This window comes from Dipodomys spectabilis, unplaced genomic scaffold (genome assembly GCF_019054845.1).
Source record: "Dipodomys spectabilis isolate Male_0828 unplaced genomic scaffold, ASM1905484v1 ptg000032l, whole genome shotgun sequence".
Classification (NCBI taxonomy): Eukaryota; Metazoa; Chordata; class Mammalia; order Rodentia; family Heteromyidae; genus Dipodomys; species Dipodomys spectabilis.
In genome coordinates, this window is record NW_024870709.1 from 24162214 (window position 1) to 24413392 (window position 251179).

The 251179-nt window shown below is 39.2% G+C and overlaps 6 protein-coding genes, 1 non-coding gene and 1 pseudogene across 9 annotated transcripts; 6 read left to right on the plus strand and 2 right to left on the minus strand.

Annotated features, from left to right (window-relative positions):
- The first annotated feature begins 1194 nt into the window (after positions 1 to 1194).
- On the plus strand, positions 1195 to 43105 carry LOC122105512 (cell cycle control protein 50C-like). The gene is given in 10 exon segments (XM_042676753.1): positions 1195 to 1386; positions 3695 to 3805; positions 7357 to 7458; positions 8433 to 8520; positions 10108 to 10248; positions 16168 to 16377; positions 18654 to 18858; positions 25197 to 25316; positions 42714 to 42861; positions 42908 to 43105. Coding segments are annotated over 10 exon segments (1515 nt in total).
- Tbc1d23 (TBC1 domain family member 23) lies at positions 43021 to 95892 on the plus strand. Of its 2 annotated transcripts, XM_042676898.1 has the most exons (19): positions 43021 to 43175; positions 54684 to 54795; positions 56474 to 56579; positions 57688 to 57892; positions 64094 to 64217; positions 66424 to 66548; positions 66630 to 66676; positions 68058 to 68161; positions 71604 to 71726; positions 72827 to 72919; positions 75866 to 76036; positions 77381 to 77423; positions 79491 to 79597; positions 82460 to 82599; positions 83879 to 83923; positions 88605 to 88693; positions 91194 to 91329; positions 93200 to 93394; positions 94861 to 95892. In XM_042676898.1, the coding sequence occupies exons 1-19, from the start codon at positions 43123 to 43125 to the stop codon at positions 94940 to 94942; spliced, it is 2100 nt and encodes a 699-aa protein (XP_042532832.1). In that variant the 5' UTR covers positions 43021 to 43122; the 3' UTR covers positions 94943 to 95892. The 2 variants fall into 2 exon arrangements, with proteins under 2 accessions (XP_042532832.1, XP_042532833.1); XM_042676899.1 differs by lacking the exon at positions 83879 to 83923 and having other exon boundaries at positions 43022 to 43175.
- LOC122105732 lies at positions 78141 to 78245 on the plus strand. Its single transcript, XR_006147084.1, has one exon. It is a non-coding gene; the product is annotated as a small nucleolar RNA U13 (small nucleolar RNA).
- A 3292-nt stretch (positions 95893 to 99184) lies between the features above and the next one.
- Positions 99185 to 119950, plus strand: Nit2 (nitrilase family member 2). The gene is made up of 10 exons (XM_042677018.1): positions 99185 to 99264; positions 99866 to 99984; positions 101346 to 101466; positions 103725 to 103813; positions 110665 to 110758; positions 111476 to 111550; positions 113033 to 113111; positions 114953 to 115051; positions 117812 to 117867; positions 118881 to 119950. The coding sequence occupies exons 1-10, from the start codon at positions 99237 to 99239 to the stop codon at positions 118970 to 118972; spliced, it is 852 nt and encodes a 283-aa protein (XP_042532952.1). The 5' UTR covers positions 99185 to 99236; the 3' UTR covers positions 118973 to 119950.
- A 3564-nt stretch (positions 119951 to 123514) lies between these two features.
- Tomm70 (translocase of outer mitochondrial membrane 70) lies at positions 123515 to 152614 on the minus strand. The gene is made up of 12 exons (XM_042677017.1): positions 152130 to 152614; positions 140355 to 140528; positions 138835 to 138961; positions 136858 to 136967; positions 135390 to 135538; positions 133582 to 133789; positions 131751 to 131885; positions 130759 to 130866; positions 129285 to 129401; positions 126117 to 126214; positions 124946 to 125068; positions 123515 to 123701 (listed from the first exon to the last, which is right to left on the minus strand). The coding sequence occupies exons 1-12, from the start codon at positions 152454 to 152456 to the stop codon at positions 123548 to 123550; spliced, it is 1830 nt and encodes a 609-aa protein (XP_042532951.1). The 5' UTR covers positions 152457 to 152614; the 3' UTR covers positions 123515 to 123547.
- Positions 152615 to 185104: 32490 nt separating this feature from the next.
- Positions 185105 to 189515, minus strand: LOC122105513 (annotated as a pseudogene).
- A 10534-nt stretch (positions 189516 to 200049) lies between these two features.
- Positions 200050 to 220146, plus strand: LOC122105585 (transmembrane protein 45A-like). Of its 2 annotated transcripts, XM_042676884.1 has the most exons (8): positions 200050 to 200342; positions 200497 to 200643; positions 209096 to 209288; positions 210814 to 210999; positions 212729 to 212913; positions 214667 to 214812; positions 219568 to 219669; positions 219829 to 220146. In XM_042676884.1, the coding sequence occupies exons 2-7, from the start codon at positions 200602 to 200604 to the stop codon at positions 219659 to 219661; spliced, it is 846 nt and encodes a 281-aa protein (XP_042532818.1). In that variant the 5' UTR covers positions 200050 to 200342; positions 200497 to 200601; the 3' UTR covers positions 219662 to 219669; positions 219829 to 220146. The 2 variants fall into 2 exon arrangements, with proteins under 2 accessions (XP_042532818.1, XP_042532817.1); XM_042676883.1 differs by having other exon boundaries at positions 219568 to 220146.
- A 13559-nt stretch (positions 220147 to 233705) lies between these two features.
- On the plus strand, positions 233706 to 240658 carry Lnp1 (leukemia NUP98 fusion partner 1). The gene is made up of 3 exons (XM_042676887.1): positions 233706 to 234003; positions 237443 to 237673; positions 240463 to 240658. Exons 1-3 carry the CDS (start codon positions 233848 to 233850, stop codon positions 240607 to 240609), a joined length of 534 nt encoding a protein of 177 aa, XP_042532821.1. The 5' UTR covers positions 233706 to 233847; the 3' UTR covers positions 240610 to 240658.
- The last annotated feature ends 10521 nt before the right edge of the window (positions 240659 to 251179 follow it).

Sequence of the window (251179 nt, forward strand, 5' to 3'; positions counted from 1 at the left end):
GGATTATATACATGAATCACCTGTGCCCTGCTATACTCAGCTTTTATTGGTTGAAAAGAGGCCTCAGGAATTTGTGCCTGTGCAGGTCTGGGACTGAGATCCTGAACTCAGTCTCACAAATAACTAGGATTACAGATGTGAGACACAACATTCGCTGTTCATGCCAGGATTTTTGTTTGTTTATGTGTTTTTGTTTTTGTTTAGAAGTGCTAGTGACTGCCAAAACAGCTCACCCTTGCTAAGCAAATGCTCTCCCATTTGAGCCATGCCAGTTCGTTTGCTTTTACTTTGTTCTAGAGTATCCAGTTTTTGCCCAAGCCAACTTTGGACTGTGATTGGTCCTTCTACCTCTCCCTCCCAAATTTTTAATCCCAGTTTTAAGAGAAGCAATTATTAATTTTTAGCAGGTTAACCTTTGTGCATTTCTAATAAGGGAGAAAATCCCATCCCATATCTAATGTCATATAGCAAGGTTGAACACCTGTCTGATTATACTTCTCTAGCCTCATTTGAGCTACTCCAAAGCATGTACCTTTACTATTAATGTGTTCTACAGAGGGGTCATAAAGGTACTCAGGTAATGAGTACCTTTCTTTGCTGTCCTCCAGTTTCCCCTTCCCAATGTTTTAGGGCACATTTTTCTACTGGTATCTGCCTTACAAATGCAAAACAAATTGAAGCTGTTGAAATCAAACACCTGTGTTTCAATTCCACATGTGTTTCCTCTTTCCTCATAATCACCAATGGCAATGCGAGCTGTAATCCCAGAGCATTTTGCCAACTTAATTTATATTCATGTTAGCAGCAGCCTAAGGATTTATCTCTAAACATTTAAGTATGTTCCTGAAGATAAATCCAGTTCCCACTTTCAGTCACCAACCCCCAAAACAGCCCCTCGTGACTGCCTGAGTGCCAGCAGGTGCTGGTTTTCACAGGCCTCGCCAGGGCCTGTCCCTCACGGGCAGGGCATTTAGCAGAACAGGCTTTCTGAGCCTAGTTCCAATATTCCTAGCAATGGTGGATAAGAGGTCTGGCTGAGAAATAAATCTAGGAAGCAGAAAAGACAATGACAAGGAAGACAATGACAAAGGAAGGTTCACATAGTTCTCCAAATGACTTACCATTGTCAGTATTTCTGAGTTAGGAATGTTCTAAATGACCCAAATGCACATCTGAATCACTTACAGAGCCAAAATGGAGAAGCTGTTCGAATATGACAAGTCCAGACAGCCAGACAACAGTGCGTTTAAGCAGCAAAAGCTGCCGGGTCACCACCTCCGCCTCACCGCCACCGCCGTCCTCTCTATCTTTTTTACCACGGGATTATTCTGCCTCTGTGTGGGCATCATCCTTATATTGTCTGCAAAGAGCACCAAGAAAATAGAGGTTTGCACTGTCTTACCATTGTAATGCGGTTTCCAAGAGTCCTCAGTTGTAGAACCATAAAATAAGAAGGGTCTAAATTCTCCACGGGGATCTAGATGACACCGGAGCACCCCCTCTTTTGGATGCAAGACTCAGAGGCCATAGAGGGGTACAAGCCCCTGGCAAAGTGAAGTGCTTTTCACACTGGCAGAATGATCAGCAAATAATAATAGAGGTAGGAGGAGAGGCAAGGCAAGGTGAATTTCAGACCCAAAGGTCCAGGTCCTCTGGAGCTTAAGAAGATATCTGTATGCATTGGTTTTTTTTGTTTTTTTGTTTTTTTTAATGTGTAATTAAAGAATGATTGCAATACTCATTAGGCAGGATGGCATCTTACATGTATCCAATGGACAGAGCAAATGTACTGAGTCAGCGTGTTCTGGTCCTTCCTTCTTTCTATTTAGAGATAGCTATTTTTTTTTTTAAACTTCATAAAATGTATAATAGGTTACGGTAAACTACAGTCACACGCCTGTGCCTAGGAAGCTAGAACTTACTCTCCAATCTGTGTTCTGTTACCTGTTAGCCAACCTCCTTTAGCCACACACACCCCTACCCTTCCTAGCCTGTGGTTAATTACTATTCTACTATCACATCAACTGCTTCAGATCCTACGTGAGTGAGGACAGGCCATATTTGTCTTGCTGTCTCTGATTTATTTCACTTAGCAAATATCCTCCAGTTCCATCATATTGCTGCAAGATGACAGGATTTTCCTCTTTTGATGGCTCAATTAATATTTGGGTGTATATATAGCACCTTGTCTGTCACTAAATAAAGACATTGACTCCCACACCTTTGCTCTTGAATAGTGCTGCAGTAAACATGGGAATGTAGGTGTCTCTCTGGTGTGTTTTTATTTCCATCAGATAGATAACCAGAAGTGGGAAGGCTGGGTCATATGTTCCAGCTTTAGCTTTTGGAGGACCTGCATCCTGTTTTCTGTAGTAAATACACTAATTTATATTCCTGCCAACAGTGCATAAAATTTCCCTTTTATCTGTATCCTTACCAGAATTTGTAACTTTTTGCATTTCTGGTACTCACCATTTCAAGGTAAGATGAATTTTTCTGATGGATGATAACATTGACTATTTTTCAAATGCTCATCAGAGGTCTGTATTTTTTTATTTTTAAGTCAGTCTTCTAATTTAGTATACATTATAAGTAATGGATTTTGGATTGCTTTTTTTTTTTTTTTGGTCAGTCATGGGTCTTGAACTCTGGGCCTGGGCACTGTCCCTGAGCTCTTCAGCTCAAGGCTAGTGCTCTACCACTTGCACCACAGTGCCACTTCGGGCTTTTTCTGTTTATGTGGTGCTGAGGAATCGAACCCAGGGCCTTATGCATGCAAGGCAAGCACTCTACCACTGAGCCACCTTCCCAGCCTGGTATGCTATTTTTATACATGCCTATGATGTACTTTGATCATGTTCACCCTACTGTCCTCTCTCGTTCCTCTCCCTCTGCTTCTCTTCTTTCTTAATAGTCCCTCTTTGGGGCTGGGAAGTTGGCTCAGTGGTAGAGCGCTTGCCTTGCATGCCTGAGGCCCTGGGTTCGATTCCTCAGCACCACATAAGCAAAAAGACGACCGGACCCAAAAAAAAAAAAAATAGTCCCTCCTTCTACTTTCATGTCCTCCCCTGACCCATATTCCACATCTGAAGGAAATCATGCAATACTTGACTTTCTGAATCTGTCTTATTTTGCTTAACATAATGATCTCCAGTTTTCCATGATTTTGTTCTTTCTATGACAGAATAATATTACATTGAGTGTGTGTGTGTGTGTGTGTATGTGTATGTGTGTGCACATGTGCACAAGTGCACATGGATGCATACCTGCATCCATTCATCCATTGATGGGCACTTAGGGTGATTCCATAATTTAGCTATTGCTGATGTAACTTGGCTGTTGTAGTGCTGACATAAATATGGGTGTGCTGGCTTGGATTCATTTGGGCATTTTCCTTTTAGAAGTTTTTCTTTTGAAAAGTATCTATTCAGGCCACTTCCACCCTTTTAATTAGATTTTTGGAGGAGTTGCTGAGGATTTATTTAATGGTAAGATGCTGCCAGGTGCCCAAATACAAGACTGTAAGAAGTCTTACTATTCCCAAACACTAGAAACATTTGTGCTGGGAGTGGCCTGCCCTTTAGCCATGTCTCAGGCTGCACATCCAAGACAGGTTGAAATTTTTGTATAGATTCAAGTCTTGAAATTTAAGATACATACTTGTATAGCTTCATCACTCTGCCCTGCCTGACAGGTCAATTACACAAAGCTATGTGCAGATTGTCATGAACTGCGGGATGATGCCTCCAAGTTTAGGAAAGCATGCACCTGTTCTATTCCCTTTAACCTTCCAGAGAAAATGAAGGTAAGTGACATTGGAGAATTCAACCAAAGCCAGGCTCACACCTTTGACACCAACTACCCAAGAGGCATAGTAGGAGGATCAAAGCCCAGGGATGCCTGGAGGAATGCCCCAAATTGTCTTGAGTTCAAACCCCAGTACCACACACACACAAAAAAAAAACCCTTCAACTAACTTAATACTGATAAACTTCTCTTTAAATGTCCATAATAATATTTTAAATTCCATCAAGTGCTTTCCAAAATTATAATACCAAATGCATGCCCTATGAAACTAAGAAAATTGAGGGGAGGAGTTGGATTGGGAGGGATGAGGAGAAATGAAAGAGATGAAATTAATCAAGCTGCATTGTACTTATAAACTGATTTATGAATGCTTACTCTTTGGACTACGTAAAGATAATAAAAATATTTTTTTAAAGAAAGCAGAATGGAGGTGACAAATCTTATAAATTATTGTCTTCCTACCCCACCATTTGGCTTTTTTGGTATTGTTACCCTCCCTTGTGAAATAATTTCTATTGCTAATCAGGTTTTTATCCTACCTGTCAGTCTAGGAGAAGATTTTAGAGATCACTAAATCTAACCACCCATTTTTGATAATGAGAAAATTAATGGGCTGAGAGGTTAAGTGACTTCATCAAGATTACATAGTAAGTTAGTGTCAGCAGCCTCACCTGATGGGACTCTGCTTGGATCCCTTCACTCCAAGTCATTCTACATTAGTTACCTAATCCCAAAGAGACTGGCTTGGTTGTCAGGCACCAAGGGAAATGACAAATAAATATTAAGAGAATTCTCTACTCTTGGGCTGATTAAAGTTTCATGTTAAGTCCAGATCCTCTGAGACGTAGTTACCAAGGCAGGCTTAGACATGAAGAAACTGACTAGGGGAACACTTGAGGTGGGTCATGGAAGCCATCAGGAGTCAGGGAGAGCTGACAGAGCACGAGTCAGCAATTGCCCCAGAGAAAGAATGAAGTAGGGAAGGAGAGAGATGAGGAAGGTTTTCAGGGGATGAGTTTGGTTTGGGACCAGCTGACTCCAAGGTGGAACAGGGCCTTGAATGCTCAGCAGGAAGCTCAAGAACAGCCCTGTCTGGACCTGTATTCATCCCAGATAATGTCAGCTATTCAAGTAATGAGGGGAACTATGTCAGCATGGAAGATGCTATGTAGGAGCTGGGCCTGAGTCCAGCGGACAGAAGAGACCCAGGAAGGTCATGATCTTTGAAAAGACCTTGTTAGGTTAAATCTTGGATAGAGAATCATTGCAAAGAGGTCCCTAGTGGGGCAAACGCTGACTGCATTTATTGTTTATTGTGTCATTTATATGAGCATATAGCTCTAGTTTAGTAGAATTCTTTTTTTTTTGGCTTCCAAGAAAATGTATGGTAAATTCCATTCTGTGGATATCATACTGTCTGTAGTCACAGGAGTAAGAAATGTAATCCATCATTCCTAGCAAGTGAAGCCTGGCTTGTCTGCCTTCACACCAATGCTCCCTGTGGATTGTGGTGCAGCCTGCCTTTTCATTATGACCTATCATCTCTTTTCAGTGTCCCAGAAATTATCTCTTATAAAGGGCTAAGTTTGCCAGGCACCAATGGCTCATGCCTATAATCCTAGCTAGGGGGCTGAGATCTGATGATCAAGGTTCAAAGCCAGACTGGGCAGAAAAGTCCATGAGACTCTTATTTCCAATTAACCATGCCTCTCTGCCACAAGTGGAGTTGTGGAATAAGAGATAGAGCTCTAGCCTTGAGCAAAAAAGGCTTAGAAACAGCACCCAAGCCCTGAGTTCAAGCCGCAGGACCAGCACACACAAAAAAAAGCTGGCTGACTTCTTCAGCTTTTGTTCCATAACTAGCTACATTTACAATGACTTTTCTTTAGGGTTTCAGTAGGTATGAGGCCCAGTTTTCCATAGTCTTTAAGGTTCTTAGGAAGTAAGGCCAAAAGCCTTTCCAAACATGCTAGTTTGGCATTGGGCTAAAGAATCGATGAACCAAGGAGTTGTAAAAGAAATGCTTTTGTGTACAGCAATATTGGCCACTTGTGCTGTTAGCAAAATCTATGATTATGTTACTTAAATCAATGTACATGTTTGCATATGTGTTGTTTGTAATATCAGCCTCAAATCTACATTGAGAATTTCATGGGACTTGGTATGTCACCATAAAAATAAACCCATAATGTTAATCTATGACTGGACTGCCTTGCATTGTAGCACATGCAAAAACAATCTTCCTCTCAAGGCAACAAGGCTTCTTACTGCTAGGGTAGAAATCACTTCTTTCTTGTGGATCAGTTCATTGTTCCATACTCATTATTTCTCTTTTTAATATTTTTATTATCTTTTCATAGTTGTTCACAGGAATTGCCACTCATCGAAGAGTTTATGAGTATCATGCATCTTGATCAATGTCACTCTTTCAACATTTTCACCCATCCTCCCAACCCACCCCTTCCCTCATTTTTCTTAATTTATAGTACATACATTGAATTTTGACTGCATACTCATCATTTCTTGATCAAGTATTATAATCCAAAGACTCTACTAGATCAAAGAAACTTGAAATGGCACAGACAGTTAGATTCTGGCCATAGGCTCTTTTAGTTTCATGTACCTCTACCTAACTATACCAGTAACTCTAATGTTACGTGTGTTATATTACTTGGGTTTGCTTTGAGATCACAACCCTAGATAAAGCATTTGTCTTGGGAAATTACATCATTTTAAAAAACAAATTTGTGAGCTGGGCGCCGGTGGCTCACGCCTGTAATCCTAGCTACTCAGGAGGCTGAGATCTGAGGATCGCGGTTCAAAGCCAGCCCGGGCAGCAAAGTTCGTGAGACTCTTATCTCCAATAAACTGCTAGAAAACCGGAAGTGGTGCTGTGGCTCAAGCGGCAGAGCACTTGCCTTGAGCTGGAGAGCACAAGGGCAGCGCCCAAACCCAGAGTTCAAGCCCCACGACCGACAAAAAAAAACCCAAAAAACAAATTTGTGTATGGAAATACAAAGCCTCATTATTTAAAAAATAATCAAACAAGAACATAGAAGCCATTAAGAAAGCCTTAAAAAAAAAGAATAGCTTAAAAATAAGTTACTTATTTTCATTGCAGTAATTCTGCATAGGCCAGGAATTTCTAGCAGTGACTTTTTTGTGTGTGCTGGTACTGGGGCTTGAATTCAGGGTCTGGGCTCTGTACTCTGTCTTTAGCTTTTTCCTTCAAGGTTGGCACTCTATCACTTGAGCCATGCTTCTACTTCCAGCTTTTTGCTGATTAGTTGGCAATAAGAGTCCTGCAGACTTTCCTGCCTAGGCTGGCTTCAAATCTGAATCCTGAGATCTCAGCTGCCCCCATAACTAGGATTACACGCATGAAACCACTGGCACCCAGCCCAACAGAGACTTTTTAAAGTGATTTCTTGCATTTCTGTTTCCAGGAAGAATCTTAACAGTTCTGTACTACTTTTTATTTTTTTAATTTATTAATATTCTACTTAATATCTCTTACTCCCTTTTTGCATCTTATTTTCCCCCAAACAGGGTAATGTTTATATGTACTACAAATTATATGGCTTCTACCAGAATCTCTATCGATATGTTCTTTCCAGAAGCAATACGCAACTGATGAGTAAGAATATTATGGTAAGGCTTTTTTACTTTGGTGTAATACTTTGCCTCTTTTAAATCCAGAGAGTTCTTTCGGAAAGGAAGATGAAATATAAGTTCAAAATAGAAGGTGTCGGGGCTGGGAAGGTGGCGCAGTGGTAGAGCGCTTGCCTTGCATGCTTGAGGCCCTGGGTTCGATTCCCCAGCACCACATAAGCAAAAAGGAAAAAAGCCGGAAGTGGCGCTGTGGCTCAAGTGGTAGAGCGCTAGCCTTGAGCTGAAGAGCTGAGGGACAGCACCCAGGACCAGAGTTCAGGCCCCATGACCGGACCCAAAAAAGAAAAAAAAGAAGGTGTCACAAAAGAGAAATACTTCAGACAGGCCTAGATATTCAGGATCACTGTTAGAGAAAGCTCTGTTCCTCCTCAGAGAAGTGTCATGAACCATATCCAACTAAATGGTTATCTTTTCATGTACCATTTTGAGGGATTTGTCTCAGTTTTGCTCACTTGATTCCTACCCACTGTCCTTATTACAAGGAATCTGGAGCTTTTGATCCTTCCTAATTGATATTCTATTGATTGAACTAAGAACCTAGTTTTCAAATCTTTGATTGTATTGACTACAATAGGAGACCTAGGATTACCAATTTTTAATCTTGATAGATGATCTTTAGCTTCTAGTAAGCAAAGCTAAAAGGAAACCTTGTTCATACTGACATTCTATGAAAGCGATAGCCAGATGATTTTTTAGCAACCGCTGTTGTAAAAGATGGATTCTTGGTGATGTCCATCCAGCTAGTCATCTAGCTGTACAATCATGGTCTGTGCGTATTCTGAATGTAAATTATACTTCAACAAAATTTTTTTTAAGATTCCATGTGATATACAGGATAACAAGCAAGTTAAATTTCTTCCTGTGTATGAATTTTTAGGTAGGTAAAACACATTTACACATCTTCTAAGAGTTTGCCAAAAACATTTCTTATTGTTGTATCATCTTGCATACAGGATGTTCATGGCTGTCATCCATTCAAAATGACTGAAGATAAAATTCCCTTCATTCCTTGTGGTGCTATTGCCAACAGCATGTTTAATGGTGTGTAACCTTGTCTTCTCTCTGTGCTATCCTTCTTCATAAGTATGTAAACACCTATATGTCCCCCAGATTGCTTCTTCATCTTAGTGACAGTTTTTGTTTGTTTGCTTATTTATTGTATAGTATTATATGTATGTACATGTAGAAGTGTGTGTGTGTGTGTGTGTGTGTGTGTGTGTGTGTGTGTGTGTGTGTATGTATGATTTAAATGGAACTTAAGATTATTTGTGTCTGTGTCTATGGCTGTGCACACATGCACACCAATAGTGAGGCTTCAGAGCCTGGGTGCTACCCCTTAGGTGTTTTCTTGCTAAAGGTTGGCATCCTACTACTTAAGTCACCGTTCCACTTCCAGCATTTTGGTGATTCATTGGAGATTAGAGCCTCACAGACTTTAATGCCCTGTCAGGTTTTGAACCATGATTCTCAGATCTATCTCACCTTCCTGGGTAGCTAGGATTAGAGATTTCAGCCACCAGTGCCTGCCCAGAGGTTTGTTTTCTGTTTTGTTTTGTTTCTTTTTTTTCATTTACAACATTCTCTTAAGAGTTTGTTATAAACCAATTTCAGAGGCCACAGAAATGAAAGGACTATGCACAGCCTTTCAGAAAGCAATCAGGGAGCTGAGGATGGCCAGGATGAGTCTAGAGCATTGGGGTGGGGAGCATTCCCCAGGGTCGGGGGGAGAGGGCCACATCCCTGGAGGGGGCATGCCCATTGGAGTTCCTGGGCCAGGCAGAATCCCCATTGGGGGACCCACCATGCCGCCCCTCTACCCATAGATAGGGGAGGACCCACACGTCCAGGTGGGCACTTTGGTTGGAGCCTCTGCGATACTGGCTGTGGCAGCGGCTGCAGCAGCCTTCTTTGGGGGGGTCATCACCAGTTGGGATGGCCCACCAACCCCACGGACTGGTCCATCAAGTCCTGCAGGAGCCTAGGGCATGGGAACACCAGCTGGAATTCCTCTGCCAGCAGCCCAGCCCTGCCAATTCCTGCCCCCTCTCCCCCTCTTTCCCCCCTTCCTCCACCATTATTCCCCCCCCCCATGTCAGCTCCAGCAAATGTCACTCGGGCAATGCCAGTGTCTTTGGGAGGTGGTTCTTCTACTGTCACTGAAACTAGGCTTTCCCCACGAAGCAGCAGCAGACCAAGGACTGGCTTCTGTTCCCTTTCCGCTTGCTTGGAATTCTTTGGCTTGATCTTCCTGAATTCATCACAAGCACAGACGATCAAATTCAAATATGCTTGTCGAAAGCCTTGAAGGTCCCGATGAATATCCGGCCATCTTGCAGAATGCAGCTCATCCTGTAGTCAATGTGCTGCAGCATCTTGCACCGTCTTGGTGGCGGCTCTGATGGTTCGGATTCGCGCCGGATTCGCCTCTTTCGAGGCCTCGCTGCCCGCCACAACCCGGCCCAGAGCTCAACCTTAGCAAGAAAAAGAATAGTCTTGTGAGTCAGCAGCTATGATATCGAGGCATGCTGAGTGTCTGGAAAACTGGTTTATTTTCAGCTGTGTCTGCTCTTTGAAGAATGGCAAACTTGGTAGCTTTCACGTCTAACATAATTTGAAATTTCCTTTCAGATACCATAATTCTTTCCTATAACCTTCATTCATCTGAACACATCCAAGTCCCAATGCTAAAGTATGGACTCACATGGTGGACAGATAAGTATGTCAAATTTCAGAATCCAGTTTCCAGTAATCTTGCAGATCAATTTGAAGGTAAGATCCATACAGTTGCTCAGTATTCTTATTTTATATGAAATATTTGTTTTATTTGGATGGGGGGAGAGGCTTATGAGTCTTCCTTCTTTATTGACTTCCTTTGCACTGACTTCCCCAACCATGGGCTCCTCTGTTCAGTGCCTATAAGAAATATGAGTGATCTGTTCCCTGTCTCTTCTACTTTGCCACCAAGACAAAGTTGGTTTGAGGCTGGCAAATGGGGAGTGTGCTTCAAGAGGTAGAGAGCACCTGGTTGACAAATAGGAAGCTCCAAGTTCAAATTCTAGAAACACTCCTTCCTCCCCCAAGGATGGGAGGGCAGCGCTTGAGAAACTTCTTGCTTTGGATACAGTTAAAATGATCATATAATTTACTATCCAAGTTGATATGTATTTTTGAGAGAAAAAGAAGGTACTAGAACAACATACTTACTTGCAACTTTCAGTTATTGATTCCTAAATTGACATCACATTGAGACATCTATGAAATAGGTATACTAAAATGTACTTTCAAAAAATGCAGATCTTGGGCTGGGAAGGTGGCTCAGTGGTAGAGTGCTTGCCTTGCATGCCTGAGGCCCTGCACCACATAAGCAAAAAGAAAAAAAAAATGCAGATGTTGGCCAGGTGCTGGTGGATCATGCCTATAATCCTAGCTACTCAGGAGGCTGAGATCTGAGGATTGTAGTTCAAAGCCAGCGTAGGCACAAAAGCTTATGAGACTCACATTTCGAATTAATCACTGTAAGCTAGAAATGGAGCTGTGTAAAATTGTGAATTATTTATGTACCACAACAAATTTTAATCATGTTCAGTATATTGATTTTTGTTGATTTCTCAGTTTACAAAGAGCATTACCTTTTGTCTGATGTTTTTCTCCATCAAATTTGCATTTATTTATTCTACAAAACCAAACCATTGAAACTTGGTTTGTTGTTGTTGTTTGTCAGTCACAGCACTTGAACTCTGGGCCTGGGTCCTATCTCTGAGCTCTTCAGCTCAAGCAAGGCAAGAACTCTACCACTTGAGCCACAGCGCCACAACCAGAAGTGGTTAATTGGAGAGTTTCAGAGACATTCCTGCCCAGGCTGGCTTTGAACCTTGATCCTCAGATCTCAGCCTCCTGAGTAGCTAGGATTACAGACTGGAGCCACTGGCACCTGACTCCATTTAAAGATTTTAATTGAGTTTTTAGTAACCTTGATAACGATGACAAAAGTTTCATCTTCATGAATTTTTAACAGATATGCTTTGATTCTATGAGGACTTAACCATCCCCCAATCAAACCATTATATAATTAACTATAATTAACCTGATTTTTCTATTTGAAAATTTTCATGTTAACTGGCCTCATTTAACTCTTTAAAAAGTTCTTGTTTGCCAGTGGAGACAACGTGTTAAAAGTTTTTCTTTAATTACCAAAAGTGAGTAAAAATTAAAACACTGAAACTAGATCAGCATGGTTGTGCACATTTGTAATCCCAGAGGTTGGGATGCTTAAAGAAGACTGAAAATTTGAGACGAGACTGAACCAACATAGTGAGATGTCTTTAAAAAAAAAGAAAAAGGTGAAAACTGAAGGAAATTCCATTTGATACCAATAACAAGTCATGCTGGGTTTCTTTTCCTCTTTTTTTTTTTTTTTTGCCAGTCCTGGGGCTTGAACTCAGGGCCTGGGCACTGTCCCTTAGCTTTTTTTGTTCAAGGCTAGCACTCTACCACTTGAGCCACATGACAATGTCCCTCGTGAAAATTAAAATGTGTTTGTGACTTTAAGTATCACTATTCTACAATACTGTGAGATATATGTAATCACTTAATCTCAATAGAAATATTATTAAAAGAAGTCATGCTGTCACAGACTGATATACAAGTGGATCTAAGAGTTTATCCGTTTTCCAGATACAATCTTTTAAAACTAACCTCAAACATTTCTTTCTTCTTTGAGGCAGGATCTTGCTATGTAGCTGAGATGAGTCCCAAACTCTCTGTGTAGCACAGTCTGGCCTTGAAATGGCAATCCTCCTGCCCTAGCCTCCCAAGTGCTGGAATTACAGTTGAGCACTACCATGCATGATTATCCACAAACTTTTGAAGTAGGTTCTGATTTTCTTCAACAGAGTTATACCTTTCCATCCTTACATGGTGATTCACACCACTGTGGCCTGTGGGTGAGCAAGGTCAACCAACATTTTCGGTATCATATCAACTTTCTTAAGAAACTGTACTTTACATTAAACACACATTTGGGTTTTTATTAGCCCTTCATAACTAAATGGAATTAAGAAAGTAATAACAACAAATATATATATGGCATGTAATAAATAAAAAAGTAACTGTTCCAACAGAGTTCAAACTCCTGTCAGCACCCATCCGCACATCATGTACATATATGCAGACTTGCGGTTTCCCACGTTTGCCATTGACCCTGCTGATTTGCACCCTGGCAGCACCACACAGCTCACGGGCCAAGACACAAAGTGTGAGCTAGCTGGTTGGAATGTTAAAAAGCTGGCAAGAGTCACGGGGATATGTAGCATTGTGTTTTGACTGAAAACGTCTCTGCTTATCTCTCACGTATGATCTCAAGTGAAGTAAGCACCCAGCCCACTGCACATGGGCAAATCTCACACACTGTTCGCTGAGCCCATGACTGGAAACTGGAAGAATAAAACTGTAGGCACACTATTTATTTGGAGTAAATGCAAAATCAGATGGGATAATGTACAACAGACATGAACCGGGTCTGTCCTGGACAAGCTCGCATGTATCATCACTGTGTCTTATCATTGCATTGCTAGCTTTTGAAAGCAACTTGATGACATTGTACTATTCTGTCTTACCACAAAACCATAAGCCTATAACATACAGGGTCTTGGCTTTCTCCCATCTTCTGCTATACTTTGTTCTAGTCTCTATCGCAAGACTTACCACATTGTATTCTGTTAGCATCTGTGTGAATTGTTTTGGAAACAGTGATTGGATCTCAAGCAGGTTTGCATCCCCGTGCATGAGAAATCAAGACAATATTGTTGAATAAATGGATGAATTCAAACAACCCAACTGAAGTTTATGTTTCTTAAAATATGCTTCTCATACCTTTTAGATACATGGGAGGGAGTAGGATTGGAGTTTAAGGGAAGACAACTTTGAGCATGTGTTTTTCACAAGTCTGGGCCATTCTGACATTAGGGTCCCATACCACACACAGTTGGAATTCACAATGACCTTACACCAAAAAGTAAAAAGATGGTCAAGTCCAGAGTGCAGACACCAAAGGTAGTTGGTGATTTTGATCAAATGCTCAAACAACAATGATTGATATCTGGGAAAGAGCTAAAAACTATGTGAGTTCTACAATATACATCAAGGAAGGTCCTCCAGCCAAGAATTCTGTCTAGAGGAAGTAGAGTATGTACAAGCATTCTTCAGTAGGTTACTCAAACCAAACTTAATGTGAACTTTGACCAGCACTGTAGCCATACTTAGAAAATAAGTCTGGGTTGCGTTAGTAGTCAAGAGTCCATTTGGACATCTTACTAATAGAACAAACTGTGTTGTAGGAAAAGGTCTATGAAACAACTTACTCTTGTTGATTAGAGCTTTAAAATTCAATATGGTTTTTATTATCCACTTGAACAGATTTAATTGGAATCTTTCATCCCTTCCTTTATCAAGCATTTATTGAACAGCTGCTATGTGTCAGACACTGGACCAACTGCTAAAGAAAAAAAAAAAATAGATGAGAGCAATACTGTTTGAAGGAGTTCCGTGTAGAACAGAAGAGACAGACATGCCCATGGCTGAATGCGGGAATTATGAAAACTATGAGGCTAACATCAACAGATGTGCCTTCTAGCACCACCCTGTACCTTATCCTTCTTAGTTCTGTGCCATAGCCCAAGCTCGACCACACTTCCCTGATTCACACTGGGCTGAGATGCTAATGCTGGCCGCCTCCTCCCTGTCCTGCCACTGCTTCTAGCTTTGTACCCCCAGAGGCAGCACAGAGTTGAACATCTGTGCAGCCCCATCTTTGCACCCTTCTGTGGTGTTTCTTTTTTTTTTTGGGGGGGGGTCCAGTTGTGAAGCCTGAACTCTGGGCCTTGGCACTGTCCCTCAGCTCTTCAGCTGAAGGCTAGCACTCTACCACTTGAGCCACAGTGCCACTTCCAGATTTTTTTTTTCCTGCTTATGTGGTGCTGAGGAATTGAACCCAGGGCCTCAAGCATGCAAGGCAAACGCTCTACTACTGAGCCACCTTCCCAGCACTCTGTGGTGTTTCTTTAGACTGCATTTCTAGAAGTTGAGTTTCTGGGCCAAAATTCAGAAAACAGTAACACTTTTCATGAATGTTTCTAGAATGCTAAGATTTCATCCACATATCTGCTCTGAACAAGAGTTCCACTTCCATACCCTCATAGTGGTTGTCACTCCTTTTTACTTTAAAGTAGTGTTTTTCTGGTTTTCATTTGCCCTCTTTGGACTAATAGTGAATTTAAAGAAATGAGATTATTTTTCCTCTATCTTCCACAAAGGTAGGGGCAGGAAGACTGTGATTTCAAGGCCAAGCTGGGCTACATAGCCAGATCCTATCTCTGGGAGGAAAATATATTTTCTATTATAAAGAAAACCCTCATTCTTTTTATTTTGTTCTACCCTTTTCAATGTTTTACTGTAGTTAAAGATGTCCATAAAATTTAATATCCCACTCTATTTATTTTTAATTTTTGGCCTGGGCCTAGGGCTTGAACTCAGGGTCTGGACACTGTGCCTAGCTTTTGTGCTCAAGGCTAGTGCTCTACCACTTGGGCCACAGCTCTACTTCTAGCTTTATGGTAGTTAATTGGAGATAGGAGTCCCACAAACTTTCCTGCCCAGGCTGGCTTCCAAATATTATCCCCAGATCTCAGCCTCCTGAGTGTCTAGAATTACAGGCGTGAGCCAAAATTGCCTGGCTTCTAGTCTTCTTTTTTTGTCAGTCATGGGGCTTGAACTCTGAGCCTGGGTGCTGTCCCTCAGCTCTTCAGCTCAAGGTGAGCGCTCTACCACTTAAGCCACAACACCACTTCTGGTTTTCTGGTGGTTGATTGGAGATAAGAGTCTCACAGACTTTCCTGCCCAGGCTGGCTTTGAACCGTGATTCTCAGATCTCAGCCTCCTGAGTAGCTAGGATTATAGGCGTGAGCCACCAGTGCCTGGCCTCTACTCTTTTTTTTTTGGATCCGGTTCGTGGGGCCTGAACTCTGGGCCTGGGCACTGTCCTCAGCTCTTCAGGTCAAGGCTAGTGCTCTACCACTTGAGCCACAGTGCCACTTCCGGCTTTTTTTTTTTCTTTTTGCTTATGTGGTGCTGAGGAATCGAACCCAGGGCCTCAGGCATGCAAGGCAAGCGCTCTACCACTGAACCACCTTCCCAGCCCTCTACTCTTTTTTTAAACCCTATAAAATTATTATGAAAATTTCCTTAGAGTCTTTAAAAACATTATTATTAATGGTATAAAAGTCAGGTTACATACACACTGAGTTTTTTCTTTTTTTCTTTTAGTTCTGAGACCAAGACTTGAACTTAGTACCTGACTGCTTTTATTCATTTGTTAGCACCACACCAATTAAGCCACACCTCCAACACCCACACTTAGATTTTTTTTTTTTTGTCGTTCGTGGGGCCTGAACTCTGGGCCTGGGCACTGTCCCTCAGCTCTTCAGCTCAAGGCTAGTACTCTACCACTTGAGCCACAGTGCCACTTCTGACTTCTTCTGCTTATGTGGGGCTGAGGAATCGAACCCAGGGCCTCATGCATGCAAAGCAAGCGCTCTACCACTGAGCCACCTTCCCAGCCCCCACACTTAGATTTTTTTAAACTCTAATTTCTAGGGATGATGTTTCTCTGTCATATTCCTTGTCTTTTCACAGGAAGTGCAAAGCCCCCATCCTGGTCTGTACCTATCTATGAACTAGATAGAGATGACCCAGGAAACAATGGCTTCCTCAATGAAGACTTTATTGTGTGGATGCGGACAGCTGCCTTTCCTACTTTCAAAAAACTCTACCGCCGGCTCTCACGAGAACACTACTTTAAAGAAGGCTTACCTGCTGGAAACTACAGTTTCAACATATCTTATAGTATCCTTTGTATTACTTTTCTTTCTCCTTCAGAAAGAAGGCTAGTGGTTGTTGAATTCTTTCATTCTAGTCTATTCTCCAATCAAATACTTTTACCAGAAAAAAATGTGTATAATTCTCTTATATTTGTATGGAGGAGTTCTCTTATAATCTTGTCTAGAAGAAAACATTTCCCTCTGCTCTTTTGGGGTCTCTACCTGGGACTAGTATGAGACAGAGTAATGGGGAAAACAACACATTTTATTTACATTTACATAAGAACTCTCACAAGAAAAAATGATGACCTGAAAAAGGGACTAAGCCTGAGTGCTTCTACAGTGGGTTTAAAAGATTGTCAATTTTGGGTGGGAAGGTGGCTCAGTGGAAGAGTGCTTGCCTTGCATGCATGAGGCCCTGGGTTCAATTCTTCAGCACCACAAAGGCAGAAAAATCTGGAAGTGGTACTGTGGCTCAAGTGGTAGAGCTCTAGCCTTGAGCTGAAGAGCTGAGGGACAGCACTCAGGCCTAGAGATCAGGCCCATGATTAGGGGGTGGAGGAGATTGTCAATTAGAGGCTGGGACTGTGGCTTAGTGGTAGAGCGCTTGCCTAGCATGCATGAAGCACTGGGTTCAATTCCTCAGTACCACATACACAGGAAAGCCAGAAGTGGTGCTGTGGATCAAGTGGTAGAATGCTAGCCTTGAGCATTAAGTTCAAGGCCCAGGGCCCGCAAGAAAGAAAAAAAAAGTGTCAATTACAGAAAATAACAAGAGAGATGATGATTAGATTAACTAAGTTTCTTTGCACAGATTTCTTTGGCCTCAAATCTTAGTCTCTAATGATTTACAAAAATGTTTCTTCTGGTACAGGAAGGGAAGCTTTCATGCGAGAGGCTGATCTCTTGTTTTCAGGAATAAAATAGGAGTTCAGAGGAGGAGGAAGCTGCCTGTTTGTGAACTCGATTTCCTTTAATACTGATCACTTTCAAGTCTATATCTGCCATGCACAGCTTCAGTCATGAGTTCCAGGCCTCCACTTGCACCGTGTGTGGGCCTGGTGTGACCAGCCTAGTGTGCCAGCTAATAAGAATTAGGCCAAGGCTGAGGGATAAAAGCCATCCTAAAAACCCTCTCATTCAAATGGAGCTGGAATGGAAAGGTAGAATACAGGCAGGCAGATGGGTTGAGGTTGCACTCAAGGACCTGGTGACAATAAGGAATTCTGATGTAAAAGAAAAAAGACAGCTAGTTTCCTAACAAGTTTCCTTGTGCCTTTAAATAGCATGTTGCCAAGTGATTTGAGTGAGGCCTTTTAAGAGCTTTGCTGGGAAATGCCTCTGACCCCTGCCGTTGCTATGAGAAATCTTTGTTTGTTTATTAGTTTCGTTTACAAAAAGGACCAGATGTTTGAAAACCTCAAGCCACATGCATATTAGAGATGATGTCATTAAAATGCTAACGATAGCAAACTCACTTCAAATATTTTCTCACCAGCAGCAGGGATGCTGGCCTTTTCCAAACAAAGGCCAATGCAACATCTTTAGTTTTCTCACCAAAAATGCTTTACCATCTATCCTACTTTTACTTCTAATTATTTTTGCTGTAAATGTTTTTCACTCTTGAAGAATTTCCCCTGAAGTAGGAATTTGATCCAGCTTCAACTTATTCAGGAACTAACTTCATTTCTCCTGAGCCTAACTAAGTTCAGGTTTGCTGTAAAAAACAACAACAACAACAAAAAAAAAAAACCTATATTTATTTTACCTTCCTTGGATCCATCCAAGAAGTGACGTATGATGAAAAGCAAGTCATTCAGATCTATCTGTGTCTGAATCGCTTGTAGATTACATCTATGTAGAGAGAAAGCTTGTTGTTACTTAGTTTTATAATTTTTTAATTTTTTGTTGGTCGTGAGGCTTGAACTCAGGGGCTGGTCATTGTCCCTGAGCTCTTTTGCTCAAGGCTAGTATAGTACTCTACCACTTTGAGCCATAACACCACTTTTCTGGTGGTTAAGTAGAGATAAGACTCTCAAGGACTTTCTTGCTCAGGCTGACTTCCAACCATAATCTTCAGATCTCAGCTTCCTGAGTAGCTAGGAATAGAGGTATGAGTCCAGCACCCAGCTTTTTAATTAATTTTATTCTAGCAAGATAAAGAGCACTACTTCATTGTATTGAACCATATAAAAGTAAATATTCAACCAATATTTTGCTTGCAAAAAAGAGAGCAATTTCACATGCTTTAAACTACCTTTTTGGTATATGCAGTGGTAGAGATAAAATGTGCTGAGACAGATCCTTAACAAGGCTTCTTATATTTTCCAGTCACCAGGTTCCAAGGAGAGAAATCTGTCGTCCTGTCCACCCTGACATGGAGCGGAGGTGATAACCTTTTCTTGGGGCTTGTCTACACAGTGACAGGGGCATTAACTTGGTTGAGTGCCTTTGCCATAATGGCAGTTTATTTGATGCTGAAAAACAGGAAAGAAAACTTATCTTTGTAAATTCAAGCCTTAAAGAAAGAAAGAAGAAAACAGAAACAGACAATGAAGTGACGGAGCCACAGATCTCTGACAGCTCTTGCAATGACTGAAATATTTGAACAAGAAGAGCTGGATTGACTGAAACAAACACAATCTTATGTAATGAGACTTTTAGAGCTGAGGAAGAGGAGAAGGAAGGGAAAGAAAAGAAGAGACAAGATTATAAGTAGTGGGGAGAAAACGTCCTTGGAATGGGAACAATAAATCATTCTTGAGCTCTAGACAAAGTCTTGAGTATTGTTTGAAGTTCTTGTGCCTAAAGAGGCATCACTAGACAACTAGAAGCAAGTCTGGAGGTCCTGACAACTCAGTGAATCTTTCCCTTTTTTTCTTATTTTAACTTTACAATTAAGTGGTTATACAAAGAGGTTACATTCTGAGCTCTGGTGGCTCACACCTCACCTACCTACTCAGGAGGCTGAAATCTGAGGATTGCAGTTCAAAGCTAGCCTGGGCGGGAAAGTCTCTCTGAGACTCTTATCTCCAATTAACCACCAGAAAACTGGAAGTGGAGCTGTGGCTGAAAGTGGTAGAGTGCTATCCTTGAGCAAAAAGCTCAGGGACAGTATCAGGCCCTGAGTTCAAGCTCCATGACTGAAAAAAAGTTACAATACCATAAGTCAGGACATGAGTATGATCAATGTCACCCCTCCCATCATTCTCCCCTATTTCCCCTTCCCAGCTTTATCCTCAAGTTACATAGTTAAGTTTTATATCTTCCCTGGTATAGACATTGACCTTTGGTTAAATAGGGAGAATTAGGGTGAGGAGAAAATGGAGTAAATCAGACTTCGTTCACTGTAATCTCAGAAGGCCCTGGGCCTGTACTTCTATGTCACTTCAAGTCATAGATGCATTCATTACCGTAGGTTACCCTGTGTTGTGTGGCTACACTTGGCCAATGCCACTTTTGTCTATAGGGGTATTAAGAGGCACAGGGTGTGGACAGAGTGTGATGGGTGATTCCACTGGTGGACAGAATGTGAACCTGGTGTTGCCAGGCAAAGTCTCTGAGTCTTCACTATGCTGGGCCAGTGAACAGCATGCTGTTGGGTTGTGCACTACTGCCGCCACTGAGTCTGCGAATAGCAGAGCCTGTGGATAAAAGCATGACCTTCTTCCTTTCCGTGTCTCAAATCTTCTTGGCCTGTCTGAATGAATTTGAAAACCTAAGAACCACCTACAAAACATGGAGACAGGGAGTAAAAAGATACATATAGAACAGTCCCAAGTAACAGGCATGTGGCCTGGTTGAACAATATTTTGGTTTTTGTGGAGGAAGTCCAGAGAAGTTGTCACTTGAAGAGAGCAGGAGCGAGTTGCCTGTCCTTAGATATCTCCCATGTGTGGATGATTACCTCTGGTGATCAGGTATAAATTGTGCTGCTATCACCACCAGAAACATCCCCATGCAGTCACTGGAATCTGTAACTGTACCCTTTGTCAGAGAAGGCTTTGTACATGTGATTAAGACTTTCACTAGGAGATGATCCTAGGTCATCTATACGAGCCCAGTGTATTCACTGGATTCTTTGGCCTTGTAATCCACACTCCTCAGTTATGGTGCTTATTAGAAAAGGCATGAACACATTTATTACCTCTCAGAATCACTTGTCCACAATTAAGATTCTACAGAGAAGTAGAAATAACAGTGCCTATGTGTAAATGTGTATAGGTTAGACAGGTAAACAGATTTTTTTTAATTTTTATTTTTTTTATTGTGAAAATACTGTACAGAGGGGTTACAATTACATGGGCAAGATAGTGAGTACATTTCTTATCAAGCATTGTAGCCTCCTCCTTTGTTTACCCTTCCCACCCCTTCCCTTCCCCCCTCCCCCCCCCACCCAATCCTCCTCCCCCCTCCCAAGTTGTAAAGTTCGTTTTCGACATGACAACTTGTACTTCTCATTGTTGCAACAGTTCCACCTGTATCCTTATTTAAACAACTTGTTTTTCCCACAAATTATACCGACATCAAATACAGTAAAAGCAGGGGTTATACTGTGGGGGAGGGACATACAAAGCAACAAAGAAATAAACTTATAAATGTGTTAGAAACAATCACATGAAAGAAAAAAAAACATTTAAAATACATATCTTAAGGTTCATTTTCCTAACATCACCTTATCTGACCTTTTCTGCTTGACTCATATATATACTAGATATTGCAAATACGAGACATCATGGGACCTATGTTTCTTTGGGAAACAGATTTTTTTTTAATGGCTGGGAATGAGATGGGAGGCCTGAGTTCAAACCCCGGTACCAACCCAAAAATAAATATTAATTAATGAATCAATGAATGGCTTACAACTCCAAAACCCAAGCAGCTGAGATCTGCTTAGAGAAGAGTTGAAGTCCAAGAAAGCCAGAAGAGTTGATGGTGCTGATAAAACCTAAGAGAATCTGCTGGAGATAGATACTTGGGGAAAATAAGACTTTTGTTATATTCAAGAGTTCGTGTGTTAAGAAGGACAATATGTAACATATATATATACATATATATACACACATATACACACATATATGTGCATATATATGTAACATATGCATATATGTTATGTGCAGCCATAACTTTGTCCCCTCTATTTTTATTTTAAATCCCAGCCTCTCTTCCTTTAAAATGCATGTTGGTAAAATGATTAGAAGACCAAGAAGTGAAAGTACGAGATTAGCTCAGGAAGCAGGAAGAGCTCATGAAAAGGGAGAGGGACTTTTCCTGCAAAGGGTCAGGCATGTATAATATCCCCATTCGAATCCAGTAACAACCACAAAATGATTCAGAGCTACTCTGACAAATGTAAGAATTCTTCAAAGTCTGGAAAATGAAGTAGTATCTAGCACAGTATCTTCCTGCTTTGATTGGTGTGGAGCCTGTATGCTGCTTCCTGAGGCAGGGTCCAGTTTTCTCGTTCATTTTCACCACAGTGGGAATGGAAAAACTGAAGTCATGCGCTGATGGCGAGAAACATCTTGTGGAGTTCACAGCTCACAGCCAGCCATGGGTGGAGAGCTGCCCGGGGCCACTGCTGCTCTGTGGAGGTCTCTGTGGAGAGACTGTCACGCCACTGAGACAAATGATTTTTGGAGCAGGATATTGTAAAAATAGCATACTCCCCTCCCCTCAGGATTTCTCAGCTTTTTGTTCATAGTTGACATCAATGGACTAGCCATAAAAATATATTCTCCAATTTAAATCAAGGACTTTTTGGCGAAGTCAAGGAAATCTCAAGTGCTCTGTGGAAACTAGGACTATACAAGTCCAAAAAGTAACCTGGAGTGGAAGAAACAAACTATATCTTTATAGGAGGGTGGAAGGGGGTATGAGTAATGCTTCTAGATTTCTGTCTTTCTCTTAAAGCTAACAATGAGCAGGGGGGACTGAAGGAGAAGAGAAATGAGATGAAAGAAAAAATCTGGCTCAGGATTGAACCCTTTATGTGGTCAGAGAAGTTGAAGGTACCTTATCTCCACTGCTGCATGTAATCCTCATAGCAATGGGGAGAGGCAAAGCCATTCCCCTTTGGGAGTCACTTCTCCCATCCTTCATCCCTTCTTCCCTTCAACATTACTGTCTATTTAGCCCATTGATATAGACAAGTGGCTGGACATGAGTATCAGCCTGGGATCTAAAACTCTCATTTCAAGTATCCTTTTGGTTGACACTCAAATCCCATGTTCATCTTACAAGGACCAACATTCTATTTTCTTCATATAAAATCACATCACAAAAGCAGGATTATTAGTATAACAAAGAATTCATTTACCCAAGTCTGATAGTCTTGAGGTTTTAATAGGCCTTTTCAAAAGTTGCTCCATCTTCATGGCACAAACAATCACCTCTGTGACAGTTAAAATAAAATAGAAAACAGCAACAGTTAAAAACAAACCAAAGGCCCCATTTGTTAGGAAATGGAAAGACTTGGAAAAAATTATATTAAGTGAAGTAAGCCATGCCCAAAGAAAAGTAGGTCCCATGGTTTCCCTTATTTGCAATAACGAGGATATGTCTGAGACAAGTAGAAAAGGTCAAAAGCTATGTATATATGAACAGATAAGATGAAGTTAAGCGAAATGAACCCCAAGATAGGGACATAAGTGGTTTTTTCTTGCTTGCTATTGTTTCTAACGTATTTATAAGGTACCATGTGATTTTTTTTTGTTGCTTTGTATGTTCCTCCCCCATGGTATAACCCCTGTTTTCACTGTATTTGATGTCTGTCTAGTTTGGGAGGGGAAGGGAAAAAACAAAATGTTTAAATAGAGATACAGGTTGACCCATTGTAACAATGAGATGCACAAGAAACTATGTTGAAAAACGAACTTTACAATTTAGGCTGGGGGAGGGGGAATGTAGTTGTGGAGGCAGGAGGGAATTTAAAAAATCACAAATCAAAGGCCCCAATTTGTGGTAAAGCTCAGGTCTATGAAATACCTATTTCTGCCATTTCTAAACATTTTGCTTCTGAAATATGATCAACATTACACACATACACACACACACACACACACACACACACACACACACACACACACAGAGATATACACAAAATCAATAGAGTGAAAAGGAGAATGGGAGAGAAGATTCTGAAAAAAATCTGAAAAGGAATTGATATCCAGAGTATTTTTTTAAAATCTACAACTCAACAAAAGCAAACTAAACAATGGACAAACAACTTGAATAGACATCTCCAAAGACATACAATTGGCCAAGAAATCCATATACAACCCATAATCATTAGAAAAATGAGAACAAAAACCACAAGAAGACACATACTTATTAGGATAACTGGTTTTTTTTAATGTTGTTAAAGAGATAGCAAAACTGGACTCCTGAATACTGCTAGTAAGAATGCAAAATGGTATCACCATTGCAGGAAACAGCATATGAGCCCTCAAAAAATTAGAAACAATGATCATAGAATCCAGCAGTTGCACGGAGTCAAAATCAAGAAGAAAATCAGGAAGAGAGGCCTCAAAGTACTGTTTGTGTACCTATATTCATAGCAGCATTATTCACAATAGGTAGTGTCCACAGATTAGGATGCACGGATTAGGATAAACAAAATGAGATTGTAAATAACAAGGAAGAAAATTCGGTCACATGCTACAACATAGGTGAATATTGAGTGAAATGAGCCAGTCACAAAAAGGGCAAACAGTGTGTGACTTCCAAGGCTGGGTAGAAGACTGAGGAGTTATTGTTTAATTGGTACAGTGTTTCAGTTTAGGAAAAAGTTCTGAAGATGGATGGCGGTGATGGCAGATATCAGTAAAGGAGACAGAGTGAGAAGCATTAGCTTTCCAAGAAGTTGGGGCAGCATACTTGTTTGAGGCCTTGCCTGCTAGTTTCATTGCCAATGAGCAGTCTCCATATCAATGGACAGCTTCATTACTTGGGGTTTATCGGGTCCACTGAAACAGCCCTACTATTTAAGTACTCAAAAAGTTCTTTGGGTAATGCATGTCTCTACATCGCTGAATAGAGTTGTCAAGGATGCTCTGTAGATAGTTTCTTAGCACAAAGATTTCATTCTCCTGAGAACACACTGGAGCCTCCATATGGCCCTAAAAAGACACTGACCTCTTTGAAACCAGGACTGGGAGACGCGGTGAACCGCAGGCAGTCTAAGCTACACAAATTCTTCTGAACTCTGCTTCTCAGAAAGGCTAAATGAAAGAATCATCAGAAGACTTAAAATAGAATCTGTCACATTCCAATCTTGTGAGATAATGCATGAGCTTGCAGACGCATTAAGAGAGAAGGAAGACAGATAATCTGGGGCTCTGTTTAATGTTTAATTTATTGGCTTCTAGAGACTCAAAGACCAGGAGAACAATCCACTTCTATAGGGATTTATTAATATATGTATATACTCTTATTGGATTCTGTGAAACTGAAAAGAATGGTTAAATCCTAAGATCAGGACCAAAGCTGGCAGAAGGAAAGAGCGTCCAACTCCTCCACTTCATCCCAGCCAATGTGGAGGCAGAGTTGTATTTCAAGATGTTTGCCTTTAAGCTCCTTTGTCTAAAAGATAAAATAACACCATGAGGAGCATGTAGAGGGCCTGTTGCTCCATGCAGGCCTCTGGTTCACACCAGTGAAAGTTTCCCAAGTGAACTGAGGTCATTTCTTGACCCCTGGAATCCTCAATATGTTATCCTCAAGGCAGGGTCTTTTCCTTAGTCTCTTATAAATTAGCTGTGTATGTTCTGGGATCAACCACATCCTCAGAAAACTGACTGCGCCTCATCCAAGAAACTTGGCCCTCCATTCTTCTCTCTCCAGAGACAGCTGTGAAGGGATCAAGAGCAATAACTCAGAAATAGGGTCCCCTGTGGTCAGTAGAGCCCCAAATTTGGACACGGCTTCACTTGCATATTCATTGGCTTTAGCAGTTTGGCGAAAGTAAGAAGGGACTTTTAATTCTATGAGGTTAAATATCCTCCCCAAAACTAAAATGGAAAAGATTAAATGACTCATGGAAAGGGTTTTGTGATAAACCTAATGTCCTGGGTGAGCTCCTTCCACAGCGGCCCCTCCTCTCCTCCTCACTCATCTCCCTTGCATATAGCTCTTGAATAATATCATTTTCAAGAATTTTATAAAGATTTCTCTACCAGCAGCCTAAGGCCAAGCCTCCAAGGAAACTGGTACTTTTCTTAAAAACTTCTGGCATCTCCGTCTCAATGAAGTAAAGGAATAAAGAGACTGTAAGGAATAGGATGTTTAATTTGGACAGCCCAAATCAACAGCACTTAGGGTTTAGAAAGGATCAGGAGACATCAGACGAATACAGACATTTAAATAGACTAAGAGATAGATGATATTTGCAGTTGTTAATTTGGTGTGAGAATGGTATTGTGGTTATGGCCATGTGTCCGTTATGACTTAGAGATAAAGACTAAAGAAGGGCTGGGAATATGTCTTAGTGGTAGAGTACTAGAGTACTTGCCTAGCATACATAAAGCCCTGGGTTCAATTCCCTAGTACCACCTAAACAGAAAAAGCCAGAAGTGGCACTGTGGTAGAGTGCTATCCTTGAGCAAAAGATGCTCAGGGACAGTGTTTAGGCCCTGAGCTCAAGCCCCAGGACAGGCCAAAAAAAAAACAAGATTAAAAACATATGGATGAAAAGATGTCTAGGATCTGCTTGTAAAAATAAAAGATGGAACGATGATAGGTGAATGAAAATTGGTAAGATGTTGATACTTATTAAAGTAATAAAATTACCTAAAGGAATAAAATTACCTAAGAATATTTTTTCCTATTTTTTTGCATGTGTTTTAACATTTCTATAATAAAAGTATGGGGAAAACAGAGGAGAGAGGACCAGTAATACTAGATTCAGTCAGTGTTTCACTTTGAAAAAAACTACTTTACAAAAATTAACTCAAAATGGATCACAGACCCAAATGAAAAATGCAACACTATAAAACTCCAAAAGAAAATCTTATAGGCCTTAAGTTTCATGATGATACAGTCTAGATGCAGGATCAGAAGCATGATCTACGAAAGGAAAAAAAAAAGAAGTCATTTGGACTTTATCAAAATTAAACCTATTCATGAAAGACAATATTAAACAATAAAAGACAACCATGACTAGGGAGAAAAATCTTTGTAAAACATACGTATGATTAAAAACTGGTATCCAAAAGATATAAAGGACAACTAAAACTCAACAATAAAGATAACTAGCCCAATTAAGAGATGAGTAAAAAGATCTGTTCCTCTCACCAAAGAAAACACACAGATGTGAAATAAGCATATAAAAAAATGGCTCATCAATTTACCACTTGCTCCATTGTTCCTCTTCCAGTTTTTTTCCCCCCTTTGATGGCTGATTGGAGAAAGTGTTCATGGACTTCAAAGTTCAGGCTGGCTTTGAACTATAATCCTAAGATCTCAGCCTCCTGCATAGCTAAGATCATAGGCATGAGCCTACAATAAAAAAAATACAAAGATTTGGAAATATGACTGTGAAAATGTTAGAAAAGTTTGAAAATGCATTGGCCTATATAGTAAGAGCAGTTGTCTTTGGATTATGCATGATTTCATTTTTCTCTCTTTCTTTGTGAATCATCTATGCTTCCTTAAACTATCTGATGTGAACATGTGTTAATTAGAAAGAACATTTATTAGAGCTAAAAGAAACACTAAAAAAAAATGGCTCACTTTCCATGGAATTACCACAGCCCTCTCCTTATACTATTAACTTATGCTAATAATAATAAATAAAAACTGAAAAATATGAAAAGATGCTCAACATCCTGTGTCATTAGAGAAACTTCAAATAAATACCATGACAACAGGTGCTCGCTCATTGCGGGGCATGCAAAGTAGTATGGCCACGTTGGAAGGCAGTCTGTTAGCTTCCAACAATTGTGCTCCTCTGTATTGAACCAAATGAGTTGAAAGCACATATCCAGACAAAAGCCTGCCTGTGAATATCTATAGCAGCCTTATTCATCACTGAGGCTGTAATTTGGAACTGGAGTGTCCCTCAAAGGCCATGTGCTGAAGGCTTGGTCTATGGTCGGTGGCACTTCGGGAAAGTGGTGGAAGGTATAGAAGGTAGAGCCTACTGGGAAGTTTCAGGTCACTGAGAGCCTGACCAGTGACTCTCCCTCTCCACAGACTCAAAGACTGGAACCATCCTAAGGTACTGAAACTTCCAAAACTGTGAGCCAAAATAAACCTCTTTGTGTGTTAGTTCATGTCTTTGTTATAGTAATAGAAAACTAACACAATCGCCAATATTTGGAAGCATCAAGATATCCCTCAATAAGCAAAAGATAAGGAAACGGTGACACAATGGAATATTATTTATTCCACTTATTTTGACTCAGCAATAAAAGGAAATGAGCTATTAAGAAAAAAAATACATGGCATACCCCTCCCCCACCTCTCAAAACATATTGCTAAATGAAATAAGTCAGTCAAAACAGGCTCTGTATTTTATGGTTCCAACTATATGCCATTCTGGAATCCTAGGATTTTTGGACAGGGAAGGATGGATGAATAGGTAGAATATGGGGGACTTTAAGGGGTGGTATCTATGGGAATCCTCAATACTTTTCACTCAATTTTTCTGTAATTTTTTTCTCTATAAATCTAAAACTTCCGGGGCTGGGAAGGTGGCTCAGTGGTAGAGCGCTTGCCTTGCATGCCTGAGGCCCTGGGTTCGATTCCCAGCACCACATAAGCAAAAAGAAAAAAGCCGGAAGTGGCGTTGTGGCTCAAGTGGTAGAGCGCTAGCCTTGAGCTGAAGAGCTGAGGGACGGCGCCCAGGCCCAGAGTTCAGGCCCCACGACCGGACCCAAAAAAATCTAAAACTTCCCTAAAAATTGAGAGAGGCACTGACAGCCAGTACTATCTCTCTGTATGAAGACAAAAGCCAGGCATGGATCTGCAACTTCTCAGTCCTGAGGTTTTTTGTGTAGCTGTTAAGCAGGGACATACTAAATGAAGTTTCTTAAAATGTGGTCCCCAAACCACCTGCAGCAGCAGAAAATCAACTCTACTGATTATTAACCACCATCTCCAGATCCCAGGGCCAGAGCTAATAAGTCGAAGTTTATGGCTTTGTGTCTGAATCTGCATTGAAAATCCTGTGGTCATTCTTATGCATGTTAAGGTTGGGAATTCATTGGTGTATCCTCTACCAATCTACTGAACTGTTAGTTTTCTAGTATTTTTGGACATATGGAAGAATAAAAATAATGTACACAAAATTATTTATTGTTGGTCGTGGGACCTGGGCATTGTCCCTGAGCTCTTTAGTTCAAGGCAAGCTCTCTACCACTTCCGGTTTTCTGGTGGTTAATTGGAGATAAGAGTTTCACGGACTTTCCTGGCCAGGCTGGCTTTGAACCGCAATCCTGACATCTCAGCCTTCTAAGTAGCTAGAATTATAGGTGTGAGCCACCAGTGCCCAGCTAAACTAAATAAATGTAATAAGCGCTGACTGAACAGGCTGGAGATGGGACAGGGGATGGACACATGAAGTGAGGCTGATTGCTTTCTGAGCCTACAGTGGAGAAAAGGAAGCTGAGGTAGGGGTGTGCAGGTCACTCTTCACCTGTGAAAGTTGGGTTTGCTTTAAAGCAATAGAGATTGGAAAGTTGGAAAATAATGGTATACCTACATAAGCCTTCCAGAAATTAGGGGCAAGAATTAGATGTCAACTAAACTGAAGGCAGAGGAAAAGTTGCAAGAAATTCCATTTTAATTCATTCTTGGGAAGCAAGAAGCAAAACAAAAGAAATGATCAGCTGAGGAGGGAGGCATAAGGGGGAAAAGTGAAGAAAAACCCTTGAAATGGTTCTGATCCAAGAACCATCTCCTTACACACTCAAAAGCACCAAGTAAAAGACAGCATGAAGAAATATGAAAGCAGAAAGTCAACAACCTCCAAAGCTTTAAAAACCAAAACCAATAGCCAACACAAAGAGTGAAGAAGATGACCATTTTCCATCAGATTATCACATTTTCACTTGAATCAACTACTATACTTTTAAGGAAAGGTAACAAAATGAACCGACTTCATTGTCTTGCGTCTATTTGTACAATAAAAGTCTTTTAATGTGTATAGAATACTCACTTTATTGTTTTTGTAGCACTCATAGCCAGATATGTACATATCTGTCCCCACTAACCCAGGAACTACTTAAAATCAGAGCTTCGCTTTTATTTATCTCTGATTTTTTTTTCTCATTGCTGAGCAGATACAGCTGACCCTGAACAATGTGTCTGAACTTCTTCAGTCCAGTTAATATGCAGAGTTTGTATAGACTTGTAGCAATTTGAAAAATAAAATTACAGACAAATCCTGTGGACTAGAAGTACAGGGGAAAATGCAAAAAAGTAGATGATAGTCTAATTTATCATTTAAAGCCAAGGGGTTATGGTCTGTATCACAGGAGTGTGGAGAAAGATGACAATGGCTCCTAGAATTCCAAACACGTCATCATTTTTGTCAGATCACAAGCATTTGCCCAGTCTGCTAGTAATCAGAGCCATTGTGAGTATACTCATTTCCCCTTCCTATTTTCTATCCAACATTTCTCTTATTCTCAACCAAACAAAAACAAAAGAAACACCTCTGTAGAAACATTCAAAGCCAGATGTAAAGAAAGTTAGGCAGCTGACATAAAAGAAGTAAGATGAATTCTGTTTCTTGTGTTTGGGTTACTGACTTTGCATAGGAAATTAGATTTTCATTTAAAGTGAGCCTATTTGTTGAATGCTAAATTTTCCTGGCCTGTGGTACACAATTGAGCCTCTCCAGGTTCTACAAATGGAGAGGAATGTGCCTGTTTGCAAGACCAAAGGATGTAATTAACATTTTTGAGAAACACTCGAGTGAAATTAAGAACCTTTAATTGAGTCTGGCTATTGGATTAACTTGTTCTAACAAGGCGGTAGCTTAATCAAGGCCACCCCAGAGGGTAGCCACAGTCTGAGGGAAAGATGCAAGTAGTAAAAGGGCATTTTACAATTTTACCTTCCAGTAACCTGAAATTACTCTGAAACAAAACAGTAATAATCTGAAGCTGAAAAAAAAAGAACTTTGCATCTTAAGATGTATGGTTTATGAAATTATTTTATATATCTGAAATCTCAAATGGAGAAAATTCTATGTAATGTCAGGATGCACCACCCAATGTCTCCTAATTAGCTGTGGTAGGTTAACCAAGTCAACTGTTTTTGAACAATTGTTTGGCAGTATCTGTGAAAGCCAAGCATGCATACAAGCTGTTCTACATCTACCCCCAATAGAAATGAGTGGATTTGTTCTCAAAAACTCCAAAAGCCAGAAGGGAAAAGTATTCGAAGGCCAATTCACAGGGGAAAATGATAAATTGATGGTAGCATTTGTCACAAAACTGAATATGGTACAATAACGAAAAATGATAGTAAATAATCGCACACATCATATGGATGAATCCTCAAAACAATATTCAGGGAACGAAGCCAAGTATTGAAAAGTACATTTATGCACTCCTTTCAATGGATGAAGTAATTAAGGTTCTTTTTTGTGTGTGTGTGGTTTTTTTTTTTTTTTTTGTCTGTCATGGGCTTGAACTCTGAGCCTGGGTACTGTCCCTTAAGCTCTTCAGCTCAAGGCTAGTGCTCTACCACTTGAGCCACAGCACCACTTCTGGTCTTCTGGTAGTTTTATTGGAGATTGGAGTCTCATGGACTTTCCTGCTCAGGCTGACTTTGAATTGTGATCCTCAGCTCTCAGCCTCCTGAGTTCCTAGGATTACAGGCATGAGCCACCAGTGCCCGGCTATAATTAAGATTCTTAATTGTGAAACTAGCCCTCGCAAAAGAAGCTTAATGGCTTAGGTAGCTCACATAAGCGTAAGCAGAAGGGTTAATTCTTGGGTATGACTGAAGGCAGGGCTCGATGGGATGATTTCAGGAATGTACCAGCTGAGTCTGCCTCTTCGTCACTTGTTTCTGTGTAATCCTGACTTAGTCCTATGACATCTTGTCTCTCTCCATGTGGCAGGTGATGCCAGGCTAGTAATTTTGCAGTTCTAGATCATTATAGCAGGAGGCAGTCTTCCAAACAATTCTAAAGGGATAGGCCTAGGAAAGTCCTGTTGCTCCTTCTGCAGTAATTACTGTGGTCCATGGAGATAAGACAATCTGATTGGTCATCTTGAGTCACTGTACTTACCCTTACAGTTCAGAAAGGGAAAGGAACTGATTGGGGAGAAACAGCTAAGTAATACCCTTTACAGATAGACTTTAATATTGTTTCGTTGGTGATGCTGGGAATTAATCAGGGGCCTTGCACAGGCTGAGCTGGCCCAATATCATTTCAGTATTCTGATGATATATTCAAAGATATACCACTAATTCCCATAGGATTATTCCCTTATGAAAAACTCCTTAAATAACAGACATGTATCAGCAAGGACCACCCATTATGGTGACGATGGCAGTGGTGGTTCCTTTTCTTCTTCATTTTCCATCACACCTCCAAGTGTTGGTAGGGTGGCTCACACTTGTAATCCTAACCCGTTGGGAAGCACATATTGGTAGGACTGCAGTTCCAGGCCAACCCAGGTGAATTTGGGAAGATTCCATCTCAGCCAATAAAAAACTGGGCATGGTGGCATGTACCTGTCATCCCAGATATGTGAGAAATGTAAATAGAAGGAGAGTCCACGTTGAGTCATGCTTCTAACCCCTTCCCCTTTTCTTCTGTGTTACTCTCCTCCCATTCTTCACTTGTTTTTTGACAACTGATCCTCACACTTGCTAGGTAGGTGTTCCACCACTTAAGGCATACCTTTTATGTGTTGGTTATTTTTGAGGTAGGATCTTGCTTTATGCACAGGCCAGCCTGGAATACCATCCTCCTATTTGCGCTTCCTTTCATCACTGGGGTTGACGGGGCCTAGTAATTGCACTTCTCCTGTGGCTGCCATAGCTGGGGTAACAGGAGCATACCCAGCCATGGCTTGGGATGGAATCCTGCCAACTTTTTTATTTTGCTTGGGCAGGCCTCTACTTCAATCTTCCCCATCTTTGCCGCCTAAGTAGCTAGGATTGCAGGCTTGAGCTAACCTGTTAAAGCTTTCATAATTCTAACGCCATCTCACCATCTACTTCCGAAAGAACCCACCTCTACAATTTTAAGTCCTGTCACACACATTATTTTATCTTTAAAATAAACCAGATGGTAGAGATGAGTATCTATTCTCTTCACAAATGGAAAACTAAAATGCAGACACTTATGTCTAGGTTTATACAACAATGTTTACCTAACAAGCATGTACAAAGCTTCTTCCGACCCTTTTCTTTAGCCTAACTTCTTTGCCTTAAGGATGTTAAAAGAATAATGTGTGACAAGAAAAAGGGCTAAAGAAAGCCACACGTGGGCATCTTGTAGAATTGGCATGAGGATGAAAGGTAAAAACATCATAAAAGAGAGAACAGAAATAGCAATCTCGTCTGAGTATTCTATTTGGGGCCAAAAAAACCCTATAAGTTAATTAAAAAATGTGTATTCCACTTCCATTTTAATAATTCCTTCTGTGCAGGTTGAAGACAATGTTAGTAAAATTATTATTATTATTATTTGTCAGTCGTGGGGCTTGAACGCTGGGCTTGGCGGCTGTCCCTCAGCTCTTCAGCTCAAGGCAAGTGCTCTACCACTTGAGCCAGAGCGCTACTTCCAGTTTTCTAGTGTTTTATTGGAGATAAGAGTCTCAAGGACTTTCCTGCCCAGGCTGGCTTTGAACCTCGGTCATCAGATCTCAGCCTCCTGAGTAGCTAGAATTACAGGCATAAGCCACCAGCGCCCAGCCAGTAAAACTATTTCTGATGTTCTTTTGCCATCAGTGAATCACAACACAGGCAAATAGCTTTCACATCCAAAGGAAATATTACACCTCCCTTTTAAAACCATAATCAAGGTAATTAGAGTTTCTTTGTTGAAATCTAATGATCCTTACTTTTCCTTCTTTTTTCTTTGAGAAAAAAAATAATTCACAAAAACAAAATTATGGTCTTTAAATAAAACTTGGAAATTATAGAAAAGAATACAATATAGAAAAATATGACAATGAATTGTCATCCAAAATGCTGCTGATGTTAATATTTTGGCTTTAGATATTTTTAGGATCACTACTTGCGCATATTCAGTTGAATCTTCAATCTCTTTTCTATCACTAACACCACATCATATTCTACCCTAGGGCTGGACGTTCTGACTATACTTCAACCCAGGAAATTTATGCAACTAAGAGGTTCAGAAGTCAATATGCATCTCCTAAACTTCAAGAACAATTTTTTCATTTACATTTTTTTAAGTTTTTAAATTTAATTTTTATTAGCAAAAAATTAAATAATTAGCATTTATTTGTTGTGCAGGAGCTTTACATTATAACATCATCAGCATGAATTTGTAATATGAAACCTCACAGTGTTACACCTTAAAATCAATTCTTCTGAATTTATATATTTACTTATTTACTTATTTTGTCTGTCATGAGGCTGGAACTCACTACATGGGCATTGTCCCAAAGCTTTTTGCTCAAGGCTAGCACTCTACCACTTTAAGCCTCAGCTCCACTTCAGGGTTTCTGGTGGTTAATTAGAGATAAGAGACTCATGGACTTTCCTGCCTGAGTTGGACCCTCAGATCTCAGCCTAATGAGTAGCCAGTAGCCAGGATTATAGGCTGTGAGTCACCAGTGCTGGCTCTCTGTTGATTTTTGTTGCTAAGTGCTTAGCTACTACTTTTGTAGGCATTGACACGAGGGAAGTTCTGTCAGGTGACCTGAATGAGTTTGGTCAATGAGTGGCATTTGAGGGACAGCATAAGACCATGCAGTACTGACTGTCTCACTTCTGAGTTAAGTCTTGAAGCCAGATTAAGCTAGACTTAATTCATAAAATAATTTGGGCATCTATGAGAACTCCAGACCTAACAAAAATGATTAAGATTTTGAACAAGAACCATGTCAGGCTGTCTTGGCCTACTGGTGGATGAGTCACCTCAGGAAAGAATACATTTGCTTCAAGTTCACCGTTGAGACAGTGGCTCTCTTTCCTCTTTAAATTACTCATGTAGTCACATGTGACTGGCAGGGATTAGTACTTGCTAACATAATACAATTTGCTTTTATATCACACAAAATTTACAAAGGTAAGCAGTGCACGCTAGCAACTCAGTAAGCTGAGATTATGAGTTTGAAGCCAGCTTGGGCTCTATAGCAAGACACTGACCCTTCAACCCCAAACCACAAATATAGCCAAACCATGGAAATAGTTTCCTGATCCCAGTGGTTCTCTCTTGTCATCTTAGATACTCAGGAAGCCAAGATGAAAGAATTGTTGTTCAAAGTCAGCTTGGGTAGAAAAGCCCACAAGATTCCATCTCTAATCAACCAACAAAATGCAGGACTGGAGACATGGCTCAGCAAAAATACCAAGCAAGAGTTTAAGACCTGGTGCTTGGGTTAAGAGTCCAAGGGTTTTTTTTTTTTATTCACTATTTTAAAATTTTCAAAATGACAGCAAGGAGAGGAACATGACACCAGAATGACACAATTAATGAAAACAGCTGGTAAAACTCTACAGACATTTGTGGACTGCTTTTAATAAAAAGCAGTCTTCCTTACATTATTTCCCAAGTTGTCCCTGAGTGTTTTAAGGGACAGAGGATCCCGGCAGCCAAATTGCTCCCACAGCTCCGCACAGGAGTTACATGAGTGCCACCTAGTGTCAACTGTAAGAGATGAAAGCACCCCACAAATACCAACTCAATCCACCCACCTCTTCTGGGGAAATAAAAACCCTGAGGAGAGCCGAGGCGCTTAAACTGGGGCACAACTCTGTCAGGTTTGTGATCAAGCCAGAAGTAGGGACCAGATGCCTGGATTCGGAATCTCCTCAACTGGTGTTAGCCTTGAGGATCTGGGAGTCAGGAATCTTCACTGCTGGACTGTGCCAGAAAGTTAAACCTAAATTTCCTAGGGCCTTTTGTTCCCCATACATTATACTCTTGAAATGATTTGTTTGTCATGCAAGTCTTTGAGACACATGAATGACAGAGTGGGAACCTAGCTAGCTCCCCATAGGCATTGATCTGCTCCTCTTCATGAACAACTGTTCCTAAACTAGCTGTACAGTATCAAATTAGGTCCTACAACCAGGTGCTATGAGCCAAAATCATCAGGGCCCTGTCTCAGTTTCTTCAACTTTTTAGAGCTTGAATGAACTAGTCTGATGCCATGGTAAGGCCAAGTTGTAGAGAATGTTCCAATGGGACCAGTCAAGCTTTAACTTTGAGAAGTTGGAGTACTCCTCCATTCTCCAGATAAGAGCTTCAGCTTCAATCTTACTCTAAGCTATTGATTCTCAATGCTTCCTGCATATTAGAATTGCCTGAGGAACTGTAAACCACAAGGTCAAAAGCCTGACTTGAACCAGCAGAATTAGTATCCCTGGGGATGAAATTCTCACATTTGTGGTCTTTTTTTTTTTTCTCTTCGGATTTTGTTTTTTAAATGAGTGCAATTTTTCTGATGCTCAGAGGATTGAAAGACACAATGGTGAGCTGAGCTTGTGCTAAGTAAGAGAGTAGAGGTAAAAGTAGGAGAGGTAGGAGGTAAATTCATTCTTTCTAGGGTCTCAAACAAAGCTTTTGTCTATACTAAAATGACTAACGACCTCCTACTCTTTTTGTGTGCTGGCAGCAGGGCTTGACATCTCTGCCCGCATCACCTCAGCTTTTCTTATGCTTTTCCTCCTCTGAAATTGTAAACAACTCTTGGCAGCTCCTCTCCTGTGGTCATGGAATCACACAGCTGTTCCTTAACTGTTTTGCTTAGCATTGGCTTACCTTTACCATTTGGGCCATAGCTCCATTTCCAGCCTTTTGGTTGTTAATTGGATGGAAGCATCTCACAGACTTTGCTGTCCAAGCTGGCTTCAAACATGGAACCCGAGATCTTAGACTCCTGAGTAGCTAAGATTAGAGCTACTAACACCCTACAAACAAAACTCCTACTGAAAGAAACTTGTCCAAAATGAGATAGTATGATGATATGAGACATTCACCACGTACAAATGATTCTAGGATCACTCTACAGGAGCTTAATGTGGTGATAGGGAAGTTGGAATTCTTTCATAGAGATAGGGCAAATGAGAGAAGGATTTGGGCAGATTTTAATTTTAGAAACATTTATATCACAAAGCACAAGTTAAAAAATGAAAGAGCTAAGCAAGTAACAAATGTGTAGATTGGAGTCTGGTCTAAAGTGATGGGCAATTTGGAAGAGATTAACTGAAAACTGTAAGTAAATTCAAGCGATTAAAAAAAATAGGCTGGGAATGTGGCTTAATGGTAGAGTGCTTGTCTTGTATGCATGAAGCCCTGGGTTTGATTCCTCAGTATCACATAAACAGAAAAAGCTGGAAGTGGTGCTGTGGCTCACGTGGTAAAGTGCTACCCTTGAGCAAAAGAAGTTCAGGGACAGTTCCCAGACCCTGAATTAAACCCCCAAAACAAAACAAAACTTCTAATAAATTGACTCTACAGGCTGTATGTCTGGATTCCTGGAATCCAGGAATGTTTTGACTGTATGTGGAATAGAGGGGAAGGAAGTAAGACTCATTAAGGAAGTCCTTTATGTAAAATATAATGAGGAACGAGAACAAAAGGAAAGCTTCAGGAGTAAAGGGGAAGAACTTAATATTTAGGGCAGCAAAAATTCCTAGGAGGAAGAAAAACATTAGAATAATGCCTTAGTGTCCAGTTGAAGACTCTTCAACTCTGTAGAAATGGCAAACAGAACCTTGGTGATAGACAGACATATTGAGTTTGGCTTTGAAAATACTGAGCTGAGCTCTGAGTGTTTGGTGAGTCACCTAGGAGATGGCTAGAATCTCCGATGCAGAATGCAAAGGGAAATCCGGGGTTGTAAATACAGATAGAGGAGTCCTCAGTTTTTCAACAGTAAGAAGTTGTTATTGGTCAGGGGAAAAAAAGAGCAAAATTATAGTGAAGAAAGTCTTTTCCTAAACTTTTAACCCTTTGGAATTTGTCGTCATATGTTTTCCTGCAAATTTGAAATATATAAAAATCATAGTACTAAGCTGTCCAGAATACAAGTTCAACAGAAACGAATATCAAAGCCATAATGTTTTGTTCTGACCTTAATTTTAGAAATCTCACTCCCATCATCTCTGTACTATCTTCTTTTTCTACTCTATTTATTGAGCTAGAGAACTACACAAAGGCTTGAATGTCCAAACAAAAAAACAAAACAGAACAAAAAAAAACCCACAGGGTTTTCTAAGAGGTTAGCTGTTACTGTGAGGCTGCATTAACTACAACACGTTCTTTATTTTACAAGTAACCTTGCTCAAGGCCTTGGTCCATATCACCTGTGCCTTCTTTATGCTCAACCACCTCTGAAATTGTAAACAACTCTTAGTGAGCCTTGTCACCTGGGCTCTGCTTCATACTGAATTTTGTATTGTTTAAGAATGACTACCATGGGGCTGGGAAGGTGGCTCAGTGGTAGAGCGCTTGCCTTGTATGCATGAGGCCCTGGGTTCGATTCCTCAGCACCACATAAGCAAAAAAAAGCCGGGAGTGGCGCTGTGGCTCAAGTGGTAGAGCACTAGCCTTGAGCTGAAGAGCTGAAGGACAGCGCCCAGGCCCAGAGTTCAGGCCCCATGACCGGACCTAAAAAAAAAAAAGAATGACTACCATTTCTAAGATGTTTTGGGTATATTACTACATGAAAATGTAGGGCTTGTTATATAACAAATTCATTTTTCTTTCTACAGATATGTGAGGGCTTCAGAATTCTAAATGTTTCCAGGATTTTTCCTATTTTCTTACAAGGACAAACATTTTCAAAATTATCGAGTATTATTTGTAACTTTAAAATCCCATCAGGCTTTGCATTTCAAAACCCTTTTAACCACTGAAGGCTGTAATTTAATTTAATGATGAAAAGAACAGAGTTAATTCTCATTCACATACAGCGAGTGAACAGTTGGCAGTAATTTCAACATCTGCTTTTAATTCACTTAAATGTGTTGAGAAAACAGTGATAAAAAGGGCCGGAAACCATAATATTTTTCCATTATCTTACCAGTAGTTATCTTTGCTAATTAAAGTTGACTCTTTAATACGTTATATAGATGGAGCCAGATAAACATTTGGATAGAGATCCACAGATTTTTGAGTTTAGGATGTATAATGTCAGCGCCTAGTTCATCATTTCTTCATTCCAAATTTGTTCCCCAATATTCTAGGCAAAAGGTTCTTATTGCAGTTGAGGCAATTCTGGATGGAATACAAAAATGAAAGGAGCAACTAATAGCACCTAGAGTCACCAATAGAAATCTTGTAATTAAAGAGAGGACAATTAAAGAGAAGAACACACCGGCAGATTATCTCATAATGAAATTTCTCACTTTTGTAAAGGGTTTTTGATTTTTGTTGTTGTTGTTTGTTGCAAGCAGAGGCCTACCACTCAAATGCAATAAATATATAACAACATAAATATTTTACAATCCAGGTAAATGGGTGGATCTTGAGTATTTTTTAAAGCACAAAAATATTCAGAAAGCCACATCTATAAAAACTGAAGACAAACAGAAAATGATCTGTGGTTATTTCAAAATCTTTGTCATCTTTGGAAGACAGGTATGTTGGAGGAAAATGCAAACAAACCAGATTCAGAGTAAAAGGAAGGGCTAAGATCAGCAGATTTAGCAACCTTAAAGACCTACATTACCTTAGCATCCTGGGCACCAACGAATCCAGGTGGTTTGTTTTGTTTTGTTTGTGTCTTTTCCAAAGACAAGCAAGCTGTGGGAAATGCCCAGGCAGAAGATAAACAAAAACGAACTCTGGGCAGGGACCAGAGGGGGATATGGGGGGGGGGGCGGGGGAGGGAGGGAAGCCAAGGAAGGGGTGACATTGTCCAAAAAGAAATAGACTCATTACCTGACTTATGGAATGGCAACCCCTGTGTACAACGCTTTAATAATAACAATAACATTATATTTTAAAATAATAAAAAATGTTTTAAAAAAGAAAGGCTATGAGCAGGAGACTTACCTACATCAAGTAGTAGCTCAGCAGCCTGGACATTAACAACTAAACATAAAGATCATAGTGAGCCAGTGGAACCTGTTCAAGAAACAAAAAATCACAGGCATATGCACTTCCTAGCACTTGACTTCACAGAGAGATTCTTAGAATTATCGTTGGAGGAGAGAGGATGTCACCATGAATATCATGATCTCAAACATGAATATCATGATCTCAAACTGAATACTGAAAACAGAATAGGGAGAAGAACCACAGATACAAATACCCTTGAAGATATCAACAAAGAATTACAGGTGAGATCTCCTAGTATACATCAATATGCTATTGACCCTATCTAAGTCTGGATATGTAAATTGCAAAGACCAATGCAAAATGTTCCAAAATTATTAAGAATTTCGTGGTGGCAACAACAAAGCAGTAGAGCAAATACATGGCTTGTGTAAACATGGGGTTTTCTGATATTGAAAAGGTTGCATGCCTGAAAAACTGGCTCTGAATCTATTAAAAGAGAATAGAAATTTTGACCTTACTTTTGCAGAATTAAAAACGACTTGAAAATGTCAAGTGACATGTGTGTACACATAAAGACATCTGCATTTGACAGTACTGAGCTTTGAATTTAGGTTCTCAAGATTGGTAAACAGGCACTCTTGTCACTTAAGCCAAGCCCCCAGCTCTCAAGTGATGTAGTTTAACAGGATATTATTATTGTTGTTGTTGTTGGTGGTGGTGGTAGTAGTGGTGGTTATGGGGCATGAACTCTGGGCCTGGGCACTGTCCCTCAGCTCTTCAGCCCGAGGCTAGCGCTCTACCACTTGAACCATGGCACCACTTCCAGTTTTCTGGTGTTTTATTGGAAATAAGAGTTTCATGGACTTTTCTCTCCGGGCTGGCTTTGAACTGCGATCCTCAGATCTCAGCCTCCTGAGCAGCTAGGATTGATTACAGGTGTGAGCCACCAGCGCCTGGCCACAATATTATTTTGACTGCACAGACTATGAAAATCACTACTGTTATTACACACAAAATTAATTTCAATTGATAATTAGAATCACCTTAACTAATGAACACCTTAACTAACTGGTTAGCCTTTAAGCCTTTTTATTTTTATTATTTTTTTTGAGAAGCATCTGAAAATCTGCTGGCAATAACTGAAGGAATTTGGTGGAGGTTCTGAGTTTTGGATGACAAATTGACCTATAGTCACATACTTTATTCTTACCAATCATGAGCATCAAAAGCTTTATTTCATGTAAAAAGCAATTTTCCTTATGAAGAACTGAACATCAAACAGGGACCATGGATTTTGCAGTGACTTTTTTTAGCTAATAAACATTTTTATTGTTATTATAAAGATGATATGCAAACAATCTTAAAGTCTTAAAGTCTCAAAGATTTTAAATAGCAAAGTATAGATTCCATAAAGTATATCTATGTAGCCACTTCTTAATAAATACAACATTGAATATTTAAGCCCTTATCATAGACAATGTCTATAGTCTCAGCTACAAGGGAGGCTGAGGCAACAAGATTGAGCCCAGAATTGATGCCAGCCTGGAATCAAGACCAGCCTGAGTTTCATATCGCTAAGAAAAGAAAAAATTGTTTTTACTTGACTATCTTCTTCCCACTCAAATGCTATTCCCAAATCTATATATCAACTCCATATTTTAGCACATTACGTATTTTACACCAAATACAAATGGCATCATCTGTCCGGAATTGTTTTGCTTAGCTAATAGTTTGGGATGGTGGGGTGTCATGTAGGAATAAGGACACCAACTTGAAAGGAACTCAGAAAGGCAATTTACTTCTGCAGAAGGGTGTGCTATCAGCTCCAAACCTGGCAAGCGAGCAGCAGCTGCTGTCTTTCCCCCCTCTAGCCCAGCAGGTCCTGCCCTCTGCTCACATTGGTTGAGCTCAAGTTCACCATTAGCAAAAGGATATGGTTTAGTTAGCAGGATGTAACCAAAATTCAATGAGATTCTAACAGAGATGTTTTAATTCAGGTGCAGCAGGGAAAGGATATAACGAAAGTGTAATTAACAAGAGCCAAAGCACCTTGTTAAAGCAGGAACTTTTTAGAAAGCAGTTCTCACAGGATTGATAGGAAGGAAGCAAACTACTTGGATAGATAAACTACAGTAACACCAAAATTTTCATATTTATCCCGTTATGAAGTAGGACTGTCCTACTTCTGCTTCTGAATTTTGAATTTGGACTTGATCTTTCAGGGTGGTAGAAGACTGTGTGAACTCAGGGTGCTGACTCTGAGATTTGTGCTTAAGGCTAACACTTTACCACTTGAGCTGCAGCTCTACTTCCTGCTTTTTGATAGTTAATTAGAGATAAAACTCTCAACAGACTTTCTGCTGGGGCTGACTTCAAACTGTGATCCTCAGATTCCAGCCTTCTGAGTTGCTGGGAATATAGGCATGTACCGCTGGCGCCAGATTTTGAAGGCATAAAAAAGGAAGTATCCTGCGATTTTCCACAATCCCCAAGAGATAGTCCAACACTCAGTCAACCGGACTAGAAATCTTCATTAGCCATACAGCGACTGTCCCCCACTACGGCAGCAGTAGGGAACAGTACGGGACCCAAACAGCTTAGGGAATTTTAAAGGCCACTCACAGGTGGCCGAGATTGCACAGCTTTTGAGCAAGTAAGCTGTCTACAGAAGCAGGATCTTTAATTTCAGCACAAAGTTAGCAAACAGTTTCACAGTGTCGGCACATTTTGACCCTGCTTTGTCTTCTTTTTTTTGGTCGGTCGTGGGCCTTGAACTCTGGGCCTGGGCGCTGTCCCTCAGCTCTTCAGCTCAAGGCGAACGCTCTACCACTTGAGCCACAGCGCCACCGGTTTTCTAGTGGTTAATTGGAGATCAGAGTCTCACTGTCTTTCCTGCCCAGACGGGCTTTGGACCGCGATCCTCAGATCTCAGCCTCCTGAGTGGCTGACAGTTGTGAGCCACCGGCGCCGGGGCCTGCTTGTCTCTGATGTCCTACTTAAGCTTTTCGCCCGCTTCATCCGCCCTCCCCTCCCCCGCCCCGCTTCCCCCAGTTCTACGGTCTGGTTTTACGCTCCGGGTAAAAGGCTAGAACACAGTTTTCTTTCCCATTCCGTTGAGTTATAAGTATCAAATACTCAGATGTAAAGAAGATACCCCTGTGAGCATTCCTCCATTCCCCCCCCCCCAGCTCCACCGCCAGGGATCCCAGCTCTCTACGTGGGAAGGACGACGCTAAGCGGACGCCAAGCAGCGATTTCCCACGCTCACAGAACCTCGCGCTGGAGACGCGCTTTCCTCCAATCACGCCACAGCCACTCTGCTCGCTGGGCCCCGCGGCATCCTGGGATTTGTAGTCTTTTAAAGATGAGCAGCTCCCCTTAGACCACGCCTCTAGCGCCAGACACCGCCTTTTCACCCTCGGGACGTCGTGACGTCACGGCGTCTCATTCCTCCCGTTCCCTTGACCCCGCCCTGTTTCTTTCCCTCTGTGGGAACCTCACTGCCCGACTTCCGAAGACCTTTTACGACGTTGGGTCTCAGAGTCGTTCTCGGCGCCAGACCCACTTTTCGGCAAAGTGACGTGGACGTCAACAGCAATGGCGGAAGGAGAAGAGGTCCTGCCACTGCCGACGTCGGGCGGCGACGGCTGGTGAGTGAGAGCCTAGGATTGGCTCCCCCTGGCCCCATGCTCTTCCTCCCCAGCACCCTGCGGGTCTGCGGGGCAGCGGCTGGCGCTGGCCCGGAACGGAGCCCCGGTCCCCGGCGAGGTGCGGCGTCCTGCCCCGCCCCCCTGCCCGCGGGCTCCCAGCCGCCCTCGCGCCGGGGCTGTGCTGCGGGCGCCGGGGCTGGACGCGCCGGGGCTGGACGCGCCGGGGCTGGACGGCCCGGGAGAGGGGTGCTGTGCAGCAGCCAGGCCCCAGCCCAGCGCTCCGCCTCCGTCCGCCGGCCCACCGAGCGAGCGGAGGAGGCTGCCTTCGGGACGGGGTCGGCTGGGCACTTAGAGGAGTAGGCAGGTTAAGAAGGAAGTTCCTTGGACGTGGATCAGAGATCCTGGTATTACCATTTGAAGACTTCTTGAACTTGTCCCAGCCCTGCGACCATCGTCTGAGGGTTCAAAGATAACACCCAGAAAAACCCTTCCACACTGATGATATTCCTCCTCCTCCTCCTCATCCCTCCTTCCCTCCTTCCTTCCAAAAACAAACTCTCGCTTCCAACAGTTTTCTTTCCGATATTTGTCTCTGGTGTAAGTTTGCCTTATCCCTTCCTACCACTTTCCTTACAGCTTGATTTCATAGCTTTGAATGCAATGTGGAACTTTGTTCTTGACGCTCCCAAGCCTTTGCATGCTTACCTGATTTGTTCCCGGAGTTATGGGAAGGACCTTGGTAGGCATTACTCACCCAGTCTTACTCATCTTATGCTCCTACCTTGAATTCGTTTCTATTCGCAGTACAGTGTCTCCTACTTCATGTGTTTATGAATACGAAATTTTTACAATTGATCTAAATGTTGACGTTATGAGCTTGTTCATATTACATGTTCATTGACACTTCTTTTTACCACAAATAAACACCAAACAATATAAAGCAGTGGTAGACATCTACTTTAGTGTGGAAAGAAAAGAAAAATTCACCCTAACTGCCAGATATCAAACATTATATTAGTGAAGTACACTCCAAGGTGTAGGAGAAGAACTAATCATGACCTAGATATGGTTTCTGCAGTTTGGTTATATTTTACTTGGCGGACTGACAGGTACACTTTGTAATACTATAAAATTAATCTTATTCTTTGGGAGTGTGAATATTATTAAGTTCCACATGGGTTCATTGGGAAAAACTTCAGGGAAGCATTGGTGATTGAAATGGAACTTGAAGAAAAGGTGCAAGCTGTTCTAAAGAAATGTGAGTCATGTATATAACTTAGATTTTTCTGTTAGCCTCACCAAAAGCTAATAAAAAGAAAGTTGAAATTATTTCCAATAATCACTTTGTTTAAGCTAATGTATCCAACATGTAATTTTGAACATAAAATCATTGTTAAAAAATAATTTCTGCCCAGGGCTGGTGGCTCACGCCTGTAATCCTAGCTACTCAGGAGGCTGAGATCTGAGGATCGCAGTTCAAAGCCAGCCCAGGTAGGAAAGTCCGTGAAACTGATCTCCCAATTAACCACCCAGAAAGCCGGAAGTGGCGCAGTGCTCAAGTGGTAGAGGGCTTGCCTTGAGCTTAAGAGCTCAGGGACAGCACCAAGGCCCAGAGTTCAAGCCTCATGACTTACCCTCCCCACCACCCAAAAAAATTCTTCCTCATTTTTAATCCAGTTCCTTGAAATCTGGTGTATATCTTACATTTAGCCTTCATTTCATTTTGGTCTAGCCACATGTCAAATGTTGACTATTGCACATGGCTGATGATTAAAATATTCATTAGGGCAGTAACAGGAATGATTTATTTATAGAGTTAATAACAAATTGCATGACTGAAGACAAGTTGCAGAAAAATAGGTCTGGGAAAATCATAGACAAGTTTTTTGTTTTGTTTTTAACTTTATGCTGCTGGGGTTTAAAAAAGTTCTTAAGGGATTATAGAATTCCTTTTAAAAAATGAGTGTCTCATGTAATCCTAGCTGATCAGATGATTGACATCTGACTATTGAGGATGGAAGCTATTCTGGGCAGAAAAAAATGGCTCAAGTTGTAGAGTGCCAACTGTGAGTGAAAAAGCCAAGCAAGAGCACATGGCCCTGAGTTCAAGCTCTATTCCTCCCCTCCCCCCCAACAGAGTGATATCAACATTGCAGAACTTTCCAGAAAGTGACATGGATGGTTATAGCATGCATACTGCAGTTTTGGAAGACAATTATATATTTCCTGTAGTCAACTGATTGAGGTGTATTTAGGCAAAATGTTTCTCAAGCTAACCTGTTTTAAGAAAGTTTTTTGATTAGGATGCTTAGGTGTATCTAGTACAAACAAGGGATCTGGAGTGAATATTTATTAGAGGTAGCATTTATTCTTTTCTAGGATTGTTTTTATCTTTGATGTGGCTTCCCACATCTGCTTATTTTACTTTTGTGATTGGAAGAATCTTACATACTCTGTTGGGATTTTGTTTTCCCTTTATTTTCTTCTAATTTTTCTTTTTCTGTCCTTCTCATCAGTTCACCAGATAGGAAACTTACTAGATATAGGAAAGACCTTGGGATTGCAGCCATAGACTCAGTAAAACCTCTTTTCTTATAGTACTTAGTGAATGAATTGTTAAAGAATTGTGACACTTTTAGTTTTATAAAAAGAGTAACTGTCACATTTTTAATTTTGTCCAGTGGAAAGTTTTCTAAAATGTATTCCCTTACCACTTATCAAAAGCTCATCTTAATGACCAAGGATCATTCATTTTACAAATGGAAGTGTACTAGAATAAAACTAGGTCCCTGCCCTCCAGGAATTTATGATCTAGTTAGATGAGGCATGTTTTTGACAGTTGATTACTTTTGTGCTACTATAGTACAGCGTGACCCTTAGCTCTGTTTTTAGTCAGATACGGTAGATTATTGCTATGTTGAATGAGCCTACAGTGAATTCAGTGTTTATAATTTTTCCTGTTTTTTTTTTTTTCTGTTGTTAGTGCTATGTTCCAATTTGTTTAAACTAGATAAACTTTGTTAAAAGTCTATGTTTGGGCTGGGGACATGGATTAAGTTTTGGAGCACCTGCTGAACAAGCTTGAGGCCCTAAGTTCAAACTCCATCACCCCCTTCCCCCAAATGTATGTATATCCTTTTTTATTTTAATATTAGTGTGGCCTCAGGACCTCAAGCTTGGTCTACATCTTGAGTCATGCCCCTATTGCTTCAAGCTTTGCCCAGGGCTAGCCTTGGTCCCCAGTCCTAACTCTGCTTCCCAAGTAGCTCTGATTACAGAGGTGATCCACTATGCCTGGTTTGTATACATTCCTAATAGGCTCAGGATGAGGTATGAGACTCTTAAACACACCTGGATTCTTAGATTATTACTTTTACTAGCTCTCAATTATCTTCTAAATCAGTGATTTCCAAAACTTACATGTGCTTTGGAATTGCCTGGATTTCTTTTTAAAATGCAGATTCAGTTTCGGAAGATTTTGCCTGAGATCTGAGATTCTGTATATCTGACTAGGTCTTCTGCTGATTTATGGACCCCACTTCAGTTAGCAAGGTATGGGGTGATGTATATCTCACAATGAATACTTTATATTTTATGTTTTATTACTTATGTAATAATTTTATAATTTACACGACTTATCATTGCTCTTAAACAGTGAACTTCTCAAGGGCAGTGACTGATAGATAGGTGGCTCAAGAAATGTTGAGTGAATATATGCACCAATGAGTACAGACTTGAACAGCTATATGTGGTAGCATGGTAAGCTGTCATTCCATATAGAATTCCTGACTTCTAAACTTTGATTTTTTTTTCCCTCCTTGTCTTCCTCTTTTTTGTTTTCTGTTTGGCAGTACTGGGGTTTGGACTTAGAGCCTTGCTCTTGGTGGCAGATACTTTACTGTCATATTGTCAGCTCTCAGCTTTGTGTTTTGTTTTATTGTTTTATGCTGGTTCTAGCACTTGAATTCAGGGCATCATGCTGAGGCACAGCTCTACTTCTAGCCTCTTGTAGGTTAGTTGGAGATAGGAGTTTCAGCAGAAGTGGCATGGTGACTCAAGTGGTAGAGGGCTAGTCTGGAGCCAAAGAAGCTCAGGGACAATACCCAGGCCCAGAGTTCAAGCCCCAGGCCTAGGGGAAAAAAGTTAACAAAAAGTTGGGCTGGGATATAGCTCAGTGGCAAAGCACTTGCCTAGCAAGTACAATATCCTGGGTTTGATCCCCAGTACAAAAAAAAAAAAAAAAAAAAAAAAAAAAAAAAAAAAAAGAAAGGAAAGAAGGAAGGAAGGAAGGAAGGACAAAACCAAAAAAAAAAAAAAAGAATTTCAGAGGTTTGTCTGCCATGCTGGCTTCAAGCCTCAATCCTCACATTTCATCTTTCTGAAGAGCTAGGATTACAAGCATGAGCCACCAGTACTAAGCTTCTATTTCAATGTTTTTGTGAGCTGTCTAACTGCTGTCGAGTGTAGTACTAATGTTTAATAGAAAGCCAGGTTGATCAGAAATTCCCTAAGCTTGCTACCTTTCTGGAACTTCATCTATCTATCTATCTATCCATCCACCCACCCACCCATCCACCCACCCACCCACCCACCCACCTACCTCCTACCTATCTATCTGCAGAGTTTCACTCTGTAGTTCAGGCTGACCTGGTACTATGTGTAGTCTAGGCTGGCCACAAATTTGTCACCTTCCTTTGTCAGCTCTCCAAATACTGGGACTACAGGTCTGTACCACCACATGTACCACTAAGCTTGGTGTTAATAGGTTCTTTTTTTTTACGTTTTGTACATTTTGTAATAGTATCTCAAGGCTCCCACTTTACAAGTATTAAAATATGAGAAAAGATCTGCAGTGTCACTTATTGCTATTTTAGATGTGACTGGTAAGTTATTATGTTTATTATGAAAGAGAATTTTTAGGAGGTTGTTGGTAGCTTGTGAGACTGGGAAGGCTAGATATTACCTTAGGCAAAACTAAAGAGCCATGTGAAGTGGCATGCTTCTGTAGTACCTGCTCCCTAGGAGGCTGAGGTGGAAGGATCACTTGAGCTCAGAAGGTTGAGGTCACCTTGGACACCATAGAAGCTGCTGTTGATGATGATGATGATGATGATGGATGAAGAAGAAGAGGAGGAGCAGCAGCAACTATGTCATATATGCCATTCACATGCCACTTACATGTCATATGTCAGTATATGTCATATATGTCAGGAGCATAATTTATACACAACTTGCCATGTCATGTATGTCATGTGTCATACAGGGTGCCACATATGCTACTAATATGCTGCATGTGTCATACATGTCATGTATGTCATTCATGCCACTTATATGTCATTTGTGTTATAATGCAATCATGCCATATATACCATGCATATAATTCATATTTGGCACATATGCCATGAATGACACTTAATCCATACATGTCATTTATGTCATGTATATGATCTGTGGCACTTGTATCACTTATGTCATATGTCAGATATGTGTATCATGTAGATATGTCACCTGTGCATTTATGTCATGCATGCCATTTATGTCATATTCATATGCCACTCGTCATTTATGTACCATGTGTGTCATTCATGTCACTCATGTCATATACCATGATTGTGTCATACATGCTTTATATATGTCATGCCCTCAATTTTGCCACGTGTCATGTAAATGACATACACATGTAAATGACATTCATGTAACTTGTGTCATCTATGATACATGTCAATCACATGCCACGTCATTTATGTCACATGCCATGTGTCATATATGTCACACATAGCATTTGTCATGTCATTCTTGTCGTTTATGACACATATGCAATATATGCTACACATGCCATTCATGTCATATGTGTCATCTACAGTATGTCATGTTTCATCTATATGTCATATTCCAGGTGTGACATATGCCAATATGCCAGGTGTGTCATTTATATGCCACACATGTTATGCATGTCATTTATATGTTAAGTATGTCATGCAATGTGTCATACATGTCGTTTTTGGGGGGGGCGTCCGGTCATGGGGCCTGAACTCTGGGCCTGGGCGCTGTCCCTCAGCTCTTCAGCTCAAGGCTAGCGCTCTACCACTTGAGCCACAGCGCCACTTCCAGGTTTTTTCTTTTTGCTTATGTGGTGCTGGGAAACGAACCCAGGGCCTCAGGCATGCAAGGCAAGCACTCTACCACTGAGCCACCTTCCCAGCATGTGTCATACATGTCATTTATGTAACATCTGTGGAGATGGTGATCTGAGGATTGAGATTTGAAACCAGCCCTGGCAGGAAAATCGGTGAGACTCTTATAGCCAATTAACTGCCAAAAAGCTGGAAGTGGAGCTGTGGCTCAGTGATAGCACGCTAGCCTTGAGCAAAAAAGCTAAGGGACATCACCCAGGCCCTGAGTTCAAACCCGAATATTGGCACAAAAACTACAATCAGAGGGCAAACAAAAAGAAGTTGAAGAGAACTTATAAGAAAAAAACTGGAGAACTTAGTATTTTATCAGTACTATTTACATTAAAGTCTTAATTTTAATGCAGATCTTATAGTCTTTAAGGTAATTCCAAAATATTTATGTCTCATATTTTGCCTCTGGTAGGGTTTTTTTTGGGTTTGTTTGTTTGCTTTTTGTTTTTGGTCGGTCGTGGGGCTTGAACTCTAGGCCTGGGTACTGTCCCTGATCTCTTCAGCTCATGGCTAGCGCTCTACCACTTAAGCCACAGCGTCACTTCTGATTTTCTGGTGGTTTATTGGAGATAAGAGTCTCACAGACTTTGTTGTCCAGGCTGGCTTTGAGCCGGGATCCTCAGATCTGAGCCTCCTGAGTAACTAGGATTACAGGTATGAGCCACCAGCACCTGGCTGTCTCTGGTAGTTTTAATAGCAACAATAAGGTTAGTAATTGGATTTTGCATGCAAAAGAAATACATTTTAATTAATTCATATAGACACATACACTCATTTGCAGTGAGAATATAAGTGAATTTTTTTGTATAAATTTAGTGGGGCAATTGAGTTAAATATGCTGTAATATACAGCCAATGAGGAGGAGTATTCTGAACAGAATTGATAAAATAGGCTTGACAAAGTATTTCTGTTGCATAGTGCTGAAATGTGGATTCTACTTGGTATAAACCAAAGACAATGCCTTTCTTTATGTATCAAGAAACAAAATAGTTGAGCAAAGCATTTGTAGTTCAGAAAACATTTGCTGAATACTGGTTATATTCAAGCTGTGTAAGGTGTTAGATAATAATAGAAACAGTTTTAAAATCAGAACTGTGCAGTGTAGTGGTTTGTTTGGGCACTTATATTTTTGTCATCATTTTGGCAGAAGGAATACTACATGAAGATACCTTCAGAAGATACCTAAATACTCCTTGTTTTGCAAGTTACATGTTTTAGTTGAAAAGACTAGGATTGTAGTACAGTTTGAAAAGGGGCTGTGTGTAGAGGCCACATATTATGTGATTCCATTTATATGAAATGTCCAGCTAGGTAAAGATATAGAGACTCGAGGTAAGTGAGTAGTTGCCAGGAAGGGAACAAGAGGACTGGTTACTGAGGAGTAATAGGGAATGATTAATATTGGCATCAGTTTTTTATATATATGGAAAAAACTAGTAGGGGATTAAGTCTTGGTTTTATCTTCTGTTTGGTGACAGTATCTACACTTAAACGATTTCCACAAGTCTCAAAATTATGGAAAAATATTTTTAGAGCGTAGTTGAGAAAAAGACAGTTTACAAAAGTTTAATTGTATTTACAAGTGGGAGATATTTTACAGATTTTTAGTTTTAGGAACACAATGTGTGGAATCTAGTTTGTTATTTATTTAAATATAATTTTATTATTATTAAAGTGTTGTACAGAGGTGTTAACATTTCATAAGTAATGAGTATATTTCTTTTTTTTTTTGATCTAATCTAGTTTTTTTTTTTTTTTTTTAGTGGAGGGTGGGTGGAGGTGGGTTCCTGGGGCTTGAACTCAGGGTCTGGATGCTGTCCCTGAGCTTTTTTTTGGTCAAGGTTAGCACTCTTATGAGTTTAAGCCACAACTCCACTTCCAGTTTTCTGATGGTTAATTGGAGGTAAAAGTCTCAAGACTTTTCCTACCATTGTTGGCTTCAAACTGAGATCTCACCTTATGAGATCTGAGGATTACAGGTATGAGCCACCAGTCCAATCCTGATCTTTTAAATCACATTTTTCCATATGATTCAACATGATTTATTCAGAAAAAACCCCAAAATTTTAGTTGAATTTGTTAATGCTAGAACTACTTGGAAATGTATATTAAATTTGGTAGTGATTGGAAATTTACACTTTTTCCTCAACATTGTACAAATATCCCATATGTTACTCACCATTTGGTTGAGGAAACAAAATCTAATTAAGTTATTGCTATGAGTATAAACATGAACTAACTCCATATAAATCTAATTGCATTGTTTGCCTAGATGTAATTATAATGAAGCTTGGGATCCTAAGTTAGATAATTCTATGACAAAGTATCAAATTAGGGGAATGTCTGGAAGATTAAATTTGAAGCAACCTGTAATATTTATTATACTAATATATGTTTCAGTGATGATTGACATAACCTATGGTATTCTAATATATGAAACATTCAAAGTCACAGAACAACGAGGGAGGTGGGCTTCTCTTTTCTACCTGCAGAACCCTCCTAGTTACTCAGGAGGCTGAGATCTGAGGATCGCGGTTCAAAGCCAGCCCGGGCAGGAAAGTCCATGAAACTCTTACCTCCAATAAACTATCAGAAAACCGGAAGTGACGCTGTAGCCCAAGTGGTAGAGTGCTCGCCTTGAGCTGAAGAGCTGAGGGACAGCGCCCAGGCCTAGAGTTCAAGCCCTATGACTGACAAACAAAGAAACAAAAAACTTTGAATTTGCTTTACTTTTTACTTTCTGAGCAAAGGAAATCATTACTTGTTTTACATACTTACTAGAATACATGAACAGGCCTGTATTTTTCTATTTTAAGACCTGTTTGAATATCTAGTATATGCATATCAGCCTTAGCTTGTAAGGTCAGTAACATAATCTTGAACTGAGAAATATGTATCTTATCCACTTATATCCACATGCATTTGCTTTTGTGCATTAAAATTGTGAGTATTGCTTGTCCAAAGTGAATAGTTGGAGGAAAAATTCTATGTGAGACATGAGTGCTGTATAGAGTTCCTATCTCTGCTGACTCTTCCAAGAAGTGTTTTTACATGAAAATAGTGGTTTTCAGTTCTTGCTATTTTTTCAAGCACATTTGTTATGTGGAAGATCTTTAACTGAACCTTTGCCTTGCTCAGAGCTCATGTTATTTTTAATTATTTAGGTTTGTGAGCAGTATCTTTTACTATATAAGACATAGAGGTGTAGCACTTTCTAGTCTCTGTAGGAGTTCTTCTTGCTCATGGTTGTACTGCTGGAGATCACAGTTTGTGGTTCCCTTGAGGACAACATCAAAGAACGCAACAACAGCTGTATCAACAAGATGTTCCTGTCCATTATTGTGATTTAAAAACTACTTTGGGGTTTGGGCATTTTTTTTTGCCCTCTCCTTTCCCTCCCCCTCCTCCCCCCCCCCCCCCCCCCACAGCTTTGTTGTCTGGAATAGTAAGGGATTTGGCAAAGTTAACTTTAAAAAGAATGTAAAGTTTTTGTACTGAAAAGTGGAAAAATTCTAGTTTACTTGTTTGTTATTTTTAGTTCTTCATTTCAGTCAAACTCTTGACCATTTGAAATAAGTGATGAGATGCTAGTGAATTTTTTTCAGCTACAAACTGATCTTCAAATTCTGGCAGGATGTCTTATGTGTTTTTGGAAAAAGCCCAAATCTTTATCAACTATAGGTCTGCAGCTGAGGAATAGACTTCAAATATCTTTCCCTCCATTTTCCTTTCAGTATTTTGTGATCATATAGCAAAAGATCAAAATGTTTCTCTTTTTCTTGTTAGCATATATTATTTGTACAAAAGAGGTTCCTTGTGATACCTCCATACTTTTGTATAATGTACTTTGATCAAATTCACACTATTACTCTTTCTTACTCCTCTTCCCTCTCCTTTTTAGGTAATTTTTTTTTTGTTGTTTGCCCAACCCCCAACCCCTATTCCTTGCTTCATAGCATATTTTTATAGCAATTTTTTATTGTGATTGATTACATAAGTTTCACAAATTTCACAGTATTGTGGGATAGTGATACTTAAAGTCATAAACACATTCTAACCTTCATGGGGCAAATTGTCTTTTTTTTTTTTTTTTTTGTCGGTCATGGGGCTTGAACTCTGGGCTTGGGTGCTGTCCCTCAGCTCTTCAGCTCAAGGCTAGCGCTCTACCACTTGAACCACATTGCCACTTCCAGTTTTTCTGGTGGTTTATTGGAGATAAGAGTCTCAGGGACTTTCCTGCCCAGGCTGGCTTTGAACCGTGATCATCACATCTTAGCCTCCTGAATAGCTAGGATTACAGGCATGATCCACCGGTGTCTGGTGGGGGCAAATTGTCTTTATCCTGGTCTATAAAGTTTATGAGTTCTGTGAACTTTGACAATACAGTTAGATAATTTTTAAATGTTTTATTTTGTCTTCATGCATGTATATGAAGATCTTTGACAATATTTACCTTTTCACTTTCCTTCCTTCACTGGTTCTCAACCCCAAACATTTTACATGTGTCATTTTCTTCCTCAGTCTGGATATGAGATGAACATACGTATTTGTCTTTCTAACTCTAGCTTATTTCACTTACAGTTCTATCCATTAGAATAATTCTATTCTTCTATATGTCTAGATAATACTCCATTATGTATATATATGACATATGCATTATTTCTGAATTGATAGATACCTTGGCTGACCATACAGCGTGGCTATTTTGATTCATGCTGTAATAAACATGATTGTGCAGATATCTGTCTTGTTCGTTGACTTATACTCCTTCAGATGTATAGTGAAGATTGGTATACTGGGATCATATGGCATGTTGTTCTGGTCTTAGTTTTTTAATTTAATTTAATTTTTATTTATTTTTTATTGTGAAAATACTGTATAGAGGGGTTACAATTACATGGGCAAGGTAATGAGTACATTTCTTATCAAGCATTGTAGCCTCCTCCTTTGTTTCCCCTTCGAGGACCCTCCATACCGATTTTCACAGTGGCTATGCTAATTTACATTTCTACCAACAATATACAGTATAAGGGTTACTTTTTCTCCAACATCCTCATCAACATTGGTTGATTTTACTAATGATGGAATCTCGTGTGCATATCCTTTATGGCTAAGAATGTTGAACATTTCTTCATGTATTTATTGACTATGTGCTTGTTTGTAGATCTGTCCAATTTAATTTCCATTTACACTAATTGGTATGCCTTGACATTACATTTTGATTGCCAAGACCTTTTTATCTTAGACATAACCTTTCATAGGCCATGCCTACCAATGAATCTTGAGTAAGAACTGTGAAGTAAAAGGACCTGTTTTTGTTTAGGGAAAAGGATCTTGAAGAAGCTTTGGAAGCAGGAGGTTGTGATCTTGAAACTTTGAGAAATATAATTCAAGGGCGACCACTGCCTGCTGACCTGAGGGCCAAAGTTTGGAAGGTAACTACAAACTAAAATGAGAAAAGTCTAACCACTTAGTATTTTTCAAAATTTATTTTCAGCTCTCTGAAAAGCCTTTACTATTTTGTGAGCATACCATATTCAGAAAATTGGTTAATACTTTATTAACATGTGTGTCTCTGTAGTGTATTTCATAATGGTTTGGGTTTTAATTTCTCTTTTTTTTCCTCTCTCATATTGGGGTTTGAACTCTGGGCTTCATGTTGTTCTGCTTGCTGGGCTGGTGCATTACCACTTGTGCCACACCTCCAGTCTATGGTGTGGATTTTGGAGAATGCTTTCTGTTTGTGGCCATGAGCAATAATGTTAATGAGGACAGTTCATTGAAATGGATAAACATAACTAGTGAGTAAAATAAAGAATATAATATCTCATATAGAATGATCTAAGCTTTTTTTTTTTGCCAGTCCTGGGGCTAGAACCAGGGCCTGCGTACTATCCTTAACTTTTTTTTTTCCATCAAGGCTAACTCTCTTGCATTTGTTTCATACCTCTACTTCTGGCTTTTTGGTGGCTAATTGGAGATAAGAGTCTCATGGACCTTTCTGCCCAAGCTGGCTTTGAACCATGATCTTCACATCTCACACTCTGAAGTAGGAATACAGGCATGAGCCTCTAGTGCTCCACTCTAAAGACTTTTAAAGTAATCAAAGACCATTGAACAACTAAAGAATAGTAATCTCTTAGAATTACAATAATTTATTCAGCTATTTTATGTACCTATTTTACATGAAATTTGATTATTTCAATTTTTTTTTTTTTTTTTGGTGGGACTTGAACTCTGAGCCTGGGTGCTGTCCCTGAACTCTTCACTCAAGGCGAGTACTCTACCATTTGAGCCACAGTGACACTTCCAGTTTTCCGGTCGTTAATTGGAGATAAGAATCTCATGGACTTTCCTGCCTAGGCTAGCTTTGAACCTCGACCCTCAGATCTCAGCCTCTTGAGTAGCTAGGATTACAGGTGTGGGCCACCATCGCCTGACTTAGATACTTTGCAATTGACTAGACTTTTTTTTTTTTTTTTGCCAATCCTGGGGCTTGAACTCAGGCCTGGGTGCTGTCCTTGAGCTGCTTTTGTTCAAGGCTACCACTCTACCACTTGAGCCACAGTGCTACTTGTGGCTTTTTCTGTTTATGTGGTACTGAGTAATCGAACCCAGGGCCTCATGCATGCGAGGCAAGCACTCTCTACCACTGAGCCACCTTCTCTGCTGGGAAGGACCTACTTTTTGAATTTGGTTAATACATCATTTTAATATTTTGATCAATACATTGCTCTGGTACATTCTTTAAAAATCTTATAAAAACATTTACTCAATTCATCAAATATTTATATTTTATTATATGACACAGATATAATCTTTGTGAGTATTACATTCTTTGTAGAAGAGTGCTTGAATAGTTGTGTGTGTATAACTATAATAAAGATTCAATGTAATTCTTTTCACTAAATCAATATGAAATAGTCAGATTTAACAGAGGAGAATTTAAAATAACCCTTTTGGTTCATAGTAATGTCACCAAGAGTTCAGCATTTGGTGGAGTACAGATACTTTGTAATCTTGGTTGTTATTCCTGAATAAAGTTATTACAGCGTATTTTCCCAGAATGAGAAATACCATATGAATCTGTTGCTTTTTAAATCTTTCTTCCAGATTGCTCTGAATGTTGCGGGAAAAGGTGATAGCTTGGCATCATGGGATGGTATTTTAGACTTGCCAGAACAGAACATTATTCATAAAGATTGCCTAGAATTTATAGGTAAGTTTAAGAATGGTTTTCTTTTTATAATTTGAGGTACATTGAATTTCTTAAGGGCTTATAAACAGTTTTATATGTCTTTTAAAGTTCCTATGAAACTATAGGAGCCTAATTTTTACTATTTCTTTGATACATGTATTGATTTTTTTATATACATTTGTCATTTTGCTGTGAACTATGGCTTTGTACATGCTAGGCAAGGGCTATACCACTGAATTGTATTTCCTGGCTTACATGTGTAGTTTTATCACATTTTAAAACCTATTTTTGGAATTAGAGATATGTATGATGATCTACAATGTTCAAGTTAAAGGGGCTATGTTCTAAAAGTTTATATATTATAGATTATGATTTATTGTAGAAAAACACAAATTATGAATGAATTGGTTTCTAATCACTGTAAAAACATAATACAAATTGTTTATACTTCACTTCTCTTTTTCATTTATCTTTCCATTGGACATCTTTTAACTTTCACATTTTAGTTAACTTATAGGTTAAATAGGTATATATACTATATATGTATATATTATATATAAATAGGCATTTGTATATGCCTATATAACCAACATGTGTCTGCATATAGGTACATGTATATGCATATATGCGAAACTATGGCTGTGATGTAAGTTAGTGGTAGTATGTTTCTCCAGCTTGCACAAGGCCCAGGGTTTCATTCTCAGCAAAACACAACACACACACACACACACACACACACACACACAGGGAAAAATGCTTTTGTGTAGTTTACTTTGTCATGATCTAAATGCACTCATACTGTATATTTGTAAGCAAATGGTATGTTCAATCACTAAACCTCTAATTGATCCTTGATGACTTTTTGTTGTTGTTGTTGGTTGTGGGGCTTGAACTCTGGGCCTGGGCACTGTACCTTAGCTCTTCAGCTCAAGGCTAGCGCTCTACCACTTGAGCCACAGTGCCACTGCTGGTTTTCTAGTGGTTTATTTGAGATAAGAGTCTCACAGATTTTCCTTCCTAGGCTGGCTTTGAACCTGATCCTCACATCTCAGCCTTCTGAGTAGCTAGGATTACAGGCGTGAGCCACTGGTACTTGGCTGATAACTTTATTTTGATGCTTATTTTCCAGACCATCTTTCAGTGCCAGAGGAAAAGGCATCAGAGTTACTTCTGGATATTGAATCTGTGATTACTTTTTATTGTAAATCACGCAACACTAAATATAGTACATCCCTTAGCTGGATACATCTACTGAAACCACTGGTGCATCTTCAGCTGCCACGGAGTGATTTATACAACTGCTTTTATGCTATCATGAATAAGTACATTCCCAGGTAAAATATGATTAGTTACGATTTCAGAAGTAAATAATGGTCTGGTGAATAATGGACTAAAATGGGTAGGTTTACTTTGATGGTAAGGTAAAAAAATTAATGTAATTTTTAAGGTTGAATCATAATTGTTATTTGACTTGATTTTAGTTAATAATTTCTACTTCTAGAGTTGTTATATGTAACATAACTCGAGGTTTATTTGGTGCTCTCTCTATATTTTAGTATCTTTCCCTAAAAAATAGTATTACAGTATCTATGTAAAAAAATAATATTTTGGGGGTACCTCTTATGTGACATGCTGGGATTACAGTTAGGAACATTTCACAGAGATAAAAGTATTAAGCAAACTGAGTCTTAGGAAGGTAAAATACAGAGTGATACGGGAGTGTATGATGGGAGAGAGGGCTAATCATTTGGAATCAGAGCCACCTTTCCTAGGCAAACCAGAAAAACGTTGGTAGTTGTAGTCATACTAGTTTGGGGGTACTCAAGAGGTCAGAAAAAAATTGTAGTTCTTAGAGCTGGCGATCAGAATTTTTGAGCCGAAAGAAACCTTAAACATAATCTAGACTATTGGCTTCACTGTAGATCTTGGATGCACACTAGGGTAATGGTGGAACTCTTAATCCTACTATTTTCATACCTACTTAATTAAATCAAAATCTCTCAGTTATGGTGATGGGACTAATGCATCAGTATTTGATTAGATTTTCCCAATCGGTTCTAGTGTTCTGTAGACGTGGACTATGGCTCTGGACTTGGATAGTTAACTGATTTCCAGTTTTTCTATGGCTTTTTGTGTGTAACATATTATTCTAGGCGTGAATGTTTTATTTATTTTCTGATTTAAACAGTGACTACTATAAGGTGTGTGTCTGATTTATAATTACATAAGGACAGCGCCCAAGCCCAGAGTTCAAGCCCCACCACTGACAAAAAAAAAAAAGAATATAGTTACATAAAATGGAGTATATAACACATTTTATTATTATTTGATGGGCATTTGGGTTGTTTTCATTTGGGGCTATTATGAATATCTTGCTATGAATGATTGTATACAAGTTTTGTGGGGGTGTGTTTGTACTTCTGGGATATGTGCATAGGAATGGCTATGTATAAAATATAACAATAATTTCTACTTACCCATTTTTTAATAATGTTGAAGCTGTGATTTTCATCTTTTTTTTTTTTTTTTTGTAATCTGGGGTTTTAATTTAGGGCCTTAGTCTCTCATTCTCTTACTTGGCTTGCTTGTTCATCTTGTGCTTTGCCACTTGAACACAGCCCTTTAATGTTTACATGAAACTTTTTTTCTTGTTTTATTTTCTTTATGTAGCCTTTTTTGAAGGGGGGAACAGTACTGGGGATTGAACTCAGGGCCTTGAGCTTGTTAGACAAGTATCATACCACTTGAGCTATATCCTAGTCCTTTAGCCAAAATACCTATTGCTGAAATACCAAATTTTATATATGGAAGGGAGTCAGTATGGCTTAATGATTCAATGCCTATTTTTTAATTTGTTTTTATCCCCTTTTTAATTGCTGTTGTAAAGGTGATATATAGAGGGATTACAGTTCCATAAGTCAGGTAAAGAGCACATTTATTTTTTGACAATGTCCCCCCTTCCCTTGTTCTCACAGTTTTCCCACCCACAGTTACGTAGTTCATTTTCAGCATAGTGTCTAGTGAGTAAATACCAATGTTGCATCAATGCCCATGTTTTGTATATACATTTTAGGTCCATCACTTCCCCCTCTCCCCCTCTGGTTACGGGGCTCAAACTAGGCCTGGGCACTGTCCCTGAGCTCCCTTTTGCACTCTGCCACTTGAGCCACAGTGCCACTTCTAGTTTTTCAGTGATTAATTGGAGATAAAGAGTATTACAGACTGTCTTATGGGGCCTGACTTTGAACTGCCATCCTCAGATCTCAGCCTCATGAGTATCTAGGATTATAGGTGTGACCCTCTGTCACCCAGCCTGGTCTATTAATGCTTAGCAATGTAAATTACCTAATCTCAATTGTACTTTAGTTTTCACCTATAACTTGAGTTGTTTGTAAAGATGAGATGAACTAACTTGGTAAAATGCTTGTCACAGTGTCTGGCACATGACATTTCCTCAATAAATATCGGCTTTTATTATGATGACTTATGCTTTACCCTGTTAGGTATTTTTGCTATTTCATTATATGACATTCTTGCTTCATTCCTTTGTGACTGGTAAAATGCATCTCACTACAAAAGCTAAATGGAGTAGTTGATAGCAGAGTCTGATGAATTAGCAAAGCATGTTGTCCAAATGAAGACTGAATCATCATTTTGTTCACAGCAATACATACTTTAACCCAACTTCTGAAATATCTTGTATTTTTAACAGAGTAGTTAAAAAGTACTGCCGTTCTTATATTAAGATTTTTTAAAAACATTTTTAATTATTATTATCTTTAAGTAGTACAAAAAAGTCCCCATTCTATAAAACAGCACATGAATATAAGGTGTCTGACAACATTGTCACCCATCATTCCTAATGCATACTTTTGCTCACTTTTTAAAAAAAATTGAGATTAGTTGATTACATAAATGTCATACATTTCACAGTATTGTGGAATAGTGATACTTAGTTAAAGTTACAAACACATTTTAACCTTCACAAGGCAAATTGTCATCATGGTCTATACAGTTTATGAATTCTATGAGCTTTGACAATACAAATTATGTCTTCCACATCAGGTGATGTTTACATTTCTTTCCTTTTGCTTAGTGTAGGCTGTTCCCTCTTTCCCTTTCATTCCTCTCTTCCCATCACTGTCTTTGGGTTGCTTAGTTCTTTTTCTTCTATGTCCAGTGCAGCTGATGGGCCCCTTTGTTGTATGTTGTTCCATTTCCCATTTATTCTGTCCTCTTCCTGGCTTTCCTCCATTGAGTACGCATATCTATCATATATATGGTCAAGAAGATGGAGTCATTTAGTACTAACACAACAAAATGAGTAGTTGTTCTATATTTCTTAAGTCCTGTTTACTTTGTCATATCTTCTTGGATTTTGGCTTGAGCATCCACACATATCAGGGAGACCATATTTGTCTCTTTGTTCTTGGCTTACCTCACTCAAAATAATTCACTCTAGTTCTATCCATTTCCCTGAAATGCCATGTTTTATCTTTTCTAATGGCTGCATAATATTCCATTGTATATGCCGCGGACCGGGTTCTGTCGGGACGACTTCTGTCGGGACGACGGAGGATACCTAGGGGAGGAACCTGGAATAGGATGGGGAGATGGCAAACAGACAACTCACACACATTAGGAGTGGATGCTGAGTGCTGAGTGCTGAGTGCGATTTAATGCAGAGGATAACAAACTTTTATAACAGAAGTCTTCATAAGAAAGGGACAAAAGGTTACACAATCTTGCTGCAAAGCTTCGTTCTTGGATGATCACCAGCTGGTCGCCTGAAAGGGCAAAAGTTTACACAATCTTGCTGCAGGGCTTCATTCTTAGGTGGTCACCAGCTGGTCGCCTGAAAGGCACTTGTTTCCGGCTTATCTCTAAGAAATATAATGGGTTTCGAAGTTTGTCACCAACTAACCATTACCTTATTTCTTTAGAGGCCTTAATTATCCCATAATATTTTTCCTGTTCCTTCTTTAATAGTAAGGTCACGGAGGCCTAGATCTAGCAAGTCTCAGTAAATGAGAGTACCAGGAAGTTCTTTCTCCTAAGTAGTTATCTCAGCAATTGCCATACATTCCTTCTGTTCTAGCCGCGCCTACAGCTTCTTGTAAATTTCTTACAATTCCTTCTGCTGGAGTGACTTTGTGAAACCCCCAATACTTTTATATTTGCTTATAACTTGTCTACTAGCCTTCATAAGAGGGGTTGCAGGGTAGCACTTAACTCTGGTGAGTTAGTCATATTTTTGAGACATTCATCAGATATTGGAGTCGTCAACACTCTTAAGAAAGAGCTTTGAATAAGGGAACGTTGACAATGAGTAAGCACAATGAGCAGCAGAAACAGTAAAAGATTAATAGGCACTCTTATACAGTGAGGAAAAGAAAGGCAGAAACACATCTTTCCCAGGGGCTTGCCAGCCTTTTTCCAGGAGTAGGCCTCTTAGAAGCCCTATTCTCCAAGGTAGACTTCGGTGAAGTCCCAAAACTTGGAGATAGGTTTCTGTAAAGCCCCATTCTCTGAGGTAGACTTCGGTGAAGTCCCAGAACTCAGAGATAGGTCTCTGAAGCCCCTATCTTGGTTTGATAGATGGTTTCCCATGCTAAGCAGACTCCACTGGAGTCGGCATGGCAGTATATAGGTACATAATATTCCATTGTATATAGTTTTTTGGATCCACTCATCAGTAGTGGGGCATCTGGGTTGTTTCCAAATCTTGGCTATTGTGAACAGTGCTGCAATAAACATGGAGGTGCATGTGTCTTTGTATACTGCTTCCTGTTGTTCAGGGTAGATGCCTAGGAATGGTATGGCTCGGTTGTAGGGAGGTCTATATTTAGCTTTCTGAGGTACCTCCAGACTGCTTTCCAAAGTGGCTATATTAGTGTACATTCCCACCAGCAGTGTAGTAGGGTTCCTCTTTCTCCGCATCCCCTCCAGCATTTGTTGTTGGCTGAATTTAGGATGTAGGTCATTCTGACTGAAGTAAGGTGGTATCTCATTGTTGTTTTTATTTGCATTTCCTTTACAGCCAGGGATGATGAACATTTCCTCATGTGTTTCTTTGCCGTTTTTATCTCTTCTTCTGAGAAGTCTCTCTTTAGCTCCCTTGACCATTTCATGATTGGTTTGTTAGATTTGTGAGGGGTTAGTTTCATTTACATTAAGATTATATTACCTTTTGAGAGGTTCTTTTTCCATGCAGTTGAATTCTGTTTGGTTTTGAGGTATTAAAAATGTAAACACATGGGGCTGGGAGTTTAGCCCAGCGGAAGGGCGCCCGCCCGGCGCATGCAAAGCTCTGGGTTCGGTCCTCAGCCCTGGAAAAAAAAAAGCTACAAAAGACTAAAAATGTAAACACACTAAAACAAATTAATATGCATATGATGGCATCTAAGAAAGTTGCAGGATATAGAGGACTATAAGAATGCTGTGGATGTGGGAATTAGAAATAAGGCTTCTTTCCTTTTTTTTTTATTTGGTCCAAGACCAGGACTTAAACTTGGTACCTAATGCTTTTGTTCATTGGCTACCAACTGAGCCATGCCTCCAACTTGAGAAATAAGGTTGCTGAGTGGAAGTAGAGGCTGTATATAGGAAGGAGGAAGCAACTGTGCTTCCTGAAAAGTCAGTGTAGTGCATGGATGTGGTTTTGACCTGATCCAAGGGGTTGTCAATTGGGTACATGGGTATGGTGATGGTGACTTTCAGTTTAAGGTTGTGAGTGGCTACCATGTCCATGGGTGGAGGAACCTACTTAAAGCTGAACAGATACAAGAATGGACAGAGACTGCAGGGAATCCATAGCCCAGAATGTATCTCTATGCCTTTTATATAATCATTTCTACTATTAAAGTACTTTGTAGTAGAAGTTGTTTGGAACTTCCAAACATTTGTTTGGAAGAAGGTATTGTGATTAAAAAGGCAAAATATGTATTTAGTGTCTTTTACCTTAAGATAATATTTACATTTAACTTTTCCACTTGCACAACAATTCTTTGAAGTAGGACAACTATTCAATAAGTTGAGAATTTGGTACCTTCTGGAATTCACTCTGAGGACATATGGTACCTTGGCCACTTGGATAGTTTCTGAAATGTTCATCTGTGGTCATTCTGCCTTACACTTTTGCTTAAGGATATTCCAGGTTGAATATAAAAACTAGGACTAGCCTTCCCAGGAGTTTCCTTTTACTTGGCAGAAAAGAAGACAGGACCCTAACTTTATTGCCTTAAGCTAAGTGCTATTTTAGTCCTCTTAATTGAATACTGCCTGGGTTCACCAGGAGAGAATCTTTGAAAAGTCACTGTGCGCTTGCCAGATGTATTAAAAGGGATACCAAGAAAGCTCTGCCTGGTTATTCCAGATAGGTTTGTATGAATGCTTTGATGTTCTTAGGAGCGGGGGAGGGGGGGGGCGGGGGGAAGAAAGGAGGAAGAGAAAAGATGACTATTGTAGAGGGATTGATCAATGATACGATCAGTTTTAACCTGTTAATGAAAAAATTTATTTCTCTTGTCTTTTAGGGATTGTTCCCTGAAGGGGAGACCATTCCATCTTTTCCGATTACTCATCCAATACCACGAGCCAGAGCTTTGTTCTTTTCTTGATACAAAGAAAATTACTCCAGACTCCTATGCACTCAACTGGGTAATGAAGTGAAAGTAGGAGCACTTAATGAAAAATAGTTTATATAAAACTATTGTTAGGAAGTGCTATTTTTCAAGAAGAAGAAAAAAGTTATAAATTATAATTATTATTACTAAAAGGAAAGAAGAAAATTACTGACATTTAACATAGGGTTTTTTGCTCTTCACTTAGGTTTAGATTATGTGATAGGAGGGTTAACCTTCCTTTTTTTGCACACGAATAGAAATAGAACTTACATAATTAGAATCTATTGCTGCATCTTATATAATAATTATATACTTATATATTTGTTAAATGTAGCAATTAGTACCTATTTCTGCATATACATGCAGTATATTTAAATATCAGTTCAGTTTAAAACTTTTAAAAATTTGATGGTGTGCCAGGAACTGGTGGCTCACTCCTCTAATACTAGCTACTCAGGAGGCTGAGATCTGAGGATTACAGTTGAAAGCCAGCCTGGGCAGGAAAGTCCTTTAGACTCTTATCTCCAATAAATTACCAGAAAACCAGAAGTAGTGCTTTGGTCACGTGGTAGAGTGTTAGCCTTGAACTGAAGAGCTGAGGGACAGTGTCCAGGCCCAGAATTCAAGCCCCATCACTGAAAAAAAGATTGATGGTGTTATAAACTGGTAACCAATCTGAAAAAAAATTGTATTTCCAAATGGTTACTGTAAAACAATGTAAAATACAACTTAGTGGTCTTTCTCTATTTGTATTTTCATTAGGAAGTCTTATTCTGGGTTAGTAGTTCTCACTGGCACTTTAGAGTCAAATTAATAAAATGCCTATAAAACCTTAGCTTCTTTGAGCTACCATTCATATGCTACCATTAAATCTAGTTATGTTAAAGCAAAATATTATTTCTTTTGAGTATTTTAAGTAATAGAGGTCTCTCTGCCTAGAAGATGCCATTTCTATTACCAGAAGTCTGAAATAGTACTCTACTATTTCAGTAGATTTAACCTGAATTTTGAAACAACTGCTTTGCCTCTAGCTGCTCTGCCAGTTAATTCATTCTTAATACTGGTATCATGTTGATGAAAATAGAGTAGTTTCGATTGTTTTTTTAAATCATGAAATGAAACAAACTAATTTTTACACTTGAAGAACCCGTAATAGTGGCAATAAAATGGTGATGTGAGTTCAGCTGAGATTAAAGATGCATATTACTATTCTGTTTGTATTTAAACCTTTTAATTGGAATTTGTGATAGTAATTTTTCAAACAAGAGCAAAAAGAATCAGCAGCATTTTGGACAGTTAAAGTGACCCTTACATGGGCTGTTGAGTCTTAGACTTTTTCCTAGTACATGGTTCCTCACTAGCTTCAGAAATTTATTTCATCCCAGTCTATCATCTTGTCTGTGAAATAGGGAGAAAACGTCTACTTAGCAAGTGAGAATTAAAGATAATGAACAATGATATAACAATAATTTGGCACCAGGCATAAAGAATGAACTAAATATATGGATTCCCATTTGCTTTAGTCATTAAAGATATTATTGATATAATCCTCTAGATGGAGTTATTTCCAAACCTGATGAAAATTGTCTAATCAAAGTATTGAATTCATTCAATTTCAACACAATTAGGCTGTAGAGAAACTTAGATTGTAAAAAGTCTTTTATTTGCAAAACAAAACCAGAGAGCTGAAATCTATTGAAGAATAATAATTTTATCTCTTTCAAATGACTTAAAATGTAAATCAGTTTACACTTACACTGTCATTAAAATTTTACTGAGTGTTTGATCTTCACAAATACCTTGTAAATTTGAAAACTATGCTGTAAAAACTAAGTTGATTACACTAGCTACCCTTGGAGCTACATAATATACTTGTTACTGAGTTATGGCAGAGAAATGTATTGCATTGTTTAACATATTCCAGGTTAATTACCTCTCTTTTTACAACAGTGGTTGAAAATGAGTAGCAACACATACGCCCCCAAACTCCAGTAGCAACACATACGCCCCCAAACTCCTCTTCTGCTTTTAACAGTAGAAATGGCATCCTTAGAAAGGTTAAGTGAGATGCCTGATTGGCCCACTGTGCCATTTTGCCCTTAGATTTCAACACTGAAGTACATATTAAATATCCGGTACAGATAATTTGATGTAATATTACTTAATCATTTACTTTAATACTTGTAAGAGACAGGTCATCTCCAGTGGTTTATGTCTCTCATTTTATTTCCTGATTACAGCTTGGAAGTCTTTTTGCATATTACTGTTCCATTGAAGTCACTCAGGCAATATGGGATGGATATCTTCAACAAGCAGATCCATTTTTTATTTATTTTGTAATGTTAATTATTCTTGTTAATGCAAAGTAAGTATCAAGTTAGTTAGATTCTTTTTCTCACAGGTGCTCTATTAATATTTAACTCAATTGTTTAATTTCCTTTTACAGAGAATTTATTTTAGCACAAGAATCAGGTAGCAAAGAAGAAGTTATCCGTAAGTATTACTCAATATGGAGAAAATATTTCAGATCATCAGATCATTTAATGTCTCTAAAACTTAGTTTTCCAATCCATATGTTTAGAATATTAGCCTAGAAAATTTTTAAGTTCCATTTTACTTTATAATCTCTATGTTTAAGGTTTGATTCTTCTGAGTTCTCCCCATGCTGGCCCCATAAGGAGATAGCTACTTCTACTCATTATTGCCAGACACATTGTCCTGTCTGTACAATAATGTTTATCTTTCTATATTATTGTTTTCTTTTTCTTTCTTTCTTTCCTTCTTTCTTTCTTTTTCCCTCCCTCCCTCCCTCCCTCCCTCCCTGCCTGCCTGCCTGCCTGCCTGTCTGCTTTCTTTCTTTCTTTCTTTCTTTCCTTCCTTCCTTTCTTTCTTTCTTTCTTTTTCTTTCTTTCGTTGTGGGGCTTGAACTCGGCCTGGGCACTGTCTCCGCACTCTTCAGTTCAAGGCTAGTGTTCTACCACTTGAGCCATAGCACCACTTCCAGTTTTGTGGTGGTTCATTGGAGATAAGAGTCTCACGGACTTTTCTTGCCAGGGCTGCCTATGAACTGTGATACTCAGATCTCAGGATTATAGGCATGAGTCACCAGCACCTGACTACATGATTGTTTTCTACATTATTATTTTCTCCCACAAGATTCAAGTTCCCAGCTGGGCGCTGCTGGCTTACACCTGCAATCCTTGCTACTCAGGAGACTGAGATCTGAGGATTGCAGTTCAAAGCCAGCCCAAGCAGGGAAGTCTGTGAGATTCTTATCTCCAATAAACCACTCAGAAAACTGAAAGTGGCTCAGTGGCTCAAGTGGTAGAGCACTAGCCTTGAGCTGAAGAGCTGAGGGACAGTGTTCAGGCCCAGAGTTCAAGCCCCATGACCAACAAAAAAAAAAAAAGAAAAAAAAAGAGTTAAGTTCCCTAAGTCAAAAACTATTCTTACTCACTTGTAATGTTTATCTTTCTATATTTAAGTCAGAAACTACTCTTACTTACTATTCATTTCTAGGGACCTTGGTGTTTTTGTATGTTTGTTGGATACAGTCCTAGTTAAAGCTAGTTTTGATTCTCGGACACATCCTTTACTAGCAGTAAAGTATTAACAGTTTTAGCTCCTTTCAGAGTCTGTTTCTCCACAAGCAGCTTTGAAAGCATCATTGCTGAATTGAGGATGTTGCTCACTGGTAAAGCACTGGGCTAGCATGTGAGGTCCTCAATTTGATTCTTAGCACTACATATACAAAAACAAAAGATAAGATTCCATTTCTGTAGTATTACACTGCAGATATTTTACTTTTTAACAGATAGTATCAATTATAGTATTTTTCAAAGTTTGTTAAATATTGCCATATGTGTAATTTCAGAGTTCTTGGAAAACACTCCATCCAGTTTGCATCTGGAAGATATAGAAGACCTTTTCTCTTTGGCTCAATATTATTGCAGTAAAACACCAGCTTCCTTTAGGAAGGTAAGAACCACAAAATGATGAGTTGATTTGTAGTTCACATTTTGTGTACTGTTCTATTGTTTACTTTTGTATTCACTGTGGTTAAAATACTCTTTAATTATTCCATTTTTCTGTCTTTTTATGTGTTATATGTTTTTTCACTGTAAATTCTTTCCCTAGTTGGAAACAGATAGATAGAAAATGACAGTGAGAACCACTTTATCTTTGTTTTGCTTATTAGCTATTTCTGACCAAGCAAAAATTGACAGATATTTCTTAAATTAGTGTTTTGTTGCTTATCTCATGTTCAGTCTTGGATAACCTTTGTGATGCATTGCTGACCTATAAGCAACAACAACAAAGGGTTACTTAACCCTTAGAGACCTAGATTTTTTTTATAAAAGACATCAAATTAGAAGCCTGATTAGTGTGATTTTCTAGGAAATGACACTCTATGACATAGGGAAATGATGTACATTATTATTTATATAGTACAGGTTAGTTTGTGACCTCAGTAGCTGGTAAGAACATCCTTGTTGGACATGTGCCATAGTATTGTGTCAGTGTGTATGTCAGTGTCAGAGGCAAATAATGTTAACTTTCAAAAAACATAGATCCAGGAGAAAGAGTATGAGAAGAGAAATGGGGGAATAAATATGATCAAGCTCTGCATGTATGAAAATCATAATTTATGCTAAAAAAGAATCTAAATGAACAAAAACAGGACATTTACCTCAAAAATAATTTAAGTATTTGTTCCAAGGGAACAATTTGTTCTTGGAGTAATTTTAGCTATTTGAAATACTATTCTATTATAAATTACATTAGTTTTCACTATGGTCAGTCAGATGATGGAATAACAGCACAAAAAAGTGTCATAGACTTTTTTTCAATATTATAAGAGGACGACTTTGGTCCTTTTAAAAGGCATGCCCCTGGACTGGGAAGGTGGCTCAGTGGTAGAGTGCTTGCCTTGCATGCATGAGGCCCTGGGTTCAATTTCTCAATACCACATAAGCAGAAAAAGCCATGGCGCTGTGGCTCAAGTGGTAAAGCACTAGCCTTGAGCTGAAGAGTTGAGGGACAGTGCCCAGGACCAGAGTTGAAGCCCCATGACCTACCAAAAAAAAAAAAAAAAAAAGAGGCACTCACCTATAATCCAAGATATTTTGGAGGCAGAGGTTGGAAGAGTCATGGTTGAGGCCAGCTTGGACAAAAAGTTAGTGAAGCCAGGCATGGTAGCACATGCCTTTAATTCCAGCTACCAGGAAGACATAGGAAGATTTTGATCTCAAGTTGGACTTGAGCAAAAACAAGACTGTATCCAAAAAAATAACTAAGGCAAAAAAGTACTGAATGAAGGGTCTGACTATAAGGCTCTGTTCAAAGTCTAGTACTTGGGGGTGGGATGTGCAGAAGAGATGAGTGCTTCTTTCTTTTGGTACTGGTACTGGGTCTTAAACTTAGAACCTTGGGCTTTTTTTCTTTGTTTTTGCTGGTCATGAGACTTGAACTCAGGGCCTAGGCGCTGTCCCTGAGCCTCTTTGTGCTCAAGGCTCTACCACTTGAGCCATACTACCACTTGAGCCACAGTGCTACTTCCAGCTTTTTTGAGTCTTATGGGGACTTTTCTGCTTGGGTTGGCTTTGAACAATGATCATCAGATCTCAGCCTCCCCAGTAGCTAGGGTTACAAATGTGGGCCACTGGAGCCTGGCTGAACCTTGGGCTTTTGCTTTTCTTTGATTTTTTTTTTTTTTACTAAAGACTAGCATTCTACCATTTGAGTCATACTTTCACTTCCAATTCTTTTCTGGTTATTAAGAGTCTCTCAGATTTATTTTCCCAGACTAGCTTTGAACTGTGCTCCTCAGATCTCAGCCTCATGTATTGCTGAGGAACACTTTTTATTCTTGAGATAAAGAAAATAATTCTAGCATCTGCAAATTAGACTCAGCTATATATCAGCATTATTATGTAACATATAATCATTATGTGATATATTTCTACTACATTTTATTTTTGTTACATGGAGACTTGAGAAGCTACAAGTGAAGTGGTTCTTTTTCCTCATTCCCCAAACCCAGTTTGGCTCATGCTACTAAGCACTTCCTCTGCTGCTGAGCTACGTATACCTCTCCCCTTTGTTTCTCTTGTACTGGTTATTTTTGCAGAAGGGTCTTCCTTTGTACCTATTTTAGACTTCCCATTGTAGCTGAGATGACAGGAGTGTGCTACCCACACCCATCATTTGTTTGAAAAGGGCTCTCGTGTTCGACTGTGTGATCCTTCTGTCTCAGCCTCCTGAGTAGCTAAGGATTGTAGGTTTAAGTCACTGAGGCCTGTTTTTTTTTTTTTTTGTGAAGCACAATGCATTGATCATGCAAAGTAAGCATTATCCCTGAGCTACCAGCTTCTGAAATTTAACATTTAACTATAAATGATGGTATAGAAAATAACTCTAGGGTTTGTTTCTTTTTTATAGATTAGATTGATTGTGGGAGAGGATTCATTGTTACAGGATTTTTTTTTTCCCTCTATCTTTTATTTTGTGTGAATTCTCATTGGGATTTTCTTGTATATTTTAGCCAGTGAGATTTGAGATGATGTAAGAATAAGTTTTGAAATTAATCATAAGAATCATGGACATTATATCATTATTCATATTTTATCATGGTTTAAAGACTGTACATGGCTGCTCAAGCTTGTAACACTAAGCTACTTGGGAGGAGAAGATCAGGGGATTTTATGCCCAGCTTTTAGATCAGCCTAGGCATAAAAGTTTATGACTCCATCTTAACTAATGACTAAGTGCAGTGGCATGGAGCTGCCATCCCAGCACAGGGTAGCCTGTGCATAAAAAAAGATCCTGTCTCCAGCTGGGCGCTGGTGGCTCACGCCTGTAATCCTAGCTACTCAGGAGGCTGAGATCTGAGGATCGCGGTTCAAAGCCAGCCCGGGCAGGAGAGACCGTGAGACTCCTATCTCCAATAAACCACCAGAAAACCAGAAGTGGCGCTGTAGCTCAAGGGCTGAGGGACAGCGCCCAGGCCCAGAGTTCAAGCCCCACGACCGACCAAAAAAAAAAAAAGATCCTGTCTTTTAAATAACACATAAAGGAACTGGCAGAGTTTCTCAAGTGGTAGAGTGCCTGCTTAGCAAGTGTAAGGTCCTGCATTCAAATCTCAGTACTAACAAAGAGAGAGAGAATGTTACCCAGAAATTTTTATTTTTCTTTCTAATGTTTAAAATTTTTCTTTGAGGCTGAAATAGCTTGTTTACATGCACAAAAATAAAACAGATAGGTTAATGGAGATGCATTAGAAAGGAGGGAAATAAAGGAAAGGGAGAGATGGAGGAGTGAGATTGATCAGGATGTTGTATACATGTGTAGAGATGTCATACTGAAACCCTCCTTGTGCAACTCATGTTTGTTAATTAAAAAAAAATTCTCTTTGTAATAGGATAATCACCATCTCTTCGGTAGTACTCTGTTGGGAATTAAGGATGATGATGCAGATTTGAGTCAGGCTCTTTGTTTGGCTGTCTCAGTGTCAGAGATCCTTCAAGCAAATCAGCTGCAAAGTGTAAGTAAAAAACCCATTTGTCAGATGGCTTTAAATATATGGAATTGAGAGGACCATAGCCCAGTGAGCATATGCTTAGGATGCACAAGCTTCTGGGTTCAGTCCCTCTCATTAAACATTTCCTCCCTGTTCAGTGATTCCCACTAAATTAATTTACTGTAATACGTAGCTGTTCAGTCTTTTTGGATAAGTAGGTTAAATCTTCTATGCATAATGGTCAATTCAAACCATCAACTTGCCTGTTATTTTAGTTATCAAATTAATTGTTTTTGTCATTCTTGACACCAATTTCTATAAATTGCCCTTTTTCATATTTCAACATGGCAACTGAATGCTATGTATGTTATACTTAATTTTTAGCCTTTAAGAGGATATATCCTAATTGAATTACATAGTTTAATGAATAAACCAGAATTATGAAAGAATTATAGTTTTCTATTCACTGTTGTACACGGAAATCTAAGAAGTCAGTTTGGTCAGTAGTTTTTTTTTTTTAGTATCTGTTGTTCATTATTTAACCTTAGATTTGAAGGTGAGCTATATTTCCAAGATGGTATCCAAGAGAGGAATGGGTATGGGAAGATGAGCTTTTATGATACATTTCAGTTGAGCTTCGTACAGTATCTATACTGGTTGTTCAGAGTTTTAAAAACATAAGCATCTCAACATATTTATCATATTAGAACTAGTATTAAAAAGACCTGTGTAATATATAGTTTAAGGAGACTTACTCACATGAACTCCCTTTTACACACAAGAAAGGTATTTAGTTCTTGGATGGTAAGATATGGACTTAATCTTACTTGTATTAAATAAATAATATAGTTTTTTAGATTCCAATATAGGTAGTTCTATAGCTCATAGTCTTGCTATACATTTTAACACTTTCAAGAGCAATGGCTAAAGTATATGTTAAGCACTTAAAGTGTTTAGGACTTTGAGGTTATTTTTAATGTCTATAACAAAATGTGTTCCAAATCCTGTATGAAATCCATTTTTTACAAACAGGTTTGCCTTTCTTTGTGTTTTTGTTACTATCATATTGTATAACTGGAACCTGATGTCAAATTCCATTGTGTCAGATGTTGTTTCCCTTTTAGGAAGGAGTCCGCTTCTTTGTGGTTGATTGCCGTCCTGCAGAACAGTATAATGCTGGGCATTTATCGACTGCTTTCCACTTAGATTCAGATCTGGTTAGTATAAATGCTGATTAATTTTTTTTTTGGGGGGGGGTCCAGTCGTGGGGCCTGAACTCTGGGCCTGGGCGCCGTTCCTCAGCTCTTCAGCTCAAGGCTAGTGCTCTACCACTTCAGCCACAGCGCCACTTCCAGCTTTTTTCTTTTTGCTTATGTGGTGCTGAGGAATCGAACCCAGGACCTCATGCATGCAAGGCAAGCACTCTACCACTGAGCCACCTTCCCAGCCCTGATTAATTTTTTTATGAGAGAATTTTTTTCCTTTAGCTGTCAATATACCTGGCCTAGTTTGAGAAACTTTATCTGCTTAATGAGAAAAGAGTCTCATGTTTCCTTTTCACCTAGAAACACTCTTTTGCTCTTTTGGCATCATAAAGGGTAACTGAGAACTGTTGCCTATGGCTTACTTCTGCATACCATTGTTAGGTCAGTAAATTTTTACTGTTCTTACTGTGGGCTGCTTGATAGATTACTTAGCGTAGTGCCTTGCACCTAGTAAGTCTGCTACAAATATCAGCTCTTATTTTAATTGGGTAAGAATTATATAACCTTTTTATCATTAAGCTATTTTTTAAAATCATGAGTATGAATGCATATAATTCATACGTAATAAGATAATATCTGACTTACAAGTACCTAGTTGTTAAAATTATAACCCCAAAGTAATTTTAGTTAAGGAGTAGATAAAGTAATTAAATGGTCGGAGATACTTAGAGCTCTTGGTAGAACTGAGGCTGCAGCACTTACGGTGTTTTAAGGTCATCAGAGCCACAGGAATGGGGAAGCAGAGAAGAGTGGAATAATAAATATACAGTTTACCCTGTTTATCTCCATCTTGTCTGGCAAGTTGACAGTGAGGCTAATGGAAGTGTAGAAGGGCGTAGATGGTTTTCAGAGGGAACTAACTGAAGGGGGTTATAGATGTGGCTCAGTTAGTAGAGCGGCTTGAACCAAGTTTAAGTCCTGATCTTGGAAAGAAAAAAGAGCCTAGAGAGTTTTGGATCCTGTAGCTGAGAAATGCTATTCTAGGTTGTTTGTATCCTGTAAGTGAACTTGGCACTTTTCTCTTCCTTGAATCTTCTCTTAGGCTTACTTTAAAATTTTACTCTGGTGATTCTTGAATACTTTCTGTTTTACAATTAAAAAAAAAACTCCAGAGTTAACTACTATTATCAACTTGCTTACCTTTCAGACTTTCAGTAACATATTACTTGTTTTATCACTTGCTTGTTCACTCAAGTTATCTTGGAAATTAAGTATAATATATATTTAATGCTGCGTAGTGGTCCATGGTATAGATACACCATAAAGAGAAAAAGCCAGAAATAGTGCTGTGGCTCAAGTGGTAGAGTACAACCCTTGAGCAAAAAGAAGTTCAGATACAGTGCCCAGGCCCTGAATTCAAGCCCCAGGACTGGCCAAAGAAAAAAAAAAGGAAAAAAGATATGCCATAGTTCATTGCCTGATTAACCTATGCTTGATTATTTTTAAATTTCTTTTAACACACTGTTATAAGATCTTTTTTTTTTTTTTTTTTTTTTTTTTTTGTCGGTTCTGGGGCTTGAACTCTGAGCCTGGACGCTATCCCTCAGCTCTTCAGCTCAAGGTGAGCGCTCTACCATTTGAGCTACAGCGCCACTTCTGTTTTTTTTTTCTTAGTGGTTTATTGGAGATGGGAGTCTTCCCCGGGCTGGCTTTGAACTGCAATCCTCAGATCTTAGCCTCCTGAGTAGTTAGGATTACAGGCGTGAGCCACCAGCGCCCAGCTAACATCTTTATATATACTTGAGTCATCATCTCAGCCCTTTCTTGATTTTCTCATTTTTTTCAGATAGGATCTCCTACCTGTTTTTTTGTTTGTTTGTTTGTTTTTGTTTTTGTTTTTTTTTGCTCATCCTGGAGCATGAACCTCAGCTCCTAGGTGCTGTTGCTGAGCCTCTTTGTACTCAAATCTAGCACTTTAACGCTTGATCCACAGTACCACTTCTGGCTTTTTTTCTTTTTCTTTCTTTTTCTGAGTCATGTATTAGAGATACGAGTCTCATGGGGACACATTTTTTGCCCGGGCTGGCTTCAAACTGAGATTCTCAGATCTCAGCCTCTTGAGTAGCTAGGCTTGAGCCACCAGCTCCTAGCTCTCCTGTTTTTTGACTTCAGTCTTTCTACCTATGCTTCCCACATAGTTGAGATTACACAAGCATGTGCAGATAGATTCTTGCTAACTTTCTGCCTGGGCTGGCCTTAAACTGCAATCTTGATTTCCACCTTCCAAGAAGTATTGTTAGTTTTCTTATTATATCAGACTGATAAGTGAAAAATGATTGTAATTACTAATAAGATGGAACACCTTGCTTTATTATATTTAATTTTTAATAAGTAGTACTTCGATATACTCTATCAATTCCTATATTTTTATTGTAGTTTGATTATAGTCCCATTATGTTTTAATTTTTTGTAATTATTAATATACTTGTTTCCTTGAGGATAAATCAATTTTTCATCCTTGTGTCAGCAGTACCTAAATAGTGTTGATAAATAATGGCTTCTATTTCTACCTGTCCTATAAGAAATAATGGTTCATTGTGTAAGTGGAAACTAAGATGTAGAGCTGTTTGATCTGTCTTTTTGGCATCATGCCTACACACGCTGTAGCTACTAGTTGTTTTGCTTTCTAAGAATTTTTTTTTCTGTAGTAGAGTAGTATTTTTTTAATCTTTGAATTTTCAACTCTGTTCTAATGTATTATAGATACACTAGATACACATTGTAGATACACATTCCTTTTCTCTTATCCTAGGGATTTTTATTCATAAGAGACTTACTTTTCCATTGCTCTGCATGGCTCTGTAAATATCAAAGGTTTTCCTGGAAAGATAACTTTAAATTTTGAAATGCATGTGAAACAAACACTTGCCAAGTTTCTTATTTTTTTGAATTGTCTAGATGCTTCAGAATCCATCAGAGTTTGCACAGTCAGTAAAATCTTTGCTGGAAGCACAGAAGCAGTCCATTGAGTCTGGCTCCATAGCCGGCGGGGAGCACCTCTGTTTTATGGGTAGTGGCAGGGAGGAAGAAGACATGTATATGAACATGGTCCTGGCACACTTTTTACAGGTATGCTGACGTAGATTATTTCATTTGCTTAGTTACTGCTATCACCATGAAGAAATTCACATAGATAATTTCATGTAGATAAATGTCTTATTTTCTGTATATTTTTCTTTACAGCTTTTTAGTTTTGTGTCTTGCCTAGAAAGGTAATTTTCTTCTCCAGACTTTGCTCCCATACTTAGCATGTTTTCTTTTCTTTTTTTTTGTTTTGAAATAATATAGTCTTGATCCATCTGGTCTTTGTTTTGATGTACGAAGTAAAGTAGGAATTAATGTTTTTTTTCCAGATAGGAAATCAATTCTGCTGTCATTCTGAAATGTTACTTTTTTAATACACTGAATTGCTTATGCATCAGAGTCTGTCTACATTATGCTGTTGCATTGATCTTCATGCCTATCCATTCTCTGTATAGTTGCTATATAATTCATTTTAATGTCCTATTTATTTGGATAAATATTTATACATATTTATCCTTACATTTATACATCTTTTCTTTTTGTGTTTGAATATTATCTTCAGCTTAGCTGATTTATATTAATGTTTTTATGTAACCTGACTCTCTACTTTTATTGTATCAGCCAATGATTGCTCCTTATTTTTTTAAAGTAGCTTATTAAATTTTTTTGTAGTTTTCACATTGAAGTCCTTACTTTTTATGATCCTAAACTATAGAATCAGAAAGATTGTTAGCTTGTTGTTGTACAAGTCGCTCAATTTGGATTCGTTTCTATACGTTTCATTTTACTGTGACTGATCTGAGAAAATTGTTCTAAAACCCTTGAGAGACAAAGTTAGAATGAAAAAGATATTTGGAGGAGGGATTATCAGATGATTTTAAACCATATTAATGGAGAAAGTTAAAATTACGCAGAATAATAAAAATTTTTAAATTGTTTCAGAAACAGTACAACTATGTATGAAAACGGCATAAGGAATCTCAACATAGATAAGTAGGGGGTCCGGGTCAAATATAGGCCGTGTACATCTGAAATACATGGTAAAAACCCTTGGTACAATTAAGAAACACTTAAAAAAATTCCAGGGAAATAAAACAGGTTCTTTGGGAGTATGCCATTGGGGGAGGGGTTGAGAGAGTGAATGAGCATGAATATAGTCAAGATACTTTATTTGCATGTATGAAAATAAATCTGTTGAAACTGTTTTAAGAAGGGAGTAGGTAGATAAAGAGTGGTAAAAGATGGTAAGTTTGATTGGGATACATTGTTTACATATATATATGGCAACATCACAATGAAACCCTCACTGTACGATTAATGTATGGTAAAAAATACACTAAAATGCTCTAGTATCAAGAATAATACTGTAAACTTTATCTTTCATTACAGAAAAACAAAGAATATGTGAGTATTGCCAGTGGAGGATTTATGGGTAAGCCTTTAATTTATACATACCCTTGCCTCTACTTTTCTTTTTTTGTGCCAGTCCTGGGGCTTGAACTTAGGGCCTGGACACTGTCCCTGAGCTTTTATGTTGAGCCATAGTTACACTTGTAGCTTTTTGTGGTTAATTGGAGATGGGATTCTCATCGAGTTTCCTGCCTGTGCTGGCTTTGAATCACAGGCTTCATATCGTAGCCCTTTTTGAGGCTAGGATTACAGGTGTGGGCCACTAGCACCTGACTGGCCTCATGCTTGTGAGGCAAGTGCTGTTACACTGTATTCTTGATGCTTCCAGAAATACTTACATAAACGTGTATGAAAACTTGCTTATATTATTTACCTCTGTGGAGAAGACTGGTAGGATTAGGAAACAAGAGTTAGAACAGTACTTATCATAGTTTGCCCTTTGTACTACTCATTTTTTAACTGCTTGAAGGTATAAACTAGTAAGAAAATAGTGGCTAGATATAAAAAAAAAAGCTGACATTTTCAAATCCATAGACTAATATCTGATAATCCAGTATAGTACAATAATTTGCAAAGTCTTTTTGGTATTTCAAACTTATGAAGGATTGGGTCAGTATAATAAGATTTCTTTTAACAGCTTGCTTTATATTGAGAAAAGAGGTATAAAAGTGTAAAACTATCAGTGCTTGAGGAGATGAATGATAAAAATCAATATAAATTAAAGATAATTGAAGGGGGGATCCTTTTCCGGTTCATAAGTGTGATGATTGGGTTCTCACGCGCTTGCGTGATATGTGCCTCCCTCTAAACCTTGTTATGACGTGGGCACATTACACTTCTGATGTGAAAAAAGAAAAAAAAAAAGATGATTGAAGGGTGTTTTATCAGGGGTAACTTCTGACCTAGTATAATTTTCTAAGATAACCTAGAACTTTTGGTAAATTAGAATCAATTTCCTTTTGGTTTTGTTGATATTTGCATTCATTATGATTATCTCCTCTATATGTCATAGCCTGTAAACTAACTGCCTTTGAGACTTATATCTAGAGTTATCTATAAAAGGCACTAAGTATTGGTAGATAAGCATTGGCCCTTGACCTAGTGCTATTTATTAGGAATCCTGATAACCTGATAACCAGCTTGGTTATATTAGCATGTAGTTCTCAGAAGTATCCGGAAAGCTGCCAGGTACTAGTGGCTTACACCATGATTAATCCTAGCTACTTAAGAGACTGAGATCTGAGGATTGCAGTTCTAAGCCAGTCTGGCAAAAGGAAAGCCCGTGAGACCCTTAACTCTAATTAATCACAGAAAAGCTGGAAGTGGAGCTGTGGCTCAAGTGGTAGAGCACTAGCCTTGAGCAAAAAGAAGCTCAGGGACAGTGTCCAGGTCAAGGCCCAGGACAGGAAAAAAAAAAGTATCTGAAAAGCAGCAGTATTTTTTAAAAAATTCTATATAGTCCAGGTTGTCCTGGAACTGGTGATCCTCCTGCCTCATCCTCCCAAGTTCGGGGAGCCTAGTGTACTCTATATTTTTAGAAACAGGAGTTTATAAATAATAGTATACTCTATATTTTTAGACAAAAATACTAGACAGCTAGTATACTCTCATGCATTTAGACACTTCTTAAAATACCATTCTTTTTTTTTTTTTTTTTTACCAAGAATAACTTCTCTTTCCATAACTGTTAATAAGTAAGACTGCTCTATTATGGGAAAAATGATTTGATGTCTCTTTATGGTACAACAAAGACTCCATATGTTTTCTTTTCTTGATGTCATGGAAATGTTGCAGAGACTATCTGTTCATACTTGACTATTTGCCTTCTGAAAAGGAAAATATAAAGCTTACAGTCAACATTTTTCTCAGGGACAGTTAAGAAAAGTTCTCTGCAGAGGGATTTTAAGGAGTAGAGAAGAAAAGGTTTGTCATAGCTCTTAGTCCTTAATGCTAATATAGGGGTAGAGCAAGAAACTTTGCATTTATAGCCTTACATCCTTTTTCATTCAGTGATGCAATATTTGTTATACTTCTGTGGTTATAAATCTTTACAGAAATTCAGGTTTGGTTTTGTCTTGTTTATCTTAAGCACTGCAGCAGCACCTGGCAGATATTAATGTGGATGGACCAGAAAATGGATATGGCCATTGGATTGCTAGTACCTCTGGCTCAAGGAGCAGTATTAATTCTGTTGATGTAAGTTTATGTATAGAGTCAGTTTTAATCAATTCCCAGAAAAAGCAATTAACCCCACCACACAGAAATGGAGCCAGAATATTTCAGATACAAACAATAAAGCATCACATTATTGCAAGGGTCAGTGAAACAATGGAGGGGCCTGTAGAACAAAGTAGGCAACACTCCTAAGTGATTCCAGTAAGCTCCCAACTCATTTGGGGCAGGAGATGGTTAGGCTCCCGTTCACATCTCATGCACACTACATCTGTATCAACTTGACAGGATTAGGGCTTCCGGTGAGAATGGGGTAGGCAGAGAAAGAAAATGATGCCCACCTTATTTGATTTTTTGTTATTGAACTGTGCAGTGTTGCTCTAGTGGATAATTCCATTTTTTCTGTTTGAATTTTGGAAATATTTGAATACCTAAGTCTTTGTTGCTTTTTCCCTATTTCATGTTTAATGAAGTAGATGTCATTTAAAATTTTTTTTTTTGTCTTCCAAGTAAAATTTTCTTAAAGAACAGTTATCTCATGTTTATTCTTTAAAACAGAGAGAAAACTGCAGTACAAAAGCATGATTACTTTAGACTTATGCCTCTACCTTACCTGAGTGTGGTTTTACCTGTGTATCTTCTTCATGATCTTCAGCGAAATCAGCTCTGGTTTCTCCACTTGTGCAGTAGATGAGAGTAACAGAACTTTCTTCCTAAGAAGGACTTGAAGATTACATGTGTAAAAGCATGTAGAGTTCTTGTCCCTAAATATTGAATAGTAGTTACTACAAAGTTGTAATTCATTAAATGCATTTTTCTACTCAGAACAAAGACTATTGTTACATCACTATCAGTATTCATCACTATTCAGTAATGATTTTCTGAAAAATTTTTTACCACCATGATTCTTGAGATATATAAGAGGTGTTTGTGTGAAAAAACTAAGTAGTGTTCCATTGAATAGGTTTGTTTATATATAATTTATTCAGTTAGTACCCTACTGTGAAATACTTACATTTCCTGTCTTAAATTACTTTTATACTGATATACTTTCTTTTTTGGTTGATAATGGGGCTTGAACTCAGGCCTGCGTGCTGTCCGTGAGATTTTCTGCTCAAGGCTAGCCTTCTACTACTTGAGCCACAGCGCCACTTCTGGATTTTTCTGTTTATGTGGTACTGAGGAATGAAACCCAGGGCTTTATGCATGCTAGGCAAGCTCTCTGCCATTAAGCTGCCTTCCCAGCCCTGATATATTTTCATATACCTTTATTATTTTCGTTCTAGAGGGGAGTGGCTTGATCAGAAGTTGACTTATCAAAATCCCTAAAAATTTTGTTATGCCTATATAAGTTTTCATCAACTATTACCTCAATCTTTAGGTACTTTTTGGTTATTTTCCTCCCATAAATTATGAATTATGGGCAAAAGATAGAATCAGGTGGTGCCTGGCAAAAATCCAACCATTGTGAGCCTGAAGCAGGAGGGTTGTGAGTTTGAAACTGGCCTGGGGCTATATATAGCAAGATCCAGTCACAACCAGCAGGATCAATTTTAAATGAGAGAGTTTGACTTCTCTATTTATATTGCCCTCTAGAACACATGTAAGCTGTCCTGGAAGCAGTAGAAGAATCAGACCTGTTGCCTTAAATACATGAGCTGAACTTTTCTTCCCAAAGGGAAGACCCACATGTGAATGTTTTAAAAAGCAAAAAGAAATAAAATGTTTAAAAATTATGCCATACGAATAGTAGCTTGATTATATGATCCGTATTTTTGCAGACCGTCCTGACCTAAAAATTGTCAATAACTTATTAATAAAAAGTTTCAATGAAAAATAAAAAGTTTTCTGCACATCATTATGTGCAAAAAAACTCCTATTTTTTTGTTTTACCTAACAGTTTTAAGTGGTTTCATCCAGAAAATTTACTATTGTTGCCCTAACAAACTGCCACAGACGGAGGGGTGGGGGTGGGTGGTTTAAGCAGCATAAATTGATTTTTCTTTCAGTTCTGTAAACTGAAAGTCTAAGATCAAGGTGTTGGCAGGTTTGGTTTATTCTAAGTGTTCTTTCCTTGGTTGCAGATGGCTTCTTTCCTAATCCTCACATGGCCTTTTCTCTGTGCCCATATCTCTGTATGTCTCCCTTTTTGTATATGTGGGGGGGGGGGGGGAGGAACGGGGGTGGTAGTCCTGGCAGCTTGAAGTTAGAGCCTGGCATTCTTTCTTGGCTTCCTTGCGCTCTGCTGTTTCTCTGTCCCTTGAACTATGCCTCTATTCAGCCATTTTGCTGGTTAATTGGAGAGGTAATCTCACAGACAGTTCTGCCCAGTCTGATTTCAAGTCATGATACTTCAGATCTTAGCCTTTTCAGTAGCTAGGATTGCAAGTGTGAGCTACAGTTTTTGGGCTATCTCCTTCTACAGGAGTGGTTTAGACCCCATCCTGATGTAATGTAGTCATGTTTTTTTGTTTTTCCTAGTGCTGGAGTTAGAACTCAGGACCTCTGCACTTGATAAGCAAGACCTCTACCACTTGAACCATTCCCCCAGCTGATTGAGCTTTAGTACTTTTTGGATAGTCTCATGTTTTTGCCTAGGGCTGATCTGATACCTGGATTTTCCTATGTAGATTCATAGGTAAATTCTGTACATATATTTTACGTGCAGTTGAGATTACAGAAACCCAGTTAATTGATTGAGACAAGTTTTTGCTAACTTCAAAGGCCGTATTTCTAAGTACAGTCTTATTCTGAGATATACTAGGAGTTAGGATTTTAATGTAATTGTTTGTTGAGAGATATAATTCAGTATGTAACATGGATAACCTTTACTAGTAGTGTGCTAATTATTTGGAGAACAGTTAATCTTATGTTCTTATTTTTCAGGGAGAATCTTCTAATGGATCAAATGATAGAGGAATGAAATCACTAGTAAATAAAATGACTGTGGCTCTGAAGACAAAATCTGTTAATGTCAGGGAAAAAGTTATTAGTTTTATTGAGAATACATCAACTCCTGTGGACCGGTGAGTTTCTTATACAGTATAAGCTTATGAGGACTTATTAGAACTAAGGAAATGTGTTTTACAGTAAATACGTTTGTTGGGAGTTTTCTAGGAAAGAATCATAAAGTACATTTTCTCAGATAATTTTATCATTTTTATTATAATTGCAGGGTATATTGTATTTTTGTAAAATTTGGCTGTGGAGATGCCTTCCCTTTCCCACTGCTCAGAATAAGATACAAATACCATTCATTAAAAAAAAAAATACCCAAATGTGCTTAAACGTCCTGTGCTTCATATAGCAGCTGTTTCCCAAATAGTAACTGGATGAGGATCATCTACCAAATGCAGGGATTTCATAGTAGGAACTCTTTTCCTCTGCTCCACTAATTTAAACTGTAGACAGTTTGCTTATACTAATATGGTAGAATCCCACTTCATGAAATATAGATCTTCATAGAATTTTGTCTAAAAATATAAACAGATTCCATTTTCCTGTGAAATAAAATGGACCTGGTAAACAATTGATAAGAAAATTTAAGTATCTATTTTACTACTCATTGTTTTATATACATACATACATACATATATATATATATATATATATATATCTGTAACTGTAAATACATATATATTTGCCATGTATTGATCTTTCTTGTTTGGGAACAAGTTTAAGACTATATAATTGTAACAGAATTTGTTTCTAAACAAGTAAGCTTGGGAGCTTTTTTTATAGTATTTGATTTCACTCTCGTATTTTATTACTTGCATGTATCCTGGGAAGTGAAATACTTGATTGTAAGAACTGGATGTCAGAAGTACATTTATTTGTATTTAGTAAATACTAAAAATGATAATAAAATATTTTTGCTAATCCAAAAAAACCCCTCTCCCTTATGTAAAATACTCTTGATTGCTGTTAAAGTGTTTTATCAAGCCTGAAAGATTTGCTCACAAGAGCCTAACATTTATTTGGAGTTAGTGCTTCTGAATTGCAATACTATTTCTGCTACATTTTGTGGCATGACCATTTAAATTTTTATTTTAAAATACACTCATTTCATGTAACTAATGTAAATTAGTGGTGATTGTCAGCTAAAAAGACAGTTGTCTTTGTTAATGTATGAATTAAAGCTGGCTTCTCTTTATATTTCTTTGTACTTGGAATGATTGAAATATTTTCTTTGTAATGTACTTCTGAGTTAGGGAAAGTGATTACACTATATTTTTGTTTTTAAAGCTGTTGCATTTTTTTTCTTTGTAATCATTTCATTCTGTCCTCTGCCTCGATTTGCTATAGAATGTCTTTCAATCTTCCCTGGCCAGACAGATCATGTGCAGAGCGGTAAGCCAAAGTAGAGCAGCTCTGTTGAGCCTTCCTTTTCCATCAGCATGCTTCACGTTGTACACTTGTGTTTTTTGGCTGTAACTTCATGCAGTATTTCAAAAGCTGAAGTTTGCTTATATTGCTTATAGGAGTGTGTGTGCTGGGAGTTCTGCTTTTCTTTTTGTTTTTTACTTGGGTCATTTTTTTTCCTTGCATGTTTCTGTCTCTCTTCCTAGGTAAAAATCAAACTTGTTCAAACCTAAGAACTTCATAAACTGGGCAGTTTTGGTTCTGAGACAAGAAAGGGTAATATGTGTAATATAGAGTAGGCAGGACATTAACTTTGAAAATAATTTACTACTACCAATTTGCAGCTTGAACAAAATTATAGTACCTATAGAACCTATAGTTCATGGTTCAAAAAAATGTCTGGTGTGAAGAATTGAACTCTGGACCTTGTGGAGTCTCAGCTCTTTGCAACTGAGCTGCACTCCTAGCCTCGAAAACTGTAATATGCATTATGTAAATACATGTGATTTTTAGGTTTAAAAATGTATGTTTTTAGGTTGGTGAATTAAATATACATACATCTGTTCAAAAGAGCCAGAGTTCTAGGGTTCTACCTATAGTTCTTTGAAAGAAATCATGCTAGATATTTTAATATCTTACGTCTGTACCTCCTCCACTAAGATGAAGTGTTTGTCATTAAAAGACATAAAGATTCCCACAAGTATAAGATTTAAAAGTCTGAGCCTTTAGTTAGGATGTAAAGAACATTACAATCAACTTAATTTTACACAGTCTTAGTTTTTCTACTTAAAATTTCTATGCAATTTAAGTCAAATATTAATTATGAACATTTAAAAGGAAATTCTAGTCATTCTTTTGATGTATGTTAAGCTTTAGAATAGATTGATATTTTCCTCAAGTTATTTCAATTTTTCAGTGACTAGATCCAGCATTTCATTGCTTACCTAATAACTTGCATGATGAGAGTTTATTTATTGATTGATCCTACCTATTCTACACATAGTGAACCTATTATAATTTTACTTAAAATTATTTTAAAGGGCATTGCTTCTTTGAATTTTTTTTTTTTTTTGTTGGCTGTGGGGCCTGAACTTTGGGCCTGGGCGCTGTCCCTCAGCTCTCCAGCTCAAGGCTAGCACTCTACCGCTTGAACCACAGAGCCACTTCCGATGTTTTCTGCTTATGTGGTACTGAGGTATTGAACCCAAGGCCTCATGCATGCAAGGCAAGCACTCTACCACTGAGCCACCTTCCCAGCCCCCTTCTTTGAAAATTCTATCCTAGCACTAGGAGTATGGCTCAAGTGGTAGAACACCTGTCTGTAAGCATATGATCTTGAGTTCAAACAAAAAATAAGCTAAATAACATAAAGTTGTAATCTGTTTGTAAATCATCTTTCTCCTTTTTCCTGCAATGAGACCATTGAGTTAGTCTAACTTAACTCTCATGTTTTCTCCAAGTACTTAAATTTTTATGACTGCAAATCACCTGTCACATATGTACTATAAACAAAATTAATAAAGTTTTGTTTTTCTGAAATAAGAAATTAAATTAAAAACACTTATTTTATGGGGTTTCTGGTGTTTTTTTTTTTTTTTTGTACTGGTACCAAGGCTTGAACTCAGGGCCTTGTTCTGTGCTTTGGCTTACTTGCCTATGATTGGTGCTTTCCCTCTTGAGCCATGCATCCAGTCTGACACTTTGAGGGTTAATGATTGGAAATAAGAGTCTTGTAGATATTTCTGCCCAGGCTGTCTTCAAACCACGATCTTCCTAGTCTCCTGAGTAGCTAGGATTATAGATATGAGCCTGTACTGTCTGTTCTAGTTCTTTTTGGGATTTGATTTATGTTTATGTCCAGGCCAGCCTGGACCATTATTCTTCTATTTGTACTTCCCAGATAGCTGGATGACAGCATGTGCCACCACACCCATATTGGTTGAGTTTAGATCATGTTAACTTTTTGCTTGAACTGCCTTGAACTTCAGTCCTGATCTTTATTTCCCAAGTAGCTAGGATCCTAAGTATGAGCCACCATGCCCAACCAATACACCTCTTCTTAAATATAGTCCAACCATCTCCCCCCCCACCACCACAACAACAAATTCTAGCCATTGATTTTTATTCATTTTTAGCAAGTATTTAAAGAGTAATCTTTCTTTAGCATTCATAAAATCTTTGGGGTATATAATCTAGATTAGTAATTTGTTTTTCAAATAATTATCTCCTACTCATTTTTTGGTTCAAATATTTATTCTAGTATAGCATGATGGTTATTTTTTATGCTGTAGTAGTTTAAGCTTTAATATCAAGATAATTTACAATTTAATATCAGAATTTTATAATCTAAATGAGCATTTTCTCTTTTGCCTTTTAATAAAATGTTCAGTCTGAGTTTTAAAGTTGATTGAACTATTCATTTTCTCTTTTACCAGCTTTTCATTACTGTAACAAAATGCCTGAGATAATCTTTAAAAAGAGGAAATGTTTATTTTTACTCACAATTTTGGATGTTTCAGTCAATGTTAGGACTGACCCATTGCTTTTGGACCTGTGGTGAAGTGGCATTTTGTGGTGGGGAGTACACAGTGGGGTAAAGCGGGTCACCTCATGGCTGGGATGTAAAAGAGAACCATGGTGGGTCATGGTTCCAATTTCCTGTTGAGGAGCTCATCACCCCCCACCCCCCACCCACCCCCCCCAACGCCTTAAAACTTCCAACTTGGTTCTTCCTCTCCATTTCAAGGCTGGATGCTGACTTCACCCACAGGCTTTGGCAGAACATCACTGATACACAATATAGCCCTTTAGAATGAACATAATTTGGTAATATACAGGATAATTTTACATTAGCTATATTTTAACCTAAAAACTAAGTGAGTTTCTTGCTTCTAACTTAAACTTCATGCACAAGTTAACCTAATTCATAATTGCTTTTTTGGAGGAATATTGTTTGGAAGAAGTAAAAATGTAAGTCTCTTTCAACAAAATTAGGGTATAGTAAGCTCTTAATTGATGGTATACATTAAACTTATTATTAAAATAAATTCAAGGGGCTGGGAAGGTGGCTCAGTGGTAGAGCCCGTGCCTTGCATGCCTGAGGTCCTGGGTTGATTCCTCAGGGCCACATAAGCAGAATGAAAAAAGCCGGAAGTGGCGCTATGGCTCAAGTCAAGTGGTAGGGCGCTAGCCTTGAGCTGAAGAGCTGAGGGACAGCGTCCAGGCCCAGCGTTCAGGCCCCACGACCGGACTCAAAAAAAAATTAAAATTAATTTATTAAAACTGAGACATGACACACTTTGGACTGTGTTTGAAAAGTAGAGGATAGAAAAGGATTCTGAGTGTCTTCATGTATGATGAAGAAAAGCAAAAAGCAAAGCCTTCCTCTGGAGTGGATAAACCTCAGTCTTTTTTTTTTTTTAATTTTATTTTATTTTATTTGAGAACATACTGTACAGAGGGGTTACAATTACATGGGCAGGAAAATGCATACATTTCTTACCAAGCATTGCAGCCTCCTCCTTTGTTTACCCTTCACCTCCCTTCCCAGCCTCCCCCCTCCCCTAAACCTCAGTCTTATCCTGCAAATAGAGCAAGTTTTTTCCCCCCCAGAAGCATGTAGTATTTTGTTAAAGTATTTTAATTTCAGTTTTGTTTACTTGAAAAGCGGTTAGGTATTACCATAGTAAGAGAGGAATCACACTTCCTGTAGTACTAATTGAGTCTATATGTTTCTGCCTCATGTTTCTCATGTATCTGCCTCTTGAAAAAGAAAGATTCATTTTCATTGCTTATATTTATTCACTAGAAATAAAATCTTAGCTTTGATTAAAATAAAAGTAGGGATGGGGTTGGAAGCATGGCTGAGGTGGTACTCCAGCAGCCTGTGAACAAAAGTGTTGGTTAAGAGTTTGAATCATGGTCTCAGACAAGAAAAAGAAAGGAAGGCTGAGGGGTATAGCTCATGTGAGCCTCTGAGTAAATCTCCAGTAACACACACACACAAGTAATACCAGGAATAAGAAAATCTGGGGAAAAAATTCCAAGACACTTGTAAGAGAAGCCTTGAGCACTGTTATTAAATTTAAATAGTGCTATTTCTTGTTTTTTGGAGTTTTTTTTTTTTTTGAGCCAAGATGGGGCATGAACCCAGTATCTTACCCTTACTTTTGCTCATTGGTTGGTGCTCTATGACCTCAGCCATGCCTCCAACCCCTATAACTTGTTTTACATAATAAACATATATATATATATATATATATATATATATATATACACATATACATGAACTAACTAGTAGGCATTTTCTAAAGAAAAAAATCTTTCATTTATTTTTCACAGTAACCCTAAATTTGCTATCACAAATTTAGTAATGAGGAAATAGAACACAGAAAGATAAGTAACTTCTGAGGGTCAAGCAGATCTAAGCTTTGGTTAGAACAAATAATTTCAGTTTACAGAGTTAAGAAATATCAGCTTCTCAAGTATGTTTGGTACTTTTGCTAACATTGCTAACATAAGTTCTTTATCTTCAATTTCCTTAACATAGCTGTCCTAAAGTTATGGGTGTGGCATAGGACCAAAGAACATTTGTTTGAATATTTATGTGATGCTTAGTAAAAAATCTTTACTTAAGTGATATTTTCCCTCTTAAATTCTTTGAATGTAGGCACGTGAGCAGCAGTGACAGAGTAGGCAAACCTTACCGTGGTGTGAAGCCGGTTTTCAGCATTGGAGATGAAGAAGAATATGACACAGGTACGGTATCACTTAACTACAGACTTTCTCTTCAGCCACCGAGAGTAATTGTAGAAATCATCCTGGAACCAATGAATTATAACTGACTGCTTTATAAAACAACCAGTGATGTTCTACAGGAAGAATTGAAGGGTCAAAAGGGGGAAGACTTTAGCTGTAGACATGAAAAGTCTGTTAAGTTCCTTTCGTCTCTCACTAAGAGATTATAAGAGTTCAGAGAATTCTAAAATGGACATCTGAAAAAAACTTGATGCAGTATTCTAAAAGGCCACAAGATGGGGACATTGGGTTAGGGAAATTTTTCTTTTTGTATTTATTTTACAAAACAATTGAAGGGGTGACACTGTTTAAAAGAAATGTACTCATGCCAGCTCACGCCTATAATCCTAGCTACTAAGCAGGCTGAGATCTGAGGATCAAGGTTCAAAGCCAGCCCAGGCAGGAAGTCTGTGAGTCATATCCAGTTAACGACCAGAAAATGAAGTGGTGCTCTTAAGCTGAAGAACTCAGGGCAGGGCCCAGGCCCAGAGTTCAAACCCATGACTGCAAAAAAAGAAATGTACTCAATACCCTCTGTACAAACCCTCTGTGCATCACCTTTACAATAAAAAAAAATTACACCGGTTTATAATTCAATAGCCCAGATTATCCTGATTAATCATAATTAATTTTAATATGTATTTAGTTAGGAAAAATGTATGTAAGTGTATAAAAGGAGGAAGAAAGTGATTCCTAACTTTTATCTTGCCCTTTCCACTTAGTAGTATAATAAATACACGGTATTTTCCAGTTCAGCCTATCTGCCTTCTCAATTCTTTGTCATATACCATAACTACTTAATTTTTTTTTTTCTGTTTCACATGGCATTTTTAGAAAAAAAAATGCTGGTCTTTGGGCTTGAATTCAGGGCCTGAGAGCTGTCCCTAAGCTTTTTTGTTCAAGGCTAGCACTGAACCATTTGAGCTATAGCTCTACTTCTGGCTTTTTTGGTGGTTAATCAGAGATCAGAGTCTCACTGCCCCGTCTGGCTTGGAATTGTGATCCTCAAATCTCAGTCTTCTGAGTAGCGAGTATTACAGGCATGAGTCACTGGCCACCAGCTCGAATGGCAATATTTTCATACATATGTCTGGATGAACTATTGAAAGTATCTACAGAGAGTGAATTCTTGGCAGTAGGATTACTACATTAAAAATAATCACATTTGACATTTTTGTAGACATTTCAAAATTACCTTCTAGAGATCTTGTATTGAGAGAAATATGCTATCTCTAGTTGTTTGCTTTTCCTCTTCCTTTTCTGTGGCCATTTTCCTATTTCTGTCTCTCCTTGAATATCTCAACCTCTTTCATTAGAGGAGATGCAAATGAATGAATACATGTGGCATGTTTACATTTATCATACACATACAGGGGGAAATAGGTCAGTATGAAAACGAGAAATTTAGATCTATATATATCAACAAGCATACATTTAATAATGCTAGGAGCAGGGTAGAAGTTGCAGAAGAATGTAATTAAATGATCTATTTTTTATAAATGTTTAAACTGGAAACACTGCTACATTCTATTTAAGGATATTTATGTGTGGCTAAATTAAAAGCATTTGTGGAACAAGTCATACCAAATAGAGGTAGTGACTACTCAATTCAATGAGGCTGAGAAGAGTCTGTGATTGGGTAGAGAGGTGTCACTGTTACTTAAGTTGAAAAACATTTTCTTTTTAATTATGTTTATTTCTTTAACAGTAGACATCAAAGGGAAGAACATTTATTGTTTGCCTAAGAACTTATTTACTAATTTTTAAAAACTAGATTAAATTGGAATGTTTTTGGTGTTTCTAATAAAAAAGAATTTTACTCATTTATTCCTGGAAACTTTATTGTTTTTCTTTTTTAAAATCAGAGACCAGCAAAGAAAAAACTCGGCCATCTTTATCTCAAGTCAGGTGCTTCAACCATCTCTCCATAGACTAGTCAGATCAGAGTTGTATTATCTATGTCAAGACATTTTTTTAAAGTTCATTCACAATATAAAAATCATATTTCATAATATTTGTGTGTGTATATATATATATATATATACATAAGGAAATAGTGTGTTAGAATTGATTTTCATTCTCTCAAACCTAAAATACTATAGACAGTCATCTAAAATACTACAGAAATAATTTTGAAATCTCAGGTTAAGAAATACGTTAAAATTGATAATGTCCACTTTTTTGTGTGTGTGTGCCAGTGCTGGGGCTTGAACTTGGGACTTAGGCGCTGCCCCTGAGCTTTTTTTTTCTTCCAAAGCTAGCACTCTACCACTGGGGTCACAGCTCCACTTCCAGTTTTTTTTGAGGGTGGTTAATTGGGTATGAGTTCCACTGACTCTCCTGCACAAGCTGGCTTTGAACTGTGATCCTCAGATCTCAGCTTCCAGAGTAGGTAGGATTACAAGCGTGAGCTACTGGTGCCTGCAATAATGTCCATTTTAACACGCTGCTTTCTTTATAGATGAAATAGACAGTTCTTCAATGTCAGATGATGATAGAAAAGAAGTTGTAAACATTCAGACTTGGATAAACAAGCCAGACATCAAGCATCATTTCCCTTGTAAAGAAGTGAAAGAAAATGGACACATGTTTCCCAGGTACTTTTGAAAATGTCTTTTTCAAAAGTAAAATTGAATTTTAGGGAATTAATGATAAAGTTGAATTACAAAAATACAATTTGCTACATATCTGCTTGTTTGTCTCAAGTTTTTAAAGTATTGTTATTTTGAAAAAATTAAAAGATATTAATGAAATTGTACATTGAAAACCTGGCAACATGTTCTAATACTGTTTATGTCAGTGTCTCTATGCATACACTTTTTTTGTCAAGCCATTTGAAGACTTCATTCCTAAACGCTTCAGTGTAATAATTATCCAAGACAACTTCAATGCCATTATTCCTTCTATACATTTAAAAAATTAATATATAACATGCAAATTTTACTAAGAAATTTTAGTATCTTAAAGTATCTTTTTTTGGTCTGTGTAGATCATGAGATGTGAACTCAGGGACTGGACACTGTCCTTGAGCTCTTTCACTCAAGACTAGAGCTCTATCACTGTGAGCCAAAGTTCTACTTTTCTAGTGCTTAATTGGAGATGAATCTCACAGACTTTCCTGCCTATTCTGGCTTCAAACCTCAGTCATCATCTCAGCCTTCTGAGTAGCAAGGATTACAGGCATGAGCCACAGGCACCCAGCATAACTTTTTTTTTTTGTGCCAGTCCTAGATCTTGAACTTAGGGTCTGAGCACTGTCATGAACTTTTTTGAAAGTTTAGTGTTCTACCACTTTGAGTCACAGCTTCACTTCTGGCTTTCTGATGGTTAATTAGAGATAAGAATATCAGAAGGAGCTGGGCGCTAGTGGCTCATGCCTGTAATCCTAGCTATTCAGGGGGGCTGAGATCTGAGGATCGTGGTTCAAAGTCAGCCCAGGTAGGAAAGTCCGTGAGACTCTTATCTCCAATAAACCGCTAGAAAACTGGAAGTGGCGCTGTGGTTCAGGCAGTAGAGTGCTCGCCTTGAGCTGAAGAGCACAAAGACAGTGCCCAAGCCCAGAGTTCAAGTCCCATGACCGGGGCCTGGGGGGGGGGGGGGGGAGGAAGGGAAATAAAAGAATTTCAGATGGGCTGGGAATGCTGCTTAGTGCTTACCTAGCATGCATGAAGCCCTGGGTTCAATTCCTCAGTGTCACATAAACAGAAAAAAAAAATTAGAAGCTCAGGAACAGTGCTTAGGCCCTGAGTTCAAGCTGCAGGACTAACAAAGAATTTGTTTATGATTTATCTGTCAGTAAAATATCAACTTTGCATTTAAGGAAAGAAAAGTGGAAAATTCTAGACATATGTGTCTCATGCCTGTAATTCTAGCTACTTGGGAGGCAGAGCTCAGGAGGATTGAATTTTAAAACCCTTTCTGAGCTTGTAGCTGAGGCACAGTGGTGCTTGCTTTGTTATCTCAATCTACTTGGGAGGCTGAAATTGGGAAGATCAAGTATCCAGTCCAGTAAGGGCAGAAGAGTCTGACAGACTTAGTTTCCACAGAGTGAAGCTAGACATGGTAACTAAAACCTTTGATGCCAGCAATGGCAGAAGCTTCAACATAGACAGATTGAGGCTGAAGCAGGCACTGGGGTGTCTGACACTGGCATCCTGGCTTGGCAGTATCATAGCAGCCTCACAAGCAAGAGTCCAAGTTCAAACCCTGGTATTGCGGGAAAAAGAGAAGAAAAGGAAAGGAAGTTGGAAGCTTCTGTTACGTAACTTATTTATTTATAGATTATCCTGTTTATATTTTGTATAAGTACCGCGCGCTAACCGATTGCGCCACTGGAGCTCCCTGTTTATATTTTGTAACTTGAAAATAATTTCAACTGGACATTTTTATAATTGATGTCAAAACAACACTTGTTTGAATTAACATTTACAATTTTTTTCTTCTGATATACCCTTTTTTTCTTTCAAGTCATTTGTTGGTGACTGCAACACACATGTACTGTTTAAGGGAGATTCTTTCACGGAAAGGATTGGCTTATATACAGTCTCGACAAGCACTAAATTCTGTAGTTAAAATTACGTCGAAAAAAAAACATCCTGAGCTAATTACTTTCAAATATGGAAACAGCAGTGCTTCTGGAATAGAAATATTGGCCATTGAAAGGTAAGATTTTTCTTGGGATGACATTATCTCAGTTACAAGTCATTAAGTACAGATTGTCTATTTTAGTGGAGCAGAATACTTGAAACACTTTGTGAGCAACATTTGCTGTATTTCCTTGCAGTTCTTAATCATAAGTGGTTTAGCCAGTAGTACATAATTTCAGTAAGTTCTCATAGCTGATTTCCTAAGTTTTTTGACACAACAGTCTTTAAGAATAGTCTATAACCAGTGCTGCATTAAAAATTGATTTGTAATAAAATAAGATAAATTCCCTAGTTTCCCTTTCTCTTACATTCATAATTTATAGTTTGCTATACTGCCTTGCATATGTACCACAGATAAAATATGTAATAGAATTTTTGTTCATTTATATAGAAATTTTTATTATATATAATTTTATTGTTATAAAGGTATTATACCAGAGGGGTTACAATTTCATAAGTCTGGTAATGAGTACAATTCTTCTTGGACATTGTCACTTCTTTTTTTGCTTTCCCCCATGTAAATATTTCAGTTTTCCCCACAATGTATATTTCAGTTTTTACATAGTGTATAGTGAATACCATGACTGTATATGTTCACCCTTCCTCTATTTCTGTACTCCTCTTCTGCCCTCCCAGACAAAAGAGACAAAACAACAACAAACAACAACAACAACAAAAAGAACCTATGTTTCCATTTCTTAGAATTTATTTTGATAAATGGTATTTTAGATGTTCCAAGGAGTTAGGCTCTTGGGTTGTTCCTCCTCTACTTGAGTATCTCCAGTTAACCACCAGAAAACCCGAAGTGTTGCTGTGGCTCAGTTGGTAGAGTGCTTTCCTTGAATTGAAGAGCTGAGGAACAGTGCCCAGGCTCAGAGTTCAAGCCCCACAGCCAATCCCCCCCCTCAAAAAATTATGTCTGTGTAACAGATTATATTTATATGGGGCAGTAGAGTATTACATGTGATTACCTTGTGTCTTAGTGTCTAGCTGTTGTGTATATTTGATAATAAAGAATTTTAACTGTGCCATGGACAAAATCACATTGCTTTTATGCTTAGATTTTCTTTCAAAGTAAGTTTGAATTGCTAAGTGCCAGTGGCTTACACCTATAATTTTAGCTACTGAGGAAGCTGAGCCCTGAGGCTTGAGGTTTTGGAACCAGCCCAGGTAGAAGAGTCTGTGAGACTCTTTTCTTCTGTTAACAAAAGCCCCACATTGGAGTTGTCATTTAAGTGATAGAGCAACAGCAACAGTGAGCATAAAAGTTGAGCAAGAGCTGAAGGCCCTGAATTCAAGCTCCACAACTGGTACACACAAAAAAGTTTCAGTTATCTGTTGCAGTAAGTTACAGGGAGCACAGAGGAGTGCATCTTTGTGCTGGCTTTGTGGATCAGGAGAAGCTTCCCTTTAGAAGGTGGCATGTCAGCTGAGTCCCTAAGGAAAGCTGCTCTATATTAATATATTTTTTTTCTCCCCTAGGTATTTGATTCCAAATGCAGGAGATGCTACCAGAGCCATAAAACAACAGATCATGAAAGTTTTGGATGCTTTGGAAAGTTAATATAAAAGAAATTTATTTAAATGAAATTAAGGCAACCAAGAGAAACATGAACATATATTTCCTAACTGAATACTAACCAGAGACCTTTCATTTGCTCATGGGGGTGCTTGAATAGCAGGTGTAAGTGCAAATTACTATAATCAATCTTGGGGTAGTTAAACTTTTTTTAAAGTTTTTCTTTGCAGTTTTGGTTTTATAAAATGATTTACTATAATGGTCAGATATTAAGTGACTTTGAAGTAACTGGCCATGTGCCCTTCCGGGCCGAGGGTACCGACACACCGACGCAGTTCTGTTTTGAAGAGCTGTTTTAAGGGAACATGTGTCACTTTGAGGTTTCAAAACAACCATACAGATACATGTGTGCAATGTCTTCACTGAACATTAGAGAGAATTGGTCAGAGACGTCCTTAATTACCACATTTAGTTTTACCCACTGAGAAATATCAGAAACTGAGGACATAGGTTGATAATTATCTCACTGTTTTATTCTTAAAAAGAATGAAGTATTTTTATTAAAATGGTTGATGCTTCCAGCCAACTCCAAATGTAGGCTCTCAAGTGAGATAGGGGAGCACTGGCTTCTAAGTCATCTTTGCTCCATTAGATAATTATTTGGACACTAAATGCTTCAGAGGTACTAAACTTCACAATGGTTTCTAAGGAGCAGTTAAAAGTATTGTAATAACTAGACATGTTAGGATTAAAGCTGGACTTAGGAGGATAGAAATGTATCTCTAAAAACGCTATTGGGCATTACTACAAGTATATTTGGTTTAGGATATTTCAAAATACATTGATTTATCCTTCTTGAGATGATGGTCTATGATCACACTAATAGCCACTTAAAAGCCAGATCATCTATTGGATACATTTCAATTGGTTTATATTGCATCCTCAAATGTTTTTCTTTTCTTTTTATTCTATCTTCTCACTAAAGATCCAGTGGTATAAAGCTACTTTTATTCTCTTAATATTACATAACTGAAGTGATCTGCTTTGTTTTGCAGCTTTCTCAGCTTAATTCACTGAGGCCTATTTAGTCACACATGATGAGAGGTCCAGAAACATCTTTGGGGCCACGGATGGCTTTTGTAAAGTCTATTTGGGGAAATAGCAAATATAATCTACCATGTCCTAAAATGTAACAGATTATCTCTATGGGACCGATAGAAATATCTAGATGTACCCTGTCAACAGCCAGTTATTTTAATTTACTTAAGGGAAATCAAGTGAATAAAAGACTATATAGTTCAAGAAATTTTATTCTGATACCTATATAAAAAGTTTACCTGAGTGGATGAAGACATTTGCATGAAATTGCACCTAGTGCAGCACTTGATATTTATAACTCTCCCTAAACTATTGCATTGCATTTTTTCCATTTTCTTGGCACTCCTTTAGAAATGTTCCCAAGTCTCATTTTTTCACCCACTTCAGCCATGGGACCCTTTTTCATAATACTGATGTAAAGACATTTGTGTTACTGTTTATAAATTAAAATTGTAAATAAACTGGTACAGTTTGCTCAAAACTTTGTTCTTAAAGACAATGTCTCTTGTCTTTTTCCCTATTTGTAAATATCTAGATACTATGCAATTAGAAAATTGAAAACTTTTTTTAAAAAAGGTTTTGGTAGCATACATTAGTTGTACGAGAGGGTGAAGGTACTGTGACCATTTCCATACATGCATTCAAATACCCCTCCCTTCAACCTTACCCCACCTCTTACTGTCCTTCATCCTCCTTCCTGAAGGAGGATGAGGAATAGTGACCAGGTCCTGAGTTCAAGCCAGAGTACTGTCACCCACATACATGAAAGAAATGAAAGACCTTAAACAATGGATCACATCATGTTAGTGATTTGGAAAACAAAGTGTTGGTTGCTTCTACCCCACTCAGCTACAGATTTAATTCCAATAGCAGTTATGAGATGTTGTATGTGTGTACTCAGGACCTGAGAGTTGTTTTTTTTTCTCTCAAGATTGGTGCTCTGCCACTTGAACCACAGTTGTATTTCCGACTCTTTGCTGGTAATTGTGGATAAGAGTCTCACAGTTTTCTGCCCCAGCTGGCTTTAAACCATTATCCTCAGATCTCAGCCTCCTGAGTAGCTAGGATTTACAGGCATGAACCACCATCACCTAGCAAAATATTTTTATTTTTACCAATTATTTTCAACTCAATTGAATATTCTTATAGTAACCTCTAAATATTTCAAACAGGCCTGGCACACACATTTCCTAAGAGTAATGATACATTCTGCCCTAATCACAATACCACAAAAAATCAAAGTGTAATTGTCTCCCAATGTTTTTATACTATTCCTTAAAACCGCAATGTTTGAGAATTAAAAAGGAAGTTTACAATCCACTGAAGGATTTTAAAAAAATTTTCTTTAGGGGCTGGGAAGGTGGCTCAGTGGTAGAGCGCTTGCCTTGCATGCTCAAGGCCCTGGGTTCGATTCCTCAGCACCACATAAGCAAAAAGAAAAAGCCAGAAGTGGTGCTGTGGCTCAAGTGGTAGAGCGCTAGCCTTGAGCTGAAGAGCTGAGGGACAGCGCCCAGGCCCAGAGTTCAGGCCCCACGACCGGACCCAAAAAAAAAATTTTTTTTTTTCTTTATTGAGATTGATTACATACATTTCTCAATATTGTCAAACATTTAACCTTCAAAAGGTGAGTTGACATTTATCATCGTCTAAAATGTTTGTGAATTTTGTGAGCTTTGACTATGCATCTATTTCTTCCACGTCTTTCCTTTTGTTGTTCCCTCTTTCTCATTCCCTCCCTCCCATCGCTGCCCCTTGAGTAGCTTAGTTCACTTGCATCAATGTCCAGTGCAGCTGATGGACCACTCTGCTGTATTGTATCACCTGTTTCCTTCTGATTCTGTGCCCACCCCCTAGCTTTCCTCATCTGTGCACATGTATACACCATATGTGGGGTCAAAAACATGGAGTCATCTAAAAACAATAAGACAAATTAAGAGGTCCTTTGTTTCTTATATCTCTTGCATTTTGACTTTAACATCTGCCTATCAGGGAGACCATGTGCCGTTTGTCTCTGATCTTGGCTTATTTCACTCAACATGATTTGTTCTAGTTCCATCCATTTCCCCGCGATTGCCATTATTTTGTCCTTTCTAATGGCTGTGTGAGATATTCCATTGTATACAGGCACCACAATATATGGATCCATTCATCTGTAGTGGGGCAGCTGGGTGGTTTCCCACATAAGGATTTTTATCCGCAAATCTGCCAAAGACACAAAACGCCTACAAAAATTAGCAATCAAATATAAATGCTGAAAAAAGGATAATTAGCATTGATTTGTTGAAATGATTGTTTCACTCTCACCATCTCTCACTCATCCTCTCTTTAAATAGTAGGCTTGTGTTGGTCAGACCAGCTACCCACCTCTCAACACCCGCCCCCTCCCCTCTGACTCCAGCCAATCAGCATCACAACTCTTGCTCTGGCCACCGAGTGAACCAATAGCAAGAAGCTCATTCCTCTGTTCTCGTGTTTTCCCGCCCCGGAGAACCTGTTTTGTAAACATTTACAAGTATACTCTGGTGACTGACGCTGCTCTTTCTTTGCCCCTTGCCTTAGGTGACATTCTGCTTTCAGAATGTCGTTTTTTAGTGCCGACAGCAGTCCATTACAACTTGGGGTGGGGGGGGGGGCAGGGAGGGAGGATGAAGCTCAATGTGAAGCCCCTGCTTAGCATAGACAGAGTGCTGCGGTTCGAGCCCCAGCACCACAAACCACAAAGGCATCCCTTTCCCCACCGCAACAGTGGAGACAGGATCTGAGGCAGGAAGACAGGCCTGCCCTCCCGCAGACCTTGGGCCCCAGCAGCGGGCTAGCGGGGGACCTGGCTGGGGGGGCGGGCCCTGGCGCGGGGCGGGGCCTGGGCGTGGGGCGGGGCCCGGGCTGGGGGCGGGCCCTGGCGTTTGGCTAGGCCCTGACGTGTGGTGGGGACCCGGCTGGGGTCGGGCCCGGGCGTGAGGCGAGGCCCGGGCTGGGGGGCGGGGCCCTGGCGTGGGGCGGGGCCCGGGCTGGAGGCGGGGCCCGGGCTGGGGGGCGGGGCCCTGGCGTGGGGCGGGGCCCGGGTTGGAGGCGGGGCCCTGGCGTGGGGCGGGCCCCAGGCTGGGGGCGGGCCCGGGCGTGGCCCCGGCTGGGGGCGGGGCCCTGGCGGGGGGCGGGGCCCGGGCAGGCACGCCCGCTGGGCCTTGGCCCCACCCCTCGCACGCAGCCACTCGCCGGGAGTCTGCGCCTTTCGTCACCTTCGATGTGGCTTCCGCGAGGAGCCATGGCTAGTAAGTAGCGTCGTCTGACCCCCGCAGCCGCCCTCTGCGGGCAGCGGAGGGGGGAGCGGGGAAATTATGGCGAGCTCCAGCGGAGACCCGCGGTCTCAGCTCCGAGCGCCCCGCATCCCCGCCGCCTTGTAGGTCACAGTGTGGACGGGTGCGGGGAGGGCGGCGCGGGCTGCGCGGCGGCGTCCGGAAGGCTCTGAGGTGGCCCCGCGCCGCAGGGATTCCAGGTTTCCGGCCGACCCGGGAGCGCGCGGGGCCTGGGAGCCCCGCCGCTGCCGCCGCCCCCACCCCCCCTCCTGCCTGGCCTCGCGGCGCGCGCGCGTGTGTGCGCGTGCGCGCGCCTCCCGGTGGTTACGCGCACCGGCGCCCACGCAGACCCCATGCCGTCCGCGCTCCCGGGGAGCTCTCCACAGCCCTGCTCCCACTGCCTTTCGAGTAACGTCGGCAGCTCGGAGGCTGAGCACTCTCGGGGCTCACCTGGAGCCAGTGTCGGTCAGTTCGTAACCCGTGCACCGGCCCGTTAGGTTGGCGGTGCCCGGGTCGAACTGCGAGCTCTCTCCGAGGTCAGCCGTCCGGTCTGACCCCTGCTTTGTCGTCCGCCCAGCTTTCCGCCTGGCCCTCGTCCAGCTTCGCGTCTCCTCCGTCAAGTCCGACAACGTCACCCGCGCGTGTGCACTCGTCCGGGAGGCCGCCAAACAGGGAGCCAAAATCGTCTCCCTGCCGGTGAGTACGGGTTGCTGAGACGCAGCTGAACGCGGTCCTTGTTCCGGTTGTCCTTAGGTCCTCCAGCCGTGCCTTCGGAGCCCCAGTGTTGTTCCATGTTTGTCACGAAGTCATTAGCAAGGGCCTTTGTCGTAGGATGCGCCAACGTGGCTGCAGAGCTTTAGGTCTGTAGGATCTGTTCTCTTCTGACTTAGGTAGTGCTTGTGTGCTGACTTCGTGCCTTCTATAATTATGCTTTGAGGACCAGAACATGTTGGAGTTAGCACTCAACCATCAGCCTTTTCTGAGAACTTTTTGAGAGCCTGTAGCTTCCAGCTGAAGGTTATCCCACACTTAGATGTCTGAAAGTACTGAGGCCCAGACAGGGTTCCCCAGAAGTAGAGAACTTTGTGTATCATCTTCTCTAAGGTCCTTATGAGGGTCAGTGACTGTGGCTGTTCCACCACTTCCTGTAGCCGTGGAAGGAGACAGTTCTTTGCAAATTTTCAGAGCTCCCCTGTCTTTTAGCCAGGCTTTAGCCCAGAGCAAATGTGGCCAGCAAGAATGGTTAACACATGAGCTCCAGATCTATTAGCACCAGTCATGGAGTTCACCTGCACTTGTTACCTAATCATGGTATCTTACTGGTTTCTGTTGCTGAGAGTGAAAGCAGTTGACTTCTGTGTATGCTTGCTTCTGTGACTGACTTGCATCTTGTGCAAGCTGGGGATCTCCCCGCTTGAGATTCCTAGCACATGCTTGGTGTGTGGACCATGTTATTCAATGCAAAGTAAGTAGATCTGGATTTTGAAATTTAATAACGTTGGCCTTTTTTCTCCATGTCAATTGTTGAAGACAGCCAGCCCCCTACACCACTCCCCATTAATGAGAAACTTTGTAAGATCAGAATGATAGAGTTAAAGGAGATTTAGAAACAGCTTGTTTCAGAACTCTGTGTGTGTGGGTGTGTGTACTATATATATACATATATGTATATATAATATTTTATTGCTTGCCTAGTAAATAATATGGCTTTGAACTAAAAAAGTTCATCCCAATACCCAGCCATGTGAGTAAGCCCAATTCATAATGGAGGCCAAATACCCAAGCTTGGGAACCCATTGTTCAGCCAGACTTAGTCTTGACATCAACCAAGACATGATAGAGCTCACATGACTCTTCCTGTAGCCCAACATGGGTCAGTTGCCTAGTCTCCTTTAGGCCATAGGCTCTTTAGCTCTGGGGTTTTTTCTTGGCTGTGTTTTACCCATTCAAAGGAGCACATATGTGGAAATAGCACTTGCCTTCTTTCCACAGAACTTTACAGTGGATTGGATGGAATGTTGGTTCCCCCTCTTTTTTTTCTGCCTATATCATTCTAGGAGTGCTTTAATTCTCCATATGGCACGAAATATTTTCCTGAATATGCAGAGAAAATTCCTGGTGAATCTACACAGAAGCTTTCTGAAGTAGCAAAAGAATGCAACATATATCTCATTGGAGGTAATTCCTTCCATGTGGAATAATGTCCTAAGCATTAAAACATTTCAATGATTTTTTTATTACTGTGCAACATAATTCAGCTTGAGAAAAATGAGTTTTCTAAACAGACTGTCACATGCCTATAATCCTACCTCCTAGGAGGCTGAGACAAGAGGGTTGCGAGTTTTAACTCAGCCTGGGCTATATAATAAAACTCTTATCTCAAAAAAAAAAAAGTTCAATGTGATTATGAAGAGGAAATTTCTATGAGGTTAACCCAATGCACACAAAAGACACCTACATGCTTTTATGCAAAATTATTTATGTAAAGTAATACTAAATATTATAGAAAGACGTCAGGCTAATATTGATGAGCCAGGCATTGCATCTGTCTGCAGTCTTAGCTATTGAGGAAGCTGCCATCTAAGGATTTCTGTTTGAAGCCAGTATGAACAGGAAAATCCTTGGGGCTCTTTTTTTTTTTTTTTTTGGTCGGTCATGGGGCCTGAACTCTGGGCCTGGGCACTGTCCCTCAACTCTTCAGCTCAAGGCTAGCGCTCTACCACTTGAGCCACAGCGCCAACTTCTGGCTTTTTCTACTTATGTGGTACTGAGGAATTGAACCCAGGGTCTCATGCAGGGGAGGCAAACACTCTACCACTGAGCCACCTTCCCAGCCCCTCCCTGGGACTCTTATCCTAATTAATCCCCTAAAAGCCAGAAGTGGAGCTGTGGCTCAAGTGTTAGAGCACTAGCCTTGAACAAAAGAAGGTCAGAGATAGCACCTAGAGTTCAGTTCCCAGGGCCAGCACAAACACAAACCCTACTATTGATGATTTTCCTTAGGGAAGGAGTAGAAAAGCAGGAGAGATAGAAATGTGTATCTAAGCCAGGTGCTAGTAGTTAATGCCATCCTACTTACTTGAGAGGCTGAGATCTGAGGATCTTGGTTCAAAGCCACCCTGGGAAGGAAATTCTGTAAGGTTCTTTTCTTCAGTTAACCACCAGAAAACCAGAAGTGGTGCTGTGTCTCAAAGTGGTAGAGTGCTAGCCTTGAGCACAAAGATCTCAGGAATAGCAACCAGGCCTTGAGTTTAAGCCCCACAACCAACAACAACAAAACAAAAAACAACAAAAAAGAAATGTGCATCTATAGAATTCATTGTTACTACCTACATAAAAGCAGCTTTATTCTTGTGACTTTGAAATGCACTTTAGAATACAGTAAATCTGTATTCAGTAAATATAACAAAATTATGTCTGTTAAGACTGGAAATAAGAGTTGGCAAAACAAGAAACATCTAGATGGATGAGCATTTACTTATACAGACACCTGTCACATGACATCTTACCTTGAGGCTTTGGGGGATGTGGTATTTTGTTACGTTTGATTTGTTGAGGCAGGGGTAATTGGCGCTTGAACTCAGGGCTTCTTGCTCTCACTTGGCTTTTTTTTTTTTTAATTATAGCTGACACTCTGCCCTTGAGCTGTGCCTCTACGTTTGACTAATTTTAATTTTTATTGTTATTATAAAGATGATGTACAGGGGGGTTACAGTTTCATAAGTCAGGTAAAGAGCACATTTCTTTTTGGACAATGTCATCCCTTTCTCTTCCCAGTTTTTCCTTCCTGTCCCCATCTACAAGTTGTGTAGCTCATTTTCTGCACAGGGTCTATGAATACCACGGCTGCATTTGTACTTCTGACTTTTTGCTAGTTAATAGGAGGTAAGATTCTTCTTGGATTTTTTTTTCTACCCCAGCTGACTTCAGACCTCAATCCTCAGATCTCAGCCTCCTGAGTAGCTAGGTGCCACTGGCATCCAACTTGGGATATAGTTTTGTTGTAGAATGTAGTGAATTTAAGTTGTCAGTAAGAAATTGTTTTACTCTGTCCTTTATTTTTTATTGTTATTATAAAGGTGATGTACAAAGGGATTACAGAGTTACATAAGTCAAGTAATGAGTACATTTCTTTTTGTGATCCCTTCCCTTCCCTCCTCCTTCCCAGTTTATCCATCCCATCCCCACCCTATTTTCTTTCAAACTTGACTTTTTGGCATCTAATCTAATTATATTTTGTCAGCACTTTGGAGTTTATCTCTGAATGATATAATTAAGAAAAAAATGCTTAAATAATGCTTAGAATAAACTTCATTATCGGCCCCAAATGACAGTTTGCTGGGCTTTTATCTAGTAATTACAGAAATTTGCTACATTCTTTTTTTTCTTACTGTTTTGTGTGCTTATATATGATATATATCTTCTCTAATTGAAAGGCTCCATCCCTGAAGAGGATTCTGGGAAATTATATAACACCTGTGCTGTATTTGGGCCTGATGGAACTTTGCTAGTAAAGCACAGGAAGGTAAGAAGGGATATGAAAGTATTGTTCCTTTTAAGAATTTGCTGTGAAGTCTCCTAGCCCCTCTTTCCATTTTATTTTATTAGCTGATATTTGATAATACAGCGGTCCCTCATATCATAGGTTTCGACTGAATGGCACAAATGTCTGTGCTTGGTCACTTGCGTATTTCTGTAAATGAAGATACTTGTCACAGTTACTCCATGTTTCCTATCTGGATTTTTGTTTGCCTGGAATATCTTTTCTCTTTTCCCTTCTCATTTTTCCCTCTCCTTCCCATTTGCTTCCTCTTTCTCCTCCCCTTCCCTCTCCTCCTCTCTTCCCCCTTTTCCTTCCCTCCCCCCTCTACTCTCCATTCTCCCTCTCCTTCCCTCCCTCCTCTCATCTCCCCTTCCCCTTCCATTCCCTTTCCCCTTTTCCCCTTCTTCCCCCTCTGCTCCCTTTCACTCTCTCCTTTCCCTTTCTTTTCCCTTCTGTCCCTTCTGCTTTCCTTTCCTCACTTTTCCTTCCCTCCTTTTCCCTCCCCTTCTCTTCTTTCCTCCCATCCCTTCCCCTCCCCTTTTCTTCCTCCCTTCCCTTTCCTCTCATCCCCTCCTCTCCTCCCCTCCCCTCTCTTCTTCTTCCTTTCCCTCCTCTACCCCCTTTTTTGCTTTACTTATCATTTGAAAACTATCTTGTATTTATGTCTGAGTTTTCTTACACTATAATCTTCCTAATTACACTTTCTACAAGCTGAAATGATAGGTGTATGATGTCGTGCTAGTTTTTATTGGTGTCAGCCTTTATTGGAGGCTGAAGTGGCCTGGAACTGAATTGTGATCCTCCCAATCTCCACCTTCCAAATAGCTAGTAGTATGGGGGTGAGCCACCCATGAGATAAAATTAAAGAGCTGATGGTGGCTTTTGTATTATTGTTCCTCCCCTCCTTTAATGTCTTTGTTGGATTTTGAATCCAGGTCCTTGTGCATTGTAGGCACTACTACATTGTATGTTCTATCTCTAACCACACTAACTTTTTTCTTTTGAGTTATTGTCCTGTAGATTATAATTTCTATCAATCTGTCCATCCATCTCCATACATCCTAAGTTATACTGCATCACTTCATGTGAAAATTAAAGACCTTTTTGGTCCTATAGCTTCCATTTTCCTACCCATCATTCTTTTTTTTTTTTTAATTTTTATTTTTTTTTATTGTAAAGCTACTATACAGAGAGTTACAGTTACATGAGTGAGGTTATGAGTACACTTCTTCTTGAACATTGTTACCCCCTCCATTGTTTTCCCCCTACCATCCCCTCCCTCCCTCCCTTCCCAGAGGTTCTTTTTTTTTTTTTTTGATTGTGATTAAATGATTACATAATTTCAAAGTCACAAGTTCATTCTAACTTCCCTGGAGCAAATTGTCTACCACAGTCTGTGATATATAACAGTGTTCAGATGTTATATACCATATTTGTGATCAGCAGCATGAGGATATTTAGTAGTGGTTCAACCAGATGAGCAGGAGTTCTTTGTTTCTTAAGTCCTGTTAGTTTTGTCGTATCACCTAACCTTTTGGATTTAGCATCCACTTATCAGGGAGACCATGTACCGTTTGTCTCTTCGTTCTTGGCTTACCTCGCTCAACATGATTCCTTCTAGCTCCATCCATTTCCCTGCAAATGCCATTATTTTGTCATTTCTAATGGCTGCATAATATTCCATTGTGTATAGATACCACAATTTTTGGATCCATTCATCTGTGGTGGGGCACCTAGGTTGTTTCCATATCCTAGCTATTGCGAACAGTGCTGCAATAAACATGGAGGTGCACGTGTCCTTGTATATTGGTTCCTGTTGTTCAGGGTAGATGCCTAGAAGTGGTATGACTGGGTCGTAAGGGAGGTCAATCTTTAGCTTTCTAAGGACCCTCCAGACTGCTTTCCAAAGTGGTTGTATAAGTGTACATTCCCACCAGCAGTGTAATAGGGTTCCTCTTTCTCCACATCCCCTCCAGCATTTGTCGTTGGCTGATTTGTGGATGTGGGACATTCTGACTGGGGTAAGGTGGTATCTCAGGGTTGTCTTTATTTGCATTTCCTTCACCACCAGGGATGATGAACATTTCCTCATGTGTTTCTTTGCCATTTTTATTTCTTCATTTGAGAAGTCCCTCTTTAGTTCCCTTGCCCATTTAGTAATTGGTTTGTTAGGTTTGGGAGGGATTAGTTTCTTGAGTTCCCTGTATATACAGGATGTTAACCCCTTGTCTGATATATTGCTGGTAAATATTTTTTCCCAATTAGTTGGTTGTCTTTCTAGCTTAGTTGCGATAGATTTAGCTGTGCAGAAGCTTTTTATTTTAAGGTAGTCCCATTTGTCGAGTCTCTCTCCAACTTGTTGTGACCCTGGGACTCTGTTCAGAAAGTTCCTTCCTGTGCCTATTAGTTCAAGTGTCTCTCCTACTCTGTCCTGCAGTAGTTTCAGAGATTCAGGTTTAATGTTAAGGTCTTTAATCCATTTTGAGTTGATGTTGGTGCATGGTGATAGGCTGGGGTCCACTTTTAGTTTTCTGCATGTGGCTGCCCAGTTTTCCCAGCACCAGCGGTTGGAGAGGCTGTGTTTCTTCCATTGTATGTCTTTGGCTCCTTTGTCGAATATCAGCTGGCTGTAGGCCTGTGGGTTTATATCTGGATCTTCTATTCTGTTCCATTGGTCTTCGGGTCTGTTTTTGTGCCAGTACCATGCTGTCTTTGTGATTATAGCTCTGTAGTAGAGTTTGAAGTTCGGCATGGATAGCCCTCCCATATTGTCTTTATCCCCTAGAATTGTTTTGGCTATTCTAGGTCTTTTGTTGTTCCATATAAATTTTTGGACTGTTTTCTGTATTTCAGTGATGTACGTCATTGGGATTTTAATAGGAATTGCATTGAATTTGTATATTAGTTTTGGAAGTATCACCATCTTTACTATATTAAGTCTGCCTATCCAGGAACATGGGAGGTCTTTCCATTTCCTAGTGTCTTCTGCAATTTCTTTCTTTAACTTTTTATAGTTCTCATTAAATAGTTCTTTTACATCTTTGGTTAGGTTAATTCCTAAATATTTTATTTTTTGGGAGGTTATTGTGAATGGGGTTGCTCCCTTTATTTCCCTCTCTTCCTGTGTGTTATCAGTGTATAGGAAGGCAACTGATTTTTGTGGGTTTATTTTGTATCCTGCTATTTTGCCGAAGTGACTTATGATTTCTAAAAGTTTGGGGATGGAGTTTTTGGGATCGTGGAGGTATAGTATCATGTCGTCTGCAAAAAGGGATAGTTTCACTTCTTCTTTCCCTATGCGGATCCCTTTAATGTCTTTTTCTTGCCTTATTGCCCTGGCTAAGGGTTCTAGGACTATGTTGAAGAGGAGTGGAGACAGTGGACATCCTTGCCTTGTTCCTGTTTTTAGGAGGATTGGTTGTAGCTTTTCCCCATTAAATATAATATTGGCTATTGGTCTGTCATAAATGGCTTTTATTGTTTTTAGAAATGTTCCTTCCTATTTTCTCCAGAGCTTTTAGCATGAATGAATGTTGAATTTTATCAAAGGCCTTTTCTGCATCTGTGGCGATAATCATGTGATTCTTGACCTTGGCTCTGTTGATATGCTGGATTACATTTATTGACTTACGTATGTTAAACCATCCCTGTGTCTCTGGGATGAAGCCTACCTGATCATAGTGTATTATTTTTTTTATGTGTTTCTGGATTCTGTTAGCTAGAATCTTGTTAAGGATCTTTGCATCTGTGTTCATCAAGGAGATTGGCCTGTAATTCTCCTTTTTGGTTGGGTCTTTGCCTGGTTTGGGGATGAGTGTGATATTGGCTTCGTAGAATGAGTTTGGGATAGCTCCCTCCTTCTCTGTTTCTCTGAAGAGCTTGAGGAGTATGGGTATTAGTTCTTCTTTAAAGGTCTTATAGAATTCTTCTGTGAATCCATCTGGTCCTGGGCTTTTTTTTGTTGGAAGACTTTTGATAGCTTCCTGTATCTCATTATAGGATATTGGCTTATTTAATTGGTTAACTTCTTCTTTGCTCAGTTTGGGTAACTTGTATTTCTCTAAAAATGCATCCATTTCCGCCAGATTTTCTTCCTTTAGAGAGTATAGCTTTTGAAAGTAGTCTGTTAGAATTGTTTGGATATCTTGGGTACGTGTTGTGATGTTTCCCGTGGCATCCCTAATCCTATTAATATGGGTTTCCTCTCCTTTTTTTAATTAATCTTGCCAACGGGCCATCAATTTTGTTTATTTTTTCAAAGAACCAGCTTTTTGTTTGGTTTATTTTGGTTATGGTTTTCTGATTTTCTAATTGGTTAATCTCTGCTCTCAATTTGGTTATCTGGCTTCGTCTAGTAGCTTTAGGTCCCATTTTTTCTTGTTTTTCTAGCTGTTTTAGTTGCAACATGAGATTATTTACTTGGTCTGTCTCCATTCTCTTGATGTCTACCCATCATTCTTTACACTGTAATTACAATATGTTTCATGTATATATAAGTTATGTGTAGCAGCCATTTTTAATTTAGTTGTAAGTACTTTAAATAGTTTTAACTCAAATTCAGTCATTATATGTGTTGAAAGTATTTTAAATTAAGAAGAAAAAGATTTTAATGTTTACTCAAATTTTTACCATTTCTGGTATTTTCTTTTCCCTATTGACAATTCTCTTCTGTCTGGTGTCTATTCATTTAGACAGAAAGATTGCTTTTAGCATTTTTGTAATGAGATTATGAACTCTATTTATATTTGCTTATAAAGATAAGCACTTTGTCTTCAGTTTTTTGTTTTTTTTTGTGTGTGTTTTTTTGTTGTTGTTGTTGGTTGTGGAGCTTGAACTCTGGGCCTGGACACTGTCCCTCAACTCTTCAGCTCAAGGCTAGTGCTCTACCACTTGAGCCACAGCGCCACTTGCTTATGTGGTACTGAGGAATTGAGCCCAGGGCCTCATCATGAATGCAAGGCAAGCGCTCTACCACTGAGCCACCTTCTCAGCCTGTCTTCAGTTATTTTGGTTTTTTTTTGGGGGGGGGAGGGGGCGGGGTTATGGGGCTTGAACTCAGGGCCTGGACACTGTCCCTGAGCCTTTTTGTGCTCAAGGATAGCTCTACCACTTGAGCCACAGTGCCACTTCTGGCCTTTTCTGAGTAGTTTATTGGAGATGAGAGTCTCATGGACTTTGCTGCTCAAGCTGGCTTTCAGCTGCAATCCTCAGAGCTCCATCTCCTAAGTAGTCAGGATATTAGGTGTGAGCCACCAGTGCCTAGCTGAGCACAGTTCTTTTTAGTGTATCTCCTCAGTCCTGAGTTTACTGGTTCATGAATATGGAATATGCTCCTCTATTGATTAGGCTTTATTTATTTTGTCTAAGTTTCTTTTATATGGATACAGTCTTATGCGCGTCAGATTTATTTCCTCACTGGTACTTTTATCTTTCATATTAGTGTATTATTCTATAAAGGGGTTTTATTATGCTATTTTCATATATTCATATAATGTACTTTGATCAGATTCACCCCATTACTCTTCCTTATAGTCCTCCCCCTTCTTAAGACAGTTTTAATAGGTTTTGTTATCTTACTATCATATGAAGCGTTTCTATCAGAATCACTTCCCTATCGCCCTCTTCCCTCCCCACTCCCTCTCATTACCAACCTTTAATAGTGTCCTCACCTTCATTTTTACTCATGTCATTCTTTTTTTTTTCTTGTCTGGATAGTAAACAGAATATGTGAAGCCAGGCGCCTGTGGCTCAGGCCTGTAATCCTAGCTATTCAGAAGGCTGAGATCTGAGGATCGCAGTTCAAAGCCAGTCTGGGCAGGAAGTCCGTGATACTCTGATCTGCAATGAACCACCAGAAAACCGGAAGTGGCTTTGTCGCTCAAGTGATAGAGCACTAGCCTTGAGCTGAAGAGCTCAGGCACAGCACCCAGGTTGAGTTCAAGCCCCATGACCAACAAAAACAAAAACAAAAAAGAGAATATGTGATATTTGTCATTGTCAATCTGGCTTATTTCATTTAACATGGCCATGTCCGGTTCTATCAATTTCCCTGAAAACAACCTAATTGCATTCATCTTCAGTGCTACTCATTCCCTATACCTCTTGCCAATTTTGGGGTTCTGAGATGTCTTCATTTAGCATTTACAGTGAGTCAAAATACCAACACATTCACTTGTGGGCAGGAACTGGAGGGAAAACTGGGGAAAGTGAAGGAAGGGGTACATTGTCAAAAAAAGAAATGTGCTCATTACCTGACTCATAAAAAGATAACCCCTCTGTACAACACTTTAATAATAAGGGTAAAAATATATTAAAAAATCCCAGCACATTAATTATGTTCCATTAAAACTGTGGATACTGATTTACATACCATACCTGGGCTCTGGTGACTCATGCCTGTAATCCTAGCTACTCAGGAGGCTGAGGTCTGAGGATCATGGTTCAAAGCCAGCCTGTGCAGGAAAGTCCTTGAGACTCTTTTCAATAAACCACCAGAAAACTGGACCTGGTGCTGTAGCTCAAGTAGTAGAGTGCTAGCCTTGAGCTGAAGAGCTGAGGGATAGTGCCCAGGCCCAGAGTTCAAGCCCCACAACCAACCAAAAAAAAAAAAAGTTAGAACTTGCAGAATCATTTTCCCAGTTTCCTGTAGAATTCCTTTTTTCTTTTTTTTTCACTTATCAGCCAGCTTGTGGGTGCACATTGGGCAAATTATGGGTACTGTTTATACCATTGATCTTGGAGGATTTCCATATCTGACAGGGGAAAGATGTCTGTTATTACAGCTGTGAACTCTGCTAGAGAGGAGATAACCAAACCCATTATTTGTGATGCAGATCCACCTGTTTGACATTGATGTTCCTGGGAAAATTACATTTCAAGAATCTAAAACATTGAGTCCTGGTGATAGTTTCTCCACGTTTGATACTCGTATGTACCAGATTAGTTTGCCTCTTTCAGTAATCCCAGAAAAGAGGAGAGGGTATTCCTTTCTTACTCTTCTATGTCTGTCTCCAACTTCTTCTTGGAAGTGAGGATGACAGAGAACAGTCAGGAAGAGGTCTGGAAAGTTCAGGTTGGATGGAGATCTAAAGATTTTGTTCTTCCATTTGGCCATCGCCTTCTGTGCTAACCTGCAGAGAATGCCTGTTTGGCCACAGTTCAACACATTCCACATTAACAGTAAGCCTTCAGCTAGAGTGAATTCCTCAAATCTACTCAAATGTAAACTGTGTCTTTGAGATGAAATTCAAGTATGGAAGAACTTAGGCTGGGCGCTCGTGGCTCATGCCTATAATCCTAGTACTCAGAAGGTTGAGATCTGAGGATCACAGTTCAAAGCCAGCCAGGCAGAAAAGTCCATGAAACGCTGATCTCCAATAAACCACCAGAAAACCAGAAGTGGTGCTGTGGCTCAAGTGGTAGAGCGCTAGCCTTGAGCTGAAGAGCTCAGGGACAGTACCCAGGCCCAGAGTTCAAGGGCCCCCCTACCAAAAAAAAAAAAGAACTTAGAAATTTTCTCCATTCAGGGCTCCTGTGTTAATTGTCCCTTCCCAGTGTTTGTGATCATGGAGGCTTGATATTACCCTGCCATATCATAGCACAGGAAGCTAACCTCTCACTTGTACATTTTCTGTTTGAAAACAGCTTACTGCAAAGTGGGCCTGGGCATCTGCTATGACATGCGTTTTGCAGAGCTTGCGCAAATCTACGCACAGAGAGGTGAGATGGTGTGGGTCAGGTGACAGAGGTGCTTCCAGTCTGGTCTCTGTGTGTGGGAGGAGACTCAAGCACAGGCTTCACATAAAATGCACAACATGCACAGAAAAGTTGGACATAGCGTCTCACTATCTCCATGTCTAGCCTGTTCACCTCTGTTTGGCTAATCCAACTTCTGCTGTGTAGAAGTGTTAGTTCTGAGGGTTGTATTTCTGTGTGTGTGTGTGTGTTGGGGGAGGGGGGCTCAATTTAACACACATCATGTAGTTAAGATAGGAATCGTGCTCCTAAATGTTTGCTGTACCTTTAGTTCTAGTTTTTGTGCCACTTCTGGGGCTTGAACTCAGGGTCAGGAGTGGTCCCTGAGCTTTTTCCCCTCGAGGCTGAAGCTTTACCACCTGACTCATATCTCCACTTCTAGATTTTTGCTGGGTAATTGGAGATATGAGTCTCTGGGATTTATCTTGTTAGGCTGGCTTGGAACCACGAATCTCAGATCTCAGCCTCCTGAGTAGTTGAGATTACAGGTGTGAACCACCAATTCTGTTCTTTTTGACTTCCTTTTGAACTCTTCTATTACTGGATTTGGAGTCTCAGCAGAAGTGAAGCAAGGTTGTCTCTTGGATATCTGTGCTAAGATATCTAATTAGTAATATTTTGTATGCCAAGCCATCAGAAGATCTGTGTTCTAGTACCAACTCTTTCCATTAACTGACACAATACTTTGAAACTAGTCAATCTCAGAAGCAGTGTAGTTTTTGGTTTCCAAGTAGGAATGGTGTGAGGAATAATAGAGAACTCATAAAGACCTTTGTTGGCACTCAACACATGTTAGCACCCTTCCTACACTAGCTCAGCTGTGGGTAAAGTGAGGCAGTGAGGATGGTTTGGGTGCAGCTCAGCAGAAGGTGGAGACACACAGGCTCTTCACAGGCACTGCCAGCCCATTTCCGCAAGTGCTAGAAACTCTTCACTCTGTTTCAGTTGGAATCCTCACAGTGTGTGTTTCATGACCTGGGACGCTGACCATATCACACTGAGAAAACTTTGACAGTTCTCTACAGTTTTTGTTGGTTGTATGTTCAACGCATATATCTCTCAAAGAAGTCAGAGCTGTATCTGACTAGACTGACATCGTTTTTTTGTTGTTGTTGTTTGTTTGTTTTTTGTTTTTTTTTTCCATTGTGGGCTTGAACTCTAGGCTCATTTGCTGTCCCTGTGCTCTTCACCTCTAGGCAAGCACTCTACCTCCTGAGCCACAGCTCTACTTCTGGTTTTCTAGTGGTTTATTGGAGATAAAAGTCTCACACACTTTCCTGCTTGGGCCGGCTTTGAACCGTGATCCTCAGATCTCAGCCTCCTGAGTAGCTAGTATTACAGGCATGAGCCACTGGTGACCGGCTGATTGACATCTTTTTGTACTTAGAAAGGGTTAAGTTAGGTTAGGGCCTGGTATCCACTGTTGTTTGGCTTTTCACCCCCAAGGCTGCCAGCTGTTAGTGTATCCTGGAGCTTTCAATTTGACCACGGGACCAGCCCACTGGGAGCTGCTTCAACGAGGCCGGTAAGAAAGGAACCAAGCTTCTCAATGTTGCTTCTTTGTGGAAAGGTTTTTAGTGTGGTGAAAGTACCAAAGTGGAAACGTGCAGTGCTAGGATCCAGCGACAGGGCGGGATGAGTCTGGAGGAAGGGCTGCTGCTGAGCTCACCCTGTCAGAGGCCATGGACATCTCATCAAGGATTTTTAAGGACTGGGGTTTTTGCATTTTCCAGAAAATTGAGCACTGGTCGATTAGGTAGTGATTGTATTTTTCAATGATTAAATTTGAATTGGTCTCTCTCTTACTCTCTTTCCTTTGGTGGTTGTGGGATTTAAACATAGAACCCAGTGAGAGCAATGCTAAATGAGCTCATTTCCTACTCCAGATTAGTTTCCTTTAGGACAATTGCCAGTAACTTTTACAGAGAAATTGCGTGTGGATGGTGTGTGCATGTGTGCATGCATGCATGCACGCACCAGTACTGTGGCTTGAACTTCGGGGCCTTGTGTTCTTGCCTAGCTTTTTTTGCTCAAGATATGAGACACGGTATTAGACATAAGAGTATCTCAGATTCAGGGCTAGGAATTTGGCTCAGTGGTAGAGTGCTTGCCTAGCATGCATGAAGACCTGGGTTCAATTCCTCAGTACCACATAAACAGATAAAGCCGGAAGTAGAGCTATGGCTCAAGTGGTAGAGTGCTAGCCTTGAGCAAAAGAAGCTCAGGGACAGTGCCCAGGCCCTGAGTTCAATCTCCAGGACTTGCAAAAAAAAAAAAAAAAAAGAGTCAGATTTATCTGCATGTGCTAGCTGATCCTCAGATGAGAAATGGTAAAATTGTAGTTGGGAGCTGCTTGTATCAGGTGCTGAGCTTATATCAGTCTCCAAAGCCAAGAAAAGAAAAACAAGACTTACATTGAAAGACTGATGGTTTCAGTGCAGCTGACTGCCATTCCCATTGGGTGCTACCGCTCCGTCTTCTACTCTATCTTCCTAGTCCTGGGGATAATCTTACTCTGCCCAGAAACTCATGATAAGCCCTTGTTCTTCTCAACTGCAGCACAAGAGCCTTTCACAAGCATCTCTGACATGTCATAGTTGTTTATTCCTTAGCTCGCTAAGTCTCAATGGTAATGAAGGTGAAATAGCAGAAGAGGGTAACATGGAAAGGAAAAAACTGTGTGTGTGTGTGAGAGAGAGAGAGAGAGAGAGAGAGAGCGAGGGTGAGTATAAGTGCTCTCCAAACCATGAGTGCCTCCACAGATCATGGACATTAACATTTCTTTAAATGGGGAGCATAAATTAAATGGAGGAAATGTACCTGTGGAAAAATTTGTATTTCAAGCACACACAACAACCAAGCTTGCTTGCTTACTCAGCTGGTGCTCTACCACTTGTACCCAATTGGCCTTGAACTCATGAGCCTCCAGCCTCAGCCTCCTGAGTGCTGGGAGACATGCAAAACCATGCCTGGCTCTATTTGCTCATCTTAAAAATTGGTTATTTTTAGCTCACAGCCTATAATTCTAGCTACTCTGGAAACAGATCTGAAGATCATGGTTCAAAGCCAGCCTGGGCAGGAAAGTCCATGACTCTTATCTCCAACTAACCATGAGGAAAGATAAAAGTGGAACTGTGATTTAAGTGGTAGAATACCAGCCCTGAGTACAAAAGCTCAGGGACAGTGCCCAGACCGGCCAAAAAAAAAAAAAAAAAAAAGAGATTGAGACTGAGATTTTAAGTTACTGTGTATTATGGATGTTAATCCCTTGTTAGATAGACAGACAGTTTGGAAATATCTCGCCCATTCTGTATCTATAAAACAGATACATAGTGTGAGTTCTTCTTCCCTGACCACTGACTGCAGGGCTGTGGATAATCAGGTGTATGTGGCGACAGCCTCCCCGGCTCGGGATGACAGCGCCTCCTATGTGGCTTGGGGACACAGCACCATCGTGAATCCTTGGTGAGTATGTCTCAGTGGGTAAGCTCAGGGTTGCCTGGCTTTTACCTCCTACTTTTATTTTATATCCTGAAAGGCAGGAGAAGCTGCCGCTTGAAACCCATACAAGAAAGAATTCTTCCTTCTTGATGGATTGAATGCTAGGCATCATCCCTCTTCGCATGATTTTCATTGCCAGTCATACCTGCATAAACAAGGCACCTGAGATAGGTGGAAGGAGTAAAAGAAGCTCCTTAACTTTGGATTTTGGTTAAAATTTAGGCTGAGTGACTGTTCTAGGGCAAGAATGTGTTACAGGGCAAGGACTTTGTTCCCAATGTAATGATTAGAGGAATGGGGAGGATAGAGGTAGTAACGGAAACTATGACCCTGTGCTCTGAAAAGGGAAAGCATTTGTTTACTCAGTGAAGGCAACACGTAAGACTGCCCGTCATCCTTTGATGTACCAACCGCCCCTCCCCCACAATACTTTTGCACATGTGATCTCAGCCTAGACCCCTGTCTTTATTAAGCTTGATTTGTAGATAGTAGAATTGTTAGTTTGCCGGAACTATTATTTTAACCCAGGACTTTGTACTTGGCTTTATTCCATGCAACATCCACAAACATATACTGTCATTCTCTCCCACACCCACCTCTCCCCCCCTTCTCGGGTATTTCTGCAGTTTTAGAATAGACCAGTAACAAAAATGAGAAGGGTTAAATAGTACTGAACGGTCTTAAAGGGTCTGAAATTACAGCACTCAGCTCTATGAATGGCTACAAGGCCTTCAAACACATAACTAATAAGAGGATCTCAATGATTCTTCTATCTGTTCCAGGCTGTTGTAAGGCCTTCAAAGTCATTTGGTATGTATTAGAATAGACACACATGCTTCTAGTCAGCTCTTTCATAGGATTAGCATAGCATGTTTTCCTGAGTGATAATTTTGCATAGCCTGCAAATGATATAAATACTCAAATGGCCTTTTACATAAAAAAATTTTCGGAAGTGGTGCTGTGGCTCAAGTGGTAGAGTGCTTGCCTTGAGCTGAAGAGCTGAGGGACAGCGCTCAGGCCCAGAGTTCAAGCCCCACGACTGAACAAAAAGAAAGTTTTTTTTTTCCTACTCCTGCAGCATTGGAAGTCAGGAAGGGTTATGCTGGCTTGAAAACTTTCATGAATTTGCACCAAGTTCCTCAGTGTTCTTATTAGTGATAGGCTTCCTCTCTGTCTCTTGGGTGGTTCTGCTCCACAGATAGTTCTGTTAGTGATTGAGCCAGATGTTCTAACATAAAGTGATCTGCCTTATATTTCTTCTGTGGAAGTACGTTGATGTTGGGGTAGGTACCTGAGGATACATAGAGATCAATTTTTGAATGCTCTGATAAAGATTAGACAAGATCAGCAAAGGATTTTGTTAAATGGAATTCACAGTGTTATTTACAGCTCATCTCTGGTGGAGATATTTCTGGCTATCTAGTAAGTAGAGCTAGTGATTATGTCATTGTTATTGTTAGAAATGGCTTGGGATGTTGGGGGTGTTGTATAAGGAAACCATCTCAAAAAGAACTCAGCAGAGCGAAGTTTCCCTCCTTCCTGCCTGCCTGTCTTCCTTTTCTTTTCTCAGCAAGGCAAAGTTTATTTCTGCAGAGGGGTGTACCATCAGCCAAACATCTGGCAGGAAAGTGCACAGAGCAGGCAGGCTGTCCCCTTTTTGTCCCAAACACAGTAGGTCCTGCCCTCTCTACTCAAATTGGCCAAGCTCAAGTTCGCAATCTGCTGGCAATTGGCTGGTTAGAAGAAGATAAAATATATTTACATAAAGTGACATGAAGACTTTAAGAGTAACAGTACACCATTAATCTCAAAACAAACTCATACCCTCTGCTGTTTTCTGGAACAATCTACAGTGTGTCTTAATTCCATCTTGGAACACCAATTAAGGCAGAACCTTACATTTCAAAAGCCTTATTTGTCCCAAAGCATTTCCTCCTTTCCTTTCATTACTTGCTGATGTTGTCTTAGCAGAATCATCAACAAGAGTTAAGTCACCAGGCCAAAGCAGGGACTTTTAAGCAACCTATTTTAATAGAAAATATGGCTTTTCTCATATTCTGCACGGTGACTTTGGAGTTTCACCAGGGTCAAGAGTCTAAGTACTGGAAAACGGTTTCCAGGTTTCTCTAGAGTTTTGAAGGCATATTGTTCCCACCAGCATGGTACATGGATCCCCTTCAACTTCTCTCCACGCCCTATGCGTTGAAACCATTCTCCTAATCTGAAGCTGAAGCCAGTTAGCATAAAGACAGATTCCAGCTAATCTGAAGCTGAAGCCAGTTAGCATAAAGACAGATTCCAGCTAATCTGGGGCCTGTTTGGCTCAGCCACAGCACCCTCAGTTGAGGTACAAGCCTAGGCAGGTGGGAGTTGCAGATGAAGACTGACCTTGCTTTATTTAGCACGCTTGGGAGGAGACGGGATGGTGTTTCCAGTTGGCTCAGGTTTTACTCTATTCTCAGATGTTTATAGCAGTATGCAGTTTGCAAAACACTCTAGACTTTTCTCACTAAGTCTCACAGAGCTCAGATTTTGACTTTATAAAGCAGGAAATAGAGATTGCACATGGCTTGCCACAAGGTCACAGCTCTTTAAATGCCAGGACAGGAATTCACGTACCTACTGTTTTAGATCTCAGAATTGTTTTCTTTTGTGCTATGAACTGGTATAAAACATTGAATACTCAGCCTTGGTGGATCCATTCATTCTCCTTGAATCTTTCAGGGGAGAAGTCCTGGCCAAAGCTGGCACTGAAGAAATGATTCTGTTTTCTGATATAGGTAAGGTTTCCCCTGCTACTGTTGCTGCTGGTGAAGCTGAGGTGTATGATAGAGAGGACAGAAAGGGACCTCCAGCGAGAGTTTCCAGATTCTTGTTACCCTCAGAGAATAATTCAGAGGTGAGACAGTGTGGAAGAGGAAGGCAATTTTATTACAGAGTGAAAGGAAGTATACGTTTCTCAGGAGAGAGATGCTTTCCACACTTCTCTTCCTGTTATACTAGATCTTGGCATTGTGATAAAAGGTTACACAGGTCATTTTTTGTCAAGTCACTCTAGTGACAAAGGTGATTTCATTTTTTTCCTTATTTTTATCAATACTGGGACTCAAACCCAGAGCCTTGTGCTCTCCCTTTTCCTGCTCAGGGCCGGTGGGTGTTCTACCACTTGAGCCACACCTATAGCTGCTGGTTAATTGGAGATAAGAGTCTCTCAGACTTGTCGACCCAGGCTGGCTTTGAACCACAATCCTCAGATCTCAGCCTTCTGAGTAGCTACTATTTTAGATGTAAGCTAATATTCCAGGGTGGCTTGAAATATTTATAACATCAGGTTCAGGTGGGAAGATCAGACATGATGCCCATAGTTCCAACTGTTTATAATTCAAAACCTAGATCAAAGGTTGTTGATTCCACACATAAATAGATAGCTTCTGAGTTGCTGCTGTTTAACATTCCTTGTTTTTATTTCTTGCCCTTGATCCCATTAATCCTTCTCTCAAGTAGTTCAGGTCTGATGTCCTACTACTAAGGCCAGGTCCCAAGGCTATGAAACTTTAGTCTCTTGGGAGGAAAAGCTCTCTTTGCCTGTCCTTATTTATCCTTGACTAGATTCTAGTTTTGAGGCTAAGCCCTGAGTTTTGTTTGTTTGAAATGTTTCCAGAGAAGTGCCGGGTCATCTGCATTTGTAAGACCAGTGTTATTGAGTCGCTTGCTGAGATTTCTTACTTTTAGTTTGGGAAAGAAATCCTCCTGGTTAGCAAATTATTAATCACGCGCTTTCCTATTTTTGCAGACTTGAAGAAGTTGGCTGAAATACGTGAGCAAATACCCATTTTTAAACAGAAACGATCAGACCTTTATGCAGTGGAAACAAAAAAACCTTAAAGTTTGTTTCCAGCATGTCATTAAACAGGAAGATACTTATCTTTTTGATAATGTATTGAGGATGTTGGGAATTGAATGTAGGGTCTTTCGCAAACTACCTGTATCCCTCCACTATTGAATTTTTAAATAGACCTTAAATTTTTTTTCTCTTCCCCAGAGAATTCTATTGCTAGATCCTCAGCATGCTGACATTTTGCATGTTAGTTTGAAAAGATGGAGGCCAATGTCAAGGAGCTAAAAGAGGAAGCCTGGCTTTGAAACTTAAATTGCCATTCAACAAAGCACAATTCATGCAACAAAGCACAATTCATCTTGATCAGTGTCCTCTCTTGGCAGTCTCACCTGTCCCTCCCAGCCCAACCCTCCCCCACTTTTAATTTTGTAAAATATACATTGAATTTTTTGCTGCATTCTTCCTTTTTACTCTCTTCATCTACCGCCCTCCCCTTGACTCCACTCCAACCCTGTAAAGGCTGTTTATTGGTGTTTATCTTGTTGACCTAGGATTTTGCCTTTTTAAGGAATTAATGCTATTTGAGTTCTTTCCTGAACTTACCATATTTCAGTTAATGAATATACACTTGAAGCTTCTTTATAGTTGTTGCCTCAAGCAGTGGATAAAAATGCCATGTTGGTATCACAGGCTTGTTTCACCTAATACCAGCAGGTTTGTGTGAATCTCTTATCCCACTCATTGGAATTGGAATCTTTTATCTGGAGAACCTCCTCTGGAGCTATCAATTCTTTAAAAATACTGTATGGCTTTTGGATCCCCATCTACTGGGAATCTAGGTGTTAGGTCTTTGGTATTTGTCAGCAGTGACAGTCTCTTCCCTCCTCACAGCCTTTTCATATTTAAGGAGCTAATGAACTCCTCTCCTGGTCTTGGAGGAAAGGCTGGGTCAACAGTAAGCCCCATGGAAGAATGGCACTGGTGACGATGGAACAAACTAAGTAAAGATTTGCAGATTTTCCTGACTGGTTTGAGTGTCTCAGTCTCATCATTTTCTACTTTTCCTTAAGAACACTTTCTAGCTGCATAGATCAGAGCTATGTAGGCTAGTGGTTTTCAGACCTTTTGGTGTTCCACATTAAGATTTCTTAATGCATTATCTTTGATCAGTTACCCCTTTTCGTTATTTTCTCCCTCCCTTCCAATCATATATTTTTCCACTTTTGTTAAATTTTGCAGGGTATTCATTGAATTTATAACTGAATTCTTCCCACTTCCTCTATCCTTCTCCCTTTGGCCCCACCCCCTACACATCAAATCCCTTTATACAATTAAACACTTCAATGCATTTTCTCAAGTAGTGGCCTGGGAATTTATAACCAGCTGTCAAAAGAATTTAACATTCACTGATTACTATGGCTTTGGCCAGGAATCCACATGCCACTTCAAAAGAGTTGGGATCATATCCAATTAATTGCCTCTTGTGGCCTAATGCAGTACTGGTCCACTATACCACTGGCTATGAATGACAGATATTGACCATACTGGTACATAAAAATTATTACTAAAAGATACATGAAGTCCATTCTATTAATGAGCAAAGTAATCACCTGGCATTTAATCTCTGGAAAATAGCACCGTGTCCTCAGACCAAGTGTGGAAAACATGACTTTTCTTCTATGTACAATTTGGTGAAATCTGACATATATACTTCCATGTAGGAAATATAAACTTAAAAGCAAGTTTAGCAGCAAACTTGAGACAGGATTATTATACCCACTTCTTTCTCTAACCACCAATTTACCAAGGCAGTCTTTGGCTAAATAGGCCTCTTGTACATAAAGCAGTCTTAAGATGACAATCTGCTGATTTCTTCAAATACTATTTAAAGTGTGATTAAAGTAAAACTGCAATTTCCAGAAAGCAGAAAGTGCTGCATGAATTGCATTTTTAAAAATTTTTAAAAACTCGTTCTAAAAATGTACACATTACCTGATGTAACTGTAACCTCTCTATACAGCATCTTTACAAGAAAATAAAATTTTAAAAAGTTGTTTCCTGTTATATCACATTATCTTTTAAAAAGTTGTTTCCTGTTATATCACATTATCAAGGATTGTTTTAGGTATGCTTCTCAGAAGGTTGCATGTGGGTGAGGACTGTTATTCTCACTAGACCAGTATATAAAACTAGCTGCAAGGCCCAGATCTAATTGGAAACATTCTAGGCTCCTATGCAAGTATGGCTAAGACACAGGTAAAGAATGAAGTACAGCAACTTTCCTAGCTGTGGCGCCTCACTTCACGGCTGGAAGAATACTCTCAGAAGACACCATTCACCCCTGGTTTGGAGGCGTGGCTCAGTTGATAGAGCACAATCCATGAGTAAAAGCATCTCTGAGGGAGTTTAAATCCCAGTCTTGGAAAACAACACCCAATAAACCTGCTATGCTTACTTTGAGTCTGTAATACATAACTGAATTCACCCAACACTAAGTCAATGAGTAAACTACCTATCTTTCTGCCCAAAGAATAGATAAAAGAGTTGAATGTAATATTTATTTGGTGAATTTACATGTGAGGTCATTTACAAAAGAAAAGATACAGATGCAGCTTTCAGTGCAGTTTCAAATATTTTCAAAACAGGCAAGTCTGTGAGAATTTGGAATGATAGTACTGAATGGCACATGCTTCCTTTGCTTTTCTCTACTCAACCCCAGAAGGAAAGAAGAGATAGAAGAAAATGTCAGTGTTAATGTAAATACAGCCATGCAAATAAAAACCTTTTTCTTTAAAGCCAGACATTCAGAGATGTAGAATATTTTCTGTATTGAAGGGTTATCATAACTGAATAACTTAACAAAACGCAAAGCTAACTTTCCATTATTCCAATCATTATGTTAAGTGCCCCTACTAAAATCAGTTGGAGGGTTCCTCAGTATTTTCCAAAGACTGACTTTGGAAGGGGGCTAATTTCTAATCGTTTCTAAAGATAGCATTTATAGACAAAATCTTTTTGGTTTCAACAGGATATAGCACCCTTTGAAAGAGGGTAAAATTCTCCCTTACTCCCAATAATGTAAACTATAATTAGACTTCATTTCCAGGAAAGTGTAACAGAAGACTTGTTCTTTTTATTATATTCTGACTTAAACCTTTGCTGGTATCTCAAAATGAGACTTTATGAACACAGCCTTTTTCCCCATCAGAAAGAAAAATACAGCATGCTGTATATAAGCAAAATGATGGGTCTATAAAAGTGACAACTGGAAATATGTCTTAAAATTATTTCTTAAGGATGAAGAGTAAAGATCAACAGGACAAAACAACCTGTTGACAGTTTAGTGAAGACATGGTCCAAGTATATCTAGTGAAGACATGAGCATGGACCATTAGTCCTTAGGAGTCAGGGGTGCCTCAATACAAAAGTACTTGGCACCTTTGAAGACACCAACTCAAAATTCCTTAAGCATATGTGACCATAGTTAAAACATTAACTTTGTTACTTCAAAAAATACTGTCCTGGCTCCAGATTTATACCCTTTGAACCATTGGCCATTTTCTTCACTAGGAAACTTAAGCTAAATACCCACATATCCTATTGTTATTTGGGTTATACAAACAACCCAGTGCCTTTCCTTTTTTTTGGTGCCAGTCCTGGAGCTTGAATTCAGGGCCAGGGTGCTATCCTTGAGCTTTTGCCTAAGGGAAGCACTCTACCACTTGAGCCAAATTTCCACCTCTGGCTTTTTTTTTTTTTTTTTTTGATTAAAGAGTCTCACAGACTTTCCTGTCCCAGCTGGCTTTGAACCATGATCCTCAGATCTCAGCCTCTTAAGTAGCTAGGATTACAAATATGATCCACTAGTGCCTGGCTCCACATTGTCTTTAAAAAGTACACTATTAAATAGCAGTACTTGGCACAGAAAACAGGTATGGGCAATTATAAACACAATTCTCTTTCATCTAACCTCTTCCTGATTCACTTTCCCATTAATAGTCTTCTAGAATATATATCTATCAGGATATTCTGATTCTGCATAATTTACTGTATGAAAATCAGCAGCTGTGGAGTTTTAAGATTCTGCAGAATCATAGGTACTATGCATGCTGGCAATTGTTTAAAGGGTCTATTTTACTGCAACCCACATTTTAACTCTATATCTTTCAGAAAATTAAAAAGACTGGATATAAAAGAAACCTATATTATAGCACTTACTATGTTAATTTAAAAACCAGTATACTATAAAACACTCACATATTCTACACACAAAGACAAAATCATCCAGAACATAATCAGCCCCTAATCCCATCCAAAAAAAATCAACAATTCAAAGTTTTTATTTGCATGGCCAATTATCTTTTGTACTCTAAAACTTTATTTTAATATCCCTTTAACAAGTTCTAAGCTTTATTTTTGCACAGGGAATAAAAGCTGCAAGACTGCAAACTTCCTTCAACAGCCAAGTCCACAACACATAAACATGAAAGAGATGTACTGAATGACAACACCACAAGGGGATACTAAGCTCCACCAGTCAACATGGTTCATGACAGTGTCTTCAGGGTTCAGTTGAAGAGATAAGCTGCTTTTAAAAAGAGTCAGTTTCCTTTTTCCTGGTTTTATAATGTTGGTGGTTTTAATCCGTATTTCTTTGCAACTTCTGTCTGTGCATGGGCCGCATCACAAAGTGAATAAAGATGAGCCATCTCCATTTCTGATTTGGCCAGGTTAATAGCTTTGTTGAACATATCAATGGCTTTCTCCATGTTTCCTCTGAAAGAACAAAATTTTTAATTCTCAGATTAAACAAGTATTTCACACTATCACTAAGGGGAGCTGACCTGTGAAGCCTAACGCTTCAACTATGATTCTCATTATTATTTCATAATAGAAGACTGCTAGCACATTGAAAGTACTCAATGGTGATGACCACTTTTAAAGATACTATGGGCCTACATTTTACTTCCGCATTCTAAGTAACAGTAAGACTATAGAAATTAAATAGGTTACTTAAAGTCATAATTCTGTTTCCCGAAGGCTATTTCTGCCTTCCATAGGTGTTGCTAGCCAGGCATTGGTGGCTCACGCCTGTAATCCTAGCTACTAAGGAGGCTGAGATCTGAGGACTGCAGTTCAAAGCCAGCCTGGGTAGGAAAGTCCGTGAGACTCTTATTTCCAATTAACCACTAGAAAACTGGAAGTGGTGCTGTGGCTCATGGTAGAGTGCTTGCTAGCCTTGAGCTGAAGAGCTCAGGGACAGTGCCCAGGCCCAGAGTTCAAGCCCCATGACCAACAAAAAAAGTAAAAAAAAAATAAAAAAATGCTAGCACGAATGAAGATGGCATACTAAATTAAGTTCCATGTCACTTTTAATGCAGATTTCAAGTATAACACTGAGGAAGTATTTATAAGAAACAAGTTAAGGCTAAGCACTGGTGGTTCACTCCTGTAATCCTACTCAGCCCTAGGACCAGTACCAAAAAAACAGTAATTAAAAGACTTGCAAAGAAACATTTATCCAATGTTAATTTTACTTTATACCCTTTAATAAGAATACAGATGAAAAGAACACACACAGGTATTAGAGAAATACCTAAGTTTCCTTTCCTTTTAGTTTGAAAGAATAATGAAGTAAGGCAAATCATTGTTGAAGAGTATTGAGGGAAGCAGCTGTTAAAAAGTATGCAAATTTAGCTGGGGGCTGGTGGCTCACGCCTGTAATCTTAGCTACTAAGGAGGTTGAGATCTGAAGATCCTAGTTAAAAGCCACAATGGCCAAAAAAGTCTGTGAAACTCATCTCCAATTAACCACTAGAAAACTGAAGTGGCGCCGTGGTTCAAGTGGTAGAGTGCTCACCTTGAGCTGAAGAGCTCAGGGAAGCAACCAGGCCCAGAGTTCAAGCCCCATGACCGACAAAAAAAAAAGTATGCAAATTTAAAATTTTAATGGATGTTGGTAATAAAATATAATAATCTATGTAGCTGCCATACTTTCCAGAACAGATGCTAGCAGTTACCTTTGGACTTCAATAGTCCCCATGGTTTCATATGCAAAATCACATTTATTATCAATTTCAATAGCTTTGCTGATAAGCTCCAAACCTTTATCCAAATCTTGTTTCCACTGAAGTTGAAGTAAACTGCAAATACAAAAAGGCAGTCAGATGTGATCATAGCTCACTATCAATGGGAATATAAATATATAATTCAGTTTCTGCCTTCACTAAATCTACGTTTACCTTACAAGGTAAAAACAAAAACTAAACCAGAATACAATCAGCATTACATTGTGTACTCTACTCTGGCCTATATTTGTTTTGTAGTCTTCAAGTTCGTAATGAGTACTTGAGTTGGGAGTGGACACAGGGTAGAATGCAAGCTTAGTATACCCTCAACCCTCTGGCTCCATGCAAGGCACCACACATGCATATAAAAAGATCTGCTGTTCTATACTATTAGCTTACCTTGCATCCCTTACTTTTTTATAAATAAATTTGAGGCTTCTTAAATTTAAGTAAACAAGAAAAAACATTTTGTATTATTTTCTACTTTTGACAGAAGCAAGACATGACAGCATGTTAAGAACGGAAATTAAAACCCTTAACATAAGCCAGGAATCTCATACCTACAATTGGGCTACTTGGAAGGATCAATGTTTGAGACCAATTGGGACAGAAAAATTCACAAAACCTCTTCACCATAGCTGGATGCAGATGCATACTCCTGTCAAACCAAGCTACATGAGATCAGGAAGATCACACTTTCAGGCTAGCCTGGGTAGAAAAGTCTGTGATACTCCATATCTCCATGGATGGATTCTGGATGCAGTGGCATATGCCTATGATCTCAGCAATGACAGGAAGACTAAAGTGGTCAAAATGAAGTCCAGGTATGCGCCACAGTGGGAAATGCGACTCTGTTCCGAAATTGAGCAGCAAAACAGGCTGGAGGCATGGCTCACGGTAGACTGCTAGCCTGACCCAGGTTCAAACAAAAAAACCCTCTTAAAACAGGAGTGAAAACAGCATATATTTACTGATTTCTATATAAGAAGGAAACAGTATCCACAGCCACTAAGAAATGGTCACTTAACTCAGTGGTACTTCTTTCTTATAGTCCCATTCCACAAAGGCCAAGTAGATTTTCTTACTATCTTACTGGGATAAACAGAACCACAAAAATACATACCCTTTATGAACGTAAGTTGTGGCATTATCTGGTTCCAAATCAATACATTTATCATACATTTCATCAGCTTTACCAAATTGCTGTTGATCTGTTAGTGCCTATGTGAGGAGATACTTGCATTATACAAAGGTAACTGTTAACCTAAACAGTTAAAAGCCATATTGCTTAGAGTGAACAAATGCAGCAGTGGTACTTCACTGGACACTATGTTGGAAATGAACTATACAACTTTTGGGTAGGGAGTAGAGGGAAAAACTGGGAAAGAGCAAAGGAAGGGATGATACTGTCCAAAAAGTAAACTCATTACCTGACTTATGAAATTGTAACTTCTGTATATTACACCTTTATGGTAACTATTCGATTATTAAAACTTATTTACCTATTCATTACCAAACTGTATACTAAATCATTATTTAAACGGATTCATATTTTGTATCTTAATATGGGAGTTTTCAGGGAGCATCTCAATATAAAATTTTAGTCAGGCACCAGTGGCTCACGCCTGTAATCCTAGCTACTAAGGAGGCTGAGATCTCAGGATGGCGGTTCAAAGTCAGCCGGGGCAGGGGCAGGAAAGTTCGTGACACTCTTATCTCTAATTAATCACCAGAAAACTGGAAGTGGAGCTGTGGTTTGAGTGGTAGAGTGCTTGCCTTGAGCTGAAGAGCTCAGGGACAGCACCCAGGACCAGAGTTCAAGCCCCATGACCAACAACAAAATTTTTTTTTAGCCGTTCTCTTTTGTTTTGCAAATAAGCTGTGAACAGCTAATCTGGTAAACTACAGAGCAGAGAAGATCCTACCCTTAGTGATAGTTCTTAGGAACCAAATTTTCACAAACATACTTACATTCACTTATTATTATTATTATTATATATATCAAGAAAATTACTTTAAAGGCAAAGCTCATTTGGAAGGGTAAATTAACTGTTGTCAGTCGCTCCTTAAAAATAACTGATAAAAAATAAAAGCAGGATGGCATGCTTAGGGAAGGAATCCAAAGGCACGACTTCGCTGAACACTAGAAGTGGAACCATGATTTGGGTGTGGCTGTGCAAGGAGGGGCATGGGAACGAGGGATGTAGTCATTATACTCCATGTACATTAATAAAAAAATGAACTACATAACTTGAGGGTACAGATAGGAGTGGAAAATGAAGGAGTGACAATGATCAAAAAGCACTGAACTCAAAAGCTATTTAATAATAAATAATCAAAGTAGCAATAATCAACTACTTTCAAAGAAAATTTTATACCTAAAATAGAAGGCTTGGTTTTGTGGTTTTAACTTTTAAAGGCTGGTATCATCTAAAGCCCAAACTTCAAGGATTAAAACAAAATACACATATGGAAAACAAATTTTAAATCTATATGAATATAAAGTTATATAGAGCAAAGCAAAATTTAGAAATTTAAGTGAAAACAGACAATGTTGCTGTTGATGAGAAGACCATCGTATACGTCAAAGCTATTTTGAAGATAGAATAGAAAAAAATGTGCAATTAAGAAACATTCCTCAGCCGGGTGCCGGTGGCTCATGCCTGTAATCCTAGCTACTCAGGAGGCTGAGATCTGAGGATCGAGGTTCAAAGCCAGCCAGGGCAGGAGAGTCCGTGAGACTCTTATCTCTAATAAAAAACCCCTAGAAAACCGGAAGCGGCACTGTGGCTCAAACGATAGAGCACTTGCCTTGAGCTGAAGAGCGCAGGGACAGTGCCCAAGCCCAGAGTTCAAGCCGCATGACGGACCAAAAAAAAAAAAAGAAAGGAAAAAAAAAGAAACATTCCTTCCCCCAAATGAAGCTCCACAGTTAAGTCGTTTCTAGTATTGGTTCCTGTACAAGCTATAGCAGAATTGCACAGGAGTGTGCCGGGCCCATGAAAGCTATGTAGGGGCCTTGACTTTGTTAGCTTCTGCACCCCACAAAAATGTTTTTCATTCCATGTTAGTGGTGAGAATGGTGTCATCACTTCTGATGTTACTAAAATGTGCAACTGTTTTGACTTTGATATGTTTTAAAATTTTTTATATAGCGTATGTTTATGTAACATATTAAAAATGCGCTGCCTCCCTAAGTGTGATTTTTATTAACACCAGGAATTGTAGAGAAGAGATAACAGTATTTTAAGTTTTGGTTAAAGAACCCCTGAGCTAAAGCATACTATCTCAAAATTGCAATGGTAATCTATGAGGGAAATCAAACACAAAATAATCATCTTTAACAAAAGCCTATGGCAACTTTTTAATGTTTTCTATTTTTGATAATTGTAAGGAAAGCCTTTTTTGTAATAAAGAAAGTAATTTTAAAGTCAGGCATGAAGTGGCACACACCTCTAAGCGCAGTACTTGGGCTTACAGAGAAGCAGGAGGATCATGAGTGCAAGGCCAGCTGATCTATTAGCCTGAGCTATAATATTTTACACAAACAAAAAGAAAACAAAAGTAGGTAAATATATTAAATGCCACAGAATACTATAATGGCAACTTTCAATCTATACATAAATATCATTTATTTCAGGGACAAAGTAAAATACGCCTCCACAAAGAAGTAATTTTCACTGAGATAGATGATTTAAAATAAGCATCTAGAAGAATATTATATCAGAATCAAAAAGGATTCAAATTTATGGGCTGGATGGATGTGTAGCTTAAGCAATAGCATATTACCCTTGAATGAAAAAGCTCTCTCACAGCATGAGGGTCTGAATTTAAGTGCTGGCCTTAACAAATCTATTGACAAAAACAAATCCATTCCAAACCAAGAAAGCTTGAAGAGTTTCAGATAAACTGAAGAAAAATTAAAGCAAGCTTCTACAGCTCAGCTAACTATAAAGGGTAGGTATTAAGCAGACAAAAAAACTCTCATTATGGATATTTTCTTCATCAACTAGTGTGAACTTTTAAAATTTCCAAAGGTAATTACTTTTTCAAATCCAAGCCAAATGAAAAGCAACCCAAAATGAGACAAATGCTGCCTGCTTTCCCATGCTGTATTTAGGGCTATAGCTCATAAACTGCACAAGGGAGTTGGCCGAAGGTGATTCAGGACCATATAGGGACCTTGAAAATTAAAGCACTAACAAAGCCACCTGCTTCTACTGCACAGCTGCAAAACTTACATATATAAACAGTTCTTATCAAATGTTTTTTTGAAAAACATTGCATTTACCTGGGCATACAGTGCATAACCTTCAGCACACTTTGGAAATTTCTTTATGACCTCTTCAAATCCTTTCATAGCTGCTTGGATTTGTGAAGAATTGTTTCCTGTATAAGCTTGGCGATACTACATTAAAAACAGCAATCAAAACATGCCCGTCAAATCAAGAACTCAAAAACTTCTGAAATATTGATCTATTATGAGAGACAAAAAGCTTTTCCAGAAAAGCATGTGATCTGCTAACATTTGCTGAATCCAAAGGACTGTAAGACATCTTAGAAGAAGGGATCTAAAGATAGACGTAAATGGAATTGAAAATAAGCTCACCATCTAAGTCTGTATCATGTTACTCTCATTACCAACAAATAATGGTGAACATACAGTAATTATTCAATATAAAATTACTTTGTAGAAAGTGGGACGTTTCAGTATGACATCACTTTTAATCTGTAAGGCAAATGTAATGCCATTTCTTTAAAAGGAAAATTACCATAGACTTTACTGGCTTAACCCTAAAACTTGGGTCTGTGGACTCAACCTCCACATATAGTGATAATTTGCTATGGGAATAATTAGTATTATTTCACTCGTCCAAGTAATACATAGTGCTCTTCAAAATGGAACGGACCAGAATACAGATGAGTGCACCATTTTCTTCATAATAGATTGCTATTTTAAAAAATGAAAAAGGGGAAGATGTGGGAACCTCAGGACCCCGATGGAACTGTGAATGAGTGCATAGGGATGCCAGCAGAAAACTGCTGGCTATGAGATTGCTCAGGCTGAGTGTCTGACATTCTGCAGTAATCCTGTCAAGAAGAGTGAGTGCCAGTGTGTATTTTACTGCTGCCTGGTTTCCTGGATCTGTTACCCAAACCACTTACCTTACAGCTTCCTAATATCCTGTTATAAACCTATTGGAATGTGCTCTTTTGATCTGTTCCCTTCAGCTAGCTCTAGGACAATCTGACTCTATAAAACTATGGGTAGAGAGAATATTTTCACTTTATCATATCTGTTCCTTAAACTTATTCTTCTCCTCATAGTGGTATTAAGAGTATTAATCCTTTAATATTGAAATATTAAATATGATATCACTGCACAGGCATTACTTTATCTTCTGCCCTAGTGTCTGCCAGATGGAACTGGCTAGTGGTACTCTAACCTTTCATTCATCCTTTTATTTAGCTTTGTGCTTCTGAATACTGAGAAAACGCTCTATATATAATAGTAGTGATGAGTGATGAGAGCATAGTGGTCATGATTACAAATGATTTCCTCAAAAATGTCTTTGAATCCTTTGGGTTGGCTTATAGTACAGAAGTAGTGAATGGAGACTGCGTCGTTAGGAAACCATAAGCTCCGGAACAAACACAGGGCTGGCATATTTCTGTAATCACAGCATTTGGGAGGCTGAAGTAGGATGATCAGGAGTTCAAGAATAGCCTGATTTGATCTCAAAAAAAAAAAAGTAATAACTTACCAATGCAAAACATTTCTGAGCTTGTGCCAGAGCAGACTCTGGTCTTAACCTAATACATTCATCAAAATCTGCTACTGCTTCTTCAACTTGATCAAGAAGTATTTTCAGCTAAGGAAAAAATACACAGGTTTACCAGTTAAGTCTGTACCAAGTCTCTTTTGTTACCACAGTTAAAGCTCAGCACACAGTAAATATTCAATATGAAATTACTTTGTAAAAACAGAAAATTAGAAAATGTTGTGATTTTAAAGACTAAAACTTAAAACAGATGTTCAATTTTTTGAAAAACAAATTAAGTCCTCCATTTTGTACTACAATTTTCAACACTATTAAAAACCTACTTTTATAAAAGTAAACATCTATTTTTTTAATTTCACAGTAAGTTAGACATCATGTAATTGCCTTTCAAATTAATCTTAAGATACTAATAGTAAAGATGAAAATGTCAAGCAGTTGAAGAGTTGAAGATGCAATACTTAGCATCCTTCAGATAGAAACGTTAACATTTTGTTGACAGGCAATAACTTTGCTTTTTTGTTATAGAGATGGCCCATATTTTCCTTTATATTACATTCTAAGGAGCCATTTTAAGCAAATTACAAAGTTATGTTTTCTTCAAATCTGTAACTCGAAATGTTTTCTTCACACTATGTGTCTTTTGCAGAAGAGATTTGTTTTGTTCATTTGGGGGTACTATTAGAGTTTGGGCTATTACTTCCTGTTAGTGAGAAGCTCACGACAGTCCTCCTGTTGATTCCAGCATCAACTTCCAATGCTTATAAAATGTTATTGTTTACTTGCAGAAACATATGAACGTTGAATTTTATGAATCATCAAATCCAGGAACAAACTAATTAAACTAGCAAGTCAACGTTTTTTGTTTCTTGTTTTTTTTTGCCTTTTCTCTCATAAGTAAATAGCAAAATTATGAAGACATATGTTAAAGACAAATTCTCCCAATTCTCCCAAATCAAAACTTTAGGTAGATTTACCTGGCCTCGGTGATGATACACATCTGCATTCTGAGGATCAATGTCAGCAGCCATATTAAAATCCTGAGTAGACAGCAAAGGCTGCTGCTGTTGCATGTACATGCTGCCTCTTTTGATGAGGGCATTTGCTCGAAGCTACAGCCAAAATGACAAAAAGCTCAGCATTACTTCTTTTCTTCCAATTGTTTGGGTTTTTTTTGGCTGGGCTTGGGGCTTGAACTCAGAGCCTGGGCTCTGTCCCTGAGCCTCTTTGTGCTCAAGACTATCGCTCTACCACTTGAGTCACAGTGCCACTTCCAGCTTTTTTGAGTAGCTTATGGAAGAGTTTCATGGAATTAGCTTTGAATCGCGAGTCTCAGATCTGTCTCTTGAGTAGCTAGAATTACAGGCATTAAGTCATGGACGACCTCAATTTAGTTTTTTAAGATAAAATTCAGATACCATGAAGTTCACTCTTTTAAACTGGAGGTTTAGAAGTAGAGGTGTGGCTCAAGTGGTAGAATGCCAATCTTAAGTGAAAAAACAAGCAAGGACTCAAGACCCTCACAGTACTAGTAAGCCTTATAATGGCATGTGCATACACACACAGACATGTGCATGCAAGTAAGTAAATAGGATGTGCGGTTTGTTTTAGCATATTCCCTACTAATTCCAGAACACATTTACATATCCCCACAGAATGAATTTGTATCCTATTTTATATATCATACAGCCTTTCTCCTGGCTTATTTCGTTTAGTACAATGTTTTCGAGACTCATCTATGCTGTAGCATGTGTTAGTACTTCCTTTTTTAAAATTAAGTAGTTGTACAAAGGAGTTGCAATTCCGTGAATCACACTGTGAGTACAATGCTTATTGGACAATGTCTCCCTTCCTTTATTCTCTTCTATTTTTCCCTACACACGTTAGATAGCTCATTTTTAAAATCATGTACATTGAATAAAATGACTGTATTTGCTTACCCTTCCTCTCCCATTTTTGTGCCCCCCACTTCTTCCTTTTTTATGACAAAGTAACATTATAGGGGTAGACATGTCACATTCATCAGTTCAGGCACATTTAAGTAGCTTTTGGCTACCATGAATATCATACACAAATTTTTGAGCTGATATATACACTAGATTCTCATGGATATATACCTATGAGTGGTAACATGTTTAGTTTTTTGAAGAACTGTCAAGATAATTTCCAAAGAGCCTTTATCATTTTTCATTCCCAATGAAATAAGAATGCCTCCATATTACAACTGATCAGTAACAGAATGTACTTACTACTACCCAAGTATTGTCTAATATATAAGTTGGCAGTGTTGACAAGGAACTTCAAACTTCCAGAGACTGGAAAAAAAATCATTTACTTTCCTAGCTGAATATAAGTGTTAATAATATTTATGTTTCATATCCACTATGCCAAGTCACTCATCATTAGGTAGCTTCTATCAAAACAAAAATATCATTTTGGAAAATGGCAAAAGAAATGTTAAACTATCAGGCAGAACATCTATGAAAAGAACCGGGCGCCGGTGGCTCACACCTGTAATCCTAACTACTCAGGAGGCTGAGATCTGAGGATAGCAGTTCAAAGTCAGCCTGGGCAGGAAAGCCCCTGAAACTCTTATCTCCAACTTAGCACCAGAAAAACAGAAGTGACGCTGGCGCTGTGACTCAAGTGGTAGAGAGCTCACCTTGAGCCGAATAACTGAGGGACAGTGCTCAGGCCCAGAGTTCAAGCCCCATGACTGACCCCCCCCCCTCCAAAAAAATAAATCTATGAAAGCATCACTTTCATTTAAGTTTTTTTCTATATGCACACACACATTTCAAAATATACCTTCACATTAGCTTCTTTCAAACTGATGACCTTATCTAAGTCAGGTTTGGCTGCATTGGCATTGCCAATAAGCAGGTAGAAGGTGGCTCGTAGCAACAATGCTTCTGCCATGTATTTGCCTTGAGTATCTATTTCTTTTGAGCATTCACTTATGATTTTATCATAGTTTTCTTCTTCCATGTACTGTTTGGCTTTTAAATATCCAGAACTGAAAATGAAAACACATTATTAGTACAAGACAAAGTGTTAAAATTTACCACATTTGGCACCTCTTGGGTAAGTAACTGTCAATTTTCCCCCAAGTCCCAGTGTGGGACTGAACTATTGTTTCACTGTAAACAACAGACCTAGAATTAATAAGTGGACTTATCAAAAAAGCAAATTTAAAAAAATCTCATATACTGGCTAGGACTTAAAAAAAAAAAAACCTTTCTTTAAAAGTTCAGTAAATTGTGGGTGGGGATGGATGGGTAAACTAGAGGAAAGTGAAAGAAAAGGTGACACTGTCCAAAAAGAAATGTATTGATTATCTGACTTACGAAATGGTAACCCCTCTGTACAACACCTTAATAATAATATTTGAAAAGAAAATTCATATGTAGTAAGTTTAATATTCTTCTAAGATCATGATTGTTACTGGAAATTCATCTTCCAAATACATATGTTCTTCAATTTATGTTACTTTAAAATGGTATGAAAGTTATATACTTTAGTAGACACTATACTTCAGGCTGGTACTAGTGGCTCATGCCTAAAATCCTGGCTACTCAGAAGGCTAAGAAGACAATCATAGTCAGAAGCCAACCTGGGCTGACAAAACTACAACTCTTATCTCCAATTAACTACCTCCTTCTCTACCCCTCTCCCCCCAAAAAGGAGATGTGGCTCAAATGTTAGGAGCATCATCTTGAGTGGAAAAGCGAAGCAAAGAATGCAAACTAAGCAGGAGTTCAAGCCCCAGCACAAAAACAAGCAAAAAAAGAAACTATTTCAAATTTCAACCACATCACCGTGCTCCTGTGGCTCATGGCTGAAATCCTAGCTACTCAGGAGGCTGAGATCTGAGGATCATGGCTCAAAGCCCGCCTGGGCAGGAAAGTCCGTGAGACTCCAATAAACCACCATAAAGTGGCTCGATGGCTCAAGTGGTAGAGTGCTAACCTTGAGCTGAAGAGCTTAGGGACAGCGCCCAGGCCCAGAGTTCAAGCCCCACGACCGACCAAAAAAAAAAAAAATCAACCATATCATGGGCTGAACAACCTCTATCCTACAGCATAATATTGCTAAGCTATAATGCTCAGTAGGTTAGATATAGCGAACATCTTTTACTTAGTAGTTTCCACTTGCAATATATTTAGCAGGATATAACTGCAATCTAAATCAAGAATCTAAATAAGATAATGTAAACTGAATTAAAATTTTATGTCAGTTGTTATATTTGGTATAGAGAAAACTGGCAAGTGATTTTAAAGAAAAGCTGTGCCAATCAAAATCTTTTAACTACATCTCTAGCTATAAACACAGTATTTTGTGCTTTAAGTTCAGCTTTCTATAGGATGAAGTTTAAGAAGTTGAAAGAATAGCATTTTGTTAGGCAAGCAGAAATCTTGAAGGAATTAACAGCATTCCCGTATTTGAATGTTAGTCTGTATAATAGTTTACATTAGTGCTTCTATTTAAATAGCTAACCACTTGACTCAACAGGAATCCTTCTGGGATACCAGACTGCAGTCACCAAGGAAGGAACAGACACATTGCATACACAGAAAGTGGTAATTTAAAGTACATACCATGCTTGGCATACTTACTTTTCTTTTACTTCTAAAGCTTCTCCCTCCTTGTCTTTATCTTCATCAGACTTCTCTCCTTTAAGCATGGGTTGAGAAATTATATCATCCGTGAAAGAACTGAAGTAAGATTTGATAAACTGTGGAGATGGCATCAGAGGTTCACGGTTCTGAAATTTAATCATGTTTAAATCGATCAAAATAGGTGTGGAAAGTGGTGTTTTACTCCACAGACTATAATTTCTTACTACATTGTAGTACAAATGCCTTATTACTAAATTTAAGATTCCTTATAGAGTCTGGGTGCTGATTCTCATGCCTGTAAATCCTAGTCTGACTCAGGAAGCTGAGATCTGAGGACCATAGGTTGAAGCCAGCCCAAGGAAAGTCCATGAGACTCATCTCCAATTAACCACCAGAAAAGTAAAAGTGGAGCTGTGGCTCAAAGTGATAGAGCATTAGCTTTAAGCGGAAAAGCTTAGGGATAACACCCAGACACTGAGTTCAAGCCCCATTATGGACCAAAAAAAAAAAAGATTCCTTAAAGTCTCAATTTATGGGACTGTAAAAAGATGTTTCACCAAGTATTTTTGAGGAACATCCATCTTATGAAATGCTCATTACAGTTATATTCCTCTTAGAGCTTCATAACACATTTTAATACATTAAAACCTTATAGTACTAACTGTTAACTCTGCTAACAGATACAGGGAAAATGGGGAGGAGAAGGGAGAAGGAGGAAGAGGAGAGAGTGAAGATTATTAAGATTATTAAGATCAATTTAAGAAAAAAGCAAGTCACTTGTAAAGCAAAAGGGAACCAATTTAGCAATGAATCTGAGTAATGTGATAGTCTCCCTTCAATACCTAACCATACCAAGACTTTTATACTAAATGTCTTCCAATAAATTTTAATTCTGAGGAGAGGATTATGTTTTGTCTTTATACCTATCCTTTCAGCATGGAGCTTTGTTTTAGAACTATTGAATTAAACTGTCAGAAGTATCTTAAATTCCAAATTTATATAGTATTCCTTCAAAAGCTAATGATATAGAACAGGGGCTGGCATATTTTTCTAAAAAGGCCAGGTGTAGTAAACAGTTTTAAGCTTTGCAGATTATAAAGTACTCATTTGCTAAATAAAAAACAACAAAACAATAACAAAAAATCACTTAACTTTGCTGCAGCTCGAATCCAGCCCCAAACAATGTGTAAGTAACTATTATTTTTTTCAAAAACAGTTACAGACTAGACTAGGCTGATGGGCCCCTGTATAGCAACTATGAATACAAATGAACTACAATATTCTCTAAGCACCGTACTTGGCATAACCTTTTTATTGAAAAGGATATGCTCTGGTGTCACAAGATTATAGGAAAATCCAGTTCTAATTCTCAGTTGTTAAATTAAGCACTCTTTTCAATTCAACTGGCCTAAGAAACTACACTTTTAATGATATATACTGTATTACACAACAAGTAATAACTTACCTTATATTTTTCTTTGGCTTTCTCTTTTCCAAGAAGTTTAAGTACTTTATCAGCTAATAGCATGCTTTGCTGATTTTGGAACCCTTCTAATATACACACAGCAGTGACATCTAGAAATGGTGAAAAAAGATTAAGTTTGAAATTATTGCAAAGATAATCAGCAACATCAAATGGCATAACTACAGAAAGCCAAACTAAATACACAGCCTCATCAGGATGTTTCATCTTCTATAAACTGATTGTCAATACCTTTTATATTTATATATTTTATGATATAAATCAAAGCTCAAACACTCACTCTAATTCTCTAATGGTTTCTCCCTGACTCATGAACGTGCTTGTACTACACAATTTCTAATGTTTTTTCACTGCTCTAACATTCCATAGATAACAAAATGAGGAATATTCTCTTTTGATTAGTAACCCTAAGGAAATCAAAACAATATGGCTTCTCCTATCTACTTTTTTTTTTCTTTATGAGATGGGGGTCTTGTGATATTCCCTAGGCTGGCATTAAAATCCTGGGCTCAAGTGATTCTCTCCAGCCTCACTCTCCCAAGCAGTTCACCACTGCACTTAGCAAATGGATTAGATTTATAGGTCTCCTTGTATCCAAAGCTAACCTGCCACTGAACCTTCAAATAAATCTGCTTCAGAGTACCATTTTTGTTTGGTTATGTTACAGCACAGATATATGTTTAAATTTCAAATATCGATGAGTGGTCCTTTTATTTGCATTAGTCAAAATAATCACTGTCCTCTTTTTCGGAACTTAGTTTCTCACAATTTCATATCCTTTTTCCACTATAGAAGTCAACCTGGAATTATATTTCTCTAAGATTTGCCTGGTAGCAAAGTCAGTGTCTCTTGTCCCATTTCTTTGATTTAGAACTCCACACCTTTCTGTCAAACATTATTCTAGTAACATTAAGGATTGTTTCAGAATTTAGGATTTCCTTTTCTAAAACAACTGTTCCTTCCATCCACAACCAAATTAAGAGACATAAAATCTCAAATGTTGCTAAGATGTTCTCAAACGTAGTCATTTGATAACCCAGGGTTCTTAAAACTTAGCTTTTATCTTTGAGAAAGTGTCCCTGGGCAAAGGATGTAGCTCAGCAGAAGGTACTTAGCACTTTTGAACTCAGGTGTGATCCCCAGCAGCCAAAATCAAAGTTACTCTTTAAAATAATAATTATGGCTAAAAGCATATGCTAATTGCAGTTTGGGGAGCAGTCCTACCTAGTCAATTTAAGGCTCAAACACTTAGAGCACCTGTTCAAAATATTGACTTACTTTACTGATCATAGAATTTGCAACTGGATATAAATTAACACTTGAAAATTTGAAAAGCAAAATCATTCATAAGTCATTTTAAAGCTACTTCATATTTTCATAAGCCATTAATTGAAAACATATAAATATTTCTGCTTGCTTAAACTTCTTTTCTAATTTCCTTCATCACAGAATTATACTAATATTCACTAAGCACAAATGTAAATTGTGTGGTATATAAACTACAAATCTTAATTCTCATTAATTCCATAGTTGAGAATAGAAGTAGTACTTAAGTGCCACCTATTTCAACTAGAGAACAAAGTCTCAATTGGGAAAAAAAAAACAATTCTCTTTGGTTCAGTTGTGGGCTTGAACTATAGGCCTGGTGCTATCCCTGAGCCTCTTTGTGCTCAAGGCTAGAGCGCTCTACCACTTGAGCTATATTGCCACTTTTGGTTTTTGAGTAGTTAATTGGAGATAAAAAGTCTCACAGGAGTTTTCTGTCAAGGCTGGGTTTGAACCAGGATCCTCAAATCTCAGCCTCCTGAGTAGCTAGGATTACAGGCTTGAGCCACCAGCACCCGGCTCAACTTTTAAAGACAACTGATTCTGTATTCATAAGGCAGAGTTCCATATAAATTTACCAATGACTAAAAAACCTCCAGTAATTTCCATAGGCAAACACAAAAAAACCCTCACCTTCTAAACATTCCTTCTTATTGTCTAGCTTCTCGTGGGCTTTTGCACGTCTAAAGAGAGCTTTCACATATTTGGGATTAAGTTCAACAGCCTTTGTACAATCCTGTGCCACCTCTTTCCATTTTTGCTGCAATTCAAAGTATTAAAAAAAAAAAGTGTCACATCAAAAATAGTAGTGGTTCAACAGAAATCAGCTTTTCAACCGGCACACGGGTTCATACTATTTTCTTTATCACTCCTGCTAAAATCCAAGGAGGTACATACCTTCATATAAGGCCATACCACAACTGATAATTTCAGATTCTTTCAGCTATCCTTTCTCTGAACCAATCTGCTTTTCTTCTGGACTATTCTCACAAATATAACATCTCTTGCTCTAAATCTGAAACTCCTGTGACTCCATAAAGCTACACCTTAACTCTCAGGTGTTCTTTATTATCAGCTTTTCACAGCTCTGTACTTGATTTCTACTTACTTCACTGGCTGTTCCTCCATTTTCTTGGCTGAATTCTCAGTCCCTAACTGAGTTTTATATGCTAAAATGCTCATTTCTTCTCATTACCTCTAGGTGATTAAAACCTAAAATTAGATTCTCAAATTTTCTCTTCCAGTCTAGACACTCATAAATTGAAGACATTTTCTCAGTTTAACTGTCTTAGTTGGTTCACTCCTTCTCTACCACTGGTACTTCACATCCAACGAAACAGTAAGCTGTTGATCTTTGGCTTTCCTTCATGTCTTATCTAGGCTAATGTAATCATCCTTACTTAGTTTTCCTTGTCTCCATTCTTGACTCTCCAATACAGTTTCAACAGAAGAGTGAGAGCAATCTTGATTATTTATTTGTACCCTACTTAAAACTTTGTCTTGCTATGTAGTCCAGGTTTTGAACTTGGATTCTATCCCCATGCCACAAGTGCATACATTGCATAAAAGGTTTTTCCTTACTTGATCCCTTGTTCACTTTCCCCAATTTCATTTTCGGAACATTTCTATTTTTTTAAGCATATAAAATTCTTCCTTACCTGAAATTACACATTTTATTTCCCTATAATACTTTCTTTCCCATTGTCTTACACATCAAATCTACTGTACAAACATGGCTCTACATATAGCCTTCTAAAAGAATGAAACAAATTTTATTTATGTTAATGTGAAAAGCCATACAAAATACGGTGGCAAATGAAAATACTTTTTGGTCTTCTTCCCTGTGCATATGCAACTACTGCTGAGACAAAAAGTTCAAGAATAGCCTCAAACTGTTAAGGATAAGGTCACTAGAAAACTTCCATACAATCTGATTTTGTAAAAAGTAAAATACATGTAACTTTGGTGTATATTTGAAGGCAGCACAACTATAATTTGTTTTAAATGTTTTTTTATTTAATGAAAGGAAATAGCAAAACTTCAGCAATTCCAAAGCAATTTTTTTAAAGTGTTAGATTTGACTAAATTAGCTGAAACTTAATGTAAACCAACAGAAACAAAAGGAACAAAGGGAAAAAACCCAGAACACATACCAACTGTTCAAAGGCAGCAGCTCTGTTTTGATAAAATGTGGAAAGGTCGACATTCTTCTCAGTAGGGCACAAACTAATAGCCTCAGTGTAGCATTGAATAGCCTGGTCATATTTTCCTGCTTTAAAATATTTATTGCCTTTGTTCTTGGCTGCTTGGGCTCTATCAAGAGAGTTCTGAAATGAGAAGAAAAAAGAAAATTAAGATTAAAAAAATACTCAGGTCACAGTGATTAAGGCAAGAAAAATAGGAAGATAGCTATTTACAGTGAAAGCTGCTACCTTTAAATCTCTTCTTGAAATTGATTCTTATAGTATAAAATGGTTCAATGAAAAGGTGTATAAAATTTTAACTTAAAAATGCAGATATTTCCTAATAATGGTTGTAATACTTGAAAGCACAATTTTCCCATCATCCATTAGTGAAAAAAAGCAATTGCATCCTTTTATTTTGGAAAAACCCAGCTAGGGTATAAGCATTAGTCACTAAAACAGGAAGATATTGTGAGATCACAGCAAAAGGTAGATAGATTTGGGGCTTACAAAATACAACTTATTAGGTAGTTATTGGCAGAAACTTATCTGGCATCTTGAGGAGGATTTCCACACTCCATGGCAGAGAAAAGGGTTTATATGCTAAGCTATATATGGGTTGGTTATCTGTCAACCCAATTGTACCTAGCTTTCCTCAAAAAAGAAAAAGAATTACCACATCCAGTCACAGCACAACACACTTAGCAGACTAACTCTTTTGTCTTTAGTGACAAAAGGATGGAGATTTATGCTAGTCTCTGGAGGCAAAATGGCAATTACTGTCAAGCTGGATCCCTATACTGTTCTCACAGGGCATTTTGGTAATGGCTGGAAACCAACCAATCTCCCTCCAATCATTTTTGGTGGTACTAGTGATGAAACCCCTAAGCTTCACTTCCACTAGGGAAGCTCTATAAAAAAGAGGCTCAACCTGAAGGCCTAGACACAATTTTACTGCCACAACAGCAGGAATGGGAGCATCAAGTAGGCAGAGGACAAGGTTTTTGTAATAAACAGGAAAGCCCACAACGAACTACTATCTCCAAAATGTCTATACCTGGGTTGAGAAACTATGGTATTAAGGAATACTCTAATATGATTTTAATTTACACCTTTCTTACTAGTTATGAGTTTGAAATATTTTATTATTGGCTTTTTGACTTTCTTGTTCTAAAAACATTTATTCAAATATTTTGCTTTTTTTCTATTAGGCTGTTTGCCACTGGTACCAAATAGATATATGTTTTGGTTTATTCATTACAATTGTTACTCTAAATTCATCATTTACCCATCAACAGACCTCTGCCCAGTGTCTGCTTTCTGAAAATCCAACATGCAAATATTTGAGAAGTATTACCACTATGCTTCATTTATGTTGATCTTGAAAGGATTGTCCTGAAGGGTTCCTGCTTTGACCAGGGGGCTTGGCCCTTGTTAATTATATTTTAGTTACATCCTTTTCCTGAGCATTTTAATTAAGGCATCCTGTGAGAAGCTCTTCAATTTTATGCATCCTGTTAACTTCTTACAGCCATCCTGGTGCCTCCTGATCTGTGGAGGGAGTTCTCTGCCCAGTGCTGGGCAGCCTAGGTGGCAAGAGGTCATTCATTGAATTGCTGCAGATGCCTAGCTCAAGATGAGCTGGGAACTTGGCTTCAGAGAAACATAGATGTCACAGCCTTAGGAAAGCTGTGCATAGAGAATACTGATTCTCTTTTGATTCTCCCTAAATGGCTTGATTCACCTGCCTCTGAGTAGCCTCTAAGTATACTCCTACATGGAAGGTTGAGGAGTATCTTCCTTAGATGGAAAAGTTCTGCTGGTACCTAAGCTTGTACCTGGAGTATGTCCATATAAGGTCGGGTTTTGTTGGGTTTGAGTACCCCCCCCCCAACCCAAGCATGTAGTTTTGTTTTGTTTTTAAATTTTTTATTATGAAAATACTGTTCATGAGTTACAATTACATGGGCAAGATAATGAGTACATTTCTTATCAAGTATTGTTGCTTCCTCCTTTGTTTCCCCTTCCCATCCCTTCACATATCCCGTCCCCTTCTACCTCCCCCCCAAAGTTGTAAAGTTCCTTTTTCTACATAACGACTTGTACATTTCATTGTTGCAATGAGTGTACCTGTATCCCTATTTAAACGATTTGTTTTTTCCCTTCCCCTCCACAAATTATACCAACATCAAATACAGTGAAAGCAGGGGTTATATCATGGGGGAGGGACATACAAAGCAACAAAGAAATCATCTTATAAATATGTCAGAAACAATCGCACATTTCACCTAACATCAACATATCTGACCTTTTCTGCCAAGCAAGTAGTTTTTAAAAGCTTTATGAAAACTCTGTTCTGGGCTGCTGGTCTTGAGATCACCAAGACTTTGGTCTTTGAGTCCACCACAAAGACCTTTTTTTCTCCCTTGTTCTAAATATCTTCCAAAGTTCATCAAATATATGTATGTTATGACGTATTTTAAAGGTAGAAAACTCTCTTAGTCAAGCTTTCTAATAAAGACTCCCCATTTGATCTCTCCAGATGTGTCTTCTCTGTATCTCCCAGCTGAATTTACCTTACAAAAAGTAAATGTGCCAATAATCACTAAACATGTCAGTAACAATGTGAAATAATTAGATCTTTATATTAACAGATCAACTAACTAAATGTTGCCTAAACAGATAACCTAAAGCAAAATAATCCTGACAAAAAAAAATTAAAAAGAACTAGGCTAGGATGTAGCTCAGTGGCAAAGCGCTTGCCTAGCAAGTGCAACGTCCTGGGTTCAATCCCCAGTACTAAAAAAGAAAAGACAAAAAAAAATACAGTTAAGAAAAAAAAAACCCAAACTTTGGGCTGGGAAGGTGGCTCAGTGGTAGAGCTCTTGCCTTGCATGCATGAGGCCCTGGGTTCGATTCCTTAGCACCACATAAGCAAAAAGGAAAAAAAAAGCCGGAAGTGGCGCTGTGGCTCAAGTGGTAGAGAGCCTTGAGCTGAAGAGCTGAGAGACAGCGCCCAGGCCCAGAGTTCAGGCCCCACGACCGGACCCCAAAAAATTAAAAAGATGTAGAAGTTGTAGAAGGCAACTATTACAAAAAGAAGAAAGCATCTTATACCTATTAAAAGCATCAGACAGAACACAGGACAGTTTTTGTTGCTAAAAGGTAATAATCTGCTAAAAGGACACAATAATCATGAATCCGTATGTATCAAATTAAGACTTTATAATAACTTACTATTAAGTAAACATGCAAGATAAACATTATTTTAAGCCAGGTGCCTGTAATCCTAACTTTTCAGGAGCTTGAGGTCTGAGGATGAAGGTTCAAAGAGTCTGTGAGCCTCTCATTTCTAATCAACCAGAGAAAGTAGGAAGTGGAGCTGTGGCTCAAGAGGCAGAGCCTCAGCCTTGAGGGAAAGAGCCAAGTAAGAGTGTGAGACTCTGAGGTCAAGCCCCAGTACCAACCATACACAAAACAAACAAGCTATCATTAAAAATAATAAAACAGCATTTAATTTTATCTCTCAGAAGTCCTTCTGTACTGTTTTCAAAGTCTACTGTTTTTTTTTTGTCGGTCGTGGGGCTTGAACTCTGGGCCTGGGCGCTGTCCCTCAGCTCTTCAGCTCAAGGCGAGCGCTCTACCACTTAAGCTACAGCGCCACTTCCGGTTTTCTGGTGGTTTATTGGAGACAGAAGTCTCACGGTCTCTCCTGCCCAGGCTGGCTTTGAACCGCGATCCTCAGATCTCAGCCTCCTGAGTAGCTAGGATTACAGGCGTGAGCCACCAGCGCCCGGCTTCAAAGTCTACTTTTTATACTTTCATTAAAAACTTTTAGGATTAACGGCAAAAGTTGACAAACCAAAGACAATTTTGAAAGTACATTTTTACAAATGGAACTGAAGACACAGAGATTTAAAACAACAGTACTGTAAAAAGCTACAATTTTTTTCTTCCATTCTTCTTGCCCAGCCAAAAGCTACTAGACAGGAGTAAAACAGACATAGTGCCATTTACATTAATGGAAACAAGTTGATTTGGTAAGATTCTATTTTATACTAAAATTCTCTGAAAATAGAAATTTCTCATGTTACTTCCAACCAACGAAGTTTGATTTCATTTTACACCTCTGTCCTCTTATACGGAACTTTGGTGAGCCCAAAGAACACCAATCTTACCATGTATATAGGTTATAACTGTTGATCCCTGCTACTTGGGAGACTAAGTGAGGACCACTGGAGACTAGGATTTTGAGGCTAGCCTAGGTAGCATAACAAGACCTCTTCTCTTTCGTGTGTGTGGGGTCTGGAGTGGGGGACATAGCTTGAACTCAGTGCCTGGGTACTGTCAAGGCTAGAGCTCTACTTCTGAAAAAAAAAATTTTTTTTTAGCTTACTGGAGATAAGAGTCTGTGGGACTTTCCTTCCCTTGCTGACTTCAAACCACAATCCTCAATTCTCAGCCTCCTGAGCAGCTAGGATTACAGGCACGCAACACCAGTGCCTGGCAAGATATCTTTTCTTAATATTAAAACAACAACAAAACTAAAAGCCCCATAATCTATTTGTAAAAGAGAATTTTTAAAAGGCCTGGTTCTATGCCTTCAATTTCAAAGGCATATACTTATAAGCTGTTTACACTGCTAAGAATATAAAGAAAGATGTTCCTTTCTGCCTACTATGTCACATTATTTAAAATAATCTTCTAGAAAATTTAACCTTCTCCACCCAAGATTTGTATAGGCTCCATCTCCATGTGACTGCTGAATAAATTCAACCAGTATCTGGATCAAAATCTTACAGGGAGCCTGGAAATAAATATCAAAGATTCTTTTGAGTATCATTCCAGAGATGCAGTATTTCATATATAAACCACTGAGAACATCATGTAGGTTGAGAAATTTGCTGAAGGTAAGACTCAATCTCCAGCAGTTTGATTCCATATTGACTAAACTACAAATAATGATACACAGCTGACCATGTTTGATGAAAAATAGGTATCTTTTATCATCAGCACAATGCTCACACTCATATTCTAGGACTGAAACAAAAGAGACACAGATATCATCTTGCTAACTAGTGACTCCAGGGCAAAAACAGAATTGTCAGTTCTAAGATGGAAGGTTGTTCTAGTCTGTATTAAATGCGTACAGACATTTTGGGGGGAGGCGGGTCATTATTCTATAAGCAATATAGCAACTGACATTGTATTTACATTGTATTTAGATGTTAGTAGTAACATACAGATGACTAAGTATCACTGCATTGAGGATCCTGGAACCAATCCCATGTGCACATGAAGGCATGATTATACAACAACTGAGTATCTTGAAGCATACTAGGGAGGCAGAATAGAAAACAAACTGGCAAGCTCTCCAACACGCTGCAATCCACATTTAAAAAAATGTATTGGGTGATTGGTAAACATTATTGCTCCAAGAAGTTAACAACCACATATACATAAAAACCCAAACTATCTGATTAAAGACAACTAACCCAAGTAATACAATGGAAAATATTAAATGTCTTTTTTTCTCTTCAACACACAGGTATCTTGACACCTGTCAAACTAGGCAAAATCTACTCTCTAGCTCTTGAAGAGGCAAATCTTGAAGAGGCAAACCTACCAGTAACCTTTTGAAAAGAGAGCTCTAGGAATAAGGTAAATCTAGATATTTAGTGGAATAAAAGGAAGGAAACAAACTGTAAGCTGCCAGTAATGTAGCTGAGGATAATCTTTGAAACAGTAATGACTAAACAGGAGGGCTACTCATGACTAAACAGGAGGGCTGGGCATGAAACTCAGTGATGAGCTCTTTGCTTAGCAAGATCCCCAGACCTTTAGGAAAAGAAAATAATCAAAAAGGAAACTTTATTTCCTCCAGTTGTTACTTCAGGAGGAAAAACAACCTCAAGAGGATTAACACACACAGGAAACTTCAGAATATCAGAAAAGGATTTGCTCTAAAACAAGTCCCCTGATATAACTATCTGACTGCTATAGAAAGCTTTTAAAGGGAATACATTTAGCAATAAGGAACTACTGTAAAAGTTTAACAAATGTTTATATATTATGATGACACATACAGTCACCACAAAAGAAAATGTACTAGAATTAGATCCATTAATTCATAGAGGAGAAAACAAAATGGGTATTGTCACCACAAGATTACATTTATATCTAGTTAAATATATATGATTCAATTTGCTAGTGTTGGTCTTAATAATGATAAATGATCAGAATGAAAACAATGAATCAAAGCTAAAATAAAGTCCTTTCTCAAATCACAAAAATTTGAAATCTATAATCATCTCCATCTATTAAGTTATAATATGCAACTGTTTATCGGAGATAATATTTATTAGAGTGCTTCTGCAAGACTGGGTTATAGGTCATACACAATCAAGAACATTATAAAAATATTAAATAAAGTCTGAGATAACACTTTAATGTGAACTGGTAGAATAAAAATCAAAAGCTGAAAATCTGAAAAAACAGGTAACATGAGAAACTGATATGCGTAAACAGATGCTGCTCAACATACATTGCAACTAGGTCCTGATAAACCCCTTGTAAATAAAAAATATTATAAGTCAAAAATGCATTTAATGAACCTAAAGCTTTGTATATTAAGGTTGAGCAACACAGTACAATATAAAGTAGTGGCTGTTTACCTTATGATCCTGTGCCTAAGAGGTGTGACTTACTGACACTGCCCAGCTTTCCAAGAGAGCATCTCCAGCCTAAAAAAAATATCAAAATTCAAAGTACCATATCTACAAAATGCTGCTTTCATACCACCACAAAGATGACAAATAACCATCCTAATTAGGGATCTTCCGCACACCCTACCCTCAACAAACTTACAGATATCAAATCTTCAACTACTAGTCAGAAAATAAAGCTTCATTTAATTCATTCTGTCATGACACTATGCAAGTTTGAGAATACAATAGAAAACAAGAGGAGCCAGCTGAGTCTTCATAGATTTAGGAATTAGTAAAGGCAAAAATAAGCAATTCTGGGCTGGGAAGGTGGCTCAGTGGTAGAGCGCTTGCCTTGCATGCCTGAGGCCCTGGGTTCGATTCCTCAGCACCACATAAGCAAAAAGAAAAAAGCCGGAAGTGGCGGTGTGGCTCAAGTGGTAGAGCACTCGCCTTGAGCTGAAGAGCTGAGGGACAGCGCCCAGGCCCAGAGTTCAGGCCCCACGACCGGACCCAAAAAAAAAATAAAAAAAAAAAAAAAAAAAAAAAAATAAGCAATTCTAGTATCATGTGCTAAGTGCTGAAACAGAAAAGAAAGAAAATCTGAGTTGTTATGGAATCACTTGGTGATCTGCTTAGGCATAGATGGGACAAAATGACCCCTAGGGAGGACTTAAATTAGTGTGAGTGTGTCTGGTCCTCACAGACCCCCTTCCCCTCAGATCTCCACCTACCATACCAAAATCTGTGTATGTTCATGTCCTTATAAGGCACAGCATTTACATATCATCCAGGAAAATCCTTTTGCATACTTTTTTTTTTTTTTTGCTCTTTCTACAGTGCAAGACACTGGGTCATTAGATGAAGCACATTAATTAACAAAGGGTATTTTTAGATAAAGAAGACAGGGAGTGTTAAATACTTAAGACCCAAAGAACATCCCTTTTAGTTAGGCTTCCTCAGAGGTTTAAGTTAGAGATGAGAAATTATAGAAGAGCTGTGCTACTGGAGGATGGTGTGTGGAATATAAAAGAACGCTTACAACTAAACCAAGGAAGTTACTCAAAAGGAAAAAGCAGAATAAGCCAGTGGAATGGGGCAAAGAATCAATCAGTGAGGGTGTTTCAGGATATTAAAAGCAAATAGTGAAAAATAATAACATTAGGAGGATAAATGTGAAATATTGCCAAATACCTAAAGGTATTTACACTGAAGGCTCAGCATTGGTGACTAGGACAAACATAAATAATTAGAAACAATTTTATTTCAATGATTTATTTCAGTATAATGCATTATAATATAGCAAGTCTCTCAGTTCTTGATCCCTTTAAGTATGGCTTACCCTGTCTATTCCAGAAACCTGGCTTAAAAACAGCCATTTCTAAGGAGGAATTCAAGTTTTTCCATTATAGTTGATGTTTTGTAGTTATAGAAACAATACTGGATCCACATCTCCTTAAACCATTAACAGGGTAGCTGAGCTCTACCAGTCTACTAGAGGTCTAAATACAAGGTTGCCACTCACCAACTGTTAACCTGACTTATAATTGTTCTGTCTTGTTAGTGTGGACACTACTTGGCTTAAGACCCTATAACTGTGGCTGAGGTGACATTTTCAGGTCTTCCATTGCCTCTCTTTTACTGTGCCAAGCTTGATACAGAATCCAACATCCTGAGCTACTTCTGTGATTGTATGTGCCATGAAGGATCTACTTTATTCATTATATTCATGCTCTTTATAGAACAAGGTACTTTTGTTTGTTTTCAATGTATAAAAATGGATTTTGTGGACTGGGATGTGGCTTTATGGTGGACTGCTTGTCTAGCATGCATGAAGCCTTGGGTTCAATTCCTCAGTACCACATAAACAGAAAAAGCTGGAAGTGGCTCTGTAGCTCATGTGGTACATTGATAGCCTCGAACAAAAGCAGCTCAGCAACATCACCTAAGACCTAAGTTCAAGCTCCAGGACTGGCAAAAAATAAAATAAAATAAAATGGATTTTGTGTTCTTTTTCTGTTAAGTTACAAGTGCACAATCATAAAGTAAAAAGGAAAACTCTGTACTTTAAGATGTTACCCTGATGTACAGAATCTCCTTGTAAAGTATAAAATTGCATTGTATGTTTATATTAAAATACAAACATTTTATGTGGAATACTATGTATGTACATTAAAATAACTATCGCAATGCTTTTTTAAAAAGTGAATTTAAAAATCATAAAATGTTAGAAAAAGATAAATATCTAAGACATTTCTGAAGCTAGAATAGTATTTTTGGTAGTCCCTGAAGATAAATTTAGATTGAGCAGTATTAGGGACAAGATCACTTTCAAAGAACCCTTTTTCAGTTTTGAAAAATTGTAATTCCAGCTTTAAAAAAATTTACTGAAGCAAAACAGCATGTCATAGTAAAATCTGGTTGTTTAAAGTGGATATAATTTAATGTTCTCAGAGACTATCAATTGTGATTGGATACTTCTCTGTAACTCCTTGAAATGTTCTTTAATTAAAGCAAATATGAAAGCTTTTGCATCTCCTTTACAAGTTTTTATTACAAATAAAGATAACTAGATAAGAGGTACATTACACAAGAAAATTTCAAATCCAAGAGACAAAAGCCAGTAATCTCATTAGTTGACTTTACATAAGTCAACCTACAAAAACAAAGCCAAATACAGGATTTTTCCACTCTACTGCTAATATGAAACCTAGACAAATGGACAAATTTTATTGTCCATTCATTCCTTTAAAATTTTCACGTATTATTTGCTCAGGTAGAGAAGACAGAAAAATTTTCAGTTTTCTTTTTTAAATGAGTTGAATGAAGCAAATGTTTACCTATTTACAAAACACAGTGGGGCTGCCAATTTATAGGCTATGAAAAGTAGAGTAATGCATGCAACCAAAGATAACACATTGATTACAAATTGGTTATATTTAGGTAGTCTAAAAATATTTGTAAGATTACTTAAAAGATAAAAAATAATCTAAATATTTATTAATCACCAAAAACTAAAATATGCATTTCCATCAAAAAAAGACACATTCTTTTTTTTGGGGGTGGGAGGGAGGCTGGTCTTGGGACCTGAACTCTGTCCCTCAGCTCTTCAGCTCAAGGCTAGCTAGCGCTCTACCACTTGAGCCACAGCGCCACTTCCGGCTTTTTTGCTTATGTGGTGCTGAGGAATCGAACCCAGGGCCTCAGGCATGCAAGGTAAGCGTTCTACCCTGAGCCACCTTCCCAGCCCCATAATGACACATTCTTATTATTACTTTACTAAAACAGAAATTCAAAGTAAGATTTTAGGTAGAAGACCACAAAAATTTTACAAGCTGAACAATTGTATGTGCAAGGATGTCTGTTTTGTCTGGAGTCAAAACTAGTAAGTAATTTTTAAAGCATTTCAATTATACAAAAAATTCCATTTTAAAGTCTATTTTTGAGCACATTTAGGTAATTAAAAATATTCTTTATAAAATTACAAAGCTACAAACCACTTATATAAAATTTAAAACTGAAAAGGGAACTTAAAATTTAAATTCTGAAAGGAATTTGATAAATTCATGGAAGGAGGTGCCATGGTTGAAACTGTAAGAAAATGACAGTTTCATGTACAGCAACTGTATTTTTAGTTATTATTATAGAACTGAGAACTTTTTATGTACTTTTCATTCATTTACTAGACTTTGGGTAATTTCATGCATATGAAAATGACATTCTCACAATCATCTGTTCTTAGTTGTGGAGGCAATGTAACAAGAAATCTTATATTCTAATCATTTTATTCTACAGTAATGACATTATAACAGGTAGATAAAATGACTCTCCTCCTGCCACTCCATGGTTTCTTCCAGAGTGTAATTTATCTTCTTTATTAAAAAGATTAGAAATAGGCCATGTTTATGTCTTCCATAAGAGCGATCGGCTCTCTTAGTGGCTAGCTAATGCTTCACATCGTATAGGTACTAACCTACAGTATTCCCACTATAAAATCTTATAGTGTTGTACTGTAACCATTCCTACATCCAAATTTTCTTTAATGCTAGACTGACTACATGGCAAAAACATGTCTGCAACCTGAACAGAATGAAAATAACATGTATGAGGGTATTTGAGCTTGTATATGTACAAAAGCGATTTACATATGCACCTAACTTGGAAATATTTACCCTTAAATTTCTCTGAACCCTGCTTTTCTCCGGTACAACGACTGTACAAATCCAGAACGCATTCAAACAAAAACATCCACGTCAACCAATCCCAATATTGTTAGGCAGCCAGGCTAATTCTGCACACAGCTGTCAGATACCAAAAGGGTACTTAATGGTTTAACAAAATCAGAGAGCGCAGTTCACCAGAGCTTCCAACGCTTAACCTGTATCAGAGAACCTATTATGATTTCAGCCTTAACAGTCTAAGATACTCTCATAGATTACAAAGAAATGCAACCAGTATTATTTTCAATTTTAGAAAAACAAAAATAAAAAACAAAGCCAGCTCTCTCTTTTTTTTCCCTCGCCTTTTTTTCGTGGTAGGTCTCCTCCTTTCTCCATGTAAATAAACAACAACAAAACAGCTTTTAAAAAGGCGGGATTTCGTCATTAAAAACTTCTTTTCGAATAAATTCTAGGCCTCGGTCAAACTCAGAAGCCATCCATTTTTCCAACGTACCCATTGTTACGGACTGCATTTTAATGAATCACTCCATCTGTAAACACAAACACTACATCCGTAAATGCGCTCTACACCTACGACTGTCAAATTAAGTGCTGTGTCACTAAGAAGAAGAAGAAAAAAAAGCCAAAAAAAGGTATTACGGGAAATCCCAAGGAAACGGTTAAAGAAGGCGGCTCCTCGGCTCCCTCGAGCTACTGTAATTCGGGTCCCTCCAAAGGTACCAGCCGTGAAGTCTCGGGAACCCCGGGGCCGCTTCTCGGCAGTTTCCGAATGATGGGAAGCCCCCCGCCTCGCGGGCCCCAGCGGTTGGGAAGAGCCGAGGCTCGGGTCCCCCCTCCGGCCCGGCGGGTATCCATCTCACCAGTTCCAGGTGGGCTCCCGAAGCTTCCGGAAGTCCGCTCCCCAGGGCTGGGCTGGCCCGGCCCTCCGGGGTCTTCCGCTCGTTGTTGCGCTTCAGGCCGCTGGCGTCGCCCCGGCCCCCGGCCTCCCGGCGTTTCCGCTGTCGGCTCCACAGGTACATGGCACCGGCGCCCAGCAACAGGGGCGCCCCGACCGCCAGTGCCACCTGCCATCGAGGGAGGCCGCCCGGGCTGGGGCCCGAGGCCCCGCCGCCACCGCCTACCCCACTCCCGGGGCCCGGCGCAGCCACGGCGACCACTGCCGCCTCCACGGGCTTAGAGGAGGCCATGACGACTGTCCCCTGCCACCGCCTCCCAGCCCGTCGCGGACGCCACAGTCACCCGGCAGCGTACGAAGGCACAGTGGACGGAGACAGGGAAGGCGATGGAGGAGCGAGCACGCCAGACACTAGGAGCGGACTAGAGAAAAGGGCCAGAGGTCACCGGAAGCCCGGGGCATGCTGGGATAAACCCAGCCGTCATTCTCCACCCCTCCCCACCGCGCAGCGAGAATCACTTCCGGGGGAAGGGGAAATGCCTCGGGACGCGCCTTCTGGGCAGCGTTTTCTCTTTCCTTTCGCCTCGCCTTTGGATGAGACAGCTACCAGGAAGGTCGTTTCCACTTTTAGAATGGGGGGTGGGAAACCGATGGCCTCTCGTGATGGGGAAAAGGGCGCCTGGCACAGCGGGTTTGGATAGTTGAGGCAGTGAACTTGGAGAGCGTGTGTGGGAGAGGGCGGGGTTGTGTGGATGGGAGTGGCAGAAGAACCATGAAGGTAATTGGCTGGTGAGAATGGTGGGCGGGTCCTAGGCTTAGCGACCCAGGTGATTGGTGGGTTTTGCCCTTTCCGCCACGTTGACGCCCGATCTTGGGCGGCGGTTAGCTTGGTTTGCTTTCGCGCGTGGGGGAAAGTAACGGGTGGGCAGCAGTTTAAAGACGTGTGGGGGAAAGCGCAGGAGATACCCCATTACATCGTCCAGCTTGGCTAGCTTTAGCCAGTTTGTAATGTGGACGGATTTCAGCTTGTGGAGGGGCCGTAGGCAGAGGGCGAAGACACGCGAAAGGGGAAATGTAGCTTGGCTCCTGTGGAGGTGGCGCCGATGGGGCCCCTGAGGTTCTCTGACCTATCCTGGTTACCCACCGATGATGTCTGTGGCGAGGTGGGCCGCGTGGGTAGATGTGCGAACACCGGGGTCCCCATCTGCCTCCAGCCTGCCTTGGTGAATTGGTGTCTTGGAGCTGACCCTCCCCCCCTCCCTCTCCCCCTCCCCCGCTCCCGCCCTCGCCCTCCTCCTCGCTCCCTGGGTTACAGGTGTCTGCTGCAGCCCTCTGGTCCCTCCAGCTCCCTTGCTTGTTGTGGGGTAGCGTTCTCAAACTTTCCTCCCTCATTAAAAAAAAATTCCAATGCATATCTTTTGTATTTTTAGAGACACTTTTCAGTACCTTCTTCCCCCATCCCCACCCCTCAGCACTCGATCTCTTAAAATATGAAAATCATTCTTGCCAGGTTTTTGAATTTGAAGTGTTGTCAAAGAAGAAAAGACAAGGATGACTGCAGAGCGAGAATCCCCAACTATAGCTCCTCATTGCAGCTCTACTGTTTTGCAGACACTTGCATTAAAGCATTTGGAATACGGCAAGTTGTTCAACCTGACAGACCTGAAGATGGAAAGGGGATAATTTATTAAGGGTCACCAGAATTGACTGATTAAAATAGAATGGCTTAATTTGAAAGAGCTTTGGGCTCATTGCTTTTCTCTTGGCGTCCTGAGGTTTCCTGCTAAGTTACTTTAGGCAATAGTATTCCTTAGCAACAAACTAAAGAAAATAATAGCAGTAGGGTTGAGTTTATCAAACAGATTGTTACAGGATCTGTGTTTCCTGGTCCTAGAACCCCTTCACATACTTGTGTCCTTACAAGATTTAGGATTTTTCTTTTCTGAAATTACAATTTTTCTGTGATATTAAAATATGTGGAACTAAAGATATTTTAAAGAGTTTTTTAACAAGTTGCTTATTTAATGCAATAGGCAATAGGCTATTGCGGTTTTAATCTAAAAGTTAGAAAAGTCTCCCACCAGAGCCTGTGCTCAGTTACACTGTCCCCATCTCCAAAAAGCAATTAATTTAGTTTATTGAAACATTTTATATTAACTAATATTTATCTAAATGGTTTAATTTTGAACATCTCAATTTAATTCCCTAGTGTATTCATCTCTTTTCTCCATTTTATAGTTGATAGTAGTGAAATAAGGATACTAAATCTAAGTAATACCATTTTGGCATCTTGATAGAAGTTAATAGAAAATGGGACTTTCTGAGAACTTTAGAGTGATAGAGGACATTCTTTGAATTGAAAATATGAATTATTGGGCCCCAGGAAGCTCATGCTTCCCCTAGATAATTGGGGTTCTGATTGCCCCTTTTTTGTTCCCCTGGATAGCCAGCTCTGCCTATGTGTGACTCTTGTATTTGGAATAAGTTATCCTCATTTAGCTTGCTTTTGTGTTTTTTGTTTGTTTGTTTTTGCCAGTCCTGGGGCTTGAACTCAGGTCCTGGGCATAGTTCCTGAGTGCTTTTGCTCAAGCAAAAAGCACTCTACCACTTGAGCCATAGTGCCACTTGAGGTTTTTTCTGTTTATGTGGTACTGAGGAATCAAATCCAGGGCTTCATGCATGCTAGGCAAGAACTCTACCACTAAGCCACATTCCCACCCCCTTGCTTTGTTTTATGTAACACTTTTGTTAGTATCCTTATCCAGTTTGCCCTATGTATAACACTTGTTAAGGCTTGTTCTGTCTCAACATGAGGTTTTTGTCTTTAAAAGCTATGTGCTAGCTCTGTTCTGGTCTGAAGATCTTTGAGAGAGGAGTCTTCCTGCAGCTGTGGGCTTTCTATTAGAGACTCACAATTCAACCTCTCAAAATGTGGCTTCTCTATGTTTTGCTGATTGAGTTACAAAGTATAGCGCTGAATTAAAGAGTATCACTTAATGACTGTGACTTAAAGACCTTAGCAATCCCAATGCATCCTTTTCCAAACTGTGAAATGGTGAGACACACAACTACAGGTTACAGTAAAGATTTTTTGAGATAGTATTTAAATTTTTCTGTGTGCCAGTCCTGGGGCTTGAACTTAAGACCAGGCTGCTGTCCCTTAACTTTTTTGATAAAGGCACATTACCACTGTGCTTCCCTTTTGGGTGATTAATTGGAGTTAAGAGTTTCCTAGATTTTCCTTCACAGGTTGGCTTGAAACTATGATTGATTCTCAGAACTCAGCCTCCTGAGTAGCTAGGATTTCAGGCATGAGCCCACAGTGCCTGGCTTAAAAATCTTTTTGATGGTTGTTACAACTATCAAATATATCAACTATTGAATATATCAACTATTGAATATATGAACCATCAAACATAGTAGTTCTCTTTTGCTAAACAGTTAAATGTTTCTAAAAGACCTTTTGCGTATATGAATATTGATGAATTAATGGAATTCAAAAGAAGCAGCTCTTGTCAACTCTTCTGGTTTGTGTCCTATGAGACACTTGAATGAGGTAAAAAGTGCAACTTGGGGTCTCCTTCTATAAGCGTATTATAGTAAAATACGAGAGAAGGGATGTGAACTAAAGGAGAAATTGTTAAGCAAAAGCTTGTAAAGCCTGGTATTGGTGGCTCACACCTGTAATCCTAGCTATTCAGGAGCCTGAGATCTGAGGATCATGGTTCAGTGCTACTCTGGGCAGAAAAGTCTGAAACTCTTTATCTCCAATTAAGTTAGAAATGTAGATATAGCTCAAGTGGTAGATTGTCAGCCTTGAGCAGAAGAAGTTAAAAAAAAGGCAATGCCCAGGCCTATGTGTTCAAGCGCCAGTATTGGCATATGCATGTGTGCGTGTACACACACACACACACACACACACACACACACACACACACACACATTAACATCACCAATGATACATACTTGGAGAATTGGAAATTTTATAGCCTATTGATATTGAGAAAAATGCGGAAAAGATTTGACCTGAACAGAACACAAAGACTGGAAACATAACCACAAAGACTGGTCATATGCTATATAGTGCCAACAATGTTTCTTTTAATCCTATGTGTCCAAGCAAAGTGTAGTATATTTTGTATTTTTACATTGGGACTGAATGAGGATCATCTGATCCCAGACTTCTGAGTATCTAAGATTACGTGCTGGAGTCACTGGGCCTGTGGATTATATACTGTAGTTTTGTCGCACAGTGAGAAAACAGAGAAGCCCCATTTTGAGAGGCCTAATTGCGAACCTTTATTGGAGAACCAGTGGTCTGCAGATGGACTTTTTTGTCACAAGGATCTGCAACCCAGAAAATACACTGAACACTGTTAGAAAACTGAGCGATGAGAGCTGGAGAGGAAAGAAAGAGCAGAAATACAATGCCAACAACCCAGATCAACTCCAATGGGGAGCTGAAGTGATACGCCATGTTGACCAGAGGAGAAGCAGGAGACAAACATAGTGTAATGGCACTTGAGCTGGTCTGGACCTAAATAAGGTCAGGGCAGGGCAGGGTCACAGGGAGCTTGCGAGTTCATGACCCAAGACTGGCAAATCCAGTAAATAACCACCCTTGTCTCTAGGAATTCAGGCATGCTCATCATCTGGGAGATGGGTCTTCCCTGCCTCCATCATCAAGACAGATGGCCCCCACCAGATTCAACTTCTTATCATCCACCATGTGGCCAAAATGCACACCAGATCCAACATCCCTACTTCAGTTTGATTGTGTTGCCCAAAGCTCATGTATTACAGACTTGATAAATGGATGTGATTTAAAGCTTGGGGCTTTTGGGAAGTAGAGTTAGATGAGGTCCTGAGGCTGAGTGATTTTATAAGAAGAAGAGATATTTTCCACTCTTATGTGATATCCTCTGCCATATTATGATACAGCAAGAAGACCTTAACTGGATGCCCACATCTTATAATAAACTTCCCAGCTTCTAGAACTGTAAGAAAAAGTTCCTTTCTAAATTACTGAGTCTGTAATATTTTTTTTTTTCTGATACTTGGGTTTGAACTCATGGTCTTATGCTTGCTCAGCTTGGTTGCTTGACTGGTGCTCTCCTACTTAACCATGTCTCCAGCCTTTTTGCCAATTAGTTTGGATCTAGAGTCTTAGACTTCTCCGACTGGTATTGAATCTCAAGATTATGGGTCATAACCTCCTGTGTAGTTAGGATTAGGCATTAGCCACTGGCATCTAGCTTGTAACATTCTTTCAGTGCAGCAAAACATAGAGTATAATACCAGGCATCTAATTCTATCACAAGCAACCTGAGAGCTGCTAGTTCTAGACCCTAGCCTGCTATAGTCCCTGTTTCCACTTCTACCACTGTTGCTGCTTCCAGTGGGATGTGATTGGCTTGTACTTTGTATCTATCCTATATGGAAATGTTGTAAGGTAACTCCATCTGCAAGTTAACAGAAGCCACATTTAAGAGGTCGAATTGAGAGTCTTTATTGGATTCCTATTTCAAAGACCTGTAGCCCAGTACAGAACTTAAACAAAGCTTTTAAAGAAAAAAACCACATGTTTGGGTATGGCACCCAGCCCAACAAAAATGTTATACATGAAACAAAGCAAGCTAGATGAGGACACTTATTCCTAATAAGCAAAACCAACTATCTAGGGGAACAATCGGGTCATCAGGACTCAGTTTTCTACGGGAAGCATGACTTTCCTGGAACTTAACTAACAACACATCTGTAGTCCAAAGAATGTCTTCTAACACCTGTAGAGTTGTCCAAAAGTCTTCATCTTCTATTAAGATGCTGAGATGGTGTTACTTAGATCCAGTATCCTTATTTCAGAAACTCCCTTTTCTTCTCACTCTATCTGTTGTTTTCCAATCCTGATGATTTCTGCCTTATTCAACTTCCACCAAAGCATTAGCCAAGTATGTGGTACTGCTTTGCATGTCAGGAGGTATGCTGAGTCATGATTCAATCAGGAACTGCTCTTTTCACTATGAAAAGAAGTCTCCATAGTTTTCTTCAGGGAATAATCTATAGTAACTGTCTCCCTCTCCTGTGTGACTGATAATTCCTGTGATTAGTTTATGCACTCATCTGCCCACTCTCAGATCTGTAAGATCTTTCTATCCTTATCAACTAAGTTCAATGCCACCCACAAGAATTTGTGTCATTTGCAAATACAGAAACATTGCCTTGTACTTTAGCTTATAAAGCTGTTACAGATTATACAAATTTGGCCTTGCACAAGGATACTGGGGCAAATGAGGATGGAGATTCAATGTGCACTTTGCTCCTCAACAGTCTTATGTTAGGCTGGTTTGCGTGAAGATGCTGGTCTATCACTAACTGCTTTGCCTAGAGTGGAACATTCAAAATAAAAAGAATAACATTTTCTTATTCACTTACATTGGAGAGAACAGTAGTCTAAGCTTTGAGTTTCAGTATTAACTCTAAGCCTAGAGTTTCAGACTCAAGGCTGTACTTACCTGTCTTTACATTTTGCTTTTTCTAACCAGTAGAAAATACGTTCAAGCTAATTTTATTTAAAAAAAAACAACTAAGACCACCCCTCCAAAAAAAATAATTTCTGGACTTATGTTCTGGAAGCCTGCTGTGTTTCACAAACTACCTTAAAACATAGTAATTCTTTTTTCTTTCTTTCTTTTTTTTTTTGGTTACTCCTGGGGCTTGAACTAGTGTCTGGGCACTGTCCCTGAGCTTCTTTTTTCTCACAGCTAGCACTCTACCACTTGAGCCACAGTGCCACTTCTGGCTTTTTCTGTTTATGTGATACTGAGGAATCAAATCCAGGACTTCATGCATGCTAAGTAAGCACTCTACCACTTAGCCATATTCCCAGCCCCATCTCACAATTTTGTCACTGAGGAATTTGGCCAGGATTTCATAGACTTAATTCTGTGCAACAGAAGTTACTAAGAAGTTACTTAGTGAAGAAGTTGGTATAGAGAGCTCAAGGTGGCTTGGTTCAGGTGACTCAAAATGGAAGTTGTACTAAGTATACCTGACCTAACCAAACAGCCTTTAAAAGAAGTGAAAATAATTGGGAGTAAGAAAGAATTTTTCCTGCCAATTGCAACAAAGCAAATATCCTATGGAAAGGGCCACATAGAAAGCAACTCAAGGACCTAAGAGTTGTTCTTGGCCAAAAGCTAGCAAGAAACTTCGACAACTAAATGAAATGAAATTCTTCCAATGACTATTGAACTTAGAACCTCAGTCTGATGAGACCCGTAACGGAGCAGTTATGATAACTACAAAATAATAAACTTGGATTGTCTTTTTTTTCAACAGGGCTATTTTCTATTATAAGTTAGCTTGACAGCCTTTATGCCATTCTTGACTGTTCTTTTTACCTAAAGGTATGTTATTTTGCCTGTATCTGAATTCTTTTATCTAAGATCAGAGATTAATATCTTTTATTTATTCAGTAAATGTGACAATACAGGTAATAATTTAAAAGACATATATCATATTAGAAGCTTTAATCAAAAAATAACCCAAAACAGGATGAATGGATGTATCTTATTTTTTGATCCAATCTGTTATTCTTTTCACTGGAGAATTGAGTACATTAATATTTAGGGTTATTATAAAGAGATATGTCATGTTTTCTGCCTTTTTCTTTTTTTTTATTATTTATTTTTGTCCGGTTGTGGGGCCTGAACTCTGGGTCTGGGCGCTGTCCCTCAGCTCTTCAGCTCAAAGCTAGCGCTCTACCACTTGAGCCACAGCACCACTTCTGGCTTTTTTCTTTTTGCTTATGTGGTGCTGAGGAATCGAACCCAGGGCCTCAGGCATGCAAGGCAAGCGCTCTACCACTGAGCCAACTTCCCAGCCCCTGCCATTTTCTTAATTTCTTGTGTTTTGTTTTTCCCCTCTTCCTTTGTTTACTAAATTGATCTTATAGTGGTTTTGTCACATGTGTTTCTTTGATTTTGATTGTTTTATTTAGATTATATTCCTCTCTTTAGAATTCTTTGTAATGCTGGTTTAGTGATCATGTTTGTTTGTGATGGAAGGTTTTGGTTTTACCATCTAATGTAAATGATAGTTTCTCTAGGTAGATGAGTTTGAGTTGGCAGTTGTTAATCTTCAGTGCTTAGATTATACAACCAAGGTTCTTCTTCTGTGGAGCGTTTGTGTGGAGAGGTCTGTGGTGATTCTGGTTTTCTTTCCATTGTAATATAGCTCCTTTGATTTTGTGGCATTTAAAATGAATTCCTTGCTATTCATGTCTGATGTTTTTACTGTATGCTTCTGTTAAGATTTTCTCTTGAGTGGGGAGTTCCCAGCTATTGTTTTATAGAATAGGGTTTTCCATGTCTTTAGTATTAAATTCTTCCCCCACATTGATCCCAATTATGCATAGGTTTGATTTCTTAGCTGAGTCTGCTAATTTCTGGACTTCTCTTTGGTAGGCTCGGAGTGTTTTTTCCATACTTTTGGCTTTTTGTTCTAGCTCCAACTGTTTTATCTGCCTCTTCTGAAGTTCTGTTTTTCAACTCACTTATGTTGTTACTTATGGATTCAAGTGTAGGTGGCATTGTAGAAATTGAACCTTTTATGGCTCCGGGATCAGTTCTTATAGTGTCCATTTCACCTTTTAATGTGGTGTATAGTGTGTCTATTTTCCTCTAAGAGTCTTGGATTTTTCTTTGTCATTTCTTCTTTAAGCTTTTGAAGTTGTTTTTACATCTCTCCTTTTATCGATCAATTCTGTTATCATTTCTTTTGTCATCCATCTCTTCTTCATTGTCACTGGACTCTTTCCCTAGATTGCTTTTATTTATTTATTTATTTTTTGGGTCCGGTCATGGGGCCTGAACTCTGGGCCTGGGCGCTGTCCCTCAACTCTTCAGCTCAAGGCTAGCGTTCTACCAGTTGAGCCACAGCACCACTTCCAGCTTTTTTTCTTTTTGCTTATGTGGTGTTGAGGAATCGAACCCAGGGCCTCATGCATGCAAGGCAAGCGCTCTACCACTGAGCCACCTTCCCAGCCCTCCCTGTATTGCTTTTAGCTATTGGATTTAGTTTGTTGTGATTGCTCATGAATCTTGTAACCTTTCTTTGTGACTTAGGCAGAGATTGTTAGGATGGTGGCCCCAATTTGTCCTGATTGTGCCTGACTACAGGGATTATCTTAAGTGTTAAGTTTGTGATTATTTGATCACAGCAGTAAGAAAGTAGTGAATACAGCAGAATAACAAGAATTAATGGAGAATCCTACTTCATACCATAAATTTGTGGTAATTTGATACATAGGAAACAATTAGAGCTATATTAGTAATAAATATTAAAGGAGATTGCTACCTCACTTGGTAAGCAAAATGGCAAATAGATTGAAAAACTAAATATAGAAGATGAAAACTTTAAACTTTCAAAAGAAAATGTAAACATATATTGATGACTTTATAATAGGATAAAGAAAAATATAGATTTATATCTATATAAAAGAAAATACAGGCTTGACTATATTAATATGTTTAACTTATATATAAACACTATAAAAGGTTGGGCGATATCACACATATTGGGAAAAGTTATTTGTGATGGATAAAACATATACATACAATATATATGAACAACTACTTCAGATGAGTTAAGATAAAGAGAACTCTGGAGAGAAATAGCATTATCCATAGAAGAACTGTAAGTGACCAACAGATCTTAAATATATTAAACCTCATCAATAAACAGGGAAATAAAACAATGATATTTCATTTTATGCCTATAATAGCAACAAATTTAAAACGAGGCAACGTCAGTGAGGCAAGATAGTCAAGAAATAGAATGGTAAATGGAATGGACCATTTTAATGAGCAAATAGTATGAATATTTTATGGAGGGCATCTGGGTTCTTTTGCTTAAAGTTTTTATTTGAAAAGATTGAAAATTCAAATGCTTCCAACCCAGAAATTGCATACTACACAAAAAAGCACATTTTGCAAAATAATATTTAAGACATTTTAATAACAAAAAACATGAAATTTTCCTTGACACATTTATCATACCATTCATCATTTCTTTGTGTTGAGAACATGCAGACTATCTACTAGCTATTTTATATATACACTTAATTGTTGCCAGCCATAAATAAACTACTGTTCTATAAAACATGAGAATTTAGTCCTCATGTCAATGTTTTTCTTCTATTGCAATGGATAGATAATTGCTAAGTCTATGTGAAAGATAGGCATTTGGCACATGTTATGTTACAGACTGAATGAACGTTTTCATCCTCCTGAGACTCATATGTTGAAACCCTAGTCATCATTCCAAGGATTTGGAGGATAATTAAGGTGATATGAAGTCATGAAGGTGTGTTGATTGTCTGATGGGATCAAATAGCCTTATAAGAAGAGACCCAGAGCTTGCTTTCTCTCTTTCTATTTGTAAAACAATAAGGTGTCATTTTAGGACACAGTAAGTAAGGAGGCTGAGTCAAAGTAAGTTCTTAGAGCCATCCTGCTGCCTTGCTGGATAAAGGGAGCTCTGAACAGCCTAGAGGTGAGAGGGAGACCATCATTGAATTGCAGATGCCTAGCTGAAGCTGGAAGAAAACTGCTTCAGAGAAATGAAGATGCCATATCCTTAAGAAAGCTTTGCACAGTGGGCAAAAATACATCCAGCCAATACAAACAAAAATGTAGCCTTTGAAGAATTATGAGAGACAGAACTCTATTTCAAGGCAAAAATAAGTTACGTGTTAATTAAGGACATTTTATATTTGTAAATGTGAATTTTCTTTTTTTCTTTTCTTTTTTCTTTTTTTTGCTCACAGGGCTTGAACTTGGTCTGGTACTGTCCCTGAGCTCTTTAGCTCAAGGCTAGTGCTCTACCACTTGAGCCAAAGCACCACTTCTAGTATTCTGGTGGTTAATTAGAGAGAAGAGTGTCATAGAGTTTCCTGCCTGAGCTGGTTTTGAACGACGATCCTCAGATCTCAGCCTCCTGAGTAGCTAGGATTACAGGCGTGAGGCACCAGTGCCCGGCTGTAAATGTGTATTCTTAAAGAAAGGAATCTATAAAATTAAATTACTAATTAATATTTTGTATTATTTGTAACTGTTAAACATTCAGTGCAATTATAGCAGATAATAAATTCTGATTTCCTTAGCTTTTTGAGAGATCAGATGTACAAGCAAAATAAAAGGCTTATCTTTATTTCTGAGTTACTATTTTACCTATGGTAAACTTAAATGCTCTCTCTTTTCTCAGTGAAGCAAAGTTACTTCTGCAGAAAGGTGTGACATCAGCCAAAAACATGGCAAGCAAGCATACAGAGCAGGCAGCTGCTCCCTTTTTAATCTCTAACCCAGCAGGCCCTTCCCCTCTGTCACATTGGCTGAGCTCAGGTTCCCAATCTGCAAAAGGATGTGGCTTAATTAATAGAATGTAACTAAAATTCAAGGAGCTTCTATTAGGATGTTTTAATTCAAGTACAGCAGGAAAAGGGTGTAACTAAGATGTAATTAACAAGGGCCAATAACGAAGATGTAATTAGCAAGGGCCAACCTTTCTGCTTTTCTTGATCTTGTATCTATATACAGCTCATTATCTCATTTATAGTTCCAGTGACTCTGATGGTTGCATTAAACTATTTTATAAAGTGTACCTCACATAAATTTTCAGGTTAATTCCTAAATTCCTACAAATTATTATTGTGTTTTGTTATACAATTGTTATAATTGGAACCTTGTTAATAGTCACCTTACAGGATGTTAATAAGATAATGGAGTGGAGTTGTTGCCGATGTTAAATATCAAAGGTTTAGGATTGCTATTCTGGGAATAAGTTGCCGTATGCTTAGGCATGTCACTGTATCTCTCTAATAAAGTTGTTAGTCACAAAAACCTTAGACAAGTTATTTCACCTCCCTCAGATTAATTTTCTTTATCTTGAAGTGGAAATGACAACTCTACTTCAGATATTTTTTTTTTCTGGGTTTAGAGTCCAAGCTACCACACCTAGTTGCCTGGTACACTCTGCACCAAAACTCAGTATGGTTCTCATTAACTAGCACCTTACCTTTAGTTGCATTGTGTCCCACCTCTTTGTTAATCATTTGCTAGGGAAGAAGGAATAAAAATGAAAACTGAAGGGTATTTGCAGATAAAACCAAAATAAAATACAACAAGAATTAAGGTCCTGATGTGAAGATGTATAACTCAAACTTCTCCATTCCTTTTTATTTACTGACACATGTTTAAACACACACACTTTTAAAAGAGCAATATTAAGTTCACAGTAATATTGAGCAGTGGGTTCAGAAATCACCCTTTTCTCCTCTTACCCTAGACCTGTACAACTACCCCTATTATCGATGTCCCTGACTGCAGTGCTACCTTGTTACCACTGATGAGCCTACTATTATACATGTTTCACACCCAGTGTCCACATTTTACATTAGCATAAAGTTTTGGTTTTGTACACTTGATAGCATAATAACTGACATCCACCATTATCATAGTGTACAGAATGGTTTCTCTGTCCTGGCATCTACTTTGTGTTTACTGTGACTCAGGGGTCAGAGAGTGCACAGGGTTTGGCATTGGTTGAGATTGTTGGTGATGGAGTATGGTGGGAACAGTTGTGCCATTTAGAGACTATAATGTCTGTCCTGAGAGTTAGTGCACTGGGCAAGCAACAAATATATTGACAGCCATGGTCCACTGAAGCCAGGGAACCCCTTGTCCAGAGCCAGCTTAGTGGGTAGAAAGAGCACAATGGTGAGGGCCAGAGCCTGTTGCACAGTGGGAGATGAAGGCTGTTTTAATATATTTATGACATAGTTTCATATCTTTTTGAGGGAAATTATATTTGAAGGGTGTAGAAAGTTCCAAAAATAGTTCTTGCATAGAAAGGGAACATCTTTAAAAAGAGAAGCGTCTTCCTGTCATCAAGTAGAATTTTCTTTTAAGCCCTCTTCCCATAAAAGTAACCATAACAGCAAGAAGACAGATTAGAAAGTCCCTGTCATACAAGGGAACTTCAGGTGAATACTTTATATTGTGACCCAAACTCTTGACATTACTTTTTGGAATCCTCAATGAAGAGGACATTTTTTTTTTTTTTGGTCCAGTCATGGGCCTGAACTCTGGGCCTGGACGCTGTCCCTCAGCTCTTCAGCTCAAGGCTAGCACTCTACCACTTGAGCCACAGCACCACTTCCGGCTTTTTTCTTTTTGCTTATGTGGTGCTGAGGAATCGAACCCAGGGCCTCAAGCATGCAAGGCAAGCGCTCTACCACTGAGCCACCTTCCCAGCCCCTGAAGAGGACATTTTTATAAACACATTTCACTCCAGTTCTCAAGTACTCGAGTATTAATCTGCATATCCAAATATAATACAAAATTAGAAAAACTTACCCATAGAAAACTAGAAAGTACGAAAGAAGGCTGATGTTCTACCACTTGACCCACACATCCACTTCTAGATTTTTGCTGGTTAATTGGAGATGAGTCTCATGGACCTTGAACCATGATCTTCAAGTCTCAGCCTCCTGAGTAGCTAGAGGTACAGGTATGAACCACCAGCCTGCTTCATTTTAACTTAAACTTATATCTGTCAATATCTTTATCTTTGATCTCTTCATTTCTATACCACTGGTCTGGTGAGTAAGTATTCTTGATTGGTAATCTTTTTCCCTTTACTATTTTGAAAATCTCATGTTATTTTCTCCTCAGCTATAAGATTTCTGCTGCGAAGTCTGATGTCAGTTATAATATTGGAACATTTTATGTGATTTTAATTTTTTATCTTTAACCTTTTAGCATTTAATTATATGTATATCTTTGGGCAGATTTGATTGAATCAAACATATCTTGAGCTAGATTTTCATTGAGTTGAATCTACTTGGTAACTTTTGGTCTTTCTATATCTGAATATTTGTGTTATTCTCTCATTTTTGTTATTTCTTTGAAAAAGATTGCTATTCAGTTGGCATTTTCAGGCCACCTTGAGTATCATTAACTTGAATGTTGGTTCTGTTAACGTTGTACCAAAATTCTCATAAACTTTCTTCAAGCATCTTCATAGGTCTTTGCTTTTTTTTTTCTCTCTGTATTTCCAAGGATTCTGACCTCAAGCTCACTAATTCTTCTTGTATTGGATCTATTTCTCCACTGATGCTTTGTATTGTGTTTTTAATTTTGCTTAACTGATTTTTTCAGCTCAAGGATTTGTCTGATTTTTAGAAGCTTCTTTCCATCTCTCTATTAAGTTTATTTGTTAAAGAATATTGAATGTTTCCTCTGTGTTCTGTTGAAGTTCATTGGGTTTCCTGAAACATTAAATTCCCCATCCAAGAATTAGTCCATATGTTGGTTTTGACACTCCAAATCATTGCTTTGTGAAGTCACAGTTTCTGGTACTAGTTGATAGGTGACTTCTATACTTAGAAAGCTTAGGTATTTCTTTTTTTTTTTTTTTTTTTTGGTGGTCGTGGGGCCTGAACTCTGGGCCTGGGCGCTGTCCCTCAGCTCTTCAGCTCAAGGCTAACGCTCTACCACTTGAGCCATAGCACCACTTCCGGCTTTTTTCTGCTTATGTGGTGCTGAGGAATGGAACCCAGGGCCTCATGCATGCAAGGCAAGCACTCTACCACTGAGCCACCTTCCCAGCCCAAGCTTAGGTATTTCTTGCATTATTCAAAATCTGGCTCTGGGCCTGTCTTTTCTGAAATTCTAAGCAAAATGTTTATTTTTCTCTGAGTTTGTTATTTCTGTACTCTTAACTGCAGGTTTATAGCCAACCTGCTTTGATGCAGCATCACTGTTTTAGCACTAGAGGGCAGTCCAACCTCCAACTGTCACAAATCCACAGTATAGTGTACAGTATTTCTAAATGAATATCTAAAAAGAATAATCCCCAGTTATCCCCCTGAAGCTTATATATGACCAAGAGTACCTTCCACAGTCACTCACTACAAGATTCTGCCTAGTTTTGGGCAGAATTAATCCTGAAATTAATCCAGCCTCGGGGTCTAACGCCATGATTTGGTGCTTGTCTTCATCTTTTGCTTGGAGTGGAAAGTAACTCTTTCCATGTTGTGCTGCCTACGATTGATTGATTGAGTAATACAATGTTGTCTTATTTTAATATTTTTCATATTTTATTTCCATGTGATGAAATAAGAAAACATATATCAGTTCATTATTTGTGAATAAACCTTGGGTAGTTCAGTGGCTGGGAGAACAGATATGCACCACTATGCCCAGCCATTGATTGAGATGGAGGTTTTTTTGTTTGTTTTGAGGTGGAGTTTTGAAAACTTTTTATGTCCATGCTGGCCTTGAACTTCAGTTCCCTGAGGTTTGCCTCCAAAGTAGCTAGGTGCGCTTATTTGTTGAATTGTGCTTGTAGAGGGAGTATCCAGATGGCAGTTTTTCTATTTAGTGCTATATTTCCTGGTTCTAGAATAATAATGTGTTCAATAAATCAGTGAATAAATGTAGATACACACTCACAACCATCCTGGACAACCTGTTCAATGATAATCTGCTTGGATGTCATTCCCCAACACTATTCTTTACACATACTTTACATTAAAACTTAGTTCAAACTATTATTATTATTAGGGAATAAATACTGGGTGGTTAGAATCATTCTGATGTATGATTCTTTTTTCCATAGCAAGAACCTCTAAAAGACTATTCATTTGCAGGTTGAGCTTCCTTCTCAGACTGGCTGCCATACCTAAGTCTCTTAATTTCTTCTCTATAAAATTAACACTTTTTAAAAGTATGCTACGTTGTGGTTATACTCATTCATTACTAGAAGATATGGAAGTATGCTACATGATCGCCTTCCTCATGCCTGATTGTTGAGTGTGAAGCATGGTCAGCTGTTGGTGCATAGCTACCCTTTTCTTATTCTGGCCTTCTTTATCCTTTTTTCTTTCTAGGAACAGAAAGAAAAAAATAAGAGAATGCTTGAGGAGAAAAATGATATCCCATAAGAAAATGGAAGAAAGAAGTGGCTTACCCAGAAGAGAACACTGAGCGGCATGGCGACGCCTCCCACTCCTCACCTCCACCCCTCCTCCATTTGAAGAAGGGCCAGAATCTTTTCTTCTACATCACCATGGCAGATGCCACGGGTTGTTTTGAGATTCGGCTCACCACTTCAGGATGTCAGGATGACAGCTGTAAAAGGGCACAGATGCTGAGTGACTGAAGTGGGTGGTTGGAATGGCTGGAGCTCAAGATGATGTGCATCATTTCCACCTGCTGCTGGCATCTGACTCGAGAGGATAAGCTGCTTTCCTGCCCTTCTATGGGAATAAAAAAGAGCAGAAGGTATTTTAATAGAATAATTTCTGAAAATGTAAATTAAGATTTTTAAAGAGCCACCCACATCAGTCTTTCTTCCACGTCAGTCTACCAAATCATCTTAAGAGTCATTGGTGTGATCATTAGCAGTAATTATGTAAGTATATATAATGGCTATCATCTAGAGGGAACTGATAATTACTCAGCCACATTACCCCAAATGTTTTAATGTATGACTAAAGTAATATTGACTTCTTTGGAGTGGGACCTAGTGTTAAGGTTCTCCATGTAGAGACAGAAATGGAGGGATACAGAGAGAAATATGTGAAAGGGGATTTACTAGAGGAATTGGCTCATCTGATTACAGCGGCTGAGAAATCATATGAAATGTTATCTGCAAACTGGACAACCAGGGAAGTCAGAAGTCAATACCATTGTTTAGGCCAAGTCCAAAGGCATTAGAACCAGGAAAACTACAGGTGTAACTCTCACTCCAGGGCCAAAAGCATGAGAAGCTGGAGTAGGAGGACTAGCACAGGTCTATGCCCAGAGGCTTGAGAACCTGGAGTTGTGATGTCCAAGGGACGGAGAAAATATGTTCCAACTCTAGATGAAAGGGCTTTTGCCTTTCCTTAGCAAGCTTGGATGCTGTCCATCCACAAGGTGATGACACTTTCTTCCAGGGACTCAAATACCAATCTGCTCCAGAAACTTTTTTTTTTGTGTGTGAAAATACTGTACAGAGGGTTTACAATTACATGGGCAAGACAATGAGCACATTTCTTATCAAGCATTGTAGCCTCCTCCTTTCCCCTTCCCATTCTATCTTCTACCAACCCCCCTACCCAACCTCGCTCCCTCCCCCCCTCCAAAGTTGTAAAGTTCGTTTTTGACATAACGACTTGTACGTCTCATTGTTGCAATGGGTCCACCTGTATCCCTATTTAAATGATTTGTTTTTTCCCATTCCCCTCCACAAATTATACCAACATTAAATACAGTGAAAGCAGGGGTTACACCGTGGGGGAGGAACATATACTCACAAAGAATGCTTTCTTTCTATGGGGACCCTTTAATACAATGAAGTTGACATCAAACACTGTCATAGACATTCTCCTCTTTACTGTCTGGTTGAAGAAACTGAAACCTAGAAAATTTATGTACCTTATTACTGATAGAGAGTTATGGGCCAGAATCTATTTATCTTGTATTATAATCAATCCAAATTGTATTAGGCTAATTGACCTAATATTAGTTGCAAATCTTGTAAGTCATAGTATACTTAATTCTGCCCTTTTTTCTTACTATCAGCCTTCCCCTTTCTCCCTCATTTCTTCTTTTCTGCTTTTCCTTGTCAAATGTTAAAACATAACTCATGAATGTTGAAGGTTTTATCACATAATATGATGATATCTTTATATGTCTGTCTGCTCATTGAGACTATAAACTTTCAATGGCAGGAAACAAAACTTTTTTTTTTTTTAAATTTTATTTTATTTTATTTGAGAACATACTGTACAGAGGGGTTACAATTACATGGGCAGGATAATGCATACATTTCTTACCAAGCATTGCAGCCTCCTCCTTTGTTTACCCTTCACCTCCCTTCCCAGCCTCCCCCCTCCCCCCCACCCAATCATACCCCCCCAACCCCCCCACACCGACATTGTAAAGCTGGTTTTGACATGACATTTTGTACTTCTCTTTTTTTTTTTTTTTTTTTTGTCGGTCGTGGGGCTTGAACTCTGGGCCTGGGCGCTGTCCCTCAGCTCTTCAGCTCAAGGCGAGCGCTCTACCACTTGAGCTAGAGCGCCACTTCCGGTTTTCTGGTGGTTTATTGGAGATAGGAGTCTCACGGTCTTTCCTGCCCGGGCTGGCTTTGAACCACGATCCTCAGATCTCAGCCTCCTGAGTAGCTAGGATTACAGGCTTGAGCCACCAGCGCCCGGCGACATTTTGTACTTCTCATTGTTGCAACAGGTCCACCTGAATCCTTAAACGACTTGTTTGTCCCCGTCTCCTCCACATGTTATACTGACATCAAATATAGTGAAAGCGGGGTTACAATGTGGGGGAGGGACATACAAAGCAACAAAGAAATAATCTTACAGATGCGTTAGAAACACATGCATGAAAGAAACAAAAACCTTAAAATACATATTTGAGGGTTCGTTTTCCTAACATCACAATCTCTGACTTTTTCCGCTTGACTCATACCTATACTAGATATTGCAAATAAGGGAAACCATGGGACCTATGTTTCTTTGGGCCTGGCTTACTTCACTTAATATAATTTTTTCCAAGCCTTTCCATTTCCTAACAAATGGGGAAATGTCATTCTTTCTGATGGAGGCATAGAATTCCATTGTGTATATATACCACATCTTCTTGATCCATTCATCTACTGAGGGGCATCTGGGTTGGTTCCATATCTTAGCTATGGTAAATAATGCTGCAATAAACATAGTTGTGCTGGTAGCTTTAGTGTGGCCTTGTTTGTGATCATTTGGGTAAATGCCCAAAAGTGGGATTGCTGGGTCATTGGGGAGCTCTATGTGGAGTCTTTTGAGGAACCTCCATACTGCTTTCCAAAGTGGTTGAACAAGTTTACATTCCCACCAACAATGAAGTAAGGTTCCTTTCTGTCCACATCCCCTCCAGCATCTGTTGTTGTTAGAGTTCTTGATTTTTGCTGTTCTAACTGGAGTGAGGTGATATCTCAATGTTGTTTTGATTTGCATTTCTTTTATGGCTAGGGATGTTGAACATTTCTTCATGTGTCTATTGGCCATCCTTCTTTCTTCTTCAGAGAAGCTTCTCTTTAAGTCTTTCGCCCACTTACTTATTGGGCAGTTGGGAAACAAAACTTAATCATCTCTTCATTTCCAAACTCAGTAGCTTCCAATTTCATAATGGCATCTCAATATGTATAGTTTGAGGGATTGGTTCTTAACAATCAGAGTCCTAAAACTTGAATTATTTCTGCCTATTCTGTCATATATCACAAAATGAAAAAAATGAATTTCCCTCATACAAATTGTATACTTCTCTCATAAAATGGAAACTTTATTTTTCTCAAAAAGGAAGTATTTGAGACACTTTGAAATAATGTAGACACATATAAAGTATTAAGCTTATGAAGTATAAAGTCCCCCTGAAAAGGCCAAGCATCATTAAGTCCCGCATTACTGTCAAATGCAGTTCGGTGATTTTCCTTCAGGGGGCAGACCTGACCTGATATTTGTACAGGTACTGCTGGATGAGAACCTCTGACAAATTACAAAATCATTACCATACTTACAATGGATGTGAACCTCTGACAAATTACAAAATCATTACCATTACTTACAAACAGAAAGGGCAACACTGTTTCATTTTCTAGGAAAGCACTTAGAGGATAGAATAATCAAATTAAATGTTTGGTCATTTTTGTTTTTCTTTGTGCTGGTCCTGGGGCTTAAACTCAGGGCCTGGGCTTTTCCCTGAGCTTATTTTGTTCTACCACTTGAGCCACAGCTCCACTTCCAGCTTTTGGTGGGTTAATTGGACATAAATGTCTCATGGACTTTCTGCTCAGGCTGACTTCAAACTATGATCCTCAATCTCAGCCCACTGAGTAGTTGGGTTATAGAGATGAGCCACTGACATGTGTGGTATTTTTTGTAGTTTATCAGTATGTTTAAAGGTGCACATGAAGGAGGATGAGGGGCTGGCTTGTCACAGGTGAGATCACAAAGCGATAAAAGGTTAACGTACTAGGCAAATGCTTGATATTTGGTATAATGAAAAATTGCCAAGCACTACACATTCTACCTTTGTTTCTAAAAATGTGTCTTTGTGGTTGCTTAAGGTTTGTACTTCTTTGTTTAAATTTTATTATTTTACAGCAGTTGTACAAAGGAGTGGCCATTCAACAAAGCAGTTTATGTAGAATGCATCATGTTTAGTGTCATCCCTTTCAACATTCTCACCCATTCTTTTCTTTTTTTTCTTTGGTGTTTCTAAGAGCTTGTCCTAAACTTGGATTACACAAATCTGCTTTGGCAGATTTCCTGCTGTAGCTGTGCAACCGTCAGTTATTAAGTGATCACATTTGCTTGAGCACAATTCTGCCCTAACTATATGTGATGGGATATGGTGAAAAAAGCCAATAGCTGTAAAATCCCTCTGTTTTCCCCAGCTGGTTCATGCATCTAACTTAGACCATAGTGAATGTTCATACCTGGCTGGATAAAATCGACCTTGGTTAATGATTTCTCCCTTGCTTATTGATGAGCAGGATTAGTCTAGAGTCATACTACCTTAAAAGCATCTGATCTTGGAAGTGGTGCTGTGGCTCAAAGTGGTACAGCACTAGGCTTGAGCAAAAAGATCTCAGAGATAGTACCCAGGCCTCAACTTCATGCCCCATGACCAACAAAAAAAGCACCCAATATGATCTGATTACCAGAAATCATGAGTTCTTTCTCAATAAAAAAGGTGTGTGTGTGTGTGTGTGTGTGTGTGTGTGTGTGTGTGTGTGTGTGTGTGTGTGTGTGTGTATGTGTAGTGTGCATAGTGTGCATGTGTTACTGCCTGTAAAGTTCAGGGGATACAACAACGAACAAAACAGATAAAACTCCAGTCTTCTAGAAGTTTATATTCCACTGGGGGAGGATAGTAAACACAAATGAAAGACTTGTTCAGCTTAATTTATGAAGAGTAGCAATCAATTCAGAAGATAGAGATGATAGGAGTCATTTTTTTTCACATATTGTTAAAAAAACGTGTTTGAATGAGTGCTCAGAAGAACCATCTGACACATCAACAGTTAACAGATATTCATACATCAACCTCGTAGCACAAAAGCTAAGGGAATTACATAAGACCATAGTGCCTGTGTTTAGTATAACAAAGTGAAAAGACACATTGTAGAAGAATAAGTCTCAAAATGAGGGAAGGGATAACATTTTTGACAAGAAATGTACTTACTACCTGTAACTGTAACCCCTCTATACATCTTAACAATTAAAAAAAAGAATGTCTCCAATGTTACCTCCCACCCATAACTCCAAGCAATCCACTAAGAGAGATACTTCTTACTTGGAGGGAGGAAAAGAGACCTAGGTCCAGTTCTTAGCTTCAAATCCCAGTACTAGGTCCTCCTTGTTAAAACTCAGTGTTGGGCAAAGCTCACTGAAACCTTCTGACAGGCCAATAACTATGGATTGAGCCTTGGAAATGCATTAGGCCAGGTGGAAAAAGACTGCCTTCACCACTCTTCCATCAACATTGGGCAGTATTGTGGATAAAAGAATTCTACCCTTGGAATATAGGGCAAAAAAACTAGCTCAGAGCTTTTTCTTCCAGCCCAGTGTCAGCTCACTATTGTGAGATCAAGCATGGAGAAGAAACTGAAGGCCCTGGATGGAATCTAGAGATCAGTCACAGATTCTCTACAGTAGTTCCATCCTATAATCGTAGCTACTTAGGAGGCTGAGATATGAGGATCAAGATTCCAAGCCAGCCCAGTTAGGAGTCTTATCTCTAATTAACCACCAAAACAAAAAAAAAACCCAAAACCCAACCAAGAAGTGGAGCTGTGGCTCAAATGGTAGAGCCCTAACCTTGACCAAAAGGACTTGCGCACACAGGCACGGGTGCACGCACACACATGCAAACACATGCACAGTATTTTGTTTGGAAAAGCATTTTATTAGGAAAAATACTAAGTATTTTATTAGAAAAAATTCAAGTTCAGAATTTTGTAAAAATTTCAAGGTACACATGAACACTGTTAGGAAAATGGAGGAGAGTGGAAGAGCAACAGGCCAGACTTGATCATCAATAAGCTAGGACTGTTTATTGCCAGTGAGGGGCACAGACCTTCCCATGGTATGGAGGTTGTGCATGGGACTGGATTTTGGGGTGGGCTTATATAGTTTTTAACAAGGAAGCAGAGAATAAAAATGCTATGTCCTTGGCCAGGCCTAGAGTGGAATACTCCATATGGGGTGTGGAGGGTGTGGGAGCTGTTGTCTCCTGGAGCCCAAGATTGGAATTACCTGCTTGTGGACAAGCACATAAGCACACACCTGATGCTTTGCTTGATTATGCACGAGTCAATACTTCATATTCCATCTTTACATACATTAAAAGATTGGGCCAGGAAGGGAGAGGCAACTCCTCATATAAGGTCTTTGGCTACATAAAAAAGATTAGGCTGAAAGACTGAGCAACATGGAGTTATGAGAACAAAATAGATTCCCATCATTTGAACCCTGAAAGAGCATAAAAAGTTGAGGGATGTCATGGTCTTTTCTGGCTATTTCCTGCTGACATGAGGGCATCAAGGAGTCACTGGGACTGGGGTCTTCTGGGTCTAGGTCTGCACTGGGCAGGGCAGGGCAGGGCAGTGTAAGTAAAGCCTCTGGTTGCATACAGTAATAGGATGGCCTTAACTTGCTCCCTGGTGGTGTCTTGATTGAAGGCTGTTATCCAGTTAAAGAGAAACTTGAAAAAGGTGAGGAAAGGACCAGTTGATAGGAATAACACAGGAAAACACATCTGGGCACAAGCCAGAAAAGTTCCATTTGGAGAATGAACCCATAACTAGTCACACATTATGGCTGGATTGGAGTGGTTAAAGATCATTTCCTGTAAATAGTAGATAACAAACAAAGTCAGGAACCTAAGTTCCTACCTAGTTAGCAGGTAGACAGATATGGATATTAGATGGGCAAGCGTATTAACTATTTCCTTTTGATCTTCCAGCTCTGGTTAATTTTGAAAGGATGACTCCATTTAGGATGTGACATGATCCCCTCTTACTCTAGGACTAGCTTTTGTCCTAGGGGTCTGGGTGCTGGTTGCTGAGATGGCTTTTCAGTCATAGCATTTGAACTCAAGGCCCTGACACTGTCCCTGAGCACTTCTGCTCGAAGATAGTACTTTACCACTTTGACCCACACCACCACTTCCAGAATTCTGCCACAGCACTGCTTCCAGAATTTTGCTGGATAATTAGAGATGAGAATTTCTTTTTTTTTTTTTCAAATTTTTGTGATTAAGTGATTGCATAATTTCCCAAATTTCACAGTATTGTGGGATAGTGATGCTCAGTTAAAGTCACAAACACATTCTAACTTTCCTGGAGCAAATTGTCTATCACGGTCTATAACATTTATGAGTTCTGTGAGCTCTCATACAGCTATTTCTTCCACATTGGGTGATATGTACATTTCTTTTGTTTTGCATAGCATCAGCTGTTCCCTCTTTCCCACTTGTTCCCTCCCTCCCATCGCTGCCATTGAGTTGCTTAGTTCATTTTGGTCAATGTCCAGTGCAGCTGATGGGTCCCACTATTGTATGTTTTTCCCTGATTCCCTCTAGTTCTGTGTCTTCTTCCTGGTTCCCCTCCGGTGAACACATATATACCATACATGTGATCAGCAGCATGGGGTTATTTAGTAGTGATTCGACCAGATGAGTGGAAGTCCTTTGTTTCTTAAGTCCTGTTAATTTTGTCATATCACCTAACATTTTGGATTTAACATCCACTTATCAGGGAGACCATATACCGTTTGTCTCTTTGTTCTTGGCTTACTTCGCTCAACATGATTTCTTCTAGCTCCATTTCCCTGCAAATGCCATTATTTTGTCATTTCTAATGGCTGCATACTATTCCATTGTGTATAGATACCACAATTTTTGGATCCATTCATCTGTGATGGGACATCTGGGTTGTTTCCATATCCTGGCTATTGTGAACAGTGCTGCAATAAACATGGAGGTGCATGTCTCCTTGTATACTGGTTCCTGTTGTTCAGGATAGATGCTTAGAAGTGGTATGACTGGGTCATAAGGGAGGTCAATATTTAGCTCTCTGAGAACCCTCCAGACTACTTTCCAAAGTGGTTGTATAAGTGTATATTCACACCAGCAGTGTAATAGGGTTCCTCTTTCTCTGCATCCCCTCCAGCATTTGGCTGACTGTGGATGTGGGATATTCTGACTGGGGTAAGGTGGTTGTCTTAGGGTTGTCTTTATTTTCTTCACAACCAGGTATGATGAACATTTCCTCATGTGTTTCTTTGTCATTTTTATCTCTTCATCTGAGAAGTCTCTCTTTAGTTCTTTTGCCCATTTAGTAATTGGTTTGTTAGGTTTGGGAGGGATTAGTTTCTTGAGTTCCCTGTATATACTGGATATTAACCCCTTGTCCTATATATTGCTGGCAAATATTTTTTCCCAATTAGTTGGTGTCTTTCTAGCTTTGTTGTGATAGCTTTAGCTGTGCAGAAGCTTTTTATTTTAAGGTAGTCCCATTTGTCGAGTCTCTCTCCAATTTGTTGTGACCCTGGGACTCTGTTCAGGAAGTTCCTTCCTGTGCCTATAAGTTCAAATGTCTCTCCTACTCTGTCCTGCAGTAGTTTCAGAGATTCAGGTTTAATGTTAAGGTTTTTAATCCATTTTGAGTTGATGTTGGTGCATGGTGATAAGGCTGGGGTCCACTTTTAGTTTTCTGCATGTGGCCACCCAGTTTTCCCAGCACCAGTGGTTGAAGAGGCTGTGTTTCTTCCATTGTATGTCTTTGGCTCCTTTGTCAAATATCAGCCGACTTTAGGCATGTGGATTTATTTCTGAATCTTCTATTGTATTCCATTGGTCTTCGGGTCTGTTTTTGTGCCAGTACCATGTCTTTGTTATTATAGCTCTGTAGTAGAGTTTGAAGTGTGGCATGGATATCCCTCCCATGTTGTCTTTATTCCCTAGAATTGTTTTGGCTATTCTAGGTCTTTTGTTGTTCCATATGAATTTTTGGACTGTTTTCTGAATTTCAGAGATGTACATCATTGGGATTTTAATAGGAATTGCATTGAATTTGTATATTAATTTCAGCAGTATTGCCATTTTCACCATATTAAGTCTGCCTATCCAAGAGCATGGGAGGTCTTTCCATTTCCTAGTGTCTTCTGTAATTTCTTTCTTTAACTTTTTATAGTTTTCATTGAATAGTTCTTTTACATCTTTGGTTAGGTTAATTCCTAAATATTTTATTTTGGGGGAGGTTATTGTGTGTCAGGTCTTCGTCTGTCCCATGAAAGACGGACGGGGTCTGAGGAAAGGTAAGTGTGGCCGCTTGCCCATTCCCCAGCCTCTCTTAGCCCAGGAGACAATCAGACGCAGCGGGGAGTCAAGTCAAGCAGGAAACTCATTTATTAACACAGAGCAAACCCTTTTTAAAGCAAAAAAGAGTGGGTGGCATGGGAGGGGAGGAGAAGGAACCAATCACCGTAAAGGTCACACCCTATCATGCACCTAAGGTTCCACAGGCTGGTTACTCACTGAATATAAAGCAAATAGGACTCTGCCCACTCAACTCCCTCCAGGCGTCCCTGGTCTTGGTGCCCCAGAATTATATCATCCATGTAGGCGTAGACAAGGGAGGTATCGACCCAGCACAGGCCCTAAAAGTGTGGCCAAATATTGTTGGCATAAGGCCAGGCTATTGGCCATTCTCTGTGGCAGCACCGTCCATTCAAACCTCCGATCAGGCTGGAAAAAATTAAGAGAAGGGATGGAGAAAGCAAACTTCTCGCAGTCATCTGGATGCAGGGAGATAGAAAAAAAAAACAACAATCTTTAATATCAATCACAACCAAGGTATATTCTGAAGGTATAGCAGGTGGAGTCCAGGACATGCCTCTTAGGGGCGTTCCTACTAGCTCCATCCCCAAGCCTGGGAGGCTTTTTGAATAACAAATACAGATGTGTTCCAAGGACTCTTAGAAGGGCGTGTGTGCCCAAGGTTTATCGGATCCTCCACCTCAAGGTGGAGGGCTACAAGTTTAGATTTGTTCAATGGCCACTGCTCCACCCAGATAGGGCTTCCCATCTAAATGGGATCCCTTACTGCCCCTGGGGCAGGGTGTAGGGGGCGATTTGCCAATGGGGAGGGAATTGTTGTGAACAGTCCCTCTTAAAGTGTCCCTCCTGCCTACATTTAAAACAAGTCCCTCTCCCCGATGGTCTTGGGGTTCCTTGGCCCTGGGCTGCCAGCACCTAAGTAATAGCCTCAGTTATTGCAGATGTCTGAGCCTGTAAAGCTAAAGCTAATGATTGGGACTGGTGCTGTTGCGTTCCCACATCCTGCGAGGCCACCACCCATCTGCCCAGGGAACTCTCTCTCAATCCCGCACAGGCCACGTTGTGGTCTGCATTCATCCCTTCCCAGACCAGCAGCTTTACAAACTGATCTTGGAGGTTCCCTGCCAGCAGCTTGCCGTTAATACTCGGTTGGTCTACAAACTCAGCTAGAGCCTCACCAGGTTTTTGTCTCACTCCTGCTATGGGGGACTCAGTAGGCCCATCATCCAGTTTGGACCACGCAGCAAGTCCTGCCTGCCTCGCCTGGTCATGGTACGGGCCAGGTTTCTCGGCCTGTTGGACGCCAGTGGAGTACCCTTCCCCCGTCCCTGTTAACATGGCATAAGTAATGGGTATCGCGGGTTGAGCCTGCCGATTATTCTCCACTCGCACTCTGCATTCCTCCTCAAAGAAAGCACACACCATTTAATAAACTGAAAACTGGTGAGGACGGCTTTGGCCACATCCAGCCAGACCTTAGGGACACACCGGTGATAAGCAATGTCCTATAATAGGGTCTGGGCCTAAGGAGAGTTCGGGCCATTCTCTGCCGCGGCTTTTTGTAGTTCTTTAAGATCCTTAGCTTCCCATGGATACCATTCCAAGGGCCTGTTAGCTTGTGGTGCCAGATTGACCGGATACGCATGGGGAAGCGAATCCTGTGGCTCAGGGTCCGGGCTTCCGGGTGGCACTTCCCTTACAGGGTAGGCCTCCGAATAGGTTACTTCCCCAGCCCTCGGCCCCTCCGTGGAAGGTCGGTAGGGGTCCCTATTCCCCCCCAATCGGGGGAATAGGGTGGGGGCCTAGGACCGTCAGGGGTACCCGAGTCAGAGGGGGTAACCTTCACCCTCGTTTTAACTTCCACTGTGCATGTTTCAGTGCATTCTTAGTCGAATTTGACCTATTCCTTTTCCTTCTCACTTCCCAAGTCCTCCTGTACTCCCTCTAGGCCTAATGTTGCCTCCTCCTCCTCCTTCTGTTGTAAAGCTCGAGTTCGGGAATCCTTGCCCAAAAGACCACCAGAGACCGTCACCAATGTAAAAGCAAAGGAGTCTTTTATTGCAAGCTTGAGCTTGGTCCCCACACGTACTTGGCAGCAACTGATGACACTGGGAGGCCCTGAGCCCAGGGTTACAGCACTTTTTATACAATTTTTTAGGGAAGAAAAAAAGGGGGTTTGCACACATCATATCATCATGTAACAAATCAATACACTCCGCGGGAAAAATCATGAAAACAATTCTATAGTTGATTGGCGCACTACAAAGCAGGAAAGGACCAGAAACAATTCGTTGGTTAGATCTGGGGGACTGAGGTACTTTAAACTGATTGGCTTGCACCACAGGGCAGTCTCTATAGGACAGGTGCTTACCTGCAGGGTGTCTAGTTTAGATAATGGTCACTCAACCCCAGGAGGGCAGTTCTGGAATTTCAGATACCTCGACATGCTGTCTTAAAAACACCACCATCTGTGGTTCCGAGAATTGTTTGTGCAAGGCTCGCTGTCCTAATTCCTAGCATTGGGGCTGAAGTGGGTCAAGGGTTAAGCTGCAGAACTGAAATGGAGCCTTAAGTAAAATGGAGTTGCTTAGGTTCCTCACTGTGAGATAGCATTACCCATACTAAGGGTTTCACTTACCCTGAGAGACCGCTTAGCCTCAGCCGGTATCTTTTCCTTTCGGGCCCCATGTTGGGCGCCAGATGTTGGGTCTTCGTCTGCCCCACGAAAGACAGACGGGGTCCGAGGAAAGGTAAGTGCAGCCAGCTCAGCCATTCCCCAGTCTCTCTCAGCCCAGGAGACAATCAGACACAGCGGGGAGTCAAGTCAAGCAGGAAGAAACTCGCCTATTAACAGAGAGCATCCCTTTTTAAAGCAAAAGAGCAGGTGCCATGGCAGGCGAGGAAAAGGAACCAATCACTGTCAAGGTCACACCCTATCATGCACCTAAGCTTCCACAGGCTGGTTACACACTGAATGTAAAGCAAATCGGGCTCTGCCCACTCAACTCCCTCTCAGCGCCATCTTTGCTGCCCATGTGCTCTACAATTGTGAATGGGGTTGCTTCCTTAATTTCCCTCTCTTCTTGTACATTGTCAGTGTACAGGAAGGCAACTGATTTTTGTGGGTTGATTTTGTATCCTGCTACTTTGCCGAAGTGATTTATGATTTCTAAGAGTTTGGGGATGGAGTTTTTGGGATCGTGAAGGTATAGTATCATGTCATCTGCAAAAAGGGATCCTTTAACTTCTTCTTTCCCTATGCGGATCCTTTTAATGTCGTTTTCTTGTCTTATTTCCCTGGCTAAGGGTTCCAGGATTATATTGAAGAGGAGTGGAGACAGTGGGCATCCTTGCCTTGTTCCTGATTTTAGGAGAATTGGTTGTAACTTTTCCCCATTAAGTATAATATTGGCTATTGGTCTGTCGTAAATGGCTTTTATTGTTGAAGAAATGTTTCTTCTATTCCTATTTTCTCCAGAGCTTTTAGCATGAATGAAAGTTGAATTTTATCAAAGGCCTTTTCTGCATCTGTGGAGATAATCATGTGGTTCTTAACCTTGGCTCTGTTGATGTGTTGGATTACATTTATTGACTTACGTATGTTAAACCATCCCTGCACCTCTGGGATGAAGCCTACCTGGTGGTAGTGTATGATTTTTTTTTTTAATGTGTTCCTGGAGTCTGTTATATAGAATTTTAAGGATCTTTGCATCTGTGTTCATCAAGGAAATTGGCCTGTAATTCTCTTTTTTGGTTGGGTCTTTGCCTGGTTTGGGGATAAATGTGATAATTGACATCGTAGAATGAGTTTGGGATAGCTTCCTCCTTCTCTGTTTCTCTGAAGAGCTTGAGCAGTATGGGTATTAGTTTTTCTTTAAAGGTCTTATAGAATTCTGTTGTGAATCCATCTGGTCCTGGGCTTTTCTTTGTTGGGAGACTTCTGATTGCTTCCTGTATCTCATTGTAGGATATTGACTTATTTAATTGATTTACTTCTTCTTTGCTCAGTTTGGGCAACTTGTATTTCCCTAAAAATGCGTCCATTTATGCCAGGTTTTCTTTCTTTACAGAGTATAACTCTTGAAAGTAGTCCGTTAAAATTGTTTTTATATCTTGGGTACGTGTTGTGATTTTTCCCATGGCATCCCTAATCCTGTTAATATGGGTTTCCTCTCTTCTTTTTTAAATTAATCTTGATAATGGTCCATCAATTTTGTTTATTTTTTCAAAGAACCAGCTTTTTGTTTGGTTAATTTTGGCTATGATTCTCCGATTCTCTATTTCATTAATCTCTGCTCTTAGTTTGGTTATCTGGCTTCGTCTAGTAACTTTAGGTTCCATTTTTTCATGTTTCTCCAGCTGTTTTAATTGCAGCATGAGATTATTTACTTGGTCTGTCTCTATTTTCTTGATGTGGGCACTGAGGGCAATAAATTTGCCCCTCAGGATTGCTTTTGCTGTGTCCAACAAGTTTCTTTGTGATGTGTTTTCATTATTATTGAGTTGTAGGATTTTTTAAATTTCTTCTTTGATCTCTTCTGTTACCCAGGCATTGCTTAGAAATGTGCTGTTCAATTTCCATGTATTTGAGTAATTTTTGCGGTATGCTTTGTTATTGAGAACTAGCTTGATTCCACTGTGGTCAGATAGAATACAGGGGATTATGTCGATCCCCTTGTATTTGCTTGAGTTCCTTACATGAACTATGATATGGTCTATTTTGGAGAAAGTTCCATGAGCTGCTGAGAAGAATGTGTACTGTGTTGTTTTAGGGTGAAATGCTCGGTAGATGTTAGTTAGTTCTGCTTGAATTATGGCCTCACTTAATTCAGGAGCTTCTTTGCCAATCCTCTGGTTGGTAGACCTGTCCTTTGGTGAGAGTGGGGTGTTAAAGTCTCCTAGTATTATCGTATTGGGATCTATTTTATTCTGTAAGTTTGAGAGTATTTGCTTAACATATTTGGGTGCACCAAATGTTTGGGGAATATAAGTTGATGATGGTAATAGCCTCCTCTTGGATTGCTTCCTGTATTAATATGTAGTGTCCATGCTTGTCTTTTTGTATTGATTTTAATGAAAAGTTTATTTTGTCAGATAATCAGGATTGCTACACCTGCTTTCTAACTGGGGGCATTTGATTAGCAGATCCTTTTCGAACCCTTCACTCTGAGTTTGTTTGTATGTTTGGCTGAGAGGTGGGTCTCCTGAAGGCAACAGATGGATTGGTCATATTTTCTGATCCAATCTGCTGTTCTTTTTCTTTTGATTGGCGAATTAAGCCCGTTAATATTAAGAGATAGTATAGAGAGGTTCATTGTAGTCCCTGTCATTCCCTGTTTTCCTAAGTTTTTCTTCTTTCCTTTCCTCCTGTGCTTGCTCAGTTAGACTTCTATTAATGCCTGTCTGGGTGCAGGTCCCTGTTCCTGGTTGCTTTCTTCAGGTTGTGTTCCCTCTCTTAGTATTCTTTGTAATGCTGGCTTAATATTTATGTATTCATTTAGTTTTTCTTTGCTATTAAAATTTTTCAGCTCTCCATTGAATGTGAATGCGATCTTTGCTGGGTATATCAGTCTGGGTGGGCAGTTATTGGCTCTCAGGGCTCGTATGGTACTTTCCCAGGCCTTTCTTGCATTCAGTGTTTGTGTGGAGAGATCTGCAGTGATTCTGATTTTCTTCTCGTTGTAGTATAACTCCTTCATTTTTGCTGCATGCAAGATTGTTTCCTTATTATTCAGATCTATCATTTTTACTATAATGTGTCTAGAAGTGTTTCTACTAGGATCTTGCTTGTTAGGTGTTCTATATGCTTCTGTTATGTAGGTAAGATGTTCTTTTTTGAGATGGGGAAAATTTTTCACCAATTATCTTGTTGAATAGGTCTTGCATTCCCTTGCTTTTTTTTCTTTTTTTTGGGTCCGGTCATTGGGCCTGAACTCTGGGCCTGGGTGCTGTCCCTCAGCTCTTCAGCTCAAGGCTAGTGCTCTACCACTTGAGCCACAGCGCCACTTCTGGCTTTTTTCTTTTTGCTTATGCGGTGCTGCGGAATGGAACCCAGGGCCTCATGCATGCAAGGCAAACACTCTACCACTGAGCCACCTTCCCAGCCCCTTGCTTTATTTCTTGAGTCATTGCCTCCAGCATGTCTTGGATGTAGCTTTTGTCTTCCATTCCTGCTTTGCTCCCACTGGGGCTCTTCCCTTGGTGGATGCTGGCTTTTGGGGATAGCTTGCTATCCTGGGTGTTGATAAACCTTGTAATTTTTCTCTGTGATTTTCGCATGGGGATTCAGGGATTATTGGAGACTAATCTGAAATTTTGTTTTGATCAATAGGTGTCTGTCTTTGCTTGGTTGCTGTTTCTGTGCTAGTAGAGAAAGTCTGTACCTGATCTTGGTTCTGTTGGAAGCCGACCTCCAGCTGCTGGTCTGACCCACATAGGGTTCTCAGCTCTCTGCTGTAAATCACTGGCAGTTGAACAGCCTAGACTGCTCCTGTTTGCTCCTACAGGTGCTCTTGGCGAGATCAGATGTTCTGGATGTACTCTCCCAGATGCTGGAGTCTGCTATGGGCCCCTGATGTTTTTGTTTTTGATTTTGGCTGGTTGTGGGCTTGAACTCTGGGCTTAGACACTGTCCCTCAGCTCTTCAGCTCAAAGCGGCACCCTACCATTTGAGCCACAGCACCACTTCTGGCCCTTTCTGCTTATGTGGTGCTGAGGAATCAGATCCAGGGCCTCATGCACCCAAGACAAGCACTCCACTGCTGAGCCATCTTATCAGCCTGAGCTCCTTCCTATTATCAGGTGCTGGCGGCCTGTGTTGTCCAATTCCCAGCCTAGAATATATGGGTCGGGTTCTGGTGGGGTTTGGGCTTCTCTTGTCCTGAATCCCTGGATCTTTTGCTGTCACAGGCTTGATTCCCAGGGGGTGCAGTTCCCTGTTTTTCTCCCCTCTGCTGAGGCATATGCTCAGCTTCTGACTTCAGTTGGGAGGAGTTGGTTGTGTTGCTTAGGCACCGGATCCCCAGGCCTGGTCCCGGCTCCTGGCCTGGGGCATGCCTGTTGGACCTGTGCTGTTGTGTATCCCGCCTTGGTTATGCAGCCTGGAGTACACAGTTCAAATTTCTTCCACTATTGGGTATCTTGATCCAGGGGCGCTGTTCCTGGCTTAGGCATTTAAGCTCCCTTCCAGGGGCGCTTTTGCTCTAGCCTGGCCAGCTGAGTGTGCTCCACGGGCTGGTGGAGCTCTTGAACAGTTCCCAGTTTTAGTAGGTTCTGTGGTCCAGGTGTTGGGGGGTCTGGGTCAGGGTTTGGGGATTCTCACCAGCTCTGATCTCCCTTGAGGGATACACTGTCCCCTGCGGGGGTACTCACTCTAGAGCTAGTTATTGTTTCTGTGGGATGTAGGTCCTTGGTTGCCGTTGCAATCTGAGTTCAGTTAGGTGGTTGTGGGCTGGGCGGTGGTGGCTCTGCATGCTTCTCTTCTGTCTCTGCCTCAGTTGAGGCTGTTCAGGTCCGTGCCGCGGACTCGAGGGGTGGGGGAGGGACCTCTGTGCACGTTCTGAGCACTGGGGTTTGTCTCTCTTTGCGTTCTCCGGATCAGCACCAGTTCCTTGCAGGTCTTCTGCTCTGATGTTCTGTGGGTGTCCTGTGTAGCTCTGGGGTTCCTGCTGTGGGGCCGAGTGGCTTTGTCAGGATGGAGCCTCTTCTGCTTGGATGGAGAGTGAGGGGTAGGGGTGGGATCTTTGTGCAAGCTCCCAGCTCGGAGGTTTCTCTGTTCATTATGATCAGCGGGTTGACACCGGTACCTCAGGTGGCTTCTGCGTGGGTGATCTGCAGGCAGCCCTGTGTCTCTCAGACTCTGGCAGCCCCCGCCAGGCTGGCTGGTCGCCGCTTGGCGCGCTGCTGCATGGCCAATAAAGATTAAAGAGGGGTCTTCGCGCTTCTGTGTTCTGAAATTCTTCTTTTTCTCTCTTTCTTTCTTTGTTTTTTTCCACCTCCTGTTTTTCTCTGGGTGTTCATCTTTTTGTTGTTGTCGGTCTCTTGGGGAGATTAAGCATTGGAACTCAAATTCTCTTTTTGGTTGGGGAGAGCTGTGGCATTTCCCTACTGCCCTGTCGCCTTCTTGGTCCCCCCTCCAAGATGAGAGTTTCTTGAGCCTTGCTTCAAGATTGGCATTTGTTGGTTAATTGGGAGATGGAATACAGGGATTTTTCTGCCCAGTTGGCTTTGAACTGCAATCCTCAGATCAGACAAGTCTTTGCCACAAAACCCTTTATTATTTCTGATTAAAGCAACAAGAAGGTCAAATAGAAATATAGTTATTGTTGATTACATAAAATATTTTAGGATACTAATTGAGGTTAAGAGTAATTAAGGTAGGTGTCACTGAGGCTTTGTGATTACAACAAAGAATTCAGAAGTTGGTGTCCTTTGTAGCTCTATATCCAAGGCAGCTTACATAATAAACGGAAAAGTGGCATTTGAGTTAAAAGGTGTTCATCTGAAGGGCCTTGATTTGACATAAACAAATACTTAAGTGAGCTTTGGTTTATATAAATAATTACTTTCATAGATGGGACAGAAAAATGATTAATATTTACTTTATTTAAGTCACAGACAACTTAATTACATACCAAATTCAGGCCAATGGTGGCTATTGTGTGTTGCTGTTTCCACAGCGAGATCAGAGAACATGATGCCTGAGCAGAGAGTGGACTAAACCTTGCAGGTAGAGACAAAGTTTATTAGGAACACTACATGCTTATGTACAGCATACAGACAAAGAAAGTAAATCTTCAGTCATCAGACTGAAAAATGTATACACAAAGAAAATTAATCTTTACTCAGTAAACAGAGTTAATCTTTGTCAACAAATGTGAAGCAGTTTTACATAATCATAGGTTGCAAAGAACTAGCAAAGTGCAGGTGAGGTTTCTTACACACATAAAGGGAGTGTCGAGGTATTTTGTTGTTGTTGTTGTTGGTCATGGGGCTTGAACTCCGCCTGGGTGCTGTAGCTCAGCTCTTCAGCTCAAGGCAAGCACTCTACCACTTGAGCCACAGCAACACTTCCGGTTTTCTGGTGATTTATTGTAGATAGGAGTCTCACGGTCTTTCCTTATCCTCAGATCTCAGCCTCCTGAGTAGCTAGGATTACAGGTGTGAGCCACCAGCGCCAAGCTATTCTTTATGAAGTCATTCAGAGGAGCACAAAGAGCATCTTCTGCATGCCTTCCCCAAGGTTATGGCTGGCATTTGGACTGTTGCCCAGACTTTGAAGGAGTTTTCTCTTTCCTCCCTAGGTTGTGTATGCCAACATATGCAACCTCACAACATGCAAATCCTCAGATGGGATCACAAAAGAGGTACCTCCTCTGAGACAGTTGTGTACGTGATAGTGAGATTAGATTTCAGTAGACAAACAAGTCAGTTTTCTTTGACTGTAAATCAGCCCAAGAGTCTTAAGATTAGACAGCTGACAAGCCAATAGGATGTCTCTGGGAGACAATTTGGAAAATTGGGTAGGACTGTGGGTCTGTCACACTGCTCCAGGCATCCCCGGGGCTTTGGGATGGATCCCAATAATTAGGAGAGGGCATCCCCAAAAGTCCTAATTAAAGGGTATCAGGGGGGTCAAAGAGAGACTTTGGAGTCTCTGGGGAGCTTACAGAGAAGAAGGGAGGGACTCCTGGAGTCCCCAGGTCCATGTTGGGGTGCCTCCACCATGGACCGCAGTGATTACCTTGTCCTGAGGGCTTTTAGGTGGTGGGTGAAGTCATTCATCCAACAGCAAAGAGCCTCATTGATTTAGTGTAGCCTATTGAAAAAAACACTGTAGTAGTGTACTATTTGTAATTATTTCTTTTTTCTTCTTTTCCCCTTTAGTTTATTCCCTGTTGTCACTGTTTTTTATTTTGTTACCCTCTATCTTGTATATAAGTTTATCTGATTTGGGAAAGGGAAGGGGAATCACAGAAACAATGGGACAAAGGGTGAACCAATGCAACAGTAAACACTGGACAACTCACTGGGCACTATGTTGGAAATGAACTTTACAACTTGTGGGGAGGGAAGTTGGCGGGGTGGGAAAATGGGGGAAAATGAAGGAGGGGGTAACACTGTTCAAAAACAAAGTACCTAGCCGGGCGTGGTGGCTCACGCCTGTAATCCTAGCTACTCAGGAGGCTGAGGTCTGAGGATCGAGGTTCAAAGCCAGCAAGAAAGTCCGTGAAACTCTTATCTCCAATAAACCACTAGAAAACCAGAAGTGGCATTGTAGCTCAAGTGGTAGAGCGCTTGCCTTGAACTGAAGAGCTGAGGGACAGCACTCAGGCCCAGAGTTCAAGCCCCACGACCGACAAAAAACAAACACACACACACAAAAAAAACAAAGTACCTTACATATATAACTGTAACCCCTCTCTGTATCATCTCTAGAATAAAAAGAAGAAAAAACATTGCAGGACTGTGCAATTTTTCTCTCTGCCCTATGACAAGACACTGCTGCTCAAACTGGTATTTTCAGTCATGAGATAATTGTAGCAATTGACAGACAAAAGGAACTAAAATCTCTGGGAGCCATGCTGGGCACTGTAAGGGGTTAGGACTTAGACTTGTCTTATCAATGAAAAAACTTGAACTAATATTTAAAAGTTAAGTGGACTTATCACAGATGGAGTTCCAGCCTCCACAGGCTCATGAAAAACTTAAGTTCATTTGATAAGAAAGAACTGAATTGTCCCAGTTTGAAATAAACATTCTTGTTACGACAGTCAATGTGAAACCAGCTGACATGCTTAATAACATATAACACAAAATCATTCAACTGCAAGGTGAGAATGAGCTGAAAGCTAGGTATTACACCTTCCTACTGCTTAGGTTCTGTAAATGTATTCCGCTTGGAGGAGACAGGCACTGAAATATGCATGTGTTTAGATGAAATTACTGATGACAGAACCTCTTATGTTTCTATTTAGAGTAACAGTAGGCAATGAATCAGAAGTTAAAAATTATTTCACAACCTATCACACTTCAGTTTAATAAACAGCTTAGGCTCCAAATTTGATTCACCTGGTAGTAAAATGTAAGCCCTTAAAACAGAATGTGTACATGTATGTAGACATGTATTTTAAAGGAATCAAATAATTTTTGAAGCAGCTTTAGTGTGTCCTGGAAATTGGTGTGGAAAGGACATTGTATTAGCTTCATGGAAAGGATTAGTCAGCTTCTTGGTCAAAGGCTAATACATTAATCATTTGTCCAAGGCTAGAAAGGTACTAACAAGATGTAAATGATAAAGAAAAGAAATGATGGCTTTTCCTGGGAGTTGGTAGCTACAACTCAAGGGATTTTTAGAAGATGACACATGGCAGCTTTTCTTGTCTTTTTCTTTCCGAGTTGGTTCTGGTGAAAGAAGACATTCTTGCTCTTGAAATTTCCTTTTTTTAATTGTGAAAATACTGTACAGAGAGGTTACAATGACATGGGCAAGGTAATGAGTACATTTCTTAGCAAGCATTGTTGCCTCCTCCTTTGTTTCCCCTCTTACCACATTCATCCTAATCTTTGCTGATGCCTCCATGTCTGTTACTTCAAGCTGTCCTGTTGTCCTTTTTGTGTTACCTTGTCTTTGGTGGTCCAGGTCTCCTTTATTACCAATTAAAATCTTTGGAAACTCATCAGGATCCTTTTACTCTGAGAATCTGTCTTTGAAACTTACATACTGCCTCTGCCTGTGACTGAAAAGACCAACTGGAAGCCCTCACCAGTTCTCAGATACTGTTCCTTCATGACCCCAAACTCTTCTTGTCAGTGTCCAAAAAACCTAGCCAGGCTGCTCTGCCATCTATCACACACTGCTTTGTGCAAGAATCTTTAATGGCTAGATCATAATCTGTTACAAATTATTGATGATGATCGGGATGATGAGCGACCACCGGGAGCCCGTACTTCCCCTGGCCGGAGCTTTCTGGGGACCCCGCGAGGCTTTGGGGATGTGTGCGGCGGGCGGGTTCTGGGGATGAGTGGCCAAGTGGGGGGTCTTGAGCTCCAGAGGCTACTGGGAGGGTCGGCCGCTGCACTGCTCAGCTCCTGGGGCGAAGTGTCCTCCGAGGCACGGAGGGTCCCAGGGCACACCCACGGCCAGGGGACACGATCCCCAGTGCAGCTCCACGGGGCGAACCAAACGCAGCCTCCAGCGCCGCTACCACGGATGGCAGGTCTTGAGAGAAGTTCTTCACAGAAGTTACCATCACGAAGAGTTGACTACATTCCAGACTGACTGACAAGAACTGGGAAAAAGCATTTGGAAAAGCATTTGTAAATAGTAACATTATCAGGAACAGCCAGCGTCACCACACCTCACCAGAGAGCGACACTTCCAGCTATCACATTCAAGGTGAGCTCAATAAATGTTTGACCAAATATACCAGGGTAATTTTTAAATAGGTAATTTTGTACGGCTGGGTGAATGGTGGTACAAACATCCAACTGGCAGAAAATAAAGGTCTCCACTCTTTTTGTACAGCTCTAATTATGGAGTACTTGAAAATGCCAGTGTATCTTCTCTCTAGTGCTTAGAAGGGAACCTCATTCACAGTTACCAGTCTGTGGTCAGGACCTGCAGGATTCTGCATGAATCTAGGCAGAATCATCATCGAGGAACTAGCCCAGTCTTCTATGCCATGATTTGATGCTTGCTTCCTTTTTCTTCTCCAAGTGGAAAATTAGTCTATGTTGCATATTGCATTGCCTAAGGTTAGGAGAGAAATGGGGCAAGGTGGACACCAAATGTTGCAGTGCTGTTTCCCATGGTGAGTCTACAGTTTGTGGACATGAAAGTGGTGAATGAGTATGAAATGAGCTCAGCATCATTAGTCATCATAGAAATGCAAATAAAAAATTCTATATCACTTGACATCTATGAGGATGACGACTTAAAAAAAATTCAAAGCTAGATGTAGTGAAGCTCGCTAATCAGCATTCAAGAGACGACACAGGAAAATCATGAGTTTGAGACCAGCCTGAACTTCATAGTGTGTTTGACACCAGCCTGGCATTGGAGTGAGACTATTTCAGAAAATAATTGTGAAGCTGGGCATTGGTGGCTCACACCTGTAATTCTAGTTACTCAATAGGCTGAGATCTGAGGACTGGAGTTCAAAGCCAGCCAGGACCAAAAGCTGGAACAGTTGCTGTGGCACTAGCATTGAGCAGAAGAGCTCAAGGTAGACAGTATACAGGACCTGAGTCCCGGCTCCAGGACTGGCATAAAATGAAAATGGTCATGTTTGTGATCATTTGGGTAAATGCCCAAAAGTGGGATTGCTGGGTCATAGGGGAGTTCTATGTGGAGTCTTTTGAGGGAGCTCCATACTACTTCCAAAGTGGCTGAACAAGTTTACACTCCCACCAACAATACAGTAGGGTTCCCTTTTGGCCACATTCCCTTCCAGCATCTGTTTTAGAGTTCTTGATTATAGCCATTCTAACTGGGGTGAGGTGGAATCTCAATGTTGTTTTGATTTGCATTTCTTTTATGCCTAGCGAAGTTGAGCATTTCTTCATGTGACTATTGGCCATTTTTATTTCCTCTTCAGAGAAGTCTCTCTTAAGTCTTTAGCCCATGTATTAATGGGGCAGTTGTTTCTTTGAGGATTTGTTGTTGGGGGATTTAATTTTTTGGGTTCTAAGTATATTTTAGATATGAGACCTTTGTTTGTTGTATGGGTAGTGAAGATCTTCTCTGATTCTGTAGGCTTTCTATTGATCTTGCTGGCTATGTCCTTTGCCGTGCAGAAGCTCTGCAGTTTCATGCCATCCCATTTGTCCAACCTTTCTTTGATTTGTTGTGTTTCTGGATCTTTATTAAGAAAATTTCGGCCTGTGCAAAGGAGCCCTAGAGTTTTTCCTATTCCTTCCTGTAATGTTTTCAGGGTGTCTGCTTTTACTTGGAGGTCTTTGATCCATTTGGAGTTGATTCTGGTGCAGGGTGATATATAAGGATCTAGCTTTAGTTTTCTACAGGTGTTTTACCAATTTTGCCAGCACCATTTACTGAAGAAGCTGTCTTTCTTCCATCCTATTTTTTTAAGCTCCCTTATCGAAGATTAGGTGGCTGTGGGTCTGTAGGTTCATTTCTGGGTCTTCAGTTCTATTCCATTGGTCCTCAGGTCCGTTCTTGTGCCAGTACCAAGCTGTTTTGATTACTATGGCTTTGTAGTAGAGTTTGAAGTTTGGTATTGATATTCCTCTAGCACTAGTTTTTCCAGAGCCTTCATCAGAAAGGGGTGTTGGATCTTGTCAAATGCTTTTTCTGCATCTATTGAGATAATCATGTGGTTCTTATCCTTGCTCTTGTTGATGTGATGAATTATATTAATTGATTTGTGTATATTGAACCAGCTTTGCATCCCTGAAATGAATCCTGTTTGATCATGGTGTATGACTTTTTTTTGGTGAAGAGTTGAAGTCAATTGGCCAAAATTTTGTTGAGAAGTTTTACATCGATGTTCATCAAAGAAATGGGTCTATAGTTCTCTGATTTTGATGAGTCCCTGCCTGGTTTGGGGATGAGAGTTACAATGGCTTCATAGAAAAAGTTTGGTAGTGTAGTGAACTTTCACTTTCAATTTTATTGAAGAGTTGGAGAAGTATTGGTATGAGTTCTGCTTTGAAGGCCTTGTAGAATTCTGCTGTAAATCCATCCGGTCCTGTGCTTTCCCTAGATGGGAGGTCTCTTATTGCTATTTATATTTCAATGCTTAATATGGGTCTGTTAAATTGGTTTAAATCATCTTGGTTTAGTTTTGGCATGTCGATATTTGCTAGGAAATCATCCATTTTATCCACGTCCTCAAACTTATTAGCATAAAGGTCTGAGAAGAATTCCCTTATATGTTCTGTATCTTGGTTGTTTTTATGGTGATGTTTCCATTCTCTATGAGTTTGCTTATTTGTGTGTGTTCTCTCCTTTTTCTGATAAGATTTGCTAAGGGTCTGTCAATTTTGTTAATTTTTTCAAAGAACCAACTCTTTGTTTTGTTGATTCTTTCTATGTTTTTCTTGGATTTTAATTCTGATTTAATTTTAATTATTTGTTTCCATCTACTAGATTGGGGTTTAGCTTGCTGCTCATTTTTAAGGAGTTTCAGCTGTTTCATTAAATTATTGGTTTCAGATCTCTCCAATTTGTTGATGTAGGAACGCAGAACTATAAACTTACCTCTCAGTACTGCCTTTGCTGTGTCCCAGAGGAGCTGGTGATTTGTGTGCTCATTTTTGTTGAATATCATGAACATTTCAATTTCCTTTCTAATCTCTTCCATGACCTACTGATGGTTCATCAGTGTGTTGTTCAGCCTCCATGTGTTACAGGACTTTCTTTGGTGGCTTTTGGTGTTGAGTTCTAATTTTATTCCCTTGTGATTTGAGAGAATGCAGGACATAATTTCTGAATTTGGACAAGTTTGCTCTGTGACCTAAAATGTGATCTATTTTGGAAAATGTTCTGTGTGCTGCTGAAAAGAACATGTATTCTGATGTTGCTGGGTGAAATATTCGGTAGATGTCTGTTAAGTTTAGTTGATCTATGCAGTTGTTTAGATCTGAGGTTTCTCAGTTGAGTTTTTGCCGGGTTGATCTATCCAGTGGGAATAGTGGTGTGTTAAAGTCCCAACAATTAATGTTTTTGGAGCTATATGAGGTTATAGGGAAAATAGCATTTCCTGGATAAATTTGGGTGTTCCCTTGTTGGGGGAATAGATATTAAAATGGCAATATCCTCCTGAAGGAGAGATCCCTTAATAAGTATGTAGCGGCCTTCTTTATCTCTTCTCATCAATATTAATTTGAAGTCTATTTTTATCTGATATTAGGATTGCAACTCCCACCTGCTTATGGGGGCCATTTGGTTGGTAGATTTTATTCCAGCCTTTCACCTTCAGAATGTTTGTTTTTATGGGCAATGTGTGTCTCTTGAAGGCAGTAAATAGACAGTCTATGTAGCTTAATTGGAGAGTTAAGTCCATTGATATTGAGTTAGGAATGAGAGGTGTTTGGTAGTTTCTGTCATGTTATCCACCTTCTTGGGGGCTGTGACAACCAGGTTCTTCCTATGATTCTTGGATTCTCTGGGTGTGGATTTTTGGCCTTTATTGTGCTCTTGTTGGTTTTCTATGTGTAGGACATCTTTAAGTGTCTTTTGTAGGGCTGGTTTGGTGGAGATATACTGTTTCAGTTTTACTTTGCTATGGAAGGTTTTTATTTGACCAAAAGGGAAAGAGTTAAGAAAAACACACACCTAAAATAAAAATTATGAAAAAACCCCAATTTTTTTTAAAAAAAATTAAAAATTAGATAGAAAAAAGAGTTCTTTGATTTTTTGGGGGGTATAAGCTCTGCTCCTGGATGGCAAGCAGACTCCACCCTCCTTACAGCAAAGTCTCCACCCAGTACCTGTGTTACCTAGGCAACTGGCACACCTGGAAGAGGTCACATCTGCATCTGCTGAGATCACATCTGAATTTGATGTGGCCACACCTTTCTCCGCCCATACCCTAGATAAGGCCTAGCCCAGGCCCTCTTTCCCAGGCCTTTCCCCACTGCGTGGAGGGCCAACATAGCCTGGTGCTAGCCAGAACGATGAGCAAACCTACCCCTTACCTGAATACCACATGCGTGGTGTGGTTCTTACTTGGCAACCTCTTTTTAAAAACCTAACAGGGGGAGGAATCTTGTATCTCCCCTGTGTCCATAACCAGTCTCTTGGTGGAGTCTCTGGTTTGCTTGCGGTGTTTGGTTTTCCTGTGGCTTAATTGGTTTCTTAAGTCAGTTTGTTTGAACAGGCAGAAAAATGTTCTGCCTTACCGGGGACTTTATGATTCTCCTTCCAGGCTAGTTTAGTGGAAGGGAGATCTGCTGTGAGTATCACAGAAGAGGGAGATGGCTGTTCCCAATAGCTTGGAGTTGCTGTGATGAGGCTAAGTTGTGGGTAGGGTTGAAGCCTGTGAGCAATCAATAGCTTTTCCCTGAGGGGCTAGCTCCTCATATACTCACAGAGCCCAGCCGGGAGCCATTCTCAGGATTTATGTTTACTGAGTTTCAATTGTTAGAAAAGGGAACTTTTAAGCACTGTTGGTGAGGATATAAATTTATGCAGTCATTATAGAAAACAGAAGTTTCCAAATAAATAAAAAATTAGAAATACTTCCTCTGGGCATATACCCAAAAGAAATGAAATCAATATATTATAAAAAGACATTGTATCAATCCAGAGAAAATGAGCAATCAGATCCCACCCATGTCTATATTTTGTCCAGGACTATTTAATTATGCATACTTTATATTCTCTGCCACAGTTCTTCCTCTATTTGGAGCAAAACTTACATCTATATTCAAAAGATAAACTAAAATGCTTACTTTGTCCTTTCCAATGGAATACTCATGCCACATAATAAATCTCCTTTCTCAGCACTTACTGAATACTTTCCTCTTTGCTATATTGATGAGAATTGTTGGACTTGATATGTTGAAACCCCTGGAGTTGGGCCAATTGCCCACAACTCTGATTATATAAATATATGAATATTCATTTTTTAAAATGCCAGTATTTGGGACTGAGCTCAGGGCCTGGGTGTTATCTCTTGGCTCTTTTACTCAAAGCTTTACCATTTAAGCTATAGCTCTACTGTCAGCTTTTCGTTGGTTAATTGGAGGTATAGAGTCTCACATATTTTCCTGTCCAGGCTGGCCTCAAACCTCAATCCACTGACATGAGCCTTTTGAATAGCTAGGTTTATAGGCATGGGCCACTGGCATCTGGCTTAAATATCTTAATGTCACTGAATTTCACAACTGAAACTTATTACAAGAGTGGACTTTATGTTATGTACATTTTACCTAAAAAATAGAGTTTAAACACTGAAAGATCAATCTATTCAATTAATTAATTAATTCAATAGTTCTCAAAAGAAGTTTAAATGGTCAGTGAAGAAATGTTTGACATCCTTAGCCATAAAGGAAATGCAAATAAAAACTACACTGAAATTTGATGTCACTACAGTCAGACTGGCTGTAAAACAACAACAAATGCTGGTAAGGATGGGAGTAAAAAGAATTTTAAAATACTGTTAGTAGGAATGCAAATTCCATAGTACAGCACTATGGGATCAGTATGGGAATTCCTCACAAAAAGAATATAGTCTTAATATATCTTACTGAGCATATATCCAAAAGAATTAAGTCAGAATACAATAGATACACATTTACAATCATGTCTATAGCAGAACCGTTCACAATAGCCAAACTATACGATCTGCATAAGTACCCATTCATTGTTGAATGGATAAAGAAAATGTAGTAGATACATAATGGAGTATGTTTTAGCCATAAAGATGAATGAAATAATGTTGATCTTAAAATAATCATAATATTAATAATAATAATAGTAATCACCACCAAAAAGTGGGAAGTGAAGCTCTGGCCCAAGTGGCACAAAGCTAGCTTTGAGTACAAAAACACAAGGATAGCACCCAGGCCTTAAATTCTAGTCCCAGGACCAGCACCAAAACCAAAAAATGTAAAGGAGGATAACTACTCAGGAGGCCAAGATCTGGGGGTTATGGTTCCAAGCCAGCCCAAGCAGATAAATCTCCAGTTAATTGCTAAAAGTTGGAAGTAAAGGCATAGATCAAGTGGTAGACTGCCAGTTGTGAGCCAAAAAGCCAGGCGACAGTGGAGACCTAAGTTCAAGCAAAAAACAAACAGCAGAATCAAAAGTTGTAGCTGGAGATCATCATGTGAAGCAAAGTAAACAAGATTCAGAAACATAAATAGCTCACGGTTTTTCTTGTATGAAATCTGGAAAAACATACACGAGTAAACAGCAAGGTATAGCTGGGGGAGGAGGAACTAGCAGCAATGGGAGGGAGATAAAGATTGTGGTGGTGATGTTTATATGATCAAAGTGCTTTACACACATGTATAAACACAAAAGTATAAAGCCCATTAAAACAAAAAGAAGAGATAGGTAGGAAACAGTAATAGAGGGGTGTTTGATTATGTTGTATACATATATAGAAAGATCACAATGAAACAAATGTACAACTAATACATGCTTCATAAAGAAGTTTAAAAAGTATGGTAAGTGAAGCCAGGCATTGGTGGCTTATACCTGTAACCCTAGCTGCTCAGGTCTTGGATGGTCATGAGACTTTTATCTGCTTTTTTTCTGCCAGAAATGTCATAGTGACTCAAAGTGATAGAGCACTAGCCTTGAGCACAAAAGCTGAAGAACAGTGCTTAGGTCCTGCGTTCAATCCCTAGGACTGGCGTGCATACATTCTCATATTCATGTACATAGACAGACAGATACACACACACACACACACACACACACACACACACACACACACACAGAGTATGCTAAGTGAAAATAAAAGCCAGACAAAAATTTTTACTTAATATACGATTACATTTATTCAACTGAGTATGTAGAATAAACACACTACAGCTCCTATAGCTCTGAGTAGTGACTTTGGGCACAGCATTTACCATAATGGAGCTAGAAGTACCCATGTTTCTTCAGGTTGCTCAAGAGTAGGGAATTGAAGCAGGTGCTATTTAGATAACAAGATATGCTTTAATCACACTCTGTGGTTTTCCTCTCACAGCAGGAGTTATCTCTATCAGGTTATCTCAGACGCTGTTGATAATGGCTTTATGGTTTGAATTGATTTCTGTTAGTGGCTGTTCTAGTAGAGGTGCAGTGAAACACTTGTCTGCTAATTAGACTGCCATGCATGTCTGATGCAGGATCTGGTACTTCATGTGAACAGGTTCACACAAACTTTTTTGTGGTTTTTCTACCTACCAGTCCTTCAGCAGCTATTTGTTTGATAAGGCATATGCCATTGTGTGTGTGTGTGTGTGTGTGTGTGTGTGTGTGTGTGTGTGTGTGTGTGTGTGTATGTGATTTATGTGATGTGCTACATAGGTGAAGAGGGACAGGTGTATTATTCTTCCCTGGTGCTACAGGGCACATAGGAGCAGGAACTCGGACCCTCATACCTGCTTCAATTATGCTTGTCGAAGGACAGGGAAATAGCCAGGGACTTTTCCTCCTGGGATTCTTATAGTTATAGTGCTTACCAGAGATGGATAAGTGTAGTTTATGATTGTCCAGGTGTTTTTCTCTGGAGCTTCTTAGGGGAGGTGATAAGTCATTGTCCTCCCTTCCCTCCCTCCCTTCTTCCCTCCCTCCCTCTTTCCCTCCTTTCCTCCTTCCTTCCTTCCTTCCTTCTGACCTGCCTGTGTATCCATCAGCTTCCATCTCTATCTTTGCCACTAACTTTCTCTAAAGTTAATTCAGTGTAATTAGGCTTGGGGGAAAAGTAAGCTGAAACAGAGGACATGTTATAATCAACATAGCAGGGAGAACCTTCATTCTAGTTTCAGAATGAGTACACTTCCTAAAACCAAGTCACAGAAAAGCTTTGAGCACCTTTCCTTTGTAGTGGTTATTCTTCTTCAGACAACTCAGCCTATATGCCTATTTTCTCTTCATACCTTATATATTATTTTAGGCTATTCATATTCTTTTCCAGGAATGAGTCTGCTGTGAGCCAAGAGGATGAGAGGGAGAGTGAAAAGTTGTTAGTCATTTTTTTTTTTTTTTTTTACTGTTAACAAGACTTTGTTAATAGGGTGCATGACTGCCATTGTTGTATTAAGTATGTAGTGAACTGGGAAGAATTATCTATCCTGGAAGAAGTTTTCTGGATAGTTTGGCTATAGTCTTTGTTGCTTGCTGTCCACAGAGCCTCATGTGTGGAGAAGCTAGGGACTTCTTCCTGTTTCTCCTTTGTGCACTTCTGTGTCAAAAAATGAGAAGGAAGTAGCTATATACGAGATGGTCACTGAGCCACACAACCTATGTAAATAGGAAGCTGAACTCTCAGATGTTATGACCTTTTAGTTCATTGCTTATTCTAATGATTGCTAGGTTTTCAGAGTTGTGTTTTAATATTTGGCTAGTTAATTATCATGATAATGGTGATAATTCTCACATTTTAATTTCAAGCAATTTATGTTCAATAAGTAATGTATCAAAGTATACTTTCATAAATTAGCACCCTGGATGAGGTAGGTGATTCAAGAAGCTTGCTTAGAAAACATGCCTTAAGAGAGTGTATTTTCTACATACCAGGGCATGATAAATTATATAAGACTCTAGGCATTCACCCAAAGAAAGGTACTCTTCTGGGAAGGACACAAAAGCACAATGCTTATGTGCCTCTGATCATATAAATAATGTTTATCCATGGAAAGAAGAGTTTTTTCTTTGTTGTTGTTTTTGTTTTCTTTTCCTTTTAATTTATCTGGCTTTGGGGGAGAGTAAGAGCAGCACAAAGGGTGATATTCACTGAACACTGTTGAAAATGAACTATACATCGTGTATGTAGGGATGGGAGGGAAAAACTGGGAGAGAGGAAGGAATGACAGTCATCAAAAAGAAATGTTTATCTGAGTTACGTTCCTGTAGCCACCTTTACAATAACAATAATAAATTAAAAATAATATGTAACTTAAATGAACTCCAGGAAATGGAAACGAGTTTTTTCTTTGTTGTTGTTTTTTCTTTGTTCATCTATCTGATTTGGGGAGGCCAAGGGGAGACACAGAAATGGAGAGACAAAGGGTGAACAAATGCAGCAGTAGTACTTACTAGACACTCTATTGAAAATGAACTGTACAAGTATAGGTGGTGACGGGAGGTAAGAGTCAGGGAAGGGGTAACATAGTCCAAAAAGAAACGTACTCATTACCGAACTTATATAACTGTAACCCCTCTGTACATTACCTCTACAATAGCAATAAAATGTATTAAAAATAATAAAGTGTATTTTCTATGTAATCATGTTTTTTTTTTTTTGTAGGTCGTGGGGCTTGAACTCTGGGCCTAGGTGCTGTCCCTCAGCTCTTCAGCTCAAGGCGAGCGCTCTACCACTTGAGCTACAGCGCCACTTCTGGTTTTCTGGTGGTTTATCGGAGATAGGAATCTCACGGTCTCTCCTGCCCGGGCTGGCTTTGAACCGCGATCCTCAGATCTCAGCCTCCTTAGTAGCTAGGATTACAGGCGTGAGCCACCAGCGCCCGGCTGTAATCATGTTTTTATTGTGTGAAAAGTGGACTGAAATTTAAAAAGCTCTGTTTCTGTTGAGGATGGAGTAACACGATCAACTTTATCCTTTTACCTAAGACAACCACGCAAATCAGATACAACAATTATTTTTGAAGCCCTGGCCAACAGGCAGTGAATATAACTGAAAAATTGGAAGTAGAACGTGGTCACTGCTCTGCTCAGTGTCCAGGGAAATTGAATCCCAGCTGAGTGGATTAAGTGACATAGGAATGTAGACTGGATGCAAATCAGTTTTCCCTAGGTTACCATGTTCCTCCCGTAGATATGGTCATTTTCAGTATTTAACAATGCAACAACAGCTAGATAAGACAGAGTAAGATTATTACTGTAGATGGTATGGAGATTGCAGACACTGGCATGAGTACAACGCCCAGAGAGAAATGTGAGGGAGGAGGCAAGTGACTTTTCCAGGCCCTGGCAACACTGGTGCTTGTAAACTGAAGGCGAGATCAGTAAGCAGCACCTGTGCTTAGCAGCGCCTCTGCTGTACTTGTGACCAGAGGAGAACTTGTGTAAAGATAAAACCTGGGTAAGTTTTAATGCTATTCTGTGTCTTCCTACTATCCTTTGACATTGTCTTTGTTTTACTAGTTGCTTCTGTCACATACTCAGATGTGTGTGTGTGTTTGTGTATGAAACTGACTGCATGATGTTAATTTTAGCCTGCTGTTTTCTTTTTCCAGAAAAGCCTAACACTAAGAAGAAAGATAAAAACTGGACCTTAGCTGATTTTTCTTATCCCTGACACTTCAGCCTTAAAGTGTTTTGAGCTACTGAAGCTAATCAAAATGAATAATTCAGAACATACAATTGGAGTGAATTCCCCAAAGGTTAGTTTATTATTTCTGGAATGACTTTAAGCTTTCTACTTTTTCTCCCTTCCTTCTTTTCCTCTTTCTTTTTGTTTTCCTTCCTTCCTTGTGTTTGTTCTGAAGTTCTTTCACTCTTTTTGAGACACTGACTCAGTTGTGAGCTGACCTCCAGCATGTGACCTTCTTTCCTTAGGCCCCTGAGTGTTGGTATTATAGACATGCATTATTATGTCTAGGTCTGAAGTAACTCTTGGTTTCATAATGCAGAAATAACAAGAATGTTTGATTCATAAAGTGAAAAATTGAGTCCATGACTCTATTGGTATTTGTGATATTGTGTAAATAACTTAATCTCTGCGTCTCAGATTTTTACTTATAAAATAAATGTAATTGTTAGGTTTTTAAAAAAGAGGTAGCACCACGCACGTGGTATTCAGGTAAGGGGTAGGTTTATTCATCGTTCTGGCTGGCACCAGGCCATGTTGGCCCTCCATGCGGCTGGGAAAGGCCTGGGAAAGACCTGGGAAAGAGAGAGAGTTGGGAAAGAGGGGCTCTGGGCCTGGGCTAGGCCTTATCTAGGGTATGGGTGGAGAAAGGTGTGGCCACATCAAATTCAGATGTGACCTCTTCCAGGTGTGCCTAGGTAACACAGGTACTGGGTGAAGACTTTGTTGTGAGGAGGGTGGAGTCTGCTCGCCATCCAGGAACAGACCTTACAGTAATAATATCAGCTGTCTATAGTAGTAAGAAATTAATGAGACAGTGCTAGAAAAGAGCATATTGCAATGTCTTTCAAATGGTAGAAATACACTAAAAGTTGATTTACTTTGAATTTGTTAACTCTTTTTCCAGTCCCTTAAAAAATATGGAGGGCCGGGCGCTGGTGGCTCACGCCTGTAATCCTAGCTACTCAGGAGGCTGAGATCTGAGGATCGCGGTTCAAAGCCAGCCCGGGCAGGAGAGACCGTGAGACTCTTATCTCCAATAAACCACCAGAAAACCGGAAGTGGCGCTGTAGCTCAAGTGGTAGAGCGCTCGCCTTGAGCTGAAGAGCTGAGGGACAGCGCCTAGGCCCAGAGTTCAAGCCCCACGACCGACAACAAAAAAAAAAATATGGAAACGGGCTGGGAAGATGGCTCAGTGGTAGAGCGCTTGCCTTACATACATGAGGCCCTGGGTTCGATTCCTCAGCACCACATAAGCAAAAAGAAAAAAGCTGGAAGTGGCACTGCAGCTCAAGTGGTAGAGCGCTAGCCTTGAGCTGAAGAGCTGAGGGACAGAGTTCAGGCCCCACAACTGGACCCTCCCCCCCCAAAAATATGGAAATTATGACTCTTACAACAAATATGGGTTCCTTTTCAGCCTGCTGAAAACGGTTGAACTGATTTTTGACAAAGCTCAGTAGCTTAATTCTGCCAGAATTTTTTATTTTTTTTTTTGGGTTCGGTCGTGGGGCCTGAACTCTGGGCCTGGGCGCTGTCCCTCAGCTCTTCAGCCCAAGGCTAGCGCTCTACCACTTGAGCCACAGCGCCACTTCTAGCTTTTTTCTTTTTGCTTATGTGGTGCTGAGGAATCGAACCCAGGGCCTCATGCATGCAAGGCAAGCGCTCTACCGCTGAGCCACCTTCCCAGCCCCTCTGACAGAAATTTTATGGAAATGAGATTTCATTTTATATTAAGATCTGTCAATGTGGATATGGGAAGAGTTAATTTTTCCCCCTATCCTTGAACCTGGGCTTGAGTGCTGTCCCTAAGCTCCTTTTGCTCAAGGATAGCACTCTGCCACCTGAGATACAGCACTACTTTCAGCTTTTTCTGTGATTAAGTGGACTTAAGAGCTTATAGACTTCTCTTCCCTGGTTGGCTTTGAACTCAGTCTTCTGAATAGCTAGGATTCCAGGGATAAGCCACTGGTGCCTGGATAAAAGGTGTTAACTGTGTGCAGCTGATAAGTCTTGTGCAGAAAGACTAGTCAAACCACCATAGAAAGGAGTTAAAATGATCAGTCAAAGAAAGCATTGTAACTACAAACTTACACATGATAATTCATACTGTGAAGATAACTTTCTGTGTGGGAAGAAAACAGGAAGATTTAATGTAGATGCGATGAGAGTAAAGACGCCTCATGAGAAAGAGGCATTAGAGCCTCTTTCTACACAGAATTTCTAGGAATATGTGAAACCAGCATTTCAAGAGAGAAAACGGCCTTGCAGAGAATAAATATTTAGTGAACGTACCCAGAATCAATCCCAAGTTCAACAGCTGGGAAACCTAATGTCTCCCTGACTTTTTGAGGCCTATGCTGTACTGAGGAGACAGATAAGGATCTGAGGGTGCATGAGGTAGCACAAACTGACGATGGGGGAAATCTTTCCCTCTTTTTTTTTTAATCTCTGCATCTTAGTGCCAGCAGAGACCACAGCCTTGACCACGAAGGTCTGTAAGGTGGATCTATTTCTCCTCCCAATGGGTAGGAGATAATAATCTCTTTACTTCTTGGTTCTCACTGTCCTGTTCTGGCTCAGCCTCATCCCCACAGAAATGAGTGTATGCCATCACCTCTTAACAGGTTTTATTGCCTGTAGCCTCTTTATTCCTTTGATATATTCTTACCTGACTGACAAGGTAATCTTCCTGAAATACCATTTAGAACAGCAACTTCCTCAGTCCAAAACTTTTCCCAGCACCATGCTGGCAGAGGAGCAGCTTATTGGGAGGTGCTTACACATTCCCTTCTTTTATTGGGAGGTGCTTGCACAGTTCCTTCTTTACCTTTTCCTTTCAGATTAGAAACATGGCCAGGACCCAACCTCCTTAGTTGATATTCAGGAATATCTTCTCTGTCCTTCAGACATTGAGGGCATTGTCTTGTAGGGATGGGTGAGATCCTTCATAGACCTAAATGAGTCACAGAGTTGGAAGCCCCATTGTGTTTCCTCAATTTTTGTTCTCGGATTCGGTTTCATAATTAAGTACTCAGACTCTCTTGCTGTCAGACTTGAATTCAACACCAGTTCTGTCATTAACTCTGGAAATCTTTTCTATAAATTATTAGTCTTCTTTAAACCTTAATTTCCTCATTTGTTAATTCCAGGAGGCTCATTGCGATTGTATGAGTGAAGTTTGGATTATAAGAAACACTTTATACAAATATTTAATAAGTGCCTAGCCTATAATGAGCCTTGAGTCCATATTTCTTAATTAAATCATTCATAAGCTATATATGTATTGATAAATAGAGTTTCAGCAGATGACTTCTGACTTGCCTTTTTTGCATCCCTAGGATCAGTTAGCAGTTTTCCTCTAAGTATTGTTTTTGGAGAGTGTTCCAAACCACCACTTTTATTTAGTGGTGGTGCTGGCTGAAAACACTGGATTAGGAATACTGAATTTTAATGTCAAGGAGCTGGATGGGAACTTCATAGACTAAAATAGACTCAAGAAAGTTAGTTGAAAATCTTCTGTGGGTCCTCTAGTTTTGCACAGCCCTCTGGTTTTTTCTTTCTTTCTTTCTTTTTTTTTTTTCATATATCACAAAGACATGTAGTTGCTGGGTTATGACTTTCTTTTTGTTTTTTGTTTTTTTGTTGTTGGCCATGGGGCTTGAACTCTGGGCTTGGTCGCTATCTCTCAGCTCTTCAGCTCAAGGTGAGCGCTCTACCACTTGAGCCACAGCGCCACTTTCTTTTGGTTGTTCTTAATTGGCCATTTGTTTTGTTTTCCTTTTAATTAAAAATAGTAGAAGGTCTTAAAGCTGGGGCACTGGAGAGTAGGTTCTTAGTGTTCTAGTCCCATTTCATAAGGTCCTTCACAGACTTAAATGAGTCACAGAGTTGGCAGCTTCATTGTGTTTCCTCAGTTTTTGTTCTAGGATTTGATATCATCAGGCTCATTGTTAGAATGAGAAGAAAACTTGAGCTCTTCTCCTTTTAGATTCTATGTAAAACAAGTGAACCATAAAGAATTTTGCTGTTTTATTTGGCAATTAAAATCTTCAAGATCTAAAATAATGGTAGCACTGGCAAAGTCACAATGCCTTGAATAATCTTTTTGCATATATCAATTGTAAAAATGCTGAATTTCATGATAACATTTTAATACATGTGCACAATTTACAGTGATCCTATTTATCGCTTATCGGTTTCTTTTGTTCTCTCCCTTCCCATTTGCTACTTCTCCATCTTACTTCCAAGTCTTTCCTCCACCCTCCCCATTCCTGGGGCTTGAACTCAGGGTTTGAGTGCCCTGAGCTATTGTGCTCAAGGATAGTGCTTTACCACTTTGAGTCACAATTCCATTCCAGCTTTTTTGGATATTAATTTCTTGTCATATGAATAGCTGAAGAAAATTTTTCTCTCATTCTTTAGTCATCTCTTCATTCTGGTAAATTATTTTCTTTCTTGCATAGAAACTTTAGTTTGATGCAGCCTTATTTGTCATTTCTTCCCATGACTTCCTGAGCACATGGAATCCTACTAAGAATGTCTTGTGTATGTTTGCGTATTGAAATGATTTCCTGTAGCAGTTTCAGTTTTAGGTCTTAGATTTAGATCTTTGACCAATTTTGAGTTGATTTTTATACAGGGTGAGAAGTCTTGTTTTAGTCTTTTACATGTTGATATCCAGTTTTCCCAGCAAACATTATTGAAGAGGTTGTCTTTTCTTTAGTGAATGTTTTTGGCACCTTATTGAGAATCAGATTGTTTTATTTTTTGGACCTCCTATTTTATTCCATTGATCTATATTTCTGTTGTTGTGGCAGTATCATTTTAGTTTTTCTGACTATGTCTCTGTAAACTTGAAATTAGATATTATGCTACTTCAGCATTGGTCTTTTTGTTATGGATTGCTTTGACTATACAAGACATTTTGTGCTTCTATGGAAATTTTAGATTTGTGTTTTCTATTTATGTGAAGACTGTGATTGGAATTTTGATGGAAATTGCATTGAATCCATATATCACTTTGGTAATATTTTAAAAAGTATTTTGTTGATATATGAACATTGGAAGTCTTCTCATTTTCTGTTGTCTTCTACAATTTCTTCAGTGCTTTTGTTCAGTATTAGTTATGGAGGTATTTCATCTTGTTTAGTTTTATTGCTACATATTTAATTTTTGAGGCTATTATTAATAGGATTGTTTTACTGATTTCTTTCTCAAAATGTTCACTAATGGCATATAGAAATGCTACTGATTTTTGTATGCTGATTTTATATTCTCCGCTGAAAGTGTTTAAACATCTAAGAGCTTTCTGGTAAAGTCTTGGATCTTCTAAACACAAGATCATATCAACTGTCAATAGGAATAACTAGACTTCTTCCTTTCCTGTTTATATATATTTTATTTCTTTTTCCTGCCTTATTGCTCTGGCTAAGAATTCAAACATTATATGGAAAAAGTGGTAAAAGTGTATGTGTGTGTGAAAGAGTTTGGAGTCAAAGCATTTTTCCACTGATTATTTCAAGAAAAGCCTGAGAGGCTATGAAGAGGTTTGCAGAAAGGGAAATGCTGGTAGCTAACTATATTACCTATACCAACAAAACATATACACACACAGACACACAGACACAGACACACACACACCACAAAAAATAAAGTAACAACAAAACTATAATAAGGCCATGTGCTCAGGAGGTACTCAGGAGGCTGAGATCTAAGGTTTGCAATTTGAAGCCAGCCCAGGCAGGAACATCTGTGAGACTATATCTAATTAATCACAGAAAAAGCTGGAAGTGGCACTGTGGCTCTAGTGGTAGAGTGCTAGCCTTGACCAAAAGGAGCTCAGGGACAGTGCTCAGGCCCATAGTTGAAGCCCCAGGACTGGTTTGCCAGTGTTTTGACAAATCACAAAACCAGAACAACATTGATGTTATTTTTCATTGGCTCACATTGACTCCTATAATTGAATTACTTATCAGTTACAAATATACCACTAATCTCTGTTTCTTCATCATGATGCCCTTGTCCAACCCCAAATAAAGGTGTATTTAGGGGAGTACTTACAACAGACAGTTTTTTTAGAGTAGGCAAACATCAGTGTTTAGGGAGTCTGATGCATAGACTTTCAACTTGATTTTCTTCAGTGGCATAGTTTACAAGGCCTCTCCCTCATTTCTTTCCTCCTTGACAGCCATTACATACCTTCATTTCCATCCTTGTTCAGGTAAATCTTCTATAACCTTAGATTTCTGTCATCCATATGTCTCTCTGAAAAACTACTCTTCTCCCAATATCTCCTGCCTAACAACCTCAATTTCTTTTTTTTTTTTGGGGGGGAGGGTCCGGTCATGGGGCTTGAACTCTGGGCCTGGGCACTGTCCCTCAGCTCTTCAGCTCAAGGCTAGCGCTCTACCACTTGAGCCACAGGGCCACTTCCGGCTTTTTTCTTTTTGCTTATGTGGTGCTGAGGAATTGAACCCAGGGCCTCAGGCATGCAAGGCAAGCACTCTACCACTGAGTCACCTTCCCAGCCCCCTCAATTTCTTTTCATCTGATAGACAAGTGTTAAGATCATAAATGTTAACTGATAAGATAAACTCTAATTGTACACTTAATGCTTTCAACAAAATCTGACCAGAAAAACAAATCCCAACAATATCAAACTGTCAACTGACTAATCAGTCAAGAACACAGACAATAATCTATTAGGAAGACTACAGCATCTACCCCCAAAATTAAAACCAAAAGAGTTTCCAAATGGGCAGAATAAACCATAGAAATAAGAAAAATGGCAAGTTAAGGAAGCTTAATTCCCACAGAAAGTAACCAGACAGTACAGCAGACAATGAAGGACCTACAGATATTTCTCAAAATGCTTTAAAAATACTGCTAATAAATATAATTAATGAAAAGATAGAAAACTTACACAAGGTAGTTAATAAGCAGTATGAGACTAAACAGACATTATTAGAATACATGGAGTCTACAAACTGAAAACCAAAAGAATTCCAAGAGAAGGAAAGACTCCAATGAAAAAAAACAGTCACCCAACTAAAGGAAATGAGATTAGACATAGATGAACAAATCAAGAAGTGATGCCTGTATATGACCAAAAGGAAAACTCCAATAAAGAGAAGCCATCAAAAATTACCAATTAGAAGACAGAGAAATTAAAAAAGTAGGAAGTCTTGACAGCAGAATAGATGATATAGAAGACAGTATTAGAGATTCAAGACAGATTAGATATAATAGAGAAAGAAGAGAAATTATTCAGAGCAAATGCAAGAAACAGGAAATGAGCTTGCAAGAACTTTAGGACTCAGAAGACCTAATTTAAGACTGATAGGTACTTTGAATGGAGAAGAGAAGGAAACTAAAAGTATAGGAAACATATTCAACAGAATTCTAGCAGAGAGCTTCTTGAACATCCAAAAAGATAGGCCCATTCAAATATAAGAAGGCTTTAGAACTCCCAACGGACCAGACACAAATAGAACATTCCATCAACAGATTGTAATATGGATAGGCTCAATAGAGACCAAGGAAAGCAACCTTAAAGTTATCAGAGAGAAAAGCTTGATTACTTGTAAAGGAAAACCAGTCAGAATACCTACAGAGCTTTCCTATGACCCAGTAATTCCACACCTGGACATTTAGCCAATAGACCAAAACCACACTAAAGCTACCAGCACATCCATGTTCATTGCAGCATTGTTTACCATAGTCAAGATATGGAATCAACCTAGATGCCCTTCAGTGGATGAATGCATAAAGAAAAATCTGGCGTAGTCACACAATGGAATTCTATGCTTTTATAAGAAAGAATGATACTGCATCATTTGTAAGAAAATGGAAAGACTTGGGAAAATATTGTATTAAGTGAAGTAAGCCAGACCTAAAGAAACATAGGCTGCATGGCTTCCCTCATTTGTGGTAAATAGAATGTGCCTATAAATCTACAAGTAGGAAGTGGCACTGTAGCTCAAGTGGTAGAGTGCTCTCCTTGAGCTGAAGAGCTGAGGGACAGCGCTCAGGCCTGGAGTTCAAGCCACATGACCAACAACAACAACAAAAAATCTAAAAAATAAATCTACAAGTAAACACAATGAATGGTAAAAGACAAAAAATTACAGGTGGACATGATCAATTAAATAGGACTCTGAACATTCACACAGGGAAACCAAAGGAAGATATTCTTAGGAGAGGATCACAATGGCTCAATAGCTATGTGTATGTGATCATATAATATGATGTTTATTGAAATGATAAGAGTTTTTTGGGTTTTTTGCCTTTTTTGTTTGTTTCTTTCCTTTATGAGGGTTATTATTATTATTAAAGATTCCATGTAAAACACATGACCCAGTAAGTTTTAGTGAGTATTTAATATTTTATTGGAATTGCTGGCATCATACTAAGGTCATAGTGTACTCATAATCATCAGAATATAATGTATTCTTTGGGGATAAGAGATATTTTGCCTATGTTCCAGAAATGAAATGCCTATCTTCTGCATATTTTTATCTCTGTAGGTCAAGGGTAATTTTGCAGGTCATGCTCTCCCTGGAGCAATCATTTTTACCCTGGGTTTTTGGTGGTATATAAAGATTCTTTTGATGTATGTATACAAAAAGCAAACACGGACCTACTACATTCATTCTAAAGCATTCTTCCAGAGAGCAGAAATTTTGGAAGGAATTATAAGCCTGTGTATTATCTTAACTGGTAAGTGGAAAATTTTTGTTTTATTTTTTTTGTGTGCATAGATTAGACTCAATATAAAAAATGACTACAAATATTTTCATATTCAAAATATCTCTTAATATGTATCTAATTGTAATTGCCACCAGATATAATTTGTTAAGAAGATAATAATGCCTCATGTTTAAACAAAGGATTGTTCTTTAATGAGTTAGAGTATTTAATTTCCCTACCAAGTGAAGGTGAATTAGATTTTAGAATTGGTTTTAGAATTGGTTTTAGATTTTAGAACCTCTGAAGCACTCTCATAACAAATTTTTCTGATAACTGAAAGAATGAACTCTAATTTAAATCATTTTTCAAATAATACCAAAATGATTAAATGATTGTAGAAAATATTTACTAGTAAATCACTGTGGATAGGCTGTAGACTGGTCAGGGCACTCATCCTTTTCTGTTTCTTCTCTCTTTCTTTTGCTCTTCCTTCTTTTCTTTCCCTTTTCCCCTTTTTCTTTCCCTCCCTTCATTTCCTTCTTTCTCTCTTTCACTTCCTTCCTCCTTCCCTTTCTTTTCTCTTTCCTTTCCTTCCTTCCCTCCTTCCTTTCTTCCATCCTTCCTTCCCCCCCCTCCCTCTCTCTCTCTTTCCTTTTATGCCAGTTCTAAGGCTTGAACTCAGGACCTAGTTATTCTCCCTGAGCTTTTCTGCTCAAGGCTAGAAGTCTACCACTTCTGGCTATTTGGTAGTTAATTGGATAAAAGAGTCTCATGAACTTTCCTGCCTGGGCTGGCTTTGAACTGCAATACTCAGACCTCAGCACCCTGAATAGCTAGATTATAGATGTGAGCCACCAGCACCTGGCTTCTCTTGCTTTCTGACTTGGTTAAGGAGGTTAGATTAGTCCAGGTAATTTCTGAATCATAATCATTGCCTTTGAAAATTCTTCAAAAAATTCTGTATTTTAGAGTTCTATTAGAAATTTTCCTTCCAGTATTCAAATTAGATTTTTCTCATGCTTTATTAATGGCAATAGATTTTCATTGACCCTGAATTACAGATCAACTGTCTCCAAAGAAAATAATTTCCTTATCAATTTCTATAGGTTAGCAAATAAGTTATCATCTCTAAGAAAGTTAAACTTTTTGTATAACTGACTAAATCATGTGGTGTATCTACCTAGGCCTCTCCAGTTATCCTTAATTGAGTCAAAGCAGAATTTCAGAGTTTTGATCAGATAAGAAGGATAACTCCTTATCTTGTGGCAGCTATGCAATGATGTAGAACTTAGGAAGGAAGTAACTATCCTTTATTATACTGACTCATAAGCCTAATTCCTTAAATAATTCAAAATTTAATTTAATCATTAGATTGGAATTGGTAGTTGAACTAAAATCAACTGCATTGAAGATCTGAAATAGCCAAGAGAGAGGAATCTGGCTCATAAGAGGATGATAGATTGGAAAAACTTCAAGCGTATCCCCCTACATCTTCATGTAATCCTAGGTAAATTTATGGAGAAAGTTATTCATGCTGTCTTCTGTTCTTCTACAGGTGTAATTGTTCTACAGATCAAGGCTGTAAATGAAGACCAGTGGCTCCGGTTCCTGCGCTTTCATCATTTAACTATCTATCTCTTCCTTGCTTTGTGGGCAGTGACCAACATCTTATGCTTCAGCACCAGGTCAATTCCAGTCTCCTTAACCAAATTAATGTTGACAAATGCCTTTCTTGTGACTGGTAAGTATGAGTAACTATTCTTCATTAGCCAATATTTGTATAGCCCTTTATAACAGTGTATCTTTACTGCAGCTTTGATTGATAATTCTGTATATCTTGGCCATCATGAGATACTTGGATATTCTAAGCAGAATGCTGAAAATCTTTCTTCCCTATTAATAGAAGTATACAAATAACAATTTCTCACTATGCTTTTTTTCACATTATACTTATCTTAAGAAAGAAATACTAACAGTTCTTACCAATCTCCCTGGATATTATCATTGTTCTCACATTTGACAATGAAAACAACTCAGAACAATGGATATCTTGTAATGAGGCAACTACTTACAACAGGACACCTTCCACTATCTGCTCACAAGCTTTCAGAATACTGAGAGAGTAAAATTGTCCCAATATATGATGGGTAGAGTCTAAAAGTTTATTCACATCAAAACATAAGGTCTTTATTTTCTTTATTTTTAGACTTTCATTAAAAAAAAAAACTCTGTGTGTGTGTGTGTGTGTGTGTGTGTGTGTGTGTGTGTGTGTGTGCGCGCGCGCGCGCGCTTGTCCTGAGGCTTAAATCAGGGCCTGGGTGCTATTGCTGAGCATTTTCACTCGAGGCCACGGCTCTACAACTTGAACTTCAGCTCCTGTTCCAGCTTTTCAATGATTCAATGAGATAACTCTCACAGACTTTCCTGCCCAGGCTGGTTTTAAACCTCCATCTTCAGATCTCAGTCTCCGAAATAGCTAGGATTGTAGATGTGAGCCACTAGCCCTGGCAGAAGTATGTTTTTGGTTTGTTTTTTTTTAAAGAAATTCTTATTATTATGGTGATGTACAGAGGGGTTATAGGTACATAAATCAGGTAATGAGTACATTTCTTTTTGGACAATATCACCACTTCCCTCTCTGTCTCTCCAGTTTTTTCCTTCTATGCCAACCCACAAATTGTTTAGTTTATTTTCAACATAGTGTGTAGTGAGTATCAATGCTGCATTTATTCACCCTTTGTCTCTCCATTTCTGTGCCCTACCTCACCTTCCCAAAGACAGAAAAATGAACAAATAAGACAAAAAGAAAAGAAAACAAAAACAACAAAAAAATCTCTTGTTTTTATTTCCTGGAGTTCATTTTGATAAATGTTATTTATATTATCAGAAACGCATAGACAGCATACCTTTGTATTTCTCCCCTAAGAATATCCTCCTTTGGTCTCACTGTGTATGAATGCCTAGAGTCCTGTATAATTTAGCATGTCCTGGTCATTTTAGATCTAGCTTCTACATATGAGAGAAAACATTTGCCATGTCTTTCTGAGCTGGACTTACCTCACAAAATAATTTGTCCTGGGTCCATCCATTTCCCTAAAAAGGGACATAATATTATTCTTTCTGATGTAAAATTCCCTGTGTATAGGTATCACAGTTTTTTTTTTTGATCCACTCATCTGTTGTAGGCAATCTGGGCTATGGAAATAAAGATTGGGGCATAGAGGAGGAAATTAGATTTTAAGAATTATATTGTATAGAATCAGTGATGAATTTAAGAATGTAAATGTGTGTATATATATTACTGTGGAAATCAGTGGGACTTGTTTTTTTTTTTTCAATTGTGACTGTATACAAAATCTGCACAGAGAAAAAGAGAGGAGCATTTGATTTCACTGAAGTAATAATAATAAAAATGATCACGATAATAATAGTAATAATAATAACAACATTATTTTCCCCTTATCTATTAGCTTTTATCTTCTACAACCACAATAATGGCCGAAAAATGGTGGACAGCCTTTTGCATCAGCTGCAAAGCGTGGCTACCTTTTTGGCAGGCTTGGTTTCTTTCATAGAGCTCCTTATTAGGAAAAATATAATGCTGAAGATTCTGCGGTCAAGTTTTGTCCTACTGCAGGGAAGCTGGCTGTTCCAGGTAGGCCTCTGGATAACATACCTGGTGTCTCCTACATGTAACATGTCTCCTCATTTGGAGGAACCTACTGCTATAGATTCCAGAGACTTCCCTCTGGACTGCTATCTGCAGTGACAGTTTGGGCTGTGGAGATTCTTTGACGCGCAGTGACCTTACTTGTAGGTGTTAGAGCAGCTGGGCAGAAAGCAGAATGTGTACATCTTTATCACATACCTGATCCTTCTAGCTGATGCTTTGTGAGAAGCAGTTCCTGATGGTAAAATACCTTTTAACCTTAACGGGTAGAGAGCTTGAGAAATATAGAAAAGGCATGAAAGTGACAAAGCTATCATTTATTGAGAAACTAGTAATGTGAGCCACTGTATTTTTTTTTTGCACATTTTATTTTACTCTGTTTTTACCATAATCCATAACTCAGGCCTTATCATTTCTAAAGTTTTTTTTGGATCTGGTCGTGGGGCCTGAACTCTGGGCCTGGGCACTGTCCCTCAGCTCTTTAGCTCAAGGCTAGCACTCTACCACTTGAGCCACAGTGCCACTTCCGGCTTTTTTCTTTTTGCTTATGTAGTGCTGAGGAATCGAACCCAGGGCCTCAGGCATGCAAGGCAAGCGCTCTACCACTGATCCAACTTCCCAGCCCCTCATTTCTAAATTATTGATGGGAAGAATTGTAGAGGCTGGGTTCCCACAACAATGGAACTAAAGTCTAAATCTGGAGACATTTTTAAGAGAGCCTACTGTCCAAGCTGTGTCATGGTGATCGCTGGCTGTTTATAGACAGCTTTATAGTGAGAGTCAGGAACAAAAGTCAGAGCAGAAAGATTTGAACTCATCTGACTTTCCACTGAGAAGAAAGACCTTGAGGGGTTTCCTTTTCACACAGTACTGGATAGAGATATATTTTCCTATGTTCATCTACCAACATACTCAAATTACTTCAGTCATGATTGAAAGGACCCAGGTACTGCTTGGGCTGACAGTAGACCTTGTCATCATTCATATGGCTCTGGTTTTGTAGACATTTGGAATGTTTGGGTTATAGAGGTTTCCACTGAGATTTCAAAATAAGGGAGGGTGACCAGAAAATATGCAGCATGAACAGAATCTCTGCAGACAGCTCCTGAAGGGGTGGGGTAGTGGTGGTGATGTGTGAAGCTTGAAAGGGTGAAACTCAAGATGTAATGGGGACACCAGGATGTTGGAGATAGTAAGAGTCTAGAATTTCTGCTGAGGAAAGATGCAGGCAATGAGCAGAGTCAGCCCAGGAGAAAGGCCATGTAGGCTGCATTCAACCAGGCCATGGGATCAGGACTGTCAAGCCCATTGGAGCTCAATCCATAATACCAAGAGCCAGACACAGTTATAAGATTTATATTCAATATAGTTATAGGATATATTCAATGCTCTTGAATATAAATATTGAATATGTAGCTATTTACATACTTTAAAACTTTTTGTACTCTAAGAGAATGTGTAGAATGTAGACATCTACACATTTTCAAAGTCCACCTATCTCTAGAAATTACCACTACTCATATTTTGAATATTAATTACTAAAAGTTCTTAAGTATGTTTCCAAAACTAAGACTTGATAGATACTGTTTTTTACTAATAAATAAGGTAGAAAACCATGATGTTTAATTAGTATACCACATAGGATGGGAGTTGTTTCAGGTGCAAAGGAGTTTGAAATGTACCATCTTTGAGACTGTGCTTAGTTATTTTAACATGTGCCTTTTGTTTTAAATTACAGGTGGGTTTTGTTCTGTATCCTCCCACCGGAGGTCCTGCATGGGATCTGAATGATCATAGCAATAGCACGTTTCTTCTTATGTGCTTTTGCTGGCATTATGCATTTGCCTATGTCGTCATGGGAGTTGTTTATGTAGCTGTCACCTGGTGAGTTACTGCTTCTTCCTCATGGAGTACCCTTCTTTGGTATATAATTATCAAGGCTCAATAATATTGAACTTAAAATTCCAAAGAGGATTTCATTGTTTGCCGTCTCATAAGACTGGTTAGCATTGCAAAAAAATTCTCTGCAAATGTGGACATTGCCAGTAAAAATGAATACATGCTGATTTAAAGTTAGAATAACTTATGGTGTGTGTGGCGTGGTGTGTGCTCTGATACATACACTCACGCATGTTATTTTAGCTTCAGAGTGTCAGATGCTCTTTCTGCAGTAAGTTTTCCATTTATTCACATATACATGATTCCGCTGTAGTTCTTCTAAACCTGGATCCAATTTCTTGGAGTGCCATGAACTCTGAGAGTATGGCTAATTTGACCTTATTTAAAATTTCTGAAAGTTGAGGAATACCTTTTTTTTTTTTCCTGTATGTGCCTGTCCTGGGGCTTGAACTCAGGGCCTGGACTCTGTCCCTGACCTTTTCTTGCTCAAGGCTAGTAATCTGCCACTTGAACCACAGTTCTATTTCCAGCTTTTGGGTAGTTAATTGGAGAGAAGAGTCTCACAGACTTTCCAGCCTGGGCTGGCTTTGAGTCATGAGCCTTAGATTTCAGCCTTTTGAGTAGCTAGGCTTATAGTCATGAGCCACAGGCACTTGAAATGCTTTTAGTAAGAAACATGGTATAACTTTTCACAGGCAGGTGAGGAGCAATAATACAGAACATATAGTCTTAGCTCTGCTGTCTATTAGTTGTATGACATCAAGCCAATTACTTAACCATAGAGTAAAAGGTTGTTGCTTATAATATGTGAATCATAATATGCAATCAGATCATGAATTTATGAAGACATAAATCACAATAAATGTCATTGCCCACTTGCGTTTGCTGTCTTTCTCTTCTTAATCACTTTTAGTTATTAAAAAAAAGACTTAGTTGTTACCCTGCCAATGATGAATGAGTCCTATAATTAGACATAATTTGGCAATTAAAACACAGTGCCATAAGTGGATTTACTAGAATAATAAAGCTGTATTGGAAGTTTATCTATTTTTGGGTCCGGTCGTGGAGCCTGAACTCTGGGCTTGGGTGCTGTCCCTCAGCTCTTCAGCTCAAGGCTAGTGCTCTACTACTTGAGCCACAGTACCACTTCCAGCATTTTTCTTTTTGCTTATGTGGTGCTGAGGAATCGAACCCAGGGCCTCAGGCATACAAGGCAAGCGCTCTACCACTGAGCCACCTTCCCAGCCCTGTATTGGAAGTGTAAAGAAGTCTCCTCGCAATTGAAAGTTAAGGAGTAGCTTGAAAGATGAGCTAAAATAATAAGTGCGATCACAATTCCTTTCATTAATACCAAAGTGCAATGCCTTGACTGATTTCAATTTCCAGGCGTGATGGCTTCAGCACCTAATCTTCTATTTCAGTGCTGATTGAAATGTTCTGCTGTGATAGTGCTGTATAGCTAGTGTTCAATACTACTAGCTTCTGAAAACTTAAAATATAGCTGTACCACATTAGTTTCAGTTAATCTAAATATCCATATATAGTATATAGGTAGTGGCTGCCATTCTACACATCTATAAACAAGTTCTCCAGATTCTTAGAATGAAGTCGCTGCTTCTTGGCAATATGGTATCTCAGCTCCTGCTGGAACCAGCTTTCTATGTCCTCTAGGTAATGTCTCCTGTTCTAGGCTCCTCTGTATTTTACTTCTTCTTTTTTTGGGGGGGGGTGGGTTCCGGTTGTGGGGCCTGAACTCTGGGCCTGGGCGCTGTCCCTCAGCTCTTCAGCTCAAGGATAGCACTCTACCACTTGAGCCACAGCGCCACTTCCAGCTTTTTTCTTTTTGCTTAGGTGGTGCTGAGGAATCGAACCCAGGGCCTCTGGCATGCAAGGCAAGCGCTCTACCACTGAGCCACCTTCCCAGCCCTATATTTTACTCTAAGGCAGATCTTGTGCTAGAGCTCCAACCAAACAGACTATTCCCTTGCCTAGCTCCCAGGTTTACCTGTCAGAGTTTGAGTCAGCTCACTGTGAAATGTAAGTTGCTTTGAGTGAATTGCTTGTTTTGCTATTCATCCTATTTCATTCCTTGAATGAAATGTGTGTGAGCTTATTAGGGCTGGCTCTGTCAGTAAGTGCAACTTTATCTCTCCCACTATTGTTCTAGGCTGACATCTGGCCCTGTCTCCTTAGGGGTTGAGCAGTGTCTAAGAACAGTACCAGAATTCAAGGAAGTGTTCTAGTTCATGTCAGAGTCAAAGAAAGACTATTATTGCTTCCTATTTCAAAAACCTTCAAATTCCTACTGAATCTTTTAATTCACGTATAGTTCCCTAGAAACCACAACTTCAATTTTTAACTTTCTAACCTCTCTTCATTGTATGATGCATCATTCTAATCTTTTTGACCAGGCAATTTCCTCTACTTGACATATCTACATTAAATATGCATTTTCTTTTTTTGTGAATATTTTTGTGATTCTTCTAGCCTTCTTCATCTCTCCTTCTTGAGTTTTATAGAACGTTAGTTTCTATCAGACAATTTAAGAAGTCTACGAGACTTTTATCTCTAATTAAATTAGAAGGGGAGCTAGGTTCAAAGTGGTAGAGTCCTAACATTGAACAAAGGAGCTCAGGGACAGCACCTATCCCTGAGTTCAAGCCCCACAACCAAAATAAAATCCATATTTAGACCTGATTGATAAAGTCAGATGATTATTCCTATCTTAATTAACATTCCAAGAAGAAAAATACTCTATAGATTATAGTATTTCTACAAAACTCACATTTCCAAAAGTCCTTGCTATTCATATTTCATGACAATGAATAGAAACGCTGTTTGAAACAGTTAAATTAGAACAAGAATATATAATAATTCAAATATGATGGAATTAAAACTTGAAAATGTAAGAAATATATTTACAGGTACATATATTCATATGTGTGCAATTTGTATGTTTTCCAGTTTTGTTTTCTTAATTGCTCTTCAAAAAGTAAGACCAAGAAATGAGTGCTTTTGATCTGATGCTATATAAATTTAAGTGATAACTGAAAAATACCAGGGGTATTCAATATTATCATTCAGTGTGGCCAGATGGCTGGGTAATTCAGTCTTAAATTTCAGATTAAGGAACTTAAAAATCTTTTGATAGATTGTGATTCTAGAGTGGATGAATTACAACCCATTGCAGGATCAAACATTATATCAAAATTGGTTTGATACAACACAAATATTGCGCAACTAAGTTGGGGGAATGATTGCTGTAAGAATCTCCAACAGATGAAGCTGTACTTCTCAGCTTTCCCAGAACAATGATTCGAACATGCTTCATTCTATTCTGTGCCTGTGATTATGATGGTTTATTGGTGAAACCTGTCTATATGGAAATTTTGTTACATTATTTATGTGTCACAAATAATTCTCTCATACAAAAGTCTCTCAAAAGCTCTTCCATGGGGGTAGTAAACATTCCAATTAGTAATTTCTGTTTGATAGAGAAGCTCAGTGATACTCGGCTTTCGTTTTAGCTGGGCTTGTCACAGCCCGTAGATTCTCTTTTTGGTTCTAGGGATGATCAAACTTATCTCCTGAAACCTCATTGAATAATTATGTAATATATCTAAAAGTCATAATTTATCTGTTTACTTATATCCTTATTTATTTATTTATTTATTGGGGTCCGGTCATGGGGCCTGAACTCTGGGCCTGGGTGCTGTCCCTCAGCTCTTCAGCTCAAGGCTAGAGCTCTACCACTTGAGCCATAGCCCCACTTCCGGCTTTTTTTTTCTGCTTAGGTGGTGCTGAGGAATCAAACCCAGGGCCTCATGCATACAAGGCAAGCGCTCTACCACTGAGCCACCTTCCCAGCCCTTATATCCTTATTTAATCTGGAAAGATTTTCAAATAGTCCCAACCTTAAGGAATGGTGGGCAAATACAATCATAATACTCAATGTATGTATGTGAAAATGGAGCCAGGTAACCTGAAGAGATGGGTGAGATTGGGGCAGATGTAGGGGGAGGAGATTGATGGAAGGGGTGACATTGGTCCAGATACACTGTACTTGAGCTCATGGGAGGGGGGGTGCGTAGCTCATGTCTGCTTTTGTTTTGCTTTGTTTTGTTTTGTTTTTATATCCATTGTGGAGCTTGAACTCAGGGCCTGGGTGCTGTCCCCAAGCCTCTTCGTGCCCAAGGCTAGAGCGCTACCACTTCAGCCACAGCACCTCTTCTAGCTTTTGAATGGTTGAGATAAGAGTCTCACTAGTACTTTTTTTTGCCTGGGCTGGCTTTGAGCCATGATCCTCAGATGTCAGCCTCCTGAGAAGCTAGGATTACAGGTGTGAGGTAGCTCACGTCTGTAATCCTAACTGCTCAAAAGGATGAGATCTAAGAATCTCAGTTCAAAACCAGCCCAGGAAAAAGCCTGAGAGACTCTTTTATCTCCATTTAACCACCAAAAATGCTATCAGTGGAGCTGTGGCTCACACTAGGCTTGAGCAATAAAATCTTGGGGACAGTGTCCAGGCCAAACCTCAGGAAACCAAAATAAAAAAAGCATATTCATAAATTGACCTGTTGATAGAAACCTCCTTGTACAACTATTTAGAAATAATAAAAAAGAATTTATTCTTTTGGTTGCCACCCCTATTTACACAAACAATATCAAGTTTGTTGGACAATATTACTCTGTTTTTATTTCAGACATCATGTAACCAAAGATGGTTTTATTTTCTCTCAGGCTGGCTAAATGGAGTATTAGGAATCCCTGTACCTCAGAATTTGGGCTTCTGAAAAATGCTGAAAGAGATAAAGAATCAGAAGAGGAGATGTGATTTCCATGGTCAGTCAGTATCTCTACAATAACCTTTTCTTTATAGCATTGCTCTTACTTAAGACTTTGTCTGCTGACCTTTTTTTGGAAAACTGGCTGAAGTTGACTTTGTACTGTTTGTATTTGCACTCTATTTTAAACAATTTGCTTTTCTTTCTTTCTTGTTAGGTTTTGAACACAGGGTCCTGTGTTTTCTCAGTTTGCTTATTGGGCTGGTGCTCTACCCCTTGAACCACACTTGTAGCCTGGCTTTTTGGTTGTTATTTTGGAGGTTATAGATAGAAACTATGTTAATTTCAATGTTTTAATTTTTAGTTTTGGAAATATTTAGGATGACAAAGATCATTTTGCATATTGTGCACATTGTATTCTTCATTGGATTTTGAAAGAACATTGTATAGTTTTGTGCAAGGGACCTCAGCTTGTTTTCACTTGTAACTCATTGAATATAGATGTGTACTGTTTAGCTTGTTACCACCTGGGAAATAAATAAATGCATTTATCTTGGTGAAGAAGCATCAAATCTCTGGGTTTTTTTTTAACCACAGCTCACTCTTCAACAATTCAGTAAAGGGCTGTAAGACACAGGAATTCCTGTTTTTGTGCAGCCATTTCTCTATGAGAGCTTTAGTTCTCCCATGGGAAAAGTCCACCGGGGGTCCTGCTGAGATGCATGGCTTTTCTGAGAGGGGGAAGAGATGATACTAGGATAAATGGCTGCAAAGCCATCAGAGACTGACAAAAGAGAGTTGTGCTGCCATCTGTAAAAGTCCTTCCAACAAAAGGTAACAACCAGGATGCTAAGCAATTTCTACAATGATATGATAGGTACTCTACTGAAACTTCAAGACAGGGGATGTACAAGCTGCTGTGCAGCTAGATGCTGAGGGGACCCCTTCCGGTTTTGCTCATTGCTACTGTAGTGGAGAATCATCTTAAGAGAGAGATCATAGAGTCAAAATTTTTGGCCCAAAAGAGCAGAAAACCCAGTACTTTTGTAAGTCCAACTCCCAAACACCTGTTACTGTCTATTGTTAAGCAAAGGACTGTCATCTGTATATGTGTGTGTGTATATATATATATATATATATATATATATATACACACATATATATGTATATGTGTACAATATATATACAGATATAGACAGTATATATATTGTATATATATATACTGTATATATATGTATATATGGATACATATGTATATACATATGTATATATATACAGATATAGACGGTATATATATACATATATATGTATATATATACAATATCTATGTATACAGATATATATATATATATGTATATACTGGACAGGTTCTGACTTGAATCCAGTTTTGTGGAGGGGTGAGGCATAATTGAGAGAGAAACAGAAGGTTCTTAGGAGCTGGGACTGAGAGCTGAGAAGAGGAGCAGATCAGCTTTGTGTAAACACCAGCAGTGAAAGCTATAGTATGGAGTCTGGTGGGAACAGGACATGCAGAATTACCTAGTACCCATAACCTTGCCATGTCACATACTGCTTTTATTTCTCTGCTTTCTATATTCTCAGAGTACCAGAAACACTGGGGAGAAATAGACACTCCTCTGGCATTTCCTGCAGCCACACCTTTATGGGCTGAATGTCTCTGCTGCTAGGGAACACATGGTCTTGTGTGGCAGAAAGAGGTTGAGGTGGTTGCTGTTCTTGCTTCATTACCAGATTTACATACTACAAATCCTGATAGGAATTTCAGCACTAGGCATAGTTGAATGCATTTACTGGAAAAGCCAGTCAGGGCTGAGATTGTAGGCATCCCTTTGTGTTTTAACCTGTTTATATTTCAAAGAGGGAACTTTTCAATAATAATCCTGGTCCCTACACCAAGTAAATTGAAAACAAAGAAAGACAAACCTGGAAAGAGAAAAATGAAACAACATCTTCTTTCATTCAACAAGGAAGAAATATTGACTTTTCTCCTTTGTTTTTTTTAAGTTATTTTGTCTTGTGCTATATTTGTTTTACCTCACTTATATTTTTTATACGTCCATAAAAATATATGTATTTGTACTTATCCTCTCTTCCTAGCTTTCTTCTTTTTCCTTTCCTTTCCCCATTTCTACTTTCCTTTTATTGTTAGTGAGACTTTTTTTTTTTTTGTCAGTTGTAGGGCTTGAACTCTGGGCTTAGGCGCTGTCCCTGCGCTCTTCAGCTCAAGGCAAGTGCTCTATTGCTTGAGCCACAGTGCCACTTCTGGTTTTCTAGTGGTTTGTTGGAGATAAGAGTCTCACGGACTTTCCTGCTCGGGCAGGCTTTGAGCTGCGAACCTCAGATCTCAGCCTCCTGAGTATCTAGGATTACAGGCCTGAGCCACCAGTGCCCAGCTAGTGAGACTTTTATTAAGTGTGTAATCTGGTCAAAAATATCTTCACTGCTTCAAGACTAAGACTTGAGTTAATCTCAAGTGTTATTACAACTCTTTCATAGCATTAGGTTTGACACTACTCTGATATTTGTGTATAGGCATATTTTATAGGAATACAAAACATATCAGTTCCACAGTCTTTAGGGAGAGATCTGATAGATACATACAAAGTTTCTGGTCTATGTTAATATGGAAGAGACATCACCTTTGAAAAAAAGACCATGTGGCAAATGTCTATAGACTTTCTTGCCAAAGTTTTGGCCCAGTCTCCTTAGAATTGCTCAGCCTAACTCAGCAGATCAACGTTAACTAACACTCATGAAGGCATAAGTGATAGTAAGTAAGGATATACAACTATTCATGGACTTATATGTATTCCTTCAATCCTTGGGCCCAAGGTTTAAAAATTGGTCTACAATCTCAACTATTTAGGAGGACGAGATCAGAACTTTGATTTGAGGCTCGCTCAGGAAGAAAAGTCTGTGAGACTCCATCCCTAAAACAACCAGCCAAAGGTGGAGCTGAAGGTATGACTGAATTGGTAGAGCTCTAGCAAAGCAAACAAGCAAGCATGTATGAGTCTTTGAATTTAAACCCTAGTACCAGCAAAAACAAAGAAAACCCTGATAAAAATGTATGAGCAGTACAATGGTGTGAAATGTGTGTGTACATGTGTATGTGTGTATGTAGATGTGTGTGTTTGGAGGCAAAGGGTCCAGGGTAAGGGAGAAATTTAGACAGGATAAGTCTTTTATTTATTTATTTTTAATGATTAATTACAAAGGTGATGTACAAGTTGGGTGCTCCTGACTACAATCCTAGCTACTCAGGAAGCTAAGATCTGAAGGAAACAGTACAAAGACAGCCCTGGGCTGGAAAGTCTGTAAGACTCTCATCTCCATAAGCTACTCAGAAAATAAACAAACCCAACAACTGGAAGTGTCACTCTGGCGCCAGTGCCCCAGTGGTGGAGCACTCACCCTGAGCAAAAGAAGCTCAGGGACAGCACCCAGGTCCAGAGTTCAAGCTCCAGAACCAGCAAAAATCAATAATAACAACAACAAAAAAAGGTGAAGTACAATGGAGTTATATTACATAAGTCAGGTAATGAGTTCATTTCTTTTTGGACATTGTGACTCTTCCCTTGCTCTCTCTGTTATAAAAAGTCTTTAAAATGTATCATTTTAAGATCTTACTCACAGCTCAGTGTGGTTGAACACATCTTTAATTCCACTTACTAGGGAACCTGGATCAGGAGGATTGTTTCAGTTTTTAAGAGCAGCCTAGGAAACATCACACTTTAATAATCAGATATTACAGTTAAATGCTAAGATTATATAACAAGAGAAGGAATTTTCAAAGCTGCAAAAAAGAGCACACAGTTAGTTACAAGGCAAACTAATTCCAACAATATTAGACTTCTCATTGGACTTGTTACCATCTAGAAAAGCATGAAAGGAGTTACTTCAAGTCCTGATGGTAAATAATGCCTAAAACAATGACTATGTCTGGCCAAGATACCCTTTTGCATTTATAGAGAAGTACAGATCTGCCAAGATAAATACTAGAGGAAATAATTCATGATGACTGATTGAGTGCTGCAGAAGACAAAGAAGCCAACATAGAAACAAGGGATAAAAGATAAGGTAGGAATGAATGCTCTCAGAACAAATTTCATGAAATAAATGAATAATTTATTGGGTACGATTCAAATAATCAATAAACTAATAAATCTCTAAGATGTAGTAGATAGAAAAAAAACAAAGAGTAATTGAAGCAACAGGGAAAGAACAAAAAACTTACACTAGTTAGCATATACTTCTCAATAATAACCTTAAGGGTAAATGATTTGAGAGGGAACCAATGGCTCATGCCTATAGTCTTAGCTACTTGGGAGGCTACGTCTGGAAGATTATGGTTCCAAGCCAGACTGGCAGAAAAGCCTGATAGATATCAACTCCTGTTAACCAGCAGGAAAGTCAGACTGGAGGCAGGAGACATGGCTCAGTGGCTCAACTGAGAGCTTGAGGCTCTGAGTTCAAGCCATAGTACCAACATCACACACACACACATATATACTCTAAATGGTATTCATTTTCCAATTAAAAATGCAGACTGGTTGAATTGGTTAAAAATAAAATCTGTTTATTTCTGAAAGAAACATCTCTCTGGCAAGGACATTCACAGAAAGACAAAATGATGTTATATCAAGCAAATGAAAAAAATAAAAAGGCAAATGAAATCCAAACTCAGTCTGAAGGTGCTCTGCTCTTAACTCTTCTCTGGCCCAAAGTAATGGAGTCAGCTGACCAAAGATCAAAACCTCAAGCTGAGTCCAAGGAAATAAGCTTTAAGCTATTCTCTCAGGTCAGAGATATGGAATGCTAAGTAACACATATATCAAGATCTCAGAACTGCAAGAACCATTCAAATCTACAATTAATTATGGAAAGAAGCAATAGAGATCAAAGCTGAGATTAATAAAATGGAAACAAAAAGATGATGCAAATACTCAGTGGAACAAGAAGTTGGCTCTTTGAAAAAATAAATAAGATTGACAAACTCTTACTAAACAAACCACAAGGAAGAAAGAGAAGACTTCAAGTAATAAAATTAGAAATGAATAGGAAAGACACATAACATTAAAATTCAGAAAACTTATTAGGGAGTAATTTGACAGCTTGTGATTTAAGAAATTGGAAAGCCTAAAAAATTGATTCATTCCTGCACACATATTACCTAGAGAAATTGAACCAGGAAGATATAAGCTCCTGAACCAATGTGTATAACAATTATATTGAAATAGTAATAGTCTCCTTATAAGACTGAAGCAGTAATAGATTCTCTAACATAGAAAGCCCAAGATTTGCTGAGTGCAAGTGGCTCACACCTGCACTCCTAGCTACACAAAAGGCTAAAATCTGAGCATATAACCAAAAGAATCAAAGTTAGTCTGTTACAGATTTCTTGTATAACAATGTTTAGTACTGTGCTCTTCAAAATAACCACATTATGGAATCAGCCTAGATGCCCATCAGCAATTAAATGAATAAATAAAATGTGGAATGAAGACACAAGGAGTTTTATTCAGCCATAAGCAGAAGGAAATCATGTCATCTACAGGAAAGTAGACAGACCTGGAGATTATCATGTTAAATGAAATAAACCAGTTTCACAAAGCCAAGTGTTGAATGTTTTCTCTCAGAAAATTTCAGGGGGAAAAAGGCACATGAAAATAAAGGGGCTATGAATGATATGGCAGGAGAAAAGGGGAAAGTAAGAAGGCGATAAGGAAGAAGGATGAATATTCTCAAACTATATCATTATATATAGAAATGACACAATGTAACATCATGTTGGACAATAAATACGTTAATTAAAAATGAAAATAAAGCTGGGAAGGTGGCTCAGTGGTAGAGCTCTTGCCTTGCATGCCTGAGGCCCTGGTTCGATTCCTCAGCACCACATAAGCAAAAAGAAAAAAGCCGGAAGTGGCGGTGTGGCTCAGGTGGTAGAGCGTTAGCCTTGAGCTGAAGAGCTGAGGGGCAGCGCCCAGGCCCAAAAAAGAAAAAAAAAAAAGAAAAGAAAATCTCAAAATATCAAGCCAAGTGTTTTTTTCCTAAAACATTGCTATAGCAATGAATTTGTTTTTCTATTGTTTATTTGACCATATCAACCTTTTCATTGGATTACCTAAAAAAATTAGATTTCTTCTAGTTCTCTCAAATTTCTTTTTTTTTTTTTTTGCTAGTATTTATTTATTTATTTATTTATTTTGGGTCCAGTCGTGGGGCCTGAACTCTGGGCCTGGGCGCTGTCCCTCAGCTCTTCAGCTCAAGGCTAGCGCTCTACCACTTGAGCCACAGCGCCACTTCTGGCTTTTTTGTTTCTGCTTATGTGGTGCTGAGGAATCGAACCCAGGGCCTCATGCATGCAAGGCAAGCGCTCTACCACTGAGCCACCTTCTCAGCCCAAGTATTTATTTTTATTTTTATTTTTTATTGTGAAAATACTGTACAGAGGGGTTACAATTACATGGGCAAGATAGTGAGTACATTTCTTATCAAGCATTGTAGCCTCCTCCTTTGTTTATCCTTCCCATCCCTTCCCATCCTCCCCACGCCCCACCTACTCAATCCCCCCCCCCCCCAACCAAAGTTGTAAAGTTCATTTTTTGACATGACAACTTGTACTTTTCATTGTTGCAACGGGTCCACCTGTATCCTTATTTAAACGACTTGTTTTTCCCCTTCCCCTCCACAAATTATACCGACATCAAATACAGTGAAAGCAGGGGTTATACTGTGGGGGAGGGACATACAAAGCAACAAAGAAATAATCTTATAAATGCTTTAGAAACAAATGCATGAAAGAAAAAAAACATTTAAATACATATCTAAGGGTTCATTTTCCTAACATCACCTTATCTGACCTTTTCTGCTTGACTCATACACATACTAGGTATTGCAAATAAGGGAAACCATGGGACCTATGTTTCTTTGGACTTGGCTTACTTCACTTAATATAATTTTTTCCAAGTCTTTCCATTTCCTAACAAATGGGGCAATGTCATTCTTTCTGATGGAGGCATAGAATTCCATTGTGTATATATACCACATTTTCTTGATCCATTCATCTACTGAGGGGCATCTGGGTTGGTTCCATATCTTAGCTATGGTAAATAATACTGCAATAAACATAGTTGTGCTGGTAGCTTTAGTGTGGTCTTGTTTGTAAACATTTGGGTAAATGCCCAAAAGTGGGATTGCTGGGTCATAGGGGAGCTCTATGTGGAGTCTTTTGAGGAACCTCCATACTACTTTCCAAAGTGGTTGAACAAGTTTACACTCCCACCAACAATGAAGTAAGCTTCTCTTCTGTCCACATCCCCTCCAGCATCTGTTGCTCAACCTCCCTAGCCATAAAAGAAATGCAAATCAAAACAGCATTGAGATACCACCTCACCCCAGTTAGAATGGCAAAAATCAAGTTCTCTCAAATTTCTGTGGTATTGATGCTATGATAAAATCCAGAATACCTCATTCGCATGTGAGCATGGATGCAGGCTGTTGGCTAACTCCAAACAAGTTCACATGGTCTGTCCTTCTAGCACGTTACACTGATTCTTTAAATGAAGTTTATGCATTATGAGAAAGTCATCACAGCTAACTTATCTTAGTTCTTGCATCCAGCATGAGATGAATTCAGGCAAGATGCAAACTCAGTAAAAGTGATAGGAAATTTATTAGGCCAGAAATATAAACATGACCACGTGGTGGGAGGTAACAGCTGAGTCACACAGGGATCATGGAGAGCCATACTGAAATGATCCAGGAGTAGCATGGCTATAATCATAAACAATATTTAGATATCTCTGTAAAATGACAATTGGATATTTTAGTTTAGCAAATGATAGTCTAGAGCACATATACATATATATATGTATAATATTATATATACAGGTCATGGAGGTGTGAGGACTTTGTACCTCTGCAAGTAAAGCTAGAAGCTGGGAAAAGTGCTTGGTGTTGGATTTGTCACAGTCTGTTTGGGACTCTTGTGTCCTTGTAAAAAGCCTGGTATCTTTGTAGAACAATTAGCTTTTCACTGATAGGCTGGGTATGAGTGAGGTGAGACTGAAGTCAGGATATGCAGATACTACCAATCACACAAGCTGAAAGAAAGAATTCTAGAATCTGATAGTGACACTTAGCTTTTTACTACACTGTAGGTTGTTTTTTTAAAATGTGTCAAACAAGTTCAATATATTTCATTCAATCATCAAACTTCTGTGTGTTGGATGTTGTTTGCATATGACCAATAATTATAGGTAATAATAATAGGTAATAATACTTGCTAATGAATAAGCATTTGTTAAATATCAGCTACTGTAATTGGAAAGCATTTACCTAACAGCCAACATCATAGTTTTCATCATCATGTGGCAAGCTAGGAATGTTTATTTAAAACAACAACAACACATTGTATTCACCATCATGTGGCAAACTGAATTTGCTGCTGCGGAACACCCTGGTGTATACTGATAGCTCTAGAAAATACTGCATCTTTAAAATGTGAAGCATGGGTTGCTACAAAATCCATATTATTTTTGCATCCTTGGAAAGTAAAATGATATTGTAAGTTGATCCATGTTAAGTTGGAGACTTCTCTGTACTCTGTGGAGTATTTTGCACATACTAATTTTTTTTCAGAAATGATATTTAATTCGTAACCTTAATAGATAAATTATGATGTATTCATTTCATAGAGAAGGAAATATGGTTCTGGGAGGTGAAGTGTTTTATACAGTGATGATCCAAAAATTAATGGGACTGCTCTTCAATATAGAATCCAAACTGAAAGACTAGATCAGTCAGGCCCCAGGCCCCCAGGAAAGCAGCTCAGGCTATCCAGCCCAAAAGCAGAGCAACGGAAACATTATATCAGAACATCTTGCCTTTGCCCCTCTACCGCCCCTTCTCTCCTGGGGAGAAGACACCTACAAACCAATCAGAACGTTGGAAGGTTACCTTCCAAAATACCTAATTATAATAGGAGCAACCAATCAGCACACAGCCCAGTATATAAGACCCTCTAGACAGCTAGCTACACAGACGGAGAGAGACAGAAATAGAGACAGAGACAAAGAGCCATTTGAAAAAAAGGTTAGCTGACTGACAGAGCAGTGGCAACCTTCCAGCTAGCTATTTCTCTTCTGAATAAAGAAAGATCTTCACACTCATCTTCCATTTTCCTGGATTGCATTCCTCCAACTCCTGAGACACAAACCCAAGGAGACTCGGGCAACACTGGCATTTATGGTGCAACACAAACAGGCATTATCTGCCCTGAGCTGCCACGCCAAGCAGGCCTGTCTACTACAGAGCTGCAACCCTAATGGTCCCTGCTAGCTGCTGAACCAAACCTACAACTTCTTGGCTTCTTTCCACTGACAGCAACAGAAACTATTGTATTTCCCTGACTCGTTAATCACAGATAGGCAGGGTATGAGTGAGGTGAGGATAAAGTCAAGATATACAGGTGGCTGCCAATCACACAAACTGGAAGAAAGAATTCTGGAATCTGGTAAAGACAGCGACTCTTAGCTCTGCTTCATCCAAACTGTGTAAACTTTCACAATGGTGTTTTCTATTACTTATGACTAACACCTGAAAAATATCTAGCCAGATGTCTTGTAAAGAGCAGGAACTGCTATTGAATAAGACAGTTATTTGTTTGTCTATTGATTACATATTGTTTCTGACTTTCTCAACTGTGAATACCGACGGTATTGGTTTGATTTTTGAAATAATGCTGACATCTTGGAAAAAGCTGAGTCCTTGATGCATGTCTACACTCCCCAAAGTAGAGATGATATAGATTAGATATAGATTAAATGTTTCTAGTTTAGAGCCATGGGGTAACCGGTACCTGGCAATGTTTTCTAGGCCAGTGTTTTCCAAACTATCAGGGCTGAAAAGCCAGTTTAATTTTTTCCAATCCATCACAGACCAGTCATTTTGTAAAATACAATGAAAACAAGTTCCTAGAAAAGTGAAATCAAAATATGTAAAATAAGACAATTTTAAATTATTTTTTAATTATCAATGACATGAAACAGTTACACAAATTTCTCATTACTTCACTCTTTGTTTCTGTTCCTATTTCCTTACAGACTTTGTGACAAACAATTAATTATCTTCAGCTACCCTTTGGGTTAGCTCAGATCTTACCTATTCTGACAGGCAATTAAGGCTGAGAAAACCCTGGCTTGCATGTACTGCATTCTTTACAAAAAAAAAAAAGTTTTAGTTTTATTTACCTTACCTAAAGTTACTTACAAAGGGATTAGACAGAGTTGTATAACATAAGCTTTAAAAAAAAATAGATAACATCACAACATTTCTACCATCTGATACCAGTAAGAAAAGTGCTAAGAATGTCACTTTTGTTACTAAAGTGATTGGACAGAAATTCACATACTCACAAAGACTGAATATGAAGTAAAACCAAAGATGTTTAAAAAAAAAAAGTTTGCTCAGTGGTAGAGTGCTTGCTTTGCCTGCATGAGGCCCTGGGTTCGATTCCTCAGCACCACGTAAGCAGAAAAAAGCCAGAAATGGTGCTGTGGCTCAAGTGGTAGGGTGCTAGCCCTGAGCTGGAGAGCTGAGGGACAGTGCCCAGACCCAGAGTTCAGCCCTCATGTCCAACAAATAAATAAATAAATAAAATGATAAGGAGAAAGAAAGACATCTTAAATCCTAGTTCTTATTTCATAATATTGTTTAGCCATTGTTTAGGTTGCTTATGACCATTCGACAGAGAGGCTCAAATAATAACGATTATAATAATAGTAATAATAATAATAGGCTCTTGCCCAATGTCTGTTTTAGGACCATTGCAATAATTATTATTATGTTAAATATTCCAGGAAGTCTTTCAATGAACAAGTTTCTTTGTTTATTTACTTTGTTTGCTCTCAACATTCTTGTTGACTAGCTAGGATTATAGATATATTCACTGGAACCCAGCTTGTCTTTCTGAAAACTAAACTCAGTTTACACTTCTGATGTCATAACTTGGTAATGGCTAATATCTGAGAACAAGAAGTAAACCTCAGAATTTGCCTATGATAGGGACTGAGTATTGGTCAGAGCTATAAAGCACCAATATTCACTTACTAGTTTTTACTCATTGATTAACAAGCAGCATGGTTCCATTTCTTTCATTGCTTTTGAATGTATTATATAGAAGTTATTATTATTACTCAAGGTCTTTTGACAAGGGAATGCAAATCTCAAGTTGATAACCATGATTTGAACCAATGTAGAATTTATAGAAAGATTATCCAGTAAAGGTAGACAATTAAATAGACATGTTTTTGATTGAAATGCACTTACAGATAATTGTAGTAGCGAGATAAATACATCTAATCAGTTGTGTTAATTATTGTGGGCTTTAGTGTTTAAAAATAACCCATCCCTATTCTTTCTTTGTTTGTACTTTTGCATCCAACCATTTGACTTTGTATCTTTAAAGGTGAGATAAAGTTCTATGAAAGAACTTGTGAGGTCACATTCAGAAAGCTGAGTTTCATATTCATCAGTTTAACTTATGAAAACGTTTCCTGCCTTTATTCTCTCTGCCATCTTATTTAGGTCATAATCTAAAGCACTCATTTTGAAAAATCTTTGACTTATTATTCCACTGATTCTCATAATAATGATGTTTTTGTTAATGGTATGATTTATGTCTTCTATGGTGATTATCTTCTCTTTTTCAGGCAAACAAAGAATGAGTTACTATAACAACAGCAAGTTTGGCTTCTAGATGCTGATGAAGATGTTTTTCAAGGACTTGCTGCTGATGGTAATAATGATACCTTTGTCCCATAAACACAGTTTTAAATTGGAAAGAAGCATGACAAGGAACATTTTTCCTTTTATGCTAGTTGCTCAGTGTTAGACAGAATACATGGTAAGTTGACTTAGATGGGAAAAGGATTTGCTTTGATTCACAGCCCATGGACTTCAACCCATGGTCAGTTGACTCTATTATTGGTGCCAGATATGAAGGGAGCAAATGGATGAGGAGGCTTATCTAATGACAAGGATTAAGTTTCAAAGCCGTGTGCCCAGTGACTTATTTCCTCCAGTTAAGCCTCACCAAGCAATATCTCCACTCTCTTCCCAAATAACAATACCATCTAGGAACTACATATTCCATATATGAGCCTCTTATGAATATTTCATTTTCAAAGGGTAACACTTTCCTATATTAAAATGCCCATAAAGTGTCTATTTCTCTCATAGTTTTATTTGCTGGTGAATTCCTCTAAAATGAAGAAAGAATCCTGGGCTGTCTATACGTTGTCTCTGTAACTACAGAGATGTAGTAATATGTTCCTTCATGTTCTAGCAGTTGCCAAAACTTGGGAGATAAAGAATAATGCAGAGGATATAAATCAGAATGTTTCCTAAAGTTGGTGTGGCATGTCCAAGAGACAAACGCCATTGATAGCTCCATTTTCTAGAGAACAGCGAATGTTGCAGGCTACATTGCCAGCTCCCTATTCACATACCAACTCTCTTTGCTGAAGCCTCTGGTGTGTTTCATAAAACATACCTTAGTTTCCCCAAAGCTATATTAAAGAAAAGAAAAAGAATCCAACTCTACTTTTTTTTCTCTCTTCTTGCTTCCTATATTCTAGATTACTTTGTTTGATTGTACTAAAAGTCCTATACATTCTTCACAGGGTCCCCTCGCTGAGATTCATGGGATATTTACTGTAGCCTGATGGAGGAATCAAAGAGTTCGTTTTCAAGGGCCTCCAGTCGCAGGGGAGTAAATAAGAGCCAAGCAGAGATGTGTGATCAGCATCCCTGAACTGCTCAAGAGTGAGGAGTAAAATGTCTCAGAGGAGGAATTTGCTGGTCTCAAAGACAGTCACCTTTTGGAAAAACATCTATATGAATCTACCTTTAAAGGATCCTAAACTTAGCTGGGCGCTGGTGGCTCACGCCTGTAATCCTAGCTACTCAGGAGGCTGAGATCTGAGGATCACGGTTCAAAGCCAGCCTGGGCAGGAAAGACTGTGAGACTCCTATCTCCAATAAACCACCAGAAAACCGGAAGTGGCGCTGTAGCTCAAGTGGTAGAGCGCTCACCTTGAGCTGAAGAGCTGAAGGACAGTGCCCAGGCCCAGAGTTCAAGCCCCACGACCGATCAAAAAAAAAAAAAAAAAAGAAAGAAATAACTCGCATTGTCTCCTACTTGCTTCAGGTAATAGCTTAGCTTTAACAATCTCTTTTATTTCTTGACAGGGCTTATTTTTGGTTTTGTACTCAACAAAGCCCATTAGGGAGTTGCAACAGGCCTTCCTAAATCATAGTTACCAGGCACTATCAGAACGAAAACTAGATGGAGGGAAACAAAGCAATAAGCTAATAAGCCTATTAGTCAGTTGCCATTGAAGAAAACTCTGAATATAGACAAAATTAACCTCAAGGGACAGAGGTAAGAAGTAGCAATCTTTTGAAAGGAATATAGATTGAAAGGGGATAGAGGCAGCCTGAAACATTCCATGCTCACCTATTTCTACAAATAGGAAACAGGTGTATACATATATTAAACTTCATTAAGCCATTCACTTCAGATTGATACATCTAAGATGTACATTATATTTGCATAGCTAGGCAATGTTTCAATAAAATACTATTCTGTTTAACCCAGGAGCTGGATTTTCTATCAGTATCTGCTTGGTCTAGTAGGAGACTGTCTAGCTCTCCTATGACATGGCAATAACTTGCTACCTTGCTAGCTGCAGTTGTGTCTGTTGAATGTGGCCCCATTTCAGAGGCAGCCTGGAGCTGACAGGCATATTGTGAGGGTCATGCTTCATCACCATTGACATCTGGAGATGCCATCACATGCCACTGGCAGCAAAGCACAGGGAAAATCAGGCAGTGGACTGTGCTTCCTACCCTTAGGCTGCAAGGCACAAGCTCCAGCAATGGGAGGATTAAAAAGCCTCTCAATTTAAAAAGACAAGGGGGAGGGGAGTGTGGGCTGCACAGTTTATAAATAGACATTGCCCAAGGCTCCAAGGCTGCCTGATGATGAAGTGGTTGTTTAGTAAATCTTTCTCCTTAAGGATGCCATTATTAGAGACCATTTAAACCTACCAGTTTCATTTTTGTCTTTTGGAGGAGATTTGGGGTTTCAGCCAGCCAGCCCTGGTGGCTATAGGGACAGGCTTTCAATATTCAGAATCACTTTTGCATGGAGCACAAAGATGACGATGATGAAGATGTATCTTTTGCCAAATGGATGAGCAGCTTCTGGGGGCACAGCTGGAGAGAGGAGGACGAGAGAAGACTTCGGGAACGCCACCGACCACAAGAGTCCAGTTACAGGAAAACCTCCCTGCCTTGCCCAGTGAGTTACTATTATCTACCCAGGGGAATGCTGCCATAGAGGAGGGGAACTCTCTTAGAAATGGTCATTAAAAAGTTCTTTAGTTAAAAAGGAGCACTTTCAGACCTCTTATCATATTTACAAAATCCCTTTTGTCTTGTTCTTTAAGGCTTCTGATAGGTAATATTTTCTTCATTGTAGTCATCTAAGATATCTTTAACTACTATTCACGGGTCCTGATAAGCCTGGATGACAGAGCTCAAGATAAAGGAAACCTGATGTTCTAGTTTGTGTGATGTTGTGGTTAGCAGGTATGTGTGCGTGCGTGCGTGCATGTGTTTGTATGCTTTGTTGTGTGTCATTGTGTGATTTCTGATTAGTCTAATTGCAATCCTGAAGGTAGCTTCACTGTTGGGTGGATCTCTATAAAATCAGTGATTATACATAATAAATCATAACCTTTGATACAGTTGATATATTTTTCCTTCTGATATTGGCTTGATTTCCTAATGAGAGAAGGTGCCAGAATTCTCGTGTCCCAGCCCTGTGACCACATGGCAGGCAGAGTACCAGGTGTCTGGGGAGCAAGATGGGAACAGCAAGCTCCAGGGAGGGCCATGAGTGGGGCTGGTCAGATGTGGGCTCCACAGGAGCAACTGAGCATTCTCTCAGCTGTGGTGCAGCAAAGTTCTACAGTACCTCCATGGCCTCCATATCACAGTTACACACTAGTAACAACAAGGCACTGCGAATTCCAGATGCCAAAGACTGTCTCTCACCCCTTGCTTCTGCCAACCCCAGCATCAAGAACATTCTAGAGTAGATGAATAGTTTTATTTGAGGTCCCAGAATTATAATTCTGATGGATAATTCTTGGGAGATCTATTAAAGTGTGCAGGGGAATTAAAGTGTGAAGGGGAACCTCTTCATTGTTAGAGGTCAACAGCTAGAAGGAGACTCTCTGGTTCCAACGGTTTGAAATAGATCAGTTACCAAATGACATCCAGGGATGGAGGGTGAATGTCAGTCTCTCTTCATTTCCATTTTCTTAAGCGAAGAAGAAGAGATTCAATGCTTTGATCAGCCTTTCACCCCTAACTTTCCATGATTCTGTTGTAAAAAAAAAACCCCAACATCATACCTGCTGGCAATGTCCGCATTTAACTTCAATATAATTAAATGTTGCATGCCTAGTGAGGTATGTACAATGTGCAGACCAGGAGTATGACTGGCTGCCAGTTTCCAGATGTGAAAGACAGGCATAAATCTACAGAGAGAAAAACTGTGGCATATCATTTATTGCAATACAGGAGATGTGAAAACAAAGGAAGAACCATGGTTTACAAAATGAGTTTCTTGAGTAAATTACATTAGATTTTAAAGCTCAAACACTCCATCCTAAAACACTTAGAGAGTTAACATTAACCTCCAATGTGGCTTACCTTGTACTATTGGGAAACAAGAGCTTTACCGTGTTCAGTATTTCTGCTTGGTCTTCCCATAACATCTTTTCATGCGTGTACCTTTGTAAGTCTTTTTTGGGAGGTGGGGGTGAAGTTCCAAGATTGGGATTCCAACCAGGTACCTGACACTTTTGCTCATTACCCAACACTCTACCAAATGAGCTACACTTTCAACCCCACACAGGGCATTTCAACATTTTTCTTATTAAATACTTGTATGAAGGGACTGCGATTGCATGAGTCAAGTCGTAAGTATAACAAAAATCTTAATCAATGTCAACATTTCCATCCCTGTCCCATCATTCTCCTTCCCATCCCTACCCTCAAGTTATGTACTTCATTTTTATATTATGTAAAAAAAATGGATATAAACATTGCATCTGTTCAGCCTTCCTCCCTCCATTCCTGTACTCTCCTTTTGTGGCCATCCCTCTCATCCTCAGCAGAACAGGTTTCAGGTCTTGGTGTTTATTTTGTTGAATGGTTCATTAATTGTTCAGAGGAATTACACCATTGGACTCCTCCCCTAAGTATACTATCCTTTAGTAAATTTGTTTTTGTGTGTACACGCATATAACCTTGTGAATGTTTTCTTTTTTATCTCAGATAGCCATTTTTATCGTGGCACAAGTATTTTGAGCCCCTTCGGTAGGTAATGAGAATGCAGCCACATAAAACACAAAGTCAGACCAGTGGCTGGGCACCTGCTTCACAGGCCATCCAAATGTTCTCCATATGTTTTCATGAGAGAAAGTATGCACCATTTATCTGAGACTGACTTACGTCATTTAACATCGTATTTTTTCGAGATCCATCTATTCCTCTGAAAATTATATGCTATTCTGAATATGTGTATATGTATTCTAATAGAATATGTACACATATATCACATTATCTTGATCTGAGCTATCTCCATGATTTGGCTAATATGAAAAGTATGGACTGAGCATGGATGTGTCTTTGCTGTATCCTGACTTGTAATGTTATGGGTAGATGCCAAGAAGGGGATTACTGGCTTACTGTAGTTCTATCTTTAGTTTTTTGAGTAATCTCCACACTGCCTTTCAGAGTGGTTGCACTAGTTTGCATTCCTACTGGATTTTCCATATCAACATAAAAAATTGTAGCTATCAGACTGCCATTCCTGTGTTAGGAATGTGTTAGTTTAGGGATAGAAACCATAAAATAAAAGTTACATTCTGACTGAGTTAAGCAGAGAAAGAAATAACACATAGCACAAATCAGGACACATAGGTGATAAAGGCAGAGTTCTGAAAAACAGGACATTTGATTCTTTGTTCTCTGTTTATATAATATGAGGTATTTGTAAAATGAATCATTACTTACACACTTTTCTTTAATTTAGAAATCTGAGAATAATTTGGTTTATGATTTTTATTTTCTGCTTTGAGATTAATGAAATTAACTTAAAAGAAGCATTTAATCTTACCTATATCTCATTTTGTTTCCCCAAAACTCCAATTTAAATAACTTCCTTTTCACAATCTATTGATAATCTATATTTGATAATATTACATGCATGGGAAGGATTTCTTCTTGTCTGTTTAAGTGTTTAAAGTGGATAGAGAAAGCTTTAAAAAAGAAAAGAAAAGAAGGGAAAGTGACATAGACTCTTCATGGAGAGGGACCCCAAAGATCAGAGTTACTGCTGGACGCTTCTTGGACACTTTGGATGGGCTTTTCAATTTGTCTTTATTAGTCTCATAACTCACTTGAAAACATAGAGATGGAACATTTAACACATTATTGAGCATCTACTCTGTGCCAAGCATTGTGCCAGAAGCAATAGGATTGGCCAAGTAGCAAGCAATAAAGCTAATCTTGAGATACCCTATTTAATATTATAATTAGTTGATGCTGATAAAATTAAATGTCACTTAAACGTACAATTTGCGTAGTTAGTGTTGTATGAGCATTCTGCCTGCGTTCTCCTATTGTAAAAACTATTTCATAATTTTTTTTTTCTGTATTTCCAGTTTCCTGGGCTTCCCAAATTTACATCATCTGACAACCACCCTAGAAGGCATTCTCATGAGGACCAGAAATCCCAAAGCCATCCTCATTTGCGGTATTACAGAAAATACTCAATGGATGGGTCATCCAGGGAAACACTGGAATCAAAAAAACAATCTCACTCCCATATTCAGGAATTTTCAGAGTCCTTTGAACAGCAACTGCACTTTAAAGCCAAACATTCTGTCACTTTGGTATGTACTGTTGAAAATTTGTCATTGTAGGAAAGGAAACACAAAGTTTTTTTTTTTTATCATCCTGATGCTTAAGGACAGAACTGACTTCTTTATTCATAACTAGAAATGAGTGTTTTAAAAATAACACTCAATTTGTTATAATTAATTTAAAATATTTTATTTATGTCAGTTTTTAAAGATTTTATTAAAATGTGCCTTAATGCAGAATAAAAATTTCAACATATACAAATTCTCTTAAAATTCTTTTCTAGTTAATAATCTACACTTTCGGGGCTGGGAAGGTGGCTCAGTGGTAGAGCGCTTGCCTTGCATGCTCAAGGCCCTGGGTTCGATTCCTCAGCACCACATAAGCAAAAAGAAAAAAGCCGGAAGTGGCACTGTGGCTCAAGTGGTAGAGTGCTAGCCTTGAGCTGAAGAGCTGAGGGACAGTGCCCAGGCCCAGAGTTCAGGCCCCACGACCGGAAAAAAAAAATAATAATCTATACTTTCCTACACATTAAAAAATAGCATTTGTCAGAAAATTAAAAAATGTAACTGGACACCAGTGGCTCATGCCTATAATCCTAGCTACTCAGAAGGCTGAGATCTGTGGATCACAGTTCAAAGCTAGCCCCGGCAGGAAGTCTATGAGACTCTAATCTCCAATAAACTACCAAAAAACTGGAAGTGGTGCTATGGCTCAAGTGGCAGAGTGCTAGCCTTGAGCTGAAGAGATGAGGGACAGTGCCCAGTCCCAGAGTTGAGGTCCCGCGACCCACCAAAAAAAAAAATGTAGGTAAAGTATTCTTAAAGTTAGCAACCCATATCAGGATGCTAAAATTCGTGGATTCAAATCTTTTCTGTAAAAGGTCCATATAAGCTACAGACATGCCTCCAAATACTTTGTTATCTTTAAAATATTTCTAATGGTTAATATAATGTGAATGTTATGCAAATGGTTATTGTATATATTGTTTAGGGATTAGTGATGAGAAATAAGTCTGTACATTTTTATTATAGACACTTTTTTCTGAATGAATAGCTCTGATTTCTCTGTTAGTTGGATTCACAGGTGCAGAAGCCATGCATGGAGGGCTGACTGTATTACCAATTTGAGGTGCAGGGGTGCTTAGAACTTATTATTTGGCCTAGACTCTGAGTTTTCCTTCCTGAGACTTCCTTAGTGATAGGGTTGTAGCATATACCATCCCACCTGGCCAAATTGTTTCGTTTTCAAGTGACTTATTTTGTTTCCCATTTTGTTTCCAAGTAATGAAACAAGAAACTATATTTCATATCAGTATTGATAATGATTTCTTAGGTAGTCTTTATTGTCAATAAGGCAAACCCAAGTTGGGAATAATTATCATGGTATTTTTCCCTTTTATAGTGTTCTTATAATTATTAAAGATAGTCATGGCTGGGCACTGGTGACTCACACCTGTAGTCCTAGCAACACAGGAGGCTGAAATCTGAGCTCACAGTCCAAATCTAGCCCAGGCAGGAAAGTATGTGAGAGGTTTAATCTCCAATTAAACACCAAAAAATCCAGAATTAAAGCTGTGGTTCCATGTGGTAGAGTGCTAATCTTGAGCACAAAAGCTCAGGGTCAGTGGCTAAAACCCTGAGTGTGAGCCCCATGATCAGAACACACATCTCACTCACAAAAGGCATTCATGACTGCTGATCAGTTGAATACAAGAGATGAGTTTATTGAAAGTTTATTTGGCAGAACATTTACAGGTTTGATACAAATTTTGAAGTTTTTCTTAATACATTTCCCAGATTCATTGTTTGTTTTGATTTGTGAATCTAGCAAATGAACTATTGCAGAAAGAAATGAAATCTGGGTTAAAACACACACACACACACACACACACACACACACACACACACACAATTTATATTCTAGAGTAGCATACCATTGCACTAAGATTCCTCCCAAACTTTCCGTTGTCATATAGGCACTCAGAGGAGTTGAAATGAGGTGGAGGAATAGAGATTTTTTTAAGTTACTTTGGTACTTCAAAATAGAAATGTACATAGATATGATAGATATGACCACGACATTTAAATGCCATTTTTTTTGCTATGTAATTCCCTTAAAAGGCACTTCAAAACTAAATAGTTATGTATGAACTATTCTCGTATAGTTATCAGCAACCTTAATTACCATCAGTTACTTTCTTAGGTCTTTTGGTGCTTATTATTGATGGTCTCTGTCTCTATCAACCTAGTTGGAGTATCTAGAAGGTAGAGTCTGTTTAGTGATGTGTCTCCTGGTGCTATGAAAACAGTGTGTGTTTAATAAACTCAGAGAATATATATGGACATCCTTCCCCATCTAAATCCTAATCAACTTGGTGGGGAATGCCAGTCTGGTCTACATTTCATTCCTCACACAATTCACACATTAAAATTTAGTGCAAATCAAAGTATTTATATAATTCAATAAGGAGCTTAAAATAATGCATGTATGACCTCATTTTCTAAATCACAAAGCTCCAGGAGACTATTAATTTTATTGTACTGTGGAATCACATCCCTTGGTACATCAAAAATGGATAGTCACAGTCATGTATGGGCTGAACTTCTTTTCTAGCTTGGATGTCATGCCCAATTCTTCTATTTTCCCTGTATGACCAAAATCTTTAGAAAAACAATAGATTTAGTTTATGCTAATTATTTCCAGAAGTAAGCTGCGGACATTGGCAACATGATCAGAACTTTTTCACATCTCATTGTTGAGAGAAACAGAGAATGAGTAACTACTCTGTGTATGTCTACCCTTTCCTCTTCTCTTTCAGGGACCTGAGCGCAGAAAGGAGAAAAATGAAGGAGAATGCCTGAAGGTGGAGATGAAGACGTCTCAGAAAGTGGAGGAAAGGAGATTGGCAGAAGAAGAACACCCAGAAACATACCTGCCACCCCTGGCTGAGAAAGGACCAGAATAGTAGTTTGTTTCTACATCACAATGATACGTGCCATTGGTAGTCTTGAGCCTCAGTTCAGCTCCTTAGGTATCAGGATGACAGCTGTTAAAAGGGTGTGTGCAGATGCTTCGTGAACAACAGAAGTGGGTGGTTGGAATGATAAGCTTCATACTCCAAAGATTTCTGCCGTCCTACTTGAGAGTGTAATCTGATTTCTTGTCCTTCTGTGGTTATTAAAAACAATTAAGGATGCAATTTCTGAAACTGTAAAGTATAATCATTTTTTAAAAAGAACTACCCACATATCTTTATTAACTATTCTTCCACACAAGTTTCTCAGATTATCTTAAATCAAGGCCATTGGTATGGGTCTGTAAATTTACTTTCTTATTAGAAATAATAATGTAAGTATGTCTAATGGCCATCACTTAATGGTAACTGATACTTAACATGACAAATATTACTTTGTATGCTTTAATTCATTGCCTAAAATAAATCTTATTACTCTGAAGTGGGACTTTGTGTTATTGATTGTTTTCTAAAGACATGAAGCAAAAGGATAACTACAGAGTGTGCTAGTTATCTATCTTGTAACTGTGACAGAATGACTGACTTAACAACAGGAGGAAAGATTTGAGTTGCAGGCAAGATGGCGGATTAGAAGATTCCTCCAATTAACATCATGAATGAGAAGACTTGAGATTTCATTCCAAACAAAGAGAAAGAACAAGGGCTGGGAAGGTGGCTCAGTGGTAGAGTGCTTGCCTTGCATGCATGAGGCCCTGGGTTCGATTCCTCAGCACCACATAAGCAGAAAAAGCCAGAAGTGGCGCTGTGGCTCAAGTGGTAGAGTGCTAGACTTGAGCTGAAGAGCTGAGGGACAGCGCCCAGGCCCAGAGCTCAGGCCCCACAACCCGCCACTCCCCCAAAAAAGACTAAAAAAATAAAAATAAAAAAAGAGAAAGAACAAATGAAAGAAAGGACATTGGAAATTATGAAAGAGATAAAAAGACAACAGGAAATCACTGACAAATAGGAAGATATACAGAAAAAAGTAGGAAACATGCAACTCTAGCTTCTCAGGAGTATTTGGGCAGGTGTTTGGGGAGGGGGGAGTGGGTGACAACAGCCCAGAGATCTAGCTGCAGGGTTAGTTCATGGCTCAAGCCTTAGCCAGTGGAGGACTTTAGTAGGACAGTGACTCCCCCTGGTGGCGGAACAGCATTGGAGACAATGTGGGCTTGTTACTCTCATAACTTAGAGTGCTTATAGCCAGGTGCCATCCTAAGACAGTGACTATTATTTAAGACTAAACTGTTCTTGGAGCTTGGTTCAAGAATGCAAAAATTGCAAAAATAGGGATACACTCACAGCTCAGGAAACCTGGAGATATTCTTTCAGAGTGTTTGAATAAGAGAAAGTTATAACAGGTGTTTATAGAGAGAGTATGTTTTGGACATGGACCTGCTAAAGAGTTTAAACAATACTTCAGGCAGTGAAGAGAAGAATGGTCACTAGGCCCACCCTCTGTGGCAAGAATGAGCTCCATTGCTAAGTCACTGTGGAAACAGAGCTGTAACCTAGGGCTGGCATATTGCTCACTTTCTGAAGCTGCCTTTCTGCTGCATGGGGTTTGTTGCTGGGTAGACCAAAGAGTCCTGCAGACAGCTCAATATCCTCACCTTCTTCCCTCCCACAGGGTGATTAATTGCTAGATGAGATCTAAATGCACTGAGACTGGTAGGTAGAATGCCAGATTCTTATGATTTTCCTCCCTCCCCCCCCCCCCGCCCCGCCCTCTGTGCAGAACTCAGTGCCTTGTTTTCTTCCTTTATTCTCTGGTGCATTTGGAAATCACCACTAGTTTTAGATGCTTGCTGCCTTGTGTGGGTACTAACTTGAGGGCTATGGAGCAATTGGGAACCTACCTGACTAACAGGCTGAGAAACTCATGGGGTCAGCATTGACTTAAAAATGCTACTAAAATTAATGCATCCCTACAACTGACAACTGAACTTTGACCAGGACAGTCCTCAACCTGAACACTCTACAGCCTGAACAGTAGGAAATACTTCTCTCTGAGTGGTGCTAGAGATAGAAACCTGTGACCTGAACACATGGATCAGTGTTTGACTAAGGTAAATTCCCACACCAGTGTTGAGAAACTATGCCTCAATGATTATTAAGTCCTGCCTGAATAATGAGAATAATACAACTGAAAGAAATATAAATGATTAAAACTTCTAGCCAACCACTGTGCCTCAGGCACACAAATCTTTTTCAGAAACACAAGAAATATGAAAAAAAGCAATGAGATTCCTTAAAACCAGCAACTCCACAATAATGGATTCTAATGATAGTTAAACTGAGGCAACCCTCAAGACTTTGAAAGTTTTTAAGCATGATCAATGAAATTAAAGGGAATACCGATGAAACTGGAATTCCAAGAGAATACAAATAAAAAGTAGAATAAAATAAGGAAGACAATGCAGGTTATGAAAGAAGAATTCAATAAAGATATGGAAGTCCTAAAAGAAAAAAAAGTCAAATTTAAAATTCTGGAAATGAAAAACTCAGTTAAAATTAGTATCAGTACACTAAGTCTAGTAAAGCACAGGACACCAGAGCTTGAAAACAAGATAGATATATTAGAAAATTCAGACAAGAATAAGGGAAAACAAAACAAAATAGAAACAGAACATAAATGACTACTGAAACACTATTAAAAGACCAAGCCATGATTCACAGACGTAAGTGGTCAAAGCTAAAGGCACAGAAAACATATTCATTTAAACAATAGCAGAGTACCAAAGAGACATAATTAGAAATATTTAGGTATCCAGAATATGGAAAACTACAATAGAGAAATGCCAAGTCCTATATAAAATCAACCAGAGTAACAGCAGATGTCAGAAAAGGTCTAAAATCCATGAGAACATAGAAGAGTGTACTTCAAAGTAAATAGCTAGCAACCTAGATTACTCTATACAGCAAAACTCCCTTTTATAATTAAAAAATAACTTAAAGCCTCCTACAATAAGCAAAATTAAATGTATTTATGTCCAAGAAGCCAGCACTACAGGAAATACTTAACTGGATAGGAGATAATCACAACTATGGGAATATGAGAAAGAATAAATCTCACCAGAAGAGTAGATAAGCAAATGGTGACTATAAAACATTATGAAACAACAAGATGGCAGGAATTCTCATAAACTTTTCAATAATAACAATAGTCTCCATTCTCCAACTTAAAAAACAGACTGTTGGATTGAGTTACCAAACAAGATACAATTCTTTGTTGCCTACAAAAAATCACCCCTCTAGAAAGACACACTGTTTAAAGGAATGGAAAAAGATACTCCAAGTCAATAAAGTATGAAAGCAGCAGGAGTAGGTATAATTATATCTGACAAACAACATTCAGACCAAAAGACAAAGAAAGTCATCTAATATTGATAAAGGGAAAAATACATAAGGAAAATATACCACTGTTAAATTTATATTCACTGAATATTGATGGATCCTGTTTCTTAAAATGTATTTATGAACAAACAAACACACAATAATAGTGGATAACTTTAATACTTCACTCCCTCTGATAAGTCATCCAGATCCTCTCCACCACTACAAAGAAATGCCAGAGTTAAATTTTATAGGACTATCACTATTTCTCTCAGAAGAAAACAAAGATACTTTATCTCCCTAATACATTCTCTGTTTTAATTCTTTTTCTCTGCTCTGTATCTTCAAATGCCCAAGAGCAGCAAGTCTCCATTTTATAAAGTGGGAACAAATTTTCAAATCTACTACTTACCACTAGTACTGTCACTGATGGCTCCTGAGAGGCAGTAATTTTACGTAGATGTTAGACAGAAAGAACAATGTCAATAAAAATATAAGAAAAAAGTGCAATAAAAGTAAAATATCAATTATCTTGATTGGCATCCTTTTAGCAATTATATAACTGTACCATTATCCATCCTGGTTTGATATTTTATGAGGTCTTAAACATAATATTTTTCATGCATATAATAAAAGATGACTTCGAGTTATCACGTGGTGAGTTTTGTTTGATAATTGCCGCTTCTGAACAGTCTTTGGCTGCTTTCTAGTCCTGTCAATCAAACATCCGTCCCCATAAAGGTCTGATAAGAGATCACAGGTAAAGCTAGAAGCCCAAATGGATCATCCTTGGTGGATAATTGGTGGAGTCAGTAGCTACCACCTGCTCCAGAAGATACCTGTGAAATCTTTCTATTCCTAAACTCAAAGATGGTAGCACATGGAAAAATCATGATTATACATTTTAGAAATATTTGGTCAAACTGCAACAAAGTCATTTTTTAACACTTTTAGGTCCATAGTTTGTGACAACAAGTAGAATTCCTGACAATGAAATCTCTAGGGTTTTTGTTTGCCTTTATTATACAATAAAAGAATATACCTTGTAATTTGAAAAACAAGGAATAAGAAATTAATAAAATTAATAAAGATTAAAGTTCTACTATCCACCTACTCAGAGATAAAACTGACTAGTGCCATGGTATATATCTTTCCAAAGTGTTAGCTATGTATCTATGTGTGTGTGTGTGTATATATATATATATACATATATATATATACATATATATGTACACATATACATGTAAAATACTTCCTTTCCTGTGATTCCTGAAAGCACAAGAAGGCAAATGTAGTCCAAGCTGGCCCCAGCAGAAAACATCATCCTACCTTGAAAGGAACCAGTAAAAAAAAAAGGAGAGGGAGAGCTGGGACCATGGCTCAGTGGTAGAGTGCTTGCCTTGCATGCATGAGGCCCTGGGTTCGATTCCTCAACACCACATAAGCAGAAAAAGCTGGAAGTGGTGCTGTAGCTCAAGTGGTAGAGCACTAGTCATGGACTGAAGAGCTGAGGGACAGTGCCCAGGCCGAGTTCAGGCCCCATGACCGACATAAAAGGGGGGCGGCGCTGGAGATGGGGCTTAAGTGGAAGAGCACCTGCCTAGCAAGGGCAGGGCCCTGAATCAAATCACCAGAGCACTTCCTGGCAAATAAAAAAGGAAAGAAAGAAAAGAAAAAGAACGTACCATTCCTAGCTGTTGTTGTAGAGTTATGTCCATCAGGTGGCAGCCTGGTGACAGGTTCCACTGACTTCTGCAGATCCCCAGGGGAGACTGGGAACTTGGGGATCTAACTTCTAGATTCTAACCAATATTCAGCTACTTCAGTGCTCTGTCCTTTGTCTGCCCAGGATTCTGTGATGCAGTTGCTATGTGTGAAGACTGCAGCCTACAAAATCTTTCCCAGCATCTTTGTATGTCACTTTTAGAGAGTGCACAGGATGGGGTGGTAGCTCTGGTCCTGTAGTGTTCATGCATCTGTGTTCCAATCCTTTGGACTCAACCTCCTGGGACTGTACGCAGACAGCACCATATTCAAAAGATACAGACTTTGTTTGATGGCCTACAATATGCCGAGGATACGATAGTGAGCCAAACAGTCCCATATCCCTGTGTTCAAGAAGCTTACTTTCCAATGAGAAAGATTTAAACGCCAGGGGCAACATGATTTCACCACAAATAAAAATCAGGTAGGATAGAAAGAATAGTACGTCTATCTCTGCTGAGTATGGTGGTGGCTGCCTACAATACTTTTCCACCTGCATTACTAGGTTTCCGCTTTATCTCAGTAAAGAGGGGTTACCATTCAACATGCCAGTTTATAAGTACGGTGCATCATAATTAACATGATCCTTTTCCTTATTCTCCCTTTCTTCCCTTTTTTTAGCCTTTTCCATACAGCAAGCTCACCACCTCAGTTTTTTTCCACACATTCACATTTCCCATTCTATTCTCTGTGGTGTTCAGCAAAACGGAATATGCAGGAATGCATATTCCATATAACGAAATTAACAGGAATGCAAAGTATCATCCATGCTCATAAGAAATTTCTTTTTAAAAATTGATTTCCTTTGTTATTATAAAGGTGATATACAGGGAGATTACAATTACATGAGTCAGGTAATGAGTGTATTTCCTTTTGTACATTAATGAATGAAAGTACATTTATTTTCATGTATATAATATTTTTAAAAAATATAACTATTGTGGAATAGCTTAATTGTTGTAATTAATACATGCATTACCTCAATTACTTACACACTTTTTGTAATAGAATCACTTAAAATCTAATTCCTTAGCAATTATAAGGGTACAATACATTGCTGTTAACCGTAGACTAGATTTCTTGAACTTAATTGAAACTAAATATTTTCCTATCTTCTGCCTACTGAACTTTTGTGTCTTTTGAACTACTAAGCTCCCAAACTCTAGTCTAGCCAACAACCATTTTATTCTCCACTTCCATAAATTCAAGATTTTTAGATTTCATATATAAGTGTGATATTTAAAATTTGTCTTTTTGTCCCTGACTTATGTTCACTTAACATTATGATCATCAATTCCACCCATGTTGTTATCTAAAGAAATTTAATTTTTTTATAAAGGTGATGTACAGTAGGGTTACAGTTACATGTCAGGTAAAGAGTACAGTTCTTTTTGGACAGTCTTTCCCTGTTCTCTTGTGTTTTTTAAAGATTTTTTTCTCTTTATAGTTGAACACTATTCCATTGTGTGTATACATTTTAATGTAGATATATCTATATCTATATCTATATATATACATAGCTCACATTTTATTCATTTGTCCAATAGACACATAGGTTGTTTCTTTATCTTGGCTTGTGTGAATAATACTCCAGTGAACGTAAGGGTGCAAGTATCTCTTCAGCCCACTACTTTCTTTCGGATAGATATCCAGTGGTAAGATTGTTGAATGATATGATATTCCGCTTTAAAATTTTTGAAGAAGCTATATGCTGTTTTCCATAGGCTACAATAATTTATGTTAATGTAAATTAAGTAGTTCATTTGGAGTCTTCGTGTTGCTTTACATCTTGTATTCTCATTGTTTGGTAGCTAGCAATCAGTCCTTCTTTACTCATGAAATGCATGGAGGCACAGAAGGAGTTTGGTTACACTCTGCTCTTACACTCTCAACATCAAGCAAGTGAGTTACAAAGTTAAAAAACACCATATGGCTTTTATCCTCCAAGAGAAGTTCTGGTAGATGTAATTTCTTGATCTTTCTTGGTTTTTTTTTGAACTTAGTGGTGTGGAGGGGAAGGTTTTAGGAGACTGGTGACATCGGGGAACTATACTAACAATTCTGACGTGATTTAAGCTTCCAGTCCTTTGGAAGTTGCCTCGTGCATCATACGAAGTAAACTTATTGTCTATTTCAACTATTTCACTGATCTCATCATTAGTGTTGCCCCTATTCCATTTCCCTCTCGACACGGTAACTCCTAAAAAGCCTCCACAACTTGATGACTTTGGAAGACTTTTTATAAGTTGTAGTTTTGTTAGATAAAATTCGTTAGCAGAGCATCAAACACCTGATCTAGGTGGTGTTCAAACCTTAATGAATAAGACTTCTTTCAAACTCCTAAACTCCCATTTTTTCTCTTCCCCCCTTCTCAGGATTCTATGCAGCATGAGTCTTCTTTAGTAGCACATTTGGACCATTGTTATGGTGTACATTGCCTTCAAGAGTTTTGGTGGAGAGATGGGGCACACAATGAAATCTCCAGAATGACTGGCGTGTTGCTGGGGCTGGCTAGCCATTCATTAAAGGGGTAATGATAGTGTTGTTCTGGTTATGAACCCTTTTAACATGACGGGGGGCCATAAAGCACTCTTTCAGGAGTCTCCTGTCATCTCTGAAATACTTATGCCACCTGTGGTTATTTAATGTATGTTTTTACTCATAGTGTTCTCATAAAAATGTGTTTACGTCTTACTCCCTTGATTTGTAAACATAATAAGATACTAAGTCACCATTTCAGGAGAAGTGCCAGATCATATAGAATAGACAGGAGAGGACTTTTGAAGATCACTCAATTGAAGACTGCGTAGTCCAAATGCCACTGGAGGCAGGAATATCCTTTACACGTTATCTCCCCAGAATGTTCCAGTTCTTTCTTGACTTTCTAGTACTTAACATTGTTATCTCCCCCTCACTCCCCATGGACAAATCTGCCTCTTGTCATCAGAGTTCCACCTGTTCTTTTTCTTTCCACCAGGTTCCTGGAAACAAAAGTCCAGCTCCCTTCCTGAGTGATGTCACTCTAGCTCCTTGAAGAGACTGGGCACATCTTCCCTTGCCTGGCGGCCCCATGAGTCTCATCAGGTGAACAGCCTGGCTTCACAGCCCTCTCACCCTAAATGACCTCCTGTGAATCTGTCAATTTTCTCCTGACATCCTTGCTAAGAAAAATGTAAATGAAGACAAAAGCCATTTTAAGGAAGTGGCACTGTGGCTCAGGGACAGCACCCAGGCACAGAGTTCAAGCCCCATGGCCAACCAAAAAAAAAAGCCATTTTAAAACAATCAAGTGACAAGTGTTTATTAAAATACAATTTTATTGTTATTATTAAGGTGTTATACAGAGGGGTTATCATTTCATAAGTCAGGTAATAAGTACAATTGTGTGTGTGTGTGTGTGTGTGTGTGTTGGTTGTGGGACTTGAACTCAGAGCCTGTGTGCTGTTCCTGAGCTTTTGTGCTGAAAGCTGTCCCTCCACCACATTTCCACTTTTGGCCCTTTTGGTACTCAATTGGAGATAAGGGTCTCAAGGACATTCTTCTATGGGCTGACTTGAATCACGGTTCTCAGACCTCAGCCTTTGAGTAGGTAGGATTATAGACATGAGTCACTAGCACCTGGCTTAACAAACGTTTAAAAATACGAAATCTCTGTGGAACCAGTCTTCACACCTGTACTTAAGAGGCTGAGGTCTGAGGATCACAGTTCAAAGTCAGCTTGGGCAGGAAAGTCTGTGAGACTCTTATCTTCAATTAGGCATGGGCGCGCATGCACGCGCATGCGCGCACACACACAGACACAGACACAGACACAGAAAAAGCCAGAAGGGGAGCTGTGGTTCAAGTGGCAGAGCACTAGCCTTGAGCAAAAATGCAACTGTCTCCAGAGCATTAAAAATATTGCTACGATTTGAGCTATTTGAGAAGTAATCATTATGAATCCAAATATTTTTTGTATAACCATGTTTTCAGCCATATTATTGTGTTCTCAACACCGTTCTGAAAACATTTCTTAAGGTACAAAGAGAATATGATAAATATGATAAATACTTAAAGTGTCCAACTGGATAAATTTCCTTTTTATCGGGATTTTACTTATAGATAAGCTTTTGTTGTATTTTGCGACTTCAGGTCAGTTCTGGGCTTATAATGAGGCAGAACATTATGGCAGTTGTGTATGGCAGAATAAGCCTGTTCATTTGATGTCTATTGGAAGCAAATACAGAGAAAGGAAGGCAATATTTTCCCAATATTTTCTTCAAGGCCATGCTCCCAATGAGCTAATACCCTTCTCCTAGTCCCCACCTCTTAAAGGATCTACCACCTCCCCAAAAGTCATGGCACATGGACCTTTAGGGCACATTCCAAATCTAAATGATAGCACTACTGTCTTTAGCTTCAAATATGGAACAAAAAAACAAAAAATCAGATCTTGGGTTATGAGATTTCTAACTGGTCTATCTTCTCTGTCAGTGTTTTCTTATATTGGTTATTATATAAGTCTAGGGGTTTTCAGTGAATACAGCAGGAGAAGGTTGTATCTTCTCTATATTCCCACAACCAGAAGAAAGCTTTTTCAGTAGATGTTTAAGCAGATGATTCCAGTAGTCAATGCCTGTTGATGGCAATGTGTAGTAGCTTGTTCAATATCAGGACTGTCAGCTCACTGGAGCTTCTATGCTAAGATGTGTACCATTGTTACATTACAAATGATTCAGAAAGCAAAACACATGACATATCTTATTTTCTAGGACCACATTCAAAGGCTACTTCTTTAAGGGTTTCCAAGAGTCTCAGAGGAATTAAATGGTGCATATCTATTCAAGTAGTCCTATTTTTTTTCTGGTGAGTCAGCCCTTGATTTTGCTGGGAGGGTGGAGAATTTTTCCATGGGGTGGGGGGAGTTATAACATTGTAGTCAGGTCAATAGAAACAGGTTTTATGAGCACTGGTTTGTGGCAGTAGTTGCTAAGGTAGCTCCCTATGATCTCTCCTCCTGTCTTTTAGTAAAACCTAGGAGCTAAGGGTAACCTCTTACTAACATCCAGAAAGAAACTGGGGACTTGGCCCTATAGGTGCAAAAAATATTAACTCTACCTATAATCCTGGGACACCTGGAAGCATATTCTTTTTCAGTAGACCCTGCAGATGAGAATGCAGCCCCGCTGACATCTTGATTCTAGCCTTGTGAGACCTTGAGAAGAAAGAAGATCCGAATAAGCCACATTTGGACTTCTAAGCTTCAGAAAGTGCCATAATATGTGTATGTTGTATAGGTTGTAGTAATTATTACACAATGATAGATGATGAATACATCAACCAACAAGACATCATCTTTGTAGTAAAAGCGTGGAACATCAGAAGGGAGCGGTGGTCAAATGAATCCTGGCTCCCACACAGGTGACAAACAAGTTTATGTACC

Bases quoted from the DNA above. Each gene is read 5' to 3' on its own strand.
- Tbc1d23 (XM_042676898.1), top strand. From the start codon at position 43,123: ATGGCGGAAGGAGAAGAGGTCCTGCCACTGCCGACGTCGGGCGGCGAC. The intron at 71,727-72,826 runs GTAAGTAAAAAA...TTTCCCTTTTAG, and splicing joins AAGCAAATCAGCTGCAAAGT to GAAGGAGTCCGCTTCTTTGT. The intron at 93,395-94,860 runs GTAAGATTTTTC...TTTCTCCCCTAG, and splicing joins GAAATATTGGCCATTGAAAG to GTATTTGATTCCAAATGCAG.
- Nit2 (XM_042677018.1), top strand. From the start codon at position 99,237: ATGTGGCTTCCGCGAGGAGCCATGGCTA. The intron at 101,467-103,724 runs GTAATTCCTTCC...TCTAATTGAAAG, and splicing joins CAACATATATCTCATTGGAG to GCTCCATCCCTGAAGAGGAT. The intron at 113,112-114,952 runs GTAAGAAAGGAA...CACTGACTGCAG, and splicing joins GAGCTGCTTCAACGAGGCCG to GGCTGTGGATAATCAGGTGT.
- Tomm70 (XM_042677017.1), bottom strand. From the start codon at position 152,456: ATGGCCTCCTCTAAGCCCGTGGAGGCGGCAGTGGTCGCCGTGGCTGCG. The intron at 135,539-136,857 runs GTAAGTTATTAC...ATTAAATTTCAG, and splicing joins AAGCCAAAGAAAAATATAAG to AACCGTGAACCTCTGATGCC. The intron at 125,069-126,116 runs GTATGTATTTTT...TTGTATTTGCAG, and splicing joins ACAACTTACGTTCATAAAGG to TTTACTTCAACTTCAGTGGA.
- LOC122105585 (XM_042676883.1), top strand. From the start codon at position 200,602: ATGAATAATTCAGAACATACAATTGGAGTGAATTCCCCAAAG. The intron at 209,289-210,813 runs GTAAGTGGAAAA...GTTCTTCTACAG, and splicing joins CCTGTGTATTATCTTAACTG to GTGTAATTGTTCTACAGATC. The intron at 212,914-214,666 runs GTAGGCCTCTGG...TTTAAATTACAG, and splicing joins AGGGAAGCTGGCTGTTCCAG to GTGGGTTTTGTTCTGTATCC.
- Lnp1 (XM_042676887.1), top strand. From the start codon at position 233,848: ATGGAGCACAAAGATGACGATGATGAAGATGTATCTTTTGCCAAATGG. The intron at 234,004-237,442 runs GTGAGTTACTAT...CTGTATTTCCAG, and splicing joins AAACCTCCCTGCCTTGCCCA to TTTCCTGGGCTTCCCAAATT. The intron at 237,674-240,462 runs GTATGTACTGTT...CTTCTCTTTCAG, and splicing joins CCAAACATTCTGTCACTTTG to GGACCTGAGCGCAGAAAGGA.